Source organism: Cavia porcellus, unplaced genomic scaffold (genome assembly GCF_034190915.1).
Source record: "Cavia porcellus strain 051 isolate PalLab524CR breed Dunkin Hartley unplaced genomic scaffold, mCavPor4.1 scaffold_1, whole genome shotgun sequence".
Taxonomy (NCBI): domain Eukaryota; kingdom Metazoa; phylum Chordata; class Mammalia; order Rodentia; family Caviidae; genus Cavia; species Cavia porcellus.
In genome coordinates, this window is record NW_026947484.1 from 40,516,406 (window position 1) to 40,738,372 (window position 221,967).

At 38.0% G+C, this 221,967-nt stretch overlaps 4 protein-coding genes, 1 long non-coding RNA gene, 2 other non-coding genes and 2 pseudogenes across 19 annotated transcripts; 5 read left to right on the plus strand and 4 right to left on the minus strand.

The window, feature by feature from the left end:
• Window positions 1-15,389: 15,389 nt before the first annotated feature.
• LOC111757366 (uncharacterized protein C9orf85 homolog) lies at window positions 15,390-15,858 on the minus strand (annotated as a pseudogene).
• Window positions 15,859-27,060: 11,202 nt separating this feature from the next.
• Prpf39 (pre-mRNA processing factor 39) lies at window positions 27,061-61,515 on the plus strand. Of its 9 annotated transcripts, none has more exons than XM_003471768.5 (14): window positions 27,061-27,134; window positions 40,436-40,788; window positions 41,230-41,355; window positions 42,001-42,119; window positions 46,400-46,567; window positions 51,431-51,596; window positions 52,672-52,779; window positions 54,534-54,698; window positions 55,011-55,137; window positions 55,688-55,956; window positions 56,997-57,181; window positions 59,264-59,338; window positions 60,428-60,548; window positions 60,787-61,515. In XM_003471768.5, exons 2-14 carry the CDS (start codon window positions 40,465-40,467, stop codon window positions 60,841-60,843), a joined length of 2,010 nt encoding a protein of 669 aa, XP_003471816.1. In that variant the 5' UTR covers window positions 27,061-27,134; window positions 40,436-40,464; the 3' UTR covers window positions 60,844-61,515. The 9 variants fall into 9 exon arrangements, with proteins under 9 accessions (XP_003471816.1, XP_013010124.1, XP_013010128.1 ...); XM_013154670.2 differs by having other exon boundaries at window positions 27,091-27,219; XM_013154674.3 differs by lacking the exon at window positions 27,061-27,134 and adding an exon at window positions 27,156-27,172.
• Window positions 56,018-56,103, plus strand: LOC111757413 (small nucleolar RNA SNORD127). The gene has a single exon (XR_002791770.1). It is a non-coding gene; the product is annotated as a small nucleolar RNA SNORD127 (small nucleolar RNA).
• A 295-nt stretch (window positions 61,516-61,810) lies between the features above and the next one.
• Fkbp3 (FKBP prolyl isomerase 3) lies at window positions 61,811-74,561 on the minus strand. Its single transcript, XM_003471771.5, has 7 exons — window positions 74,371-74,561; window positions 71,037-71,138; window positions 70,157-70,264; window positions 66,421-66,556; window positions 64,937-65,004; window positions 63,493-63,590; window positions 61,811-62,152 (listed from the first exon to the last, which is right to left on the minus strand). The coding sequence occupies exons 1-7, from the start codon at window positions 74,476-74,478 to the stop codon at window positions 62,098-62,100; spliced, it is 675 nt and encodes a 224-aa protein (XP_003471819.1). The 5' UTR covers window positions 74,479-74,561; the 3' UTR covers window positions 61,811-62,097.
• A 1,744-nt stretch (window positions 74,562-76,305) lies between these two features.
• Fancm (FA complementation group M) lies at window positions 76,306-132,155 on the plus strand. Of its 2 annotated transcripts, none has more exons than XM_013154743.3 (23): window positions 76,306-76,981; window positions 77,515-77,687; window positions 81,147-81,224; window positions 84,094-84,252; window positions 88,947-89,078; window positions 91,255-91,387; window positions 91,684-91,788; window positions 93,327-93,413; window positions 94,448-94,632; window positions 98,370-98,576; window positions 99,519-99,732; window positions 105,633-105,790; window positions 108,862-109,017; window positions 110,249-112,127; window positions 116,825-116,916; window positions 117,018-117,080; window positions 118,294-118,416; window positions 119,969-120,125; window positions 121,887-121,993; window positions 123,035-123,430; window positions 128,355-128,730; window positions 129,906-130,197; window positions 131,215-132,155. In XM_013154743.3, exons 1-23 carry the CDS (start codon window positions 76,474-76,476, stop codon window positions 131,351-131,353), a joined length of 5,919 nt encoding a protein of 1,972 aa, XP_013010197.2. In that variant the 5' UTR covers window positions 76,306-76,473; the 3' UTR covers window positions 131,354-132,155. The 2 variants fall into 2 exon arrangements, with proteins under 2 accessions (XP_013010197.2, XP_063103160.1); XM_063247090.1 differs by having other exon boundaries at window positions 108,862-108,975.
• Window positions 80,810-80,912, plus strand: LOC111757395 (U6 spliceosomal RNA). Its single transcript, XR_002791756.1, has one exon. It is a non-coding gene; the product is annotated as a U6 spliceosomal RNA (small nuclear RNA).
• A 1,618-nt stretch (window positions 132,156-133,773) lies between the features above and the next one.
• Mis18bp1 (MIS18 binding protein 1) lies at window positions 133,774-174,347 on the minus strand. 4 transcript variants are annotated; one of them, XM_013154695.3, is made up of 18 exons: window positions 173,958-174,347; window positions 173,684-173,743; window positions 170,007-170,572; window positions 166,990-167,094; window positions 166,310-166,794; window positions 163,707-163,780; window positions 161,299-161,429; window positions 159,531-159,618; window positions 158,393-158,547; window positions 155,546-155,685; window positions 154,532-154,625; window positions 151,442-152,300; window positions 145,495-145,667; window positions 144,637-144,797; window positions 139,543-139,691; window positions 137,430-137,517; window positions 134,923-134,974; window positions 133,774-134,809 (listed from the first exon to the last, which is right to left on the minus strand). In XM_013154695.3, exons 3-18 carry the CDS (start codon window positions 170,530-170,532, stop codon window positions 134,706-134,708), a joined length of 3,384 nt encoding a protein of 1,127 aa, XP_013010149.1. In that variant the 5' UTR covers window positions 170,533-170,572; window positions 173,684-173,743; window positions 173,958-174,347; the 3' UTR covers window positions 133,774-134,705. The 4 variants fall into 4 exon arrangements, with proteins under 4 accessions (XP_013010149.1, XP_013010147.1, XP_063103183.1 ...); XM_013154693.3 differs by having other exon boundaries at window positions 170,007-170,620; XM_063247113.1 differs by having other exon boundaries at window positions 173,684-174,347.
• On the plus strand, window positions 155,681-163,140 carry LOC134475717 (uncharacterized). Its single transcript, XR_010046927.1, has 3 exons — window positions 155,681-158,235; window positions 159,078-159,195; window positions 162,700-163,140. It is a non-coding gene; the product is annotated as an uncharacterized LOC134475717 (long non-coding RNA).
• A 5,420-nt stretch (window positions 174,348-179,767) lies between the features above and the next one.
• On the minus strand, window positions 179,768-180,837 carry LOC100715893 (Y-box-binding protein 1-like; annotated as a pseudogene).
• Between the last annotated feature and the right edge of the window lie 41,130 nt (window positions 180,838-221,967).

The window sequence follows — 221,967 nt, forward strand, 5'->3', positions numbered from 1 at the left end:
CTTCATCCCCGTCCCTTCTCCAGGCAAGGCCCACAGACCAATCCGCAGGATGGATCAGGATATAGATTTTTTTAAATCTCAGTTATAACAATGAAATTATTAAATTTTCGTTCAGCCCTCTTTGATATGCATCACTGAGACAACAGGCACAAATTCCAACTTCTATAATTATGACCACTGCGTTTGTTTTTCCTCAGAAGTTGTACTTATTCTCACTAAATTTGGCATTTATTGATTGCTGGGAAAATTTAAGATTTTAAAGGCAAAGCCATTACTTTACATACAAGTTTAATTTTCCTTTGTTTGGAAAGAGGTAGGATTAATTTTGCTTTAAAAAAATTAGGGCTGGGGATTTAGCTCAGCGTCACAAGCGCCTGCCTTGCAAGTGCGCAGTGATGAGTTCAATCCCCGGTACCAAAAAAAAAGTTAAATTCACTTCTCACTGTAAATTTTTCTGCACATGGCCTGTGCACTACCTTTTATTATAAAGAAAAAATAGTGATTAATATAGCAGACTCCTAAGTGAAAGATTTTCTGTATTTTGGTAGCTCCTTGACTTTGAGGACTAAGAAATCTATTCCTATGTTCTCTGGGCAGAGTCACAAGAGAAGCAGAGACTTAAAGACATTAAAGTAAGCTGCAGATTTCACAGAGTATTCCTTTTTAAAAAAGTGAATGATACCTGCTTGAAATTTATTCGGGAGATAGAAAGCAGGTGGAGGTGATGCATTTTTTAAAAATTGGGACTTTAGATGAGCTCAGTGATACAGCACCCTCAACCTACCATGTGTGATGCATTGAGTTCAATCCCCAGAGACAGGGACTAGAAGCCAGGAACAGTAGAATAAGGGAAATTGGATGGAGCAGGCAGAGAGTAAAACCAATAAAATCAGTTTGGCAGCACTGATCCAGAGCCTGCCTATCTGCAGCAAATGGATTCATCAAATACGCCAGCTTGACAGACTGTGTTGAATGTGTAATGTGTTGAAAATATTAGAGGCTACAAGAAGTTTGAAGAAGTAGTAATGTGCTTATTCAGGGCTCAGAGCCAGGCTAAATAGGGATTAAACTAACTGAAAGTTTGGATCTGAGAAGTAGTGTGATGCAAGATTGGCCTGGTGATATGCTTAGCTGTGGAGGATAAAGGATTAAGTGTTACTAAAATTTCTAACACCAGTTCCTGGTCAGTGTGTGTGAGATTAACCTAAATGGAGAACTCTGGCAAAGTAGGTTATGGGAAAAACAATATAGTTCATTTAAAATGTTGTAAAGAAAGTTAGGCATGGTGGCACATGCCTGTAATCCCAGCACTTGGGAGGCTGAGGCAGGAGGATCGCTGTGAGTTTGTGAATTTGAAGACCAGCCTGAACTGCATAGCGAGACCTTGTCTCAAAAACACACACACAAAAAAAAAGGTACTGTAAATGAATTCTGAAGACAGTTCGAAATGCAGATTTACATTTATTAACTCTATTACCAAAATAGTTACTTTTAAAAATGCAACTGGAGAGCTGGGGATTTAGTTCAGCAGCATAAGAGCCTGCCTTGCAAGCACGCAGTCAAGAGTTCGATCCCTGGTACCAGAAACACACACAAAAATGCAACTGGTATGCACAAAAAACAATTTTTAGTGTATGTATTTATGGGATACAATGTGGTTTTTCATATGTAAACCTTGTGGGAATGATTAAATCAAGCTAATTAACATCCATACTTCCCATTTCTTTTTGTAGTAAGAACGTTTAAGATATATTTTTAGTATTTGCAGTTGTACATTATTGTTAACTATAATTACCATGTTATACAATAGATTTACAGAACTAATTCTTCCTAAATGAAACTTTGTATCTTTTGATACACTTCCACACTCTGGCTCCTGCGAACCATCACTTCTCTGAAGTCAACATCTAGATTCCACATAAGGTGCCCTCAGGGACGATTTCAGTGTTCATCTTTCCTTGCCTTGTTCATTTCAATTATCAACACACCCTTCAGGGTGCTCCAAATGGGAAGATTTCCTTTTTCCGGCTAAAGAGTACAGTATTCCCTGGTGGGGTGTGGGGGGCAGGGAGAGAGAAGAGGATCGGGAAGGGGAGAAGGGAGAAATTTGGGGGGGTGTATACGGAGCAGGGGAACTGCTGAATCAAATGGTAGCTGTTTGTTTACTTCTTTTTTTATTTTAAAAAGATTAAAATAAAAGAGGACATAACAAAACAGATCAGAGCAGAACAATTTAAGCAACATAGTGTTTCACCACAAGACAACCTGACATAACAGTAGCTACTATAGTGTCTCCTTCCTTGAAATATTTGAGTATACCTTCATACACTATAGTATCAAAAATAAAAAGACAGTGTAAAACCATTCAAGAGAATGAGAGTATTACAGGGTATTCAAAACCAACTAACAGAAAATGAACAATGGTTACTATATTATCTCCTTGTCCATAAAATGTTTTGTTTATACTATCACATATAATAAAATCCAATAAGATACAACATGATAAAACCGATAGAGACAGAACAAAAGCTTGGTAGGACTTCAAAACAAGATGGTATTCAATCAGCACTTAGCTATTTTGGATGTCTTATTTTCTTCAAAATAGCTGTTCATACCATCATAGACAATAAAATCAAACAACCCAGAATAAAACCATTCCAACTAATGAATGAAAACATAAGGCTTCAAAGCAATATAATGGGGAATCATGATTACCACATACTTTTATGTATTCTTACCATTTCTTACACTAGAGAGACTACACTGTATTTATACACGTGAGTTTGATTTATTTCACTTATGAGTATTGTCTCAAGCTGTGTCCATTTATTTATAAATATCTCAATGCGATCCTTCTTTATAGCTGAGTAGTACTCCATGGTATAAACATACCACAATTTTTATCCATTCCTCAGTTGATGGACACTTAGGTTGTTTCCAAGCTCTGGTTATTACAAATTGTGCTGCTATAAACATGGGTGTACATATATCACTGTGTTGTGATGTTTTCAGTTCGTCTGGGAATATGTCCAGAAGTGCAATAGCTTATTGTTACTTCTGTGAGAAACTTCCACACTGGTACTGCAGTGGAGGCGCCAGTGTAAATTCCTACTTGCGGTGCACAAGATTCCTTTTCTCCACATCCTTGCCAACCTTTATCTTCTGTCTGTTTGGAAGAGGCAATTCTAACGGATGGAAGCTTTCATTTCCATTTCCCTGAGGATTGGTGATGTTGGATACTTTTTCATATACCACCTGCTCAGTCTTCTGAAGTGTTTAACAAGGCCCTTTACCTACTTTTTAACTGAGTTGTTTTCTTGCTATTTAGTGGAGTTCCTTCTGTAATTTGGATATTAACTTCTTATCAGAATTGTGGTTTTTAACTAACGTGTTCTGTAGGATGTCCCATTCTATAGCTTGTCTCTCTATAGCTTGCTTTTTACTATCAATTCTTTTTGAGTTGTAGCCAAAAAAATAAATCTTCCCCCAAAAGATTTTCACTTGAAAACATAAGATGATGAACATGAAGAACGTTATGCCAAGTGAAATAAGCCACTCAGAAAGAAAAATATTGTATGATATTGCATATATGGAAATTGAAAAAAATCAAATAAACAGAGCTAGAGACTGAAACAGTGATTACCAGAGATAGGGGGTGGGAGGAGGCAGTGAGGAAATGGAAATAGGTTGGCCACAAAGCTCAGAGCAGTAAACATGTAGAACAAGCAGTCTACAGATCTAATGTTATGACTTGGAAACTGGAGTAAATAAAATTGTATCATACTTGGGATTCCTGCTAAAGGAGTACATTTTATTTTACTTTTTATTTTTACTTTTGAGACAGAGTCTCACTCTGCAGTTGAGGCTGGCCTTAGGCTCACTTTGCAGCCCCAGCTGATCTCAAACTCGCAAAGATCCTCCTGCCCCAGCCTCCAAAGTGCTAAGATTATAGGAGTGTGTCACCATGCCCGGCTAAGGAATACATTTTAGATACCCTACTCCATTACACATGCCCAGGGTAGCAATGTGAGACAACAGTTAATGTTCTGTTTTCCTGACATAAGACCTAACTGGAAAATAATCAACCTTGATAGTTAGAGATCAAAAATACCAGCCCTGATTAGCCTACCTTGCCTTCTGTGGTAGCCCCAGATGAAGAGAACAGTGACAGCAGGTAAGGAAAGGTAGGCTGGTTTGGGCTGGCAGGGTTGATATTTAGTTTTCAAGGCTGATTACTCTCAATTCTGATTTTCAGGAAAGCGCAGTGTTAGTTTGCTTCACCACAATAACCATTTTACTATTCACGTGCACCCCATAAACTTCCAAGTGGCCCAATGAGCTGGAGAGTGGGTCCAGATGGAAACAGAGATAGGAACAAGATGGAGACCCAAATGTATTCCTGGGACTTCCTGTAGGAAGTCATGACTAAAGAAGTGTTTAAATTCGAACTGACCAAAGTTGGTGACACATAGGTGTTCGAACTGAGAAAATAAGGGAAAGTCTCCCAGATTTCTCATCCGGGCAGGTTCTATAAGTAGATGGTGACTCCATTAACATGCAGCTATTCTAGGTGGGTCTTAAGAACCGCATACTTTTTTCTTTTTTGAGACACTGTTTTGCTCCAGAGTCCAAACTGCCTTGACTCACTTTGCAGCCCAGGTTAGAAATTCCCACCAATCCTCCTGCTTCTACCTCTGAGTGCTAAGATTACAGAGTGTACCCCCACGCCCGGCTCACACATTTTTAAATCTGGCATCGTTGCCTACCCAGTGTTTCTAGTCTCCCACCATGAGGAACACGGCTTGCATGAGATTCATGCTTAGGGTCTACAGTTCTACAGGGAGGAATACATCAGGTCCTGAGGGCTAATCGGTAGTAAATACACTACCACCTTTCACCTGTGTCAAAGCATTGATTTAAATGTGTAAGCAGCTTTCAAGTCTTGCCTTGAAGATAATCATTCAGCATTGGTGACAGATGGAACAGGAAGACATTTTTCCTGCTGCTGAGTCTGACTCAGTTTTCATTTTTAGTATCTTGCCTTAGATTTGATAACGTCTAAACCAGAAAAGAGAGTCAAGCTGAACAAGTCAGCCGCTGCCTCCCAAATTATTTGATGACTTAAAGTGATGTTATTCTAGATTTCACCAACGATAGATGAGATGCTAGGACCATTTTGAAGAAGATGCAGTTTTAGAATGTTTATGCCTAACAAGGCAAGGCAGCAAATGTGGTATAAGGGTGCAGGTTTCAGCTAATACTAAGACTCACTATATGGTAAATGCAGAAATGTATGCTGGTGCTGACTTAAAGATAGCTAATCCAACCAAACCAACCTTCGATAAATCCTACAAAAGTTGTTCTTAGGCTTGTGGAATGTAGTAAAGATATTAAAAGAAACATTACAAGTCACAATTTATATAGCTCAGTGGAACTTCTAGATGAATTTTTTTTTAAAAAAACTTGATTTATATGGCATTTGGGAAAAAATAAAACGGTTATTTTCTTTCTTTATTTATTTATTTGCCACTTGCAATTTTACCAAATAGAAAACAAACAGTTGTCAGCATTTTTATTTTTTGGATTTTCTACTATCAGTACATAAGTTTCATACATACCAAAAAAAAGATAAAAGTGTCATATTAACATCAAGATGTACTACAGTGAATCTGTTCACAAAGAAGTCCAAAAACCTGAAATTATTCACTTGTATAATGACAGAAAATCTAGAGTTGATGCTTTAGATAGAAAACATGCATTATATTTGGCATTGAAGGGAACCAACTGTAGGCGAATGTCAATTTTCTATGCCATTTTAAATGTGGCAAGTTTTTTTTTTTTTTTTTTAGGGTGGGAACTGGGAGTAGAACTCAGGACCTTGCACTTACCAGGCAGGTGCTTATGTCACTGAGCTAAATCCCCAGCCCCAAATGTTGCAAACTTTAACTTCCACATAGTGTGCTGTTTTCACAATGAGGAGGTGAAATATTAAAGCATTTAGATTTTATTAAAACTCTTGGGATGCAATTAACTGAAGAAAATCTGTGTTCCAGAATGGCTCTAAAAAGTGCCCATGGAAGCATGAAAACTTATAGCAGAAATCTTGGGTTTGGAGATTTCTGTTATATAAAAATAAAGGGTCCAGAAAACCTACTGATAAAAGAAAAGAGAAAAAAAATAAAAGATGTGCCACATCCCTCAGCAGCAAGGACAGAAAAATTGCTGTCCGATGTCACACTTGTAAAACAACGGTTTGTAATCAGTGTTATAAGAAGTGCTATTAGAAAATATCCAAAGTGTTTTGAAAATTAATTTTTTAATGTTACAGATACTTACATACTCTGTTTACAAATAAAAATCTAGCATAAATTTTTTTTACTTTCATAAAAAATTGAAGGTGTGAGCCTGAGGACCCAGGGTAGTACATGTGAAACTGAAATGGGTTCGCTAGGAAGACAAATGCTAGCAGAGGTGGAAAAGAACTCCAGGCAAGCCTGCTTTGTCTTCCAAAGACAGCCAGGTTTAGCAGTGGGCGCCGGAGCCCTTCTTTGTGGCAAATGCTCTTTTGTTTAATGGCCAAGTTAGGATCCTCCAGCTAGGTTTTTTCAACTGGTCACTGAACGGGGAATTCTATACACAGATAACAGTGCTAAAGCGGAGGACAGAGCCTCTCTCATTAGAGAGAGTTCTCTACTTTTTAAATCTGTTGTTAGGATGTTTTGACCAATTCAACAGAAGCAACTATATGTCAGTTTCATGACTTGCTGAATAAGGTAACCAGGTAAAGTGCAGACCATCAATTAAATCTGAGTTGCAGGTAAACAAATTTTTTCTTTCTTCTTATTTATTTATTTTGGTGGTGAGTGGTACCGGGGATCAAACTCAAGGGCTTCATACTTAGCTACATCCCTAAAATTTTCTTTTCTTTTTGGTACTAGGAATTGAGCTCAGGACCTTGCTCCTGCTGGCAGGTGCTGTGTGGCTGGCTATATCCCCAGTCCCCTAACATTTTTTTTTCCATTTTTTAAGACGGGGTCTCTGTATGTCACGAAATTGCCCAGCTTGGGCTCAAACTTGGTGATTCTCCTGCGTCAGCTCCCTGAGTGTTGGAAAAATAGGTATGTACCCGTGTTGCCTAGCTTTTAATAATCTTTAATATACAATGTCCCACTGTGATATTTGTCCTGAGATAAAAGTTAAAATTCCATGTACTATTTGGATTACTTCAACATTTTTCTTTGTGTATGTGAAATTTAAATTTAAATAGGTATACCTTATTTTTATTTGCTAAATTGGACAATCATAAAATAAGATAACAGGTAATCATGATAGACCGCCCAAGCCTTCTGGTCACTGTAGCTAGACCTTCAGTTTCTTTCTAGGCCATAACAAGTTGTTTTTCCTGCTCATTAAAGCGTAACTTCACCATCAAACACAGAAAATTTTAACTGAAATTTGCTATTGTGGCTTGATTTGCCATCTTGAGCTGAGTCATAAAATCCAAGCAGCAGAAAAAGCTTTCACTGTTTTGGTTTTTTGTTTATTTTTTTGTTTGTTTGAGACAAGTTCTCACGATGTAGTTCAGGATGGCCTTGAACTCATTATGTAGCCCAAACTGGCCTCAAACTCTCTGTGATCCTCCTGCCTCAGCCTCAGCCAATTACAGGCGTGAGCCACCAACACCTAACATTCCCTGGTACTTTTACTCTAGGTCCCATTTAAAGCTGGTGGTTTTTAGGGTGCCCAGTGAGTGGGAGTAGCAATTGGAGCAGGGGTGTGCTGTTCTGAAGTCCAAAGAAGCCAACCATGCACTGTGCGTCTTCCTAAACTGCAAGAAGTAAAAGGTTCAGCAACTTGTAACTTGCTTCGGGGAGGATGTTCTGATGCACCCAAACTAGTACCCACTTTCCTCTCATTCACTGAAGGGCAGCCTGAGGTTCGCTTTCTACCTCCACCCCCTGGCATACGTGTATCTTATGGAAAGGTTCGAACTACTCCAAGTACTATAAATCCCTACTTCTAAAATCTTAACAAGCTGCTTGGGGTGGTAAATACCTATAATCCAGCACTTGAGAGGCAGAGGAGAGAGGATTACTGTGAGTTGTGTTGGGGGCTACAAATTTACAGTAACTGGTTTTGCGTATTTTCTTATGGGAAAAAGGAAGGATTAGGATTATTGGTACTGCCCATCTGAGATTTCCCAAAAAAACTATAATTACAGCTTCCATTTGGCCCAGCTAGTCCCCTTCTTGATATTTTCCCAAAAGAATTAAAAAGCATGATACCACAGTGATATATAAATACTAATGTCTATAATGGGATGATTTATAATAGCTAAATCTTGGAAACGTCCCAAATGTCCATTAACAAATGAATGTATAAAAAAGATGTGGTTTTTAAAATTTTTGTACAGTGAAATACTACTCTGCCATAAAGACATTTCTAGCTAAATGGATGCACCTGGACACCATACTCTTATGTGAAATAAATTGGCCTGACGTTTAAATATTCCACTATTTCCTTGGTGTGAGAAACCAAAAGTGTAAATTGTTAGAATGTTCTGGTGCAAGAGGGAAGCAAAAGTACAAAAATGTACAGGTTTATTGAGTTGAAGATGTGGAAAGGAGCACACAACCCATGGTGGCTGGGCTGTCTCCGACCAGATACAAAGGCAGAGGGTTATGTGACCTCTGACTGAAGTGGCACATGGGGCGGATATTGATGACGTGTGAGGAACCAACTGGAATTCTCTGTGCATGCAAACAGGAAGGGGAGCTGCACTTAGGGCTGAAGAAGAAGCAGGAAGTGGTAAGTGTCCGCGCTTTGGCCTTCCAGCACGTTAGACCACTGCCGTAACTGTACAGTAGTGGGCAAGAGCCTTTCATAAATAAGGAACAAAATGTGTAAAAGACATGGGTAAATGAGAAGAAAATGTACACATGGGAAGGAGAACAAGGGAGGAGGGAGGTGAAAAGGGAAAGGAGGGAAAAAATAAGAGAACAGCAAGGCGTGGTGACTCACACCTGTAATCCTAGCATTCGGGAGGCTGAGGCAGGAGGATCCTTATGTGTTTGGAGCCAGCCTGGGCTACAAAGGAAGCTCAAGGCCAGCCTGACCTGCATAACGAAACCTTTTCTCAAAAAGACAAAAAATAAATTAAAAAAAAAAAGAAATAAAGACAGAAAAAATGGAAAGAAAGTTTTTGTAAATGAGGAAAGGAAAAGGGACTGAAGGAAGGGGAGGGGAATGAGAAAAGTAGATGCAAGGTACATCACGTACAGGTACAAATTCCCTATGATAAATGTTATCATTCTGTATATCTAAAATACACCAATAAAATACCCCTGCCCCCAAAAAACAAAAAGCTTCAATCCATTACGCAGATGTACTCTTTAAGTCTGTCTGTTTTCAACAGAAGGTAAGTGGCTTAAAAGTGAACTATCAGGGCAGAGAACCCCTGCATCATGAAGACTTTGAGGGGTTCTCATCTGTATGTTTCTTTCAGGGACTTCAGTTGCTCCTTGATTTTTGTTTGCTTTTTGTTTTTTGAGACATGGTCTCATTTGTAGTTCAGGCTGGCCCTGAACCCTCTGTGTAGGCCAGGTTGACCTCAATTTGGGATGATCCTCCTGCCGCAGCCTCCTGAGTACTGGGATAACAGGCCTGTGCCACCATGATTGGCTGCCTTTTGTTTTTTAACATTTTATTTTTCAAAAATTTTGTGTGTGTGTGTTGCTAGGCAAGTACCCACCCCCAGTGACATCCCCAGAACTTGTTTCATATTTTGATAGGAAACATTTAATAAGAAATGAAAATTTCCCTTTAAGTTTCATTCAATTAAAAGTTGTAAAGCCATTGTACTAATTGGAATGATTTTGATCAAAATTCATGAAAAACTTAGCAGAAGTTTAAACAAATTGGTATGCATTTGTCATATACTACAAGAAATCTAAGTTGGGCGTGGTGGTGCACACCTGTAATCCCAGTACTCTGAAGGCTGAGTCAGGAGGATCATTGCAAGTTTGAGGGCAGTTTGGGCTACAAAGTGAACTCAAGGCCAGCCTGAACTGCATAGTGAGACCCTATCTCAAAAAATAAAATAAAATGAATCTAGAAGTATGCCACTGCCAGATATTGAATCAATGGCTTGACGATATCAGAGCTGGGTATTGTTGTAGCTTGATATAACTGATACCATCTTGAGCCCTGCATTTAACTAGTGCCTGTATTTGACCCAGGAAAATGGAAAAGTACTCAGGGTACAAGCCCCATGAGAAAAGCAGAATGAGCTGTACTCACAAGAGAAAAATTAACCTGCTCAACAAAAGAAGCAGGATACAGCTGTCAACCAAAAATTAATGAAAGATTCGAGCTAAACTGTTTCCAACAGGATGTTTTTTGTGGATCTCTGTTTAAAAGCTTTGTAATTTTCCAGTTTGAGGCCACTCGGTAAGACTCTGAAATGGATCCACTCGAGTGGTCCCTGAGCTCAGCTAATTAAATTTATCAGTTTGGCTGCTTGGATTCCTTTATTGTTTATGACCCCACTTCAGGTATCAGATGGCAGTTTCCTCTCCAAACATCACGATACTGCCTCAGACAGGGTGAAAACAGAGAAAGAGCACAAGGGTCTCTTGAGAGAGGTATACTTTTTATTTTAGAGAGATGGCTCTTCCTACTTAGTTCTACCTATATCTCATAGGCCACCCATAGGCTCAAAGGAAAGTAAGACGTTGATGTTTTATCTGCCATCGTTAATCATACAGAAGGACAATGAGGAGGCCACAGAGCAAACCTGCAGTACCTGCCAGTGCTGTGAGCCTTTACTCTTTGATGAACACAGAGACTCCTACATTCCCTGATACTGGTAATAATTGAGAACTAGAGTTTAACAAGTTCTGAAAAGTCATTGTGTTTTCTTTTTTGGATGGTGGAGCCCTAAGTTCCTGAGGGAGTAAGAGGAATTTCCACCATGGTATTACTATGGGTTTCTTCCTCAAAGTTACGAGGGTTCTCTTATTTCAGGGAGTCCTGACAATGGGGGGTGAAGGGGAAAGGAGAAGGGAGAGGAGAGGAGAGGAGAGGAGAGGAGAGGAGAGGAGAGGAGAGGAGAGGAGAGGAGAGGAGAGGAGAGGAGAGGAGAGGAGGGGAGCGGAGGGGAGGGGAGAGGAGAGGAAAGGAGGGGAGGGGAGAGGGGAGGGGAGGGGAGGAGAAAGAAAGGAAGGGAAGGGATGAGAGGGGGCGAAAAAAGAATGGTGGACTGATCCCTGGATTTTCTTGAGACAACAACTTCTTCTTCTTCTTCTTCTTCTTCTTCTTCTTCTTCTTCTTCTTCTTCTTCTTCTTCTTCTTCTTCTCTTCTCCTCCTCCTTCTCCTCCTCCTCCTTTTCTCCTCCTTCTCCTTCTTCTCCTCCTTCTCCTTCTCCTTCTCCTTCTCCTTCTCCTTCTCCTTCTCCTTCTCCTTCTCCTTCTCCTTCTCCTTCTCCTTCTCCTTCTCCTTCTTCTTCTTCTTCTTCTTCTTCTTCTTCTTCTTCACATTAGGAATAAAACTCATGACCTTGCGCTTACCAGGCAAGTGCTTGAGCCACTGGTTCTTAGTAAGTTGCCCGTGTTGGGCTCAAATTCATCATCCTTCTTTCTTGTCCTCCCAGAGTGCTCCCAAGGATTACAGGTTTGTGCACCATGCCTGGATGAGGATTTTGTAAAATACAAAACAACCAAGAGACAGTATTTCCCCCATCTATTCTGCCAGAACCAGTTAGGTCTGATAAATAAGCATACTGACATTCGTTCAATAACTGTAAGGTTCTGCTCCTACTCTAACTGTACCTTCTTTGCCTCTGATAGCTGAGCTCTCTGTATTCCAAGATCCTTGGTGTCAGCTCTAAAATCATAATACTTACATCAGCTGGAGAATCTACCACTCATCCTTCACCAAAAAAAAAAACTACAATGCTTTTCAGTGATTTTGTCTTTCCCTCCACTTGTGTGTTTCCTGCTGAAGAGAATTTGCCTGGTGATCAGGAGACATAGTTCTAGGTGAGTAGAAGGTTTTCCATTGTTGGGGACCACAAATTCACAATGGCTCACACTTTCCCAAGGGATAAATGGAGGCTTGGGATTATGGTACCACCCTTTCGAGATTTCCCATTAACTCTTTTGGGATCGGCCAACTTCCACACTTTAAAAATAAACTAAAACTATTAAGATGAAAAAGAGCACTCCGGGGCAAGATCCTCCTTAGCATAAGATCATCTCCACCCTCTGGCTCATCCCAGGACTACCCCATTGCCTGCTGAGTCCCCGGCCTCTGAATCTTCCACCCACCCTGGATCTCCCGCTAGCCCCTCCTACATTGTACACACCCAAGGAACAGTGGCTGGTTTGGAGCGTCTTGGTCTCTGCCTGTCCTGTGGCACTGACCTCCCAGCCCCTCATCGTGCATTACTAAATTTGTCTGTTTCTCATTTCATCCGATTTCTCTGTACCCCTCGTACAGGCAGTTGGGGATCTTGGCCAGGTCCTCAATAGTTCGTGAAGGGTTCACTTCCACATTCTCACTAAATGAGTTGTTAGAACAATGGCTGGCTGTTTACACTAGCACACTGAAATTATATATGTATGATTTACATATATATGTAAATATGTTATATATAACATGCTTTTTCATGTATTGCCCATATTTTTGTCACCATAATCTTGCAAAGTATAAATTCTCTTCTTTAGAGGTAGCAGGCTACAAATGGACACTTAATGCAATCTTTTTTCCCTGATATTAGCCAGTGGGAGAATCAATAATTGTCTGCATCACATTCCCTTTTTGTGTTTAACACAGTGACGATTATAGGCTTCTCAAATTGATTTATTTATGATATCTAGAGCTGTGATTTCTGCAAAAATTTAGTGATGAAAGTCCTTTCATTGTAATCTCCAGAATTTATCAGGAAATTTTCTCACTGCTGAGTGAAAGAGTTTTGGCCCAGACAGGACACTGTAGCCAGTGAAGCCTTAGAGGGAACCGAGGAGCTCCTATCTCCCCCACCCCTAGGAATTTACCTGTGACTCCATCTTCCCTGCCCCTAGGAATTTACCTATGGCATCAAAGACTGGTGGGCTACTTGTGCATCCCTAGTGCCCCCTTAGGTTCCACCCCAAACCTAGGTTACTTATATGCCCCCACGCCATGTATCTGCCAGAGAGAAAGCAAGACTCCAGAGGTCTGGGAGTGGGGGGTTGTTTTCTCTCTCCACGTTCTCAGAATAAAGGCCTCTTTTGTTTTATACTTCTCATCTTTTGGACGCACTATATAATCTTATCACTGAGAAGTAGTACAGTTACCAGTTAATCTTTGCCAGGAGTCATAGAAAGCTGAGTCTTCATTAAATACATCTGGGTGTGTAGAGTTTTTCCCTTTTTTTTTTTTTTTTTTTTGTACTGGAAGATTTTTCACTCTGGTGACTAATCTGGTACAAGCGAGGCAGGCATTTGTGCCACTGAGCTATATCCCTGATCCCTACTTTTCCTTAGTAAAAACTACTGTACACTGAAAAAGGAGATAAGAGAGGGTGTTAGGAAATAGAGCTGGTCCTGGTGGCGCACATCTGTAATCTCAGCTCCCTGTAACTGGGAGGCTGAGGCAGGAGGACTACCCCAAATTGGAGGCCAGCTGAGACTACATAGTGAGTTCAAGGCAGCCTGTGCTACATGGCAAGACCCTGCCTCAAAAAACGAAAGCACAAGTGAGATATGAAGCAGACACCACTTTTCAAACCATCTTAGTGGAGCTCCTTAGACACAAGGGCCCCCATCTCAATGCCCATTATGGGTCCCTAATTACTATAATGATTTTTTGGTTTTTGTCCCTGTGCCTTCAGGCTCCTCTCACAGTTTATGCAATCCAGAATACAAGGGTTCACTACCAAAGAAATCCTACTCTTGAGCGACATGTTGACCTCACAGCCTTGGATGGAACAGGTCCCTCAATCCCTTCCCTTCTGCCCTAGGCCCCAAAAGGCCCCTCTCATCAGGAAGCAGCCAGAGAGACTCCACGGTGTCTCCTAACACCTAAGAGATGGGAATGTTAGGTTCCCAGTCTGAGAGATAGCACAGTCATCATGGCATGAGTTCAAAGCTGTGCCCTGATAATGCACACCTCCTTCTTCCCAGAAGCCCCTGTAGCTTCTCCATCCCAAGTCTGCCAAAGCTCAGGAATATAAATGTTTACCCAATTCTCTGCACTCTCACAAAATAAATCAGCTCACATCTGTCCCCAGAGCACTACCCCCATCAGAGCCTCTGTCAGGCAGAACCTGCCCTTTGTCTGCAGAGAGAGCTGCCACAGCCTTTTCTGTGGTGACACACTCCACCCCCCACCTCATTAAATTCTTTTCTTATCTACTTGCCTCCCATATTCTGGGCTGCTCCAGATTGAGTACAAATCACTCAACCATTTGGTGCCAGTGACTCCAGTGGTCGGAGACTGTGTGGCTCCTGGGGGTCTGTCCCTGAACCCCCCTCTGGCCTACGGATCTTTCCTCTCTCTGCTCCTTGTTTCACTCTTTTCTTCTTTTTCCTCCTCTCTTAATATTCTGCGCTGGTCTAGATTGAGCACATGTTTCCATTTCTTTTAGTCCTCCAACTTCCTCAGCATCTGCAGGAACACGGAACCAAGCCAGGCGCCCCCTGCTGTTTTGAAAAATGTTCTTCTCCACTAACTGGTCTAGCAGGGCGTTCCGCAAAAGCAGGTTTTACACTTTTTTGAGGCTACTCCATATGCCCATTCCATTTACCTGGCTTCTCTCTCAGATAAAACTTATTTTTAAAGAATAAACTTTTTGCTTCCTAACAAGTAAGCATAAATAAGGTGGTTTGACTAAGTGGATATTTTATTTGAGATCAATCATCAAAAGTTATTTTCTGTTGATGAATTTTTAATGGCTAGTTATAATGTCTTTTAGTTTTATATTAGTTCTTAGACAAGCATCAATTTTGGGGGGGTCGGGGGAAGGCATGGTTCTGCTTCTTGCTGAACTTCTTCCTCATCCTTATGGTGGAGCCTGGCTCATGGGAGGATGTCAAGCACCAATTCTGAATACAGTCTTCTCAATAATTCCCATGAAGTGCAGTATAATACCTCAGTGTTATCTGCTTTTTGGCAAGTATCTTGTATATGCAATTTAAAATCTTTCCTTAAAACAAGTCTGGATGAAAGTTTTATAATTATGTAAGTATTATACCTAATTAACATTTGTTCATATATGACTTTTGCCTATTTTATGTAGCTTTTCCTTATTTCCTTATTGGGATTTTACAATATTTTTTGTGACACCATTAAAGGCAAAAGATGATCAAATTTTTACATTCCTAGGCTGACTTCTAATACAGTTAAATTAATCTCCTTGATTATCATCTGCGCCATCTAAGTCAATATCAAAATCTAAGTCATCACTTCATTTCTTTTGCAGCTTTTTGTATGACCAGAGCTTTATTTTCAATATTTGCTGGTTCTTTATTGAACAGAATAACAATGTCTTCTCTTTTTTTTTTTTACACATTTTCACAAACTTCAAGTTCATAAGCACATAGTCTACCCTTCATGTGATAAGAATTGTTCACTTTTGTAAACGTTTAACACATTTTTTAGGTTTTGATAATGGTTTGTTTGCTGTTTTTTTACCTACCATTCAAGAACTTCTTTATGATGCTGACATAAACCATCATAAACTTTTGCTTTAGTTTTCTTGGTCTGAACTCTCTTACCACGCTTGGCATTTTGGACGGTAACATATTCTGGTGTTTCTTAATCATGGATGGAGCTAAGCTGACTTTCTGGGAGCTCACTGCCGAAACTGCGACCATTTCCCATGGGTGCGGCAGAAATGTCACAGTGAAGACCAAGGAACCTGCCGCATGGTGGTCACTGCAGCATTACTCTTTCTTGCATAATCTTGACAGAAGACCTAACTAGACAATGAAGTCAACTAATCTTATAATTTAGTGACATGTGGGCAAAAACTGAGTACATTTGGTTCTTTTAGCTTCAAGGCTGTAGTAATAAAAAAATCCTTCTCATATAAATAAGATCAAGTCCTTGTTTTTTGGTCCCTACTTGAAGCTAAGAATTTGACAGTCGGAGTTTGTTGTTCAATTCCCTTTGAATTGTGTGCTGCTAGGATAAATTACTACTTAAAAAAATTTGGGGGGGGCTCTGGGGATTTAGCTCAGCGGCATAAGCGCCTGCCTTGCAAGCAGGCAGTCGTGAGTTCGATCCCTGGTACTGATAAAAACGAAAAAGACAAAAATAAAAAGTTTTTTTTTTGGTACCGGGGAAAGAACTCACAACCTCATGCTTGCCGGGCAGGCGCTAAATCCCTGGCCTAAATTACTACTCTCAATATTCTTCTGTTGAAAGATTTTCCTTCTGCAGATTGTTAGCCCAGATGGCTACACTCAGTCATTTTATACAGGGTGTTTCCTGTATACACTGTAGGTCATGAGCACTGGACAAATGTCTGGAGAGTAGCTGCAAGTCGTCTTCTCTTAGTGCCCAATCTAACTTCTATTTCTGTAATTTCATCATGTACTCATGTCTGTATGATAAATAGATATGAAGAAGTTATAAAACAGGCCTGGTATTATACAGCTTTATGAGAAAAGGAGAGTTGGAGAGCTGGAAAAGAATGGCTAATCTGCACAGAAGAGCTAGCTGGCCTATGAAAACAGCTGTGCCATCCTTTCAGGGCACAGGAACTATGGCTTCCTTATCTGATTCCACACCCCCTTTTCACACTGGGTGCTGGCCCTAAACTGCTACCCCTGATGCCACTGGAGAATGAGTGTAGCTGCTCTGTCTGACCCAACCATTCCAGAAGAGTCTAAATGTTATACATGTTTTCATGAATGAGTGATTCCAGGACTTGGCAGAAGTAGCCCAAAGCATGTGCCTGTCTGTATATTTCTAAGAGCAGGAGTGTCTAGGAAAATAATATCTGGGAATTGCACATTCTACAGTGGGAAAAAGGTTTGGTTTCAAAAGAAGATGCTCTAAATAGGGGAAGGGCTTTCAGATGCTGAGTAACTAAGCCAAATAAAAAATGTTCACTGCAGAACTCGCCGACATATAGATTGAAGGTAATGAAATCAACCAGAAGGAAACACACTGCATTCCATGTCACATTTATATTGATGAGGTTTTGTGTTAGTCTGGGTTCTCAAAACAAGTGCATGATTATCATCTGCCTCATCTAAATTGATATCAAAATCTAAATCATCAATAAGATTAGATGTGCACAAGATTTCTGGAAGAAAATGCCTGTGAGGAAAAGCAGGGTCAGACTGGGGAAAGCTGAGAATAGTTTCATTCATGTAGTGTGATTCTTCTATAGAACACAAGGAAGGAAAGAAGTTTCTGGCAAGAATGAATACAGTGAGGTATAGCGGTGCATACCTATAAACTCAGCACTCTGGGAGGCTGAGGCAGAAGGATTGTAAATTCCAGCCCAGCCTAGACAGTTTGAAAGCCCTTGCCTCAAAATAAAAAAAGGTCTAGAGATGTTGATCAATGTGATGACCCTGGGCTCAGTTCCTAGTATTAGAAAAAAAATGACCAGAATGCCTCCAGCCAAAATTCAGAAATGCTGTCAGAAGAGTCCCACAGTTTCCAGGAATGAGCCAGACTAAATATGCCTTACACAGGATATGTCATTGGCTGAGAGAAGTTCGTCAGAATTGCTGTAACACAAATTAGTAATGGATTTCAGAGCATGGCATTTATAACCATAGGAATCAAGCTTTGTATATTTGTCCAGATGAAGTGTGCATTTCATGGCCTCTACATCATTTACCATGAATATTTGTTCTGCCTTTAATTAAAGGTAAGCAATTAAATTAAAGATAAACAATTTCTCCTATAAGAATAAGAATATTTTTGGGTAGATGTGGTGGTACATGCCTGTAATCCCAGCACTTGGGAGGCTAAGGCAGGAGGATTGCTACAAATTTGAGTCAAACTGGGTTATGTAGTGAGTTCAAGGCCAGCCTTAATTACATAAGTGAGATCCTGTCCCCCCCCAAAAAAAATACCCACAAACAAACAAAAAGCCCTGAGAAAAGACTGAACAGTAGTGGGATGGCTTGGCAAATATATGATGCTATTGTGGTAACCATTCTTTCATTTCTGGTATTACTAATTTGTGGGTCATACAGTTTTGGGATTACTTCTGATTTTACTCTTTTCTCTTAAGGTATCTGATTATGTGAGGGGAATCACTGTGCCACTGATACTGGAGGAAAAGAAGGCCTGAGTTCTGCAGATTCCCATTGGTCTCAACAGCCCTGTGTATGGACTGGACTGCTCTATGGACTGGGCCACTGGGCCCCTCTAGCATTTTAAACTTGCATTGCTAGAGTCCACAGCCAGAATGTGCACTCTGGCCATTTGTCTTGGTCATAAAATTTCTGATTAAGGTTGTCCCTTCCTCCCAATGCCCCCTTTCTCAGCACCTTTTTGTTCCTTCAGGATCCACAGAAGAACCCAGAAATCTTGGGTCATAGTGAGAAGTATGTATGCCTCAAATTTAGTCATATAGCCTAAAATAATTCTTTTTCCTGCAGAAATCTTGAGATTTGTTCAATTTTAAGATTAATTACAAAGTTTAACTGTCTGACAAAAGAACACAAAAACCTATGATAACAAAATGGAAAAAGAAAAACATTAGAGATTAAAGTACAAATATTTCTTTCATTTAGATAGTTCTGTAGCTGTGAAAACATGGCACAAAGTAACAATTTAATCAATAATCCAGAAATCGGAGCTGCATGAGATCCAAGTAAATGTCTCTTGGGAAGACTGAACAGAGGAGAAACTATTTAACTATATCTTAAAGACCAAGTAATAGCAGAGAGCCAAAAGCAGAGAGGCATTCAGTTGCAGTTGCATTTAAATTTCTTGGAGCCACTAGTATAATTTTGCCCATCTTGTCAGTAGGAGAAACATTAAATATAGAAATCTGAGTATTTCTAATAGGAAAACCACCACAATTTACTAATGATGAATTTATTTATAATGTTAGTGAACAAATTCAATTCCCTAGAGCAAGCATATTCTGTAAATTAAATGAGCCATTTGGTGTTCAACACACTTTTCATTGAATGTGAAAAGTTTTGCCCTAGAATAAATTACAGGACATTATGGTGGTAGTTCAACATGGTGGAAGGCCAAGTCAGGGATGCTTACCCTGATGATCACTTCCTCCTTCTTCCCCGATTACAACTTCCTCCTTCCTTTCCCCGCATGCACAAAGAAAATTCCAATCTGCTCCTCGAATGTCATCAAGGCCTGCCCCAAGCGCCATATCCGGTCAAAGATCACCTATGCCTCCCATCCTCATATCCGGTCAGAGGAGAAGCCAAAGCATTGTTGGTTGTGGGCTCCTCTCCGCGACCTTTAAATTAAAAGGTCACTTTTACTTTTTCTTAAATTCTGCTTCTCTATAACGCCAGAAAACACTAACGTTTTGGTGCCTTGTGACTCAGATTGGCAGGGAGCATTGGCTCCCGAGAGTCACCCCCAGTTTGAGCTCCTCTGAATCACTTCTTCTTCCTGTGGGACCTTGCTTATTTGCCGCCATCAGCCTGCATGCAACATCATCGGCCTATCGCATATAACCACAGGTGAGCCATCATCTGTCCGGGGTTTTCTTTTCTATGGGCCAGGCTCACACCGGATAACCCTTTGCTGGCCCTGGCCAAAGATGGCTGTTCTCACGTTCCTTGTGCAAGACAACCTGAGGCAGAACTGTTACGCTATTGTCCTCTGGCATCTCCCCCCCCCCCCCATGCTGGGGGTGACAGCCCATGAGAATGGGTGTTGGGATCTTCTGTGTCACACTTCCAAAACAGGTGATGGCTTTTTTTTTTTAATTTTTTTTTTTTGTCTTTTTTTTGTTTTTATCTGTACCAGAGATTGAACTCACGACTGCCTGCTCGCAAGGCAGGCGCTTATGCCACTGAGGTAAATCCCCAGCCCCGTGATGGCTTTTTTGATAAGTATGATCCAGAACAGCTTTCACATTCCTTGGGGGGAACTAAAGCTCTTATGTCCCGAAGCAAAGTTGTTCTTTGGCTCACTTTTGTATTTCCTGTCCCTTGAAAAACAGACTTCTGGAGTGTCTGATTTGTGACTTTGGTGCTCTTGGCCTAAAGAAGGCTATAAAAACAAAAAAAACAAAACAAAACTGGGGCTGGGGATTTAGCTCAGCGGCATAAGCACCTGCCTTGCAAGCAGGCGGTCGTGAGTTTGATCCCCAGTACCAATAAAAAGGAAAAAAAAACAAAACTAATCTTTTATTGCCAGGTGGCTTGTCCAAATGTATCAGCTTAATGGCAGCCCTTGGCCTAATAGAACATTTGACCCCTGTATCTTTCAACATTTACATAGCTTTTGTCACACTGGTGGTAAATTAGCAGAAATCTCATATATACAGGCCTTCATTCCTTACCTTAAGGATGTGTTCTTTCCTCTTTCAGTCATGTATGGTAGCCCAAACATTTCTGGCTCATTCTACTGTACCAAGAACTCTCCCTTCCTATCCACCAGACCCCTTAGATAATGTGCCTTCTGTCTTTAATCCCCCTCCCCCCATTTCTCCAAAACCAAACCCTGAAGCCAGAGCTTTCTGAGCCCCTTGCATCGTCCTCTCCCCCTTCATCACCCTCAGTGGCCTCTATTCCTTCCCTTACTTTTTCTCCCCAGTCTCAGATTTTTCAATCCTCTCCACCTGAGCCATCTATTCCTTTGGATGGCTCTTCTTCTTTGTCCCCTACTCCTGTATCACTATTCTCCCTGCTGGCTCACCATACTCTGTCTTGTGTTTCAGCCACCTAACAGGCCACATGGTATTCAACCACCATCTTGCAATTTCATACCACATGGTTCTCAGCAGCCATCTTGCTGCAGCTCACATGGAGGACAGCTGCCATCTTGTGGCTGTGGCCATGTGACAGTGTGCTGCCCTCTGGTGACAGGTCACAGAGTAAATGGCCACTATCTTGCAGTCCCTCTTCATGAGATCAGCATCAGCCATCTTGTTGAAGGTCAGTGATGACCAGTCACCATCTTGCACTCCCTCACCATGTCACCACCAGCAGCCATCTTGTGAGTCACATGATAATCAGTTGCGATCTTGTGCTTCCCTGTTGCATGGTGACAAGCAACCATTTTGTGATGGATCACCTGATAATTGCTCACAGATGCCTACTGAGTGGTTGGCAGCTCTATATCGCCCACTCTACAGCCTTCTCAGCCTCAGTCCCTATTCCCACTTTGGAAACAGGCTGGTTCTGAGGACTAGTTTGTATTCCTGTTCCTTTTTTCCTCACCAATCTATCTCAGATTAACCATAAATTAGGTTGCTTCTCTGTTGACCCATAAAATTTTATTAGAGAATTTATTATCTTTTATTTTTGGTAGCAGGGATCAAACTTACAACCACGTGCTTGCAAAGCAGGTACTTGTGCTGCTGAGCTAAATCCCCAGCCCTATATTAGATAATTTAAATTTATAACTAATTGTTATGATTTACATTTCAAGGATATTCAAGTGATTCTGAACACCACCGAGTGAGCTCAGCTGTGGCAAACAGCTCAAAAAGAAGCCAATTGCAGACATAAAGCAAATACTGCTGAGAATGACCCTGGGCCTACTGCAGTGCCTGAACAGGATCCTAACTGGAGGATCCTACCAAAATGGAGAAGGTTCTTATAAAGTACATAAGATGATTAAATGTATAATTGTGGGCCTTAATAAAATAGCTCACCAACATACTAACTATAACAAGCTGTTAGAACAGGTCCAAGAGGCTGATAAAAACCCAGCTATGTTCCTAACTTGTCTTAGGGACACCTTAATTTAGTTTACTAATGTCAACCTAGACTCTCATGAAGGGACAATGATTATTAACTCATTTGATTTTTCAGTCTGCTCCTGATATTTGTGCAAAACTACAAAAGTCTGAACTTGGCCCTTAAAACCATAGGGAGACTTTCTTAATACAGCTTTCCATGTTTTCAACAACAGAGGAAAAACTGAAAAGGAAAATAAAGAGGCACAAAAAAAGAAACTTGCCAAATATCAATCTGATCTTTTAGCAGTGGCACTTGGGATTCCCAAGACAGGTAAACTGAAACAAAGTGGAGCTGCCCAATCCCAGACCTTGCTTCAAGTGCAACAAGAATGCACTTTGGGCCAGAGAATGCCCCAACCCAGGAGTTCCTTTGGGGCCTTGTCCCCATTGCAATCTCAATGGCCATTAGAAGAGTGATTGTCCTAGCCGCCAGAGAGCAGATAGCCAGAGAGAGAAGCCATCCTAACTCCTTGCCCTCATAGGAAATCTCGGCACCACAAGATTCATCACTGGATGATCTACTTGGACTTGCTGCTGAAGATTAAGAAGGATACAATTAAAGTATCCTTCTTGCAGCCCCGAGTCTCACTGGAAGTCTCAGGAAAGACATTCTCTGTACTTGTAGACATGGGGGCAACATATAGTGTTCTTTCTGAGTTTCAGGCCATTGACTCTGTACTGGGTGTTGATAACAAATGTACACAGCCTCTTCAAACAGGTTATTCCATGCAGGTTCCAAACCCTCTTCTTTTTCTTTAGCTTTCTAATAATTCCAACATTTCCTACACTCCTTTAAGGTAGGAATCTTCTTCAAAAACTTACCTTCTCCTTTACCTTCTCCCTCTGCATAGCTCTCATCCTCCAAATACCCTCACAGTGCACTGCAAAGCCATCGCTTCCTCCCCCTTCTTCTCTGGTCAATCCCATAGTTGGGGATACCTCCAACCCACCTGTGCTATCCATGCTATGCCTGTTTTAATTTGTCTTAGAAATCCTTCAATTTTTCCTTATGTTCCTCAATCCTATAGCTCCCAAATATTTATGATCAAGTGTCTTTTAGACAGTGGTTTTCTTAAACCTATCCATTCATTCTACAATACTTCTATTATTCTGGTACTCAGGCCTAATGGGTCCTATCACCTGGTACAAAACCTTAGGGTAATCAATGATGCTGTTCCCCCAATTCACTCAGTGGTGCCAAACTCTTATACCATGTTCTCTCCTATCCCTCCCTCCACCACTCACTTTACAGTCCTAGATCTTAAAGATTCTTTTTTTTTTTTTTACCACCCCCTATGCCCTTATTGTCAGGATTTCTTTGCATTTACATGAAGTGACCCAGACACTCTCAGGTCTCAAAACTTACTTGGACAGTGCTCCCTCAAGGGTTCAGAGATAGTCCTCATTTCTTTAGCCAAGCTCTTGCTGCTGACCTTGCAGCTGTTACCTCAAACCCAGCACTCTCCTTCAATATGTTGATGACCTTCTCTTGTGTTCTCCATCCTACATGCTAGCCATACAACATACTGCCAGTCTCCTTAATATTCTCGCCAGTCATGGGTATAGGGTTTCTCCTGCTAAAGCCCAAATAGCTTCCTCAAAAGTCAAATATCTAGGTCTCTCGCTCCTACCACTCATTCTATCACTACAGATCACAAGGCGATCTCCAGGTGCCCACAACCAAATAACAGGTTATGTCTTTCCTAGGTTTAGCTAACTTTTTTCATCTCGGGATTCCTAACTTTGCAGCTCTAGTCCAACCCCTCTACAAAGCTTCCAAGGGCTCCTTATCAAAACCCCTAAACCAAAGAGCAAAGAAATTGTTCATGTAGTCTTTAAGGATTGGTTTCTAAGAAATGGAGCATGCTGGATAGTTGATCTAAAGAGGCAAAGAGAAGAAATATACTGCACTAATAAATAATATCTTTTCCCATCTGTCTCTTTGTTCAGTTTAACACTGCTTGACTTTAAATATTTTTAGATCTTATTACAAGTTAAACGACAGAAGTGGTATACTGTTTTTTTCCCAGAGCTTAGAATTGTGATGTACAATTTCTATTAAAGTCAGCTAAGGCTAATTCAGTTTTCACTGATGGAAACCATATTCTAGCCAGAGGGAAAGGAAACCGAATGGTTCAGTACACATAGCTCAAGAGTTCTGGGCGGCAGAAATCATTAGAAAATGAATGTGATTCTGGAAGACTGCTTGTTCCATGCTAGGCATTTAGGTTTTTCTTACAGTGAAGGAAAGCAGTGGGAGCATGTAAACAGGACAATGAGAACAAAAGCATTGCTTGATCAGAAAGATATAGGAAACAAGATACAGGAAACAATGAATCTCTAGTAAATAAAGTTGAAGAAACAAGAGGACTATTACAAATGGATATTAGAAATGATGGTGATCTAGAGGAACAAAATTTCTAACCTACTATATGTCCGATATGAGTTTGTGTTCTCTAAAATCGAAGAATGAATTTAAGAAACAACAGAGGTTAAGAACAAAAATATTTATTTATTTATTTGTTTGTTTGTTTGTTTGTTTGTTTATTTTTGGTACCAGGGATCGAATTCACGACTGCACACTTGCAAAGCAGGCACTTATGCTGCTGAGCTAAATCCCCAGCCCCAAGAGCAAAAATATTTATTGAGTGAAAGAAAGCTTCTGTCTGAGAGAGAGAGAGAGAGAGAGAGAGAGAGAGACAGAAAGAGACAGAGAGAGACAGAGAGAGAGAGTCCTGAGTGGGTCCTGAGTGGGTTGCCAAAGATTCTTTCTTTTCTAGGGATTTTTATAGAGTAAAACCACGAGGTAAGGCAGGTGTAAATTGGAGAAAACTGGGAGTTTGCAAGGCACATGGGTATGAGGTGGGACAGAGCTATGGTCAACCAACCAGATTAATTGTTCAGATAGAATTGACCAGATTAGGGACAAATGGGGAAGTGAGTCACGTAGCAAGTGAGCATTCTTACGGATCAGATCAGTGACTCTTCCTGTAGGGGTTTGGGATGGTGACACCTGGCTTCTCAAGGTAATCCATACCTAATCTAATGTTTATATTTAGGGTGTAGTTGCATTTGCCTTTCCTTCTGTTTTGAGATCTGGCCCACGGTAAGAGATGTGTGTCTCCTCTGAGGTCACAAGACATCTCATCTTCTGTGCCAGCTTCCTTGAGGGCCTATCCTTGTCTCACTGCCTATAGTATTTCTGACTAGCTCAGCTGCCTGTAACAATGGGAGGTGGTGTACACTTGTAATCTCAGCACTGGGGAGGTGAGGCAAGAGGCCAATCTAGACTACAAACAAAAAACCCAAACCAAACCAAACTAAAAAAGAGTGAAGCCTGTGCCAGTTAAAGCTACTGGTCTTCAGTTGTATCACTTCATTGGCAACTCCTTCTCAGGACTCAGCAGTTACTGACCATGGTGGATTGATAACTGGCGCTCAACTTGTAACAACTAGCTGAACTGATTTGAGTTTAGTGCTGGGAATGGATGGTTCACTTGAGGATTGTTGACAACATAAAAATGAGAACTGGAAAGGAAGAAATAGTGTTGTTAGTTCTTTTGTTGCCTTTGGCTCTCCTGGAGAAGTTTGTCAAGCTTCTTTCCTGATAGTAACTCCATTGTTCTCATCAGAGGAGCTTGGGAGCTTGTTGTCACTGAGGATGGCTGTGGTACTTTTTGGGGGAGCCCTGGTTCTTGCTTGGAGCATTGCTTCCTGGCTCCAGTGCAGATCCCTCAACCTACCTTCATCCTGCTGCCACAGACTTTCTAGCTTCCACCACTGAACTGTGGTCCTTCCCAGCACAGATCTGTGAAATAGACTGGCATGAGAAATTGCCATGGGCTCCAGTTGGACTAATGTGGGACATTGTCACGGGCTCTAGGTCTTCAGCTGGATTCATGCAAGATATTGCCATGGGATCCTGGCCCTCAGCTGGATTCTTTGGGGTCATTAGTCTATGGACAGATTTCCTGCACTTTCTGTGTTTGACTTCTTGGGTGACTATTATAAAATAATTCCCAAGTTATGTGTCCTGCACTGAACTGTTTCCCTTGCCCTGATTACAACACTAAACCTGTTAAAAGCAAGCCTGCATTATCAGAGAACCCCTAAGATGCTGGCTTGAAGCACAGGAGAGGCAAATAGAAAGGGAAAGCTGCAACTAGGTGAAGTCTGGTGAAAGGGAATGGCAGAAAGTAAGACAGATGCTGGGAACTGTTTTTGGACATTGTGGTACTGCTGAGAGCACTGACGGTCAATAGGGCTATGGACCAGAAATATCTCTTGAGGCTCATTTCGGAGAAAAAAGCTGGAGCCCAGTTTGATAGTAGTTACCCTGAATAAGCCACCTGGTTACTGATGAGTGAAGACAGGCACAAGTGTAACCGAATCTTAATGAGAAGCCAGATTTCTTTTTTTTAAATTTATTTTTCCAAATCCAATTTATTTGAAGAAGGAGAAGAAGGGGAAGCAGAATAAGAATAAAGAGGAGGAGGAGGAGGAGGAGGAGAAGGAGAAGAAGGAGAAGAAAGAGAAGAAGAAGAAGGAGGAGGAGGAGGAGGAGAGGAAGAACTACAACAAAATTTCAAAGCAAGTCATTCAGGGCGACAATGGTACATACATTGCTGACTGTCATCCCCAAATCATTCACCCACAGCACAAGACTTCTGCATTCAATTGTCAGAACAGTACCGGCACAGATCAAAAAATCAGATTTAAAAGAAAGAAACTTTTGCTTTTTACAAAGAAAGGGTTGGAGGAGCAACTGAAGTGGCCCGCTAACACTGTCAACCCAAAGCTGTCTGGCCCAGAAGACAGCGTCCCAAGCTCCGCTCCTGAGTCCCGGCTGGTTCACCTGGAGGCCTCCGTGAGATCGGAGCCCACACCGTATTCGGATCTGCAGGTTTAAGGGTGGATTTCTGCCTATTTTCAGGTAAGCTGTCAGGCACAAAGCCTAGGCCATGAGGGAAATGTCAGAAACCCTGTCGAAGAAGAACACCGATGTCCCACTTTGGCGTGCGTACCGTAGTACGAGCCGCGAGACCGCAACGCCCGCGGGGTTAGGGAGTGCAAGCCCCAGACACACTCGCGCTCGCCGGCGGCGGGGGCGGGGCCGGGCTGTGGAGGGCGAGGCCGCGCGCCGCGAACCACGTGACCCCTCTCGGTGGAGTCCGCGACGCATGCGCGCCCTGTTCTAGTCAGGCGGCCGCGCTGCTGGTGGCGGGTGCTTCGGTGAGCGCTGTGGCGGTGGGAATACCATCTTCAGCTAGGTTGGCCCGGGTTTCGGCTTGTGGCAGTGAGTGGCGTGAGTCGTAAGGTCAGCGGGTTCGGGCCCCTTGGAGTAGGCCGGAGAAGGTGGCTCTCACGGTCGGAAGGGACCTAGAGTGCCTCAGGCCGCGGCCTCGCTGTCCTCCCACCCCGTGCGTGCGCGGCCTGGCCTGGGCTAGGCGTCCGGCTGCCCGCGGCTTTCTGCCGCCCACCTGTTGGGTGGGGCTGTGCGAGGTTTTCACTCTGAGACCTACGGCTTCTATGGAGAGGGGCGCTAGGTGGGGTGCGAAGAGTGGGCTGCCGCCACCTGGATGTGGGAAGCGAGTTAGGGGCGACTGTGGAGCCCTGCTTGCTGCAGCCGGGGTCTAGCATGGCCGGGACCGCTGCGAGGGTTAGAGTCTCCTTACCAGCGCCCAGAGCGTCAGAAGGGTGCCGTGCAAATGCTACTAATAAAGCCTTGTTGGAGGCGTTCTGTGTTCTGGCTACTATCAAGCAGTACTTTGGGAACCCCAGATCGCAGCAGCCCCCAAAGATCAGCCAGAGAAATTTTGGCAGGATAGGCAAGAAACAAAAACATCGTAATAGTAAGATCTTGAAACACCATGGATCTTGGAAAGGAATGTTTATGTGTGTTTTTATCTTTTGTAGTCGGAGACTGCATTTCTTGCTCCAAAATCGTATCTTTTAGTCTAATAATACTTTAATAATGCTGTTAATGCATTATTGAAGATGCTGTAATATCATATAGTAATGTTACGTCAATTTAAAGTTACTTCTTAGTTTATTATTCGTAGTCTTCTGTCAGAGGACTTAAAGGTTGTTTGGCAGCTGCTTTCATCTGTTCAGAAATAAACTTCACAGCTGGAAAAGTTGAGGCTTAAGAAAGCACAGTTTGTACAGGAAATATGAAGGTTATGTTGGAATTTTAAGTATTTTGGGCTCTGGGAGTTTCAGTCGGCTTAAAAAAAAAAAAAAAAACAAGCGAGCAGCTGCAGTCAGGTTCTTTCCTGTTTTGCCCTTTCTAAGAGTTGCAAAAGTTGGAACCTTCTACCGGTTGCTCTCAGGTAGGGATAAAATAATGAGGAAAAGAGTTCTACAGAAGAATAGTTCTTAGATTGTGAACTCAAATAGGGGTTAAGTAGAGATTCCTGTTTGATAGCAGGAGGTATGAGATACTTCAAGTGGGAATAGAAAAGCAAGATTTTTAAAGGCTGAGAATAGGTATTTGGTAATATTCCTACTGCTTACCGTATAGTTGAATTAAGAAAAAAGGTTTTATAAGCCAAATGCTAAAATCTACGTGTTATATTCAAGAGAATAGAACCTTTTATGTTTAAGACAGAACTTAAAAAAAAAAGCCAAAGGAAGAAGAAAGTAATAGTTGCAGACAAATGGTAACCTTTTTTTAAAGATCTGAGATAATACAGATATTTTTGATATTACAAATCTTTAACCGCATATATATAAATTCCAATTTCAGGCACATAATAAGTGTTTGAAATGTTGAAACATTATAGATTATCTCTGGTATAGATTATAGATTACATCTGCAAGCATAGGAGACATACACAGAACCATAAAAGAAGCTATTAAGTCCATTGGCCCACATTAAATAAATATTGATCACTTAAGTTTTCTTCAAAAGATCTTTTAAATTTTAAGGTAGCATTCTGATTGTTAGGTGTTTAAGATGTTTCATGTAATATAAGGATAGTAAAAGCAAAACGTATAATACAGAACCTAATTTTTCCATATTCTGCATATTCACTCTGTAATTTTTCATGTTTCTTTCCATACGTCTGTACTTTATCCTGTAATTTTTTTGCCCTCCCTCCCCCTTTTGCCATGCAGAAGTGTAGGTAGAATTTTTTCATAAAGTGAAAATAGAATTATGCCTTCAAGTGAGAAGGTAAGCAGTGCTTATCATATAATTTTACAAGAAAATGTAATAGGGAAAAGACATCCATTGATTTGGTGAGTTGAGAGTTTTGTTAGTCTGAGGGAATAACGTGTCATGACTCAGACATGAAGAATGTAATGGGCTATGGAAATGGCAGTGAGGATGAATATTGAAGGATTAGTGTGTTTGAAAAATTAAGGACTGGGCTTTATCACTGATTTGGAGATGCTTATTCATGCTGGTTATACATATAACCAGGAACCATTTCAGGTTCTTGGGACACAAGGCCCCTTTCTCATTGCATGTAATATTTTAGTAATACTAGTTTATTGAAGTAATAGGTAAGTGGTTTTCAATTTTTTTGACTGAATCCTTAATAAAGAATGTACGTGGGGCTGGGGATTTAGCTCAGCGGCATAAGTGCCTGCCTTGCAAGCAGGCAGTTGTGAGTTCAATCCCCGGTACCGATAAAAAAGAAAAAGACAAAAAAAAAAAAAAAGTGTATGTGTGACAGTACAACTCAGTAATGGTTGAATTGTGTGTTTGAGCAATATGCACTTAATGTGTGTATGCATTCTCTTGAGTTTTTGTTTTTCCACTAAATAGTTAGAAATTGGTTTAAAGCCATCCGCACTTTGAAAAACATTTATCTAGGGGGTAGATTAAAAATAAAATTTTAACAGTAGTGTGAATGAAAAGAAGAGTTGAATTTTGGAGATTTTTGTTTTCGTCTTTTTTGTTTGTTTTTTGATAGGAGCTTGTGAAATAGCCTTGAACTCTTCTGCCTAAGCCTCCCAGAGTGCTGGGACTACAGGCTCATGCTGCATTGCCTGGTGAGATAGTTAATTTTTATAGCAAAATTTGCATGTTTATTTTTTATTTTTATTTTTTTTCTAGAAGTCACCAACAGGGAACATGTTTATTTTTTGGATGAGGCTTACTTAATGTGATTGTCTCAGAGTTGTTTAATGAGTAGGAAGCTAGCTCTTTAATTCAATTTTGTTGTCCTCTAGTGCTGAAACACTTATCATTTCATTTTCATTTGGTTATGAAAGTAATATGCCAGAAAAAAATAAAAGTAGTATGCCAGGTTTCAGTATGGGTGCCTAAAGACCCTAGTGCTATTTTTTATTCAGTGAAAATTGAATGTCTTCTAGCGCTGTGTATGTACTATACATCTGGTAGGTTTGTTCCTTCCCCTCAAGAATGTAGTAAGGAATATAAACATAGAACACGTATCACAATGTGGTGTGGCGAAAAAGAGGATTTTATGGGACTGTTACTGCAGTCAGCATAACTTGCTGGGGGAGTGTGGCAATACTTTTCAAGTAGTGATGCTTAAACTTTGCCTAGAAGAATGAGTCACCTTTAGTTAGTTGACGCTGAATGGGAATGTGTTAGTGAGATAGAGACTTGGGAGAGCATTTCAGGTAGAAAGAAACTGCATAGGCTAAGGTCCTAAGGTGGTGAAACTAAGAAGGTATATGGGGGAGGGGTGTAGAAGTTAGTAGAGGAGAAGCCAGTTTTTGGTCTTAGGATGGGATTGAATCTTGGCTCTATTTCTTGAAGTTTATTTACCCTTAAATTTTTATTCATCCTTTAAAATAAGGAAATGACAAAAGATTTGTTCAGTAATGTCTCTTATTATTGTCATTAATAGCTAGTAATTGAAGTCTTGGTGAAACCTCGTGCTGTGCTTATGGGTATCTGCTGCCTATTGCTCCATATACAGTGTGTGGGAGTAATTGTGTTATATTGTCATAAAACATACTTGAACTATGTAAAGCATTAGGAAAACTTTTCTGTTTTTCATTTGAAAATGGAAATGAAACTACATTATAGCAATAATGGTGTGAATAAAAAGCAGTTGGCTAATTCTTATAGTAGGGCATACTAAACAAATATTCACTGATTGGAATTTAATAAATTCCCTAAATAAAAAGAAAAAAACATAAAGTGCTTGGGTAGGAACAAATTACAACTTTAAATCATTTGTCCCAAGTAGGTCTTACTGAGATGATGGTGTTTTTAGTAGAAGAGGTGAGGAAGGGACCTGTGTATCTGGAAGATCATTCTGGGTACAGGGAGCAAAGAGCAGTGCAAAGGCTGGAGAGAGTGGACCTGAGCCAGCAAGGTGGGAGTGTGACTGCTGAAAGTGGGAGGTGCGATTTACATTTTTTAAACATAGCTAACTCTGTGTTGAGAATAACGAACACAAGAAGGCAGGAATGAGGTGGAACAAGAGTAAAAGCAAGAGGCCTGTAGAATGTTACAGAAGGCTGTGATAGTATTGAGTTGTGGCTTAAGTGACTATTATAAGAAATGATGTTCTGAGTAATTCGTGAAAGATGCCCTGACAGATTGGTTGGGTGTGGGAGAAAGGAGAGAGTCAAAGACAATTTGAGTGCTTTTGGTTAGCAGTTGGAAGAAGGGCTTTTCTCAGTGGAGATAAGGAAGGTTATGGAGACAGCAGATTTTGGGAGACAGATAAGTCATAAACTTGGACGATTGAATGTTGAAATAATTTCGTATATGCAGGAGATGTCAAGGAGACAATTGAATATATGACTCTTGAGTTTGGAAAAGAGGTCTGGTATAGAGATCCCTTTCTTGTCCTCGTCGCAGTCTGGGAAGTTCGTATTTATAATCTCATGGGAAAGTTACTGGAATTCTAGTGAGTTAATTCCAATGTACCACTTCTAATGCAACCCACAGTGAGAATAAAGACATTAATGTATATTTATAATTGTGGGGACGTCAAGGGGTCCTGTGCTTGGCCAAGATGAAGATTCATTGGAACAATGATCCAGCTAGTCCTCTAGTCCTCTCCTGACACAATGACCTGTCCACTCATGTAGTTTCCACCCCATCTCAGTCGCATAAGAGCAACCCCTGACTTTGTCTCCTTTGAGGGTCTTTACAGTCCCCAGCAGCCTTCCCATACCAGCAATAAAGGCTTTTCTTATCTCTGTCTTTGTCTCTCAACTGTGCCAAAAAAAAAATCTCACAAAACAGAACCTAATTTACCCTTTTATAGACTAAATTTTCAGGTTTGCTGACTCTGTTGCCAAAAACAGAATTTTCAGGGTGGGTTAGCAAGAGGCATGGAAAGGGTTTAGTAGAAATTTTGGGATGTATTTGAATGCAAAACAGAGAAGTAAGATGCCCTGCAGTTTGGAACTGGAGTATTTATATGATTTTAGTGGTAGACATTTGCAGAATTTCATAATTTGTAGTTTTAAGTCTTGGTCTGGTGTGTTGGGTGTGGTTCAGCTACAGGAAGACAGTGGTCCAACAAGGAGAAATCATGGGCAGCTATATTGAACATAAGGAGACATTGTGGTAGCCATTTTTAATTTCCTATTATCTTGTTGGAAGTCCTATATCACACTCATTGTATTGTTTTGATTGGCGTTAAAAATTTTGTAATTTATAGGTAAAAGGGGACAATTTGCAAGTAAGAAAGGAATGACAGAACCCTTTTTCAGGTGAAAATGTGTCACCCAGGCTTATTGTTGATCTGAGAGGACAGGAAAAAAATTAACTGGTATTTGATCTTAAACCTGTAATTTTCATTTTTAAAATTGAGATTTTCTTTGACTCTCTTCTGCCTAGTTTTGTTTCTTCTGTCCTACTGTAACCGAGGTCCTGGAATATTGTCAGTCTTTTCTCAGGATTCTTTCCAGATTTTTGTAATGAACAAAGAATTGCACAGGATGGGTGAAGAAGGTATTGAGGTTTTATTAAAAGTAGAGAAGGAAGTACAAGTTGCAGAATGAGAGCAGGCCACGAAAGAGACAAATCACAGTGGCCTTGAGGTCAGTGGCAGAAGAAATCTTTTTTCTTTTCTTTTTTTGGTGTGAGACAAGTTCTGCCAATGTAATTCAAGCTGGTCTTGAACTCGTTATGTTGCACAGGATGGCCTGAACTCTTGCATCAGTCTCCTGAGTACTGGGATTGCAGGCATGTGCCATCATGCCTGGCTGCAGACACCTTTTAAACCTATTTTTCAAGCTGACATCAGATCTAGGTGTCCTATCAAAAACCTGTTTGATTTCACAGCAGAATGGATAGCACTTTCTCTCTTTTTTTGAAACAGAGTCTCGTTATGTAATTTAGGGTGGCCTTCAACTCACTGTAGTCTAGGCTGGCTTTGAGCTCACTGCAGCTATTCTGCCTCAGCCTCTCCTTGGATTACATATGGGCTTGTATCACCATGTTCTTCAAGTGCTACTTTGATTAGTCCCAGTGATACAGGGGAAATAATATAACTCCCAACCTGCTAGATATAAGATATGCCAAGTTTGTGTTCTCCAGAATCGAAGGATTTTAAGGAACAATGGAAATTAAGAGCAGAAAAAATTTATTGATAGCTCCTGAGAGATAGGAGGGGACCAGAAAGTTGGTTGCCAAAGATCCCACTTCACAGAGAAAGTTTTAGGTGTGTATAATGTAGGTCAGCCAATGAGATTAACAAGTATAGCCACTTAGGTAATATTGATCTGATAGGGAATCAAGTCACATAGCAAGTGTATATGGAAAGATCAAAGATCTTTTTTAGGAAGGGATGGATCAGGAGGTCCTGGGCACCCACCCAGGTGAATGTTGTCTATCCAGGATTTATTGGGCTAGGTGATACCAATTATCTTATCTTTTGGGGAAGTGTGTAGACCTTGTCATTATCTTGAACCTAGACCTTCAACAGATGTGCCTCCAGCCACAGTTGTAGTATATTCTCTTCCAGTGCACTGAGTCCCTCAAGGGCCTAGCCCTGTCTGATTGACTGTAATAGTTTTACTTACCTATCTTTACTACCAGAACAGTGCTTTATTTATTTAATTTTTTATTTTCTTGAGATGGTCACGCTATGCAGTTCAGGCTGATCTTGAATTTATTAGCCCAGGCTGGCTTCAGACTCAGTAATCCTCCTGTCTTGGCCTCCCAAGAGCTGAGATTACGGATACATGCCACCACACCTGGCAGGAATAGTGTTGGGAACTGCTTTTCTGCTTATGTGTCCTGGGTCTTCATGATTGACAGGTCATGTCTGCGTTGCACATGGGCTGGCCATGCCTCAATCCCGTGCTTTGCTACCTCAAGTTCCATTTATCTATACTTTTTCTTTTAACACCTGGATTTTTAATGTAGTACCCAAGAAACCTTAGTAAACCCATTATTAAAATTTTGCTATATGTTTTCTTCTAGAAGTATTATAGTGTTAGATTTCACCTTTAAGTTCTCAGTCTGTTTTTGAATTAGTTACTGAAGGTAATGAAAGATAAAGGTTGATATTTATTCTTTTGCTTGTACTATCAGTTTTCCCCGACACCACTTGTTCAGGAGAGTAGGTTTTCTCATTGAGTAGTCTTGGTTGTCTTGTTAAGCACTAATTGACCACATACATACAAAAGGATTTATGCCTTTGGCTTTCTGTTTTGTGCAGTTGGTTGATTTGTTTTAATGTCAGTACCATACTGTTTCTTTCTTTTAAAAATTATTCTGGCCAGGTGTGGTGGTACATACCTGTAATCCTAGCACTTGGGAGACTGAGGCAGGAGGTTTGCTGTGAATTAAAAGCCAGCCTGGGCTACATAAGTTAATTCAAGGCCAGTCTTCATAGTGTGATGGCTCAAAAAAAAAAAGTTATTCTGTGCTCTGCTACTTTGTGTTGTGAGTTGGAAGTTATTTGTGGTTGCTAAGACTAAATTAATGCTAGTACTGTTGACACACTCTAAAGAATATGTTGGGATAACTTACTAAGTAATTTTAGTGTATTCTTTTGGCTTTGCTTTATGAAGTAATCAGCAAAATGATTTTCCTAAGGGAAAGGTTGGTGTTCTTAATCCTTTTTACAACACTGTAATTGTAGGGTGTGGCGTAATTGGCAGTCTCTGTAGATACAGGGGTGTGGTAAATTTGCTGATTCCAGAAGAAACTCTTATGTCCCACTTAACTATGCAGTTAGAATAGGGTAGGTAGGGTAGTGACTCAGAGTACGTTGAAAGGGAAAAAACTATACAAGAGAAATTGTTCTTTTAAAAACTTTGTTCTTTTGAAACTGCCTGAGTCTGTAACTCCTGCATGGCTTTGTAATTACTTTCTTGACCTTGTAACCATGAGAGTGTAACCAACCATTGTACCAAGTTTCATAAACTGATGATCATTAATCTACCCTTGTAGCTGATCATTTTACCTTGCTACCTTAATCAGAACTGCCAGGCTGTTTTGTCTTGCCTTTGTACTTCCTTTGTACCTCCTGCTTTGCATCATATGAAAACCTTAGACCACCAGGGGCCTAATATTCTAGGAATGATCCAGATCAATGCCTGTCAACGTAAATGAGTCTGCCTCCAAATCCTGAGCATCGTTTCAGTATTTCTGCAGTATTTGTACTTGTCATTGTAGTATCAAGCAACAGTCATTTCTTAAAAATTGACTTATTAAAACCTCACTAACTGGTAGCTAATTTACTGTGGAAAATATTCAAATGTGTCTTTTTTTTAGGAGGAGAGGAACAGGATAGTAAATTGAGAAATTTTTTTTTGGTAGGGCTTGAAGTAGCTTTTTTTTTCTTTTAAAGAGGCTAAAATTAAACACAACAAAACAACATAAGAAAGCAGTGTAAGGGACATAAATTCCAAAGCAAGACAATCAGAGATCTTCACTATTCATCATATTGTCTCTTTTTCTTCCAAATAGTTGTCCATATCTTCACATACAGTGAATTAATACAAAACAAGATAGTATAAAATTGATCTGAACAAAATGATGAAAGCATTTCAGATCTTGAAGACCAACAATAGGGAAGTCAACAATGACTGTTGTAGTGACTCTCATTCTCTTCAAAATAGCTGTCCAAACCTTCACCTATGTTGAAATTAAACAAAACAGTCTAAAGTCACTCTGAACAAAGAATAATAGTATTGCTGGATTTCACATCATGACGCTACAGAATTAGCATTGGATACTATAGTGTCTCTTTTTCTTCAAAGTAGTTCATTTCATCATGCATTATATAATCAGATGTCATAGACTGTTTATAAGTTCTACGCATGCATGAGTCTCTACATGTATATCTATCTTTTCTGTATTAGAGGGAAGAACAAAACAAAGCAAGACAAAACAAAACCCATTCCTAGAAAAACATAAATGAGAAAGTCATATAAAACTGCAATACAAGGTGATCTACAATGGTTAGTATGATGTCTCTTGTTTCTTCAATAGAATTGTCTATATCACCAACATAGTATAATTAAATATAGCAGTACATAACAGTATTAATAAAAATGTAGCATTGGAGACATTATAATACTTCAAAAGCAGTTAATGATCAAACCTATCCTAGAATGGATATCCTAGTGAATCTTGTCAATTTCAGTGTAGTTGCCTGTACTCTTCAGATTTGATACTATCAATCATAATAGATTTGAATAAAATCAGTCAGTACAAAATAGCAGCCTAATAAACCAGATTCAAATAAGATCAGTCGTAATAAGACTGTAAGTTACACAGGGCTTCAAATTAGGTTAATGGGAAATTAAGAATGATTACCATATTCTGCTGTTTTCGGGATAGCTGTTTGTGCCCTCAGATCCAGTACAAGTAGACAAATTGGAACAAAATATAATCCATCTAAACTGAGTAGTGAGAAGAAAGTGGATTTTAAATCCTGATACACTATTGACAATATCCTTTGCCTTCCTTTTTTAGACACTCCAACAGTGTGCACTACACATTTTGGGTCCCACCAACTCCCTCAGTTTTTAGATTGCGGGGGCAACTTGCTATTTACCTAAGTGATTCTGAACCTTCTCACTCCTGGACTTGGATCTCAAGTTGTATTCCTTTACCTACAAAAGCCTCAAGGTTTTCTTTCATTATAGCTGACTAGTTCTCTACTACACAAAAGTATCATGTCTTTCCAATCTGTCTGCAGGTGCTGGTTGAGTTGCCCCTATTTCTCTGGTTCCCTGTCACATAGAACATTGTTTTCTCATATTTGATTTTCGGTCCATAAACCCTCTTTCTGGTTAATTATATTTCCTATACAGAGCATCTCGATAGACCCTATCTCCTGATCTCCTCTGCCTGTGTTTCTTTTTGTTAGTGTATCAAGGCCATCTTTGTTAGAGATTATATCCAACCATCTCTGCCTCATTTCTGCTATATTATTTTTCTGCCATTGATTGCGTACTTTTCTCCTTCACTCCACTGTCTGCCCCATTCATTGAGGCCTCTCTGCCACTCTTTCTGAAATCGTAGTATATATTTCTCTCTCTCTCTCTCTCTCGAATTGTCCTTCAGTATTTTTTGTAGGGTTGGATTGGTGGTTACGAATTCCTCCCAGTTCCTCTTTGTCATGGAAGCATCTTGTTTCTCCATTAATTTTGCGAGATAGTTTTTCAGGGTACTTCAGTCTGGGTTGGAGGTTATTTTCTTTCAGGGCTTGGAGTACTTTACTCCAAGCTCTTTTTGATTTGATGGTTTGTGTTGAGAAGTTTGTTGTGGTTTTGATGGGTTTTCCTTTATAGGTGATCTGTTTCTTTTCTCTGATGGCTTTTAATGTTCTGTTCTTGTGATGACTTTCTGGGATCTTGATTATTATATGTCTGGAAGTAGTTCTGTTTTGGTTGTAGCTGGCTGGAATTCTGTATGCCTCATACATCTGAATATCATTTCCTTTTCCTATGCTTGGGAAATTTTCCGTAATAATTTCTGTGAATAGCCTTTTTATTTCCTTTGTATTTACCCCTGCTTCTTCACTCACACTTTTTATTTTTAAGTTATAGATCCTCTTGTTGTCTTCTAGTGTTTGTATTGTTGCTGCCTGTTTTGTTGTTATTTTTGAGAGATCTTTCCTTTAGCAACTGGACATTGCAAACCTATCTTCAAGTTCTCTTAATCTATCTCTAGTTTCTGTTAGGCAATTTTTCCAGCTTTTGATGGAGTTTTTAATTTCCTGATAATCTCTTTGAATCTGTTTCATGTATTCTAGATTTTCTTTATATTCTTCATTGAATGTTTTTCTCCTTTTTTTGTGTTCCTCCATTCTTCCTTCTGTGTATTCTTGAGAGGTGCTTAGCATTTTTATTAATCTTATATCTTCCCCTATTTGAATTAATATTTCAGTTTGGAGCTCATCTATGAGGTCACGGAGATATCTCTGTGTCCGCTAATGCCGTGTCTGATATTGCATGTTTGCTGCTCTCAATCTCTTCTATATTTAGCTCTCCTGAATCAATGTTCTCAGGGTTGGGGGCTGAGGACTTTTTCTTATTTCTTTCTCTTGTCATGTTTTTGGTTTCTTCTGTACAGGTGTATGGTGGAAGTCCCAGCCCCTTTCTTTGTTGGCTATAGTTCTTCTGAAGCATGCTGGCTAGGGAATTCTGCCCTCTCCAGTTTGCTGTTGGTTGTTGAGGTACAGGTAGGGGTGGCATATGCTGGCCCCTCCACTCCAAGCCAGTCAACCAAGCAGGGGCCTTCACCATGTTAGTGTGTGCCGCACAGAGGGAATCAGTTTGGGACAGCTCACTGGGTTCCTGCAAGGAGTGTGACCCAGGCCAAGCAGATCCCACCAATCTGCTCTGGGCAGGGAGCAGCCAACTGAAGTCACTTGTCATTCCTAGTTCAGGCCCATCCTGCTGTCCTGCCATCCTGCCGTCCTGCCATCCTGCCACCCTGCCTGATTCCAACATGTTGTCCAGTCACCCCTTTCCTGTGCGAGGGTCTTATTCTGAGCACATACCACAGGTTTTTGCAGGTCTCGATGCTGGCTCTATTCTCTGCTGGGCTTGCTGACTCCCAACATCAGCGTGACCGTGGCTCCCGTGGTGAGTGCACTGCGATTGGGAATTTGGGCGGCTCCAGCAAGAGCGCTGTGGCCTCTGAATCTGCACTGCTCCTATGGTAGCCTCGTGATCACATGTTTGACCAGTTCTTTTCCCTTTAGTTTCTTCATGGGTCGAGAGGGTCCATCTCCCTCTGTCTAGTCCTCTCCAGAATGTTTTATTCCAGCATCTAAGTTGTTTCTCTCAGAGAAGCTCTGTGTTTTGTTGCTTACCGATCTGCCATCTTTAGCTCCGCCCTTGAATGGTTTTCAACTTGTGCAAAAGTTGATGACATAGCACTAATCAAAGTCATCAAAAGAATATTTTTTCTTAGAATTTTTTTGTTTTAAAAATAATTTTGAATGAGTTTGGTTTCTGAAGTAGTTTCTTTACAGTGGCAATATGGGAGTTATTTTTTTGATAGAATGATAACTGTCTTGGTTTGTCACACAAACACATTACAGTATGTATAAGAATATAGAATTTATACCCAAGGAAATGGAATGCAATAGAATTGCTAATAGCTCTTCATGGCAGTGGGGTGAGTGTTTTGTTTTCTTGGTTACCTTAGTTATTTGAACAGGGCAAAAGGGAATTTTTTATTTTAAAAGTCAGGTATGGATTGGCTGGCTACTTTTTTTGTATGTGTGTGCAGTTTTATTACTACTTAAAAAACTCTAGATTTCACTATCATATGTAAAAGTTTCAGGTCTAGCTCCCACAAAAGTCAGATAGCTCTTTAAAAGAAATACAGATTCTTTGGCCCCAACTTTAATGTTTCTGAATTCTAGGACCAGGAAGTTGTAGTTGTTCTCAGTTACTTAATAATTCAGAGGAAAAAAAAAAAAAAAAACTACCCATAGGTTTACTGTGAATGGTGGCTTTCTTTAGTGTGTTTGGGAACATGCTGATGCTTTATCTATAGAAAAGTTGCATATTTTGTGGTGGACATTATCAAATATCCCATCTCAGCATCTTTCTCATTAATAAAACATTGATTTTATTCAGGACAGCAGTATGCCTAATCTCATGCAAAGAGTTATGAGACTGAAAAAGAAACAACCTGCTGCAGAGCTCTTTCTTTTTTTTTTTTTTTTTTTGGTACTGGGGATCAAACTCATGACCTTGTGCTTGCCAGGCGGGTACTTAGACCGCTGAGCTAAATCTTCAGCCCCTTGCTTTTCTCATTAAAAGGTATGGGCATGACTAGTACAGTTCTTCCTTGTTCCACTTTATGCCTACCTGGAATTTGAACATGTTTCAAATAATTTATGTCTATGAAGTAGTAAGGAATTGGCCAAGAAAATTAGGAAATACCAGCCCTGGCATCATCAAGCCTGTGACACAATGCCGGTTTCCTGTTGTGTGAGAAAATAAATTCCTGTTTGCTTTACACTATTATCAATGAGTTTTTCATTACTCGGAGATGCAAGAATCAGTCAGGTATATTCAAATAGAGATATTTCCTAGTAGCTAAATAGGGCTTTTAAAAAAGTGTTGTTGATGTCAAATAAACTCTTTGGTGTGTGTTTCCACAGATTGTTAACTGAAGACAAGAGAAATAGCTATGCAAAACTCTCACATGGATGAGTACAGAAATTCTAATAATGGCAGCACAGGCAACAGTTCAGAGGCCATAGTAGAACATTCTGCTGATTTCAGTACTGAGATTATGAATGTCACAGAAATGGAACAGTCACCTGATGGCTCTCCCAATGTGAATGCATCTGCAGAAGAAACTGAAATGACAAATACTGTGGACCTTCCAGTGACAGCGATAGAAGCTGAAGCAAATTTTCCTCCAGAATATGATAAATTTTGGAAAACTGTTGAAAATAATCCTCAGGATTTTACAGGCTGGGTATATTTGCTTCAATATGTAGAACAGGAGGTTAGTACCTATTTAAGTAATATCAGACAGATTAGCTAAATAATACCAGTTCAAGACTTGCTTTAAAAAAAAAAAAAGACTTGCTGTTTTGTAATGAAAGTTGACTTTTTTAGTAATTCTTAGATTAAGCCAAATAACATATCCATTCACTTTTAGCTTTGAAGATAACTTAAAGCATTTGTATATGGTGTAGAGCCAGTAGAGTCAAGCCCTAATGTATAATAGTTGGAGTTTGTATAGCTGTGTAACATTACTGAAATAAAAGTTACCGTGTAGGACTGGGGATATAGCTGAGTGGTAGAGCATGGGAAGCCATCCCTAGCACTATCTAAAAAAGAAAAAGAAAAGTTACCTTGTTTCTGACAGGGTTAGTTCCTTGTTTATTTATTTTTTAAATCAGAATTTCTAGGATGTTTAAACATCTTGTTTTATTTTCATCAGAATCACTTGTTGGCTGCCAGGAAAGCATTTGACAAATTTTTCATACACTATCCGTATTGCTATGGTTATTGGAAAAAGTATGCAGATCTTGAAAAGCGACATGACAACATTAAACAATCAGATGAGGTGCGTACATCACTGAATAAAGTTATCTTTATTAGGTACTGTAAGCCAATTAATAACAAAACAAGACTTTTTTTGGCTGGCAGTACCTACCATTTATGGTCAAACAATTTTTATAGGGTATTTTATTTGCATTTGTCACTCTTGTGGCATTTGTAGCTAATATTTTCTCTCTTTGTTGGCAGGTGCGTTAAACCTCTACAGTTTGTCAAGCTTTGCAGTGCAAGCCTCTGTATTACACTGCAGCTTAACAAGTAGGGCAGGGCTTTTCTCTCACTTACATTTATTTCTCATTTTCCAAACAATATAGTTGGTTTGCTAGTCACATTTGCTACGTCTTATTGCATTTTTGGTCAGACGCTGTCATTGATGCTCTAATGGGTCTGTGCCCTATGGTCTGTAACCCAAAGCCTGCCCACACAACCCGGTCAGAATGCAGGGACTGCTGCGCTTTGAAGATCAAGACTCTGCACGTGGGGATCAGAACATTGCCATGTTCTATCCAACCTCCACCCAAATGGTAATGGTAGATTATTTAAACAAAATTCCAGTAATTAGTATTTCTAAGGTTCACCGGATAACACAGTGTTACCTCTCTGTTAAGAAATAATTAAGTATTTGAAGTACAGTTGATTGTTTTCTTCTTAGGTGTATCGGCGGGGGCTTCAGGCAATACCTCTTAGTGTTGACCTTTGGATACATTATATAAACTTCTTAAAAGAAACCTTGGATGCTGCAGATCCTGAGACAAACAGTACTATAAGAGGGTATGTGAAATATCCATACTCAAAAATATTTGAAAATGTAATAAGTACTCTGATATTGATAATAGAACAACTCATGAATGCTGAACTGAAAGTTTCACATTTATGTTTCTTTTCCACTATTTAAAAAATAACATGTAATAAACTTATTCTGCATTATTTTACAAAACAGATAATAAAGCCTTTCTTCATTTCATATCTGCTTTACTTATGTCTCCAGTTTTGCTCCTCTCTCAGTTAATGGCTTAATGTGTGTTTTTAGATACACGTTGCAAAACAAGCATACTTGTCCTTTTTACATATTGCTGTTTGACCTGTTTTATTTAACCTATTTTGAAATCTTTCTCTGCTATATTTTTTAACCACTGCAAAAATGTTTTATAGCATCAAAGTACTGTATTTTTTTTGAACAGTGTACAGTGAACATCCCTGTAGAAGTCAACATTTTTGTACCTTGTGCTAAAAGTGGAACTTCTGTCAAAGGAAGTACCTAGCTAAGTTTTAAGATATCCTTCAAAAATGGTATCAGTTTTACACTGGGCATAGTGGTATACTTTGTAATCCCAGCACTGGGGGAGTGAGGAGGGGGTTGAGGCAGGAGGATAGTTGGAAATTTGAGACCAGCCTGGGCTACAAAATGTCTCAAGGCTGGCCTGAACTGCATAGTGAGATCCTGTCTCAAAAAGACAGAAAAAAAAAAAAAAAATAACAACTTTAAAATTCCACTAACATTGTATAAATGTTGTCAGTTTTTCTTTTTCTTTTTTTTTTTTTTTTTTTTTTTTTTTTTTTTTTTTTTTGAGACAGGGTCTCACTGTATAGTCCAAGTTGACAGGCTTACCTCAAAATTGTGCAGTCCTCCATCCTCAGCCTCCCTAGTGCTGGGATTACAGGCATGCACTACCATGCCCTGCCTGTGTATATCTCATCATTCCCTATATCTAGACTGCTTATCTGTCTCATCATTCCCTATATCTAGAATGCTTATCTTTTTTTTTTTTGGTACTGAGGATTGAACTCATGACCTCATGCTTACCAGACAGACACTTAACCACTGAGCTAAATCCCCAGGCCTTTTTTTATCGTGGTTTATCATCATTTTTATATGCCTTTTTTGGTCCTAGAAATTGAATCCATGGCAGTTCATGTGTGAGGCGTGTACTGTACTATTGAGCTGTACCCCTAACACTGAGCCATTTTAAAAATTTATTATTTATGTCATTTGCTCACTTTTCTATTGGATTTTTTCTTATTGATTATAGGAATTTGTTAATTCATTTTTTAAAGAAGTGTCAAAACAAAGCCTAGTACATGTAGTTTTAAGAAATCAGCAGCTGTTAAACTGCTTGTAAGAGAAAAAACAGCTCATTTATCCCATTTCAAATATTTGCTGTTCTGGTGTTTTTGACTATATATACCTCCAGCCTACTACTTTATTAAACATTATGATCTGTTATAGTAGAGGAGAATTTTTAGCTCACTAGAATATTCTTCTTTTGGTTATTTCCTTTCCTTGATTTTCTCTGTTGTTTTTCGTAATTAGATCCTGGTCTTTCTATTTTAATCGCTGAATCTTCTTATCTGTTCCTACTTTTAATCCAATAGACCTTATTTGGCTTTTTGAGTTTTTTCCCAGATTCTTGTATTTGATTTTCAACATTTGCTGTTAGATCTTTAATGTTCAAGATACGAATGTGGTGGTGTACTCCTGTCATCCCAGCACTGGGTAGGCGGAGGCAGGAAGGATCAGTGAGTTTGAAGTCAGCCTGAACTATACAGTGAGACTCTGTCTCAAGAAAAAAAAAGTTCAAGAATGTTGTTCTTTGAATATTCCTTTTCTTATATAGCCTCTCACTGTTTCACAGATAGCTGCTTATCTTTTTATTATTTCTTTGTATTAAGAATAAAGTTTTCAAGCCAGGTGTGGTGGCTCACGCCTATAATCGCAGCACTCTGGGAGGCAGAGGTGGGAGGATCGTTGCGAGTTCAAGACCAGCCTGGGCTACAAAATGAGCTCAAGGCCAGCCTGAGCGCATAGCGAGACCCCATCTCAAAAAAGACAAAAAAAAGAATAAAGTTTTCAGGAGAGTTGGGCATGATGGTACACTCCTGTAATCCCAGCACTCAGGAAGCTGAGGCAGGAAGATTGTTGCAGGTTTGAGAGCAGCCTGGGCTACAAAGTGAGCTCAAGGCCAGCCTGAACTGTATTATCAGAACCTATCTCAAAAAGACAAAAAAAACCAAAAAATTTTTCTTCTGCCTTAGCACTGTTTTCTCTCTCACTCTGTCTCTGTCTCTCTCTTTCTTTCTTTGTTTTTTTTTTTTTTTTGTTAAATGTGTAGTCTGTGGATTTCTGATGTTAAAGATTAGATATTCGGGGTCAAGGATTTTGCTCAGTGGCATAAGAGCCTGCCTGGCAAGTGCGAGGTTGCAAGTTGGATCCCCAGTTTAAAAAAAAAAAAAAATTAGATATTTGCAAACTATATGAGACATTCTCTGCTAGTCTGGAGAGCTTCACACTGTATTGATTAGGTACTCATTCAGGTTTTGGGGGACGCTCAGTCTTAATCTTGAGCCAGGCCTCCTCTTAAGAGATGAATCCCAAAGAATATAAATATTGCTTCTGAAATTCCATAACTGGGCAAGAAAAGTGGTTGAAGATTTCTCTTTTTTTTTTTGTCTTTTTCCTTTTTACCGGTACCAGGGATCGAACTCACGACTGCCTGCTTCCAAGGCAGGCGCTTATGCCGCTGAGTTAAATCCCCAGCCCCGTGGTTGAAGATTTCTAACAATTGCTTGAGCAAACCTTCATCTAAACATTTTGCAGTCTGTCGTTTCATGATCTTACTGTATTCCTGTCTCTTTTCTACTTTGCTCAGTATCTAGTACATTAATTTCCTGAGTTTTGAGGTTCTTCAAGGGTAGTAACATCTGTTTTATTCTGTTGAAAACCTCACACAGACATGCACTCACATTTATAGTCACACACTTTTTTTGTGTGTTTGGTACTGGAGATGGATGGACCTGGGTCCTCTTGCATGCTAGGTAAGCACTCTTAGCATTGAGCGAAATTCCCAACTCTCTTACTGCTTTTTAAAATTTAAAGACAGAGTTTCACTAAATTGCCTAAATGACAATCAGTCTCATTTTTGTTTCTTTCTTTCTTTTTTTTTTTTTTTGGTCTTTTCGAGACAGGATTTCATATACAGAATAGGCTGGCCTTGAATGTACTTTGTAGCCCAGGCTGGCCTCAACAATGATCTTGTCTCAGCCTTTTGAGTGCTGGGATTATTGTGTGCACCACGGTGCCCAGCCTCCTTTTCTCTATGGTAAGCTTATTTTTCCAGTGTTGGCATGTATTTTAACTGTTCACAGTCGCTAGGCCATAATCCTAGCAGTTATGTGAGGCAGCACCTACTGCTTAGGGAGATCCTGTCTCAAAACAAAATAAAAACTTTGCTTGTAGTGTCTTTATTCATACAGCTTTTTTTTCCCAGAAGTATTTAATCTTTAAATCTTATGATTGGTTTCTGATGGAAATCCTGCATTTTTTTTCAGATATTTTAGTAATGTTTTTGTTGTTCATTCATTTGCTGTTGAGAAGTAGAGGTTATTTAACCTTTTTAAAATTTTTTTGTCTTTATTGACTAGTTCAACTTTTCTGTATTGGTTTAAAATGTCTCATTTATCATACACCAACCTTTCACAAATATGTCAGTCTGTTTTTGTTTTTTGGGGGCACATTGAGGTACAGTTTGCCTCTTTAAATTTTTACTTTAATTTTGTCATCATCCATAAATGAATCTGTACTATGTATATTTAAGTGTCTACAGTGTCACTGTTGTTTGCAGTATGTACATTTTATGGTGTAATTTTATTTAAGGTAAACTTATGCACTGGAAATGTATCTTAGTGGTAAAATGGTTGCCTAGCATATGTGAGACCCCGGATTCAATCTCCTCTACAGTGTTCTTCTTTTAAACTGGCTCCCAGCACTGGGGATTGAACCCATTGGTCTATGCTTACCTACATCTCCAAACTTTTTAAAAATTATCTTTAAATCTTTTAAAATATTAAGCCAGGGTCTCACCAAGTTGTTAAGTTGCTGAAGTGTGCCTCAGCCTCCAGAATGCTGGGCTTACAGACCACGCAGCTTTTTTCAACTTTTTAATCCTGCATAGGAAGCAGCTGAATAGTTTTTGAACTTAGCAACATTTTCTAAATTTAGAAACAATTAAAATTTTATTTTGGAAAGATAACTTAAAAGTAATTTAATTTTTCAGAACTTTTGAGCATGCTGTTCTAGCTGCAGGAACAGATTTCCGATCTGACAGACTCTGGGAAATGTATATCAACTGGGAAAATGAACAGGGAAACCTGAGAGAAGTTACTGCTGTATATGATCGTATTCTTGGTATTCCAACACAGCTGTATAGTCATCATTTTCAGAGGTAGGTTGAAAAATCTAATCTTTGTAAGATCTTTGGTTTCTCAGGTTAATTCATAATGATTCTGTTAAAATGATATGTAATATTTTATTAGATGGAAGCAGAATAAATTTTCTTGCTAGATTATCATGTCTTACACATTTAAATTTTGATATTTTCCCCAACATCATATGAAATATTTAAGAATTTTGCTGTATTCAGGTAGAAAGTTTTCCTTACCATTTTGTTTATGAGAAAACACAGGAATTCTTTTTTCTGTAAACTGTTACCAAGTGGTAGAGGATTGAGAAACTAGAAACTAAGTTTACTTGTAGTACTAACACAGTACCTGACTTACTGTAATATTTATTACTTTTTAAAAAATCTTTTGATATGATATTTGTGCTGTGTTGCCCTGACTGGCTTTTAATTCATGTTCCTCTTGCCTCAGCCTCCCAAGTAGCTGAGTTATGGAGGATTGGTTTTTGGTTAATTTGTTTGTGGGGATTTTTGAGGCAAGATCTTACTGTGTAGTTCAGGCCTTGAACTCACTATATAGCCTAGGTTGGCCTCAAACTCCTGGGAATCCTCTTTACTCAGCCTCCCAAGTGCTAGGAGTGCTGAGATTACACAGATGTACTACCATGCCCAGCATACCCTACTTTCTGCCAGAAAGCTTTAAAGCATTCTGGGTAAGTTTAAACTTTCTATTTTTTGGTACTAGGAATCAAACTCAGGACTTTGTGCTTGCCAAGTAGGTGCTTGTGCTGCTGAGCTATATCCCTGGCCCCAAATTGAAACTCTTTAGTCTGCCTCTACACAACAATCATCCAACCTCTCCCAGGTAGCTGGGTTAAAGGAGCATGTCACTGTGCCCACCTTATTTTTTAAAACTTAATGATTTATTTCACATATATTCCTTTGGCTTGCAAACAACTTATATCCAAAACAATGAAGGATTTGTTTTATATATTAAGGGCTTCTGTATCCAGGCAATCAAGTATTCCATATAAATTTTCTACCATGATTTTCTATTATGATTTTCATTGTAATGAATACTGTTAAGAAAGTACTGTGTACTGTGACTTCCATATTGTTTTCTGCTGTGTGCAAAGCATCCCACTTATAAGTGCCCAAAAGTCTTTGTTAAAAGTGTGTGAGGCCAGGCTGAGGGCAGTGCCTTTATTTTAAATACTATATTTTCTATATAATTATCATAATTTTTATGAGTTTTACTATGGAAATCTAGGTACTTTTTAAGTAAGTTGCCTTCTCAATCCTGTATTTTAAAAAATAGGCTTAATAAAGCATTTACAAAGTTCTCTGGACCAAGTGGGTAGAAGTACAGGTCATTTTGGAAACATGGGTTAGAAAAAGGAATCATGTAGTTATAAATCACTGGTTCTACTTTTGATGAAATGGAGCAGGTGGACCGATTTCGAGGATATAATGTCCTAGGCAGATACTTGTTAAAAGACATTATTAATATAAGACTTGCCACATGAAAATGCTTGGTAAATATGCATGTTGACTATGGAATTAACAGCACTAATACATCAGAGAAGATTCCTTATTCTTTTGTGGTTATGGGTTAAATCTTTGATTAAAAGTTGCTTACTCATGGCAAGAAGAAAATATGTGTAGGAAGCACTTACATAACTTACCATATCCCACACTGTACTGAGTGCTTGATTATTCACTCAGTCCTTACCACAGTGCAATCAAGTAGATGTTATTAACTCCTATCTTATGAAAGTGTAGTAAGAGAGAGATTATGTTCACAAATTACAGTTAGTAAGTGGTTGGAATCTAGTTGGAGCATAGACAGTGGCTCACAAATTCTTGATAAAGTCTCTAGATTTTTTTTTAAGTTGATGGTAATTGAATGCAGGGTCTTTTTCCTGGTAGGCAAGCACTCGACCACTAAGCTACACCTATATCTCTCAACCTTTTTTTTTTTAAAAATGAGCATCCTCCTGGGCAGTTTTTAAAAACTCTCAGTACTGGAGATGGAACTTAGGGGTACACTAACACTGAGCTGTAGCCTTCTTTTTATTTTTTATACTGAGACATAGTCTAATTTTTTATACTGAGTATTTTTTATACTGAGTTTTCAGGCTGGCCTTGAACTTGTGTGATTCTCCAAGTAGCTGAGATTACAGGTGTGTACCACTGTACCCAACTCTACTATTTTCAGAAATGAGTATATGTTTATAGTGGAAGTTATTGGGATTATATATTTCTGACCTATAATCAGCTGTATTTCACTTCCTATATGGAGAATGATTTTCTTAATCAGTTTACAGCAAACTACTAAGTAGTTACTGTATAAATAAATCTTAGTTTTATGCAGACTTGTGAATACAGTTAACTGTTTGGAGAACCACTGAACTATTTTGCCTAATATGTCCCCTCATTAAAGTCATTTATTTGGCACTTGCTGCATAACCCATTTTACATAGTAGGAAAAAGATCTAATAAAGCTATGTGTGGATGATCTTGCTTTCAAGTTAGAAGTGTAAAAGAAGAGTCATATATTTTAAAAAAATATTCAAGTGCTAAAATAGAAATACTTCTGTTATATAGCCTTGCATATTGGCTTGTCTCCATATTGGCTGTGGACTATTATCTCTTAAGATAATGTCTAGTTTAAAATCTTTACCATTCATTATATATGTCATAATGTGGTCTAACTCAGTTTCTAACTCAGACATGCCAAAATAATGATAATTTCCTTTATAAAGGAATATTTTATACTTTTAAAACTAATACCTTTTCCACTTGGCTGGTGAACTCTTTATTTCTCACTACCACATAATTGTCTTCTCTGGAATTTCCCCCTATTCATTTAAGTCAAGCAATCTGTTCTGTCATTTGTGCCACCACTGTACCTATACTTAGGTACATTAGACTGATAGCAGTGTTTTGCATTTATGTGTCCTGTATCTTGCGGCAAACACCTATCCTCCAAGTTCTGGAGGTGCTGAGCCAGGAGGATCATTTGAGCTTATGAGTTCAAGATTAGCATGGGTAACACAGATCCTGTCTTTAAAAAAAAAAGAAAAACCAAGGTTGGCGCATTCGGCACATGGCAGCCATATCTAGTATTCAAGTTGAGGAGTAGGCCAGAGTCAGAATATGAAAGATTTTATCTAAGGGTATGGCTAAGGTTTTAGCCTGGTTGAAGGGTGAAAAGCATTGGAGTGATTTTGGCAGGAGAGATATGGTTGTGCTTACTATTTTTAGTGTTATGCCTGCCTTTGTTTTTACTCTCAGTGACTCAGGTCTTCATGCTGAGCTTTTGTAATTTTTTTTTTTAATACAGTCTCAAGTTGCTCAGTTGTATCCAGGCAGGGCTTAAACTCCATCCTTCTGCTTCAGCTTGCCAAAGTATTTATGCCTATTTTAAAGTAGCATTTCTGATAGCAATTCTGGGTTGAGATTGGAAGTGTGAGGCAAAGGGGTTGCAGCCTATTTTGTTTATGCAAATGAGAGCTGGTTATAATGATGTTTTTAGAATACTTACTCAGTGGAATGTGGCAAGCTAGATGAAATAGATTAGGAAACTCAATGGTTTGACAGTACCACCAAGAGTAAAAATGCTGAGGGCATTAATTTTCAAATGAAGATGAGGCACTTTATTTGTTTATAACGAGAATTGAACTCAGGACCTCGCACTTGCTAGGTGGGTACTGTGCAGCTGAGCTATATACCGGCTCCGAGGCACTTACTTTAAAGCATTATTGTGTAGATGATTCCTGTGGTAGATTAAAGTTAATTGTCTGACCTGGGATGTCAATTAAAAAAATTTTATATATATATATATGAATAAAATAATTGAAATGGCATTTTCTTTTACGATTTCTTTATGGATTAACCTAATGGGGGGGTCATGTTGGAAAGTGGGATGTACTAATATAGAATTTTGCATTTTTGTTTTGTTTGCTTTGTCTTTTATTTTTAAGATAGGGTCTTGCTATGCAGCTCAGGTTGTTCTTGAGCTCACTATGTAGCCAAGGCTGACTCAAACTTGGGGTAATCCTCCTGCCCCATTCTCCCAAGTTATAGGGCTATAGGTGTGCACCACCATGCCTGGTTATGTTGTATTTTTGAATGTTGTATTGTGTAGTTACTATTTCAAGCTGTATTAATGACATTGGCCAGAAAATATATATATAAAAAAAGAACAAATTGGAGTGTGAAATTCTTGGTAATAATTCAAGGCAGGTAAGAAGGAGGGACCATAAGAGATCAAGAAGCAATCAGAAATTTGGAAAAAAATCAGTAATAAAGTGGTAACTCAGAATCCATAGGTGGAAAAAAATTATAAAAGTAAGATATGGTTAGCATCCTTAAATACTGAAGATATTACCTGGAGAAAGACTCTACTGTAAGACAGGCATCCATTTAATTTTGCATGTAAGAGGTAATCATTGACCTTTATTAGGACAATTACATTGACATATTGAGTGTACACATAGTCGAGTATTTAGTATGTGGGAAAGAACTCGACATTTGTTCATTATTCATGCTTTAATACAGATTACTACATTTAATTTTATGGTAACATTGTGAGATAATTATTATCCCATGAACAGATAAGAAAACTAAGGTTTAGAGAAGGGAAACATTTCCCTTATGTCATAGAGCTAACACACTGAACTGAGATTTGAATCTGCCTTTTCCATTCCACTGCAGAGGCAAGAAAGAAATATTCGTAGACTTTTATCAAGTAGTAGGTTTTCAGTATAGAAAGAAATGAAAAAGATTGATATATTTTTTTTGTCTTTAAACCAGAATTACTTTGAAAGATTAGTATGTAGTAGTTATCGAACATGGGATTTTAAATTATGATGTAAATATAGATCATGTACTTTATTTCTTTAGATTTAAAGAACATATACAGAATAACTTGCCAAGAGATCTCTTAACTGGTGAACAGTTTATCCAGCTGCGAAGGGAATTAGCTTCTGTAAATGGACATAGTGGTGACGATGGTCCTCCTGGTGATGATTTACCCTCAGGAATTGAAGACATAACTGATCCAGCAAAGGTAATTAGACTTACTCAAAAGTTGTTTATTGCATGAGAAACTAGACCCTTGACTACATGTGTTGTAATAGTGATAAATTTGTGTAGCTGACATTTAGTGTATGAATTAATATACATTTAAGGGGGCTGGGGATTTAGCTGAGCGGCATAAGCACCTGCCTTGCACGTGTGTGGTTGTGAGTTCGATCCCTGGTACCGATAAAAATGAAAAAGACAAAAAAAAAAAAATACATTTAAGGTAGTAGCTGGATGTGGCAGTCTTAGCTGTTGGAGAGACTGAGGCAGGAAGATTAGAAGTTCAAGTCTAACTTTGGCAGTTTACTGAGATCCTGCCTCAAAAATTTAAGTTGGATCAGGTATGGTGTTCTACCTTTGTAATCTGAGCACTTGAGAAGCTGAGGCAGGAGAATCCCTGGGAGACTGAGGCCAGTCTGTACTACATAGTAACAAGACCCTGTCTCAAAAAAATCTCAGTTGGTCTGGGCATGTAGATCAGTGGCAGAGTGCTCCTGTGTGGTTGCATCCCTAGTACCTAGATTTCTCCACCTTAAAAAAAAAATCTATATATGTCTATATTATATAGAGATATAGATATATCTATCTTGCAATGAGATACCTAGAAATCACTTACTTTAGGATAAATATTTTGCCTAGGTTGTGATCTGCCAGTTTACTAAAAAAAAAAAAAAAAAAAAAAAAAAGACTAACTAGGACATTGTTAAAATTTTAGTTAAAAGCATAATTATTGCTGACATGGTGGTGCACATTTGTAATCCCAGCTACTCAGGAGTCTGGGCAGAAGGATCACAAATTCAAGGCCACCTGGGAACCTTATGAAGACCAGGTCTAAAAAAAGTAGAAAAATACAAGGCTTAGGAAAGAAGCTCAATAGTAGATCACTTGTCAAGGAAAAGACCTCAATTTAATCCCCAGTACCACTGATATAAAGAAAATTAGTAATTATAAAACTACTACTGCTATAAGACTGAAGTATCTGCATGATACTTACATGTGTGATACTGAAACGTTTTCAGTGTGTTACTTACAAGATTTAATTTTTTCTTTTTTATTCAAAGTTAATAACCGAAATAGAGAACATGAGACACAGGATCATTGAAATTCATCAGGAAATGTTTAACTATAATGAGCATGAAGTGAGTAAAAGGTGGACATTTGAAGAAGGTGTAAGTATTTTGTTTTGAAATAGTCTTTGTATAATAAAGATAGGAATAATATATCTTGAGTTTTGTTAGAAATGTCTGTTTACTTTTCCTTTTTGTATATTTAATAGCTAGTTGTGTGTTTCATTGTTTTGTGTTAACATTTTCCATTTTATCAGTGTTGGAGTCTTATTAAATTCAGATTTCTGTTTATACAATTCAGTTATCTTTTTTTTTTCTTTAAATTTACACTGTCCTTGCTTCCTCATAATTCAATTATCTTTCTTCTTTTGAATTTCTTTTTTTTTTTTTGGACCGGGGATTGAACTCACAACCACGCACTTGCAAAGCAGGCGCTTATGCTGCTGAGCTAAATCCCCAGCCCATCTTCTTTTGAATTTTTGAGACAGGGTCTCACTCTGCAGTTCAGGCTGGGCTTGAACACACTTTATAGCCCAGGCTGGCCTCAAATTTGCAGAAATCCTTTTGCCTCAGCCTCTAGTGTACTGAGACTACAGGCATGTGCCATCATACCCAGCCCAATTCAGTTTTTTAAATCTCTTTATTGAGTTGTACTTTATGTACAATAAAATGCACCACTTTAGATATATAGCAAAATGATTTTTCCCTATAATTTTAATGCTCTTTTTCCTACTGCTTTAAGATACTATTTACATGGCATATACTTCAACTATTTAAAATATGCTGTTTACAAGTTCTTAGTATATTCTGAGGTAGGTACAATTGGCACAATTAATTTTAGAACATTCTTACCACTTGAAGAAACTGTTTATGTGTTAGCTCACTTGTAGTCTGTGGACTGACTTCAATACCTCAGCCTAGTTTTAAGGTAATACTAATAATTTTTATTCCTGTGGGTTTTTCTGTAGCGGTCTTTTCATATTAATGGAACATGTAATACATGGACTTCTGTAGCTGGCTGTAAAATAACCTTTGATAAATGTGTATGTACACTGCATCGGCACCATAGTCAAGATCAGGCTATTCTTAGTCACTGCAACGAGTCCCCTGTAAGGCTGGGAATATAGCGCAACTGCGTAGTGTCTGCCTGACAAGCGTGAGATTGTGAGTTCACTTCCCAGTAACAAAAAAACAAAACAAAAGCTCCCCATGATCACTTTCCAGGCACTTCTACCCCTATACAACTACTGAACTGCTTTCTGTCACTGTGGCATAATTGTTCAATTTAAAAATATTCATCAAGCTGGGCATGGTGGCACACACCTGTAATCCTAGCACTCAGGCTGAGGCAGGAGGATTGCTGTGAGTTTGAGGCCAGCCTACACTACAGAGCAAGACTTTGTTTCAAAAGGCAAACAAAGTCAGTAAAGAATAAATTTTCCTGTACAGAAAAAAGTGTAATTTTATCAAAATGAATAAATGGAAAATGTATTCTATTCCATTTATAAAACCTAAAGAATTTAAGAAATTTTAATTTAAAATAAAAACTCTATGGTAATTGCATCTCTCTCTTTTTTTTGTTTTTTTGTTTTGTCTTTTTTGAGACGGGGTCTCACTATGCAGTTCAGGCTGGCCTTGAGCTCACTTTGTAGCCCAGGCTGGTCTCGAACTCGCAACGATCCTCCCACCTCAGCCTCCCGAGTGCTGGGATTACAGGCGTGAGCCACCATGCCCAGCTAAGTAATTGCATCTCTTGTTTCATTATTATATTTTAATTTTTATTATTACTGTACTTAGAGATATTTTGGAATTGATAAAGGTTTACTTTCATTGCTATATTACAACTTTTATTACAGATTAAAAGACCTTATTTTCATGTGAAACCATTGGAAAAGGCCCAACTAAAAAACTGGAAAGAATACTTAGAGTTTGAAATTGAAAATGGAACTCATGAGCGAGTTGTGGTTCTCTTTGAAAGATGTGTCATATCATGTGCCCTCTATGAGGAGTTTTGGATTAAGGTAAGAAAATCACATGCTGTTAAACTTGAATACATTACAAACATTGATCTAGTGACTAACCTTTTTTTGTACTTCTGTTGAATGTTGTTCATATAACTATATCTGTTGCATTAGGAGATGGTCTGCTTGCAACCAGATTTGACTGCTGCATATGCCAACCTCGTTGCCTCTCCGTCCTTCCTTACAGAAACTAGTCTAGTGGTTCAATAAAGGTGCCGAATGGGTTTAAAAATAGAATTTTATCGTTCTGTCACTTATTTAATGACTTGTTCAACTGTAAATTATTCAGTATTTCCTTTTTTCTGTATGTAGTACGCCAAGTACATGGAAAACCACAGCATCGAAGGAGTGAGGCACGTCTTCAGCAGAGCTTGTACTATTCATCTCCCAAAGAAACCCATGGTGCATATGCTTTGGGCAGCCTTTGAGGAACAGCAGGGTAAGAATGAGAAAATTTAGTTAATATTTTTGGGACATTGTTTCAGGGATAAATGACAGGATTTAAATGTTGACGATTGTGTAAAGAAGAGCTTGGCAAATTTTTTAAATAAAGGACCAGATACAAAATTTTAGCCTTGGCGGCCATGTTGTCTGTCCCTTAACACCTCATGTTTGCCATTGTAGCCCATAAGCAGCTGTAGACAATACATAACACATATGATATTTTCTGTATTTTATTTTAAAAATAAAAGTGGTCAGGAGGCTAGCTTTAGTTTATAGACTTTTTTAAATGTAATAAGGATCAAATCCAGGGATGCTCTACCACAGAGCTACAGCCCCAGTCCCTTTTATTTTTTATATTTAATTTTGAGACATGGTTTAGCTATATTCCAGGCAAGGCAGTAACTTGTGATCTTTCTGCCTCAGCCTCCCTAAGTGCTGGGATGGGTGTGGGCCATCTTTCCCAGCTTAATGTTTTTCAGTACCTGGTATAAAAGGTATTTCAGGAGTTTTAAGTAAAAGCATACATTTTTAATTGCCATTTTTAGGTAATATTAACGAAGCCAGGAATATCTTGAGAACATTTGAAGAATGTGTTCTGGGTTTGGCAATGGTTCGATTGCGAAGAGTGAGTTTAGAGCGACGGCATGGAAATATGGAAGAAGCTGAGCATTTGCTTCAGGACGCTATTAAGAATGCCAGATCAAATAATGAATCATCCTTTTATGCTATCAAACTAGCCCGACATCTTTTCAAAATACAAAAAAACCTTCTCAAATCAAGAAAGGTGCTTATGGAAGCAATTGAAAGAGATAAAGTATGTATTTGTGTTTTTTAGCATATTTTCCATAAAAACCAGTGGTGTTGGTTTTTTACTTTGGCAACTATGATGAAAAATTTGATCTGAATGTAATACATTTTATTACTAAATGAGGACAACAGTCCCTCTAAACTGATGTTGCCATTTAAATCTTTTGCTGAAATTATCTTGAATTACGTTTGCGAACATTGGCTGGGGATATGTAGCTCAGGAGCGTAAGTGCCTGCCTGGCAAGCACAAGGTCCTGCAGTCTATTCCCAATACCAAATAAATATGTATGTATTGCACAAGTTTGTGAACTTTAAGATTATTTGATTAAAAAGGGTTACAGACATTGAAACTTTAGTTTTGCTTTCCCTTCAGAAATTTGATTTATTAAGTAGAATACAGGGCTTGGGAGATTCTTTATAAACAAAAGTGTACCCATAGCAAGTACAGCAATGGGATGATTCTCCAGTGTTTCCCTCTATAGAACAGTTGACAAAGGCAATAGATTGGAAAATTCATATTTTTTAGGTTTTTAGGATTAGTCAAATCTGTGTGGAAAACAAATTTATAACAAATTGCTTTGGGCTGGGGATTTAGCTCAGCGCCATCAGCGCCTGCCTTGCAAGCGCGTAGTCGCGAGTTCATCCCTGGTACCGATATAAATAAATAAATAAATAATAAAAAAATTGCTTCTATCTGCAATTTAAGATCATATCTACAGTACTACATTCATTAAATTATTGGAATTATAGAGGCCATTTTTTAAAAAATGTGCTCTATTTTCTGATTGTCAAGATAGATCAAACTACACAAAACCCAAGCTAGAACAGGATTATTACTAGCATTCAACAGCTTACATAGTTTGGGAGCTATTTGAATAATATTCCTACCTAGCATTATGACAAAGAACTGTTTTACCCCTTTAGATGTGTGCTGAAAAAAATTAACATGAGGTATATTTTACTATTGAATTTTTGAATTGAAACATATTTAAACATATCTGCTGTAATACTATTTTAAATAATTTATTAATACTGCTTTTTACACAGGAGAACACAAAGCTATACCTCAATTTACTTGAAATGGAATATAGTGGTGACCTCAAACAAAATGAAGAAAATATATTAAATTGTTTTGACAAAGCTATACATGGTTCATTACCTATTAAAATGAGAATTACGTTTTCTCAGAGAAAAGTGGAATTTCTTGAAGATTTTGGATCAGATGTTAATAAGTAAGGTCTTAATTATATTGTTTGTTGAATGATAAATGAACATTGATAACTGGGAATTTGATAACTACAGATTCATAAATTGTTAAATTTAACAGTGTTTGTTTTGGTTACTTTTTCCTCTGATATGTGAGAGAATGTTAAGTTTGCAATATTTATTTGCCCAACAGGATGACATATGATTTGTGTTTCCTTCAAAATATGCCCTGGTTTTAAAATAAACTGAGTGAATGACAGAATGCAGGAAGCAACAATCAATATGGTGAAATTATATACCATGGAACACATGAAGGTTCAGCGTAGAGCTCATTACAGATACCTAGATGGGGTTGGTCTGGAAGAGGAATGCCATTTTGTCAGAGACTGGAGAAGAGTAGATGATCCCACAGGTCATATTTAATTGGCCTCATTTTTTTGCATTGTTGAAAGACCTGAACAATCAAAGTGATAGAAGGATTTTCTCTAGATTTTAGAAAAGGACAAGTTGAAGAATTTAAGTTTGTTAATAAACAGATGAGTAGAGATTCTGGCTAGTGTGTTGTGAGGTACCAGTCTTTTTTTTTTGTCTTCATTTTTATCGGTACCAGGGATTTAACTCACGACTGCCTGCTTGCAAGGCATGTACTTATGCCGCTGAGCTAAATCCTCAGCCCCACGAGGTACTAGTCTTATTCTAGTACAAAAATATCCCCCAGAGACTGTTAGGCATGTGCCTTGGCCATTTGGAGTGATTTTCATTGCAACTGAAAATTTCTTTTGGGCCTGTTGGATGACTGTAAAATTTCAGTTAGACCAATAACAAAGCTGATATTTAAATGCTTGGCATCATGCTAAATATTTTATAACCTAATGTAAAATTTATAGCAGTATAATAAGTAGAGGTTCTGATCTTTTAGTAGTTGAAGAGAGGTCTTTTAAAAGAAGAATAGGCAGTTTTTTTAAGTTCACTTGGCTCTTACTTCATGGGACTGGGCATGAGAACCTACTTGAAAGTCTCCACTCTTAAATGACCTCATATATTATGTGTGTAATGTCTTTTGTATATTTTGTGCTGAAATGGCATGCAAAAGAACTGAGGCCCATAATTTACCTTTTAGTTGGATGGTATAGTTCTCAGAGGAAACACTGCAACTCAGAGGAAATACTGCAAATGTGTGTATTAAGAAGTGCATGGAGGGCCAGGGATTTAGCTCAGCGGCGTAAGTGCCTGCCTGGCAACTGTGAAGTTGTGAGTTTAAAAAAAAAAGGAGTAGATTTGTCTTCTTTTTCTCCTAGAATTGAGGATTAATCTAGTGCCTTTGTACTGAGCTGCACACTCAGGCCTTAACTTTTTTTGTGTAAGACAGGGTCTTTTCCAGCCTGGGCTCCAATTTAAATCTTGCCTCAGCTTGCTAGAGTAGGATCATGGCCCTTTACACCATGCTGGGTTTAGATTTGTCATTTTGAAGTGGTTACAGTGTTTTATTTTTAGTGACTGCTGGATTCTCATAAACTGAGAGGACACAATACTGGAATCAGAGGGGATTTAGCTCATCAGCGTAAGCACCTGCCTGGCAAGTGTGAGGTCATGAGTTTGATCCCTGGTACAAAAAAAAACAAAACAAAAAACACAAAACTGGAAGCAGATTAAAGGCCATATAAAAGTTACATCGGTTTCGAGGGTTTTGTGAGGTAATGGAAATATGAAAAAAAATTTTTTTTGAGCATCCTCTTAGGGAAGTACTCTGGTCATTAAGCTATATCCCCATCCTGTAAATATAATCTTGACTGCTGTGCTTTTAAAATTCAGACCATATGTAGTAGGTCATTGCCAGTATTGAGCTTTGGAATTTGGACCATCAAAGTTAAATGACATACTTTGATTGGCAGTAATAAGCAGACAAATTGGATATTTAACACAAAGGTATCATGAAGGCAGTTACATATGGAGAGTTGAGGATCAGAACTGATTGTAGTTAAAACTTGAAAAAATGAGAAAAACAAATTACTTAGAAATTTATACATTCAATTTCTCTAAATAGAAATAACTTAAAATCTTAAGTAAGATTTGGTTTTTATTATAGAGGATTTTGTTTTTCTTCTCAGGCTTTTGAATGCTTATGATGAACATCAAACACTCCTAAAAGAACAAGAGAGTTTAAAAAGAAAAGCAGAAAATGGGTATGTAACTTCTTGCTAAATGAGGAAGGACTGCTTCAAAGAAGACATTTCATTTTCTTTAACAGCCTTTAACACGTTCGTGACAGGGCTATATTCACGTGTAGCTGCTGGGTGGCTCTGAACTCTCACTGGTACTTTGCACGCATGACTGTCCCAAAGTATTACCATTTTGTTATATTGATTTAGATATTTTCATGAGTTGGGGGAAAAATACTGAAATGAATTGGAAACTCTGATATTGAACCAAATCCATTGAACCTAGAGAGGATATGGGTGGGAGGTGGAAAACCCTAAGGTTGAGTGCAGAGTTAGACCATGAGCCTTGCAAATTGGAGTGACATAAGAACAGTTGCAGAGCAAGGATCCCAAATTCAAGGCTGGCACGTGGCAATGACACATATTATTGGCTTGAAGTATGTTTCATCTCAGGCTATGAGCCCCAGGTGAAGGTCACAGGCAATAATAGACCCTGTGTAGACTTTATGAAGTCAGAAATAGGTTTTTGTATGGAAATCTTGAAAACATCACTCAGGCTGACCAGAACAACTGTACGTCACATCCAGACCCCAGGCTGTTCTGCTGCCTTTGAATTAGGCCAGGAGCATGTGATGTCTCAGTGAAAGGTGACCCAGTACAGCTGAAGAATTGTAGGTTTGTAGTGAATAATGAGGCTGAATATCTTCGGGGTTGTACCAGAAAGGGCTGTGACCACCTCACTGGAGAAGGTTGGAACTGTTGAGGGTTCACTGTAGACGGCAGTAGGGCCAACTATAGACTGCTATTAGGAGTGTATTCCAGAGGGGACAGGCATTGCCTGGCAAAGATATGGGGAAACTTTTTTTGCGTTAGTGAATTTTGAACAATCCCTCAAATGGCAGGTAAATTGGTGAGCTTAGCTTTCAGCCTGTTACCCCGAATTTGTCCAGCCACCCGTCACTATGTCTTTTAGTCTATCAGTTTTATCTTACTGTGCTTCTGCCAGAATAACACTCGCCGTCACCAAAAGCAAGCAAATGTTCACCAAAACAAATGTAGTTGGCAATCATCTTATTTGTGGAAGTCTTCAGTTTCCATTTTGATTTTACACAGATCAGAAGAACCAGAAGAAAAGAAAGTACACACAGACGATACAACTTCAGCATCTACACAAATGATTGATGGCGACTTACAAGCAAATCAAGCTGCATATAATTATAGTGCCTGGTATCAAGTGAGTCCACGTAATTTTTTATTCACAGATTTAATCAGAAGCATATTTTAGGATACTTTTAAAAATAAAATCAACCCTTTGGCTTTGTTCCAGATTGTATAATACACTGCCTTTTGCAGTTAAGTCTCTGAATTGCAGTAATGAACACATGCTTACCTTAAATATAGTTGCTTTAATTTTCATATTTGAAACTTGGCTATGGTACAACTATGCTAATACGTTTACTTTTCCTTTTCAGTACAATTATCAGAATCCTTGGAATTATGGACAGTATTATCCTCCCCCTCCAACTTGATGGGAAAATGTAAATTTCAGATGGAATATGTGAAAAGTATGAAATTATTTTTTTTTAAACAAGGGATGTAAACGTAGCATAAGCTTGTTGTATTTGATAACTTGTCTCCTGTTTCTGTGTAACATTTGTTTATTAGGGGAAAATGTCAATTAGCTTACCACAGATACTATTTCCTACCATTTATAAAATTTACTTTTTATTGGAGAACTATTTTTTTTATTTTTTGCATTAAGTGGTCTAGAATTCTTTTGCAATGCATTTGCAAGAGTTTTATAGCCTTAAGTGTAGGAAAAAAAACTGACTGCCAATCATGTCAGTGTAGTACAAGATTCTGAAAACACATAAGGGCTGGCTATTAAGGATTTACCTCTTTCGTAAAAACAAAAGATGATTTTTAACCTTGGCTGACAAGGTTGTCTTGAGTGTTTCAGTTGTTACTTGTGAATCTGGATCTAACTACAGGAAAGATACACTATTGAGATACTCTGCCTTGGGATAGATTACAAATGAGAAAATGTCATGTTTGCATCCCTTTAAATGAAAATCATATCAAAAAGTATGTTGTTCCAGGAGACTTTGTATTTAGAATATTCATGTAAAACTTGTGAGCAAGCTTTCATTTTGATCAAACTGATCATCTTCATTTTTGTAATAAAGCTGAAGATTCATCCAGCAGTTGTTTTATGAATTTATTTTGGGGGAGTACTTAATGTTGATTTACGTGTGATACTGTCAGTTGTTCATCAGTTTAGAAATAGCCATTTCCTAAATTTAATTACCTTCCTGCTAAGATCTGTTAGCCTTTTAAGGTTTCTGATTCAAGTTCTGTGCCTTTGACTTCTTACCGTACTAGAACATTTAAACATTTTATGATGGAAGAATATTCTTAGCAAAGCTTTCCAGTTTTATTAGTTACTGTACTTAAGAGTCCTTACCTAATCAGAACATTAACACCAAACACATCAAATCAAGACAGTGGATACGTTTTAATTGAATTTTTCAGTTTTACAACATGAGGTAAAAGGAAATACAGTTCTTATTAACTAGTATTTCAGACAGCTATAATAAAATATTGTAGACTTCAGGGATTTATAAGTGATTACATTTCTCAAAAATCGGGGTCAAGTAAATTTAACTTAACACTTTGAATTTTCCAGTTGACTCTTTACAATGGTAACAAGTTCTAGTTATGTAAGTTTCAAGGCCAAGCTTTAATCACGCTCTGATAGTCTTCAGATATGAAATACTGCTGTTTCAATCAATATCCACTAATTCCACTTCAAAAATGAGTTTTGCATTTGGTGGAATTCTGTTGAAAAAGTCAAGGCAAATTTGATAAAAAGTATCTCTTCCCCTATCCTCCATAGCCTTATTATAAAACTAGAATGTATTCTAGACATTACTAATTAGCCCCAAAATGAAGAGCTCTGCAGATATTCAAAACATAATGCATGCTTGGCTATAGGTTCCCTGAAGTATCTTTAATGACAAGACCTGTCAATGTAGGCTGACTACAGCTGAGGTTCAACCTAGGATGTTCTCCACTAGTCTCCACTTTATGAAGGTTGCTACTCAGTGCTCAAAAAAAGTGATTTCTGTCTCCTGACTGTATGTTGTATTAAAATTGAAGTTTATATATTTACTGTGAATTTAAAGATGCTAATTTTAGAGAAACATGCCCACTAGACTCTTCTCAAGAGTGCTTCACATGGGTGAGGTAGCTGCAGCTATCCATCTGGTTTTGAGAGATGGCAGAACGACTTTCAAATTACATTTAACTGGCAAGACTACAGATACTTTAAATACTCCCCACCTCAAAAATAAACACACACACAAAAACCAAAAAAAAATTTAACTGGGAAAACAGGAGTGTAACTGAAAATTACTACAAAAAAAACCTTTCCATTTAGCTATTGGCTTGGTCTGACCTGAATGGTCTGGCATCATTTTTTAAAAATGTTTACAAACTGAGCCTATCAGCAAATATTGTCATTAGTATTAATAAATGCTTATTAACACTATATGGCCCTGTAGTCTCCTTCATTTCATAACTGACAATTTCTGTTTTTGTTCTATTTCTAAGCTTGGTCTATTCAGCTGTCTTAAATCATACTGTAGCATAAAATTAGTGAGCTGTATTTGTACCTAGTACTGCTTGCTGATTTTTTATATCAGTTTATATCACCAATACCTTTACTGGTGTAAACCTGTATATATTAAAAGTTAAAGTTACACTTCAATGATGAAAGCTTGAACTCTGCAGTTAAAAATCTCAAAAATTAAGAACTTAACAGGGAAAAATAAAAAGAATCAAGTTTTAGTGGAGTATTCTCTGCTGGGAATAGTGGCACCCTCCTGTAGTTCCAGCATACTAAGGAAGCTGAGGAAGAAGGATCAGATGCACCCAGAAGTTTCCAGTCAGCATGGGCAATATAATAGTAAGAAAAAAAGGGGTGGTGGAGGGACGGAGGAGGAGAAAGGAAGAAGATGTCTGTATTAAATGGGCTGACACATGCACACTTGCGTATCACGATTATACTGGTCAGGTTTCCTGATCTGGCAGGCTAGCCTAGATGGTACCTTTCTAAATACCTTTAACTGATCTCCCTTATGTGTTTTGCCTTTAATTATGAAGGAGAAAAAGGATACTTGGCATCAGGCTGTCCTTTCTTTCCATAAGCCCATTCTGGTTCAATCTCCAGTCGAGCCTTTTCACCTTTACTCATAGTCAGGAGCGCTTCATCCCACTGAAGTCCAGTGGTGGGGAAGAGAGACCATATTAACAACGTATGTAATACAGAACATCAAGCATGTTATGTGTGTACATATAAACTGTCTGTCCCTGAGTTTTATTATGTTCTAAATCTCAAATTTCCTCAATGGGAAAAATTGTTACATTAATATTTTTCAATACAATAATTTAATTTTGAAAGCAATTTTTCAATAAAATAGGAGAAAGCACTTTAGTAAACATGTATATCTATGTGGAATCAGTTCACTAGACTGTTACAAAAATTTGCTAAGCTTTTACATCATAGGACAAAATAAAGAGAACCACTGTGAAACTGCTTTAGTATTACTTTTGTAGAGATAACCACTGTAAAACTGTTCTAGTATTACCACATTGTTCTGTTAGAGAACTAAACTTTTGTAGAAGGCAAGATCATCTTTTAAAAGAAATGACAATCTTCTAGGTTGCCTCTTCAGTTTTTTAAAATTTGGATATTAAATCTAGTCCAGTTGTATCAATGTAATGCAAACATGCCAGAGTTTAATATACTTGTATTTGGAAGCTAAGAATATGGAGGTGAACTAGAAGAAATCTACCACTAGAGAGAGTTCATAGAACTAGAAAAATTGCTCAATGTATAGTGCTACTAACTTTGTGTAAGCAGGTAACAGTTAAAAAGTTACACTGTACTAAACTTTACAAAACCTTTTATATGGTTTTGGGCTCTGAATATGACTGAATTGTCTTATTCCAGCACAGACAGTTCTTGCCAGTTCTTGCCGTGGTGGGTGGTGGAGCACACCTACAATCACAGCACTCAGAAGCCTGGGGGAGAGGAAGTCTGCTAGCTGGAGGCCAGCCTGGCCACATTATGTAAACCAGACCTTGACAGCTGTGCTGGATCAGCTAGCAATGAGAGTATCCAATCTGTCTAACTCCAGAGATTGTTTTATTTCGCCTTTTTTTAAAGACAGTTTCATGACGCAGTCCTTGCTGGCCTTGAACTTACTTTTATAGCCCTGACTGACCTCAAACTTGTAGTGATCCTCCTTTCTCAGCCTCCCAAGTGTTGGGATTACAGGAGGGCGACCACACCAAGCTCAAAAATTTGTTTTTATCATATTCTCGATTGTAATTTTTTTTTTTTTTGAGACAGGGACTTGCTTTGTAATCTAGGCAGGCCTTGAACTCATTGTGTAGTCCACACTGGTCACGGACTCTGATCCTCCTGCCTCAGCTTCCTAAGTGCTGAGACTACAGGTGTGTGCCACCATGCATGATGCTCCAATTGTAATTATCTATAGCACACCGCAATAGGGTGTGTCAGAATGTCCATGGATTTTACTGCTATTTTTTACTTACTCCTCTTATAACTTTGCCTACTCCAACCTTAAAACTTAAAGGCTTGGCATTTTTCTTCTTCTTTGCACCTGTAAAATAGATTTTCCTAATAATTAATAATATACTCTTTTATTAAGAAATTAAGTTCCGGGCCGGGGATTTAGCTTAGCAGCATAAGCGCCTGCCTTGCAAGCAGGTAGTCGTGAGTTCGATCCCTGGTACCCATAAAAAGGAAAAAGACCAAAAAAAAAAAAAGAGAGAGAAATTAAGTTCCAGGGCTGGGGATTTAGCTCAGTGGCATATTCAATCCCTGGTACCGATTTAAAAAAAAAAAAAAAAAAAAAATTAAGTTCCAGTGAAAAATTTGTTTTTTTTTGTTTTTGGATGCAGGGTTTCACTTTGTAATACTATGTAGCCCAGGCTGGCTACAAATTCGAGGTGCTCCTCCTGTCTCAGCCTCCTTAGTGTTGGGATTACAGGTGTGCACCATGCCTGGGAGAAAGTTTTTTAAGAACTTGAATGGGGGGGGGAGAGAATCAAGTTTTAATAGCATATTGTCTACTAAAAACTTAAATCAGGTTATAGTCAATCAGAAAAATTCTAGATGTAAAAGTCTGAATGAAGGGTAAGGGATTAGGACCCATACTCACACCATGGGACAGCATATCGTTTTGCCTTTTACACTGAAAAGCCTTGTGTTGGGACACTGCTATGGTCTGAATGTTGTTTCCCTGTACTGCAGTTCATGTTGAGGCTTGGTGCCCAATGCAGCAGTACTGACTGCTGCTTGGACCCGTGCAATTGACTAGGTAGCTAAGAGGCTAAGAGGGATTAGTGTTTTTCTCAGTGAATCCTTGCTTTTAGGGCTGGATTGGCTGCTGCAAGAAAGGATTAATAAAGTGAGCCTGGCACCTCCACCCTCTACAGACACGATTCTCCTTCACATGTTCTTGCCTGTTCTCTACTCTGCTGTGCTCAGAGCAGCATGTGGCCTCACTAGAAGCTGAGCAGAGGACTGTACTGGGCTGTAAGCAGGAGCCAAAATCACCCTTTCCTGCAAATGACCCACGCTTGGGTGTTCTGCCTGAGCAGTGGAAAACAACCCAAAACAGAGAGTAACCACACTTGGAGGACAAGGCTGCCTCATTCTCGCTTTCCCACGACTGCCAGTTCTCTAATAGGTATAAAAAATCAGGAAAAACATAGATGACGTGCTGGGTATGGTGGAGCATACTTGTAATTGAGGCTGAGATAGGATCACAAACTTGAGGGCAAACTGGCAACCTAGTGACATCCTGTCCTGAAACCAAAAAATCAACAACAAAAAAAATCCCAACAAAAACCAAAGGGTTGTAACCCAGTGAAATAGTACCCTGGGTTCAGTACTCAGTACCACAAAGATTAAAAAAAAAAAAAAAAAAGTACGTGATAACCAAGAAAAGGTACTCATCTGTCTGTAGTTTTACAATATTTTAAGCCAGAAAAAAAATGAAGTTGAGACTTACTTGTTTGAATATTAGTATCAAAAACTGTCCCATCCTGTAGTGTTCCTGTGTACCAGCAGTGAACAACGTCTCCCTTTTTGGGAAAGTTGGTTTTATCTCCCTTTTTCAGAATAGATTTTGTGTATTTTGGTGGACCCTAAAATCAAAACCAACACAATACAGGTTCATTTACTTCTTTCAGAATGATGGCAAAGAATATTTATTTTACCTCTAGTCAGCTTCTATGAACTGGACTTAGTAGCTCAACACTGATGAGAATATTAACACATGTACATATGTAATTCAATTTCAGATAACCTCCAGCATTTTTGGAAACCAAAAATTCTTTGGGCAAGATTTTGTTAATTGCTCAACAAGCCACAAAATAAATTCAGTTTAGCAAACTCAAGTTTAGAAAACTCATTACTATTAAGCTCCTATAAATCACTGAAATAAAATACTGTGACCTCTCCCCAAAGATGTGGTTGTTTTAGGAGTATTAATTGGTATTTCTGGATTTCATCATATCCAATTAAGATTAACTGGGCAACACTTGTCTCTGGCCCTGAACTTGAAAATAAATTCTCCCAACAAAACTACCTATCGAAATTCTGAAAACAAGCATACGGAGCAAAAGGATTATCAGGGTCTTAGGAAAAAAAAAAAAGCAACAGGATAATATAATGGATGGTTTTATTTATTTGGAGGTGCTAAGGTTGAACCCAGGGCTTTCACACTGAACTGTATTCCCCAGTTCTTTTTTAAAATTTTGAGATCGTCTCAGTAAGTCCAGGCTGTGCTTAAACTTGAGATTCTCTTGCCTCAGCCTCCCAAAGGCACAAAGTTTGTGCCTTGCTTGGGTCACAAACTTAATTTGTTCCACGATTTTGGAAAAGATGGCCACACTCATGCTTGTCACTCAATGTAGAATTTGCAAACAAGAACAAAATTTTGCCAAATGCTTTTTGTTGGCGAACAAGTAGGAATGTATGGATTATGCAAAAAGCTCTACCCCATTCAGAGCCTTACGATTAGTACGTTAAAGTTAGGCTGCTTCCCTAAAGAAAAATCTATAGCTGAGTACCCAGGGTACTGCTAGAGTAGTTTAAAGCACTGTCAAAATGTGAACATAGCTCCTGCTGCAGTTTGGGTCTCGAACATCCCATGAAGGCCCATGGGTGGAACCTTTAGGAGGTGGGGACCAAGGACGGCAGCTGAGTTACTGGAGAAATGTCCCTGAACAGGTTTGTGGGACCTCAGAGCATCCGGTTTCTCTTTTCCTGGTTGCTCTTGAGAGATGAGGTCTTCCCATCTGCACTGTGTGCTCCCACTGTGACACACTGTCTTGCCAGTGGCCCCAAAGCAGCTGGCCAACTAAGCATGGACTGAAACCCCCAAGACTGTGAGCCAGAAGAAACCTTCCTTCCTTGTGGATAGCTTACCCCACATACTCTGTCACAGTGAAGGGAAGCTAAATAACGCAGTTCTATAATGGGTGGGATGGCCCACACCTGCAGCCCTAGCTACTTGGGAGGCTGAGGCAAGAGGACTGTAAGACAGTGGTCAGGTTGGGCAACTCAGAGCTGCCTCAAAATCAAAATTAAAAAATAAAGGTTGGGGTACAGCTTATTGCCTACTGAGGGCCTGGGTTTAATTCCCAGTACCACATACACCCAAACAATTTCTTTTTTTTTTTTTGTCTTTTTTGAGACAGGGTCTCAGTATGTAGTTCAGGCTGGTCTTCAGCTCACTTTGTAGCCCAGGTTGGTCTTGAACTTGCAGTGCTCCTCTTGCCTTAGCCTCCCAAGTGATGGAATTACAGGGATGTGCCACACACCTGGCTGCCCCAACAGTTTTAGACAGCAAAGAATTACTAGACTGAAGATTTTTGAATGAGGTATAGTTTGCAAAATATTTGGTCAATTTTGGGCTAAATGGATGAAGAAAGAGAATGAAGACAGCAACTTTTCCGATATGGAGGCCTGCAAATGTTTCAAAATGCAAACAGGCTGAGTGTGGTAGTATGTGCCTGCAATCCAGCAATTGTGGGCTGAGGCAGGAGGATCACTGCCTCACATTTGAGGTCAGCCTGCGCTATATAGTGAATTCATGACCACCCTAAACTACACAGTAAGACCCAGTCTAAAAAAAACCAAATAAGTAAATCAATCTAAAAAAACGAAACAGAAAAAGTTAAGAATGGATGTATTTGAGAACAACAGTCTTGAAGGAGAAGACAACAAAGGAAAAGAATGTTACGACTGTAGACATCCACGTTCTGGTAAAAACACGAAACAAAACAAATATATAATGATAAAAAAGTAAGAAAGGACAGAGAATTTGTTACATAAACCTTAGTTTATGTTGGCATTGCAACAGGGAATTGAACAAGAAATAGTATAAATATGGCTGAGTAGCAGTGAAACTAGAAAACACAGTATTTACTATGAATTTATGCAAGGCCTGATAAGCCACCTAATTATGTATTTCTTCACAAAGCTCCCTCTAATTTTCAAAACATGACAGAAGAAAGCTGACAACGGGGATCATCAGTAAGGGATTGGAAGAGGCAACAGATCCAGGACAGTGATAGCACGGGGCTCAAGCTGGCCAGGGGAGTGGCAGAGGGAATGAAAGGAGCATTATCTCTGTAGAGACATGAGAAGGAGGGAGTACAGCATCCGCAGAGATTTTAAGCTGGGAAGGAGATGGTTACAGTTATCAGAGACAATGACACAATTTAGAACTCTCACAAGATGGCTCTAGACTGTCCTATCCTTTTAGAACTTGCCCTGTTCCCATTTATCACCTGCCTCCTAAGATCACCTTCATCTAATGCTCTAGATGATAACTATGATGTCATTTGCTTTTGATGCCCTTTAGGAATCATAACTGTATTTACCCTGCTAGCTGCTCAATATTTGCTCAGCAGATGCAACATTTAACAGACATTAGTTGTGATAAATCTCACAGTGCTCTGTGGGTGAATACACCCACAATCACTAATGTGCTTTTCAACCCACAGGAAGACACCATGCAGCATTAACTAGCTTCAGTGATACAACCATGCAGGACTGCATATTGGAGTTCACACTCTGTCCACAAATACTCAAATGGTAATTCCTTTAAAGGAACTAAAGATAGATTATTATTGCTGATACTAAGGCAGCTATCAATGAGTGTGCTTAATTGGCAAAGTATGATCACAAATGGCAAGATTAAAAAACAACTCAGACCTGCTAAGGGTGCTTAGTAGCTGTTCTTATCTCTAAGGCTTTCTGGCTGAAGAAGTGATTTTATCTGGTTCTTCAAAGCTTGATACCAAAATAAAAAGCCCTGGCTGGGGAACTTGTGACAGATGAATGTATACGCTGCAGCCAGGCTTGAACTCTATTGCCAGGGACACTACTGACTTCAGAAAAAGATGAAAAGGAAGTCTCTGCCACTCAGTCCAACTTGGCTACAGAATCAGGCCCCTAAAATAGATTTGCAAGCTTAGAAGGTCTGGCCAGACGTGAAGGTGATAGTAAATCAAAAGACAGAAGTATTCTGCGGAGTTCTTTATGGCTGGTAACCATAAAGAACTAGTCCTCTGGGTTACATCTACTGGCAAACACTGAGGGGAGGTGGCACACTCCAGCCAGAATCTGGCTCACTGAAAATGGCCAGTCAGCCATGCCTCCCTTTGAGGAATCTGTGCTGTAAAACAAATACTAAATTCATAAGTAGTAACAACAACAACAAATCCCATACAAACCTCATCCTGAGTCTCCTCAGACTTGGTTTCCTTGGGCTTTTCTTCATTAAGCTTCACATTTTTCACTTGGTCAGTCACTTTACTTACACTTTCAGTACCTTTGAAACGCTGTGAAAAACATTCTAGAATCAACTTTCAGGACAGACTAAAAATTAGCTCCATTTTCAGCCTATCAATTAAATGAACATCTGCACATATACAAAATAAATCACCAAAACTATAAGAACAAAGGAAGTCTTGTTAAACATTTTAATCAATAAATTAAGATCCTCACTACCTTATATAAATATTATTAAAATACCTTAAAGATTCTTTTGTGTGAAACATCATTACTTCAGAGAATAAATACTGCAGATTTCTTAAAATTTGTTTTTCTAAAGGCTGTTTAAAAATAATTCAGTCTTTAAATTCTTTAATTAAATGGAACTTACGTTCTCTGTATAAGATTTTACATGCAGTACTAACATGGTAATACCAATTGAATTAAAGGATTTATAACATAAGAATTTATTTTCTCAACTTAAGCTTCTAGGAATTCCTTAAAATCTGGTCCCTTTCAAAATGCCAACATATTCTGCTATAATATAGATTAAAAATTTTTAATTAAATTTAAATTTTTAATTAAAATCTTTAATAGTACTAATAAAGAAGTAAAATAATACTGTATTTTATAGACTGCTTCATTAAAAATACAAGGTAGTTAGAACTATGGGAGACAGTGGTTTGTCCTCTTTTTTTCCCTGCTAAATTTGAAAGCTGGCCCAATTATGAATACGAAAAACTGCAGGGAGAAAAATCCAAACTTTTTCTATAAGTACGCATTTAAAACTTTATTTAGAAGTAAATTTTCTGAAATGAGGTTCTGATAATTAATGCTCACCTTAGTTTCAAAAAGATGGTTATAGGCTGTAACCAAATGATCCTTATTAGCAGTCTTAGCTACATTTTTAATGTTTCCTAATAATTTATGCTCTGCAAGAAACTAGAAGAAAAATACTGGTTAGTCAAAATCATTTCTCTCAAGAAGATTCTAAAATGAGAAAATGGAAGCCATGTGTGGCAGCACATGTCTGTAATCCCAGTACTTAAGTGGCCGAGGCAGGAGGACTGCTGTGAGTTTGAGACTCTGTCTCAAAAAAGAAAGAGAGAGAGAATGGAGGCTTGCATGGTAGGGGATGCCTGCCGTCCCAGCTACTGTAATGCTTGAGGCAGGAGGATCGAATTGAGTCCAGGAGTCTGAGTCAAACCTGGGTACCAGACCAGGATCTTGCCTCAAAAATACAGACAAACCAAACTGATAAATTTAGAAAATCACCCTCTCATGTGAGTAGCTATGTTTTATTTTTTAGTAGATTTTTTTTTGTCTTTTTCATTTTTATCGGTACCAGGGATCGAACTCACGACCGCTTGCTTGCAAGGCAGGTGCTTATGCCACTGAGGTAAATCCCCAGTCCCTTTTAGTAGATTTTTAAAATAGTACTAATAAAGAAGGAAAATAATACTGTATTTTATAGCTTGCTTCATTAAAAATGTAAGGCATTTAGAACAATACCATAACATATGGGAGGACAGGGGTTTGTCTTCTTTTCCCTTTAGAGAACTCTCACACACAAGAAAACCCCCAAGAAACCAAAAAATATTTACATAGCAAACACACTAGAGGCAGCTGCTCATGACAGAATGCTGCTGTCAGTGGCTGTGGGAGCCTCCAGCTATGGCCATGATGATGTACACACAAAGGTATGGGCTGTGGAGTCACACTGTCTGGGTGACACTATCTGTTTCACTCCATAGATGGGACCAAGCTTTCCTAAAGACTCAGTTTCTCTATCTGTAGTGTAAGATTAATGAATAGAATCTATGTCAGAGTCTTGGTGCAGGCGGGGCATGGTGGTGCATGCCTAGCACTCAGGAGGCTGAGGCAGGATCAATGTTCCAAGTTCAGGGCTAGCCTGGACTACACAGTGAGACCTTGTCTCAAAAACCCAAAACCAACCAATCAACCAAAACAAAAATGTTGCTGTAAAGATAAAGTGCGCCTATCACAGCAAGAACTTAATATTTGCTACTGTGATTAATAAAATGTGCTTAAAATTAAAGGTAAAAGAATTCCTTTTTTCTCAAATACAAGACTGTAAGGTGACAGATGCTAAAAGACTAGTATTGAAGCATCAAGGCCTAATGTGTCCTCCTCAAAATTTTGTGGGGGTCTTAGTGACTTTCTCTTTTATGTCCTTCTGCTTCTTTTTCTACTGTGGTGTCCCAGCTGAATTCACTGTCACTCTCAAATTAAAGTTGTCCTTTGCCATCTTCTAGCAATTTTTCTTTTTTCCATGATATAGGGGATTAAACCTAGGGCCTCACTCATGCTAGACAAGAACTCTGCCAAGAGCTACAATCTAGCCACCCTCCCTTTTTAAATTTTGGGAGAGTGTCTTGGAAAATTACCCAGGCTGGCCTTGAACTTGGGACTGAGAAACTGTGATTACAGGCATGCGCCACTATGCCCAGCTTCCAACAGCTTTTCTAACACTATCAGTGTGGAATTTTATCCTCTTTGCTTTTTTCTTCCCAGCATTCTAAATGATAAAGGCCAACTGAATATAGGAGATGGTTCATTATATAAAATTAATCAGATGAGTCAGTACTCTTTGAGTTTTTTTAGCAAGCTTTCATGAAAATATCAAATATAAGTATCTCTCTGATATGATCAAGAAAGACTGGTGGCTGGCCATGGTGGCACATAGTTGTAATCTGCACAGTGAGAGATAGAAGCAGGAAGATTCCAAGTTCCAGCCCAAGGTTTAAGTGAGTGGTCACCTGAGAACACGCACTTAAACTGTTATAAAACGCCATGAGGGCCGGGGATACAGCTCAGTTAGTTGCACAGTGCCTGCCTGACAAATGTGAGGTCCTGAGTTCGATTCCTGGTACCAAAAATTTTTTAAAAAAATGCTATGAGAACCCAAGTCTCTTAAAGTTGTCCCGCTCAGGCCACTTTAACATCAGTCTACATTGGGATGATTTGTTTTGTAAGGATTTCAAAAAGTACAGCATCTAGGCACTGATCATTAATGATAGGGCTATTAGGCAAAATACATACTGGTTTAAAACAATTCCATTAAATGGCAGAAGGTCCCGAATGCATAATCTCTTTCCCCTTGTATCCCCAAACACTTAGCACAGTTCTTGCTCTGGATGTTGTACAGATATTTGCTGATTAGTCTAACATGCTGATGCCAGGATAACTACGCACACATAAGCAACCAAAGTTATGGGTTCCTGCATTTTCCCTTCAGGAGGCTCCTAAATGAAAATACAGTCCCTTAAGAACCCAGGGCCAATTCTGCTAAAAGCAATACAATATTGGCTTAAATATGTGAATGGTCATCGGAGAAAACACGTTTAAGTGATTAATATTTTGGTATTTTAGAATTGTATAAATAGCTAATAATACAGACTTTAAGAGGCAACAGAGAACCCACATGCAGGCTGCAGCTTCTATTTTTGGCGGCTGAGAGATGCCATGCGCACAGTAGTTCAGTAATTCAGACAAGTATGAGGGTAATTTCTAAAGGAACAAAACAGGTCTGACAAAAATAACTTGGGACGAGACGAGTGGGCAAAATGGAGCTTGTGTTGCGAAAGGCAGGGCGCTTGTCCATCCGGACAAACACAGAGCACACTTCTCATTTGGATTGTCCCTAACAATGGGAGACCACTGCACAAGACGCGCACGTGCCACTTCAAGTAGTAAGGCGAAAAGGTCATTTAAAGAGTCAGGTTCACGGGGTTTTTGCAAAACCACACGGATTTGTGTTTGGTCTTTGGTAAATCGGTGAGAAAAGCCAGGGGCACAGCCCCTTCCCACGCGTCTTCCTGGCCCTCCGCTCGCCCCTGGCAGCCCCCCTTCCACCCCAGAATCTCCTCCAAAGCCCTACTCCTAGGCCCTCGCCGACTCTAGCTTCCTTTCTCCACGGCCTCCACCCCCCGCTCAGGGTCCCAGGGATTTCCAGCCTGCGACAGCCGCCCGCGCGCCGTACAGGGACGGCTGCGCCCCGCCAGCAAGGCGGCCCGGGGCGGGGTGCAGCACAGAGGCCGCAGGCCGCGGAGCCGAGGGCGGGGGCATGGAGGGAGACAGAATGTCTGGGCATTTAGGGGGGGGTGAAGCGTCTGCAGCCGCACCGGCCCGGCCGCCCCGCCGCTTCTGGTACCGAATCTGAACCGTGTTCCTGCAGAAACTTGATTATGTCCTTCTTGGGCAGCTGCTCGCTGCGCAGCTGCTCCACGGTCCACGCCCGCTGTGGCACGGCAGCCGCCATCTTCCCCCGTTGCTCCGCTGCACTAAACCAGCCCGCCTCAAATCGGCACCGCCCCGCCCCTGGGCGTGGCCTAGGCTCCTGAGAGGAGCTAGGGGCGGGGTCACCGCGAAACCCAGCGGGATTGGAGCTTGGATTTGAGTGACGTCAAGGTTGTGCTATAAGGGTGGTTCTGTTGAGTCGCCTCTTTGTTGAAGTGGCCTCCCCGCTTCCTGTCCAGTCGGCTGGTCATACTCCTTTACTGTTAGCAGAGCTCTTGAGAGCATCCTCTGATTTTAATAAGCCCTGGCCGCATTTGGTACGTTTCTCACGGCTCGTGTGCCGTGAAAATCCAGTCCATAACCTTTATAATGGAAACGGCATTTAAAGTTTTAACTTGATTTTATCTAGTTTTATCCTGAAGATTCATACCTGAATTGGCTAGATTCTTATTCATCAGAACAAAACATATTCCACTACCTCCCCTTTTCTTCCTGCAGAACTCAGGATTGGACCAGGGCTTTTGCACTGAAGGATATACCTAAACTTTTTTTTGTTTGTTTTATTTTCAGGGTCTCGAAAGGCACTAAATTGTGCAGGCAAGTCTATAGATTCCAGAACTTCCTGCCTCTGGCTCCTTAAATGCTGGGATTACAGGGGTGCATCATCATGCACAGCCACTCTCTCCCTTTTAAAACTCACAAATGCATCGCACTCCCTCGTTCCTAACGAAGCAAGATGTTTGTCTAAAAATCAATTAGGAAATCTGAGCAAATAAAATAATGTAAAGAAGATGCACTAAGAATTGCAATTTCTAGCCGGGTGTGGTGACTCATGCCTGTAATCCCAGCACTAGGGAGGCTGAGGCAGGAGGATTGTTATTGCAAGTTCAAGACCAGCCTGGGCTACAAAGTGGGCGCAAGGCCAACATGAACTGCATAGCGAGACCCTGTCTCAAAACAACAACAACAACAACAAAAGAAAACAAAATTGCAATTTCTGTAGGACGTAGTTGTGCACGCCTATAATCCCAGCATTTAGGGAAGGTGACACAGGAGGATCACTGCGAGTTCGAGGCCAGCCCGGGCTGCAAAGTGAGTTTAAGCCAGCCAGAAGAGCATAGTGAAACTTTGTTTCAAAAAAAAAAAAAAAATTGCAATTTCTGGCGATGAGGCGGGTGGCATTATTACCCATGGCTGCTATACGACCTGCTTGTACGTTTCCTCAAAATAGGAGGAAACAAATTTCTAAATTATTGAAAGTCATCGGGTTGAATGGAGAACCCAGGAACAGTATCTGAGTCGGAGGTAGAAAGCAATGAGTAATGTAGCATAATTGCACGTCTAAGCTTACTGCTCTAAAATGTAATAAAATGTAATGGCGGAACATTAAGATGCCTTCTGTATTTCTCTTATCTTCATTTTCTAATAATAGGACGAGATCACATTCACTTCCTTTTAAGCAATAAAAATATTAAAATAATAGGTTGCTACTGGTGACACAGCAAGAGACCTCATATTTATTTTGCCTAGACAGAAATAAGATTAATTATTCTATCCACACACTTTTGGTTGTTTACTTCATCCGATGCAAATTCACAATAGCATAAAATTCGTGAAACTGAGTATTTTATTGTACTCTAGACCTCTTTATCATTGTAAGTGACATCAAACTAACAATGATGCTTGGACACCTAATTATTTGAAACAGAACTGAAATGTGGAGCCTGTTAAACAGAGCAAAGCAACACGCAAAGGTGAGTGGGGGACCACATTTAGAGTAACACCCCAGCAGTGTGGAAAGCGTTCCAGGAAGTCGAGGAGGCTTCCGGGAAGTCAGCCAATCACCTTCATAACGCGAACTCAGCCGCGGCATTTTTAACTGGATGGACAGGCTGCAGATCCGCCCTCTCTTTCCACATTTCTGTGCGAGGAAACTGATGGGGCTCGCTAGCCAGGCTGCTCTAGAGCTGCTGTGGCTGTCGGTGCCCGAGCAAAGTCTTTGGTGGTCGTCGGCCTCATGAGCGGACGACAAAGAACGCTTTTCCAGACGTGGGGCTCGAGTGTTTCCCGATTCCCCAGGGCTTCCGGTGGCAGCTCAGGAGCCGAGCGGCCTCAGGGCTCTGGCAGCTCCGAGCCACGTTTGCCTGCAGCGGCCCAGGCTCAGCCAGAGTCGGACGATGACGTGCTGCTGGTCGCGGTGTACGATGCTGAGCGGCAGCAGAGTCTGGAGAATGGCGGCTTCTGTACCTCTGCGGGCGCCCTGTGGATTTACCCTACCAACTGCCCGGTGCGGGACTACCAGCTGCACATCTCCCGGACCGCTCTGTTCTGCAACACACTGGTGTGTCTGCCCACAGGGCTGGGGAAGACCTTCATTGCCGCCGTCGTCATGTACAATTTCTACCGCTGGTTCCCTTCGGGCAAGGTCGTTTTTATGGCCCCCACGAAACCTTTGGTGACACAGCAGATCGAGGCTTGCTATCAAGTGATGGGTATCCCGCAGACCCAGATGGCGGAAATGACAGGTATCTAGACTAAAGAAAGGGCTAAAACGAAATGAAGAACTGGATTTCCAGCGGGGGGAAGTGCCTTCTGGTGGAAATAAAGCTGAGAAGTTCTTGACCCATGTGGAGTAGCTCATACATGCAAATATGCTCGCGTTACATTCTCTTCCATAAAGTATCATCTACTTGTTACAAGTCCAACACCAGGCTGCTTTATTAAACCTTCAGTACATCCTTGTAGCTTGTCAGAGTATTTTGAAGCAATTAATGTGTGTACATCCCGTGGATTAACTGAACATGGAGGATTTTCCAGCTGAAGAATTTGCTTGTTTTCAAATATGACGTTTTGTAGGAATTACCTAAAGACAGTCTATTCGTAGTCTTAGACATCTTTGACATTTGGGCCCACTAGAGATTTAAAATGTAGCATTCCGATAAATTATCAAGTTCCACTCCCACTAAAGACTACCTAAACATGAATGCATTTTGAAAATAATACAGACTATTTATGTTTTACATAAAGTTAGAATGTAGACTGTCATTTTTATTTACAGGTTCTACTCAAGTTTTCACCAGGAAAGAAATATGGTGCAATAAGAGAGTGCTTTTTCTTACACCTCAGGTCATGGTAAATGATCTTACTAGAGGAACTTGTCCTGCTGCTGATATAAAGTGTTTAGTCATTGATGAAGCTCATAAGGCTCTTGGAAATTATGCTTATTGCCAGGTAATAATTTTGCTAAATGGTATTTTGTAGTGTATCCAATTGAATATTTTGCAGGATAGTTACTTAGTGATGAAAATTAATGATGGTATTATAAAAGACTTATATTTATTATCAAAGAACAGACAGTGATAGTACTTTCTCTTTTCCATTCAAATCAATGTCTTTTTAAAAAATTTATTTGTCACATGTGGATCTTCATAATTAGGGCAGTGATTTAAAGTAGCGTATTGGTGGAGTCAGGGAAGTAAGATAAAAACCCAAAGATTGATAGTGTATACACTGTACCATTACTCAGCAACTAGGTAAGATGTACTTAACTCTCCATGTTATAAGGATTAAATAATATAATATATACAACATATCTAACCGTTCTCCACTTAAGTATTACAAAAATATAAAGTATGAGGGTTAAGGTGGTGGAATGTGATTGTACTGCTAAATGTGATTGACCTTCTCTTTCTCCCTTACATGAAGGGGACTTTGCTTGTTTTATTCTACTCAAGGACCGGATTGTGAAGGCATTGGTATTGTATGTTTAACAATTTGTAGGCACACTGTAGGCCATAAAGGATGCACATGATGCAGACTTGTTAAAACGGTTTAGGGTGATACTTAAGATTTAAAGAGATGAGCGGAGAGAAGGCTAAAGGCAGGATATTTAATGAATGATAGGAGAAATAGAGTGTGGCCACCGTGGTTTTGACTGGAAAACTGTGAAGATGTAACAGTTACAGAGATTGGAGGAAAAGGTATTGAATTCTGTGTAAGTGTGGACTTTGGAGATATCTGAAGAATCCAGCTCTAAATATCCTTTAGGCAGAATGTGATAGAATCATACATCTCAGTGAATGTTTTCACCTGAAAGTAGAACAGATTTGGGAATTACCCCCATACATTAAAACTGCAGTAACTGGCAAGATGAAGAGGAATAAAGAAGAGAAAATCCATTTCATTTAATACAAATTTTACTGCCAGTTTGTGAATTTGTAGTTTGCTTGGAGACTGTAAGTATTATTGTATGTCTGTATTGTCCTAGGATGAATTATTATTTTACAGTTGATCTTTCTTAACTATATCCAGGAAGTGGATACATTTTTCCATTTATTCTTACTTTTCCCAGTTAAACCAATATATGACATGTTGAGATTTTTCATTTTTTCAAGTTTTACTTTTTATTAGTACATAGTTGCAGTGTATAATTACATTCTTGTGGGGGAGCTGGTTCATTCATGTACATAACACATCCTAATTCATTCATCACCTTCCTCTTCCTTTCCTCCCTACCCCGTCCATCTCTTGGTCCCCTTCTCTTTTGCAAAATGTCTCCAGAGGGTTATTATTATTATTTTTTTAAATTACAACTCTGTGGAACTTTGTAGGTTTAGTTTATATTTAATTCACTTTTTCAAAAAAAAATTCTGGGCATTAGATGATTTTTTCCCCCATTGGAAGTTTTATATTTTTTACTGATTACAATTAAACTTGCATTAACTTCATAATTAGCTAAACTGCCCTGAGAGTTTGTACTACTTGGTATTCCAGGAGTAAATAACAGTGGGCACATCAGCCATATGAAATGTAGCTTCCTGAGTGTAACAGCACAACACCATTTCCTCTTCTACAAGATGTTTAAAAGTGCTCCTTGAAAAGGAGTAATGTATTTGATTCAGTTTTCACATGTAACAGTTTTGGTAGGTGTATTGGTTCCTGTAGCAAACAGCAATAAAATTACTCCATTTAGAACTGGTAGAACTGCTTTGTAACCTGAAAGAACTGTAGGTATTCTGGCTTTCATGTAGATCAGGATTTTTAAAAAAAAAAAAAAAAAATCAGTCAATAAGAGATTTGTTTATGTCTTCCTCACTGCATCTGTGACTCTAAAAAATCCCTTCTGTGATGATCTACAAGATCATCATGTCTTGCATTGAGTCAAAATAAAAATGACTAGTTGGTATATTTTGTCTTGTATCAGTTTTGTTTTTGTGTTTGTGATTGCAGGGTTTGAAGGTAGGGCCTTGCTCATGCTAGGCAAGCTATCTGCTACTGAATTACCTCCCCAGCCCTTGCATCCATTTTTGTTTGTTTGTTTGTTTAGGTGGTGCTGTATGTTGATCCCTGGGCTAGGGAAGTGCTTTGCCATTGAATGACATTGTATGCCCAGCTCCCACTTTTTAAAAAATTTTGAATCTGGTTAGGTTGTCCAGGCTATCCTAAACTTGGGCTCCTTTGTGCCTCCTTCTTAACTAGAATAATTCTATTTAAATCTCTATTAAAAATAATGTTATGTCAGCTGGGCGTAGTGGCTCATGCCTGTAATCCCAGCACTAGGGAGGCTTAGGCAGGAGGATTTTTTTTTTGAGTTCGAGACCAGCCTAGGCTACAAAGTAAGCTCAAGGCCAGCCTGAACTGCATAGAGAAACCCTGTCTCAAAAAGACCAAAAAAATAGTTATGTATTTGTATGCAATCTGTGCTAAAAACACAAATTATGTATCTATATAATTTTAAATGGAGTAATATAAAACAGTAAAGTGAAACAAAACAAAACAGTAATAGTAATGGGATAGTAGGAAATCCACAATTACTACTTTATTGTGTATTGTTATCTTCTAAATAGTTACCAAGACCATTGCTCCCAGGCCTGCAAGGTCAATCAAACAACATAAATGCCAAGTTGTTTCCCTACTTCAGTTACTTCATTTATTATCATCTCAGCCTTTGTTGTTTCTGGTTGCTTATAGACGGTGGGGAGGGGATTCAGGAGGCAGAGGAGACTTCCTTGCTGTTTTTCCCTGGCCAACAGTGTCTCCACTTGGGCACAAGGAGGCTGTTCCGCTTCCTTGCTGGTTCTCCCTGGCGGTCAGGGCCTGGCCAGCGCACAGGGAAGCTGATGGCTTCTTTGCCGCCACTGGAGTAGGGCCTCCACTGGCACATAGAAAGGTTGTATGGCTTCCTTGCTGCTTCTCCCTGGCTGACAGGGCCTCTGCGGGCACACAGGGAGGCTGTGTGGTTTGCCTGCTGCAGGTGCAGTCTTCATGCCTATAATCCCAGCTACTTGGGAGACTGAGGCAGAAGGATTGCAACTCAGGGTCAGGCTGGGCAACTTTGCAAGATCCTGTCTCAAGTGCTTCTGCAGCATATATACTAAAATTGGAATGATACAGAGAAGATTAGCATGACCTCTGTGCAAGGACGACACGCAAATTCATGAAGCGTTTCATATTTAAAAAAGAAAATCCTGTCTCAAAATATAAAAAGGACTGGGGATGTAATTCAGTGACAGAGAACCTATGGGTTCAATCTCCACCACCAAGGATGAGGGATTCATTATAAGTCTAATTGACCTAAAGATTCATTCAGTGAATCTTTCTCCTCAGTCTCATTAAATCTTACTTGTCTTACAGATAATATGTTACGATAGTTTTCACTAGACCATCAATTAAAGATTTTTTTCTTTTTAGGTTGTAAGGGAACTGGTCAAATATACAAATCACTTTAGAATCTTGGCTCTTACTGCCACACCAGGTAGTGATATAAAGGTAAGTAAAATTGGTATGTATTTTCATTTAAGAAAATAAATTTTTATGACTACAGATCAGTTTCCATTATTTATGTAGTTTGATTTTATGATGTGTTTTCTACAACTTGCCTCGCTTTTCTTCTGTGTTTGCAGTTTCCTTAAATTAGTAATTTGTTTCTTTTCTTTGTTTCTTCCTTTAGTTAGTTTTGTTTGTTTTTGGATAGGGTCTCACTATGCAGTTCAGGCTGGCTTTGAGCTCACTATGTAGCCCAGACAGGTCTTGAATTTGCCCCGATCCTTCTGCTCTATCTTCCCAAGTGCTGGTATTACTGATGTGTACCACCTCATCTGATTTCTGTTTGTTGTCTTTCTTTCTTTCTCTCATTTTTTTCTGTTGAGGTCTGAATAACGTGGCTTAAGAGCTCCTCCTGCCTTGGTGCCCAGGGTATATAAGATTACAGTTATACACAGTCATATTACTAGTTTTCTGATTTAAGCATAACCTAAAGCTGGGCTGGGGATATAACTCAGTGGTGCAGTGCCTGCCTGGCAAGCATGAAGCCCTGAGTTCAATTCCTGGTACCAAAAAGGAAAAACAAAAAACAAAAAAACAATAACCAAAAGCTATTCAAAGTACTAAATCTGAGTTGTTTTGTTTTGGGCAGTACTGCAGACCAGACCTTGCGTTTCACATAGGGTAGGCAAGTGCTGTACAACTCAGTGCAAACACTGGATTTTTACAAATAGTGCAAGTATTTTGAAAAGTTTTTACTGTCTTTAGTTCTTTGTAACTTTTACTTTGAAGTAACGTTAGGCTTCCGGAAAATTTGGATCTTTTTATGAGCTTCACAGGACTTCCCTAATGTGTTACCATTTATATAACCATAGTAAAATTACCAGAGCCAGAAAATCAGCATAGACAACTAATCTTGCATGTGCTATTTGCCACTTTTCCCAAAGTCTTTTTCTGCTCCAGGTTGCAGCCCAGAATCTCTCTGCATTAAGAGGTCATGTCTCCTTACCCTTTGCAATCTCTGTGACAGGTCCTTAGTCTTGTTTTCTATGGCCTCCATGGTTTTATTTATGTATTTGCTGCAATTCTGTAATTTTCTTTTCAGAGATTTTTTTTGGGGGTGGTGGTGGTAGTGCTGGCCATTTAACCCAGGATCTTTGTCCAGAGCTCCATCTTGAGCCCTTTTTTATATTTTGACACAGGGTCTTGCTAAGTCCCTGAGTTGGCCAGGTTGGACCCCAACTTTGCAATCCTCCTGTCTTAGCTTTGCAGAGTGCTGACATTTCAGGTGTGTGCCACCTTGACCAAACTATCCCCTAATTTTTAAAAATTTATTTATTTAGTAGTGGGTATTAAACTCAGGTAGTTCCTTTTCTTTATTTTTTGTTCTGAGACAGAGCCTCAATAACCTACCTAGGTGGGATTTGAACTTGTGATTGTCTTGCCTCAGTCTCCCAAAGTGCTGGGATTATTAGGCTTTTGTAACCAAATCTGGGTCCCTAATTTCATAATTTAATTCCATTATAAGCTTTTTGTGTATAGTAATATCTCCAGAAACCTACATACATTATGTATATTGATTTACATGAAAAATATTGTACTAATTTTCTAGTAATTGATACAGTATAGGCCCCCAATCTCTTAAGCCATTTTATAAAGTATTCCTAAGGTACATTCCCAAAATATCCCAACTTTGCTGTAATCAACCTAGGGTAAGCCATTTTGGGGAGAAAGGAATTTCCTGAGTTTAATTCCCAGTACTAAATAAGTGTCCTTTAATAGTTCCTGTTTTTCCCACAAAAATCAATAGAAAAAAAATTTTGCAGAATCAAGAAACCAGGTACTAGTTCTGGCTCTGAAGTTTACTGTTACAGTATTTGAGGGATTTAGTTTGCTAATCTAAAAGTTTTGCTTTATTGAAGTCTTTATAGGGACTCCATTTAGAAACTATTAAGATACATTTGAGGAACTTACTGACTTTTACAGATATTTTTGAAAGACCGTAGTAAGAAAAGATGTTTAAAAAGCATTTTCCTTCTGTTGTGCTATTTCTGATATACTTTCCTTGTGAGTTTGTCTAGTGTCTTTTTTCTCTCTGATATTTAATGATAGGAATTTCTGGTGCTTCTTTGAGAAATTTACTGCTATTTGTCAGTAGCTTAAACTAAACAAATTTAACATCTTATGTAATTAATTAATTGTATTTTATTTTAAAGAGAATAAAACCAGACAAAATAAAAAGAATAAAGCCAATCAAAACAAAACTGTGAAAGTTATTCAGGACTTCAAAAAAGGATAATCGGAAATCAATAATGGCTTCCATAACGCCTCTTGCTATCTTCAAAATTGTTACCCATACCATCGGAAAGAATAAAATCAAAACAGAACAGAATAAAACTAATCAAAACAAAACAAAACATTGAATAAAACAAAACAATAAAAATGGGAAAACACACAACAGTGAGAACAATATTGAATTTCAAAAACAGGACAGAAGGAAATCCCCCATAGTGCCTATGTTGCATATTGTTGTCCTCTTAATAGATGCCCAGACCACCGGCTTTAGGCCTGCAAAGTCAATCACAAAATACAAGCATTAAGTTGTTTTGTACCTCATTTGCTGTCAACTCAGCCTGTCCTCCAAATCAGCTGGTTACTTGCGGGTGGCCACAGGTGAGGTGAGTTCGCTCATGGGAAGTGTGGATTGGCTTCTTGTTTTTTCTCCCAGGTTCCGAGTGTCTTCTGCTGACTCATAAGAAGGGTGAATTGGCTTGTTTCTCCTGGACCCGGCAGGCTTGTGCAGTTCACAGGAAGGGCAAATTGTCTTCTTCACATTTTATGTAACTTATAATCATACTTAATTGATTTTGCATAGGCTGTGCAGCAGGTTATCAGTAACCTACTAATTGGGCAGATAGAGCTTCGCTCTGAAGATTCTCCAGATATTTTACCATACTCTCATGAAAGACGAGTTGAAAAGCTTGTCGTCCCTCTTGGTGAGGAACTTATAGCCATTCAAAAGATGTATATCCAGGTAAGCTGTTTTTACCACAATTTTGATAAATGAACTGGTAATTATTTCAGTTAACAGACTTTGGCTGTAAGAATGATATTTTATGTAATTAACATGTCGGACAAATTCTTTGAAATAAAAAATTTTGCAGTGAGTTCCATGTTTATAATATTAACAAACTTACTGTTTCAAAGAAAAGCACAAAAGAGGGGTATTTTGGCTGGGGATTGAGCTCAGTGGCCTAAGTGCCTGCCTGGCAAGCGCGAGGTTGTGAGTTCTATCCCTGGTACAAAAAAAAAAAAAAAAAAAGATGGTTCTTTCTTTTTTTTTTTTTTTTTGTCTTTTTCCTTTTTATCGGTCCCGGGGATTGAAAGTATGGTTATTTCTAAAGCAAGTAATAGTTTTATTGGCTCTATATTTTTTTAGGTAAACTTTTGAACTGAAGTATGTAACACAGAAACATAGACATTTTACCAAACATGCATAGAAACAGTGAGGAGCTTATAAAACATGTAGCTCACTGAAGTTTTATAAGACAAGCAAACCCTCAATCTACCCAGATTCCACCACAGTGAAGGTCGTTTTCCAGCAATGTGCTCTGAAACAGTTTGTTTTATAGGAATAGATGAGTAAAACATTGATTTCTATTATTCAGTGTTTTAGAATGAAATATATTTTCCATATTTCCTTTTCTGATCCCTGGTACAGCAGTTGGTCTCAAGTGCAAATAATTTTCTCACCTGGAGACCTGGCAATGTCTGAACACATGTTTCAGTTGTGAGAAAGGGGAGTTAGTGTAGTGTTGCTATTGGCATCTGTGTTTAGCAATCAGGAAGCTATTAAATATCCTACAGTGGACAGGACAGCCCCCCCCCCCCAAAAAAAGAATTCTCTGACTTAAGTGTCAGTATTGTAGTGGTTGAGAAACAGCTTAGACAGTTCTCACTTTCAGTGAGAGAAATTTGAAGTAGCATTGTTTTTCTATAGTTTCTGATTAGTGTGGTGATAGAAATGTATTTTCAGCTCATCAGTGCTGTGGCCGAAATTTAGCCTCTTCTTCCACTGGGAGGTGGCATGTGTTTCCACTTCCCTCAGACATAGGCTGGCTGGCCCTATGACTGGCTACTAAATAATGAACCCCAGCTTAGCTGTAACTAGCCTCAGGAAATCTGTGTTGGGAAGAAAGAAGAAACAAGGAGCTGGAATCAGGAGTGCAGATAGGTGGCTCAGTGAGGCTATTTCTTGTAGCTGCAGGCCTTCTAAAACTACAGACATCCAGGAATAGAGAGCTTCCCCACAGTGCTTTCAGGAAGTTATTTTACAGTAATTTTAGTTTCTCAAGAAATTTGCAAAAATAGTATAGCTCCGTTGGGGAGATACTTTGAAATTGTGCAAGGGTCCTCTCCCTCTTCACATTTTGCTTACTATGTACTTCAGTATGTGGTATTGACTTTCATGTTTTGGCCTGGTTGTTGTTTCTTTCATTTCTTTTTTTTTGGTCTTTTTCATTTTTATCGGTACCAGGGATCGAACTCACGACCGCCTGCTTGCAAGGCAGGTGCTTATGCCGCTGAGCTAATTCCTCAGCCCCTCTTCTTTCATTTCTTTTACAGTTATTAATTTGAATTCTTTCGTAATGAAGAGTTATTTATTCTGTACCATTTACTTATTGATTCAACTCTTTGAGTGTAGATTAGTGAATAGTTATTTTTTTCTGTGAACTACAGTCCAATACTGTTGTTCAGGTTGTTTTATTTTTGAGCATGATGAGCTCCTTTCAGACAGTCTCCACCGGGCAATATGGTGTACACCTATACAATAATGGGAGGCTGAGGCAGGAGGATCATAAGGTTCAGCCCAGTCTGGGCAACTTAAAAACTGTGCCCTAACACAAAACAAATATGCCTCTGGAGTGATTTTTGTTGGCAGGGGAGGTACCAGGAATTGATCTCAGGATCTCACACCTGCCAGGCAGGCACTAGAGCGCTGTAGATTTGTGCCTTAACCTCACCTCACACACACACACACACACACACACACACACACACACACTAACTTTCTCACACAGTATTTTAAGGCTGTATACTTTTATTTTTCCCTTGCCAGAGGTAGAGTCATTTCCCTAAGGATGCTTTGTTCCTCCTGTGGAAGAACGTTTGGGAACCAGTGTCAGTGCACTGGTTGCGGTCACTGTTACTGTGGCATTGCTGCTCCTAGGCCCATGCAGTGACTACACATGCAGGGCTGTGAGCAAGTAAAATGGTGGTGTTTTCACGGATGTGATCTGAAACCGTTTGCTTTACAGAATAGATGAGTGAAACATTGAGCTCTGTTGTTCAGTATATATCCTTTTTTTAATACAAAATTTTTTTTTTTTTGGTACCGGGGACTGAATTCATGACCTTGTGCTTGCCAGGCAGGCATTTATGCCACTGAGCTAAATCCCCAGCCCTTTTTAGTATAAATTTAAAATAAGTGTATTAGGAATATGGTTTTTCTTGCAGACCTTTAAACAGCATTCCTATAAGACGGGAAGTCTTTCTAGTAGTTGCTCTCTTGTGTTTGTCTCTCTCTCTCCCTTCAGCATGGTACTAGGAGTTGAACCTGAGGCCTTACTCATGCTAAGCAGGCCCTGAGCCTCATTCCTGTCCCTAGCTTCAGTCTCTTCAATGCTGAGGTGTTTTGTCTTTTTAAAATTATTCCATTTAAAGCAATATATAAAAATTATTGATATAGGGCTAGGGATTTAGCTCAGCGGCATAAGCATCTGCCTTTGCAAGCAGGTGGTCGTGAGTTCGATCCCCGGTACCAATAAAAAGGAAAAAAGACAAAAAAAAAAAAAAAAAAAAAAAAAAAATTAAAAAAAAATTATTGATATAATCATAATTAGATTTAGTTACGTTAAAAATATTCAAGGTGCTTTTTCTTTTTTTGATAGAGTCTCACTGTGTAGTTCAGGCTGGCCTTGAACTCATGGCAAGTCCTCCTGCCTCATCCTCTTGAGTGCAAGGATTATAAGCATGGCCACCACACCCAGCTTTCAGAGTACTTCCTTAGTATGATTAGCAAAGTCTGAATGGAGGGGAAAATGTACCCAAAATACCTCCATTTTAAGGAATGAAAATTAGTTAAAACTTCATTATTACACATTGCTGTAGTAGGTCTTCCTCCGGAGCTTTCTTTCGGTGTGCCTTCAGTCTCACCCCTACCTTTGGTCTCGTTCCTTTCTGAAATGCTGTCTCTTCAGAGCCTCATTATTCACCTGTCAACTCAGACTCTGACTTTGTTTCCCCCAGTACAGGGGATGGAACCCATGGCCTTTGCACTGAGATAGAGTCCGACCCCTTGTTTAATTTTTGAGATGAGGTGTTGCTAAGTTGGCAAAGTGGCCTGGCTTGTGATTCTCCAGTCTCCCAGAGTGCTGAGATCACAGGTGCACATCACTGCCTGGCTTCTGCAGCATTATTGCATTTTATATTCTTAAGCCCATTCATGAGCAAAATAACCTACTTTTTTGTTTCCTCCTTTTGTTGCTTCTCATTGATGGGGCTTGAAGGCATGGCCCTGCCCCGGGTAGGCAAGCACAGTAACCTCTGAGCTACATTCCCAGCCTCATTGCTGTTCGCTTTTTTATCCTTTACCTCTTCCCACTGAAGTGTAAATTATTTGCAAGCCGCATCTTTATTTGTCTCAGCCACAATATCCCCAGCATTCAGAACATTACGTGACACATGATAAATGTTTAAGAGATATTTGTTGAATGAGTAAATAAATGAATAAAATTAAATACATTCAAGATACTTATTCCATAGTCTAGTCTGCAAGTATTTACTGAGGACCTATCTGCCTTCCTTTGCTCTGGGCACTGAGAATGTAACAGTAAAGAAATTTAAGGCCCCTTTTCCATAGCATTTAGATTGTAGTGTGTGCAGGTTGATGATGAGTTAAAAAAATGTAAATAAACAAATGTGTTCTTAAATTGTCAAATATAACAATAGCTTATCCTCAGTTTTGATATTATCTGGGGTAGGTGTCAAGTAGTTTTAAATTTTGTTGTCTTTGTTTGTATCGACTTAAAAATTCACTTATATCAGACTTTATTAATTATACCTTTTTGGGGTTTTTTGTTACCGGGAGTTGAACTCATAACCTCATGTTTGCCAGACATCTGCTTACACTACTGAGTTAAATCCCAATATGCGTGATTTGGTTTTATTTGAGAAGAGCGATTGAGTATTTTGGGCACCCAGTCTGAAGCAATGGAGAGAAAATGAGAGAGAGAGAGGAAGAGGCCTTGAATGCGGGCATGGGAGAGTTTCATGGGGATATTGTGGTTGTCAACAAGAAAAAGAAGTGGGAGTACTTTTATCAATTTTGGCTGGGGGGCAAAGTTTGAGAGGTGGGCGAAATGACATATCAGCTGCTGTTTTGAAGCCGCATCTGCTGAGTAAAACAGGAAATGAAGATATGCTGGGGGTTGGGAGTGGAGGCTTGGGTGGTGGTGGAGTCTTGGGATTGGAGAGGGCTCCAAAGGGAGTGGGAGGTTTATCTCTGGAATGTGAAGCAGAAAGTAGAAGCTACTCTTGGAGAGATGAGTTGCTTCTCTGGGTCCCCTGGCAAATGTAATGTTACAAATAGTTAAGCCTTAGACTAGCAGAACCTGTCAAAGGGACTTTAAAACAAGCTTGAGCTGATTTTTTTTTTTTTTTTTGCAGATTTTGGAAGCATTTGCCAGTCCCCTGATTCACAGGAATGTTTTGATGAGAAGGGATATCTCCAATCTGACAAAATACCAGATAATTCTGGCAAGAGATCAGTTTAGGAAAAACCCATCTCCAGATATTGTGGTAGGTGTTTTTTGTTTGTTTGTTTGTTTGTTTTTTTGGTAGCCAGGCAGGCGCTATGCTGCTGAGCTATATCCCTGACCCCGTGGTAGGTATTTTTAATAAATCTTTATGATTAAATTTTTACTCAGAACCAGGATAAATGTAATAACTATTTTTTTTTTACATATTAGAAGTTAAGAATTTAGATATATTTATATAGTTTACAAATGTATAAAAAATCTAATAATACAGTTTAATAATTTGAATTAAGATAAATCTATCTTTTAATTTTGAACAAAGAATTGGTTGCTTAGCCCATATCTGTTTTATGAAGTCAGCCATGAAAAAGTACATTCTAACTAAATTAAAGATGCAGAACTTTTAGTCTTACTCGAGATGCCCTGAGTTGGAGGAAGCATCACAGTAAGCTTCTTATTTCTAATCTTTGTAGGAGAAAAGTAGCTGGGTAGAGAACTGTCCGTCAAGCTAGGTCCAAAGTCAGAAGAAGTTCCCACAGGCATAGGAAGGCGCCGAGTCAGTTTCTGAGCAGAGGGCAGTGGATGCCTGAGAACAGAGCCTGCTGAGCGAAGCCCTGGAGGAGACAGTGAGGGACCCGTTCTGGCTGAGATTCGGGATGGGGACAGCCAGATGTGGTAATGAAAGTTGTGACCACATGAGAGTGGTTTTGAAGGTTTTACCCTGCAGTGTCTGAGGAATGACTAATGGAGCCTTTTCTATGACATTTTGTGGTAGTATTCAAAACTGTACCATATAAATTTTAAAATCTGCTGCGAGTAAAATGTTGATTAAAATTTTAAATAGTAAATCCAAACCTGTTGAACTTCTTGTGAGAGTTACATTTACACAGAGGTGATTTTATCCTTTAGGTAATTAGAGTGCCCTTTTAGGGTATTTTTTGCTATTCTGGAAACATGTTAAATGACATCACTGATCAAATGTTACTAAAATTGTAAGTAGAAAAAAATAAAGGAAAATAGTTAAAATATATTTTCAATTGTCTTTTTCTTTGAGACCACGTCTTGCTTTGCAGTTCAGGCTGGCCTGACTCATTGCCATCCTCCATCTCAGTCTCTCCAGTGCTGGGATTACAGGGGTGTACCAGTACACGCAGCTTCTTTTAAAACTGTCTTTTCACAGGGACCCACCTGCCATTGCTTCCTGTGTTCCCCCCAGGGGAACAGTTGAAAGCACAGGCCTCTTTAGACCAAATGTCCAGAATTTAAATGTTGGCTGTACTACTTACCACCTTTGAGTTGTTCTCATTTATAAAATGGGTATAATAATAGTGCCTACATTCTAGTTGTGAAGATGAAATCATTTGCTTAGAACAATGTCCAGTGCCCAGTGTTAGATGATCAGCTGGGTACAGGGGGTGCGTGCCTTTAATCTGAAGCATGCCTGAACATTTAAACAATAGCATATATATTTGGTGTTAAATGTTGCTGTCAGTCTGATTAGATTCTTGTCCTTTTGCCAGATTCATTAGCGAAATGAACGAGGATAGGCCTCGTGTGTGTCTGTATCTTTTCTTTCTAAGTGTCTGTCTATCTATCTGCCTGCCTGTCTTTCTTTCTTCCTGCAAAATCCAGGGCCTTTGCATTGAGCTACATCCCCACCAAAACTTTTTGAAGAGATTTTTTTATATTGAGACATGCTGTCCCTGAGTTGCTTTTTTGTAGTTGAATGCTTAACATGTAGTAGGTATTTACTAGTTTTGAAATACCATGTGGATCTATTTATTTTCCCTATAAGGAGAATCAATATACGATTAATGTTTCTCCTTTTTGTTTTAAAGTGGAAATTTCCTGTTGAAATAAAAATGAAGAGGGCTGGGGATTTAGCTCAGCGGCATAAGCACCTGCCTTGCAAGCAGGCAGTCGTGAGTTTGATCCCTGGTACTGATTTAAAATAAATAAATAAATAAATAAATAAATAAAAATAAAAATGAAATAAAGGGATAGATTTCATGTGGATATCACATTGGCACCTTTCCATAGAACATACTATATAACATTTGCATTCAATAGAACCAATAAGTTGTGCTCAGAATAGAAGGGATTACTTATGATCATTTTAATTATATTATAAATGTTACAGTCATTTGCCCTGACAGCGGGGGTGTGGAGGATGTGTATGTCTTTCTTTGGTTCAATTTGACATATGCTTCTTTTCCTAGGGAATACAACAAGGCATAATTGAGGGAGAATTTGCCATTTGTATTAGTTTATATCATGGTTATGAATTATTGCAACAAATGGGAATGAGATCATTATATTTCTTCCTTTGTGGAATTATGGATGGAACAAAAGGTAAATGATATGAAATTATTAAAGAAATAATGACAAGTATTATTTTGTTGAAAGATTGAATATATTGAGTTGAGTTAATTAAAAATATTTTTAAAAGCAACGAGATATGACTAAACAGCCATGTTTCTTTGTTGATAAATTATTAGAGAAAAGAAAGCATTCATTAATACCTCTGTTCGTGTTTAAATTTGAGAAATCTGCATTCATTGTCACAGTTTAATTTCTTTTTAAAAGTAATAAATTTGATGAGATTTGCTATAAAGTTTATTTTCAAAACCTTTTCTTAATTTCTGAAGGAATGACACGGGCAAAAAATGAACTTTGCAGAAATGAGGACTTCGTGAAACTCTATCATCATCTAGAGTGCATGTTTGCACATGATACTTCTGCTGTCCACAGAGGTCTGATTTTTCATATAAAATTATATATTGTTTTAACCAGGCATGGGGACATATGCTTGTAATCCCAGCTACTCTGGAGATTAAAGCAGGAAAATTGCTTGAGCTCAGGAATTTGAGACCAGCCTTGACAACATAGCAAGATGCTGCCTCAAAATATATAAATAAAAAAAAATTAAATTGTATGTTTCCTTCTCTCCCTCTCCATCTCCCCTCTCCCTGGTCTCAAACTCAAGGCAGTCCTCCTGTCTCAGCCTCCAAAGTGATTAGTTTTGTTTATTAAGATTAATTTTGAGGGACTGGGGTATAGCTCAGCAGCACATTGCCTGCGTGGCAAGCACAGTCATAAGTTTGATTTCCAGCACAAAAAAAGACTAATTTTGGAATTTTATTCCATTGTACCTATAGTTACATTTTTGTTACAACTCTGTTAAAAGTTTAAAGGTTTTATTTGAGTTGAAGTTAATAAACATTCAAGTTTAACCTTTATAAACTTTATATAATAATAGGTATTATGTGTGGTTACTGATGATCAAATTGATTTTTTTTTTTTTTTTTTGGTACCACGGATCAAACTCATGACCTTGTGCTTGCCAGGCAGATGCTTATGCTGCTGAGCTAAATCCCCGGCCCCAAATTGATCTTTATTTTTATTTTTTGATCTTCAAATATATTTAATTTTTTTTTATTTTAAAGATAGTAAAATCCAACAGAACAAAGCCAATCAAAACAAAGCAGTAAAATTGGTACAGAACTTCAAAGTGGGATACTAGGAAAATAGCAATAGTTACTATGGTATTTCTTGTTATCTTCCTAATAGTTGTCCATTCCATCAGGTATAGCAAAATCAAACCAAAAACAAAACACAATAAAACCAATCAAATCAGAATATTGAGTAAAGCAAAGCAGTTAATCAGAACAAAGCAAAACAGTGAGAAGAGTATTGGGTTTCAAAGGCAAGATACAAGGAAATCCCTCATACTTGCTATACTGTCATCCTCCCAAGAGATACTCAAACAGCTGGCACTAGGCCTGCATAATCAACCCAACAATACAAGCTTTTAGTTGCTTTACGTACCTTAGTTGCTATCAACTCAGCCTGTCCTCTGAACCAGCGGGTTGCTTACAGTGGAGAGGGGATTGATTCTCAGCCCAGGTGCCAAATAGGCTCACGGGAGGCACTGACTTTTCTCTTCCTGGAAGCTGCGTGGCTTGTGTGACTTACCACAAAGGCTGGCTGGTTGGCTTCTTGTTGGATTCTTCCAGTTCCAGCATCCAAACATATTTTATTTATTTAAATATATTTTTTCCTTTTTCTTTATTTCTGATTTCTGTTTGGGTTCTCTTGCAGAATGAAATTTTCAGAAAAATGCAAATGTTTTTTTCTTTTGCATTTATTCATGAACCTAGATGCTGTTTACTATTTATAAAAATAAAAAGTAAGTTTTAACATAGATATTTTGAAAAGGATAAGAATAGACATTAATGTAATTGAATTTGGAAAAATACAGATAATTTTTTTGCTGTCTTTTTTTCTGCAGAAGATAAAGATAAAAAGATTTTCTATAGTCATCCAAAATTGAAGAAATTAGAAGAAGTTGTAGTTGAACACTTCAAGTCATGGAATGGTAGGTAATATTTAGTAGCTTAAAGGTAAGACAGTTATTGAAACAGCTAAAACGTTGTCATTAGTTTATGCTAACACTTGTGGATAAAATACAGGCTTTTAATTATTCTGGATAATGAATATTCAAAAGCTCTGAGATATTTTGTGAAGAATTAGAGCAAAGACAATGGTGGGAAGGTTAAGAATAAGGTATTAATATGGGAAAATTGTTTGAAGAAATACTGGGAAAGGAAATGTAAAACAATATACAGTAATAGTATTAGTGGCAAGAAGAAGTAAAGTGGATTGCTAGAGAACAAGTCATAGAGGAGTGCAGTGCGTAAGTTGGTCTATGCACAGCACTCCTCTATGGCCCGTCTCTAGAAAGCCTGTTCCAGAGATGTTTAACTGGTAACTGATGGAAATGTAAGTGCAAACCTTGTGGACCTTAGAAGGAGAATCTTTCCAGCCAGAGAGAATAGCAGATTCAGAGGCACTGTGGCAGTCAGATACTGCATATGATTATGGATCAGTAAATAGGTGAGCTTTAACGTGAGAATAAGAGTGATTTAAGTGAGATACAGACAGATCCCAAATCATGTAGATTAACAGACCAAGTCAAAATTCTTAAGTCAAGTGATTTAGGAATTCTTATTTGAATTATTTAGGACTTGATGGTAGCAGATGAGAAATAAAGAGCCAAGATTATTAAAACTACTAGAGAATGTTTAAAAAGAAGTAATTTTAAGTTTTGGGCCAGGGATAGAGCTGAGTGGGAGAGACCTTATCTAGAATCTTTGAAGCTGTATGTATGGTCCACAGCAATGAGCCTCCCCCAAAAGTCTTAAAATACCTTCTTTAAAGAATTATTGTTCATTCCTATAGTTTTAGATTTGTGTTTTGAACTAGTTCTTGTCTAAATGCTTTATTTTTAAAAATTTTATTAGTACATGTTTGTGGCACAGTTGCATGCATTTTAGTAATTTTGGGGGTTGGTACATGTGTGTAATAAATGCTTCTTTAAAAGTGATACTTAAAATGCTTTTTGTTACACAGCTCAGAACACCGCTGAAAAGAAATGCAGTGAGACCAGAGTTATGATCTTCTCTTCATTTCGAGATAGTGTTCAGGAAATTGCAGAAATGCTTTTAAAGCATAAGCCAATTATTAGAGTAATGACTTTTGTTGGCCATGCTTCAGGGAAAGGCATGAAAGGTTTTACCCAGAAGGAGCAACTGGAGGTAATTATTTTTAAAGACAACGAAATAAAATTAAAATTGATTAGGTGTGTACTTAATGCTTCTTTATCCTCATTGGTCAGTTGGGTACTTAAAGGTAATTTTAGCTGGGTATGGGTGGTGCCCATCTGTAATCTTAGCACTCGGGGCTGAGGCAATAGGATTACCCCTAGCTCGAGGCCAGCCTAAACTAACAGCAGGAACCAGTCTCAAGAAAAAAAAGTGATTTTATAGTAAATTTGAAAATAAAGCTAAGCATATTTTGAAAGATCAAATGAAGTGTTTTAAACAGTTTTGAAACTTCTATTTGTAAGTAAAGTATGTTTTATAGTGACTTTGCAACATTTATTTTTAGGTATTATAAAGTATAATGATTAAGCAGAAATGCTCTAATCATACGTCTTAATGTAGAATCCACTTAAAAGTTATTCCGTGTCCTTCAATTTTTCTTATTCATAAACCTACTTCATGGGGTTGTTATAAGCATTAAATGAGATCTTATTATATAATCAACAATAAATGTATGTATACAAGGTATGTATATATTTATTTGAGACAGGGTCTTGCTTTGTACTCCAAGCTGGTCTCAAACTTACTATGAAGGCCAGGTTGGCCTTGAATCTGTAGAGATCCTCTTGCTGTCTCCTGCTGGGATTATAGGCGTGTGCCATTATGCCTGGCATATATGTTTATTTAAGCCCCTTTTATAATTTCTTCTGAATAAATGACGTCTTTTTTTTTTTTTTTTTTTTTTTTTTTGGTTATTTTAAGAATCTAATTTTAAAAGTATGATCAGAAGAAGCCATGGTGGTATTTAAGGTTTTAGTACCATGCTCTATGATGTTTTGAGGGGAAATTTTACATTAAGATTTTATGAATTTATGTAGATTTTTCCAGATCAATCACTGACGTGTTTTTGATGTCTCACTCAACAGCCATGTTCTGATTCTTTATATTAGTAGATGAGGAATTCCAGATTTTAAATGCCTTTTTAGCTGGGCCTTTTTAGTACTGTATGCCGACAGTTGTAGCACTTGGAAGACTGAGGCAGGAGAGGGTGGAGTCCTAGGCTAGTCTATATCAGTACAGTGTTTGAGGCCCGCCTGGGCCTGGACCACGAGGTGAGATGCAGTCTCCAGCCCCTCCTCCATGCCCATTTTGGTGGTCCTCTCTGCATTCAGAAGAGTCTGTTTAAGCTGACTTGATAAGAATGTGAAGACTTCCTGAGTTTGAAGATAACACCTTTATCCATTGTCAAGCCATACTATAAGTCACTGTAAAGAGTTCAGGAGTCCATTGATTATTAATAAACTTAACATGTATACATGAATAAAAATAAAATGCCTTACGGATCAGGCATTGTCTGTATTTGAGATACCCGTAGTAGGTATTTAAAATATACACAATACCCAACCCAACCTGGTCTCTGCCACTTTCTTTTGTTGTTAATTGTTTTTTAATGTAATTTAATTTTTTGATAATGGTCTCACGATATAGTTCACTCTGGCTTTGAACTTACTGGTTGGTTTTGTACTCTCTGATCCTCTTGCCTTAGCCTCCCAAGTGCCGCCATGCTTAGCCTGGGAAGATCATTTTAAAAGAATCACTGGTGCAAACTGGGGGACCAGTTGGAAGATGTATCAGAATTCTTTTTTTGTGTGTGTTATTCATTTTTATTGGTACCGGGGATTGAACTCACGACTGCCTGCTTGCAAGGCATGTGCAAATGCTGCTGAGCTAAATCTCCAGTCCCCAGTGTATCAGAATTCTAATGAGGGTGATGGTGGATTAGACCAGAGTGACATCAAGGAAGTTTGTGAGAAATAGTTCTGGGTGTATCTTGAAGGTCATGCTGACAAGATATATTGCTAAATTCAATGAAATGTGTGATAAGGGAGCAGGAAATGTGACCCCAAGATCTTTGACCTCAGCAACTGAGAGAAACTTCCATCAACTCAGATGGAGAAGACTGCAGTAAAAGCAGATTTTGGAGAGAATATTTGGAACTTGGTTATTTGAAAAGTTATCTTTGACAGACCTGTTAGATTAATGCATTTCAAATTTCAAAACTGCGGGGTACCAGTTTATTTCTTCCCATTAGTCACTGACTGATAGCGTTCAATAATATATCAAAAATGAATTACTAGAAGATACCTGTGGTGGCACATGTCTATAATCTGAGTACTTAGGAGGCTGAGGCAGGAAGATTGAGTCCAAGGCCAGTTTGGGCTACATAGTGAGAGGACCCCCCCCTTAAAAAATAAGAGTTACTAGAAAGTAAAACTAATGAAAATCAGAGTTTGATGCCTTTATTAAAAATTACTTAGAGTAGATCAGCATAAATTTACCCTGCCAAGTTTCCAAACCTTTACGTTTAACTTAACAGGTTACATTTATTTCTTTTTTTTGTCAGTACTGGGGATTGAATTTGCAGCTACGTGCTCGCAAGGCAGGCACTTATGCCGCTGAGCTAAATCCCCAGCCCAGGGTACATTTTTATATCTCTACTACTATGGCCCCTTTTTCCCTTTATCTACCACTTTTTAAAAGTTATATGCAGGTAATATTAAGTCAGTTTTTCAAGGCTTAATGTTACTACAGATTCCAAAAGGAAATGGATTCTTAACTTTTAATTCTGTTGATTGGTTCTCCCTGTACTAAGGTTTCCCATGTTGAAGTAATACCCTTTGTGGTTTTTTTTGTTTTGTTTTGTAATGGGAATTGAACTCAGGACTTTGTGCTTGCCAGGCAGTCTTTGACTGTTGATACTGGAAAGATTTCCAAGAAGACCTATATCATATCATAAGGTTGTACTTTTTTTCCTACTTTTCAGGTTGTTTTAACAGAATTAGCTTAAGGATTAAGATAACAGGTTTTTGGAGTCAAATAGATCTAATTTCAAATGCTGACAATTATTAGTGAGACTTCAGGTAAAAATAGTTTAACCCCTCAGATCTTCAGTTTCCTCAGTAAGATGAAGTGGTAATATCTACCTGATAGCCTTGCTGGAAGTAGTAGCTAATAGATAAAGTACTTAAGATAGTGCCTAGCACACGGTGTATCCTTGTGTATAGCAGCTATCACTGTTATTATTGTCTAACTCAGTTTCAATACTGTGTTACTGTGTTTCTACCACTCCTACTCCATCGTTCTTCAGCTGCAATATGGGTGCTGAGACGCACGGGCAAACTGAGCTCGCAGCACGTTCTGAACTTAAAAGGCTTACAGAAGTTTTTCAAGATGCTCGGTTGACTTTTCATTAACTCATTCTCAAACTATTGTAGTTTTATTAATCTGAGCAAAGAGAAATTCTGGAATTGTGTGAACGGTATGATTTGAATTGTAGGTGAAACGAAACAATTTTATTTTAGACATATGCAGCTATTTAGATCTATGGTATGTTAAATAGGAATAACTTCTCTAGACCCTTTCCCTCCACTCTGTTCCTTTCAGCGGTGCTAAATATAAAATCAATGCTTTTTCATGGACTAAGACACTGTTAAATGGATGAATCCTTTTAGTCTCACAACCATTATTAAAATAAAGGAATTTGACTGTTCTTTCCATTTTACCGTAATCTCTTGTGGCTTATATTGCCATTTGGTGACTACTTTTTTCCTTTTCTGTGGGATCCTTAATGCTGATTTTTAATCTTATTTCACCATTTTGGGTTGAGTGGGAACAATACACTGCAATTCTTACAATTTACTTCTAGTAATTTGTAAGTCTGTTTATTTCAGGTAGTGAAACGATTTCGTGCTGGTGGTTTCAATACACTGGTTTCCACCTGTGTTGGAGAGGAAGGTTTGGATATAGGGGAAGTTGATCTCATCGTGTGTTTCGATGCCCAGAAGAGCCCCATCCGACTCATACAGCGAATGGGTAGGACTGGACGCCAACGTCAGGGCAGGATTGTTGTTATCCTTGCTGAAGGACGGGAAGAACGCGTAAGTAGCCTTTCAAAACCTGACTTGACGTTTAAAATTTGAGAACTATGGGCTAAAGAAAACTAACAGTATTGTAGCAGTTGAAATCTAATTTTTAGGTAATTGCAGTTTATTCTGTATAAGATTTCTAACTTCTTTCTTGCCTTCTATTTTCCCAGTACTGGCAGTTGATCCCTGGCCCTTCACACTGAGCTGTATCTCTGGGGCTTTTTCTTTCTTTTGAGGCAGGGATTCCTGAGTTACTTAGGTGCTCAAACTGGATTCAGCCTTGGTGGTGCACACCTGTAATCCTAGCACTCTGGGACTTCGATACCCTCTCTCAAATAAAAAATAAAAGAAGGCCTGGGAACGTAGCTCAGCACAAAGACTCAGAGATTTTGTTTTGATATTAAAAAATTTAAAAACACTGGGGCTGTGGCTCAGTGTAAAGGTGCTATATTCAATTCCCAGTTCTACAAAAACAAAACAACCACAGAAAACTTTTATGCTTATATGACTGTACTTATGTGTAAATGTCAGCCTTATTCAAAACCAGTAAGGTAATAAGTAAAAAATAGATTTCCTTTCTACAATATAGTTTTTAAGGTAAGCTTTTATAATAATGGATTTAAAAATGACTTCATCAAAAGTTAATCTAACAGTTCACTATTTTTTATTATTCTTTTTTTTTTTTTTTAACTTTTTTTGAAACTTTTTATTGGTACCAGGGATCGAACTCACGACTGCCTGCTTGCAAGGCAGGTGCTTATGCCGCTGAGCTAAATCCCCAGCCTCCACTATTTTTTAAAAAATTGAAAAAAATAAGAATTCTGTTCTCAAAGCCTATAAGCGAAGTGGTTTGATTTTCTGTTTATAGTAAACCCAAACTAATACAAAAATTGCTTTTTATGACTGAAAATTACAGAAATAATGTAATTGGAGGTTTTGTATTTGTTTTTATAGACCTACAATCAGAGTCAGTCCAACAAAAGAAGTATTTATAAAGCTATTTCAGGTAGCAAACAAGTGCTTCATTTTTACCAAAGAAGTCCACGAATGGTTCCTGATGGAATCAACCCAGAACTACACAAGATGTTCATCACACACACCACCTATGAGCCCGAGAAGGCTGCTCGGAATATGAAATGGAAGTCTTCTCTCTTTTCCTGTAGGAATGGTAAGTAAACAAGTTTGCATTTTACATATTTTCTTCTCCTGTCTTATTTGACAGATCATAACTTGATGTACGATGTACTCTTTCTCCTTTGAAAACCTCAGTGTATGTTCTCAGATGTTTTGGGTGCTGGGTTTGGAAGGATAAGAAATTGTTGTTGTAGCAAAAGAAAGAAAACACCACCAGTGTAGGGTTCAGAAACATTTGTGTTAGGTGGGCTTGTTGGCATTAGCTACTGAGGAGGCTAAAGCAGAAGGATGGAAACTTTGAAGCCAGCCTGGGCAACATGCTGAAACCCTGTCTCAAAACTAAAAACTAAAAGGCTGTGGAGATAGGATGCCCCTCAGTTCAGTCCTCAAAACCATGCTTGTGTGCACAAAACACACAATCACACCCACACCCACACTCTCCCCGACCTCCTTATGGAAGAAAAAAATTCCATACAAAAAAATAAGCGAACAAGAAAGGCTCACATTGGGGTAAATTGAAGATAGCCTACCAACCCAGAGGAAGGAAGGATGAATGAATGAATGAATTTGTTTGTGGTACTGGGATTGAACTTACCCAGGGCCTTTACACCAAATGCCATGTCGCTAAGTTGTCCAGACTGGGCTCATTTAGGCGGCTGTATGCCTAAGCTTCTCCAATAGTTGGGATTATAGATCTGTGCCACCAAACTGGCCTTGCTCTTTGTTTTTTTGTTTTTGTTTTTTCTTTTTTTAATGGTGCTGTGGTATGTACCCAAAGCTTTGCCCTGAGCTACAGCTCAAGCCTTTTAAAAACAACTTGAGTGTCACTAAATTGCTTGAGCCGAAACTCCTAGTCTTCTTGCTTCAGCCTCCTGAGCAGCTGGAATTAGTGGCACAGATCACTACGCCTGAGTTTTTCTCTTACTCATTTTTTCAATGTCTATGATTATTCTTGCCATGATTGTATGTATTTATGTTCTATAGGTTCTTTACTTTTGGGGGGAGAGTACTGGAAATTAAACCTAGGATCTTTGCACTGAATCTGGGAAGGGCCTGAGGGAAGATTTAATTCAAAACTTTAGATGAGGAAACATGCATTTTTAAAAGTTTCTTAAACGGTATTTGGGAGTAGTTGAGACAGAAGTTTCCAAGTTCCTTTATACAATTATAGAAATAAAAGATTTTCTTTTACTAAAATGTTTTGATGAGTACATTTTAAAAAAAATTTTATTTAAGAAAAAGGGAAAAAAACAGAAAAAGGGTGCAAGTTATACAGAATTTCAGAAAAAATAAACAGTAGGAAATCACTAGTTAATAGATTACATATTGTGATCATAGAAATAGTTGTTCAAGTTACAAAATTAAAGCATATAAAGTGGACATTCAAACAGTGAGACTGCAAACAGTTCTGTTCAGTGATCCAACAAAACTCAGTAATATGGTTATCTATCTTACACACTTAAATATACATGGCAGATATATCCTTTAGAGCACTTTCTTTTCCTCTCTTTTGTACAATCACAATTATACATTTTGGGTTTTATTATTCCCACAGTTCTTATTACGTTTTTTTTTTTTTTTAAGAGAATGAAACCAAAAGTGACATAACAAAACAGAGTCAGTCAAATCAAAAGGATGGATGTAATACATAATGTAAAAACCGAATACAAGGTGATCAACTGGTTACCATAATGCCTCTTGCTATCTTAAAAAGAATTGCCTGTATCATCAGTTATAATAAAATTGAACAAAACAGTAAAGAACAAAACCAATAAAACCAAAACATTGGAGACATTAGAGGGCTTCAAAAGAAGATAATAGTCAAACCAGAATGGGCGGCATAATGAATCTTACTGTCTTCACAGTTGTTGCCTATACTCTCAAACTTGGTACTATCAAGCAAAACAGATTAGAGGAAAATCAATCAAAACAAGATGGTGAGAGCAATACAGGGTTTCAAATCAAGTTAATAGGAAATCAAAGTGGGTTACTATAATATATCCTGCTATTTTTTATTTTTTCCTTAATTAAAAAGATAAAAATAAAAAAATAAATAGTAAAAAAAAAGAGATTGAGATAATAGAGGATATAACAACAAAACAGCACAGGTCAAAACATAACCATTTAAGCAAAATAGTGTTTCACCACAATATATCCTGACATAAAAGTAGTTACCATAGTGTCTCTTTCCTTGCAATCTTTGAATATAACTTCGTATACTGTAGCATCAAGTATCAAGACAATGTAAAACCATTCAAGAGAATGACAGTATTACAGAAATCAACTAACAGAAAATGAACAATGGTTTCTGTATAATCTCCTTGTCTATAAAGTTTTTGTTTATATTATCACATATCCAATAAGATACAACATGTTAAGACTGATGGAGACAGAAGAACAAAAGCTTGATGGGACTTTAAAACAAGATGATATTAAATCAGCACTAGCTATTATGATGTCTTGTTTTCTCCAAAATAGCTGTTCCTACCATCCAACCTTCTCTGCTTCATTTCTGTTGAGCTCTTTTTCTGTCATTAGTTGTCAGTTTGTCTTCTTCATTTTGCTTTCTGTTCCATTCATTGTGGCCTCTCTGCCACTGTTTCTGGAATCTTGGTATTGTTTTTTTAGAATGTCCTGCAATATTCTCTGTAGAGTTGAATTGGTGGTTGCAAATTCCCCTAGTTCCTCTTTATCTTGGAAGCACCTTGTTTTTCCATCAATTTGTAGGGACAGTTGTGCAGGATATATCAATCTTGGCTGGAGGTTATTATCTTTCAAAGCTTGAATTATTTCCCCTCATGCCCTTCGTGATTTGATGGTTTGTGCTGAGAAGTCTGCTGTAATTCTGATGGGTGTTCCCTTGTAAGTGATCTGTTTCTTGTCTCTGATAGCTTTTAATACTCTGTTCTTATATTGGATTTCTGGAATTTTGATTATTATATGCCTGGGTGTAGTTCTGTTTGGGCTGTAGGTGGCTGGGGTCCTGTATGCCTCATAGATCTGAGTATCTTTACCTTTTCCCATATTAGGGAAATTCTCCTGGATTATTTCTGTGAATAGCTTTTGTAGTTCATTTGTTTGAGTCCCTACTTCTCTTACATTCTTAATTAAGTTATAGATCCTCTTATCATCTTCTAGCCTTTGTATTATTGCTGTTTGTTTCCTTGTTATTTTTAAGAAGCTTTTCATTTCATGTTCCCACATTACAAATCTGTCTTCCAGTTCAGCTAATGTATCCTTAGTTTCTTTCAAGCTGTTATGCCATCTTTTGATAGAGTTTTTAGTTTCCTGGTAATCTCTTTGAACCTGTTTCATGTATTCTATGTTTTCTCTGTTTTCTCCATCAAACAATTCTCCTCTTTTTTTCTGTTCTTCCATTCCACCATCTGTTTTTTCTTGGGCAGTGTTTAGCATTTCTCTAACTATTCTACTTATATCTTGCTTTACTTGGTTAAATATTTCACTTTTGAACTTGTCTGTGAGGCTCCGGAGATATCACTTTATGTATATTGGTGCCGTGTCTGATATTGCATGTTTTATGTTCTCATTCTCCTTTGCATTTGCCTTTCCTGGATCAGTGTTTTCAGGATTGAGGGCCGAGGCCCCTTTCTTGTTGCTCCTTCTTCCCATATTTTTTGTTCCTTCTATACAGGCATATATAGGAGGCCCAGTTTCTTTCTTTGTCAGCTACAGTTTGTTTGAATCGGGCTGGCTAGGTGTTCCTCTGCAGGGTACTAGGGAGATACAGGCCTGGGCAGCTTCTGCTGGGCCCACCCCTCCAGGTCAACCTACTGAAGGCTTCACTGCTAGGGTGCACTGCCAGGCACTGGGACCTGATTTGGTCTAGCCTACTGGGTCTTAGTCCGCGGCGTCAACCAAGTCAAGTGCTCCCCACCAATCCCGCTTGAGAGGGGAATATGCGACTAAAGTCACTGCAGCGTCCTGTTCCGGCTAGTCTGCCCGGCCCCAGAATGTCCTCTGTTGGAACCTCCTAGTCTATGGAAGGGTTCCCATTCCTCTCACTCACTGCAGTTCGATGCAGGGCTCCCCACCAGTCCTGCTCTCAACTCTGTTCGCTGATTTCTGCTCTCAGAGCTTTCGTATCTCTGTCCCTGCAGTGCCGATTCAGATGCAGCAGTGGTAACAGGAAACTGAAATCGTGGTTTCCAGAGGCATGGGTTCCAGCCTTAGCCCTGAGATTTTATCTCTTCCTGTTATAGCACTGGGATTGCATTTCCAGTTGGTTTCTCTCAGCTTAGTTCATTCCTAGGTCAGCAGGGTATATCTCTCCTTGCTTAGGACTCCTCACACCGCACCATTCCTGGATTCTAAGCTGGCTGTTTCAGAGAGCCTCTATAGCTGCTATTATCTATCTGTCATGTTCTCCCGGAAGTCCGAGTATATTCTTTTTATAATCAGATTTTATTGGTACACTTTCAATATACATAATGATCACAGTCATCCTAGAGAATTTGTACCTGTACATGATGTAACTTAAAAGCTTTGTTTCCATGTTTTCTTTCTCCTTTCTCCTTTTTTTTTTACTGTTGCTTTCCTTTCTCCCTCCCTTCTCCCTTGTGAGACATATCCTGTATGCATAGTGGGGTGTGGGCACATATGCATATCTCCTCTTGGTTCTTTTTTCTTCACCTTCCCCTTCCTGATTCCTAATTGGGGAACCTTTCAAGTTTTTTTCCAGTTTTTCCAACCTCATCTGCACTGGGGCAGAATTCCTTTCTTTTCTTTTCTTTCTTTTTTTTTTTGTAGGAAGGGGGTTGAACTCCTGATCTTGTGCTTGCCAGGCAGGTGCTTCAGAATTTCTTTTACTGGATTTTTTAAAATGTATTTATTTATTTATTTTTTCCTATTTGCTGATTGTTCTTGTTTCTAGAGAATGTGGAAGCCAAGAATTCACTTTGATGCAGCTTTTACAGTGTATTTTTAAAAATATTTTAACCCAGCAAATTATCCCCTACTGTTTGCTCTTCTTCCTCTCCTATTCCAGACTAAAGCCTATAACCCTTGTAAGTTTTCATTTTTTTGTTTGTTGAGTAACCCAGGCTGCCCTAGTGGGTAATATTCCTCCTTCTTCAGCCTTCTTAGTGTTGGAATTACAGGTCTGGGTCAGCAAACTAGCTTAGTCTTAACTTTTCTCATCTCCCCAAGTTTCAGATAACTTTTCCAACACTACTCTGATAGAACCATGATACTAGTTTCATTTTTCAGTTATCTGGCTCTGCTGTTTATCAGGCAAAAGAAGGTTGGCCAAGGGCTCAGCTAGCTAGGTCTATCCTGTTAAGGATGCTGTTCCTCATGGTTAGCCCCAAAAAGAGGGGTACTTTCTCTTTTTTTTTGTCTTTTTATCGGTACCAGGGATTGAACTCACGACTGACTGCTTGCAAGGCAGGTGCTTATGCCGCTGAGCTAAATCCCCAGGCCCAAGAAGGGTACTTTCAAAGAGGCGAGGGAAGCTTAGGAGATTTGATAGACTCAGAATCCGGAAATGATCAGTGATTTTTTTTTTTTTTTGGTACTGGGAATCGCACCTTGCTTTTACCAGGCAAATGCTTAAGCCATAGAGCTAAATCTGCAACCCCAGCAAAGTGATTTTAAATACCAAATATTAGTTTTAAGAATTCAAAAAAAGCTAGGCGTTGTGGCACATTCCTGTAATCTCAGCACTTGAGAGGCTGAGGCAGCAGGATCATTGTGAATTTCAAGACCAGCCTGGATTACAAAGTGAGCTCAAGGCCAGCCTGAACTGCATAGTGAGAACCCTCCCCTGACCCCCCGCAAAAAAAAAAAAAGAATTCAAGTACGTGGTTTAGCAGAAGTGAATAAACAGAGGTACGTACACAGTTTGAGTTGGTAGTGTATATGTTGCAGTTGCCTGGAGTGTTTTTAAACTTTGCAATTGTGTTTTTCAAATTACAGGTCTAAGACAAAATAACTCAAATGAAGATTGGTTCTTAACAGAAGAAGAATTTAAATTATGGAACAGACTCTATAGATTAAGAAACAGTGATAAAATTAAGGAGATAACATTGCCTCGAGTTCATTTTCCATCTTTACAGGAAGCAGAAAATGGACCAGTAAGTTGAGCTTGTTTTCAGATGGCTTAAGTAGTGATTCTGAAATAGCTTTGGGAGTCACGAGAGATGTCTCTTTGGTATATGAGCTGCCGACGCAAGTCTGAGATGTTTGCTTTTGGAAATGTCAACTTTAATTTTTTTTCATGAACAGAATTTATTAAACTGTCCCTGTACACTCAGTGCTTCGAACATGCAGTGTCCTTGGTTAACTTAAATTTGAGCACAGCACATTAAAGACTGACCATGCTTCATGGAGGAAATGTCAAATTTGTTTCCCTTTAAAATTGAAAGCATGTGGTTTTTCTTTGTTATTAAGTTTATTGGTACAATTTAGGTATACCTAATGATTACATTCATCATAGGAAATTTGTACGTGATATAGGTACATGATATAGCATAGTTCTTATTTTTTTTCAGTCTCCTCCTCTCCCTTCAATTCCTCTTCCTCTCTGTATTTACAAAGCTTCGTTTCCATTTTACAAAGATTCTTTCGTTTTTTTCCTTTTTCCTTCCCTCCTTTCCCCCTTTCTCCTAGTTCCCCTTTCTTTTGAACAGTGTTTCACAATATTTGTTATACACTTAGGTCCTTATTTGCCCCTTGGGTTTTTCACACTAAAGAAACAATGTGATATTTATACATGTGTATCTAGGTTATCTCACTTAAGAGTATGGTCTTAAAGTGCATCCATTACCTTGAGTATCTCAATTTTATCTTTCCTTATAGCTTGAGTAGTATTCTATTGTATAAAAGCCACATCTTTTTTTTATCCATTCCTTGGTTGATAAACATTTTAGCTCTTTCAAAATCTAGCTATTACAAGCTATGCTGCTAGGCTGGGCGTGGTGGCTCACATCTGTAACCCCAGCACTTAACAGGTTGAGGCAGGAAGATTGCTGCAAGTTTGAGAGGCCAGCCTGGGCTACAAAGTGAGTTCAAGGCCAGCCTGAACTGCATAGTGAAACCCTGTCTCAAAAAGATGGAAAAACAAACAAATAAATGAACCATAACAAAACCATAACAAACCAAACTGTGCTGCTATAAACATGGGTGCACATATATCATTATGTCATTATGTTTTTAATTCTTCTAGGAAGATACCCAGCAGGGGAATTACTGGATCAAATGGGACCTCTAATCCTACTTTTTTGAGGAACCTCCACACTAATGGTCTGTCTACACTCCCACCAACAGTGGAGAAGTGTTCCTTTTTCCTCACAGCCCCTGTAGCATTTGTTATCAGTTGATTTTTTTTTTTTTTATTATAGCCATTCTTTCTGGGGTGAAATGGAATCTCAGTGTTGTTTTAATTTGCATCTGTGAATGAGCAGTGGTTTAGAACATTTTTTGATACATTTATTTGCTGTTTGTGTTTCTTCCTCTGCAAAATTTACTAGATCTCGTCCTTTACTATGTACTAAACTAAAATCAAAATGGATCAAAGATCTAAATATTAAAACAGAAACATTAAATCTCCTGGAAGAGAGAATAGGTAAAATACTTAATGACATAGATGTAGGCAAAGATTTCATGAACAAAACCCTGATGGCATGGGAAATACTTCAAAGAATCAACAGGTAGGATCTCATCCTATTAAAATGCTTTTGTACAGCAAAAGAAATTGTCAACAGAATGAAAAGACAACCCACAGAGTGGGAAAAAATTTTAGCTAGTTGTCCTTCAGCTAAAAGAATAATACCTAAAAAACATATAAAGAATTGAAAAAATTAGATCCCCCCAGATTTAAAGATCCAGTCTAAAAATTTGCATCTGAGATGAAAACACATTTCTCAGAGAAAGAAATGCAAATGGAATGTCAACTTCAAAAAAGAAGTAATCAGTTAAAAAGGAATCATTAAAGTCTTAACTTTTAAAAATTATAAATTTTCATATTATATATGGATTTTTATATAAATTTTGCTTTTTTCTTTATTATTTTTACTATATTATATCCCCCTCCCCCCAGCAGAGTCTTGCAGTATGGTCCAGGCGGGCCTTGAACTCACTATGTAGCTCTAGCTAACCTTGAACACGTCTCCTGCTTCAGCCTCCGGAGTGCTAGAATTATAGGAATATGCCACCCTGCCCAGCAATATAAACATTCCTTTTTTTTGTCTTTTTCCTTTTTATCAGTACCGGGATCAAATTCACGACTGCCTGCTTGCAATGCAGGTGCTTATGCCTCTGAGCTAAATCCCCAGCCCCAATATAAACATTTCTAAATAGGCACAGTCCTACACGGTTGTCACTTTCATCTGTAATCTTCCATAGTTTGCTAGGCTGTTTCCCTGATGTATTTTGAGAAAAATCTTTTTTTGTATTTTAGTAACGTTATGTTGTCACCTGCTTTTTTTATACAAACTGGTTTTGTTTTGAGATTATATTTAAAATGTAAAATTGCATGTTTTTTATGAGCAAATTCTTGTTGCGCTGGAGCTGGCAATGTAGCTCGGAGGTAGAGAGCTTATGCAGTATTCACAGATGCGTGGGTTTGATCCTCAGCATCAGCATCACCAAAAGCAACAAATTATTGATTAGTTTACTATGAGCCCAGAGAACTGATCAGAGCAGCATGTGTGCAGAGGGAACCGGGAAAACAGTGTCTGGAGTCTGTTTTATAAGATTGCTAGAGATTGTAACTATCTGAATTTTTAAATTTTAATCACTAACAGGGAGATGAAGAATGGCAGCAGGTGAGCTGACTTGGGGTCAGTACCACCAAGATATTACGATGCCTCGTTGCTAGAGTTTAGAATCTAAATTGAGCATAATGTTTTGAAACCAAATGTATTTTAAGTGGTCGCTCTTAACATGGAACTATAAAATAGGAATATGATCAAATTAAAGTAGTAGAACAATTATTTTAGAATGTATATCAAAGGGCATCTCTGTACTTTCTGAAATCATTTTCTTTTTTCTGGGATTTTAGTTGGCCTTGCCTACATGAATTCAAATTACTTGTGTTAGGTTATTATCTACCTATTAGGAGTGTTTTTAAAATGAGTTTATGAAATCTCAGTGAGTATTTATATCTGATCTTAGCATTTTTATTACTTTAAAATCATTTACCAAGGTTCAAGAACCAACGACTGGAATTCATCAACTCTCTCTAGCTGAATGGACATTATGGCAAGATCATCCCTTACCTGTACACCTGGTGGACCATTCAGAGCGATGCCACCACTTTGTAAGCATTATGCAAATGATAGAACGGATGAGACATGAAGAGGTAGAGTTTCATTATAACCTTCCCTTGTCAGTTTGATAGGAAAACTTGAATATTTCTGTTTTTTGAATTTTAAAATTTATTCGGGCTGGCCTTAGCCCAGCGGTTCCTTCGAGTCTGGCTTCCCCACAGCCCGGAGGGTTCGAGATCCACGGGCGCTCTCCAGTCCTTAAAAAAACTAAAATTTTTAAAAAAAATTTATTTTTGGTGTCAGGAAATTGAACTCAGAACCTTGTGCTTGCCAGGCAGGCACTTTTGCTACTGAACTATATTCCTGGCCCCACGGTTTTTTTTTTTTTTTGAAGACATAACAAACTGAAGTAGTACTATAAATAATTATAGCCAAAAATATTGATTTTCTGTATGTCTCCTTGTGATTCCAGTAAGGACTCACTTTTCTGTCTTACAAAAAGAAATAGACTTAATTGATTAGAAGAAAACTATAATCTATAAATAGATCAGAGTAAAATTCTAATATTCAATGATTTGTGTAAACTGTAAAGGTAACTGAGGATTCTTATTGCATTGGGATTTATTGAAATATTTTCTATCATGTGAATCATTAGATATCTCTTGCACTCTGCTAATAGTTTAGGAAATTACTGATTTCTTGGTCGGTTTCTTGTTTTCTTTGAGAGAGTCAAAATACTGATCATGAGTGTGAAATCCATAATGCCTGGATTGAATTTCCAGCTCTTACTAATTGTATGTTTGCAAATTATTTAATCTGTGTCTCTTAGTTTTACTTATAAAATAGGATACTGGTAATACCTAAGTAAATGACTATATCTTTAAGGCATTTAGAATGGAACTAGTACATAATTTATACTCAGTAAGCTGACTTTTTATTGCTTATAGATACATGCAAATAAAATATTAGCTGTGGACCCAGCAAATCAGGTGCCATTATATTGTCTTTTTGAGATAGGATCTTGCTCTATAGTTTAGGCTGGCCCTGAACTCACTTTGTAGCCCAGTCTGGCCTTGAACTCATGGTGATCATTCTGCCTCAGCCTCTGAAGTGCTGGGATTACAGGTGTGTGCTACTATGCCTGGCTGGAAAATATTTTAACATACAGAGAAATTAATCTTTTAGAATTGACTTTTTATTGCTTAGTACACACAGACAGAGTTCTGGGTTTGTTTTCCATCACCAAAAAAGAAAAGCAAAGAAAAGAATTTGCTCCTTTTGCTTTGTTTTGTCTTCATATGATTTTACATGTTCTTGTTACAGGATGAATGCAACTATGAACTGGAAATGAAATCGTATTTACAAATGGAGGATGTTAGCTCAACATTTCGCACTCCTGGGAATCCTGCTAGTGATGCCTTTATTTCTCACGAGAGATCTTCATTTACAAAGAATGTAAATCAAGTCAGTTCATTCTCAATGATAGAATCTGAAGAATGTAATGAAAATTTTAAACAGACTCACATCAAACCTACTAAAATTGTTTCTTTAATAAAAACAGCTTCTAAAGAAATCAAAAAGGATCAACCTAACAAGCAAAATAATAGTGATAGAGATTTTTTAAATACTGGCGGAAATTCTCCTGTTGAACATAGTTTTCAGGTAGATATAGCAGATGATAAAAGGTCATCAGATAGAAATGGAGTTGTTACCACATGTAGTATTAGTGAAAAAGTTATTGATCAGCCTGATATATCATTAATAGAGGACCAATTTACAAATAAATCTATTATTTTATTTGCCGGGAGTTTTTTAGATTCTGGTTATGGTAGTTTCAGTGATGAGAAATCTGTTTCATCCAATTTATTTCTTCCATTGGAGGAAGAGCCTCGTGTATCTAGAACAAATGATCAATTTCATCTTTGTCACACACAGACAAAGGAGGTACTAGCTAATGTAAAGAGATTTTTGTCTCATTCTCCTCCACCTCTCAGTACAATCTCAGACTTGGAATATGAAATTATGAAACTGGAGAATTTGTCCTTTCCACCTGACACAGAGCATTCACAAAATTGTAAGTCTGCCTCTTTGATGTCATATTCAGCTCTGGATTCTCAACAAAATTTAGAATTGGATTCACTTAAAATTAGTAATCAACTTTCTGAAAGAAACAGTCTCTTTGATGCAAATAATGATATGATTGTTGATGAGCCATACTTACTTGACAGGGGTGTTAAAGTGCATAAGAATATTAAAAATGAAAATTTATTGTCCAGCAATCATGGTGAAATTCACAAAGATCCTTCAGAGAATTTAGTTGACAAGAACGATCATGAAGTTGGTAATGATTTCCCAGTATTGACCATGGATCAGAATGAGAGTTTACTACTGTTTGAAGATTTTAATGAAGAATTCAATGATGTGAGCCCTTCTCCCTTGAAAAGTAATTACAAATCTTTTTCTGTATCAGACAAAACTCTTATAAGTGAAATAGCGCCAGTCTCTCAATTCTTAATTTCTGATGAACTTTTGTTGGATGATAATTCTGAACCTCAAAATCAAATAACTCATGTTACTAGTAATAGCGTGTCGAACACAGATTTGAAAGATATGCATGAGGAAGAACTGAAGAGTGATGAATATAGTTTTGATTGCTCTAGGGATTTATTTTCTGTTACCTTTGATTTAGGATTTTGCCCAGATTCTGATGATGAAATATTAGAACATACATCAGTTACAAATAACAATAGAATTCTAGATGATCTGTCTGGAAAGTATTTAGATATTAAGAAGATAAAGGATGAAAATAATGTTTTGAATCAATCAAGAGATCATGTTGAAAATTTTACAAGTGGAACCATACCTATCCCATCAAGTAAAGATACACAGAGTCCAAATTTTGCACATTTTCCCGAGAGTGCAACAGCAGTGAAAGAATTTGTATCTCCTGGTTTTTCTCAGTTTTCTTTGCCAGTAGGAGAAAAAACTATGAGCACACCCCTCTCCAAATCAAACACATTGAACTCATTTTCTAAGGTAAGAAAGAAAATACTCAAGACACCAGATTCTAATAAGAAAAAAGAAAACCTACACAATTTTAAAGAAACACTGAATTCAGCTTTTGATGATTCAGGGTTTTCTCCAAGAAATACTAAAAGTAGTGATCAGATCTGTGGGAATCAGTCCTGTCATTCTGCTGGAGGTAAGATTCTATGTTTATGCATAAGTCTTCGTAGTTATCTTAGAAATGTGTAATTTTTCCAAATGTAACTTATTAGTGTATGATATTATATGTACGTGTATGGGTTGAATTAGATAACTGATGTATGTTTTTCTTAATTATTGCTCACTGATAAAAATGTTTATCTCCATGCCATGAGAAATGTATTATGGTAGACTTTACAACGGATACAAAATGTATACCTATAAATTTAGCCCTGCTCCTTGGTTGTAGAACACAAACCGTTACATGGCATATATTTGAAAAGATGCCCCTAAGAGGTGGAAATCACTACCAATTGAATGATAGTGACTGTTACGGAAGTGGACAAGATGATGAGATTTTGAGTTAGATTAGTTTGGAAAGCCCTCATAGATATTGTATGTTGATTTTCATTTGGGCTACTCAGGCATATGTATAATTCATACACATATTGACAATAACAGATGATTTTGATGTTATAAAATGATGAAACGTAAAGGGAAGAATATGTAAGATTTTGAAGGCATAGCTTGAAACAGGATTTAGCTAATAAAATATTTGAGAAATAAGATCATATTTAGAAATTGAAAACAGACCATGAACTATTCAGACATCCAGAGGTCTGTGATCAGACTTTATACTTACTGAAAAACTATAAAATATAGCAACAGATGTTTGGTATTGAAATGATACCAAGATCCTTTAAATTCTGCTATAAGTCTCTATTTAAAGATAACTTAATGTAATGAGTTGTATGATTTATTACTGAAGAAAAAGAGAACTTTAGAATAAAATGAGAGTTTTCCCTTGTAAATCTTAAGTTGTTCTCAGTAGTATTGAGGTTTTGATTCATGAATATTCTACTTAAAATTAAAGTGTATTTAGACTGAATTCTGGAAATATGTTTGAATTTTAAAAAGTGACTATTCTGCATAGTTTGGGGTGTGCTGTGGTATTTATTTTCTTTCCTTTTTGGTGGTGGTGGTGGGGGGGCAGGAATCGAACTCACGACCTTGTGCTTGCCAGGCAGGCACTTATGCCACTGAGCTAAATCCCCAGCCCTTTTATTTTCTATAGGTGTATGTTGTCTACGAGCCTTCAAGATTTGTTTAATGCATCTATACAGTATTAAATCTGGGTTAATGGGTGAAGTCATTTTTCTCCTCATATCAAACTTTTTTACATCTAACTCAAAGGATTTTAGATTACTTGCCATGTTTACATATATGTATGTGTGTATGTATGTATATATGTGTGCATATATATATATATATATATATATGTAAGTTTATTTAAATACTATTAAAGTGGTTAAAAAAGAAACTCCCAAAACAAGGTGGTTACTCTAACTGAGCCCTTTATTTGAATCTGGCTTTTTGCAAGACAATGAGAAAAGAAAAACTATCCGGGATTCTGACCTAGATTCTTGATCTCCCAAACGAGTGTATGGCGGAGGTTAAATAAAAAGAGACAAATTGTATGATTTTTAGGGCTCCAGGAAGGTCAAAGCCCTTTAATTAAGCTTGAGATTTCGAGGGTTATGACAAGATTCTCTGGATCAGTCCACTTATATTAGGACCAAGGACAAAGGGCAGAGAAACTGAGGAAAGCGCAGGCAATGAGCAGGACCCTGGGAGTCACTTCCAGGACATCTCCAAGTCACAAATCAAGTCAATTCAGTAGCACTGTTTTATCATGAAGACATGGTAGAAGTGAGAATGTAGGATAAATCTTTGCAGCTGCAGCCTCTACCTTGTTAATTGGGGTTGGAGCCAGAGTGTCCGCAGCTGTGGCCTTCTCTTGCCCTTTGAGGTATCTCTGGCCTCACAGGCCACTACAGGCCTCAGCTAGGACTGGTGTTTCATAGAGGTTCACTTACTATGAATCAGCTCCTGTCGCCAGGCAAGGGGCCGAGGCCTAGGACAGACTCATAGGTAAACATAGAAAGCCAATTAGTAAAATTTAAATCCTGCTCAGAGCCGCTTCATAGTGGTCTGCAACAAAAAACTTATCTACAAAAAAGGAATGATTTCGGTTTATATGTTTGGATAAATATATTTCTAGCACAGAATGTGAGGAGAAATTAATTGTATGGGTTTGTATTACCTAGTGCTGTGTAACAAAGTACCTCAGAACTCAGTGGTTTAAAATAGCTTGTATCGGGGCTGGGGATTCATTTTGTTTATTTATTTATTTATTTGTCTTTTTCCTTTTTATCGGTACCGGGTATCGAACTCATGACTGCCTGCTTGCAAGGCAGGCGCTTACGCCGCTGAGCTAAATCCCCAGCCCCTCAGCGGCATAAGCTGCCTTGCAAGCAGGCAGTCGTGAGTTCGATCCCTGGTACCAATAAAAAAAAGGAAACACACACATACACACACACACACACACACACACACACACACACACAAAGGCATTAAAAAAATGGCTTGTATCTCAGTTTCTTGTAGGTTAGGAATTAAAGAGTTACATTAACTGATGGTTCTGGTTTTAGGCTGCCCATGTCATAGGTGGGATTTCAGCTGGAGTTGTGGAAGGGTTGATTGCATATGGAGCGTCTGCTTCCAGGATGGCTAGTCAAAGGATAGATGAGCCCTGTATGGTACACAGGAAGCACTAGTCCCTAATAATTCTCAAATCCAATGGAGCTGAGCTCAGTAGTTCCTTCCTGGGAATATTCTCCATGGTCCTTGCCTCCATCCTTTCATCCTTTGGGTGTTTGATCTTTTCTTGTAACAAGTACCTTTTATAAGTTTTTTGAGCCTGCTTCCTTTTGGTACACATTTGGAGGTCCAAAGAACTCTTTGCAATTCATATTGTCTGTCATTTTTGTTTTTAGATGGTTGTGTTTCTTCCAGTATTATAATTCTGATAAATCTTTATGGAGCGCTCTAGAATCTTCTTAGAAAATTCATTGCATTAGTCACTGTTCATACCCACAAATCTTTGGGAAAAAAAGCCCTTTTCTTCTTTGGGTTTTGCTGAGATGTTTGGAGATAATTTCTGAAGATGGCTGGAGAGGATCTTTGTGAATCATTCCTGAAATACTTAGGGGCCTTTTGTTTGAGTCCTACTGTGAGGCCCTACCTTTTGATCTTTCTGAGGTTTTAGGTCCTCAAGCTTCATAATATTTTCTTAGTAGTCCTCTGAATTTGATCATTATGTAGAAGATTTCTTTAGTATTGCTTGCCACCTGAGGAGGGTGAGCATTTCAGAATCATCAAGTTCCAACTTTTATATTTAATAGTCTTTCTTTGGTTGCTTTCTTTTTCTTGTATTTTATTATAACAGCAAGAAGAAACAGGTGATTCCTCAAACACTTCATCTAAAAGTCTCCTTGGCTAGATCACCTCATTCATTAGGTGAATTTTCCACTTTCCATATTAACTGCAATGTTGGTAAACTTTTGACACTATTTGTAGAGGATTTCGTTTCTTCTAGTTTTTAATAAGGTTTTTCTTTTAAGCTGTCACCTGTAGCCTCAGGGGATATTAGGCTTTCTACATTTTTTTTTTTTTTTTAACTCTTGAGGTCTTTACAAAACCTCTCAAAAGTCCTCTCAGTTTCTAACCACTGTCTAGCTCTAAAGCTCCTTTTGCAGTTTAATTTTTGTTACATCTACCCCTAATTTCTAGGTAATCAAAACTATATTATTTATCTGTTATACACTGTAACTAACCTCTCCCAAAACAAATCAATTAATGCAAAAATATTTATTTTATCAAGGTTTCTGTGAGCAAGAATTCAGTTGTGGCTTAGCTGTGAGTGGCTCTGGCACAGTCAAGACAGTGACTAACTAGATCTGCTTTTAAGGTGGTTTATTTTCGAGGTGTCTGGCAGGGGACCTCCGTTTCTTGCTATGGGGACTTCCACATAGGGCTGTTTGGTTATAGCCTCTGGGCATTTGTGGCTGGGAATGGTGACCCACACCAGTAGTCTCAGCTATTTGGAAGACTGAGGTGCAAGGATTGCTTGAGCCCAAGAGGTCTATCTAGGTCAGCCTGGGCTACAAGAGGAGAAAAACATAACTCCTGCTCTCACCTAGTACAGTTGACACAAGAGAAAGAACAAGCCTGAGGCTATAGTAAGTGACACATCTTCACTTCCAGTGTATTCTTTTGTTAAAAACAAGTCAGGAAGTCTGGCCTGCACTTAAGGGGAAAGGAATTGTGATCTGCTGCTTGAAGGAAGGATTGTCAAAGAATTTGAGAACAAACTCAAAACTAGCACGGGGCCTCTAGTATTCTTAAAGTGTCTTGAATCAAAATGTAGTGACAGTGCAGAAATGGAACTTGGTGAAGTATTTTAAAAATATGGAGTATTTGCTTTCATACATGAGAGTTTTCTTGTCGTTGTTGAAGCATGTGCTCTACTATCAAGCCGCCCAGCCACCCTGAGGATTTTGCTTTTAGCTTTCTCCCTGCCCCCTGAGTATTTTGCTCTGGATACATTTTGGTGACTGTGTTACCAGTTTTTATGCTTGTGTGCAGACACACATATATATACACAAAAGTCAGAATCGTTTGTTGTATTGTTTTTTAGAATGCATATTATTTAATCCTTCAACGAAGGTGAATAAAGGGAAAAAGGCAAGAAGACTATAATAGATTTAGGATGAATTCTAGAATCACAGACTAATAAAATTGCATTTTGCATTCTGTTCTACTGACTGGATTCATTTTTTAAATACATCATAGGTGAACAATTATTAATAAACAGTGAAAGTGAAGATGAGGTTTTTCTACAAAGACGTAAAAAGCGGAAAGGAAATGTTTTGAAATCACCTGAGGTGAGTCATTGAGTCTTTACATATAAATCATGTTTTTTTCCTTGAGAACTTTGTGCTATCTTTTACTGAATCTGTTTCCTGTGTTTATTTATTCATTTTAGGATCAGAAAAGTAGTGAAATTGATTCTCCGGTTCATGCTGTCAAAAAGCGCAGGGTTCTTAGAGTAAGTAAATGACAGGTAATATATAATCAAATTGTTTTAGGGTGAATATTACAAGAAAGTTACAAGTAAAGTTGGAGAACAGGGTGGGTCATTCTTAGGAAGTCCTCATTCTTTCATTAAATTGCCCAGTGAGCTGGAAAGAAGGCAAGCAAGGAATTGAAGGTAACTGTCTGGCTTTGGCTTCGGGTTGTTTAGTAAATAGTTCACAAATTCAAGGAAGACAAGAAACCGTTTGTTGTTGAATGTGTTTGAGTTTTAGATTCTTACAGGAGAGTAAAGTAGCCATGGACAGGTCTTGATGACTGAATCTGTAGTTGGGGTAGATGGCAAGTTTTAAGGATAATGATCTGCCCAAAGCTGATAGGAACAATTTGAGACTAGCTGATCTTGTTGTTTCTTTATTTTTTTGGTGGTGGTACTGGAGATTAAACTTAGGGCCTTCAAGTTGAGCTGAGTCCCTAGCACTTTTAAAAATGTTTTATTTGGGGGCAGGGTCTTGTCGGTTTGCCTAGGATGAGCTAAAACTCTTGATCCTTCTGCATGAGCTTCCAAGAGTGCTGGGATTCGGGCCTGTGCCACCATACTTGGCTTGGGTGTTAATTCTCTGATATACTCTAGCATAATTTGGGGAAAACTAATTAAAAGTGCAAATGATACATATTAACTTCATATACTCATGAAATTTCACTAGAAAAATTGCATTAACAACTTCTAAAGGAAGCACTATTAACTTAAAAATACGTTTGCATCAAATATATGTGATATAAAACTAAATTGAGCAGAGTGTGGTGATGCACACCTGTACTCCCAGCACTCAAAGGGCTGAAGAAAGAGAATCATTGCCAATTTAAGACCAGCCTGGGCTACAAAGTGAGCTCAAGGCCAGCCTGAACTGCATAGTGAGACTCTGTCTCAAGAGGACAAAAGACCAAAAAAACCCAAAAAACAAAAAACAAAAAACAACTGCATTGAATGAATATTTATGCTACCTACTTTGGCATTTTAGCTTTCAGAATTACCTAATTTATGGGTTTTTAAATTCATATATGGATCTGAATTATGGGAGCAAATTTTATTTTTGTAAGAGAATACTAACCCAAATATTTAAAAAGAAAAAAAAAAAAAACCCCGAAAACTAAAACAAGTAAGTTTGGCAAATACACTATGATAAAAAATAATGTATCTATTTTTTCTTATGCTTGAATTTTTCTAGTCTGAATTATCATCTAGTGATGAGAGTGAGAATTTTAACAGACCAAATCTACAATCAGAAGACTCTAAGAATTGTAATAGGAATGCTAGAAGAGGCATCAAAGCACAAAATAGTCACCAAAAGGTAATCTTTCTTTAGTTTTTTTTCCATATATAAATAAATAACGATCATTAGTTTTTACATCAAGGTTTGTTTGTTTGTTTATTTAGATACCAGGGATTGAGCTCACAACCTTGTGCTTGCCAGGCAGGCACTTATGCTACGCTGAGCTCAGTTCCTGGTCCTATCAAAGTATATTATATTTATTTATGCATTTTTTATTAGAGAAATACCGCAATTTTCAAAGAAGTGTTTTGGTACCAATTTTGATTTTTTTCTTACTAGAATTAAAATCTCAAAATGCGATATTTTTCTTTATATGTTATTTTTGAGTTAGGTCTCACCGTAGTTTAGGCTGCCCTTGAACTCATTATGTGCCCAAGCTGGCCTGGAACTCGCAGCAATCTTCCTGGCTCAGCCTCCCAAGGGCTGGCTTACAGATGTGCACCACCACTCCTGGCATTCTCTTTGTGGTTTTTTTACTTTATTTTGCAGTATTGTATTATTTTGAATGAGTAAATGAAGCACATGGAAAGTTTATTGTTCAACGTGAAGAAAATGAAGATACAGAAATCTGAGATTTAAGATAGTGCTTATACAGTCTTATTTTCCTTATCAGTGCAATGCCCAGTATTCAAATATTTGAAAAAAGTTCTTAGCGTCTTTTTCCTCTGGTCAGTTGTTTTGGTTTATAGTATTTTTTCTGGCAAAAAATAATTAGCTTTTCAGGAAACTTTTTATCAAAAACATGCAGCAGTCTGACCTGATGACTTATATATTACTTTACTGAAAAATTTTCAGGAGTAATTTTATTTTGTTTTGTTTTATTTTATATCTGTTTGAGACAAGGTTTCACTGTGTAGTCCAGGCTGGCCTTGAACTCACTTTGTAGCCCAGATTGGCCTCAAATTGGAAGCTATTCTATCAGGAGCAATTTTAGACTTACTACTTCATGATTTCTTGCAATTTTTTTCTTTAAATAGACATATTACTTGATCATTTCTTCTTGCAGGTTTTTTTCTTTAAAGCATTAATATAGCTAGGCCTGGTGCTAAGCACCTGTAATTCCACACTTTGGGAGGCTGAGGCAAGATAATTGCAAATTTGAGCCCAGCTCTGGCAATGTAGCAATTTAATGAGACCCTTCTCCAAATAAGCACAGTAATTTTAAAAAAGGGGGTTGGGGATGTAGTTCAGTGTGAAGTTATGGACTGTATCCTTGGTGTTAGGGGGGAAAAAGGACATTGACAAGAAATCTATTTTGCTGAGAGGAATAACCTCTGTAGCACAGGGGATAACTGGTTGATACTTGTGTGTTTCAGGGTTGCTAGCAGAGAGGATTTTGAACATTTACAGCATAAAAAAATTCTAAATGTTTACATGACGGGGAACTGGTTGCCCTGACCTGATCAATACGTATGAAACGCATGTGTTGAAATGTCACACTGTAACCCCATAATGTACAATTCTGTCCCAATTAAAATTTTTAAAAGTAATTAAATATCTTTTTTCCAGAACTGAAATCTTGAAAGATAATTATCTTCTCAAAGGTGTCATGTTTTCTAATTTGTTTTAGCATGTCGCTAGGATGTTTCTGGATGATGAAGCAGAACTTTCTGAAGAAGATGCACAATGCGTTTCATCAGATGAAAATGATGACTCAGAAAATGAACAAGATTCCTCGATGTTGAACTTCTTAAATGATGAAGCTCAACTTTCACAGGCTGTAAATGGTAAATGTTACACACTTTCTAGAAATCTTTGCATTGTTGCCAGTGTGCTCATATTTAAACATTTTAAACAGTTTTCCAAAAAACTAGATTTAAAGGGAATTATATTTGGTATGTGAAAAATATTTACTTCATAATTTTCATTTAAATTCTATAATGCTTGCTTTGTTTTAAAATTGATTATTTATAGGCTTCTGCTTATTCAAATAATTTTTTCCTGATTGACCCAGGCAGCTGAAGTATCAAATGTTTATTCCATAAGTATTTGTTCCTGCTACATGCTTTGTGATGTTTGGCAGTTGAGAAAAATATTCCAACAAAAAAAAGAGGACAAAAAGCTTTACGTGTGACGCTTACATTTGATGGAAGGAGATAGTACTGTCTTTGTCATGTAAGGGAGGTTTGCTTTCAGAAAATACTGTCTTTGAGCAGTGCTTGAACAGATGTTGGATAGCATAAATAGAGAGGTGTGAAATATTCCCATTGGCTTATCAGATAGTTTTCAGTCTTCCATAGATCTTGCCATGTATTCTGCTCTGGCAGTCTCTGATAATGATTTAAGCAGCCAACTTTTCTAAATATCCATGAATTTTAAGCATAAAACGTTGAAGGACAGAGTTCTCAGTACTATATCCTTGATACTGAGTGAAATTTTATGCCCTTAAAGGGAGTGACTTTTGCAGGTTTACAGCTGAAAGGCAAGAGTATGTCCAGCCTACTCAGGATAGCATTCTGACTGGACTGAGGGAGAAAAAGGGAGCCAGAAGTGAGATCAAAGACAGCGTGCGGCCAGATCATGACCTGACATCTCTAGGTCGTACAGTGAGAAAGTCCAGCGGTGTAGGGAGAATAGGAGGGCAAGTATGAGGCAACTGCTGTTCCAGCCAGAGTGAGGTAGAGGCTTCTGCAGAGATGCCGCTGCAGGGGACGGAAAGAGTGGATCTAGGTAGGTAAAGCTGACAGGATTTTCCGATGGACTGGGGAGAGAGGAATCCGTGGACTGGGGCAGCAGGATGGACGCAGCTGCTATTATCCGATATTGAGCAGGCTGCAGATGGAGCCCTTTTGGATGGAGAGAGATCTAAATCGCCATGTTTAACAGTTTATTTGAAATGGGTATGATTTCAAGGCTTTTTAAAAAAGTAATTCCAAATTTAAATTATCTATGCTATCTAATTTTTGAAACAGGGTCTCACTAAGGTGTCTAGGCTGGCCCCAAACTTGGGAGACCCCCTGCCTCAGCTTCCTAATTAATAATTGCTAGAATTACAGGTGTGTACTACCACACCTGAATGGCTTTGCTTGCTTGCTTGCTTGCTTGCTTTCTTTCTTTCTTTCTTTCTTTCTTTCTTTCTTTCTTTCTTTCTTTCTTTCTTTCTTTCTTTTTTTGAGATAGGGTCTCACTATGCAGTTCAAGCAGTTCAAATTGAACTCACTTTGTATCCCAGGCTGATCTCAAACTTGCAATGATTCTCCTGCCTCAGCCTCCTGAGTGCTGGGATTACAGGCATGTGCCACCATGCCCAACTTTTCTTTTTCTTTTTTTTTGCTCCTGGAAATTGAACTCGGGCCTTGCACTTGCTAGATTACTGTGCATTTTTGAACTAGTGGTTTTAGATGTCTTTCAGTATATAATAGTATCTTTTATATGAAATATTTTTTCAGTTCTGGAATGTAAATTTGGAATGGGGCAAAGTTAAATACTGAGCTAGTTTTCTTTTAAATAACTTTGCTATGTTAACTTAAATTCTTGTCTTTACTTAGATTCCGAAATGAGAGCTATTTACATGAAATCTTTGCGTAGTCCCTTGATGAGCGACACGTACAGAATGCTCCATAAGAAGCATAACATTGTAAACATTTTCTCACAGGTATGAACTTACAGAAATAATAATAATTCCTCCTGACATTGGAATCTGTTCCTGGTAATGAAGCATCTATTTTGTTTCTAAACTGAACCATCAGCTTATCTGGGGAAATTTCTGCTGTTTTAGGAAGGTGAACTAAATGAATTTTCAAGATCCCTTTTAGTCCTAATTTGGTCAAGTCATGTTTTTTTTGTCTTTTTCCTTTTTATCGGTACTGGGGATCGAACTCACGACTGCCTGCTTGCAAGCCATGTACTTATGCCGATGAGCTAAATCCCCAGCCCCTAGTCATCTTTTTTTAAAATTTAAACTAATTAGAGTAAAAAATTCCAATTAGGAGAGTGTTTTGATTAGCTATAACATTAGACTTTAAATTCCCATACATGTCATAATTTTCTTAAATTTTTTCATAAAAGTGTTTTATTTAAAATTATAGATTATCTTTCACTTATGGATGATATTTCTTATATTTCTATGTTTATTCACCATGTTTGGCTTAGTAATGTGGTCATTCATATCTCCGTACTCACACTGTGCTTATTAAATAGCACTCATTGGGGGCTGGGGATTTAGCTCAGTGGCATAAGCGCCTGCCTTGCAAGCAGGCAGTCGTGAGTTCAATCCTTGGTACCGATAAAAAGGAAAAAGACAAAAAATAAATAAATAAATAAAAAATAAATAGCACTCACTGTAACTTTTATTATTATTTACTTTTCTGGGTGCCTTACCAGACTGTAAAATTCTATAGTGTAAATCATTTTCTGCCTCCCCTTTACCAACTTTCCTTCATAAAGAATGTAGTGAATGGGGCTGGGCGTTTAGCTTAGTGGCATAAGTGCCTGCCTGGCAAGTGCAAGGTTGTGAGTTCGATTCCTGGTACCAAGAGAAAAAAAAAAGAATGTAGTGTATGTTAATGGAACAAATGGCTGACTTTTAAAGTTAAGTTAAATAAGCACTAATGCTTAAAAGAATACATATGCATATACATATCTGTATATATACACATGGTACATGCCAAATGTATAACTTATGTTTTTATTACAGATTCCTGAACAAGATGAAAGCTACTTAGAGGACAGTTTCTGTGTTGATGAAGAGGAGTCTAGTAAAAGCCAATCAAGCGAAGAAGAAGTTCATGTTGATTTTAACTTAATAACTAAAGATTATCTTATGAGTGGGAGTAGAAAGTACACAACCCGACGTGCAGTAAAGCTACAGCAGATGAAGGTGAAGCAGAGTTCTGCACATTCAAAAAAGAAGTTATCTAGAATCATTCTACCAGATGATTCAAGTGAGGAGGAAAACAGTGTAGCTGGTGAAAGAGGATCGGATACTGTGGTTAACTCAAGCACAGTGGACAAGAACAGTCACCGGGAGGATCTTGTGGATCTAAAGCCTGCTGAGGCTTCGGTGCAGCTGGAGGTCCTCTCTGATCCAAGGGTAAGTCAGGCGCCAAAGCAGAGACAACAGACGCCACTTCTTCTAGAGGGTGCGGCCTCTGAAGTCTTGGGCATCAGACTTCAGAGCCATAGTAAAGCCAAATCCTCCTCATCACCTTATGTCACTAATGAGTCACAGAAAGAATGTGGAAAATTGCCGCTTCAGTTGAAGGTATGGATGAATTTAAAGAACAGAGCCTAGGGGCTGGGGATTTAGCTCAGCGACATAAGCGCCTGCCTTGCAAGCAGGCAGTTGTGATTCGATCCCTGGTACCGATAAAAAATGAAAAAGACAAAAAAAAAAAAAAAAAAAAAGAACAAAGCCTTTATGTGTTGGCCAAAAAGGTTTTGTAGTGGGAGAAGGAAATTGTTTTGGGGTTTGTGTGTTGTGTGTGTGTGTGCACACATGTGCATGTGTGCATGTGCTTTTTGGGGGATGGTGGTGTATAAAATAATTAGGTCAAAGAAAACAGCAAAAATATTTGTGCCGAGCATGGTGGTACCTGGCTATTCCCTCCACTGGGGAAGCTGAGGCAGGAGGCTCAAGTCTGGTTTAGGCTCCACAGCAAGATCCTTGTCAGAAGACAAAAAGAAAAAAGTTTTCTTCAAATAAGAAAATGATATGCTAACTTAGGCCATTCGTAGGATATTTGTTATAATTTTTAAATGCGTTAATCGTTTTCTGTCATTCTGTCAGGAAGTATGATAATTTTATCAAAAGAAAGTAGGAAAGTGAGGGGCTGGGGATTTAGCTCAGCGGCATAAGTGCCTGCCTTGCAAGCAGGCAGTCATGAGTTCGATCCCTGATACTGATAAAAAAACGAAAAAGACAAAAAAAAAAAAAAAAGAAAGTAGGAAAGTGGTGCTTCTTGCAAGATGAGATTAAAGAAAGTTATATGCACAGAACTGATTCCCAAATACTTCAGGTCTGGAGCTCTGTTTTGCTTTATTTAGGCAAGGGATATGGGAAAAGTACAGTTTCCTTCATTTCTTTGCAGATTGTTGCCAGCTAATCAGTTTTACCTTTTCCTTCTCTTGTGATTATTAAAAGAATGGTGAAAGCCATTTTCAGTTTTTAAGAGTTCATAGTAAGTTTCCCTGACTTACTCGTTCCAGGAAAATGTTCTAAAGTCAGATTGCTTCGTAAGACCAACACCTTTGACACAGATATACAATGTAAAGCATAAAAAACCCACTGGGAGGTCTGTTCGTATCTGTGAAGGTTGGCAACCCCAGTGTTGGTAAGTCAGGGACACACTAGAATAGGCATCCAGCTGTAATTAATGATTCATTTCTTTGATTTTCATCTAAGAGTGAGATTGAACATAGATTTTTTAAATGACGAAAATTGTATACAACATGATGTTTCAAAAAACATACATTGTGGTTGGCTACTTAACATGTGGAAGACCTTACTACTTATTTTTTGTACTGAAGACACTTCAAATCTATTCTCTCCGTGATTTTTTTTTTTTTTTTTTTGTGGGGGTGGGGGGACAGGGTCTTACTGTGTAGTGCAGGCTGGCCTTGAACTCATTTAGGTAGCTCAGGCTACACACAGCGATCCTCCTACCTAGGCTTCCTGAGGGCTGGGATTACCACACCTGACACTTGGGTGATTTTGCAAGAGTACAATACATTGTTATTAACTGGAGTCACCATGCTGTACAGTAGGGCTCTGTATTTATTCCTTCTAGCTGATTGAAGTTTCCTGTCATTTGACCGGTGCCCTCCATCCTGTCACCTGGTAATGAGCATTCTCCTCTGCTTCATCCCAGGATAACACAGTCCACTCTGCCTTCGCGACATGACCAGCAGTATCCACACAATGGGCCTAAAAGCAACCTGTCTCCTGGTTGTGTTTGCACTTACTTCTTGAAGACATGCTAGGAGAATGCTGACTGAATTGAACCTGAGAATGGGACAGAACATAATTCTTTGAGTTTCAATGTTTGATCTGTAGTGTAAAGACAGTGATCAGGTTAATAATGTGAGCAAAATACTTTGCAAAATAGCAAGCAATATCATTTTAAAGAACATTTCTTATATTTCTTGACTTCAGTGTTATGTTTAGAAAAGCATATTCTACTCTAAGATAGGTACTTCCAATATTTTCCAGTTTTTCAGTGGCCACTTCATTTATTCTTTTATGCTTTTTGAAATTAAATAGTAAAAATATATTTTAAATATTATTTCTGAGTTGTTAGGATGTCCATCTTAGTTTCGGGTATACAAAGTTGAAAAGAGTGTTGTTCCCATCCTTACAACAAAGAGTCAGGTAATGTACAAAATCATAAATTTTCTGAAAGTTATTCCAGAGCTGAGTTTGTAGGGAACCGGCTGAGCTGATAGCTAAGGAAAGAAGGGTATCTTCAGTGAGAGACTTCACCAGTATGGGGCAATTATAAAATCTAGAAAGATTCGGCTAAAATTTAAATGAACTGCAGAAAGAGAGATTTTTCTAAAACAACTCCAATGGTTGCAAATATGGAAAATGTTTTTCAGACTTTAATTTCTTTTACCAATATTATTTGCTTTCTTTCCTTTTTGGATCATTGCTTGCTGGTGTATAGAATTAGAATTGATTCTTGTGTGTTGGTTTTGTTATCTTGCAACTTTGCTGAATTTATTAGCTTTAAATTTTGAGTGAATTCTTCACAGTTTTCTACACATGAGATCATGTTACCTGAGGCAGAGGAAGTTTACTTCTTGCTTGCCGGGTTTTGGATGTGTTTGTATTCTTCATTTCTCTGGCTTTATTCCTAATTTCTAAGTTGAGTTTACTTCTCTGGCCAGATCTTCTAGTCCTGTGTTCAGAAGAAAGGTCAAGAGTGGGCCTCCTTGCCTTGTGGCTGTAGGACAAGCTGTATGATGCCGGCCACAGGCTTTTTTTTGCATACGGCTTTAGTTATGTTGTTGTGCTCTTAGTTTTCCTTATGCTGTATGGGTGTTAGAATTTGAAAAATGCTCTTTCACATCTGTTGAGTGTGTGTGTGTGTGTGTGCATATGTATTCCTTTCTTGTGTTAATATAATGATTTGTTGATGCGAACTTTTGAAACTGCTAAATTTGATTTGCTACTTTTTGTATTACTCTCATACGGGATATTGATTTTAGTTTTATAGTGTCTTTTACTGTTTTCAGTATTGGGGTATTACTAACTTCATAGAATGAGTTCAGAGAGTCTCTCTTCAAATGATTTGGAAACCTTTGGTACTGATCTTCCTTGAATGTTTGGTAGGTAGAATTCATTAAGGAAGCTATTTGCTACTCGCTTGTTCTTTGTTGAGAGATATTTGATTACTAATCTCATCTCTCCGTACTTTTAAGAAAAGCAGGTTCAGTACTAGATTTTTTTCTCCATATCAGCTTTAGAATAGTAAGTTGCTTTACTAGCATTCTCCAGCAGTAGTTTGTTTTTATGGTACTGTGGATTGACCATAATGGCCCTCTACCACTGAGCAAAGTCCTCGGAGCCCTTTTATTTTTTATTCTGAAGCAGTGTCTCATCTCACTAAGTTACTCAGGCTAACTCATAACTTCTAATTCTCCTGCCTCAGCCTCCCGGTACCAAGAATTAAGGGCGCACACCACCATGTGTGGCTAGTCTTCTACTGTTAAAAATAGTCATATAACAAATAGCCACACATGTGTCTTGTCATATTTTGCCAGAGAAGCTGTGGGATGGATTCTCTGAAATGGAGTTGCTACAGAAGGTAAATGCAGGTGTGGTGGTGTCCGCTACTGCTGCCATCTGCAGGGGACTCACACCTTTTTCCTTCTAGCAGCAATGCACAAGAAGTGTTTCTTTATGTAGCACCTCATCAGCAAGAATGTGATCAATCAAGTGAGCATATAGTTTCAAGTTGGTATTTTTATTCCAGCAACGTTTTCATATAGTTTTCATCCGGCTCCATATGCCCATATGATTTATGTGCTTTTTTTTCCTGAGGGCATTTAAATTTTGTTTGAGGTTTTTGTGGACCATGTGGGTACCATGTGTACATATTTTGGTGACAAATTCATAAGGCTGGAGGGCTACTTTATTCTGAGAGTCCCCCCCCCCCTTTGAATATCAAGATTGACCATGTTTTGCTTTCTCTTTGGACTTACACTGAAATATATAACCTTTTTTGAGAGTTTGAACACTTGGCACTGTACATGTTCCCCATGGCTTGTGCCTCTATGAAAAGAACTCATGCTCAATAGGATTTGGCGGATAATGTGCTAAGCGAAGCTGGGTTTGTTCTGGCTTTTTTTCCAGGATTCTCACTTTTTTTTGTTTTTCAGTGCTGGGATTGAATTGAGGCCCTACAGATTTTGCAAGTGCTGTATCACTGAGCTTTTATCCCACCCCAAAATACTGATTTTTTTCTTGAGATAAGTGTTTCATTATATTGTCCAACTCTCTGTGTAGCCCAGGGTGGCCTTGAACTTGTGATCCTCCTACCTCAGCCTCAGTGTACTGTATTTATTGATGTGGGCTCCTATGGCAGCTCAAAGTATTTTTAAGATATGTTTTTTAGGAGCTGGGGAGTATTGTTCAGTAATAGAGTGCTTGCCTAGCATGCATGAGGGTCTGGGTTTGATACCCTGCATTGCAAGAAAAAAAAAAAAAGCCCAAAAAACCAAAAAAGTCCATGTTATTTTGGAGGTTCAATTTTCCTTTGAAGTCATTTCCTCACATCTTCTACTCTTAGCTTTTTTTTTTTCTTAGCTTTTGTTTAATTGTATCTTTGTAATATATTTTGAGTTGTAACAATGATGACTTGATTCTTTAGTTACATTGGTTGTGCTGAGGACAAAAAAAAAAAAAAAAAAGAAACCAAATATCCTTTGCAAGGAGAATCAGCATGCAGTGTGACTGAGTTCCAGGTACTCACATAGTGTGACCAGATGGTGATCAGTGTTCTCTGCTCTTTCAGGTGGATCATGCTCCAGAGGACCCTAGCACTTCAGGGCCACACCGATCCAATGCAGGGCCTCATTTGGCAGAGCCACACACTTCTCTTGGATTTGCACAGGAAGAAAAAAGAACCTGTATTCTTGTAGATAGTCGTGAAATCACTTCTGGTTTCAAAGTAATTTCTTCCCTACGAGTAGCGCATGGGTTCCATGTGGAGGTCTGTCCTCTTAATGGCGGTGACTACGTTGTGAGTAACCGCATGGTGGTGGAAAGGAGGTCTCAGTCTGAGATGCTGAATGTGGTCAGCAAGAGCAAGCTCATTAAGCAGATCCAGCACCTGCAGAGCATGTTTGAAAGAATCTGTGTGATCGTGGAAAAAGAGAGAGAAAAAACAGGTTGGTACTTTAAAATGTCTTTTTACAAAATGTTGAAGAAATGTGATTGTTATTACTTCATTCTTTAACTGTCAAAGGTGGGAAACTCTTAAAAAATAAATACTTAAGTCATTTTACATTTTAATGCCATTACATTTTTCATCAGTCATTGTATTAAATAATCTAACGAGAATTAGGCTAGTGAATTAATCAGACAACCTTTTCAGGAACCCCAGGAAGGATAAGACAGCTAAGGAAGACAGTAGTAGGGAAAAGGAGGATTTGGGAGGCGTTTGGAAATCAGGATTTGCAAAGGTTGGTGGGAGTTGAGAATTACTCCTAGCTTACCAATTTGTTGGTGGTGGGGAGGTGTTAAGCAAGGTGCTGGTTATTGAAATTATAGTATAAAAGAAACAGCAGGTTTGAAGGGTAAGGGATGCTCAATTTTAAACACTTTGAAAATTTTTGAGTTTGAAACGGATAACTAGGATGCATTTGGAAATGCAGTGCTAGTGTAACTGTTAGGGAATTTGCACAGTAACTATTTAATGGTGTGGGGAATCTCAGAGACTAGTAAAAAGATGGTGGCATATGGATTGATCTCTGGTTTCTCTGTAGCTAAGTAATGTTGCATTGACAAATCCCTCCCTCTTCATGAGAGTGTACTAAGCATTGATAATGTACATGCTTGCTTGCAGGTGCATATTATGAGGGTTAAGTGAAGTCATGTAGATGAAAGCTACTGTGGAAAAATTGAAGGGTTATATATAAAAGAAAATATTACAGTTTACATAAAATGTTGGTTTGGGAATTGGGCAACTTTTACAATACAGGTAAACCATGCAACCTTGAGTAAGTCACTTTTTCAGAGACCCAGTTTCCTTTTTTCTTTTGTTAGTGCTAACATAAAAAATCAGAGGTGAATAATACTGTCTTTGTCATTAGGCATATAAATTCTCACTCACCATTCACTTTCCTATGTTGACCTCAGGGTAAGACACTTCTAAAGACCATTCCTATTTATCTCTCAGATATTTGAGAATCACTTTGAAGTTTTAGTTGTGAGGTTTCTCATTAGTAGAAAGTGGCAATAGTTTGTTCAGTAGTGTAGGTTTTAGGCTTTTAATAGTACATATGGATGAAGCTATTCAATATTAATTACTAAAATTTGTATTTTCTTAAATATAAATATTTAGGAGAGACATCAAGAATGTTCAGGAGAACAAAGAGCTATGACAGTCTGCTGACCACCTTAATTGGTGCTGGAATCCGAATTCTGTTCAGTTCCTGCGAAGAAGAAACTGCAGATTTGTTAAAGGAACTGTCTTTGGTGGAACAAAGAAAGAACGTCGGTATTCATGTCCCAACAATGGTGAATAGTAGTAAATGCGATGCACTTCAGTTTTATTTAAGTATTCCCAATATAAGTTATATAACTGCATTGAATATGTTCCATCAGTTTTCATCTGTGAAAAAGATGGCTAACAGGTATGTCTATTTTAGTAATACTTTAAACCGATTGCTTTTCAATGATTCTTTGCATTTTGTAGAATTTAAACATTTTCAAAAAGAGGCATGGCAACTGCTGTATTCTGTTCTGTAAAGTTTCTTTTGACTGCTTGCATTAGTTACTGTATGAACTGAGGATAACAGTGGGAAAACTGGACAAAAGAAAAATGGTGTAGCATTGCTGTGAGGGAGTTTAGAGCCCTATGGGGAGACAGACTGAACAACACTACATTTGACCTTGCGTTCTGACATTTCTGGGCCATTCAGTTCTTTAACTAGAAAAATATTCAAGTCGAGAATTTTTCTAGTTTTTTTTTCCTTGCAGTGTTGGGGATCAAAGCCAGGTATATGGTGAGGGCTGCCTTTTGGCTACATAACTTCATGGATGGGATAGCAATTGGGGGAGCACATGTAGGAGCAACTTAGCACCTCTTGAGTCAGGCCCAGAGAGGGAGACTAGGGTGCCATAATCCCTTATAAGGACAGCACTAGATCCAATAACCTGAAGATACACCCACCTTTTTTTACTTTTTTTTATCGGTACCAGGGATTGAACTCACTACTGCAGGCTTGCAAGGCAGGTGCTTATGCCGCTGAGCTAAATCCCCAGCACCCACCTTCTAATATGGCTACTTTGGTGTCCACATTCCCAACACATGAACTTTTTTTGGTGGGCACAAACTGTCTTCAAACCACTAACAAAGGGGCACTAGGGTGCCAATGTATGAATTTTAGGGGACCACCTATGTTTAGTGCATCGCAGATGTCGGAATCTTTATTTTTGCTGATTGGTGTTTTTTAGATAAGAATATTAAGTTTTATTAATCTTTTTTTTTTTTTTTTTTTTTTTTTTGGTACTGGGGATCAAACTCATGACCTCAGGCTTGCTAGACAAGCACTTACGCTGCTGAGCTAAATCCCTGCCCAAGAATATTAAATTTTATAAAAGCCAAAGATTTTAATATAATGTTTTGCTCTGTGCCATTTATTTTCCAGCTCACCTGCAGAAATCTCCATGTATGCACAAGTGACTCATCAAAAAGCCGAGGAAATTTATAGATACATTCACTATGTATTTGACATGCAAATGTTACCAAACGATCTTAACCAAGATAGACTGAGATCTGATTCATGATCAGAGCACTCAAGATGCTGTTACTGAATTCTCACAATACTAATGCACTTCAACCATTGTGGTTTGTGATTATCAGTTTAAAACATGTAAATATTTCCTTATGACTTAAAGATATTTTTTGTATTTTTATTTATATGCAATATATAAGTTATTAAAAAAGGGAATGTGTTGTGCAATATCATTTTGACTAAAGTATGAAACTAACCTTTTTTTTTGGATCTCTTTTTGAGGCAGCATTTCACTATCTGGTTCAGGCTGGCCTTGAACTCACTTTATAGCCCAGGCTGGCCTTGAACTTGAGGTGATCCTTGTGCCTCAACATCCTGAGCTAGGATTACAAGTGTGCCCACCGCACCCGGTCGAAATTAACTTTTAAAATTAAATCAACATTTGTTAAAAGTGCTGTTGAGGGTAGTTTAATAACCAGGTGTTATGACTTATGACTGGGTCTCTGCAAAGCTTCAGTTGGTGTTAGGTGGGGCTTTTCATAGGTGGCTGGATTTAGTTTTTGCGGTGCTAGGATCAAGGGTGTGTGATTACTAAATTAGTCCACTGATTGGTTTGGTGAATTCAGCATGTAGGTGATAAGAAGACCCACCTCTGGTGCGAGCTACCTTTCTTAAGGGTGCGCAGAAAGAGGGCTGCTGTGGTCGCTTTTCAGTTGCTGTTTGCTTGCAGTTGCTTCTAAGCTACTTCACTGCCACAGACTGCTTCTCCTTTGTGATGCCATTGCCTCGGAGCCAGCCGACTATGCACTGAAACCTCTACAAACCGTGAGCCAAATAAACCTTTTCTCCTTTAATTTGGCGTGGGATATTTTATCTCAGGAACAAGAAAGCAACTAAGATACTGGGGTTATGATGGAAGTTGAGCTGTCGGATAAATGACCCTGTGCAAGGAAATAAAATTTAATTGAATGTTATGTCCACCAAAGATAAGGTCAAATCGTGGTAACGTGAACTTCAAGGTACATTGTTTTTGTTGCTGAAATACATTCAAAGGCAGAGTTTTGGACTTGGACCTGGAAGGCTGCTTTTTCTGTATGCTGTTGAATGTGGATTTGCCTTCTGACGCACTGTACCACTGGCAATGGTCTTGCATGTTTAAGATGAGTCCATGTTTGTATCTGCAGTGTGAATGAGGCCCTCCCTTCTGCTCCTTGTCTGGTGAGAGGCTATGAAAAAGTCTGAGAATGTGATCTGCGTGCTCGGCCGCTGGGTCCATGCAAAGCTGTGGCGGGGCCACATGCTTCTGGGGCTCAGTCCTGTGCATGCATCGCCACACACATACTATGCACAGACCATGTGCAGTTAAGTAGCCTTTAATTAGGGGCTATTTCCCCCTCCACCCAGAGTCCTTCATTTCCTGGTGACCTTACTTTTCTCTCATTAACACTGTTGGGTAGTTGAACCAGTCACAGTATAGCACTGTGCTCATTTTAGACTTGATAGATACAAGGCAAGCAGAGCTCAACTAATTCAAATTGCTTTTGTCTTTCCTCTCATATAATAACAATGAGGCTCAAAAATAAGTCACAGGGTCCCTCCAAACCTGCACACTGACCTGGATGGCTGACCTTGCACAAGCCTTCCCACGGGCGACCACACGCTGTCAGTTCTCTGTATCCTCTTATCCCACAAAAAACTAACATGATGGGAGAGAAGTAACACACAGGATTTCATTTATTTATGAATTATAAATCATCCCGGTTGCAGTTGCTGCTTATGTTCTCCTTGGCATCCCTTAACAACGTAACCCTGATTAGAAGTCCTACTGATTATTTTGTCCTTGAGCCTTGAGTCTTTTGGTTTTCTACATTTAAGTCTTCTCTGGAGGTCACTTACCTTAAGCATTATTGTTAGCTTATTTTTATGACTAAATAGAGCTGGGACCACCAGGTACCTAGTAGCTGGGGTAGACTAGAAAGAAAGTTAAGTCAGACTCCCTGATCAGCCTCAAGCCCAGGTCGAGTCAAAATGCTCTGTTGGGGGCGGCGGGGGGTGGGGCGGGGAGAAGCTCTGTTTGGGGTTTGGTATAACCTTAACTTCCAGATCACTGCCCATTAACCTCAGACAACACAGCATCCACTGGAAACTCAGGTTCGACAGCAGGTCTTTTTAAAGACCCTCCACAACAGTCCTTTCCTTCTTCCTATCCTCCATCTACAATGATGGAGGGTCCTTGGGACAGGAATTATCATATGTAGTTTATAGAAGGATCCTATAGTGATGGTGGAAGTGCTGGTTGTTACTGACTAAAATTCTAAAAACAAAAAACTCACTCAAAGACATTATTTTCTACTAAAAGTTCAGGTATTTTTTGAGGAAATTTACAACTATTAACAGAATGGACATTTGTTTTCTTTCTCTGGACAGTTAAACACATACACACCAAAAATAATAACTCAGAAACAAATCCTGTAAAAGCAAACTAACTTTATTTGAACAATCTAACTGGAAAGAAAGGTAGGTGAATATATACTATAACCAGAGGGAAGATATTTTATGTCAATTTTAAAAATATAATTGGTAGAATAAGCTAAAAGTTTATTTCTAAAGGAGCTATTAGTGAAAGAAAAAGGGTATTTACTGTAACTTAATTTGATTCCTTATAATAATGGACCTATTAACTGAATGACCGATCTTTTGTATATTTTTAGTCTTTTAAGACAGGGTCTTGCTATAGTAGTTCAGGTTGACCTTGGACTCACTAGGTAGACCAGGCTGGCCTCAAACTTGTGACTGACTTGAGGTGTATGCCACCATGCCTGGCTAGTCATTTTAATACTGAGACCAAAGTTAAACTAGGTTCATTTATGTAAAAAGCTACAAAATGCAAGTCTATTTTCTGGTTCTATTTAATAAAACAGTGAAGTATTAATTCACAAGTTTCAAGAGGAAACAATCAGGAGAGAAGCATGTCAAATGGTTTCAACAGTACGTAATACAAACATTAGATCAGTTATGGCTTTAATATCTGGTAGCAGAAAAGTTAAAATTCAGTAGTCACCAATCCAACCCTAGGAAATCTGGAGCACAATAACTAGTTTATTTAGGACATGATTTTATTAAAGCAAGCAGACTTGAATACTTGAGTTGACTACATACATTTTAATATTACAACCATATTTACAGAAAACACAAAACAATTTTGCTTACATGTTTGATAAGCTGCAGCAATGAGGAATATTTTAGAATATTTTACTTTGCATGCAAACATGAAACCTTTGGAAAAAGAATCCACATTTTCATATGGACCTACATCATAAAGAAAATACATAAATATTTTCTAAATGTAGATACAAATATACCATCTGTTTTTCATGAGAATCCTGGAAATCAGAATCAGAAATCTATGCAGAATCAGAGTTTGAAAAATAATAATCTTTCTCTTCTTCATCTAAAGATTCCATAGCATTAATGCAAAGTTTTCCAATACCAGACTTTTCACCTAAATCTGTAAAAAAGAAGTTTAGTACAAAGGATTAATAAATTTCCAAGTAATTTCAGTGAAGCTGAAAACATCTGTAAGAAGCTAAATGGCAGGTCTGATGAACAAAAAGAAATTACCTTGGTTGAACAGTGTTCTTCTTAATGGTGAGGTTGAGAAAGCAGTTTCAACCTAGAAGAGAGTTCATATTAATGCTATGAGTAAATGGTATTTCCAGTGACACAAGCTAGACAGAATGAAATACGCTTTCTCTCCAGAGAAACATTTTTTTTTTTTTTTTTTTTTTGGGTCTTTTTTCTTTTTATTGGTACTGGGGATCGAACTCACAACTGCCTGCATGCAAGGCAGGTGCTTATGCCCCTGAGCTAAATCCCCAGCCTCCAGAGAAACATTTTAAATGTGTGCCCACAGCACCATTCACTTTATTGTTACTGTTCCTGAATTCTCGAGTTTATCCAGGGCAAAAACCTTAACTTAGTATGCATTGTTTTTCCCTGTTGGCAAACATTACTATAAGGAAATATTTATACACTGGTGCTCCAGTGACTAAAGGGTAAACTTCTATAAGTTCTCAAATTGTACTATGTACTTATATAGTTACTATCTTGGCCTAGTAAAACTTAACTAAAAATACATACATTTTAGCATAATTAAGATAACTAACCAGTGTACTTAAAAACAAGAACACTACATTTAGAAAACACAGTATAATAAGGGAAACACCCTGTACTTGAGATTCTTGGCTAAAATGGTAATAACATGTATGGCAAGTTTTAAGTGCATACACATATACAATACTTTTCAAAGTATTGGCCATTTTTTTCCTTTAAAAAATAAACAATAGAAAATATAACATACTATACCTTTTAAACTAAGCATAAGTACTATTAATAAGAAATGTGGAGATAAAAATTCATGCTTATAGGGGACATAGAAATAAGATGTGTTAGAAACATGCACCAACTCCCCATAATGAATATAATCATTATGTACTATAAACATGTACTAATGAAAAATTTACAAAGTAATAAAATGGCCCCAGGAACAGAAATTAGAGTTCCTAAAAGGAAGCAACTTTTTTGTTTTGGTTTTTCTTTTACTGAGGATTGAATCCAGGACTTTCACACTGAGATATGCCCCCAACCTTTTTAGATTTTTTGAGAGAGACTCACTAAACTGTTCAGGCTGGTGATCCTCTTACCTCAACCTCCCACAGTGCTGGGATTACAGGAATCCACCGCCATGTCTGGCTAGAAAGGACTTTAGAAAACCTCCATCAGACTTTTCTCACTTTACAGAGACAATGGACTAAGTATGTTGTAGCCTTGCCACTCTGTATAGTCTGTGGATCAACTGTATCTCAACAGAAATGAAGACCTCCAACTACTAGTTCAGAATCCGGGCTGTAACAAGATCTTCAGGTGAACTGTACCCACATTTGAGAAACACTGCAGGAGGGCCCTTATCAAAGCAAAGTTACTGCCAAACTGAGGAGAAGCCAAATCTTTAGGCTCCCATTGCATTAATTCCAAGATGTTTGCAAAATAACAAATCTTCATTCTCATCAAGGAGTGTGGAACATGATAAAAGGATCTTGAAAGCAAGAAGGCTGATTTTACTACACAGTACAGAGTTCTTTGGAAGAACTGAGTGCCCAGACTAAATTTAAATCAAAGTCCCCACTATTTCCCATGTACACACAAAGTCCATGAAGTTGGGTGTGATTACATAATCTCAGTATTTACAGACTCTTGAGAGGAATTATACTTTGGTTAGTAAAAGTACATATGATAGAGAAGGCTGGCCATATCCTACTCTAGAGGATACTTTCAGGGGACAAAGGAGTCCCCCAAAACACTTCTATAAATTATAAAAGCATTGGCTATTTAGTCTGTGGAAATTTGAGGTGACCCACCTTTCCTAGAAACTTAGAAATTATGTCTGGTTATCAGTTGTTCAAATTAAGGTAAGAAACTTAATATTTAAAGACAAATCTAAGGGGATAAAGGATTTTCTTAATTTTTTTTCTCAAGGCGCTAGCGATCATTTTAAAGGCAACGTTAATTTTTCTAATTGTATTTTAAATGTTAAAAAAAATTAAGTAGTTGAGTCTTTAAAAAAATAAATACATTTGAAGCCAGGCCTAGCACTTAGGAGGCTGAGGCAGGAGAATCATTGAGTACCAGGCCAGCCTTGCTACATAGTTCAAGTCCAGCCTGAACCACAGAGTGAGACCTTCTCTCAAAACAGACAAACACACACATCTGAAATTATTTTAAAGATGCAGGGGATGAGAAGTTCTTATTCTATGAAACCGTGGATGGATGATTACCCGGTCAGCAAATTGGTACTGTATACAGCTTGACTTGCCCTTCCCTGACCTGTATTTTACCTTCACTTTTCAATGGAAATTTTTTACTCATTCTCACCTGGCTTCAATTCTTGACTGTAAACTGCCATCTGTAACCTTACATACAACATTTTTATACTTACCTCATTCATACCAGTAAGTTAGTATCACTTCAGTCTAATGTCCCTGGAGGGTGTAAATTGTATTTACCACAATGTAGCACATATTATACTGCTCTATAGATAAGAATGGATACGTGAGAATAAAAATACTTACTTTTTTTTTCTTAACGTTGCCCCAAACAATGCCACCATTACTTTTATGAGTTTTTTGTATACGAGAAACATATTTATCACATTCATTCCTGTTTGGATATAACCAATTACAAGTCAACATTAATTATATTTTTACCCACAAATTGAACAGTGATTGATAAAATCTATTCCAATTTTGAGAAAGCAGATTTTCTAGTTTAAAGATTACAGTGATGTACCTAGGTAGGGAGCAAAATGCTACACTGTTTTTCTTCAGTCCTAGGAACTGAAGTAGGGCCTCTGCAGTGAGCTACTTTCCCACCCCATTTTAGAATTCATTTTGAGACTAGGTTCTCTAGGTTGATAAATTCTCTGGCTGGGCTTGAACTTCTGATCCTCCTGCCTCAGCCTCCTTGAAGGCTGTGATTACAGGTGTGTGCCCCATGCCCAGCTTTAACCTAGTATTTTGAAGGAAACATCGAATAAGACAGTTCTAGGAAGTTGTGCTTTGCTTATTGCCTCATCAGTGTATCACTTCCTCAAATGTAAGGCTGTTAGGTGTTTCTCTTTCCCAAAACCCTTAGGGTTCTGGGCACTGGACGTATGTCCCTTTGTCTGGCTCTGGTCCTGTGCAGAGTGGCCATCTGCCCTGACACATAGGCAGCTTGCCACACACATCCTGAGCCTCAGGAAACACTTTGGGAAACCGAGTGTCCGTTACAGAAAATATTGCTACCATAAGACAACCTGGAATTCCGAACTACAAGTCTCAGGACTTGGACAGAAAGAATCTTCTACTCTGCCCAGAAAGAGCTGGAATTTCCCCCACAGCAAGTGTGGTCGAGGAAAAAACCCCACAAAACATTCTGAGTTATGCAAAGTAAGGATTTCAGCACGATGGAAAGACTGCGAGCTTGGGAAGACATTTCCCTCCAGCCTGTTTACCTCCCCTGGGCTTATAGACCAGATGAGAGCTGCAAAGAGTGGAAGTTGTTCTAGGGTACACAAGGTCTCTGGAATTTATTGTGTTGTAAGATGTGAGCTAGATTCCAATACAGTTTATCACCTAACAGTCTTACCTTGCTGAATCTTTCCATCCTTTTAGGAATTATTCATTTTTCATTTTAAATAATGGTAACTTCTATTACTGGTTCTGCATTCCTCAACTTACAAAACGCTTAGGAGAGACAACAGTACAAGAGGAACACGGCCGAGATGACCTTGGGAAAGCCCAAACCACTGCACCAACAGCTCGGAAGCTGGCTCTTGGCTCAGTGAGCAAGGTTGGACAAGCCCAGTCAGTACTGGCGGAGACCAGGAGAGTAAATCAGCAATCTGCATCCTCTCCTCAGTTTCGGGCCAGCAGCTGACCCAGGCCCGGGAACCCCTCCTGACCTTTGGCCTACCCTGAACCCTAAATCTAGGCACAGGTGGTGGACAGCTGTGTGAAGACCGGAAAAGAGAACATGATGTGATGGGGAGTCTGGTTGGATCAGCCTGGCAGACTCCACATCTCCTTGCTACCATGCCGCCACAGGGTTACAGGCGTGGGAGTCAAACCCTGGAAACACCCAGGCTTTGGCCCTTCCTTGCCTCTCACCCAGGGGACCAGACACTGTCTGGTGTGTTAGTTTCCAGGGGCTGCTGTGACAAATTGCTACAGATTTAGCAGTGTCAGTCAACGCAAGTTTATTGTCTCAGGGTTCTGAGGCTCAGGAGTCTGAAAGGAATCAGAGGCTACGTAAAATCAGTGAGACAGCAGAGCTCGCTCCTTTGGCCGGACTCGGGGGAGGATCTAGAGGCTGCAGTGCTCTTGAGCTCTGGGCTGCACTGTGCCCGTCTCTGCTTGTCATGTCCTAGCTCCTCTCTCTCTAACCCTTGTGCCTCCCTCTTATAAAGATTCTATGCCTGTCAGGTTTACAGGGATTACTACCCCCTGTAATCCCAGCTACTTGGGAGGCCAAGGCAGAAGGACCCCAAATTTGAGGCAATTTGGATTATTTAGTATAGTAAGATCTATTCCCAAAACCACTGCAACAAAAGGCAAAACAAAAATACCTCAAAATACAGAATAATTAAATGTTCCTGGGTCTGCTGATGCAGGAAATCAACACATGACACAGACACATACTTGCCTTTTGATAGAGGCTAGCATGCCAGGGCTGACATGCTGACACTGAGGGGTTTCTGCCAGTGGGAGCGAGGCAGATGATGGAGTTGCTGGATTTCTGTCCATAGCTGGCAGAATGTCGTCATGGTCTTGACTGTCCCAGAAACTTGGCAGCTAGGAAACAAATTGGGCAGAATATCATCATCATCTTGACAATGGAAAACAAATATTTTCAGCAGATACCTGTAAAAATGAATTTTCTTATCACAAAATGATTTTTAGTGGGCCAAGTTGTTTTCCTTGTAACTGTCCAGATTTGATAATTTATAAAAGTAGCAGATAGATGACAGCATTAGTTCCTAAGAAACCAATTTGTTCTCAAAATGGAGACAATGACAACTACTTATAAAGGCTGTACAGACCAGAGATAGGCAACTATTTTCTGTAAAGAGAACTGTCAATGTCGCATGGAAATAGCCACAGGCAATATGCAAACAACTGGGCATTGCTGGGGTCCAATAAGTTGGTTTGGAAAAACAGGCAATAGGTTGAATTTGGCGTAAAGGGTAGAGACAAAACAAAACTAATTTATTAACTATGATGCTTGATAATTAGTAGGTACTCAACCAGTATTAAACCTTTATACACATGAATGATTCAATACTTATATTAATTCTTCCTTAAAGTTATTAAAATAATAGGCATGCTACAGAAAATGGGCAAATTCACTGCTTTTTTTATTTTGTTTTTAATATTGTTGCTATTGCCTTTAGTGCCACATATTCATGTCTGGGACATGAAATGATGGTGGGGATTATGCATAGAGTATAATCCCTAACGAACCATGGTGCATTGGAAAGGCAGGCCTCACATTACTGGCTTCAAATAACAATGCTTTATAACTTGTGTAAGTACAAAGGAGACCAAAATAATTCTATTACTCAACTTTGTAAAGCACTAGACAGGCTTTTAAAACTGAAGTTTGGATCACTAATTGGAATCTTTAAATTTTTATACTTAACCCATTTATGCCTAAAATTGATATTTTTTGAATTTTTGTGTGAAATTCATGTATGTTACTTAAAAAAAAATCCAAGGAACAAGAATTTGAAACCATTTATGTCTCATTATGTGTATGTGAATTCCAAAAATGGATCACTAAGCATTGAAGGGTTAATAGATTAGTTGTCTCTATCTGTATATGTGTGTATTAATCTTAAGCAATAATAGATTCTAGAAACAATCTTAAATTTGCATGTGACATTTGTACCATATTTCACTGATGAAATAAATTTATTGCATATGTAAATTATTTCCAGGTTTTGCTATAAAGATAAATGTACAGTGAGTATCTTTATAAATTTTTTGATCTTCTCAATTTCTTAGAATGAACTCTCAAAAACAGAATTCATCTTCATGACTTTTGAAATGCATTACCATAATGTTTTCTGCAAGCTATTAATGTGTTGCTGCCTCCACTTACAATGTGACTGCACTGGTATCAGATTTGCTTTTGACAGTGGAGATATTTTCTTTAAAAAGATTCTTTAATTTAGAAGGTATACATACAATCTATTTTCTTCTATCACTAGTAAACAATTACTTCCTCAAATGTTTCTTCAATCTTTTAAATTTGTGTACTTTTTTCTGTAATCTTGATACTGTCTTATTTCAGTTACATTTGATTTTTGTGTGTGTGTGTGTGTTTTTGAGATGGGATCTAACTGTGCAGTTCAGGCTGCTCTTGGGTTCACTTTGTAGGCTAGGCTGGTCTCGAACTCACAACAGTTTTTCTGCCTCAGCCTTGCAAGTTTTGGGATTACAGGAGTTTGCCACCTCACCTGGCTTTGAATTCTGTATATTAGAGATATTCATGACTGTGTTGTATTTGTTGTCAATATTTTATGCCAATCACTAGTAATTCTGTATATTAGTGACATTAATGACTGTTATTTGTTGCCAATATTTTATGCCACTCACTAGTTTTTACTTACGCTATTCTTCATAAAACTTTTTATATCCTTAAAAAGTGTTGCCCTGTATATTAATTTTTGTTAAGACAGGGTCTCACTGTGTTGTTCAGGCTGGCCTTTAACTCACTATGTAGTCCTGGTCCTGCACTCGGTGCAATCCTCCTGCCTCAGCTTCCCAGTTGCTGAGCTTATGCATGTGGGCCACCATGCCTGGCTGTTACTGTATTTTTAAATTGCTTTATGTAACTGGGTGTTCCAGCATTGGGTATATGTATGTTTATAACTGTTACTTCCTTTTGTTGAACTGACTTATCATATAGTGACATTCTTTGTCTCTTTTTGTGTTTTTTAATTTATAGTCTTGTATCTGACCTAAGTATAGGTATTCCTGCTCATTTTTTTTCCACTGGTGTGGAATACTTTTTCCTAACCATTTAGTCTATAGGAGGTTTAGTGGTAAAATTTCTTCTAGTACTATATAGTCAGGTAATCTATTTTGCTACTCTGTATCTTTTGACTGAGGTCAACATTCAAGATTATAACAAAATTTTAGATCTCTTGCTATTTTGCTAATTGGTCTCTGATTTTTTGATGCTTTCCATCTCATGTTTTGTGGTCTGGTGGTTTCTTGTAGCATAGGACTCACTTCTTTTCCTTTGTATTTACATATCTTCTGTAGCAGTGAGCATTAGACTTTTGCATGGTTTTATAATGTAGTACTTATTGTTTCACCATTAGATGCTGTATTCCTTTATGCATTTCTTAGAGGTGCTGTGTAGTGATGATGAATTTGTTTTTTCTTTCTTAGAAAGATACTGTTTCTCCTTCACCTTAAAGGATTGGATTGCTCATTATGCTACCCCTGATTGACAGATTCCTTTTTTCTTTTAGAATATCGAATACATTACTATATTCTCTCCTGTAATATATATCCTGTTTATTCTGTCTTAAGGTTTCTGTTAAGAAAACTGCTGTTGGTCTGTGGGGTTCCCTTAAATGTGACCTGGTATTTTCTCTTGCTGTTTTTTGAATTCTTTGTCTTGGACTTTTGTCAATTTCAGTATCATATGCAAGGTAGGTTTAGCTCAGCGGTGTAAATGCCTGCTTGGCAAATGTGAGGTTATGAGTTCAATCCTCGGGACCAAAAAAAAAAAAAAAAAAAAAAAAATCATATGCAAGTAAGAGGATGTTTTCACTCAAATATATTTGGGTCTCTTTAGTCTCCTGGACATGTATATTTCCATCTTTCCCAAGATTAGGGGAGTTATGAGCTATTATTTTAATGACTAGCTTTTCTGTTCATTTCCTTTCTCTTTACCTTGTGGAACCCCATAATTTGAATATTTTTCATTTAATGTGTAGGTCTCAGAGGCGATCTTTATTCTCTTTTCCTTTTCTTTTTTGTCTGACTGCAATATTTCAAAAAATTTTTTTAAGTTAAAATTTCTGCCTTTTGTTTCATCTAAAATGTTGGTAAAGTTCTTAACTGTATTTTTTATTTGACCTAATGAGTTCTTCAATTACAAGATTTCTGGCTTATTCTTTTTCATGATTTCATTTCTTTGCTGAGCTTCTTACTCATAGCAACAGCTGTTTTCTTACTTTCACTGGATTGCCTGCCTGCATTATCTTGTACCTCACTGAATTTACTTAGGATCATTCTTTTGAATTCTTTAAGACAATTCATCAGTATCTTTCTTTGGGGTCTTTTGTGTTACTTTGGAGGTGTCATATTACCTTGATTTTTTTTTTCATACTTATGTTCCCACATTTGCTTTTTCTGAATGTGGCAGATCAGCTGATTCTATACTTTTGTAAGTTTTCATAGCTTTCTCCAGATACACTGCTTTTTCTTGTGGTGGTGGTAGTGGAGTTTTTTGTTTTTGGTACTAGAAATTGAACCCTAGGACTTCATACTGAGCTGATTCCCTAGAAGAAATCTTCATATTTCTTAAATTTTGAGGCAGCGTCTTGGTAAGTCATTAAGTTGCACCCAAAGTAGGTTCAAACTTATCATCCTACTACTTTAGAATCCCAGTTTGCTAAGAGTGTAGGCCTCTGCCACTATTCCTGGCATAGTCTAGTTTCTTGGGACAGGGTCTTGTTATAGTCAGGCTGGTTTTGAACTTGATGCTTTTCCTGCTCAGCCTCACGTGCTAGACTTTCAGGTAGATGTACTGTGCCCAGCTCTCCAGATGTGTTTTAAGGTGTTGGTTTGGGAGGCTACATTGGTTCCAGTTGAGTCCTCCTCTAACAATTTCAGATGTAATAAATGACTCTGGGTGTGTGCATGCAGCAGGGAGATTGGAGCCTATGTATGAGGGCCACACAGAGGCAGAAGCACTCTAGTGGCCCAGGCAATGTGATTCACACACTAACAGGTCTGCAGCCACACTGTGTAGCCACTGGCAATGGCAGTGGTGGCATCAGGAACACAGTACAGTAAAACCCTTGAGGCATAAGCTCTGCTGTTGGCAGAGGCATGTGGCTGCAGCTGCAGTGGTGCTGGGGTATTGGGTATGCGCCCTCACCAAAGGCAGGGCTGCAGTCACGGCCCAGCGCCAGCAGGTCTGACCACCTGTGTCTCGTCATGTAGTGCACTGTGCAGGCCTGGTGCTAGAGTCTCTAAAGAACTGGGACTAGTTAAGTTTGTAAAGTTGCAGACCCCTGTCCCAGTGTGGCAGAGTATCAGTGGGACCTGCGGCTTAAGACACATGAGGCTCTGTCTCCTAGGGTAGTATGAACTCTGACTGAGACTGTGCCAAGCTACAGCAGTCCAGGCTCTCGAAATGCAGTTATCTTCCTGTTGCTTTGGCTGTCTTTATGGAGGAAATGGTGAGAGCTGGGCACCTCTGTTCCACTATTTAGAATCATCTTAAAGTATAAATTGCTATGTTTGGCTTATTTCTTTGTTTTCTGTTTAGTTTTATAAACCGTGCCTTCAAATTGATAAAAGATGTTACAAACCTTTGAAAATGACAGGTTTCAGCACAGGGTTTCCTGTACTGTTCTTTGGTCATATCTATGGGGGATATTGCTATTTCCCCTAAATATTAGTGATACACACTAACCACACATACAAATGAAAGATGCGGATGTCAACAAAAGTAAAGCAAATAGCAGTTTCATGCACTTGAGACTCTTACCCTTACTCTCTGATTACGCAAAGGTGTGGCAGTAAAAAAATCATCATGATCCTCTTCTGGCATCTTTTCCAAAAATTCCCTGATTTGTTGCTTCCTTTTAAGTGTTCCCACTTTGGCAGTTATCTGAACAGTCTTCGTCTTATTAGCACTGTCTCTCTCACCTTAAAGAGTTAATAAGATATTTCGGTAAGGATTTGATCATGTACAGCAACTGCTTTTTAAACTTGACAGCCTCTGTTATTTTAATGGCTTCCTGTACAGCAGGGGATTCCACATTGAGATCTGTGCAGTAGAGCTGGCTCACAAGGCAATCATGAAGATCAGGCATGGTGACATTGTAGCTGGCATTATAAGGCGAGGAAAGTGACATCTCACACTCTCCTTCCTGAGTGCTGGGCTGATTTATTTTGCTAAAATGTAAACCACAGTGAACTAAGCTAGGCTACTAAGTATTCTCTGAAGCTTACTAGAAATTTTCTGGCATAAAACACCTTTTACTAGGAATTATGGACAGGAGTGTATAATCCTGGGACTATGGAAATTAAATTTAGTCTCAATTTCTTCATGAATTACTGGGGGATCTTAATCAAGTACCTCAAATTAGACCCTCAAAGCAATAATTCATGAATTGAAATCTTTGTATTCAATTTCAGATTTTGTTAGAAAAAATTCAAAGCACAAAAGTACTAAATTACTATTGATGGAAGTAACTACCAAGGTTAAGACTTAAAAATTAAACTTGATCTTTGAGCTTTAATATCTTAAGAAAATACCTATAACAAGTTTCATGGACAAATATAGCTGGTGAGTAACTGGAAATATATGGGGCTGCTAGAAAAAAACTATTACAAAAGTTACCATCTTGGCCTTTAGCAATGTCTTGCTTTCTCTTGGTGGTGTTCTTCTGAGATACTTTGTCTTGAGGATCTTCCATGTATTTCTTCTGGCATTCTTCAGCAGTTCGAGAACCTACCATCAGAGCTACATCGGACCAGAAACCAGGTTTATGTTTTGGAAGAGATGCAAAAGCACTAGGGAAGACCAAAAGGAACAAGAACTTTGAATTGATAAAAGTAAATTCCTAAAGGCATACCACTGACTGAGCTAATGAGATGTACTGGGCTGAAGGAATTATAGCAGAATTATTTTAGCCATCTATTTTGGGAAAAAAAAACACTGTTCTCTTTACTAAGTAACTTACTCCAGTCCTTCAAATTTGAAGATGTCATTTTACATATTAAAAGAATGCCTCCTAGCTCTTTCATTGTATTCTATTAAACCTGAAAACTTCTCATCTTTCAACTTTTTTTTGAGACAAGGCCTCGGTAGCCCAGCTGATGTGAAACTCTTGAGCCTCCTGCTTCAGCCCCTTAAATCCTGGGGTTACAGGGATGTGTCAACTAGTCAGTGGTATGAGATTTTGGGGACCGTGGCATGACTATCTTTTATACAGTGTTTCTTTAATCTTACTGGTGCTAAGTATGCCAGGAAATAAATTCTTAGTTCTAAAGTAGTCAAGGTTATAAACTCTATCAGAAAGTTTTATGTAAGGGGGATTGATATGATCAATGTGCGATGCAGGCATGTATTTACTCTCACAGTAAAATCTGTTAATTTAACAATTAACGTGTTAGCAATAATAAGAAAAGTTTTATGCTTGATTTATTATATTAACTTGTATACCTGATAATAATTTTTTTATTTATTTAGAGACAGGCTCTCACTATCTAGTTTACGCTGGCTTTGAACTTATTATGTAGCTTGGGCTGGCCTCTAACTTGTGGCCAAACTCCTGTCTCAGCCACCTGAGTGCTAGGATTACAGGAATATGCTACCATGGCTGGCTAACTTCAGGATTTTAGGAAAAACATGTTCTTTATTAAGGAAAACAAGTGAAATAAAAAGTATTTCCTAAACATAATGTAGTTTTTTTCTTTTTTTCTACCACTGCTGAGATGGGAACATAATGTAGTTCTTAACATATGAATTGCTTTCAAAACGTTCACTTATAAGTGATTATCCAAAATCTGGTGTGTATGTGTGTGTGTGTGTGTATATATATACATCCCCGCCTACAATAAAAACATAGTATTACTATAGGCAGGCTGACGAGTTCAGCCAGAAAACATATATTTAAGTCACCAATTAGCCTTAAAGTGGTACAGGCTGAGTATCTCTTATCCAAAATGCTTCTATGTTTCAAAATGTTTCAGATTGTGGATTTTAGAATATCTATACATACATAATGACAGATTTGAAGGGAGGATACTGAAGCCTGGACACAAGATTCATTTGTTTCACCTTGACTTAGTACCTGCAGACCAAAAGATTTTTGTTCATTTTGCCATGCTGGTTGCTGAACTCAGGGCTCATGGATGCTAGGCAAGCCCTTTACCACTGAGCTACATCTTTGCACCACAGATCAGGACTGTAATTTTATACAGTATTGGGCTGGGGTTTAGCTCAGCGGCATAAGCGCCTGCCTTCCAAGCAGGCAGTCATGAGTTCAATCCCTGGTACCGATAAAAACAAAAAAAGACCAAAAAACAAAACAAAACAAAAACAAAATTTTATACAGTATTTTAGTAAGCTCATGAGCCATCACATGAGATCAGGGGTGGAGTCTTGCTCTGTGGCATTTGTCAGCAGTCATAGAGTGCTAGTTTTTGGAGCATTTCTGATTTTCAGATTAGGGATGTTCAATCTGTACTACAGTATTATTTCAACTATATCTTTAGTTTACTGTTTCTTTGACAAAACATACGGAAGGCTTCCTTATTTATGGTTCTAATCGATAGATTCAATAGGAAAAAATGCATTTATTCAGGAAAAACACACACGAACTTCTTTTCCTGTTTGCATTTCCTAAGCAAGACACTAGAGCTATTTACATAGTACTTACATTATATTCAATATTATAATTAGAGATGATTTAACATAGACTGTACAGGAGGACTGTGTAGATTATATACAAATACTACACAATTATATACAAGGGACATAAACACCTATGGGTTTCGGTATCCATAACTGGTATTCTGGAATTAAATCTTCCACACACACAGAATGCTGAACATCTTTTTACTACAAATAGGAACCCAATTTGTAGATGATGTTCACAAGGTATGTTAGCAAATTTTTAATCACCTCTCTGGGGTTAAAAAGCTCTGAAATATAGTATCTGCCAATTTCCATATGGTAAACAGTTCCTCTGTGCTTGATTGCCACCTACAAGCCTGACATCACTGCAGGTGATGAGTTGGAAGGAGATGTGTGCTGGCACAATACTATTATGTGCTATTTCCACCATACCTAGATGTAGAACCAAACCCCAGGCAAGTGATGAGTCTTGGGTATTGCCTTTGTTTTCAATATTTCATTGCAATAAGTTTTTAATGACTGCTTAACAACTGAACTGTAAACTTGCTCAAAATTTAACAGTTAACTCTTGTGAACAGTTATCAGGTGACTATAGCATAACTTCCATACATAAAAGGCAAGCAAATACTATGGGCAGTGAACACTTTTTACTGAATTCTCTTTTAAAAATTTTTTTAAAGAGAATGAAACCAAACAGAATAAAGCCAATCAAAACACAACAAAGTAATACAGGACTTCAAAACAAGATACTAAGAAATCAACAAGAGCTACCATAATGCCTTAATATATTAAAATTTTTTGAATATTCTTTTTTGTATAATTAATCACTCCATAAAGGTTCTAAAATGGAGAGTAAGAAGGATTTGGGGATCAAGCATCCCAATTTGTGTATATAGCTGATTTGCAAGTCTTCAACTGTCTAAAAGGGTTATTTTGTAATAGAAACATTAAATGCATTTAGTAATAAATGATCAATAGCTAACAAACACCTTCTAGGTTATCCCTAATAATTATAAAAAAGATAAAGATACAACTTCAGTCAACTTCATTATATTGCTGGGCACAATGGCACATGCCTGTAATCCCAGCATTCCAGAGGCTGAGGCAGGATGATCACCATGTGTTCAAGGCCAGACTGGGTTACATAGAGTTCAGGGCCAGGCTGACTACATAATGAGCTCCTGTCTCAAAAACAAAACAAAATACTACATTATTTTTAGCATAAAATCCAAAATCTTTACTACGATCAAAGTTATTGCTTGACACACTAATTTTACCTTGTGTTGCTTTCCTCAACTACTAGTATTCTAGTTGCTTTAGCTTTCTTTCATACTTCTAAGTATGTCCTCTCACATTCTACTTGTACATTCGGTGTTTCAGCTAAAAGTTGTACTTTGAATCTCTAGCTTAAATACTTCTTATGTGTCCTCCAGAGATTAGTTTAAGTACCTGTCTAAGTAAGCTCGGGGTGCCTTAATACAGATTTTTATAAACTCCTTCAATGATGACTGTGTGTGCTGACTGCAGCGTAGTGAGAGGTACAAAGCAGTGGGTTACAACTCTCGACTCCCTTGAGAAGTTGACAATAAAAATGCAAGCAAGAAAACAGATAAGTAAAATAACCAGACTCTAAACTTTACTCCTAAAGATTTCAATCCAGTAGGTCTGAGATGGTAGTGATCTGTATTTTTCATAAACTGCAGGTAATTCTTTCACTGTAGTCAGGACTGGAATTGCTTTTTGTTGTTTATAAGATATCATTTCTAAGGGGCTGGGGATTTAGCTCAGCGGCATAAGTGCCTGCCTTGCAAGCAGGCAGTCGTGAGCTCGATCCCCGGTACCGATAAAAAAGAAAAAGACAAAAAAAAAAAAAAAAGGTATCATTTCTAATTTAGTAGGAGTAGGTGATAACTAGGAAAGATTTTATGAAGTAGGTGATCAGTGAGAGGTGGTTCTGAGTTTTAGATATGCTGGCCCTCAGCTGATGGCCCCTGTGGGATTACAAGGGACTGCCTTAAAGGGAAAATAAAGAGAAAGTAGATTTCTTCTACTTTTCAGTATTAGAGGTCCCTTTCCTGCTTAACCCAGAACTGAACAGCTTTGATATGAACTCTCTTTGGGTCTCAATACCTATTTCTCACTTTGTGGTAGCGTTGAATCTAACCCAGGGATACAAAAAGAAAAACTGGAAACTTACTGCTGGCCTGGTGGCATTTCACATTCTAGATTCCTCCAATCAACTCATTAGTATTTATTTCCTAAACTGACAAAAATCTGTTCATGCATTCTACCTAGATTTTATAGCTACACAGAACAAATGGTAGAGTACACTTATTCTATCTTTGGCAACTAAAATCTCTGCAGTCCAGGCATTTAAAGAAATCCCTTTAGATGATTGAAATAAACAGTTAAGTTTGAAAATTTTTATTATAAGGAAATAATGAGGGGTACAGCTGAAAAAGATAAAATCACAACATGGTATGCTCTTGATGCAAACAGAATCATCAGTACATAATCTGAAGTTCAGTAAGAGTCCAATGAAGATCAATTAGAACCACAGATTAACCTGGAAATATTGAAGGCTACTATTACTTAGCACATACAAAGCCCTAGATTCTATACCCACTACTGTAAAAACAGAAACAAGGCCCGCCCCCAAAATCCAACAAAACAACTCAAAAGGCTATTTTCACAATTTGGGCAAAAGGCATCAAAGGTCTGAAAATGAAATGTCAAGAAAACAGACTGCAGATTGAATAGCTCTTTGCCAACTAATTAGAGTTAAAAAAAATCAACAATGATAAAGACTTAAACCTAGTTTATGAAAATAATTACAGTTCCAGAAATAAAAATGAACAGGCCAAGTAAACAGAAGGATGGGGAAGTAAGTTTAAGGTTCTCTTGCCTTTACTGTATCACATCAGATCCGTAAGGCAAATAAGAGAATTCAACAGGACATGGTGGCAAACCCTTGTAATCCCACGTACTTAGGAAGCTGGTGCAGGAGGACTGTAAGTTATAGGCCAAATTAGGCAATTTAATGAGAACCTGTCTGAAAAATAAAAAGGGCTTGAGATGTGAATCCCTACGCTCAAACCCTCGCATAAGGGGAAAAATTCAGGGCCAGAGACAGACTTTGGAGCCACAGTATGAAGAGGAAAACTAGTCTGGGAGAAGGAAGATGACTGAGTGGACATCATAGCAAAAAGCTGACTAAAGGTTTTAGAAAGAAAGAAGACTCCCTTCTCTTCCCAAAATTAAGAGAAAAACACCTGAGAAACTGAGGAGGACAAAATCATGGATATACATTTGGAAAAACATTTCAAGAAAATGGGTTTAAAAGGAACATTAAGTTGGGAGGTTCACAGGAAATAATACTGAATGTAGAATGTGTCCGTTACCCCTTCTTTACCAATCACATAGATTTACCAATCACATATTCCTTTCTTCCACTAGCTCATTTGCATCAGAGTGACACTGCACTCTGGCACCAGCCACTTACAATAAGTGAAAGAGCATGCAAACATAACCCCTTACCATCACACTCCCTCCCTATCACCCTACAGTTTTCCACTCCCCATCTTTGCTGTATTTGTTGGTTCCCCACCTAGGCTGCCTTCTGTCTTTACCTTCCTATTAAGTCTTCATCATTCAATTATGATCTGATTTCTATGACTACACTATTGGCACTGTTTCTCAAGTCTAGGAAGCCAATTCCAATTCTTACCACTCCTGATTTATCAGAAGTAACAAGAAATCCCACTCTTGAAAAAACAAAACAACAATAAAAAAACCCCCAACAAAACCTGACGTCACTATAATAATAATCACTGTAAGTCATCCAATCAGCTCCTTACTGTTCTTTTTATGTATTCAGCTGCTTTTGGGGTCACTGGGAATATATTGCAGAGTCAAATCTACTTACCAGTGAAGCTTTTGTAATTCTTTCTCACCCCACTCCTTATTCAGATTTAAGCCAGGTAAACCTTCTAAGGAATGCTTGCTAGTTTTGTCAGATCCCACTGCCTCAACGGAAAGTCCATTCCGCACACCACGGCTCAGGCTTTCCTTAGCAGAAAACCTAGCTTTCTTCTTTCTGATAAGATCCTCTGTTTTACTGTCATCAGTTTCAGATTCTGAAGTCACTGTGATAATCCTTGTGGTGCTTCTTTTGTTTTTGCTCAGGTATGCAACGGTTTCTTTGCTATTTCTTGCTCTGTTTTTCTTACCTCTAGCTTTCCTTCTAATTTCCCATTCACTTCCACTCTCTTCACTTGAAAAATCTGTTGAGGACTGAGGATTATAAAATGGCACATCTACTTGACTTTCAATTTTCTTCAATTTTGAAGGCAACCTGACATTTTTCTTAAACTCTTGAATACCCATGTGTTTCTTTTTAGGGGTAGGTATTGTTATTTTCGGGTCAATAGTGAGTAAATCCCGTTCATTGCCCTCTTTCTTGTTTTCCCTTTTATGATCCACAATGTTAGATGCATTTTCTGAAGTCTCTGTGGACTTACTGATGAGACTTTCATTTAAGTCCTGTACACGTTTCTCTTGAGGCTTTGGCACAGGAAAATCTGTTGTTGCTTTGGGGTTGTAATAGGACAGACTATACTCCATGCATCTTTGCTCTATCGCCTTTTTGGTTTTAAGTGGTGTTACAAAAATAGAAGCTTCTTTCCAAACGGTAGTCGTGTATTTTCTTTCTTCAGCCAGAAAAGGCTGTTGTCGTAAAGTCAAAATATCAGTAGATACATTTGATTCTTCAGTTTTCTCTTTAACTTCATAAGACAAAACCAAAGGCCAAAATCTCAAATTAACCATGAATACATTTAAGAAAAATATTTTCACAAATAAGATTTACTTTATTGCAACAGCCCTGCTATATACTTTATTGTCCTATTATTTTATTATTTTCCTGAACCACAGATCTATTCAGATCACCACCCCTTCAATTATAAACATATGCAGCTAATTATACAAATCCCCCAGAGGCTTCTTATGGTCTACTGTAATACGTGTCAGTTCCTCCGCCTGGTTTTCAATTTGTTTCCAAGCTTTCTTTATCCTCAAATGTGAATCATATTCTAGGTTTATAGGACCACTTACTGCTTCTCAAATTTGCTTTGTTCTTAACTTTCACTTATTGGTGCTTATTCTACTTGAAAAATTTCCTCTACTTAACAAACTAAGTCACTATATGCTTTGATTTTATTTTCTAACCTACTTAGCCCAGTTTTGTCTTGATTTCTCTCAACTGCATAAAAGCTCCACTAAATTTTCCATTAACTTTCCAGAGTACTTTGCATAATCTCATATTTGTAGGAGCTGGGGATTTAGCTCAAGCAGGCAGTCGCGGGTTCGATTCCCGGTACCGATAAAAAAAGACAAAAAAAAAAATTAAAAAAAAAATAATCTCATATTTGTAATGTGTCCTATATTACAACTGTGTATCAGTTATATCTCTTAAATTATACTGGGAAAATATTAATGATAACTTTATTTTCATATTTAGGTATTTTGGCAAGGTGAGAATATTAGCAAGGTGAGAATATTTATTAAATCAATTCCAAAATTTGTTAAATCAATTCTTTGGAATTGATTTAACAAATTTAGGAATATTTAGGAGACATAGGAAAAACACTGGTCATTAACACCTGACTAGGTATGTAGTACTGTATGTGCTAGATAAGAATGGGAATAAAAGGAAATGGAACCCATCTGCACAGTTCCACTTTCACCCAGATTGTGGCATGAAGGTACACATCAGTTGAAGCTCCCCAAATTCCATGAATTATGGGAAAATAACCAAAATGGAACAAATTGCGAAGCTTTATTATATCATGTCTTTAAGAAAGCAAATTAAAGTAAGTGCAGTTTTGTAATTTGAAGCTGAAGATACCAGAAGTTAAACTAAAATTCTAACTTTAAATAGTCCAAATGTAATTCTAAACACATCTAAAGTATTACACCACTCCTTGTAATGCAATACAGCAACAACTTACATGTACTATATGCCATTGTTTACAAGATGAACAACAAATTGAGAGACAAATGGATAATTCTGAATGCTGGAGCAAAAACCTCTAAGTTATTTAAGAGAAGTGGTAATAATCAAAAGTAATACAGAAAGTTTCTACAAGTTTTATTTACAGCCATCAAATACTTCAATGTTTTTGCTGCTGTTTTTGTCTTTTGAGAACAGGCTGGCACCCAACACATGAAAATTTTCCTGCCTCAGTCTCCCAAATCCTGGGACTATAACATGTGCTACTATACCTGCCTCATACCTTCAAATTATGAGGAAAGTGTTTCCCTCTAACTCTTCATTGAATCTAACAAGTATTCAATTGGAAATTTGAGGATTTTAAACATTCTGATTTTGGATAAAACACTGCCAGATTTAAAAAATTATTTTATTACATAATCTAAATAATAATTCAACCCCTTCTAGGTACTTTAACCTAACTTGTAAGAATTTGGTAGTCTAAACAATATTACTTTCCTCTTCTCTTTTTTGAATGCTTATAAATATTCTTCATTTCCACATCTTTTCAGTAGTAGAAAGATGCTATTAGATGGTGGATTTAACTCAACATGAAATCTTGAACTTGCTACTATTTGCAGAAGGGCAGTGTAATTTTTGATGCACAAGAAATCAATAAATCACTGAAAATCCATACACAAAAACTTATGGTATTAATGTAATAAAAGGAATTATTTCATAAAAGGTATTAATTTAAATATTTGTACAAATATATTTAAAATGTATAATTTTATGATCTAAATAAAATCATTTAGTACCTAAATTAAAGAAAAACTTGTAAATAACATGACATTTGAAGTAATGTTATCTTACTATGCATATCATTTTATGTCAAACTAACAAATCCAAACCTTTAAAATTATAGTTTACCATTTTAGAGTAGAAAATTTGTATGATACCTTTATCATATTAAAAACATTTCAAATATTTCAAGTAGCTTCCTACTTATCATTAGGGATACATTACCTTGTTTCTGACTTTTAGTTATCCTTTCATTTATTTCTTCACAATTTAGTTTCTTTAAAGACATATTATTACACTTTCTTTTGCCAATTAATTCCTTCAAAACAAAAAGAACTTGCTTTTTAACAACCACAATTTAAACATGATCTCCAACATTTCTACAGCATATATCAAGCATACAAACCTGTGATGCTTCTGATTTTATAAATTCTACTAGTGCAGACATTTAGAAACTCATTTGCTCTGCTCAACTTTAGAGGCATATTCCGGGCAGCTGCTACCCTGTATAATTTCTTTATTCATTTAATACATCACGGGTTTTTAAGTACTTTATTTTCATCTAAGTTCCAGTCTAAAAGCTAGAACTTTTGTTACTTTTGCAGGTACTTTTTAAATGGAAGTGTGGAAAAATAAATATCAAGAAATTTATTTAGTTTCAAAGCTAATGAAAGGGTGTGAAAATTACAGGAAAAATCGCAATAAAAACAACATGGAAAGAATATTTCAAATGGATTCAGAAGGCCTTAAAGGGAGAAAAAAGTATACAAGCTTCCAGCTATTGGCAAGAATGGAAAGTGAACTTTGGTTATCTTCTGCTGGGGCAGCTGGAATAGATAGCTACTTTGTACGCAATGTGTTTGGATAACTTAATAAACATATATATAGTTTTATCTTCTCTTGGTCACATAGGTCCTATCACAGCATCTCTTTTCCAACAGTGGCTTCTTTGCAAAAGAATATTTACTGGGTTTTAGTAAATCAACAACTATTTGATCAGAATCAGCTCTCACTTTTCAGCCTTCTTAGAAAACCTCACTCAGCTTTCTGAATGTTTCTAGCATTGTGATTTCTAACAGTCTAAAGTTCTTTTTACTTCTGTAGTTTTCTAAGTTTGAACTGATTGATAAAACTATTACTTATCAAACAAAGCATGTGTCTTATGATTTGGGTCCTGAACCCTTTCACGAATCACACCACTCTTGTAAACATCAAACAGCATATAGAGTAATTCCTTACCTGATTACCCAAGTCATCACTTCCTACACTGTCAATAGTTTGACAATAGTTGACTGCTGCTGGTTTACTCTGGTAATTATTACTGGCAACGTTTACTCTGGTAGCTCTAGGCAACACTTTTTGTTTACTGCTTTTCGGTTCTGTGAGTACAGAGAAATAAAAAAATAGAGAAGTTAGTAAGTTATTCTATAAAAGATAAGCTGCTTTTCCACTAAACAGCTAGCTTTGAAAAAAATCTGTCTAACCCAGTACCATATTCATGTAATTTTATTATGATGAAAACCAATTTTATTGGACCTAGTTACTCTGTATAGGGCCTTGTGTGATATTTAAGGTATTTGGTATCTCAGTTTTATCAACAATTATGTAATAAATCATAGTGGGAAAATGGTATCATCATAATTCAGTACCGTAGCATCTGTCCCTCAACTGAGCTTCTTAAAGGCAGGTACTAAGGTCTTATTTGTCCTTAAGTTCCTAAAACTTAACATAGATCAAGTTCTTTAGAAGGTACTTTATTTTTTAAATTTATTAGTACATTTGTGATCCATATTTACTACTTTCACTGTGGGTGTGTGGTACATGTACATGGCACCTCTTCATTCTTCCTTTACATCCCTTTTCCCACTCCTCTTTCCCCTCTTTTCACCTCCCCATCTCCTTCCTGTTTGCAGCTGATCTAGCTGTTTTTTTCATCTTTATTTTGTTCTTTTTCATTTATACTTGACTTGTAAGAGATATCATACAGCTTGTATGATTTCACTTAAGGTGAATCCATTTTAAGGTGTATCCATTTTCCTACAAATGATTCAAATTATCCTTTATAGTAGAGTAGCACTCTATTGTGTATAAATACATTTTCTTTCATCTGTTGATGGACACAGCCTGCTTCCAAGATTTAGCTATAAATTAAATACTATAAACATGGATATGTGTGTATCACTAGCTGCATCAAACGAAATTCTATTTTTAGTTTTTTGAGGAATTTCCACCATTATGAAAATCAGTCTAGAGACGGAGCTTTAATATTGAGTGGTTACCTATCAAATTTACAAATTCAGCTCAAATTCCTAAAATGTGTTGCTGGGGGCAGGTAAGATCTACATTCAAGAAGATTAACAAATAATAAGTAGATATACTTCAAAGAATATTTTTGATTTAGGAGTAAAACAGTCAGTAGGAATCCAGAAGACTCCAGGAGCCTACCAATGACAATAAGCAGTATACCTTATTTAGGGAAATAGGTTTTTGTTTTCAGTACTAGGGAGTGAACCCAGGGCCTCTGCACTGAACTATACCCCCAAGTCCTCTCCTTAAAAAAAAAAAAAAAAGTTAAGGTGGTGTTTGCTAAGTTGCAGAGCTGCTCAGGCCAGGTTCAAACTTAGGACATTCCTGTCTATGGCTCCCAGAGTGCTGAGTAGAAGCCTGCACTGCTACGTCCAGCTAGGTGACTTCTGATAACTAAGGGTTGAGAAGGAACTAAAGCGATGGTAAGAGACCTTCTGCTAGCTCTGGACAAGCTGCCATTTACATGTTAAATTATCCTTTTAACTGTATGAAAAAGGATAAACAAAGTTTCAAGGAAGTGAGCTCAGTAAGATGCAGGCAGGGAGTGGCTGGACAGAGGTACCAGTGTATTTGTATCTACTCTGGTGCTGTGTGTGTGTGTGTGTGTGTGTGTTATTAGGGACTGAATCCAGGTCCTTGTATTACTTCCACCATGAGACTCCATCTGCAGCCCTTTTTTATTTTGAGACTGTTGCTAAATTGCTTGGGATGGACTTAACTTGTGACCCTGATGCCTCAGTCTTCTTGAGTCCTGGGATTACAAGGGTGTGCCATCATGCCTGGCTCCCTAGCTATTTTTAAATTTTATTTTAAAACTATCTCACTAAATTGCCGAGGCTGGCCTGGAACTGGAATCCTCCTGCCTCTGCCTCCTGAGTAGCTGCGATTACCCCGACACTTGCCATCATACCCAGTTTGGCGCTGCTTTTGGCAGAAATAATCTGGAACTCAAATTTATAATTAAGCATTAATTTTTGCATGAGTTTTACAGCTTGTTGTTTACAAGGACGAGGTAAAATTTAAAGACATGTCTATAATAGGTCTTAGTAACTTTTACCCATCCATATTATTTAGAAATGGCTGTAAAGTAATGTTTCCATATCTTGCGGTAAGAGTGGCAGGTGAGGCAGGCTGCAGTGCTGCCACCTCCCTTACAGCAGTGGCCATTCAGTAACACATGGCATTTCCTTCCAGAAAACAAGCTGCTTTTTCCTATTAGGAAAAAACTTAGTATGATTAATTGTAGGTTTTTACTACAGGTTTGGGGTAGACTGTCAGCGTAAACACCTGTGTCTAGGAAACTAAAAGAACAATTACCTTTTATCAATACATTTATCAATGTTCTTTGGTGTTTTAAATAAAGAAAAGGTTTACTTAATGAAATTAGCTGAAAGATGACCATTACCTGTCTGTATCCCAGTTACTTCGGGAGTGAAAAAAAGCAGGAATTTGTGTGTATGTGGTAGTGGAGATTGACCCCAGGGCTTTTGTACTGAGCTATCCTCCCAGCCCTTCCTCCTTTTTCATTTTGTGACAGGGCATTGCTAAGTCATCAAGTTCCCTAGGATAGGCCTGAACTTGTGATCCACCTGCCTCAGCCTTCCAGAGTGCTAGAATGACAGGTATGTGCCATCATACCTATCTTATAAAAACAACAACAACAAAGCAATTTTAGGGCAGTATGGACCAAAGAACACAATACCGTATCTAGAACATATAATGTAGAGCTTATGTAAGAATTTGTCACCATGTCCAAAGGAAAACCAAGAGCAAACATACCAGAGTTATCACAACCATAGTCATAATTGTTGCTGGTGGTTTGGAGATTATCCTTTTGGCTTTCTGCATCTTTTTTCACTGATTTTCGTAAGTTATGGACAAAGCTTGCAGTTTTCTGTTTTTCTCTGGCATTTTTCCTTTTCCTTTCATCAGCCCTAAAAACAAGTATTTTTCCTCTCATAACGATTTTTAGACATGTTGTTTTCCTCTAATATTGCAAATGAATAAAAAAATGAAAGTCACATAAAGCTTTTTTTCCTCCCAGGCAAGAGTATCTTTAATGTTGCACTTCAAATCCTTTGAGCCTTCCATCCCCTTCTCCTCCAAAAACCTTAACTGCAGCTTTCTAAATATTCCAACTCCATTTTCTTTTTAGTAACTACTTAAGCTGACATTAAAAGAAAACTATGGGGCAAATGCTGCCAGTTGCCAATGTCTGTAAATAAAGTTTACTGAAGTGTAGCCAGGCTTATTCATTTAGGCATTACTTAGAGCTGCTTTTCTGCTATAAAGGCATGAGGGGCTAGAATACATGTAACATGTCTACAAAACGCTATCTGGCCCTTTACAGAAAAAAACCCCTGCCAGTCCCCATTGCAAGTTATTTATACTATGATTAATTTAAACTCTGTACCCTTATCAGCGCCTGAAAGACAGGAATTGATCATATATTTTATTTTCCCAGTGCATCATAGTGTCTGCAAAGTAGCTGACACTCACTCAATAGCTACTGAGAATCGATCAAAGGAAAATAAACCCAAGACCTTCAGCCCAGTATTGACAGCTATATCGCTCTCAACAAGGTGAGTGAAGACTTCTTGCAATATGCCAGAAGTTTTATCTTTCTTTTGGATTTATTCAATATGACAAGAATTCTAGTGAAATGTTATGGCTGCTGAAACTCTTCTAAGATTGAAGAGAACTTCAAAAGTGGCACCATGTCCCCCAAAATCCCCCCAAAATTGAAACCACTTTACATTGGTTTACAGACAATATATATTTATAAAGGCTCATTACATTTTGTTTCTAAGTAGGTATTTTTTAATTGAATGGCAATTATTCAGTAAAATTTATTTTTTAAAATAATATAATTGAAAATAATAATAATAACTGATTTTTAAAAACTTGAACACTTTACCTTAATTGTTCTAGAAAAATGGTAATGTATTCTTTCCAATTTTTTGGAAATCCAAACATGAATTTTCTTGTGAGATAATATGGATATCCTAGTTAACAATAAATGAAAAAAATTATCTAAAAGCCTAGGTTGTTAAAAATATCAATTCATTAAATCAGTCAAAAAGTAATACATATTTATTGTTTACCATGTGTCAGGTACTGTCATAGATACTGAAGATTCAGTAGTTCACAAATCAAAGATCCCTGCCTATACAGAATTTGCCTTCTAGTACGTAGAAAAGGTAAAAAGCCTTATTTGCTAGTGGACCACAGAGACCAGCAGAGGTATGGTTCTGGGTGTATTCTGGAGGTAATGCCAGTAGGATGTAACAAAATGATACATGTGGGCATGAGAACAATTAAGGCTTGAAAAATATCTCCAAGGATTTTGACTAGACACTAGAAGAATAGAAAAATGTTGAAGAGATTAGGCCAAACAGATTTAAGGGGGGGAAGATCAGGGTTTAAACATTACAGAGTTTCTGTAGATGACATCTGAAGATGTCAAATGAGTACTTGGGAAATGCACTGAACACTTAGCGTAAGTGTTGGTTTGAAATATAAAACTGGCATTTGTTAGCACACAAATGATAACACATATGATAAAAAAGGAATCACATAGAACCAAGAGTAGAAAGAGCCCTAAACTACTCCATTATTTTGAAGCAAAGAAGAAAGGAAACCACAAAGAACAAACAGGCAATTAGACAACACGAAAACTGAAATATGGCAGTTCAGAAGCCAAATGAAGTGTTTCAAGGAGGTAGGCAGGTTGACTGTAGTAAATGTCCAAAGGACTTAGCAGTGCTGAGCCACAGGAAACTCTGATACAGGCTGTTTTTGTGAGAACTGTGGGAGAAAGTATGATTGAAGAGTTAAAAAATTGAGGACAATTTCAGAGGAATCAGGTTTGGGCAAGATAATCTGAGTTTTGCTAACATGAGAGCAGTGGCTGCAAGTATGGATAAAGTTTTAGAAACAGAAGGGAAAATTACTGGAGTGATGTCCTTGAATAAAAGAAGTAAACGGGAAGCAGTGTACAAATGGGAGGCTGATACAGACAACATGGAGAGTACAGCCATACTACAAGCACATGTGGATGCAACCAGATGAGCAGAGTTGACAGAGAAGTTCTCTTGTGACTCAATCTACTGTCTAGGTCTCTCTTCATCTCTCCTCTGACCTGAGAAAATAGTGGGGAAGAGCTAGGAGACATTTCCAAAAACCTGACATAGGCATCAGGGAAGATCGGAGAGTAGGTGGATTAGGAAAATATAGCAGGGTGCCAAGCAGCACTAAGGGACCACTAAGGGTCTATAATGTGCTGCTGGTAATTCCAAATTCAAAGTAGACTATACTCAGTTATGTGCAATGCATGGGCAGACAATTAAGATTATACTACGATTGGGGTTGGGTCGGCTAGGTTCAACAAAGACAGGAATAAGGCAGTTAAATATATAATTATATATATTCTTGTAAAGCAATTCCTTATATATAGAGTAATCCACTTGTTTTTTAATGACAAAACTTAAAGTTGTAAAGGAGAGGAATGAAAGCAAAGAGAGCAATGCTTAACTTACACATGCGATCAATTTTTAAAATTTATTCCTTTTAAAATTTCTAATTAAAAAGTAGAACAAACACACCCTATATGTATTTTTTACACTCAGAAACATGGCTTAATGCTTTACTTAGTAAAATTTAATTTATTAATGACACTCATTTACCTGCTTCTTTCATGGAAATCTGGTCTATCAATCCTTTTAATATATAAATGCTGCCTGATAAAGTCCTAAGTTCATTGTGTTTAATCCGCTCTACAATTACATTACTATGCCAGTAGATGTCCATCATGTCTCTAGGGGGAAAAGAAGTTTGATGAAGACCAAATTATTCACATTTTAACAGGCATCACAGTGTACATATATAAGTACAATGTACAGATTTATGATGCATAGCAGTAATTTTGCACTCTAGCTACAACAGTGATAATATTGTAAGTCCAAGTGCAAAACCAGTGTGGGCAACCACGGCAGCAGAACCCCACAGCCTGGCACATGCTAAGAGTATGTGCAGAGAGATTGTGCTATGTGTGGAGAAACCATGCTCTCAGCATAAGAGGATCATGAGCAGGGAAGCAGAAGCTCCCCCTAAATATTAGGTGCTAGCAGTGCTTGCAACTTCAGCTTAACTGAGGGCACAGCTTCTGTGGTCCTTGGCCTCAGGTTTAATACGGTGCTTCTATGCAGAAAGAGGGGTCTTGCTATTCTGCCCAGGCTGGTGGGGAGCTCTTAATCCTCCTACTGTAGCTTTCCAGATAGCTGGGAATAGAGGTGCCTGCTCCCAAGCCTAGCTCAGAAATGTAGATTAAATCCATCTAATCTTGTGATTTTTTTTCCACCTTAGTACATAGTCACATGTTTTTACCTTTCATTAAAAAAAATAAATAAGTGAAACAGGGCTGGGGATATAGGTTAGGGGCACAGCATGCCTGCCGGGCAAACGTGAGATCATGAGTTCAATTCCCAATACTACCCTCCTAATGGGGCATGGGGGGACACTAAGCTAGGCGTGGAGGCACATGCCTATAATCTTAGTGGCTGCAAGTATGGATACTTGAGGCTAAGGCAAGAGGATCACAGTGAGTTCGAGGCCGACCTGGCCTACATAGTGAGTTTAAGAGCAGTTTGAACTACTAAAATCATGTCTCAAAAACAACAACAAAAAACCAAAAGAGGCTCAGGTGAGGAAAAAACAAACTATAGGTGCAAATGACTGACCAATAAATCTACTCTCTATATTTCTCTAAGTGAAGCTAAACATGGATTTAAAAAGGAGAAAAAAAAAATGAAGATATATTAGGCACCATTCATTCATCAAATAATAATAAACACTACTTACAAATATAAGCAATTCTTTTAATTCAGTCAAATGGGTTTAAATATTATACTAAACTCGTATTATATTATACTTTAACACAATATTCTCGTCCATTTTAATTTCATTTAACAGTTGCACTGCTGCAAGTTCAAGGCCAGGCTGAACTACATAGTGAGACTTTGTCTTAAAAAACAACAACAAAAAAGTCACTTCATTCTCAGAACTAATATACTACTCTCATTGTACAGATAAAGAAAGTGAGACTGAGAGAGAACAAGTAACTGGACCAAGGGATTCTGCAGCCTGCAGCAACAATGGGGTTCCCTTCGCTGTATCTTGGATATTAAGAAAATGGGCACTAAGAAAACTCAGACTTCATATATGTACTCAGCTTTAATACTCGCCATGGAAGTACCTTAAACAGTGATGCCTTGCACTGTTTCATTGCAAATTTGTTTTACTACTGAGAAAAGCAAAAAATGAGGTGATAGAGTAACAGAATTAGGTAAAGCCTGCCTACCTGCTGATGCTCTTATTTTAGGGAAAGCCAGAAAGTACTAATTTTATTACATGAAAAAATTTTAAATGCTTTTGGCTCCTTCTCTAGATCGGTATCATATCTGGTTGCTCCATTCACAGCCTTCCATTCATATGCAAGAATATGAATTAAAATGCACAATAAATACCAACCAAGCATATGTAATCAAGCAGATTATAATAGTTCACACATTAATACCTCAAAAAAAGCACCATGCAAATCTGACCTGTAGCTACTTTAAAAAATAATTTGAGAAAACAGACAAAAACAAAAACACTGGTAACAATCAACATGGTAAGAACCTGCTAGTTTTTTTTCCCCGCTTTTTAAGGTAAGGTCTCACTATTTAGTTTAGGCTGTTTCTGAAGTCTATGTAGTCCAGGCTGGCTTTGAACTCCAGACAATCCTGCCTTAGTCTCCAGGAGCTGAGAGTACAGGCGTGCGCCCCTATGCCTGGCTTCTGAATAATCTTTTACCTTCAGTTCATAACCTCTTGAAGTGTTTCTTTTGTAGGAAGATGCTGTTTCTCATATATCACCTTTTAAGCTTTTACACATAATCATCTTAAACTTTTATCTGCTCATAGTATAAGAATATTTAAATGGGCTGGTGTTCAGCTCAGAGGCCTCAGTGCCTGCCTGACAAGCACAAGGTCATGAGTTCGATCTCTGGTACCAAAACACAAGACAAAAGAATATTTAAATGTTACACACTTACGTCAGTTTTCCTTCTACACATATATCACTGTTATCATTGATGACTTTAATCATCCATTCCTTTAGCTGGATTACCTAATCATAAAACAAAGAACACACTTCTTGTATTATTTGCAGCATAAGCTTTACAAAATTAAATCACAAGATAAAAATCATCTAAATAACTTAATGATTCTTTAGTACCCATCTATAAAATTACAAGTTACTGAATAGTAAACTGTTAACACTTGTGTATAATGGAACCGAAAATATGAAGAGATTGAACTGAGACTGTACTGTGTATTTTGTCTTAATAAATACAGTTTGAAACAAATATAGTTTCAAATACAGTTTGAAATAAACTGTATTTCAAAATTCTTACATCAAATGTCTCAGTAACTAACCCTGGTATGAGGGCACATGTTTGTAATCCCAGGATTGGGGAGGATGAAGACAGGAGGACTGCTCTGAGTTTGGGGACAGCCTGGGCTACAAGGAGAGACTCTGTCTCAAAGAAACTCACCCGCCCCCCAAAACTCTACCTCAACCACAGCAGTTGTGGGGGGAGGAGCTGGTCATGTAAAACACCAAAATGTACACACCCAATCTTGCAAAAGATCCAATAACTTGGAGAAAAAGTCAATCGTGAGTCAACTGAGTCAATCATCCTTTTCCCTAAAAATACTACATCTTTTTATAAATAAATTTGACTTAGTTATATTTTGATTTTCTATAAAGATAACTGCTAGTAAGCTAGTAATACGTATTTCTAGTATTTTATTTCAAAGCAAATACCTAGGTAGCTCAGGAAACTATAGTAGTACACATAGAATCTCATTCATATGGAAAAATTATGGAATATCTTTGCAAAACATAAATTTCATAAAAATTTAAAGTTGAACTATTTCTGATGAGAACTGAAGTCAAGATTCATATGGTAACTAGTTTGGAGTGGCCATTTACTTTATGTAAAATTATACATTTATATATAAAGACATTCTCCATTGTGGTTTTATATATTCATTCAGGGATATATATTACAACGGAGGGTCTATATTATTGCATTTCTTAATTATGTTCATTTAAAATTCTGTAGGTAAAATATGTGGAAGAGATCATAAGTAACACTCCCTTTTATCCTACTCTCTACATTTAGAATTATATAAAATATATTAAAGCATCAATCAGATGGAGAATATTAAAATAAAAACTAACATTAACTGTTTCCAGCATCTAGATGTGTCAACTCACATTATCCTCACAAAAGTAGGATAATACGGTAGGTGGTACACCAGTTAAATAACTTGACACGCTACTGGAAGGAAAACGATCTTAAACAAGATCAGCTGGTAGTAAGAGCATATGATGCTTGAAAGTGAGAATTTGGTGCATGTGCTTACTACTAATGACAAGGTACGGATGAGGCAAAGGTCCTCAAAGTAGAAGAAACCCAAGGAGATGAGAGAGTTGTTAACAGAGGTGATAATTACAGCAACATTAAAAAAAATGCTCGAAGAACACATACAACTTTTTGCTTGACATAACTTGAGTTCAAAAAGCACAGCATCATGTTTGGAGAGCTAAGGATGACTGAAAGGCTCAAAATTAGGGGATGTACAGAACCACAGAGGGGTATGAGCCCTGGGAGGACTGGACATTTTGAGGGGACTGGGAGAAACAGCAATGCAGAGAGGAAGGAACCAGTACTGTGGGGCTCTCTCAAGACAGCTGTCTTCATACTGTCTGCTCAACTCACTTTACACAATTTAAAGCTTTAAGTTTAAAAAGTCATAAATAATTCAATTTTCACCAAGCTCACTGAAACATGAAAATGATAATTACTGTATTATTCTTTAAAATGAAGATAGGATTTGAATACCATCTTAATTTGATACCCCCACCATCCTTTTAAAAATGAATGGACAGGGGGCTGGGGATTTAGCTCAGCGGCATAAGTGCCTGCCTTGCAAGCAGGCAGTCGTGAGTTCAATCCCTGGTACTGATAAAAACGAAAAAGACCAAAAAAAAAATGAATGGACAAACCTTTAACAATTAGAAATTTTACTTTGTATTTTTTTTTTCTTTCTGAGCTTGAACTTCTATTTCCTTAGTTTGATGTGGATCAAGCTTTATTGATCATCTTATATTACTACATAGCAGGAAAATTCTCAAATTTTTAGGTGCTATCATTCCTATTTCAATTGTTCTGTTAATAGTACCTCAAAAATCAGAAGATAAAGAACAAATTAAGAACAGAAATGAATTCAGATTTCTTTCCTATAACTGTTGAAGGTAGTAGGAGAGGAAATCAAAGTTACTGGATTTTCTTACTTTAAGACCATAGTTCTCTTCACTAGGCTACAAGTTGCTAAATAATAAATGAAACATGGGAAGTGAGCATAAGCCTACAACCTGAAGAATGAGTGAAAGCAGAAACAAGTACTGACCATAAAAGTTTTGCTACCATGGAATGTGGCAGTGTATGCTAGTGATCCCAGCAACTGGGAGACAGGCAGGAGGATCACTGCACATGCAGGGCGCCTGGGTTACATGGTCACTTCAAAGCCAACCTGAACTACATAGTGACATGCTGTCTCAAAACCCAAAACACAAAAATTTTCCTACCTTATTTTTTTTAACTTCTTTTGTAATAGTGTGAAATAAACTTGGAGGAGAAAACTTTGAAATATTTCTTTTTGATCTCCGAGGTTCTGTTAAATAACATCTTGGAGTTGCAAGTACAATTTTACATGTATCTTCCATGGAGTTGGGAAGACTGGTCTCTCTGGACACTGTTTTTTCACTTTGCTCCTTATTTTCCCCTTCTGAAGTGCCTTCTGTTGTCATGTCACTATCAGAAACTATTCCCTTACTACTATTTTTAATAGGAATACAATCAGCATTAGAAGTTTCAACATAAGTGTTCCGTAATTTCTTATCGGCCAAAGGGACGCCTTCTAAACCAAGTGTGTTGTTTTTGGACTTAGTGATTTCAACTGTGTTCTCTTTTGAGTGAAGATTCTGTTTAGTCTGCTGACCTCTAGCTAAGCCTTTGTTTGAGACTCGTGCAGCTGAAACATTTTCATGTTTTTGGTTCAGAACTGGAAGTTCTACAAAAGATACAAAACAAATATTTATATAAAGATTATTATGAAATTAAAAGAAACAAGGTCATATATTATATCAAAAAATGAACTTTTTATTTTAAAGACTTTAATATATTGATACTAATTCATATTTTTTTCCATTACCAATGTTTACTGCCCCAATCGGGAAACTAGAAAACATACAGACAGACAGATTACCATAAGTTAAATTGTGGCGCTGCGTTTTCTTTTCCTGCTGGTGTTGAGTCTTTTGTTTGAAGGGAAGGGAGACAGATGATTCTAGGGCAACTTCTTGGACAGGTGCTTTAAAAACAAAAGACACAAAAAGAGACAGGAACAAAGCTGACTATTACAGGAAAGAAAAAAAGGCCTTTTTAAAATCTTATGATGAAGACAATTTAAGTTCAGCAATGATTAGACCAGCATGGTGTAATTTTGTAGTATATGACAGGTACATCCATGATTCCTTTCATCGTTTGCTCATGCCTTTACTCCATTCTCTGCACCCATATCACGGCCAAGGAAGCAGTTTTTAGAAGCCTCTCCAAGCTACCAGCTGTGTGCTGTAAGCAAAACTGAGCCTTCTATGAGCGCGAGGGCCTGGTTCATGGTCCCTCCTAGTACAGCGGGCAGCAAGGCTCGGGGAGACCTAAGCTGGGCATCTGGATGGACTAGATGCAACCTCTGCTCAGCACTGGTTGGGAAAGGGTCATCATATTCTCAAAGCAGATGGGCATTTCTTCCTCTCTGAAATTGTCTCTTACAGGTAAAACCTGCTTTAATATGCATAATCTCATTTGCTTTTCCTTTTCTCCTAGGCTATATAAGAAAGTCTATTTTGTACACTCCTCCATCTCTACCCCAAACTCCCTTAGGAATTCTGTTTCTCTTTATTACAACATGTCATTATCTTTGAAACACAACAATATGCCTACAATCTTATGGGTGGTGGTTAAGAAAATGGACTCTTTATAAGCCCATTTAGTAAGTCTCATACTGTTTGCTAAAAGGATAAAATAAGAGAATATGTAAAATACCTTTCATTACCAATTACTGAAACTCATGAAAATCTCATGTTCAAGTGTGCCGATTTTTGAATACTTTCTACTTTTCCAGATCATTGTCAAGTCCACTATCCCAACAATATCTATCTAGTACTTTTTTACCCTTCTTGGTACCAGTCAGACCTACTTTTCCCTGATTAATGAGCTTACATTTTAGAGGCAATCACAGTTATCCCCTCACACTCACCCTCAATTTCTTTGTCTGTTTGCCATTGCATCTAGATAAAATCCAATCCTTTGCTTATTCCCTACCAACACCTATGCATTTAAAAAAGGACAGAGGAAAATTTACAATCATATACTGGTCTCACTTTAAACATGCCTGTAAACCTCAAGTATCTCTGTTAAAAATCAAATTTAAGATGGAGACAATGTTCTCTTCTGCACTATCCAAACCTCTACCTACTCAAATTCCAATGTCGCATCTCACATGCACTTTCAGCTGATGATGACCGTATTTTTTCAGATTACCTGTGCAGTCATAAAATAATGATTCACCTGTATCTGTATTTATACAAACTGCTTTCCTTCTTAACAATTTATCTGTTTGTGCCTAGCTAGAACCAAAGAAAACCAAGGTTCTACTTACATATTAATTTTGATTCCCTCTCAAACACTCAGATAACACAATCTAAATTTGTGCCTTCTTGTAGATTCTCAATTGCATACAAAAATGTTATTTTATCAAATACTCACAACAAAACCTTTAATCATACTTCTCATTATTTTGTTCCCTTCTGAAAGACTTCTATGCTCATCAACACCAAATACTCTCATCATGAACTAATTATGAACTAATTCAAATCATGTTTTTATGCCTGTTTCACTAAAACTGCACTCCTCAAAGTCATCAATAACCTCCACAGCCAAATTCATGGATCAAATTGCAGCCCACTATTAGCAGAACCACACTCAACTGATGACCCCCTCTTTCAAGTGTATTGCTCTCTTGACTTCAGTAAAACTCTTCTGGTTTTCATTGTTACTGATCTCTCCCTCTGTGGCCCCCTACTCTTTGACTTGTAAATGCTGGAATGCTCTAGGACTTAGCCCTTAAATAGTTTCTCTTTTTACATTTACTTCTTGAGGCTCTTATTTAATCTCACAGGTTTAAATACTAGTAGGTTTTCTTTTCTTTTCTTTTTTTTAAACTATTAGGTTCTAATACTTCACAAATGAACTTTGGGACCCTGAATCTCCTCCCTAAATTCCAAATAATTCTTTTTCCAATCTAACATCTGACTTTTCAGTCATCCTTCCAATTACTTAGGCCAAAACCAAAACCCAAAACAAAAAACCTGAAGTTACCCTTTGTATCTCTTTTGGTCTCACATTCACACTTAATCTATAATCTAGTCATACTGGATCTATCTTCAGAATACATCCAGAAACCAAGCACTTCTTAAATCAACCACTGCTGCCACCTGGAGCAAGCCAATACTGTCATTACTGTAGCACTTCTATTTCAAATCAGCAGCCAGGGAGACGCTTTAAAACCTTCCTCTGCTCAAAGCCCTGTAGTGCCTCCTTATTTTGCTCACAATCCCAGTACCCCACTCTGAAAGATGAAGCAGCAGAATCACCATTCAGGCCTGCAGACTACAGTTATGAACCTGTTTCAAAAAAAAAAAAGCAACTTACATTTACCTATACAGCCCTATATTATCTGACCCTTTCTTATGTATACCCTCTTCTTCAGCTGTCTGTGCACTCCATGACACAATGACCTCACAGCTAGTCTTTATGTTTATTAGCACGTTCCTATTTCAGAATGGTTGTTTTAGCGGTTACCTGTCTGCACCAGCTTTCTCCATTTCCCAATTTAGCTTTACCTGTCACCTTCAGTTGTTTGGGGTAAGAGGCTATCTTTTCACTGAAGGTTACCTTGATCACTCCTCTGAAAATTATAGCATTCTCCAACTCTCCATCATTCTTACTCTGCTTTTTCTTTCTGCTTTCCTCTTTTGTACCCAAAACTTACTTTTTAAAATTCGCCTAAGTGTGAACTATACTCAGAGAGGCAGAGATGTTGATGTATTTTATCCATTGCTGTATTTTGAAAACCTGAAAGTGTCTGATGCATTAAATATTTATGACATTCTATCTCTTTAGCCAAAACATAATAAAAGTAACCCATTAGCAAACCGTTACCTGACTGGAATGATCTGTTATTTTCCTTTTCTTCACATAGGAAGGTACGCTGCAATGGTCTTTTCTCATTTTTCTTAGGGGTGAAGAGTGTATTATTTTCACTGTTTGGTGGTTCCAATATACTACAGTTTCTTGATGCTTGTGCCTGTTTGTCACGTAGTACTTTTTCTTTCATTCTCTGAAATACTTTTCCTGGTGACTCATAGGCTGCTTTATTTTTTAATCCACTGTTAATAGGCTTTATAGCACTGATATCAAGATAACTACTAGAGATGCTAGGCTCTGTTAGCATGGTAGATTGAAATATATTTTTCTTGTTAGAAGTTGTTGTTTCTGCAAATGTATTCCTTTTACAGTCATTTGATTTTAAAGAGGACTTCTGGTATTTCACCAAATCTTTTACAGGAGTAAGTGTGTTTTCAGGAATGTTGTCGAAAAAGACTGCATCCACGGGTATATTTCTTCTTTGAGAGGATATCTCTGAAGATAGGTGAATTCCAGGATGTTTCAAAGGTGTTGCAATCATCTTAATAAGCCAGTAGCAACAAAACTCCTCTAAGAGAAAACTGGAACACAATTTTCAGGATAGAACTTCAGCAGAGACCCAGAGAAACCTATAATTCAATATGAAATCAATTTTTATCATGCTTTTGTGCAAAAAGTTTAAAGTTTATTTGTTTTCTGCAGCCACATTAATAAAAAAGTTTAATTGCTTCACAACAAAACTGGATAATCTGGAGTTCACAAATCAGACTGGGATTTTAGTTTCTTGTTAAAGTCTTATTTTTATTATTTTTTAATAGAAGTGTCATTTGGTTTTTATATTTCTTTCAAAAAGCAGCATTCAGAAGAAAAAAGCCCCTGGTGCCCTTTTAGTTACCAGGACAAAACAAAGAGAACACATCACGAGACCATACTCATAAAGGAAATAAATCAAGCTCACATGTGTAAATACGGTATAGTCTACCTAGTGTAAGAAATGCTAAGAGTACATAAGATACAAAAAACTCAAAAACCACAGTGAAAGGACAAGAATCTGCTTAAGGGGAAAAATAATATCTCAGGGAAAATGAGGAAAAAAGAAAAAGGGAAAAGAAAAATATCTAAAATTATATAAACACACTTAGGATAGCTAAGACGATTGTGCTACAAATTCTGTAAGTTCTTGGAACAAAATAGTTAACATTTATAGGGTTGGAACAATTGTACATATTATTGTATGGTGATGTGAGGAACTCTTGAAGATCATTATGAAAGTAACAACCCTAGTTATGCTCATACCACCTTGTTTGGAAGGCCTATATTGTGATTGTTCTGGGTTCTTTGCTATTATTGTTTATATGTCTTTTTCATTTCATGTTTTTCTAGGAATTTGTTTTGTTTTTCCCTCTAATACAGAAGGAATAGGTATACATGTAGAGACTCATGCATGCATAGAATTTCTCAACAGTTTATGAAAATCTATTATATAATGCACAATGAAATGAACAGCTACTTCAAAATAGCTGCCCATACCTTCATATATGTTGAAATTAAATAAAACAAAAGACTAAAATAACTGAACAAAGAATAATAGTATTGCTGGATTTCACATCATGATGCTACGGAATCAGCACTGGATATCTTAGTGTCTCTTTTTCTTCAAGTAGCTGCCAGCACTCCCACTAGTGGGTACGTATCCAAGGAAAATGAAATTAGTACGTAAAAAAGACATCTGCACACCCATGTTCACTGCAGCACTACCCACAAGACCCAAGAATCAGAATCAACCTAAATGCCCAACACAGACAAATGGGTCAAGAAAATGAACATCTACACAGAGGAATACTATTCAGTCATAATAACAAATAGTGTAAACAAACATTCCTGAAATAAAAGGAAAGGCAATTGATCATAGTACCAGTGAAAATTGACAAAAAATGGTTCCTGTCAAGACATATGAATGAAGTTAGTAGATGTTAAAAATATTCTTTCTTAAAAAAAAAAAAAAATCACCCAAATAATTGGCATCGCTCAAGTTGAGGGAAGAATTAGAATGTTCTAAAAGCCAAGCATACTTGACTGAGATGGAAATCACTAACAAGACATTAGCTCCTTCTAATTAGACCCTTCTCAGAGCAGAGAAGGCAAATTTTAAAATCATTTGCTTCTGTTTTTCAGTAACTGCTTAATGTTGCTTGGAATACTATTCTGAAAATTGGCAAATGCTGATACACTAGGAAAATAAGGAAAGCTGTAAGCATGTACAGTGTAAACACAGGACAACTAAACAATATCACTGAATGTTACTCCTCTTCTCAAAAAAGACACAGGAAATTCTTCTAGAAATTTACTGTAGTAACTGCAGTAACAATATTATGGTGGGATGGGTTAAAAATCCTACAGCACAATAAGAGAGGTGAAACAGAATTCTAAGTTAACAGTCAAATAATACACAAGGGAGAAAAAGCATATATGACAAACAGCTAATATAAAAAATTTTCAGATATCTAATGAGTCAATTCTTAAAAACACAGAAAATGCCAAAGCAACCGATAGGCAATTAATATAAAAGTTCAATAAATTAGTCAAGTGAGACCCTACTTTATTAATAAATGAAGAAATGCAAATTAAAGCATTTTACTTACATATTAGTAAATATTAAACTCAAAGTATAGATCTGAATACCCTTAACTCAGAAATTACACTTCTAAATTATTTTCCTTACAGAGTATCTTCATAAGAATGCAAATATATATACAGTAATGTTAACTAATATTTTCTAAACAGTACCTACTATATGCTGGCCACTCTACAATCTTGCTGCAACTCTTAGGATTTAAGTAGTGTTATTGCTTCCAGTTTGAAGATAAGGCAACCAAGGTATAGACTGATTAAATGAGGTGTCCCAAGATCACACTAACAGCCAGAAAGAGCAGAAACCAAGTCCACCCTCAAAACTCAAGTTCTTTAACAACACCCAATATAATAATCTACTACTACACAGAAGTTCATACTACAGCACTGGGGAAATCAGAAAACTATCTAGATGTCCACCAATAAAGGGTCAACATAAATTCTACATCTATAAAACCCAATTCTATGTATTCAACAAAAAGATGTATAGATATTAAAATGCAAAAGTCCTAGAAAAATTAAATTTAAAAAGAAAACAGAAAGCTGGGGCAGATGGGGCACATCTGCAACCCCAGCACTCTGGGAAACAGAGGATTTTAAACTCTGGCCCAGCTTAGGCAATTTAGTGATTAAGGATGACCATATCTCAAATTTAAAAGGGGAAGGCTGAGGGGGTGGGTCAATGTGAAAACTATGGGTTCAATCTCCAGTACATGCTCCACATCCGAAAAACGTATAGTTGCATTTCCATTAAAGAAATATAAACATCAAAATAGGGGAAAAATCTGGAAGACAATGCACCACTGTGCAGTGTCTACCAATGAAAGTTAGGGTGAAAGGGCTTTCCACTGTAATCCCAATACCTTTTTGCAACCGGCATGTAATTTAATCAGAAGAAAACATAAGCGGGAGAGTTCCACTGTTTCTATATCTGAGTCTTGAGTCCCAACGTGAAGAACTGAACCCTGAGGGCATACAATTTTCCTACCTGGCAATCATTCTAATGTAAGATTTTTTCCCACCTAGAATTGATTTTAGGAAAAAGAGACTAGAGAGCTCACCATTCAAACGAATCAGTGAATGTTCCGCTCCGTTGACAATTGCAGCAGCACCGCGAGGACCTGGTAAGCAAGCACCGAGGAACCGGTTATGAGTTCTAGAAAAGCCCAGGCAAGAGACAAGGGACAAGCGCGCCGAGCTGAAGGTCGGGGTCGCGCCCGGCAGCGCAGAGCTGGAAACCGGGAGCGGCGTGGGGGCCGGGGCGGTGAGTAGAGACAAGAGGACCAGTCACCGCAGGCCAGGATCGGCGGGCGGGGAGGGGACTGCAGCTCGTACCTCGGGTGAAGGGTGAGGCACACGGTGACCTTAGATGTCCAACTCCACTCTGTTATAGGAGGGCTGGGCGCCCCCGCGCTGGCGCCCGAGGCCTACAGGGCACGCCACGAGCTACACGCAGCACGTCGCGCGGGCCTCTCCTGACACAGTCAAGATTTCAAATCTCAAAGGCCCGCCCTGCTGCCAGCTCGGGATTGGCGCGCTCAGCAGTTGCGTCGCCACGCGTCTCGCCGCGACTCAAGGAAACCAGGAGCGCACTTTCGTGCCGCGTGGACAACGATATGTCCCTAGAACGGCTATCAAATCCGAATGGCCAAGAGTTGGGGGCACAACCTGACCTGCGGAGCTCATTCCGTTTTTACAGAGCGCGCGCCCATTCCGCGTTCCGCCACTCCCCCCAGAGTGCTCTGCGGCGGAAGAACCAATCACAGACGCGCAAGCGTGCCTAAAACTACTGCGGTTACTAAATTTGGCCCCTTGCGGCCACCCTCCTCCACTCCAAGCCTTGCTCTCAGAGATTCTCGTCTGAGGGTGTGATTTGCTTCGAGGTTGGGAAGAAATTTTTTTCTGAATTCGTCATATTTTCGAGACCGAGAAAGAACTTCTTGTTTTCAGGGGATAGTAGACTGAAGACAAAATTACACACGAACTTCATTTTTAGTTTGAGCTATTCTGGCAAAAAGAGTGTGGTTTTGTTTTGAGACAAACATTATGTATGTAGTTTAGGCTGGCCTTGAATTGCCAGGGATTCCCCCTGTTGCTGGGATTACAAGCGTGTGTAACTATTGTGGTTTGTTTTTTTTTTTTTTTAAAGAGACAGCATCTCCTGTTCCAAAAGCATTAATATCGACAACTATAGATTGCGATGCCTTTTTGACAGACTAGAACTGTGCCAGGCTTTAGAGTGGAACAAATTGATTCTACTCCAACAACTGTGCAATTCAGAGTCTCACTACACCGTCGCTATCTAGAAGCCTCGCGTACGACGCCTTATTTATGTCTTGAAAGTGAACGTGAATCCAGTACAGTCAGTGCTAAACCCTATTGAATGGGGAACCTGCACCATATGACCTTTAACTGCCCTCTTGTTCTCCCCAGTCAGCATTTGGAATAGAGAAGCCTTGTATATTTTTCATCTAAGAAAATTCCTAACCGGGGATTTAGCTCAGCAGCGAAAGTGTCTGCTTGGCAAACATGAGGTCGTGAGCTCAATCCCTGATGCCAAAAAACAAACAAAAAATTCCTCAATATCCCCAGAGTCATTTCACATTTCATAGTTAACTGGACTGGAAAGATTGCAGTGGGTTAAATTTTTGAAGTGGTTTTGCAGTCCACTTTTGGGAAATTCTGTATCTGCCACATTACATCACCATAGTAAATATTCCAACTCCAAAATATAAACGTAAAACATCCAAATGAATGAAAGTAAGGAAACGAAATCAGTTGGGAAAGGAAAGCAAATCTTCGTGGATAAAATGAGTTTTGTTGCCTTTACAGCATAATGAGAAAATGGCCATAGATTTGCGTCGTTTGTGGGCAAAATCAGACTTAAATTACAGGTTAAGCATCACGAATGAAACACACTTTGTAGGACAGAGAGGAACTCTGAAAAGATAGGCGCTCAGCTTCCTCAATTTGGAATTGAGGTGTGACAGATTTCTAAGAGAGTGGCTCATGCAATCGAACAAATAGGAACCTAGGGGGCTGGGGATTTAGCTCAGCGGCATAAGCACCTTCCTTGCCAGCAGGAGGTCGTGAGTTCGATCCCTGGTACCGATAAAAAGTTAAAAAGAAAAGAAAACAAATAGGAACCTAGAAACGTTAAAAGCAAACAATTGGAGACTTAAAAAAAAATTCCACTTCTGAGAAAATAACAAGTATGTTGCATGCTCTAGGATGAAGAGCAACCAGAATTTACATAAGGATGATTAATTATTTTCCAAGCAAGACTAGATAAAACAGTTTGTGGATAACAAATGCGATGGGAAAGCATGTTATTTATCAGCCCACTGGTATATCAATGCTGACATTGTGGAAGCTCTTTAAATTTGTCTTTGGGGAGCAATGAGCTGCTTCAGGCTCATGGCTGGTTACCTGGGATAACATGACCTATCCTAGTAGGCCTATAACTCAGAGAACACATACAGACCCAACTGAGGTCCAAAAAAAATGAAGAAGATATTGGGAGTATCACTGTGGGAGTTGCTGCCAAGGTATTTGAGACTACTTAACCTAGAGGAATATTCCCAGGACCATGATAAGTTGTAGCAGGACTAAGCATCATGTGTGTCAAGCATATGCTGTACTACTGATTATGCCCCCGGCTCCTATGTGACACTTTTAGGAGAATTGGAAAAATGTTATTTTTTTTCAGGGCCATGGTTCTCACTCAAGGATAATTTAGTCCTTGTAAAGGAGAATTGGCAGTGTCTGTGCACATTAGTGATTATCCCAATTAGGAAAGGTACTTCTAGCTTTTAGTGGGTAGAACACAGCCACTCAACATTCCTGAATGTACAAGATGGCCCCTCTGGTATAAAGATTATTGTCTGAAATGTCAGCCATGTCAAAGTTGAGAAATCCTTCTCTTGGTAGATGCTCCAAACTAGCCCCCATCCATCTGAGCTAGGTGCTCAGATTGATGCAAGACACAACTGTATAACCATTGCTGCCCTGTGTGGGTCTAGAAGGGATGAGAAGAGAGTGAATAAGGAAGGATTTAGTTACTTTTTTGTTGCTGGGACAAAACACTTGGCACTTGCAAGTTAAAGCAGGAAAGGTTTATGTTAGCTCACAGTTTGTAGAGGTTTTAGTCCCATAGTCAGTTAGTTCCAAGGCAGGCCAGCATGGCAGAGGAGGAAAAGTTCATGGCAGAACAGGCAGGAAGAAAAAAGTAAGCCTGATTTTCATCTTTCTTTTTATATTCCATCCAGGTTACAAGTCTATTGGTGCTACTCACAACTATGATGGGCCTTCTGTCCTCAGTAAATCCATTCAGCCACATCCTGAATGAAACTAATCCAACCGGGGCTAATCCAGTTTCCACATCCTTAATTCAATATGGTGCATCCATGATCCAGCCATTTTGGAAAAACCACTCCGATGAGCACATGGGGCTTGGAGGGAATATCTAGATATAAGCCATAACAGGTTATCCAGGAAGAGATTACCTGGGTATTGGAAGTCTCACTGCTTTGTGAAGGAGACAGTATATAGGCAGTCAGCCACACATTATAAGCTGTGATGAATCCTATCAAGCTGTGTCAGCTCAGATCCTCCAGGAGAATGGTGCTAAGACAGAGTGAGGAGTTGAAGTTTATTGGGAGATAGAACTCATGTGAAAGGTTAAAGGGTAGGATGAAGCACTGGGCCTGGTAAATCTTCGAGTTTGAAGCAGATCTGACATTTGAAAAAAAAAAAAAAAACAAGTTGAAAGAAAGTGATTTGAATGTGGGAAGTATATCAGTGTGTTAGCTTTCCCATTTTCTGGGCACAATACTCAACACAGTTTAAAGGAGGAGAGGTTTAATTTGGTTCATGGTGTTTGTCCACAGTTGGCTTCAAGGCAGAACCAGCATGGCAGAAGGCCATGGTAGAACAAAGCTGCTTAGTTCAGAACAGCCAGGAAATAAGCAGGAGAAGAGTATCAGAACTGAAGGGGTAAAGAACGAGACCTAGACCCCAAGGCCGTGCGTGTATCCATAACCCATCCAGACACATCTAAAAGTGCTCCCTCCATCCCCAAAACGGATCCAGAAACTAATCAAGTTGAAACTTCACCCTGACTGCCACAGTCAGCTTTCTGTAACTGGAAGGAAGCATCTGAAATACATAATTTAAGGGAGGAAGAATTTATTTTAGCTCATAGTTTCAGAGGTTTCAGTCCATAGTTGGCTCCAAGACAGAAACATGGTGGAAAGGAATGGCAGAGGAAAGCTGCTCAGCCATGGCAGCTAGGAGGGAGCAAAGAGATCTGGAAGCCACCAGAGAGATATATACCCTCCAAAGACATGACCCACTGACCCACCTCCTCCAGTTGGGCCCCACTTACTAGCTCATTCAGCTAGGAACTCATTGGGAACTTCTCAGCGGATTCATCCATTGATGAGGCTTGTATCCTCACTGTCCACTCACCTTCCAGATCCCTTACCTGGGAACTTATTGGACTTTTGAGAGTTCTTTTAGATCTAAACCAGAACAGGAAGGATAAGGTTACAATGCAAATCTGACAGCCTTGGCTGACCTAGTCGGCAGATTTGTGGTAGTCCATCAGAGGAGTTCTACTTTGGGCAGAAATGTCCAGACCATGGTATCTGGTAGGCTAGAGGGTTCCTGGGAAAAAGCATAGCCTTAAATCAAAGGTTTTTACAGATCCCAAAGGCAGTGCAGCTAGCTGCATGCCCAGCAGCTCAGAGACATTCTTTTACAAAAAGAGATCAGAATTTCTATGCCTGCCACAGAGAAAACTTAAAAGCTCATAGTGCAAGTATTTTACTTTCAGTAGCTTTCAACTTATTTTTACTGCAACTCACAGTAGAAATGTTGTACCTTATAACCTAATAAGCAAATAAAAAGTTACTTTTAGTGCACTAAAATGAAAATTTTAAAAAGTTTATCAAAAAAAAAAAGTTTATCATGGCTCTACGAAATGTGTGCTGTTTTCTAATTCCTTTTTGTAATGCTTGTATGCTTTAACATGCTTTTTAAAAATGCTTTTAGTACAATGTATTTTCATATTTCTGTGTGGGTGGCTTTTCTTTCTTTCTTTTTTTTTTTTTTTTTTTTTTTGTCTTTCTTTTTTACCAGTACCAGGGATCAAACTCACGACTGCCTGCTTACAAGGCAGGTGCTTATGCCGCTGAGCTGAATCCCCAGGCCCTGGCTTTTCATTTTAAATAGAGTAAGCTAAATTCACTGGGAATAAAATAAAAATAAATAAAAAATAAATTCAAAGGGAATAAAATACCCATTTAAAATGCACAGTTCCCTGGAGAAAGGAAAGGAAACTATGGTCACTGGGTTGCTGGTTGCTGTTTGGGTGGTCTAGGGAGGAAGAAGTTGACACAGTGGGTGGCAGTGGTTGTGTGCCTCACAGATGCCAGAAGTCCCCGTGTGGAGAAGAGATTGTTCACAGTCTAAGCAGGTAACTCGCATCGAGAACCTGCCTGTTACAATGGAAAGTCCTTATAAGGAGTGACAGATGCGTAGCTTTTCTGAATGTGCAACTTTTGTTCTGGTTTATTTCTCCATTTACTATATGCATCCATGGAAGGCATGTAGTAGTAGGTCTTTCTGGGAAGAAACAAAGAAATTTGAAAAGCAATTAACAGAGCTGAAATAACGGCTCTGTTTTATACCAGTTATATACAAGGATCCTACAAATCTCAAAGACTCCAAAGTTTGTAACATCAAAATTATGAATAAAATTACCTAAGGTTTACTACCAATAAATTCACTTTATTTTTTTTTATTATTTAGACCTTTAATAACAGTTGCCTGCAGTTTGTTGATTTTTTTTGAAAAAATCAAGTTGTAAACTTTTATTGCAAATTAAAATGAAGCTCTTAAAAATCTCAACTTGACCAGATATGAAACAATTAAAAAACCTGTAAAAGTGTATTGAGAAATACCAGACTTTTTAAAAAACACGTTTGCTATTACCAAAAAGAGACATCTTTAGGTAAAAATAATAAAAACCTCATGCTGTATAGATAATGCAAATAGTTCTAGTTATCTGGTCAACAGGCAAAAAGCAAGCACTTAAGATCTTCAGTTCCAATCTTTTGTCCATTTCTTATTGCTGGAATTTCCTATTTGTTTCTTCTTGCTGGATGACTAAACCGAATGATAGTGGAGATGTTAAGCTGGCATTTCTCAGCCCCGCCCTGCTCGGCCTGGGGAGCGGATGAATTTCTCAGCAGGTGGATGGGCTGCTTTTGTCTCTTTGCCATCATGTGGTTTAGGGTTTTGTGAGCGTCTGCGCTGATAATGGAGGTTGCCACAGTACCGAAGTTGAGGTGGCTGCTGACCTTGGGTCTCATCTCCTTGATTTTCCTTATCTTCTTCATTATTGTTTTCTCTAGGCTGACTTTGGCAAGGAGGGCCCCTGTGGAATAGTGGTCTACAGCCTCGGTACATATTTTGTCTCCTTAACCTCCTGCACCCTGGTTGTCTGCACTTGTCCTTGCACAGGAGGGCTGGAATACTGTGGTCTCCATACCCACAGGGTCTCCGTAGTAGAGCGGTGGGAACCTTCGCCTGCAGTGGGGCTGGCCTTGGGGAGCGTGTTCCCATCCCTCATTCTTTCCCAGTCTCACTATTCTGGTAATTCTGCTGGTAACTGCGTGGAGGACTCCTGCGACCTGGATAGCGTCTGTGATGGTCACGGTCTGGGGTATATTTACTGCCTTGAATCGGAGCTCCACCGGGGCCTGTAACGTTTGCTGCCTCCGCACCCTTTTCTCCTCCAACATCAGACTCCACAGTCTCCATCTCCTACCCTGCGAAGGCACTTCCTGGGGTTATTTTTCTTTATAGTAGTCTGGTGTACAAGTATATCTTCCTTGGTGTCATTCCTGTTGATGAAACCATGTTCATCAACATTGAACCATGGTTCTTACATTGAACCATTTTACTGCTCCCAAAACCTTTGTTGCATGACCGTCTTGTCCCTGCAGGTAGGCGCCCCCACGTGAGGCCGCCCTGGCTTCCCCCCTGTGCCGCAGCCTAGGTGCCCCTCCTCCCGGGTTATGATGGTAACTAGGCCGGTGGCGGTGGTGGGGCTCCTAGGACTCTCTGGGGTCTGCTCTCCCTTCCTGCTACCAGTCGATCTCAAATTCACTTTATAGTAAAAAATAATGAAGTAAAAATTCAGTGACATTTAGTACATTCGCAGTGGTCTGCACCACCTGTGAAACACTTTTATCCCCTACAAGAAAAGTTCATGCCCGGTAAGTAGTCATTTCCTCTCCCCATAGTCCTTGGCAGAGACCAGTCTGCGTCCTGCTTGCTTACCTTCTGTTTTGGGGTTTTCAGACAGTAAGTTGCAGTGTATTCCGGGCTGGCCTTGAAATCACTACCCCAAGTTGGTCTCCAATTTACTGCAGTCCTCCTGATGTAGGGGAAAGAAACTCCCAACCTGCTAGAGGTCTGGTACTGTGAGGGAGTTCCTAACCTCCACCATTTGCTTTCTTTTCTCTGCATTTTTTCCTTTTGAACCCCCCTCCTTGCCCAAATCTTACTCTTGAAAACTGTTGGAGTCCACTAGGAAGTGGCTCAGAGCAGGATTTAAATTGTACTAATTGGCTTTCTATGTTTATCTTCGTGTCTGTCCTAGGCTTAGGTCCCTTGCCTGGCTATCGGAGCTGATTCACAGTAAGTGAACCTCTATGAATCACTAGTCCTGGCTGAGGCCTGTAGTGGCCTGTGAGGCCAGAGATACCTCAAAGGGCAAGAGAAGGCCACAGCTGCGGACACCTGGCTCCAGCACTAATTAAATAAATAGAGACTGCAGCTGCAGGCATCGCACTCCTGCAGTCTCACGCCTACCATAAATGATATCATGGAGATAAGATGGTTCTCCTAAATTGACGTAATTTGCTACTTGGAGAAGTCTTTGAAGTGACTCCCAAGGTCCTGTTCATTTCCTGCGCTTTCCTCGGTTTCCCCACCCTTTGTTTTGGACCTAATAAATACGTGTGGTCTGGAGAAGTCTTTGTCTTAGCTCTCAGAGTCTTGAGCTCAGCTAAAGGGTTTTGACCCTCTTGGAGCCCAAGAACCATTCCACTTGTCTCATTTTTTTTTTTTTTTTAATCAGTACCAAGGATTGAACTCATGACCCCATGCTTGCTAGGAAGGCACTTATGCCACTGAACTAAATCTCCAACCCCCAACTTGTCTCATTTTATTTGAACCTCTGCTGTACACTCATTTGGGAGACCAGGACCTGATAGAAAACTTCACTTATTTTATGTCTTACAGATTATAGCTTGGATGCCTAGTTAGCAGTTAGACCTCAAACAGCGAGTGAACTTTGGCTAAATCCCCAAAAAGCCTCTTTGTCTCCCTTAATTGGCCATAAAAACTATGGAAAGGGAAACAAATGGGTTTATTTCAAGGCACCAGACTGCCTGCTTTCCCCATTCTGTGTCAGTTAACCAGCTGGGGAAGAAAGTCTTGAAACATTCCAAAGCAATGACAGTGCTGCCAAAGTGGTATCCATGGGAACCCCCTGACTGTGTGAACTCATACAGGGGTATATAGCAGAAGGGAATAAAGGAAGCCAGGCCAGCCAGCCAGTAGCTGGCAGTTTCAGTGGCAAAAGCTGATTGACCACTGCAGTTTGAAACAAACCTCACTTGTTTCTAAAATCTCAGTGTCCCATGGGTAAATTTCTTGAGCACACCATAATGATTTGAGTTCATGTTCTTTAAAATCGAAGAATGCATTTTAGGGACAACGAAGGTTAATAGAATATATTTATTGGGGGAAAGAAAACTTCTGTCTGAGAGAGAAATAGAAGGGGTCCCAAGTGGGTTACCAAGGACTCTGCATTTTCTACGGATTTTTATAGAGCAAATTCAAGATGTGATGGCCAGGTGGGTCCAAGGTGGGAAAAAAGTGGGAAATTGCAAGGAGGGCATGAGGTGGGACTGTGGTCAACCTATAAGTATGAGAGTATAATTAGTCAGGTCAAATTGATTAAATCAGAATCAAATGGGGAAGGATGACATGTAGACATAAATACATAATGGGTTTTTCCCGAAGGCATTGGATTAGTGGCTCTTTTGGCTTTCTCAGGCAATCCATACCTATTTATAATGTCAATGCCTGAGGTTTATTCTTAGGAAGTACATTGGGGCATTTGTTTTATCTTTTATCTTGAGGTCTGGCCCATAGCAGAGGTGTCTGTCTCCCTGACAGTTGCAAGGTATATTGTCTTTTGTGTTGACTCTTTGGAGGGCCTAGCCCTATTTGACTGCCTATGATATTATTATCTAATTTAGCTGCCTATAACACTCCTGCCTCAGCCTCCTAAGTGCTGGGACTATAGGTTTGTGCCACTATGCTCAGCAGAACCAATGTGCTGTCTGTTTCTTTTTATTGAGATCCTTGTTATAATTTGTGACCTTTTTGTCCAGTTTGCTTCACTTAGAATTTTTTTGAGGTTCATACACATGTATCAGTATTTTACTTCTTTTTATGTCTGAGCAATATTGCATCATATGTATGCATCACAGTGGATTTATTAAATTGCCCAGCTATTAAGATGACCATACCTAATCTAATATTTGGCCTGGGGACAACTAGATGTTTTCTTTTTCTTTCTTTCTTTCTTTTTTTTTTTTTTTTTGTCTTTTTCGTTTTTGTTGGTACCAGGGATCGAACTCATGACTGCCTGCTTGCAAGGCAGGTGCTTATGCCGCTGAGCTAAATCCCCAGCCCCCTAGATGTTTTCAATAACCACCAGGAGTGAGGTTGGAAGTCCTTCCTGGTGAACAGAATTGCTAGTGTCTTTCTTCTTAAAGTTTCTCATTGTTAGGACAATTCAGCTAGCTTCTGGGTCATTTTTCATACCTGTGGTTTATACCAAAAAGCTCACAAGTGAGGTTTGGTAGCACATGCCTATAATCCCAGCACTTGGGAGTCTGAGGCACTTGAATTGCTGTGAGTTCAAACCCAGCTTGAACTATGTAGAGACCAGAGTTTTAACAGATATTAAAAGCTCACACTTGTTTTTCCACAGCCCTTGATGTCCAGTTTAAACAAATACCTGCTGAACTTTGGGTTTCCTCAGTTACCTGCTCACCACACCCATCTTCTGGACCTGGACCGTTCTGGAGGCTGTATAATTTGCTTTAGAATGTTCCAAGTGTCTGTGTTCAAACATATTCATGAGGGAGTAGCCCTTCCTTGCTAGCAAATAAACCATGGGACACTGCCAAATGACGGGTTTGCCATCCGAGAGGACAGTCTGAGTAAGGTTCTCTGGTAGCATAGCTCTGATGCCATCTTGTGGTTAAATGGATGCTGTAGGTTGGAGCCTTTTATTCTAGTCCGGCTTGTTGCCTGCTGCCGTCTTTGCTCAAAAACAACTCCCACCTCACCTACAGGTCCCCAGAGTTCATGATCTTGCACAGAGAAGGAAAAAAAAAATCAGTTTAATGTCTTATATTCTGACCAGATTCAGTAGGATGAAAGGATCCTCCAGGACAACTTAATCCAGATTCCCCGAAGCTATTTCAAGCTTCGGGGAATATACTCAGAACATAACTCTCTGTCCTTTGGCCTGGGGACACCTAGGTCTCTTCAACAACCACCAGGAGTGAGGTTGGGAGCCCTATCTGGTGAACAGAACTGCTAGTGTCTTTCTTCTTAAGGTTTTAAATTTAAATTCCCTCCTCTTCTCTTTAGTTCTGTGAAAGACTGCTTACCCATTGCTAAATCAGGGGTCTAAGAAGCATTTTGGGGTTTTTCCTCTTTCCTTTCTCCTCTTTTGCCTTTCAAATCCAAGTAATCACTAATTTCTTATCTGTTTCTTCCATTCCTTGGCTTTTGAGTACTGACCTTTGATATTTCCTGATAAGATTCTGGCTCGTCCAAAAGATAAAAAGTATGAATAAAAGAGACCTTTATTTTAAGAATGTGGGGAGAGACCCCCTGACCCTCTGGGGTCTGGCATTATCTCTGGGGGCTGTCATTCTCTCCATCAGACACGTGGTGTGGGGGCATACATGTAGCTTAGGTTTGGGGTCATGCCTAAAGGGCATTAGTGATGCATAGGTAGCCCATTGGTATTCATTTCGCACCACAGGTAAATTCCTAGGGGCGGGGAAGATAGAGCCCCTTGGTTCTGCCTCCAAGGCTTTATCGGCTACAGTGTCCCATCTGGGCCAAAATCCTTTCATTTCCCACCAAAACTATTGCAGTTGTTTGTCTCCATTGTATATTTTCTTTTTTTTAATTTTTTTTTATTTTTTATCGGTACCGGGGATCGAACTCACGACTGCCTGCTTGCAAGGCAGGTGCTTATGCCGCTGAGCTAAATCTCCAGGCCCTCCATTGTATATTTTCATATCTTCAGTCTTAGAGCCTTTCCCAAATCAGGAAGTTTTCTCATATTTTCTCAAACATGATCAATCCAGAATACAAACTTAAAATTCTTTTTTTTATAATTTTATTTAAGCTTGAAATTCTTAAGTGTTCCTGTGGAGCCCATGGGGTAAATTCAAGATCTTTCACGTGGCTTACAAGGTGTCTAGACAATCTGTTTCATGAAGTTGTTTGAAGTGCTTTTCTCTGAAAATGTTCATCTGTCCTACAGCAAGTATAATTTCTACTAGGTTTCAGCTCTTAAATATCTATAAGTCTTAGTTTCTTTATTTTGATGAGACTTTTTGTCTTTTTTGGTGACTTTATGAGTATTTAATGGAAAGCTGGGAAAGGCTATATAGAAACAGCAAGTAAAAGCAAAACCCCTCTTTTGTGTGCAAAGTTGAAATTTGATTAACTTTCTTATTTGATTTACCTGGAAACCTAATGGAAATGAAATGTCAACTGTGTAACTAGTGTTATTTATAATAAAAATGACCCTTTTGTTAAATTTTTCTCTGTTATGAAGACTGTGAAAACTATAAATTTTAAATGTGAATCCTGTAATAACTCGGACCCTGGTATAAAACCCAAGGAAGCAAGAGACTGAAATTTGGGAAGCAAAGGCTTTATTTCCAGGCCTGGTGACGAGTCTCCGGGAGCCAATTTGGAGACTGCGTGCCAGAGACTGAAAGGAGGACTTTAAAAAGAGGCTGGAGGAAAAGGGTGGGGGGGAGAAACAAAGAAACCTGCAGAGCCATCAAACTTGTTGACCCGAATCTGGAAACTGTATAGCTGTCCACTTAGTTCTGACAACCACGGGAGCCTTTGAGTTACTCCCATCCTGCAGATAAGAATTATCTGCAATAGCATTTGGAGAAGAAAGTAGAAAGCTAATTATGTCAGGACAGCTCGTTAACACTAACAGGTGGGAAGGGGTCGAAAGTTATAAGAAGCTGAAACTTAAGCCTTCATAAGGATTTGGAACTTAACCCTTTTGGTGCATTAGGGTTAAGCCACAACATTTTCCTGTGATTTCTCTGAAGCTAAGGCACATTTTATGACAGACCACCACTGGGTCAGGAAGAGGCCACCAGAAACCTAAAATCTTTATGGCCTAGTCTAGATAGATAGGTAAGGGGAAAGGGAGGCAATAAGGCGCCATACAGAACAGAAAACGGTGGTTATGTTTTTCTTTCTTTCTGGGGAGGGTGATCAAGGTCAGGTAAAGGGTCATGCTAATAAGCAAATCTCCCTGCACACAAGCAAGTTACTTTAAACAAGTGTAAATTAGAGGGCCATTCTAGTTTTCTTTAGCTCTTTAGCGGAGAATAGAGGCGCCTAACAGTGATTAACAACCCTTGTTAGCTTGTTTTAGCACCACTTCTGTTATGTAGAGGGCAACAATGGGTAACATATCAATTAGGTAAGGTTTTACAATTCTTTACAGAGGAGAGCATTGCTTAACATATCAATTAGGTCATCAAAAGGGAAAAGGAAAACACATACATAAGCTGTGTTTCAGGTTTTGTTATAATATACATATAACAAAGCTATTTTCTTAGAGTACAACAAATCCAAAACTTTGGGCTTTCCTAAATAATACAGTATGTCTTTTGTGGAGACCTGGCAGCTATGCCCGTGAATGCTGGTTCCTTTGGGTTCTCACTTTGGATGACTCTGGCAAATATCTATGTAGGTCTTGTTCTCTTCCACTTGAGCTATATACTGGAGTGGTCAAAGAAGAAAACCTCTAGATTGGTGGGCTGCGTAAGTATTGAAAATTGACTTCGGGGTTTTTTTTTTGTCTTTTTCCTTTTTATCGGTACCAGGGATTGAACTCAGGACTGCCTGCTTGCAAGGCAGGTGCTTATGCCGCTGAGCTAAATCCCCTGCCCCAACTTCAGGGTTTTTTTAAAGAGCAGTTTTACTTTCACAGCAATATTGAGAGGAAGACACAGAAGTGCCCCACATGCCACCGGGCCTCACACATGTAAAGCCTGTCCCAGCATCAGCATTCCCCCACCAGGGGTAATTTGTTAAAATCTGTTGCTAGGGTGAATGGCCCAAGCTGCTTTGGAGAATTTTGAAGTATTCCTGTTCTATGAGCTAAATCCCCAGCCCCTACTTGGATATTTCTAAACTCAAGCTTTGGACATGGTCAAGGGATATGGCTCTGTGGCACAGTGCCTGCCCGGCAAGCACAAGGTCCTGAGTTTGATTCCTAGTACAAAACAACCCTCAAAAACCTTTGGACAGAATTTCAGGGGCATAGGAAGAGAGAGATTTGTAAGACATGGTGATAGTAACATTGACTTCTTTCTTTCTTTCTTCTCTATCACTTTAGCCTAGAAGGGATAAATTTCCATTTCTATGTTAGTGATTCTCATACCTGTTGGTTTCCTGACCCCTTTATACTTTTAAGAAACATTGAAGATTCCAAAAAGATTTGTTTTGTTTGTGTTATTTCATAAATATTTTCCATATTAGAAATTGAAGCAGGCATATGAATAATATTTATTTGCTACTTAGAAAATATATTACATGCTTTCTAAAATACTATATAGGTATAAGGTAAAATATAATTAAAAAGAAGAATAGAATTCTTTTATATTTTGCAGTTCCCTTTGATGTCTGGCTAAATAGAAGACAGCTTAATAGAAGTGCATATTTTCTTCTGTGTTTGATTTGTTTCAATATCATGTATCTTGTAACCCCTGTAAATTCCATTTTATGATTATAAAAGGATGAATGAAAAAACACATACCATTTTAATATATTAAGAAAGGTTTTGATTTCATAGACTGATTGAAATGATCTTAGAGATCACCAGGGAACCTTTCTAGGACATTCTGAGAACAGCTATTCTGTCCCCTTAGAGTAAGCCTCAAAGTCTAGTCATTTAGCCAGAAAGAAAGAGTGTACTCCGTGACCTCTCTGCCTAGTGTTCTTTCTTTCTTTCTTTCTTTCTTTCTTTCTTTCTTTCTTTCTTTCTTTCTCTCTCTCTCTCTCTCTCTCTCTCTCTCTCTCTCTCTCTCTCTCTTTCTCTCTTGAGACATGGACTTGCTATGTAATGCAGACTGACCTTGAACTCACTGTGTAGACTAGGTTATCCTCAAACTCATGACAGTCTTCCTGCCTCACCTGTTGAGTTGCTTAGTGTTCTGAATTCTCTAGGCTTTGTCCTTACTCTTCAGGGTAAGCCAATTTAGAAATTACTAAGCCTGATTTTCAAGATTTGCTTAAGATTCTATTTTGAATTCCAGAAGCTGAATATTTGTTCTTTCATTTGCATTACTAGTATACTCAAATATTTCCAAAGGCACATGGCTATCCCTGTGATAGTCATGGTGAGATTTTCCACAAAGAAATGCAAAAAAGAGAAAAATTAGAATTTATTTTATTATGATGTTATTTTATTATGGTTAAGCTGTTTAGTTTGTTTTGCTTGCTTTATCTGAGACTTGTTTCTCTGGATTTACCTGGAGCTTGCAATTCTTTTTATTTTATTTTTTAATTCTTTTTATTTTATTTTATTTTCTGGTACCAGGGATCGAACTCACAAGTGCATGCTTACTGGCAGCTGCAGGCAGGCACTTATGCCACTGAGCTAAATCCCTGGCTTATTTTAAATTTTAAAATAACATCAATCTTATAGAAAAGTTTTAAGGATAGTACAAAACATTTATTAAAAAATAATTTTAGTATATACACATCCTATGAATAAGAGCCTTTCCCTACATAATTATAAAATAGCCAAGAACAACAGGGAATTTACGTGGGTACATTATTCCTCTCTAATCTTCAGACCCCAGTCAAATTTTGACAATTTTCTTAATACCATTTATAGCTAAGAATCTCTTCAGAATCATGTAGTATGTTATATATATATATATATATATATATATATATATACACTACATATACTACATATTATATATATATATATATATATATATATATATATATATATTACATGATTCTGTATGATCTATAGTTCTCATATTTCTTCTTTAGTTTTTCCTAGACTTTCCTGGCCTTGATGCATTTGAAGATTTACAAGCTGGTTATTTGGTACTGTGCCCTTCTGTTTGAATTTATTTCCTCAGGATTACACTCAGGCTGTGCAACTTAGAAATACCAGGAAAGTAATGCAGCATTTTTTTCTTTTTCTTTGTATGTTTTCAGGTGTCATAAGATGTCTGTGTGCTTTTACTGATGCTTATTTTGATCATTTTAAGGTAGTATCCACTAGTCTCCCCCATTATGATGTTATTTGTTTTCCCTTTGTAATTAAGAAATGTTTTGTGGGGAGATACTTTGAAATCATCTTATTATTCAGGTCTTCACATTGTTATTCAGTGGTCTAGTTATTAGTCTGTGTAAGAATCTCTATTTTCCAATTTGATTTATGAGACTGCATTTCAAAATTACTGTTATTCTTTTGCTTTTTTTTTTTTATTTAAGAGGAAAAAGAGAAAAACACAAAACAAACCAAAGCGGTGTAAGGGTACACATAATACAGAACTACAAAACAAAACAAAACAAAACAAAAAAAACAAAACAAACAAACAAAAAAAAAAACATAACAGTAAGAAATCACCTGTTAGTATATTACATATTATCATCTTGAAAATAGTTCCTCAAATCACAGTATCAAAGAATACAAGGTGGACATTCAAACAGGTAGACTACAAACAGCTGTGTTCAATGATCCAAAAACATCGATACAGTCAGCTATTTAACACCCCTAAACACACTTGCTGTTATATCCGTTAGAGCTCTTTTTCTTTTTTTTTTTTCCCTCTCTTTTTTACAACAAAATTCACACACTTTAGATTTCATTACTCCTTAGTGCTTATTACTTTTTTTGGGGGGGGAAGAATACAGTCAAATATGGCAAAACAAAGCTGTCAGTCAATACCAAGGATAGACATAGCACATGGTGTAGAACAGAGTACAAGTTTATCAACAATGGTTATCAACGTTGTCCCTTGTTTCCTTAAAAAGAATTGTCTATCTTATTAGATATTATAAAGTTGGACAAAACAGTAGAGAACAAGACCAATAAAACTTAGGCATTGTAAACATTACAGGACTTCCAAAGAAGACAATAGTCAAACCAGAATGGGTATCTTAGTGAATCTTATTGTCTTCAAAGTAGTTGCCTATGTCCTCAAACTTGATACTACCATATAGAATGGAACAGAGTCTACTCAGTCAAAACAAGATTGTGGGAGTACTACAGGACTTCAAAACAAGTTAATAGGAAATCAAAAAGAGTTACTATTTATATATCCTAATTTTTTGAATTTTTTCTTTAATTAAGACAAACATAAGAAATGACTAAATAATTTTTTTAAAACAATAAGGGGGAGATTGAGATAAAACAGGACATAACAATATAACAATAGAGGTCCCAGCTCTGACTGTTTCAACAACCTAGTACTTCACCACCATATAACCCGACTTAATAGTAGTTACCATAGTGTCTTTTTCCTTGAAATATTTGGATAAAACTTCATATACTCTAGCTTCAAATATTTTCAAATCAAGAAGCCCAGAATAAAGCCTTTCTAATTAATGAGTGAAAACTTTATAAGGCTCCAAGGCCACCTAATGGGGAATCATGATTACCACATATTTTTATATATTTGATTCATTACTTACATTAGGGAAACTATTCGGTATTCACACATGCGAGATTGATTTATTTCACTTATGAGTATGGTCTCAAGCTGCGCCCATTTATTGATAAATATCTCAATGTGATCCTTCTTTATAGCTGAATAATACTCCATTGTATAGAAATACCACAACTTTTTTATCCATTCCTCAGTTGATGGACACTTGGGTTGTTTCCAAGATCTGGCGATTACAAATTGTGCTGCTATAAACATAGGTGCACATATATCACTGTGGTATGATGCTTTCAGTTCTTCTGGGAATATGCCTAGAAGTGGAATAGCTGGAATAAATGGGATTTCCAGGCCCAACTTTTTGAGAAACCTCCAGACAGATCTCCACAAAGGCTGTACCAGTCTACACTCCCACCAGCAGTGCAGGAGAGTTCTTTTTTCCCCACAGCCTCTCCAGCATTTGTTGTCGGTTTTCTTGATCCTGGCCATTCTTTCAGGAGTGAGATGGTATCTCAGTGTGGTTTTAATTTGCATTTCTCTAATGACCAATGATGATGAGCATTTTTTCATGTATTTATTTGCCATTTGCATTTCTTCATCTGAGAATTGCGTATTCATCTCAGATGCCCATTTTTGGATTGGATCTTTGAATTTTGGAGGTCTGAGTTTCTTTAATTCTTTATATGTTTTAGACAAGAGGCCCTTGTCTGAGAGAGAGTTCACTAAAATCTTTTCCCAGTTTGTGGGTTTTCTTTTCACTATGCTGGAGATTTCTTTTGACATGCAGAAACTTTTTAATAAGAAGTGGTCCCAGTTATTGATTCTGGGAAGTATTTCCCGTGCAGTTTGAGTCCTGTTCATGAATTTTTTACCTACTCCTATGTCTCCAAGGTTTCTACCTAATTTGTCTTCCAATAGATTTAGTGTTTCTGTTTTAATATTCAGATCTTTGACCCATTTAGATTTTAATTTAGTACATGGTGATAGACATGGGTCTAGCTTTAGTTTTCGACAAATGGAGAGCCAGTTTTTCCAGCACCATTTATTAAAGAGACTGTTGTTCTTCCAGTGAACCTGCTTGGCTCCTTTATCAAAGATAAGGTGGTTGAGTGTGTTCATAGTTGTGGTTGTATCTTCTAATCTATTCCACTGATCTTCGGCTCTGTTTTGATTCCAATACCATGTTGATTTTACTACTGTTGCTTTGTAGTATAACTTCAAGTCAGGGATTGTAATGCCTCCTGCTTTGTCTTTGCTGCTTAGAATTGCCTTTGCGATTCTAGGTCTCTTCTGGTTCCAGATGAAATTTAGGAGTGATTTCTCTAGATCTATAAGGTATGTTGATGGAATTTCTATTGGGATTGCATTGAATCTGTATAACAGTTTTGGGAGAATGGCCATTTTCACAATGTTTGTTCTTCCTATCCATGAGCAAGGGATGTCTTTCCATTTTCTGAGATCATCTTCAATTTCCTTTTTCAGTGTATTATAATTTTCACTGTATAAGTCTTTCACTTCTTTCATAAGAGTAATTCCTAAATATTTCATTTTTTTGCTTGCTAATGTGAATAGTCCAGTTTCTCTTATTTCCCTCTCTGTAATTTTGTTGTTCGTGTATAGGAATGCTATTGATTTCTGAGTATTGATTTTGTATCCAGCCACATTACTGAATTTATTTATTGTATCTAAGAGTATTTCAATGGAGTTTAGGGGGTCTTCTATGTAGAGTATCATGTCATCTGCAAACAATGATAATTTAACTTCTTCTTTTCCTATCTTTACCCCTTTTATTTCTCTTTCTTGCCTAATTGCTCTGGCTAGTACTTCCAGTACTATATTAAATAGGAGTGGTGATAAAGGACATCCTTGTCTTGTACCCGATTTTAAAGTAAAGGCTTTCAATTTTTGGCCATTTAGTATGATGCTGGCTGTTGGTTTGTCATAAATGGCCTTTATTATATTGAGGTAAAGACCATTTATTCCAATTTTCTGTAAAGTTCTTATCATGAATAAGTGTTGGACCTTATCGAAGGCTTTTTCTGCATCTATAGAAATGATCATGTGATTCTTATTTTTGGCTTTATTGATATGGTGGATTACATTTATTGATTTGCGTATGTTGAACCATCCTTGCATTCCTGGGATGAATCCCACTTGGTCATGGTGTATAATCTTCTTGATGATTTGCTGGATCCTATTTGCCAATATTTTATTGAGGATTTTTGCATCTGTGTTCATTAGGGAGATCGGTCTATAGTTCTCTTTTATAGTTGGGTCTTTCTCAGGTTTTGGTACTAGAGTAATATTTGCTTCCAGGAATGACTTAGGAAGGATTGCTTCCCTTTCAATTTCATTGAATAGTTTGAGGAGTGTTGGCATTAGGTCTTCTTTATATTTCTTGTAGAATTCTGCAGTGAATCCATCTGGGCCTGGGCTCTTCTTGGTGGGTAAGGCCTTAATTACATTTTCAAGTTCATTAGCAGAGATTGGGTTATTCAACAGTTTTATATCCTCTTGATCTAGCTTTGGTACTTCATATGCTTCTAAGAATCTGTCTATTTCTTCTGTGTTATCAAACTTTTGAGAGTAGAGGTTTTCGAAATAGGTGTTGATGATCCTCTGTATTTCTTTTTTTTTTTTGTCTTTTTCCTTTTTATCGGTACCAGGGATTGAACTCACGACTGCCTGCTTGCAAGGCAGGCGCTTATGCCGCTGAGCTAAATCCCCAGCCCTATCCTCTGTATTTCTATTGGGTCTGTAGTGATTTCTCCTTTTTCATTTCTTATTGCATGAATTTGAGCTTTTTCTTCCCTTTTTTAAATAAGGTTGGCTAGGGGCTTATCGATTTTATTTATTCTTTCAAAGAACCAACTCTTTGATTCGTTGACTCTTTGGATTGTTTTCTTAGTCTCTATTGCATTGATTTCTGCTCTGATTTTTATAATTTCCTCTCTTCTTTTGGCTTTGGGCTTGACTTGCTCTTCTTTTTCTAGCTGTTTGAGGTGTAGCATCAAGTTATTTATTTGTATTCGTTCTGTTTTCCTGATGTGGGAACTCAGTGCAATAAATTTTCCTCTCAGAACGGCTTTCATTGCATCCCACAGATTCCAGTAAGTTGTATCTGCATTTTCATTTTCTTTTAGGTATTGTTTAATTTCTTCTTTAATTTCTTCTGTGACCCACTGATTACTCAAGAGTGTGTTATTTAGTTTCCATGTGTTTGTGGAATTTTTGCAGTATCTTTTGTCATTAATTTCTAATTTCAGAGCGCTATGATCCGATAATATGCAAGGAATGATTTCAACTTTTTTGCATTTGCTTAAATATGTTCTGTGAGCTAATATATGGTCTATTTTAGAAAATGATCCATGTACTGCTGAGAAGAATGTGTATTCTGATGTTGTTGGGTGGAACATTCTGTATATGTCTATCAAACCCATTTATTCACAGGTGTGATTCAGTTCTGTTATTTCTTTGCTCATTTTCTGTCTGGTTGATCTGTCCCTTGGTGTCAGTGGTGTATTAAGGTCTCCTGTTACAATTGTGTTACTGATAATTTGAGTTTTCATTTCTGTTAATAATTGTTTTATATAACTGGGTGCTCTGGAGTTTGGTGCGTATATATTTAAGATGGTTATCTCTTCCTCTTGGAGTTTTCCCCTTACGAGTATGTAGTGACCTTCTTTGTCCTTTATGGTCATTGTTGGTTTAAAGTTCACGTTGTCTGCAAACAGAATGGCTACTCCTGCCTTTTTTTGGATTCCTGCTGCATGGAGAATTGTTTTCCATCCTTTGACTTTCAGTCTGTGAGTATCCTTCTGGGTTAGATGGGTTTCCTGTAAACAGCATATGGTTGGATTTTGTTTCTTTTTTTTTTTTTTTTTTTTTTTTTTTTTTGTCTTTTTCATTTTTATCGGTACCAGGGATCGAACTCACGACCGCCTGCTTGCAAGGCAGGTGCTTATGCCGCTGAGCTAAATCCCCAGCCCCTGGATTTTGTTTCTTGATCCATTCTGCTAGTCTGTTTCTTTTGATTGGTGCATTGAGACCATTTACATTAATGGTTATTACTGTTAAATGCTGGTTAATTGTAGGAATGTTATCTCTCTGCTGTTGCATCTTTATCTTTCGGTTCTGTTTAATTATTTGCTTTGCTTAGTGGTTTTTTCCTTTGTGTATCTAAACTGTCTTTCAATATTTTTTGCAGGGTTGGTTTGGTGTTCATGAAGTTCTTCAGCTGTTCTTTGTCATGGAAGTATCGTATTGCACCATCTATTTTGAATGATAGTTTTGCAGGATATATCAGTCTCGGTTGGAAATCATTTTGCTTTAGGATCTGGAATACTTCACTCCATGCTCTTCTTGACTTTATCGTTTGTGCTGAGAAGTCTGCTGTGATTCTGATAGGTTTTCCTTTATAAGTGATCTGTCTTTTCTCTCTGACAGCTTTTAATAATCTATTCTTGTGTTGGATTTCTGGCATGGTGATTATTATATGTCTGGGTGTAGTTTTATTTTGGTTATGACTGTTTGGAGTTCTATATGCTTCACTGATCCTGATGTCAGTTTCTGATCTCATGCTTGGGAAATTTTCAGCTATTACTTCTCTAAATATCCTCCTGGCATCCTTCATGTTGTCTCCCTCTCTTTCATTAATCCCTATCATTCTTATGTTATTCTTCTTTGCATCGTCTTGCAGTTGTTGAATTGTTGTTTCCTGATTCCTTGTTATTTTCAAAAGATCTTTCCTTTCCTGTTCACTAGCTGCAATCCTGTCTTCAAGGTCTGAAATTCTATCTTCACTTTCATTAAGGCGGTTTTTACAACTTTCAGTGGAGTTTTTTATTTCCTGTATATCTCTGTGCATCTGCATTATGTATTCTGTTTGTTTCTTATATTGCTCGTCTAGGGATTCTATCTTTTTGTTTAGTTCCTCCAATTTTTTATCTGTGTTTTCTTTAGATATATTTAGAATCTCTTTCATTTCTTTTATCATTTCTTCTTTTATCTGGGAGATTATTTCGAGTTTGAATTTCTTTAAAGCTTCCTGGAGTTGCTTGTCAATTTCAGTAGCTATTGTGTCCGATATATGAGGTGGATGGGATATATTTTCTTCTATATACATCGCTCCTAGGGTTTCTTGAGATGGGCTGGAGGTTTGAGGTTGTAATTTGGTCTTTCGTTTTGTCATTTTCCTATATTTCTGTGTTTCAAGTGTTATTTGAAAGCCTCCTCAGGATCTGTTGAAAATCCCCTTCTATGTTTGGAGCTACTGAGACTCTGGCACTGCGCTACCCCAAGTCATTGGGCCTACAGAACCGGTGTCTCCCCTCTGCCTGCTCAGAACTCCGCATTTCCAGACAAGCTGGGCCTCAGGGACACTGTGCGCCCACCTGCCCCTTGGAAGCTCCACAGTTCTTCAATCACAGCCGGGTTAAGGTACTCACCACAGGCCACAGTGCTTCAGGAACCTGTGGACCCTCCCTGGTTGCAGAGATATCCAGAGTCCTCCAGACACACAGAGAGGCCGGTGAGGGCACCCCAGATCTGCCCAGCTCCTCCTCTGCAGACCTATGGCCAGGCGCGGCAGCTAAACAGGCTGGGCTAGGCTGATAGTGTGGGCCCGCCCATCTGTCGGCAGCTCAGCAGGTCTCCAAGTGAAGGCGGAATGGGGAGGCTGATGTGGAAGCCTCAAACCCACCTCTCTCCTTCACTGCACCTGGAAGCCTGGGGGAACTCCAGCAGTCTGGGCGGAGATATCCAGAGTCCTCCAGACACGCAGAGAGGCCGGTGAGGGCACCCCAGATCTGCCCAGCTCCTCCTCTGCAGACCTATGGCCAGGCTCGGCAGCTAAACAGGCTGGGCTAGGCTGATAGTGTGGGCCCGCCCATCTGTCGGCAGCTCAGCAGGTCTCCAAGTGAAGGCGGAATGGGGAGGCTGATGTGGAAGCCTCAAACCCACCTCTCTCCTTCACTGCACCTGGAAGCCTGGGGGAACTCCAGCAGTCTGGGCGGAGATATCCAGAGTCCTCCAGACACGCAGAGAGGCCGGTGAGGGCACCCCAGATCTGCCCAGCTCCTCCTCTTTCTTTTGCTTCTTAAACTGTTCTGGATTTTTTACTTGAGTCTTTTCAAGGTTTATTCTGTTTCCCTTTGTCATGTTAAATCATTCTGTGTGCGTTCCCTTGCTTTCTGGGACCAAAAAGAAGTATCTTATCTATCTGTTTTGAAATTCATGAGTTTACCTCAAGCCCTTCATTCTTACTAACACTACAGGGTACATTCTAGTTTTCACCCCTTCATGTTTGTACCCCTCTCCTCCATCACTGATTAAACTGAATTTTATAAGTGACATATTTATTTAATCAATATTTCTCTATATAACCATTCTGCTAGAGCTACCATTTCCTTTTTTCCTGCACAGATGACTCACTTGCAACACTTAGGCACCACCACCTATGGCTGGGTCCATGCCAGGAACCTATCTATGTACTTTTCTCGTTCTTTTTGGGCTCTGTGACAATTATTTTAGGTGTCAACTTGTCTGTAGTAGGGATATTATAGTGTAGATCTAAAATGTCTCCCCAAAGTCTCACGTGTTTAGTGGTGATTGGATTATGAGGTTGCTGTTCTCATCAGTGGATTCATCCATTGGTGAGTTCCATAGCTAAATGTGTTGTTGGGAGGCAGGTCCTGATCGGAGGTGAATTACAGGGGACATGACCGTCCTTTCTCTCTCTGTTTCCTGGTCGCCATGGGTTGAGTGCTTTCCCCTTACCATGGCCCTGTGCCGTCTTGATTCTTCCTCGGAGCTCGCTGACTGTGGACTGAAACTGTGTGCCAAAATACATTTCTTCTTTAAATTGTGGAGGTCAAGTATCTTGTCCCAGTGACAGGTAGTAACTAGACAAAAAGTTACCCATATAGCTGGTAAAATATTGTCTCTGGGCATGTCTGTGGTGGAAGACGCAGTCTCACCAAATGAGTGTGGGTATCATTCAATTAGCTAAAGGGCCAAGTAGAACAGAAAAGGAGAGGAACAATGATTCTCTCTGTCTGTCTGTCTGTCTCTCTGTTTCCCTTTCCTGTTTCTGTCTTTTCCTTCCTCTCCTCTAAGCCTGAGATAACTTTTGGACCCCAAAACTAGCACTAATAGCTCCCTAAATTCTCAGACCTTCAGTACCACTGGCTTCCCTGATTGTGAGTCCTATGGACGTAAACTGATTCTGTAGCATTTAGATTTTATAATACAGAATAATAATACAGAAATTTGGTACCAGGAGTGGTTTTCTAGGAACAGAATTTTAAGGATGAGTTCCCTTAATTTCCTTAATTGGCTTTGAGGTTTCTGGCATTGCTTCTCCAATCTGATGACACTAAAAATGCTAAGGACTCTGCTTTGAATAGTATAAAAAAACATTGCTAATTCATAGCGTGAACTCTTTATAAAAATACAAGAATTATTTACATTGTGTAATACTAAGCAGCTTCTTAAAAGAGACATGGAACTTAGTGACTGGTATTTCTTATCATACTGCTCCTCCACGGGAATGATCTGTTCACACAACTTGACTCTTTTTTTAAAGCCAGTCAAATTTAGCAGTGTGTGGGGGTGGTGGTGACTTTAGTGACACTAATGTTAATAAGTTCTGATAACCCACTGCCATCGGACCAGCCACACAACTTGACTCTTAGTGTCATGACAGAAAGTGATCTCAGATGACTTTCCTTCCCCTGCTCGAGCTCTGATTGCCTTCTTTATGGTTCTGCTTCCTCTAATAGTTTATGGGCTGAATTATTCAGGAAGGGAAAAAAAAAGAGAAGAAAAAGAGAGAGGAATGGGCTGAATTGTGTCTCCCCTCCTCTGATTCATACGTTGACACCCTATGTTAGTCTGTTTGGACTGCTATCACAAAATGTCCCACACCGAGTGCTTTAATCAACAAACATATGTTTTTCACAGTTCCCTTACGCGACTGTATTTATAGATAAAGCCTTTAATGAAGTAGGATTAAATAAAACCATAAGGGTGAAGCCTTTATCTGTTAGCACTGGTGTCCTTTATAAGAAGAGGATGGAGAGGCAGGCCTGAAGGCACATGCCTGTAACCCCAGAACTCTGGGACACTGAGGCAGGGTGATTGTAAGTTTGAACACAGCCTGGACTGTTCAGTCACTTGGCAAGATCCTGTCTCAACATAAAAAGGAGAAAAGGGCTGGGGATGCAGCTCAGGGAAGACACTCTGGGTTTAATCCCCAGTACTGGGGAGAGGGCAAAAGAAGGAAAAAAGAAAGGAAGAGGAAGAGATACTAGACTTCCCTCTTCCTCCATGTACCAAGGACAGGCCACGTTAGAATAAAGCCAGTCAGTCCTCTCCCAGCCAGGAAGGGAGGGAGCTCTTATTAGGCACCAAGTTGGCCAGCACCTTGACCTGGGATGCTGAGCCTTCAGAACTGTGACAAAATAAAGTCCTGTTATTTGAGACGGGCAGTCTGTACTCTTTGTGCTATGATAACTTATATTACTATGTTTGCAAAGGGAGTCTGAGGGAGAAAACTGTGGGGATTTCTCTGGAGCAATTCTGAGCTTCTGGGCTCTGAGCCTGTGATGGAGGGTGGGGCTAGAAGATGTCTGAGATGCCCTAAGGGTCTCCCCCACCATTTTGCTGGCATTTAGCATCCATGTTAGTATATTTAGAAAACAATGTCTCAACTGTACACTCATTATTTCCCTGGTTTTTCCCCTTGGCCTGGTTGTAAACTTTCAAAATCATCCCAATCTACCAATCTATTTTGTTTTTCTTCCACATATCATTATAAAACACACTGAAATGTCCAAACTACAGACAGAATACCTTATTATTTAGACTTTTTTTCCTGCCTGATAATCTAGTACATCATCCTTAAATTTAACCATCTATAAAGTCCTAGAAGCTGGACACAGTTCAGTCAAGTTTTTTCTGTTTCATAAGAAGCATGACCTTTTCTGTAATTTCCAGTAGGATCCTCAGTTTCCATCTCAGAGTAGATTCCTAGTTTCTTATCTTTGGCATCCCACAGTAGTCACTCATAATTCTCTGGCTCAAACTTTGTGCTTTTCCTAGTTTGTCTCCTAAACTCTTCCAACCTTGGCCTATTATCTAGTTCCAAAGCCACTTTTATATTTCCAGAAAGAGTCATAGCAATGAACCCCAGTGCTAGTACCAGGTTTCTGTATTAATTTTCTATTGCTATAACAAAATACATGAGGCCAGACATTTTATAAACAAAGAAGTTTAAACCAGTAGTTAGTAGTACATGCATGTAAGCATAGCGCCCAGAAGACTGAGCCTTTAGCATTTTTGATATTATATATGCCAAATCAGAATGTGTAGAAATGTGTGGGTCAAAACTCATTATGGTTGGACTTCAAACAGAAAAAAGAATATGTTTTTGGAAAGTGGAGGAAGGGTGATTTTTTTTTTTTTTTTTTTTTTGGTCTGGGGATCAAACTCATGACCACATGCTTGTAAGGCAGGCGCTTATGCTCCTGAGCTAAATCCCCAGCCCCAGAAAGGTGATTTTTGTTAAAAGTGACAAAGAACTTGGCTCAGTTGTATTGTAGTGTTTTGTGGAAGTTATAATTTAGAAGCAACAAATCTGCATATTTATTGAGTAAATGTCTAAGGGAAGTGTTGAAGGATCATCTTAGTGCTTCTTTATTACTTGTAAGATATGAGAGGAAATAGATAAGTGGAAGGAATTGTGAAGCAAAAAGAACTCAGAATTTGGGGATATCATCCTATCCATTTTTGCAAAAAATGGGAAGGCATATCTCTAAAGAGAATCCTAAAGGTTTAAGAAATATATCATGGGTACAACTCAAGGATTTCATCAACTGTCTCAGCAAAATCCAGGAATACAGATATGATCACACCAGCAGAGAGATTGCTAGTTTGAACTAAAAGGAGCAGAGAACATGGAACAAAGTTAAGGAAGGTTGTCAGACTTTCGAGGTTCTACAGGATACAACAATGGAGCTATGTAACTTCAAGTATGCTTTATGTTTCAAGAAAAGGGATCATTCAAAAGTCATCAGGCTACCACACATACCTCAGGACCTGGGTAGAAAGTCTGTTTTCTTTCTTTCTTTCTTTCTTTCTTTCTTTCTTTTTTTGTCTTTTTCCTTTTTATTGGTACCAGGGATTGAACTCACAACTGCCTGCTTCCAAAGCAGGCACTTATGCCGCTGAGCTAAGTCCCCAGCCCCTGAAAGTCTGCTTTCTTTTTCTCCATCCTTTATCTTTATCTTTTGGAATGAGAATCTCCTCCTCCCTCCTCTTCCTCCTCTTTCTCCTTCTTGTCTTTCTTCTTCTCCCTCTCCCTCTCCCTATTCCCTCTTCTTCTCTTCTTTCTTCTTTTTTGCTTTTTTTTTTTTTTTTGGAGACAAGGTCCCACTATGTAGCCTAGGCTGACCTCAAATTCACAGTGATCCTTTGCCCTCAGCCTTCTTGAGTATAGGATTATAGACATGTGTCACCATGCTGGGCTGGAATGAGAATCTTGTTTCTATGCCTGTCCCAACATTGTATTTTGGAAGTTCATAACTTACTTAGTTTCAAAATTTCACTGCTATATCTTGCATTTCACCAATATCTGATTTAGATGATATTTGGATGAGATTTTTTGTTTTTCTTTTTATCTTAAAGAGAATAAAACCAAATGAGACAAAATAGTTAATCAAAACAAAAGGATCAAAAACAAAATACAAGGAGATCAATAATGGTTACCATAATGCCTCTTGTTATCTTCAAAAGAATTGCCCATATCATCAGGCATAATAAAATTGAACAAAACAGTACGGAATAAAACCAATAAAAACAAAACAATGGACACATTATAGGACTTCAAATGAAAATAATAGTCAGACCATGGTGGGTATTGTAATGCATCTTACTGTCTTCAGAGTTGTTGCCTATAACATCAGACTTGGTACTATCAAACAAAACAGAATAGAATAAAATCAATCAAAACAGAACAGTGAAAGCATACAGGGCTTCACATAAACTTAATAGGAAATAAAAATGGTTACCATAATATATCCTGCTATCTTTGGAATGCTATCAAATCTAATACAAGTAGACAAACTAAAACAGAATAAAACCAAACAGAACAATGAAAACAATATAGGTTTCAAGTCACAATAATAGATTAACAATGGCCATTGTCTTCTCTTTTTAGACAATTCCTCCCCTTTCATTTTCACAGGATGTATTGTACATTTTGGATCCCATTAACTCCTTTAGTTTTTATATTAGGGAGGCAATCCACTATTCTGAGCATGATCTCAAGTTGTATCCATTTACCTACAAGAGCCTCAAGATTATCTTTCTTTACAGCTGAGTAGTTTTCCATTGTATAAAAGTGTCATGGCTTTCTAACCAATCTGCAGCTGATGGGTAAGCTACCTGACTTTTTTCTGGTTTCCTGTCACATAGAGCATTGTTTTCTCATCTTTGACTTTCAGTCTATAAATCTCCTTTTGGGTTAAATGTATTTCTTATATAAAGCATATTGATGGACCCTATCTCCTATCCACTCTGCCTATGCTGCTTTTTATTGGTGAATTAGGCCATCTATATTAGTGATTATGGCCAACCTTCTCTGCCTCATTTCTGCCATGCTATTTATCTGTCATTTGTCTACTTTTCTCCTTCATTCCACTGTCTGCCCTGTTCAGTGAGCCCCCTCTGCCACTGCTTCTGAAGCCATTTTCTTTTTTTCTCTCTCTCTAGAATGTCCTTCAGTATTTTTTGTATGGTTGGTTTGGTGGTCATGATTCCTTCAGTTGTTCTTTTTCATAGAAGTATCTTGTTTCTCCATCAATTTTGAGAGATACTTTTTCAGGGTACATCAATATGGGTTGGAGGCTGTTCTCTTTCAGGACTGGAATTTTCACTCAAAGCTCTTCTTGATTCCATAATTTATGTTGAGAAGTCTGTCATGATTTTTATGGGTTTTCCTTTATAGATAGGTGATCTGTTTCTTTTCTCTGACAGCTTTTAATTTCTGTTCTTGTGTTGAATTTCTGGGATCTTGATTATTATATGTCTAAGTGTAGATCTATTTTGATTATAGCTGGTTGGAGTTCTGTATGCTTCACTTATCTGAATATCATTTCCTTTTCCTATGCTTGAGAAGTTTTCTTTAATTATTTCTGTAAATAGCCTTTGTTTTTCATTTGTGTTTACCCTGCTTCTTCACTCATGTTTTTTATTAAGTTACAGATCTTCTTGTCATTTTAGCCTTTGTATTGTTACTTCCTGGTTCTTTGTTATCCTTAAGAGATCTTTTCTTTCGTGATTGCAAGCTGCAAACCTTTCTTCAAGGTTTGATAGTCTATCTTTAGTTTCTTCCAAGCAGTTTTGCCAGCTTTCAATGGAGTTTTTACTTTCCCTGGTAATATCTTTGAACCTGTTTCATGTGTTCTAAAACTTTATATTCTTCATTGAAGATTTCCCTCATTTTTCTATGCTCCTTTATTCTTCCATCTGTGTCTTCTTTAGAGGTGCTTAGCAATTCTTTTATTATGTTTCTCCTTTCTTCTTTTACCTGAGATAGAATTTCTGTTCTAAGTTCTTTAATAGCTTCTTGAAACTGTTTCTTTATTTCAGTTGTTATTGCTTCAAAAACTTCAGATGTGCGACTCCTGATCTCTTCTTTTACATCTCCTGGAGAAGGACTGCTTGAGTTGGAGCCCAGAGACTTCCTTTTGCTTCTTCCTCTTGTCATGTCTGGACAAGGTTTCTTCTGGACAAGTGGGTAGTGGGGTCCCTGGTGCTTCCTGTGTTGGCTACAATTTCCCTGAAGCGAGATTGTTTGTTTTTTCTAACCTGTGCTGGCTAGGGATATCTGATGGTGACCACTGGGTGCATGGTGTAAGGCTATTTGCTGCTTTTCCCAGCTTGCTGGTGGCTACTGGAGTTCAAGCAGGGGCAGGGCAGGCTGCCGCCTCCCTCCTGGGCTGATCAACAGCAGGGAGCCTTGACCATGTATAGTACATACTGGAGTGGCAGAGCTGGTTGGGGATGGCTTTAGGGAAACCTCTGCAGTAGCTGTTGAAAATGCGTACAAGAGCAGGACTCAGTCCAAGCAATTTCCACCAGTCTGCTCTGAGCTAGGACTAGCTGAATGAAGCCAGCTGCAGTTCTGGCTCTTCCTCCCTGACTCCAAAATGGCCCCTGGCCAATCACCCACTCCTGCAGGAAGACCCAGTCTCCTACACACCACCAGCCAGTGCAGTTCTCCAGTCCACTGCTCTGCTCTGTCACCACATCTCCCTGCAGGAGCCTCTGACCTTGCCCACCAGCACCTTTACTGTGACTGTGCATCCTCAGGTTTCAACAGCTTCTCTCACATGGTGGTTCTGGCTCTGGGTCAAAGTTTAAGGTTTTCTTTTTTTAAAATTTTCTCTCTGGGCTTCAATTTTCACTTTAGGTTCTTCCTGGGTCAGGGGACCCACTTCCTTTATTCTTGTCTTCTCCATGATGCTATATTCCAGCATCTGGACTGTTTCTTTCAGAGAAGCTGTTTACTCTGCTGCTTACTGTTCCGCCATCTTCCTGCCTCCATTCTTGGATGAGATTTTGTATCTTACATGTTAGACTTGAAGCTGGGATAAGTTGAAACTTTTGCAACTTTTGGGATGGACTGAATGTGTTTTGCACCATGTAAGGGCATAAATATTTTTGACGAGTTAGGTGCAGAATGTTATAGGTTGACTGAATTTTGCTCCATCCAAATATATATGTTGAACCCATAACTCATTATTTGGATACCGAGCATTTAGGGAGATAAGATTAAATGAGTTAATAAGGGTGAAATCCTAATGGATTTGTGGCCTTATAAGAAGAGAAAAAATCCATCCCCATTTTGTCTCTCCTGCTCCATCCTTGTCTCTCTCTTCTGTTCTTAGTGTCCTACAGAGGAAACATCATGCATGGATATAGCAAGAAATCCCATCTCTACAAACCGGGCGAAAACCGCTTATAGGGGCAGAACTGATGGGCGCTATGATCTGGTACATCTGGCATCCAGAACTCTAAGAAAATAAATTTCTGTAGTTTACTCCACTCAGTTAGCCAAGCAAACTAATGTAGAAGGGGAGGGAAGGAAAGAGGAGAAGGAAGGAAAAAAATGAAAAGTTTATAAAAGGATGTGAGAAAGTTTTCAAGATGAGGGATACATTTGTTATCTTGATTCCATTCACTCTATAGATCAATAAGAGAGACTTGACATTAGTAATATGTCATCAACAAATAGCATCTAAGCCTTCGTTTATTTACATAGATCTCTTTAACTCTGGGAATGTATTACTTTACTTATTTATTTATTTGAGATAGGATCTTGCTTGTATCCCATGTTGGCCTTGAATTTGTGGTCTTCCTGCCTCACCCTCATGTATGCTAGGATTGTAGACCTTGGTCAGCATGCCTGACCAATTGTTGAATTTTTAATTATGGCTCTAGACCATTGTATCTGTTTCTCTACTCCCACTAGTAGTGACCTGAAGAGAGGGTAGATGATTTTTTTCACCATTCCAGGGAGAATCTTGAAGGTCATAGCCTTATTTCCTTCATGAGAAAGATGGGTAGTATATCATCTGGCCAGTAGCAAATGTGACTATCTGTATTGTCATTTGTCTGTCTAGTATCCCTTGACGTTCTTTTTCATAACAATATCTGATTTTGTTCTTAAAATCCAGTCTTTAGACCTACATGGTTCTGCATTATGCTTCACCTCTGGCCCAAGGGATGAAACAGGCTTTAATTAATCAGCATATCACACTATTTGGTCACAGTGCTTGATTCAGTGTTCACAACTGATCTAGATGAGTCTACTCACAGTGAGTCTTAGGAGTTTTGTTACCAGCAAAGTAGAATTTTTTTTAAAAATATGGATATGAACCAGAAAGCATGTGAGCAGTTTCTATGGTCATTTTACTACTAAATGTGCTGAGGTTTTGCCTAAGAAGAGAATCAACATAAAATAAGTGAAGGTAAAGACATGGAAAGAACAAAACCAGTTCCTGAACCTAATAACATCTTTGACCAGGTATAGTGGCACATATCTGTCATTCCAGCTCTCTCAGAGGTTGAAGCAGGAGGATCACAAATTTGAGTCCAGCTTGCACAACTTAGTGATGTAGAAGGACTCTATCTCAAAATAAAAAATAACACTGAGAATATAGTTTGGAATGAAGGTCCAAGGTTCAATCCTTACTACTGAAAATAAATAATAATAATAATCTTTGACTTCTTAGTTACATGAATTAATTTATTTTTCTGTATCAGTAGGTTTGTGCTGGGTTTTGTCACTTATTATTGAAAAACTTTCAACTGTTAAGCCTTTCAAGAAAAATTTATAGTATTTGGCAGCAGTTTCAGAAGTATTTAGAGTAAATGAAATGACTGGTATCCCTACCCTGTTCTGGGTCTGATGTATCCATCCTAGAGTATTATGTTTGCAATGGAATGCCATCCCAGGAAGTTAGGAAGAGAGAATGAGGTAACAGGGAGAAAAGAAAGGAATATAAATGCAAATGGTTAATAAATATGAAATCATGCTCAATCTTTCTGATAATTAGTATGCAAAAATAAAAACAACAATGAGACAATACATTTGATTACCACCAACTACATTGCAAAAGTTAAACTGTGACAATGCCCAGTGCTGGTGAGAGTGTGGTGTGAGAGATTTCTATGCTATTGCTATAAATATAAATGTTTACATTTTTTTCCAGAAGAAAACTTGATGAAATTTATCAAAATTTTAAATGGGAATACCTTTGACCCAACAATTCTACTTTAAAAATTTATTTATAATAAATAATCATAAAAATGTACAATAATATCTATACAAAAGTAAATTGTTATTTATACTAGAGAGTTATTTATACTAGATAAATGAAAAAGTATCTAAATGTTTACTAACATTGTACTGATTAAATAAAGAATGGTACTGTATTCAAATAAATGTTTATGTAGCCATTAAACTTAATAGATTCACAGGCTTTGCCCAAAAAAGGTCTATGATTATTTTTGTTAAGAAGCAAAACAGGGGCTGGGGATTTAGCTCAGCGGCATAAGCGCCTGCCTTGCAAGCAGGCAGTCGTGAGTTAAATTCCTGGTACCGAGAAAAAGGAAAAAGACAAAAAAAACAAACAAACAAGCAAAAAAAAAAAAACAAAGAAGCAAAACAAAGAGTAATAATTACGTATGGCCTTATTCCTTTTGTAAGAATTAATAATTTCACTTGCATAGATTTTGATGCATTTTAAAACTCTGGAGGAGTATTATTTGATGTAGCCAAGAACTCTTTTGGTGGCAAATCCAATTCAAATTAATTTACATAGAAAAAGAGATTTGTTTGAAAGTCTAAGGTAGCTAATACTGTTAAAGAAATTGCTTCATAAACCAAAGATGTTTTACACAATCAGGGATTAGCCTATGGGATAAGACCTGAATACTTTCAACCTTTTGCTCTGTCTTTCTCTTTCTGCATACAGGAAGAGATTTCTGCACACTGTGAGGAACATAGCCACCAGATCTTTCCACAGAGCATATTCTGTGACTCCAACAAGAAAGTGGAGGGCTGGGGATTTAGCTCAGTGGCATAAGCACCTGCCTTGTAAGCAGGCGGTCGTGAGTTTGATCTCTGGTACTGATAAAAGTTAAAAAAAAAAAAAAAAAAAAGAACAAGAAAGTGGAAAAAACATTCCTGATTTGTAGCTTCCTAGTGTGAAAATCTCAGAGGAAGATTCTGGTTGGTCTTATTTCACATCCTGCACTTTGGACCTGTCACTGGGAGAGTGAGATGCTGGGTTTGTCTAACCTGCTGTCAGGGCAGTGGGTTGCACCCATCAGAAGCAGTTGGCTTATGTATGGTTGCTGTGGTCATAACTGTCATCTGGACGACCACCCCAGTGGTGTCTACTGCATACAGTAAAATATTAACTGGTATATTAATGGGGACCAATTATGAGCAAGGTTTCTATTTTATACTTTACAATATAGTATAGATTTTCATTTTTCTTATAGTGAGACTATTCTGCTTTTACATCAAGTAAAACAAAATTGTTTCAATTTGGAAACCAAAAGATAAAAGGATAAAACTTGCTGAAGCCTAGAGAAAAGAAGATCCAGAGGAACATATTTCTGTTTATAAATATTTACTGGCCTTTTTATAGAAAAGTATTTGTATAGCCCCGAGGTTATGTATGGCCCCAAGAGTTACAACTGAAGCTAGTGAACAGGAGCAATAGAGAGGTGTTGGATAAACATAAGAAAGATTTTTCAAAGTCAGAATTTTCCAAGAATGGAATGCACTACCTCAAGAAATAAGCTTTACATAGGTTCAAAAAAAGGCAGCTGATCATGTGGAGAAAAATCATAGAAGCAAAATCAAAAAGGGTATGTGAAAAGACTGGGACATCTGACTTCTAAACTGGAACCTTCCCTGGCGTAACTAGAAAAGAGCGGTGACCACTCAGCATGGAAACTGAAGCAGGTTTAAAAATGGGTAATGCTGAGACAAGATTTTTGTACAGAAGTGTGCCCAGTGCCACACCGCTGAGAAGGGAGGCAAACACGATCTAGGGCCCAAACTCCATGGTCTGTTGGGGGAGGAAGTTAGGTCAGGCTGCTGGATTCTCTTACACAGATGCCAACAAGAGCAAAGGCATCACCTGGGCAGAGGATACATTGATGGTGTGTTTGGAGAATCCCAAGAAATAAACCCTGGAACAAAAATGATCTTTGCTGGCATCAAAAAGAAGGGAGAAAGGGCACACTTAAAGCTTACCTTAAAAAGCTATTAATGAGTAATAGTCACTGCCTTATTTATTACAGAACAGAAATGTCTCTTGGCTTTTTTTTTTTTCTTTTTGGTACTGGGGATTGAACTCAAGACCTCACTTTTGCTAGGCAGGTGCTTAGGCCCCTGAGCTAAACCCTGGCCCTCTCTTGGCCTTTTTTATGTGTGCCATAATTTAATAGATCTCATATACCAGACTTCAGATCATGAGTGGTTGACAGAATGTTTTTGTTGGATAGTCCTGATTTAAGTAAGATTGGCATGTAGCTAAATTAGCATCAAGTTTTGATGCTAATTCCAATTCAATAAATACTATCACTGTTTTCCCTTTCTAAATACATGATTGGACTTGATTAGTAACGTTTGACTTTTCACAAAGATTGAGAATGTCATCTCAAAATCTACTGAAAGTTGGCTTTATATTTAGATTTATGTAATTGGTTAAAAACTGGGAAAATCCTTCATTATCTCAAAACCAAACAAGACACCCGTGTTTCAATTTGTGTTTCTTAGCTTCTTCCATGGAGTGGCTGAAGACAAGGAGCAATGTCTATATTTTTGGTCTTGACTATGCCAATTTAATTAGAATTCACTGTATCTAAAAAGTGCTTCCTTTTACTTACTGAAAGGCATTTTAATGTGGTGTATGTATAACCACATGAACATTTAATATTTATCACATTTTATAGTTGATTTATAAGTTGAGATCCTTTTAAAAGTTAGCATGATATAATACCAAGTTAGACTTGACTTTTGAATTCCTTAGATCAGACTGAGTTATTTTTCAGGATAGTATTTAAACAGCTATTGGCTAATACAAGACTGAAACTACTGTTGTATGTGTGATTAGTAGTGATGTGTCCTGTCAGCTCATTAGAAGGGTTAAAGTGGGAAAGTACAACGTGAGCACAGATTTATGTGTGACCATAATACTTAATTAAAAACAAAATCAGGTTAAAAAAAAGATATGTGAACCAAATGCTGTGAGTCCCTTTTCAGCTGTGGTTTTATGATTTCTAAATGGTAATTCCGATTTCTAGGTTCATTTGTTTATGTTTTGCCAGATAGTTTTGGCTTTTTCAGCCTGTAAAATCATTTTTGCCTAAAAATACATGAAATTAAGAAGAAAATGTTCTTGTTTTTAACTTTACATTTTATTTCTCCTTTCCATTTTTGGTATATGTTTAAATATCAAATTGAATACTATGTAGCATTAGTGTGGTCTACTTTTTATTATCTATATTGAGATATTATCAGTGTATTTTTGCTTTTTACTTTTTTCACACCTCAAAATTTGCCTTATCTGTTTATATCAACCACTTTTCACTGAAAGGTTAATGGTATGTTACTCGTTTTCCAGTAAAGTTTCTCTCTACAGATAATGTCAACACCAACATTATAATTTTATATGTGTCAGAGAAGAAACACATCAGATGAATAATTTTCTTGTTTTTAAATTTTTATTAGTACACATTTGCAGTGCATAATGTTTATATTCCTTGTGTGGTGTTCGTATGTGTACATAATACATCTTCATTCTTTTTTTATTTCTTTCTTTCCATTTCTTGATTTCCTTCCCACTTGAGAAAGATTTATCCTATTATTTATCTTTTGTTTTGTTCTTTATTTATAATTTGGGTTTCTCTTATAAGAGAAACTATGCAATATTTAAGGGTGTATGTCTGATTTATTTCACTTAGCATTAAGAGCTATTTTTTGGTGTCCACTTGTCTTTTTAAATAGAGAAACTAGATTTCAGTGTTGATCTTTGCAGCAGAAAATAGGCCTTTTTTTTTCCCAGAGCAGCAATACACTCAGCCAAAAAGTTACATTTTCCAACCATATTTGCATGTATACATGATAGATTGACTAAGTTCAGTTGACATTAGTATGGGACTTCTGGGAAGATAATTTTTAAAAACATTAATTTAATTTTGACCGATACGCGAAAACATGAAAGCTGCATGTATTAATCAACATGTACATATTGTATAATGTTTAAGTCAAGTTAAATACACTTTTCTCCTCCTTTATCATGGAAACTTTCAGAATATTTTCTAGCTTTTTGTAATGCACAGCATATTGTTATCTATAATTACTGTATGTCTTACTTTTTACTCGTCACTGAGACAAAATACCTGATGCCCAAAGTTGGGATAGGAAAGGTTTATTTCTTACAGATTTTGGACGTTTCAGTCCATACTCAGTTAGCTCCAAGGCAGGGTAGCATGGCGGGGCTACAGTTCATGGTGGCTGCAAATAGCAAGGCGGAAACCAGCAAAAGAGAGAGAGAGAGAGAGAGAGAGAGAGAGAGAGACCTTCTTCCTTCCATTACATTGTATGCTGACTCCACCCCTATGCGGGTGTAGCACTGACACCATCAATCCAAGTGCTAGACAATGAACCAATCACAAATGCATAATGCAAACACGTGAGGCCTGGGGGCCAACAACATAAACCATGACACTGTATTTCCCTCAAAATAAGTCCTAACAGGAAAAGAAGGCCAAGAATGATTTTTCAGGGTGCTTGTAATATAAGCCCACCCCCAAATTAAGCCCTGATTAATATTGTCAGCCAGACAGATGAATTTGGTATGTCCTTTGCAACATTCAATAGATGTATTGAATTATAATGTAATAATATTAATATATAATTAAACACAAATTAATGATATTATTGATAGTAATACTAATATAAATTGTGGTTAACTATTTGTAAATACCAAGCAGGTAAATACCAAGTAGGTACCTTTAGCTGAGAGCTAAATGCCTATGTAAACAGATGAACTCAAGACTTATTGGCAAATGACCAGTTGGAGTATAGACACAATGGATGAATAATATATTCACTTGATATTGAATGGACATGGCTGTGTCTAATATGAATCTCCATAATTCAGTATATCACATGTTGTAACAGATGTACCTAATGCACTTGTGAAGTAAATGTTTTCTAAATTTTGGTGCTTGCTGTTTCTCAATGCTTGTGAGGGAACCATCATTCTTAACTGTCAGTAGTTTTGTTGTCACTCCTGATTAACACTTGATTTAATGGAAACTTTATGAAGCCCATCCTGCAAGACATTGTGACTTGGGTGAAGAATTCCTGGGCTAAAATCACTGACGCTGTGTTGTCAATGCAGTACAAGCATAAGAAGTGGTCACCTAAAGGGGGCACTCTTTTGCTGGGCATGAAAGATTGGGGCAATGATTCTACAGGAAATCGAGCTATAAGAAATTCAGGCTGGCATTAGGAGGTTAGAGACTTATGATGTTCCAGAAGAAGATGACGAAACTTATGATGTTCCAGAAGAAGATGACATGACTGTATTTTAATAGATGTAGATTTTGGTACATGAATAAATGAATAGTAGATTGTTGCATATGAATGAATGGGGATTGTGATATATGAAAAAAACATTATGAAAATAAATTCTATTGTGTTTTTTGGAGCAAAAATTAATGTAAGACTTGGTTTTATTTTGGGGGAAATATACTGTGCCGTAGCATACTGGGACTTTTTGTGTCTAATTTTAACTTAGTTTATCTTTCCTCATTCCCTATTTTCCCCGCCTTCCAGACCACTGGTAACTATCACCCTATCCTCAACCTTTAAGAGATCAGTGTTTTTAGACTCCATATATAAATGAGACCATGTAGTATTTGTCTTTCTGAGTCTGGCATAGTTCACTTAATACAGCGATCTCTAATTAAATCCACAGTGCTATAAATACCAAGAGGTTATTTTTTATGGTTTAATAGTATTCCATTATATATTTGTTATCTTAAAAAACCTATTCATCTGCTGATAGACACTTATGTTGTTTCTATTTCTGCTCACATGAATAGTACTGCAATGAATACGGGAGTGCAGATGTCTCTGTGATGTGCTGGTTTCATTTCCTTCGGGTGTCTACCAACTAATGGGATTGCTGGATCACATAATAGTTCTATTTTTAATTTTTTAAAATCTTTTCCCTTTTTATCAATACCAGGGATCGAACTCACGACTGCTTGCTTGCAAGGCAGGCACTTATGCCGCTGAGCTAAATCTTCAGCCCCTTATTTTTAATTTTTGAGGATCTTCCATATGGTTCTCTGTGGCACCTGTAGTAATACATATTTTTACCAACAGTGTGAAATGGTTCCCTTTGTTCTGCATTTTAACTACCACTTGTCATCTTTAGTCTTTTTCATAGTAGCCACACTTACTGAGCAGGCAGATTCTTACTAGGAACAAGTTTGGTTGGGAGAGGACTCATTTACTTTTTCTGCCATCTGGAGTGTGACTTTGATAGCAAGCACTCAGTAATCGTCTTGGTGCAGGAGGCGACTTTGAAGGTGAAAGTCACTTGTTATAGACAGTGGAGAAGGCAGAATGAGTTAAGGGTGCTTTTATGGAGTCACCATATTAGCTATATGTTTTCTCAGAAGAGAATGAACCATTGAGCGCTTAAATTTTTCACTTATTTATTTCTGTTTATGCTGTTCCTGATATGATGAGTGTTTCTGATTATCATTATTTGTGGTTTCCTTAACCTCTGATTATATGGAGAGTATGGGTAATTTGGGCAAAGCAATGAGCATATGGCACGAGAGATCGTGAGCATGGTAGTCACTTAACTTGCTTCTGGGTTGGTGTCAGATATGGCGGAAAGGGTAACTCTAATAACATTAGCTAATATCTGTTCTGTGTCTATTCAAGACACATTAAGATAATTTGAGTTGTTCATTTCAATAAAAATATGACACAGAATGTACAATTTCAGTGATTTTTTAAAATGAAGAGTATTTGTGGCTTAAGTATTGTAGTTACAATTTTGAACCGCATGGAATTTTTACATATGGAAAGAAGCCTATACAATTTTATATAACATGTATGCCACAAAATATGTTTGCCTCATTATCTTGTTTTTGAGACAGAGTTTTGCTATGAAATCCAGGCTGGCCTTGAACTTGCAGCAATCCTCCTACCTCAGCCTCCCAAGTGTTGGGATGATAGACATGCGCCCCATGCCTTAATTGATCTTTTAAAAACCTCACGTACTTACCAGAAAAATGTAGCTGCAGCAGAGTGTCTAGATACCTAAGATTCAAAATAATCAGAGGGAGGATTCCCTTCCACTTTAAGCTACTAGTGGCTGCTTCTATTTCTTGGCTTGTGGTCCCTTCCTTCATTATCAAAACACATCAACTTAATCTTTGTGTCCATCTGCACATTGTCTTTTTCTCTGAGTCTGATTTTTCTGCCTCAGCAGTAATTTAAGATAGCCTCCCCTTTCAGGAGCCTTCATTTAATTACGTCCGTAAAGCCTGTTTATTCTATGTAGAAATTCCAATTGTGAGCTGAATCCTGTCAGACTCGTCAAATGATAAAACAGGCACAAATAAACTACAAAACAGAAATGGTGCATTAGAGAGTAAGTAAAAAGCATGACCAGATGGCAAAAACAAGCTTCATGAGTGGGTATAATAGAACTCCATGGCATTGACAACAATTTTGTCAAGGCCCTTTTCTCATTTAATGCCTATGGTTTTATTGAGGAGTTTATCTGAAAGATAAAGAAAATCTCAAGCTTAGTTACTAATGAGCTCAGTGTGCAAGTGAAAGCCAGAGTGTTGTGTGAAAGACAGTAGACCCTAAGAACTGTTGTCTCTCCCATCCTTTGCATAACGCGTTTGTTTCTCCTTGGTCTCACGTCCTCCTTCTAACCATGACGCCTTTCTCATTATATTTTGGAACTACTAAATTTTCAAATAATTTTATGGAGTCTTTTAAGAATTATCACCCATAACTTTGTTACATTTCTTCCTTTGTTAGAATAGGAACCTTATTCAGCATGTAGATTAGTTACCATTTTGACCCAGAAATTATATATAACATTGCTATCTATCACTTACGACTTTGCCTATATAATTTGCTAGAGATACAGAGTAGCTTCATAACTTGACTACTTCAGAATTTTACTTTTATAGTTACAAAAGGAATAATATTAACTTCAAACTCAGCAAACTTTATTAAACAGGATAGTTTGTTAAAGAGGAATTAATTAGGATGTTTTCGATGACAAAAAGGAAATAGTTTCAGAATTTTATCTACAAAAAGATAAAGAAAGTTTACTGGTAATCTTGTGACCTTGAAATCAACAAAAAAGCTGGAAACAGGACAATATTTATATTCTTAACCTTTCTACCTGAGCACTGTGGAAGGAATTCTGACAAAGCTCTGAATAAATATGTGTGCTTTGAATTATTGATTATTTTCCTGAATTTTCTTTCAAGCATGACTTGAAAGTATCATGATATATATGTTCTTTTGTAAAGTAGACCAAAAGGTAATTCAAGCTTATCATATTGTTAGTTATTTTGCTCTACCATAGAATATTTTCTTCCCTATAAAAGTATAGGAAAGCGTATGTGAGGAAAATTTCCCATGAGGTACAGTATAATAAAATGAATAGTGCACTTTAACAGAATTTGCCAGAATTTGGGAGATGCATTGGAATTTAACAGGTTTCCACTAGATGGCAACCACTGTCTTTTAATTTGTCAGTGGCATCTAGCTAAAAAAATGTTACTTAAAACAGATTTTTCTATGAGACAGCTGCACTAGTATCAAAAAATGATAAAGGCACTGATTCACAAATTGAATCAAATTTAGAATCAAGTTATTCAATTGAAACTGAAAATACACCGTGATATATAAGTTTCATTTGAAGAACATTCATTCATACATTCATTTGACAAACATTTCATATGTGTTTTGATACTTTGTTTCATTTATCTCTCCATCAGTGAGGTTAGGTGTTTTGATCAGTTTCATTTTAGAGATTGTAAAACTATATTGACCCAATACATACAGGTACAGGTTAAGACTCTACATAGCTGTTTGAGAGCCTGGTCTGATAACTTCTCTATTATGGTGCTTAACATAATTATAGTAAACCAACTTATAGCATTCAGAACAGTGGTACATAATTAATGTTTAAGAATGTTGTTATTTTCTTCTTGTAGACATTAGCAGGATTGAGTCTTCTAGTATTATCTTTAAGAAAGATATGTAAAGAAATAAAATGATTACCATGCATTCTATATAAGCATATAAGTCTGTGCAGTGTTGTTTATCTTAGGAATATGCAAAATGGAAAGAAATGTCATAAAACTGCAAATGTACAGGTGGTTGTGGTGGCACACACCTGTAACCCCAGCACTGGGGAGCCTGGAGCAGGAGGATCGTTGTGAATTTGAGGCCAGCCAGGACTACACAGTAAGTTCAAGGCCAGCCTGAACTACACAGCAAGACTGTCTCAAAAACTGCAACAAATGAACAAACAACTGCAAATCTGCAGAGTCCACCAAAAATGTGGAAAAATAAAAGAAAATTTGAATAAATTTTTAAATTTAAGAGAAAAAAGACACAGAAAAGAAAAACGAAAAGCAGAAGAGATAAACAACAGCACCAAACCCAATACAGTAACAGTGTAAGTTTACAAAACAAGGTGATAGGAATTCACAATGGTTGTAATATTGCATATTACCTTCAAAAAGTTTGCTTAAAATAACAGGTATAGACATGCAAAATTGATCCTATCATATGAATATTAACTGTTCTTTTTCAATACCTAATATAGCAGTATAGCCATTTTAGCTATCACACACACACACACACACACACACACACACACACACACACATTTGTGTCTTTTCTTTTTCCCTTCCTTTTTCCTCCTTTCCCCTATCCCAATTACTTTTTCTCTTTGAGCAGTTTCTTACTCTTATACGATATTTATTGTAGATTTTGGATCACATGTACTTTTTCAGTTTCTTACACAAGGGAGACAATATGGTATTTATACATGTGAGTTTGATTTATTTCATTTATGGGTATGGTCTCAAGTTGCATCCATTTACCTATAAAAGTCTCAATGCAATCTTTCCTTATAGCTGAATAATACTCCACTGTATAAAAATACATCTTTTTTTTCCATTCCTTGATTGATAGGCACTTGGGTTGTTTCCACGATTCGGCTGTTAACGAATTGTGTTGCTATAAACATGAGTGCACATAGATCGCTGTGGTATGATGTTTTCAATTCTTCTAGGAAAATGCACAGAAGTGGGATAGCTGGGTCTAATGGAATCTCTAATCCTAGCTTTTTGAGGAGTCTCCACACTGATTTCCACAGTGGTTGCACCAGCCTATACTCCCACGAATAGTGGAGAAGAGTTGCTTTGTCCGCACAGCCCCTCCAGTATTTGTTATCAGTTAATTTCTTGATTTGGCCATTCTTTCTGGGGTGAGATGGAATCTCTGTGTTATTTTAATTTGCATTTTTTGAATGACCATTAATATTGAACATTTTTCCATATATTTATTTGACTTTTGTATTTCTTCATCTGAGAAGTGTGTGTTCATCTCAGATGCTCATTTGAATACATATTTTAATACTAAATTTACTCAGACATCATGAGATTGATACAGGTTACATTTGACCTATACAATTATAGGTCACTCAAAGTGGTGACCATTAGCCTTCAGATATTTAGTATGGAAAACTGCTGTTTGGATAATCTTGTCATTGAGATTACTTCAAGTGCATTTGCAGTTTTTTCTCTAACGGCCTGCAAGGTAGTGGATTTTCTGCAATATATAACATCCTCTAGAGACCCCAATAGGAGGTTAACATCATCTGTGGAAAAACATCATATAATTTTTTTTTTCCTGAAGTGTGATACACTTTTGGGTAGACTTTGTATGACAGTGGAAGGATAACCTTTAAAGAGATACAGAATGGAAGTGAGAGAAATGTATATGTGAAAACGTGAGGAAATTACCTGTAAAAAGTCATAATTTCCGTAACAGAAGCTGTTTTATGTGAGTGGTTCTTGCTGTGGAAGAATTTTACACAAATATAAATTCAATAAAATCAAAGTTGGAAGACAGGAATACAAAACAACAAATGAAATAAAAAGGCAAATACAAGGTCAAGTAAACTTAGACGTAAAATGGCATTTTAAAAATCTAATAAATATGTTTAAAAATAGGGATCAGAAGAGACAGAATTCAAATTGAAACCCAACATGGTAGCATATGCCTATAATCCCAGCACTAGGGAGGCTGAGACAGGAGGATTGCTGTGAGTTCAAGGTCATCGGGGCTACATAGTGAGTTCAAGGCCAGCCTGAATTACGGAGCAAGACCCTGTCTCAAAAAAGAAAAAAAAAATCAAATTCGTGTGACAGGAGAAAGTTACAGCGTTACAATGTCAGTGAATAAAAGCAAGATGGAGAGGAGGGCAGTTAGGAAGAGGCTGATAGGTACGGATGACTGAAGAAACAACTGGCATTTCCAAATAAAACAACAGATAGTGAAGGAATGTATTCGGAGATACGATAATGGACAATTTCTTTAAAAAGAAAGTGCACAGAGGAAAAACTGGTGCCACATTATCAACCTTGAGAAGTTGCCTTTTTGTTATTAAGGATTTAAAAAAACGAATTCTAAATGGTGCAGTGACACATGACTGTAATTCAGGCACTTGGATGGCTAGAGCAAGAGTGTCGCGATGAGATGAGGCCAGCCTGGGCTGCAGAGTGACTTCAAGGCCAGCCTGAACTGCATAGAAAGATCCTGACTCAAAAACCCATACAATAATTCTTTAAGTTAATTTAAAAAGGGACGATTCAAGCTTGCATCACACTTCTTTCATACACATTTAACTCTAGAAGCAATGGGGAGATGTCTATCATACTATTAATATTATATTCACATATTTAAATATAAAGGATTCAGAGGATAAACGTGTAAGAGCTCTTAATAAGGAGAGAAAACAAATGTACTAAGTTTTTGTCAAATCAAGTTCAGCTAATCAAGGAATTAATAATAAAGAATTAGAGAATTCTGAAATGGAGATACAAGATCTAATGAGAACAGTCCTGGCAGTGCGCTTCTTGGAATTAGAGAAAAGTGAGGCATTTCAGTCTTGACAGAATTTAGTATGATGGAAAATTCAGAAAAATCAATCAAGTTGAGTACTCTGTTGTACATGCACCTATGTCCGTAGAAAAAAGACTAAGTCCACTTAGGGTAACTGAACCTACAACATCCAAAAGGTATAACAGATATTCTAGACAGGGGGAACAGAGCTAGGTGTGATGACGCATGCCTGCAGTCCCAGCACTCAGGAGGCTGAGGCAGGAGGACTGCTGCTAGTTTGAGCAGCCTGAACTGCATAGTGAGGCCATGTCTCAAGAAAGAGAGAGAGAAAAGAAAAGGACACTAGAGTATAAGGACTTAGCAGCTTGAGCTGGCAGTGTGGAAGACTATGGTAAGGTATGTGGAAACGTCAAAAGATGAGCCCAAAAAGTCATAAGCAGCTCATGAAGGGATCCCAGGTACTTGCTGAAGGGTTTGATCTTAATTCTATTGATACTGAAGACCTTTAATCCGAGGAGTAATTCTTTTTCATATTAGAAAATGTCTGCTAGAGGATGGAGTGGGAGGCCTTAAAAGTTGTTTCTCTGCTGGTAAAAAGTTTCAATCACGCAAGATGAATAAATTCTAGAGATTTGCTGCACAACATGGTTTCCATAGTTAACACTGTGTTTTGCACTTAAAACTTTGTTAAAGGGAAGATTTCAGATCAACATAAATTCTAACTATGATGCAAAACAAAACACACAAAGAGATACAAGGAAACTTTCAGAGGTGACTGATGCTACCTTAATTGTGGCGATGGAATCATGGGTGTATGCCTAAGACCAAAATCATCAAATTACATTTATTGTACATTTGTAAGTTTTCGTTTTTTTTGGTTTTGTTTTGTCTTGGTATCTCAATTATACTTCACTAGAGCTGTTAAAAATTCACTTGGGTAATAGTGTGGAGAGAGTTAAGAGATTTGCACAGAATTCTGATGCTATTGATTGTATGAGGTTGTTTGGGGCAGTTTTGCCCAGAAACAGGACAGGGGCTTCTTCTGTCAGCTTAAAGGCAGTGTATGATAAAATGAGAAAGGCAGGGACCTGCATCATGAAGCCCTGTGACACTGCGTCACCTGTCTATTCTTCTGTACAGAAATTCTGCTTATTATTTTACATGAGACCTTTCTTTCAGATCACAATTCTCTTTTTGCCTTTGTCTTGGATTTGCTTTTTTTGATTTCTAAATAGTTGCTTCCTTTTGCCTTATTTAGTAGCATCTTTTGTGACTGTATGCATAGCAAACATACTGAATAAATGTGTCATTGCATTCACCAAATTTATTATTATTATTATTATTTTTTTGTGGTACGGGGAATCGAACTCACGACCTCGTGCTTGCCAGGCAGGTGCTTATGCCGCTGAGCTAAATCCCCAGCCCAAAATGTATTATTATTATTATTATTTTTTGTCTTTTTTCCTTTTTATCGGTACCGGGGATTGAACTCATGACTGCCTGCTTGCAAGGCAGGCCCTTATGCCGCTGAGCTAAATCCCCAGCCCCCCCAAAATGTATTATTTTTGATCAATTATAGTTTTCATGTAATTTTCATTCTTGCCAATGCAGTCAGTTATTTGTATATTATTTGGCAAATTTATACAGTTTTTTCATTCTAGTTAATTGAAAAGGATCACAGAACTCAATAATACATCTTTAGGTATTTAAATGGGAGTACAGGATCATGGCTATCGAAGACCAGAGCAAAAGAGACTTATAAAGTCTGTAAGAGAGTGTTTTTCAAATTTTAATGTGAATATGAACAATTGAGGGTTCTGTTTAAGACACGGATTTTGACTCAGGACATAGATATGAAGCCTGTGAGTCTGCATTTTTATTCATATTTTATTATTGTGTGTTTGCAATACATAATAGTGATATTTATTTTGGGGTTCAGTATTTGGATATAATGTATCTTGATCATTTTCGATTTCTTTACTTCTGTATCCTTCCTCTTCTCCCTTCCCTTGTATTTAAAAAAAAACCTTAAAAATGTGAGGCTAATGTCACTGATCTACAAAGCATATTTTGGAAGCAAGATACCATGATACAAATAAAAGTACTCAGATATCCTATAAGTATGTAACAAATATTTACAATTATGAGATTGTTTGACTGTTATCTTGCACATTGGCCATGAACCCAGCAGGAAATGCTCCTCATGTAGTGTTGTGGCTTGTGTTTAGATGTTCCCCCAAAGCCTCATGTGCTTGTAGATGGGGCTTGTCACAGCTGACTGGAGACAGGCTGTGTTACACTGGGTACACACCACACTTAGTACCACATATGTGGTACTAAGACTTCAGAAACAGTGTCAGAGAGGCCACAATGAATGGAGCAGAAAGCGAAATGAAGAAGACAAACTGACAACTAATGACAGAAAAAAGAGCTCAACAGAAATGAGGCAGAGAAGATTATTGAGCTCAACAGAAATGAGGCAGAGAAGAAGCTATTTTGGAGAAAACAAGGCATCATAATAACTAGTGCTGTCTTAATATCCTCTTATTTTGAAGTCCCATCAAGCTTTTATTCTTCTGTCTCCATCAGTCTTAACAGGTTGTATCTTATTGGATTTTATTATATGTGATAATATAAGCAAAAACTTTTATAGACAAGGAGGTTATACAGAAACCGTTGTTCATTTTCTGATAGTTGGTTCTAAATACCCTGTAATAATGTCATTCTCTTGAATGGTTTTACATTGTCTTGATATGTTTGGTGCTACAGTATACGAAGTTATACTCAAAGATTTAAAGGAAAGAGACATTATGGTAACTACTTTTATGTCGGGATGTCTTGTGGTGAAACACTATTTTGCTTAAATTGTTATGCTTTGACCTGCACTGTTTTGTTGTTATGCCCTCTTTTATCTCAGTCTCCTTTTTAAAAAATTATTTACTTTTTTATTTTTTCTTTTTAATTAAGGGAAAAATAAAAAAAGAATAGCAGGATACATTATAGTAACCCACTTTGATTTCCTATTAACTTGATTTGAAACACTGTGTAGCCCTCACCATCTTGCTTTGACTAATTTTCCTCTATTCTGCTTTGCTTGATAGTAACAAGTTTGAAAGTATAGGCATAACTGTGAAGACAATAAAAATCATTATGACGCCCATTCTGGTTGACTATTACCTTCTTTTAAAGCCCTGTAATGTCTCCAATGTTTTGGTTTTATTTCTTACTGTTTTGTTCAATTTTATTATAACTGATGATATAGGCAATTCTTTTTAAGATAGCAAGAGGCAGTATGGTAACCATTGTTGATCACCTTGTATTTTGTTTTTACATTATCTATTATGTTTATCCTTTTGATTTGACTGACTCTGTTCTGTTATGTCACATTTGGTTTTACTCTCTTCAAAAAAAATAATAAGAACTGTGGGAGTAATAAAACCCAAAATGTGCAATTGTCATTGTACAAAAGAAAGGAAAAGAAAGTGCTCTA

Bases quoted from the DNA above. Each gene is read 5' to 3' on its own strand.
- Prpf39 (XM_003471768.5), top strand. From the start codon at position 40,465: ATGCAAAACTCTCACATGGATGAGTACAGAAATTCTAATAATGGCAGC. The intron at 40,789-41,229 runs GTTAGTACCTAT...TATTTTCATCAG, and splicing joins TTCAATATGTAGAACAGGAG to AATCACTTGTTGGCTGCCAG. The intron at 54,699-55,010 runs GTAAGAAAATCA...TTCTGTATGTAG, and splicing joins ATGAGGAGTTTTGGATTAAG to TACGCCAAGTACATGGAAAA.
- Fkbp3 (XM_003471771.5), bottom strand. From the start codon at position 74,478: ATGGCGGCTGCCGTGCCACAGCGGGCGTGGACCGTGGAGCAGCTGCGC. The intron at 71,139-74,370 runs GTACCAGAAGCG...TTTTTCTTCTAG, and splicing joins AGGAACACGGTTCAGATTCG to TTTCTTGCAGAGCATAAATT. The intron at 63,591-64,936 runs GTAAGTAAAAAA...ACTGGACTTCAG, and splicing joins TAGGCAAAGTTATAAGAGGA to TGGGATGAAGCGCTCCTGAC.
- Fancm (XM_013154743.3), top strand. From the start codon at position 76,474: ATGAGCGGACGACAAAGAACGCTTTTCCAGACGTGGGGCTCGAGTGTT. The intron at 99,733-105,632 runs GTAAGTAAACAA...TTCAAATTACAG, and splicing joins TCTCTTTTCCTGTAGGAATG to GTCTAAGACAAAATAACTCA. The intron at 123,431-128,354 runs GTAAGTCAGGCG...CTGCTCTTTCAG, and splicing joins AGGTCCTCTCTGATCCAAGG to GTGGATCATGCTCCAGAGGA.
- Mis18bp1 (XM_013154695.3), bottom strand. From the start codon at position 170,532: ATGATTGCAACACCTTTGAAACATCCTGGAATTCACCTATCTTCAGAG. The intron at 161,430-163,706 runs GTAAGTGTGTAA...TTTTCCCCCTAG, and splicing joins TGTGTAGAAGGAAAACTGAC to AGACATGATGGACATCTACT. The intron at 144,798-145,494 runs GTAACTTTTGTA...TAACTCTTTAAG, and splicing joins CATTGCTAAAGGCCAAGATG to GTGAGAGAGACAGTGCTAAT.